The sequence below is a fragment of the Phyllobates terribilis genome, unplaced genomic scaffold, assembly GCF_046119375.1.
Source record: "Phyllobates terribilis strain yellow unplaced genomic scaffold, ASM4611937v1 Scaffold_3__8_contigs__length_932513732, whole genome shotgun sequence".
Taxonomy (NCBI): Eukaryota; Metazoa; Chordata; class Amphibia; order Anura; family Dendrobatidae; genus Phyllobates; species Phyllobates terribilis.
Window position 1 is genome coordinate 846,187,523 of NW_027362763.1, and position 288,358 is coordinate 846,475,880.

A 288,358-nucleotide genomic window follows, 5' to 3' on the forward strand; every position below is an offset into this window, starting at 1 on the left:
CCTCGAGATCGGACACCAGAAAGGATCGGGACAAGGCGTCTGCTTTGACGTTTTTGTCAGCCGGGCGAAAATGAAGAACAAAATCAAAGCGAGCAAAAAACAAGGACCACCGGGCTTGGCGCGGGTTAAGTCTCTGAGCATGCTGGAGGTAAGCCAAGTTCTTGTGGTCAGTGTAAATTATTACCGGGTGAAGAGCCCCCTCGAGTAGGTAACGCCACTCCTCCAACGCCAGCTTGATGGCCAATAACTCTCGGTCTCCTATGGAATAGTTGCGCTCAGAAGAGGAGAAGAGTTTGGAGAAGAAGCCACAAGTTACCATTCTCCCGGAAGATGATTTTTGAGTAAGTACCGCTCCGGCTCCAGAGGAGGAGGCGTCAACTTCCAGGAAGAACTGCTTGTTGCCGTCCGGGCGATGCAGCACCGGGGCGGAAGAGAAGGCCTGTTTTAGGGAAAGAAAGGCCTCCTCTGCTTCGGGCGGCCACTCTTTGGGATTAGTACCCTTACGGGTGAGCGCGGAAATTGGGGCAGTCCGGGAAGAGAAGTGTGGTATGAAGAGGCGGTAGTAGTTAGCGAAGCCCAGGAATCGCTGAATGGCCTTCAACCCCTCCGGTCGAGGCCATTTCTCAATGGCAGACAGTTTCTCTGGATCCATTCGTAGGCCGGTCTGAGAAATAATGTAGCCCAAAAACGGAAGCGAGGTCTGCTCAAAGAGGCACTTCTCGTATTTAGCGAAGAGGTGATTCTGCCTGAGCCTGAGCAGGACCTGACGAACGTCCCTCCGGTGAGTCTGGAGATCCGGAGAGAAGACCAAGATGTCGTCCAGGTACACCACTACGCAGGAGTAGAGAAGGTCCCGGAAGATGTCATTGACCAACTCTTGAAAGACGGCAGGAGCGTTACAGAGACCAAAGGGCATTACCAGATATTCAAAGTGGCCGTCCCGGGTGTTGAATGCCGTCTTCCATTCATCCCCCTGACGGATACGAACCAGGTTGTACGCCCCACGGAGGTCCAGTTTGGTGAAGATTCTAGCCCCCCTCAGACGATCAAATAACTCCGGAATGAGCGGAAGGGGGTACTTATTCTTCACCGTGATCTGGTTAAGGCCTCTATAGTCTATACAGGGACGGAGAGAGCCGTCCTTCTTTTTGACGAAAAAGAAGCCTGCTCCCGCCGGGGAGGTAGATTTCCGGATGAATCCCCTGGCCAGATTCTCCTCAATATATTCGGACATCGACCGGGTCTCAGCAGCGGATAATGGATAAATACGCCCACGGGGAGGAGTAGTACCAGGTAACAGGTCGATAGGGCAGTCGTATGGTCTATGAGGGGGTAGTGTCTCTGCTTCCTTTTTATTAAAGACATCAGCATAAGACCAATAAGGAATCGGAAGTCCTGGTAGATTAGCTGGGGTAGGAGAAGGACGGACGGGATGGACGGGAACCAGACAGGTCTTATGGCAGTCCTGTCCCCAGCGAAGGACTTCTCCGGTCTGCCAGTCAAGCACGGGTGCATGTCTCTGGAGCCAAGGTAGGCCTAGCAAGAGGGCGTGGGAGAGTCCAGGCAGAACATGAAAGGAGATACCCTCAGAATGCAGCATTCCCACCTGCAGAGTAATGGATTCGTTGATGAGTTGGATGGGGCGTGGTAAGAGACCCCCATCCACGGCAGCAACAGACAAGGGTACAGCCAGAGGTTTGGTGGGGATGCGGTATTTCTCTACCAGGGACTGTGAAATAAGATTCCCGGCTGCTCCAGAGTCAAGTTGGGCTAGTTCGAAATAGCGGTTCTCCCCGCAGACGATTGAGACTGACAACAGCAGAGATGGAGAGGATTTATTCTTGTCTAGGTCGACCTCTCTGAGCGAACCTAGACACAGGCGTTTCCCGACCTCTCCGGGCAGGTACGGATCCGGTGCTCCTTACTGCCACAGTAGAAGCAGCTCCCCTCGGCACGGCGTAAGTCCTGACGGGTTTTGACCATCTTGGTCTGGTCGACCTGCATAGGCTCAGGAGAGTGTACCTGGGTAGAGACGGAGGGAGTGACGGGTTTCTGAAAAGTAGGAGCTAGACGTGGTAACCTCCTCTCACGGGTGACCTCTTTGGCACGCTCCTGGAACCGTAGGTCAATCCGGGTGGCAAGAGTTATTAGGTCATCGAGAGTGGTAGGGATGTCCCGACCGGCAAGTTCATCTTTAATACGGCCGGACAGACCTTCCCAGAAGACGGATACCAGAGCGTCGTTATCCCAGGCCAGCTCCGAGGCAAGGGTACGGAACCGTATGGCATATTGGCCCACGGTGAGACTTCCCTGACGGAGGCGTAGCAGTGATGATGCGGATGAGGTCTTCCGTCCGGGTTCGTCGAAGACTTTCCGGAAAGCCGTGAGAAAAGCAGGCAAGTTGGACACCAGGGGGTCTCCTCTCTCCCATAGAGGATTTAGCCAGGCCAGGGCCTCCCCGGTGAGATGGGACATGATGAATGCAATTTTGGCTCGGTCGGAGTTAAACTGGTGGGACAATAGTTCAAAGTGCAGGGTGCACTGATTTATGAAGCCCCGAGCCTGGGCGGAGTCGCCTCCGAAGCGAGGAGGTGCAGAAAGCCAGGGTCCGGGGTAGGATACCATGGTATTAGTGGGCAGCGGAGCTGCCGGATTGCGAGACATGGCACTGGCGGAGGTTGCTGGTGGAGCAGTCAGAGTGTCCAGGCGAGTATTGACATTCCGCAGGTGACCCAGGATGGACTCCTGTTGGGACCTTTGACGGGACAGTTCATGACACAGGTCCGAGAGCGAGGGAGCTTGGGTGCCACCGGGTTCCTTGGCCCGAGCAAACTGTAACGGGTCTGGGAGGCGGAACCTCTGAGCTACTATACAAGGGGGCGGTCCTTGTAAGGGAGCGGGTGGCGACCAGGGAAGACGGGCAGGAAGTCACAGCAGGTGACCGGGACAGTCTCTGAGTGAACGGGCTGGAGGTCACGGCAAGTGACCGGGGCAGTCTCTGGATGAACGGGCAGATGGTCACGGCAAGTGACCGGGGCAGTCTCTGAATGAACGGGCAGATGGTCACGGCAAGTGACCGGGGCAGTCTCTGAATGAACGGGCAGATGGTCACGGCAAGTGACCGGGGCAGTCTCTGGATGAATGGGCAGATGGTCACGGCAAGTGACCGGGGCAGTCTTTGGGTAAAGGGTTGGTACGACCTGTGGCGGCTGATGATAGACGTGAGCTCCCAGGTGAGCAGGCAAGCTGGTCCATAGTAGTGTTGAGCCACCCCCGTAGTGTTCGAGTTCGGTTCGGTTCGTCGAACACCCGTGTGTTCGCCGAACTGTTCGTCGAACTGTTCGTCGAACACCTTCGAACACCGTTAAAACCAATGGCAGGCAAACAAAAACACATAGAAACACATAGAAAACACCTTCAAAGGTGTCCAAAAGCTGACAAACTGCTCAGAAGACATAACTAACACATGGAAAAGTGACAAGTACATATAGTCATGAGAAAATAAAAGAGGTGGAGGAGTAAAAGGAGGGGGAGACACAGATATAGGCATGTCATGCCCTTCTAAAATCCAAAAAGTGAGAAGCCGACACGGCCAGTCCGCTCCTGCCCGTGCCACCTCCGTGTCGCCGGGTTTGTGCCAGAGCCGCGGTGAACCCTGACGGCCAGCCCCCCTCTCCCAATACTGGTGCCTGTCCGCTGGTGGGTCGAGCGAGCCCCCCTGTGGTGGAGGCAGCTCTAAGCTTTTTAATTTAAATTGTCTCTCTAATTTGAATGAATACACTTTAAATCCATTTACAAGGATCTATTGGAGGGCAAGTCTCATGCCAGCAGCCACGGTTGCAGGAGGAGGAAGAGGTGGAGCCTGCCGTGTGCTGCTGTGTTTGGTGTGTGGAGAGAGCTCCTGGGAAGGGAGGTTTTGCCTTTACCATCTGGGACTTTTTGTCTGCCCCCTTCCCAGGAAAGGAGGCTTGCTGTGGGATTGGCCTCCGGGGCTGGGCCCCCAGCTCCTGCCCCCCGGTCCAAGCTGGCGGGGGGCAGGAGGAATACCATCGTGGCTGGGATGACCAGGTCCGGAAAAGGCAAGGCGTCCGGCATGAAGACCAGAGGGACCCCCGAGGCCACGGCCGCGGCAGCTCCTCCCCCCGGAGGTAGGCCGAGTACGTGCAGGGGTGCTGCAGCGGTGCCCCCTGATTGGGGCACCAAGGTGGCGAAGGAGTCCACTGTCATCTATGGCTCCCGCATCCATGCGCACCTCTGCGAGTATGAGGACGCCTCTAGGAAGCTAAAATCCCTCTGGGGGGAGTTGAGGGTAGCTCAGGAGAGGTCCGACAGGGCCTCTAGCAGCAAGAAGCCTGAGCTATCTGCCGCGGTCAGGAGGATTAAGAAGGCCATCCAGGAGGTGGAGAACCGGCGGTGTACCATCCTGGCCGGCAGCGGGCCATTCAGAGAAAAGTTGGAGAACGACGACCGGTTCAGAGCCATGGCCGGTGGATCTCTGGAGGGGTCACGGAGCTCCAGCCAGGTGGTGGCGGTGGAGGATGAGGAGGAAGAGGACTGTGAGGAGGAGGTTGCACCCTACCCGCCATCTGGTGGCCTGGTAAGTGATCTCCAGGCATCGCATAGCGGGATAGCCCCTCAGCAGATGGCTCTCCCATCTGACTCTAGCCCTTCAGAGGGCAGCGGGAGCGAAGGGGAGGATGAGGATGGTGGTAGTACTAGTGAGGGGGGCTGCCTCGTCATGAAGCAGATCAGGCAGATTGAGTCCCCGGTACGTTTTAACCAGCTGACGTTCGGGGATGAGATCTGCGAGGACGAGGCAACCGGGAGGGGGATGAAGAGGGAAGCGAAGAGAGCTATGAAAAAGAAAACATCGGTAACATAAATTTGTGTATGTCCCCCTCTCTGGGGCCCCCCGGTCCCGTTGTGCGGCACCCGCCACCCACCCCGGCTCGGGCCCTGATGTGGGTGTGCAGCGAGGGGGCGGGGAGACTATAGGCCATGGTACGCAGAGCGCCGCCTCTGTTTGTAGTAATGAAGGTGGTGTGTCGGATGTGTCTGACATGGAGCATGGCACGGAGGGCGACCCGGCGGCGGGCAAAAACCATGGTGGTGCTCAGGCTGGATCCCCTGTGAGAGAGGGGGCTGGCCTGGCACCTGGTGTGCCTGCTGGCATGCGGGGGGCGGCGAGTGTAACTGCCGCTGCCACCTGCTCTGCTGGCGGCACACCGGCAGCCGGGGCCGCATCTCCGGCGGCGTGTGCTGGGAAAGTGTCTGGGTCCCTCACTCACGGATCCGTTAAATCTGGATCACCTTTGGGGACCCAGGCATCCGGTAAGGCATCTGGCGGGGCAAAAAGTGCGGGGCCTGCAGCTCCGGCAGAGCCGGTTCGTAAAAGGAAGGTGGTGGGGCCTGCTCCCCCGGCGGGGTCCGTGGCGAAGTCGGGGCCCCCGGCGCAGGGGCCCAGTAAGGGGTCGGCGCTGAGGGCTCTGCCGCCGGTGGATGCCGAGGGGGAGTGGCCTAGCCTGGGGCCGGCCGCCGGAGTTGCTGTGGCCAAGCTCTTTGTGGCTAAGGGAGTGACGGTGGGGGGAGCTGTGCCTCCGGGAATTGATGCCGCTGGATCAGGGACCCCCGAGAGTAGACCCGGCTCCGGGCCGGTTTTAGGGGTCCCGTCGCGGCCATTTTTGGGGGGCGTGGCCTCCCTGGCGTCCCCCACCCATGTGGGAGTGGCCACGGAGGGCCGCACTGTGCTGCCGGGTGCAGGGGGTGTGGCTTCACAGGTGGGGGCCGCCCATGTAGGAGTGGCCACAGTGAGCAGTACTGTGCTGCCGGGCGCTGGGGGCGTGGCTTCCCGAGCCGGGTCTGCCCATGTGGGCGTGGCCACGCCCGGGGGCGGGGCTTAGCGCTGGCGCCGGTGGCTGCTCCTGGAGCAACAGACACCACAGCTGCGGCCAGTGCCAGTGTGGGGGCTGCCGCTGTAGCTGATGCGGGTGCCTGTGTGCCGGGGTCCGCTGTGTCTGGGGGCTTACCTGGGGCAGGGGATCCGGCACTGCGGGTATCCAGGAAAGCTGCAGCAGGGCTGGATGGTGCAGTGGGAGGAGCTACACCTGGCTCTCTTCCTGCCAGTAAATCAGGAAGCTCCAGGTATGCTGGGAGCAGTGGTGCTGCACTGCTTAAGTCCTGCAGTGTGGTGCTTGATAGGCCAGCAGCATTAAAAGTGAACCCCCTGGCAGGGAAGATGCCACCAGCAGGCGGCAGTACTGGCAACACAAGTAATATGGACGGTGGTAGTGAAACTGTGCCCAGAAAGTGTACACAAAAAAAGAAAAACATTGACCCCGGTGCACATGGGAGTGGGAGCGGGGCGAGTGGGGTGATTGTAGACACAAATGGGGATGGTGTGGGTACGAATGTGTCTGTGGCTGGGGATGCAAATGGTGGGGTGTCTGCGGTAGGGTGCGTAAATGGAGTGTCTGTTGGTAGCGGGGAGCACGGGGGGGGGACTGGTCCATCTGCTCCCCCGGCCGCGAGCCCCCGGAGTTTTGCGGGGGTAGTGGCTGGGGCCTCGGGGTCCTCTCAGGGGGTTTCCTCGCCTCTGGACCTCAGGGACTGTGACTTGCGACGCCGTTTTCTGGAGGCCCTCAAGAAGGGAGAACGGACGATCACAGTAGAGGAAAGAGAGGTGGATCTGGCCTTTTGGCTGGACAGGCATGGCCAGGCTGCCTTCCAAGATAAAAGGGAGGGGGAAACAGTGTGGTCCCTCCCGACAGCCGGGCAGGGGGTGGCCAGGAGGAATGTAGTCCGTCTTCGGTGGAGGGGTAGTGAAGCGTGCCCGCCTAGAGCGAGGGTCGTGGAGCTCCTCCTGAAGATGGACTTCAGGGCAATTGACATCTTTGCCCTGATCCATCCTTTTGGTACCTCCATCTTTGACATCAGTTTTGTTCGGCCGGAGGGCTTAGAGCTTTTCTGGTCGAATTTTGAACTGGTGAAGGGGGAGCCCGGCTGGCGAGACTTTGCCGTACAGGCGGTGTCTCGCCAAAATGGCGTAAAGAGGGTGACCGTTCTAACAAATAACGAGTCACTCTCAGGGATCGATATAATGACGTGGCTTTCTCGTTATGGGGAAGTCACAGAGGTCCCAAAGAAGAACAGGGACGAGTTCGGCATTTGGTCAGGGGGCTGGACCTTCATGATGAAATTGAAGGTTTCAGGTGGTACTGTCACTCACATCCCCTCCTCGGCATTCCTGGGGAGGGACAGGATCCTGATCTTCTACCAGGGGCAGCCGAAGGTCTGCCACAGGTGCGGTGACCCCCGCCACTTCAGCGCGGGCTGCAAGGTGCAGAAATGTGCCTTGTGTGGCGGGGTAGGTCATCTGGCCGCGGCCTGTGGTGACATTAGATGTCACCTGTGTGGTGATCTAGGTCACCCGTATAGCCGCTGCCCACATTCCTTTTCCAACACCATCTCTGGTCAGGCGGAGGAGGGCCGCGGGGGGGTTCCCAGTGGTTCATCTTCTGCTGAAACTGGAGGTGGGGGCGGGAGGGGAGTTGAGGGGTCAGGGAGGAAAGGCGAGGCAAATACACCTGCCCACCAGTGGCAACAGGTGAGGCGCCGAAGGGACAGGGGGCAGGATAAGCCCCAGGCGACTGGGGTGATGACTGTCCCCTCCCCGGAGGTTGCAGCCGGAGCCTCTGAGGCCCTGGGGGAAAAGGCGGTGAGCGAGGAGATCAGGAGGATGGAGAGGGAGGAGGCGGCTGCTTCCGATAACTCCTCCCAGTATGAAAGTCTGGATGAGGAGGTGGTGGAGCAGCCAAAAAAATCAGGTGACAAAAGTACCAGTAGTCGGAGGAAAAAGAACAGGAAAAGGGTAAAAAAAACTAAAGCCCCCCCCCCCTTGACCACTACGGTGCCTACGGAAGGGCTCACCGGCTCCCCTCTGATCCCCCTCTCCAATCGGTTCCAAGCCCTCGATGACTCTGCTGTGTCGGAGGTTGGGGGTAAGGAGCCGGAGACAACATCTGGGGTGCCTTCAGGGGGCGGCGGGGTCTGTCCCCCGGGGGTCTCGGCTGCCCCTGGGGGGGGGACTGCCCCGGGGTCTGGAGGCGAGGAAACCTGTGCTAGGAAGGAAGTGTTCGATGCTGGAGGGGCGGGCATGGACACCTCGGTATCCCTAAAGAGGAGGGGTGACTCGGGCTCCTCCTCAGAAGGCGAGAGGAAAAAGGGGGGTACGGGGAAAAAGAAGGCCATCTAACTCAATCACCCATGATGGCAGAACCTACCCCGTTGACTCTGGCGTCGATTAATGTCGCCAGTATAAAGTCAGATGCGGCCAGATTTACGGCCTTTGATTTTTTCACCCGAGTTGAGGCTGACATTTTATTTTTGCAGGAGACCAGACAAACGGACATGGGGGCCATTTATAAAGCAAAGAGGGAGTGGAGGTGTGGGCCCTCATACTGGTCTCTTGCGGCCGAGCCGTATAGCGGGGTAGCGGTCCTTTTTAAGGCCGCTTCGGTGGAATGCAGACGGGTGATTGAGGTAGAAATGGGGAGGTGCTTGGTTCTTGACGTCTTCCTGAGGGGACAGGAGCTCCGGCTCATTAATATCTACGGCCTGCAATCTAAGTGGGACCGTAAATGTCTCTTCCTGAAGGTCAAGCCCTATCTTTTTACAAGCCGGCAGGTGGTCTTCGGTGGGGATTTTAACACTGTAACTAGATCCCGTGATAGGGGAGGCCCCGGAGACCGGCTGGCTTATGATAGCATAGCCCTGAATAGCATAGCAAGTGAAGCTCGCCTGGTGGATGTCCACATCCGGCACACCCCAGGTCACGGGGGTTTCACCTTTCATAGGGGTAGCAGTAGGTCTAGGATAGATAGGTTTTATTTAAAGGAGGAGGCCGTCTCTTCTGCAGTGTCCGCTGTGGAGGTGGAATTCTCCGATCACTGTTTCATTTTCTTTTCCTTGAATGTTACAGAGACCCCCCGGATGGGGAGAGGCCTGTGGAAGCTGAATTCGTCCCTGTTGGAAGAAGCTGATGTAAGACAATCCTTTGAGGAATTTCTTCAGAGCCAGGTACCTCTCTTGGGTCTCTGTAGTACTAAGTCTGAGTGGTGGGAGATCTTCAAAAGAAGGGTTGCAAGGTTCTTCCGTCAGCTCTCGAGCCTCAGGTGCCTGGACAGGCACCGCCTGTATCGGGATCTGGGGAGGAAACTCGAGCAGCTCGTCTCGACTGGAGGGGACCGTGAGGAAGTCTCTAGGGTGAAGGCCTTGCTCAAGGGGTGCCAGTATGATAGGCACACATCCTTGGTTTTTGAGAGGGATTTCGGGAGGTACCGCTCGCCCGACCCTTACAGGAACTGCAGGATGTCAGTGAGTTGTAAGGTGGTAACAGGACTGATCGACAGTACGGGGTCCCTGAACAGATCCAAATCAGGGATCCTGGAGGTGGTCAGATCCTTCTACTCGCACCTCTTGGGGGGGAGGGAACCTGATCGGGATGAGATGTCGGCTTTCCTGGCTGAAACCATCCCTGAGCCAGGGGATGACCCCTCTCTTCATGTTTTGGTGGAAGCAATCAGGGAAGAGGAAGTGAGACGGGTGGTTGATGGGCTCCGGCCCAAAAAGTCGCCTGGTCCGGATGGCTTAACATCCGAGTTTTACAAGACTTTTAGGGACTCCTTGGTCCCCCTCTTGACTGAGGTGTTTAATGAGTGTCTCTCCTCGGACGCTCTGCCCAGTTCAATGAGGAAGTCAGCCCTGATTATTCTGTCAAAGGGTAAAGACTCGTCACGTATTGAGAATTGGCGTCCCATAGCGCTTCTCAATACGGACCGAAAGGTTCTGGCAAAGGTGCTTTTTAATCGGTTGGTGAAATTTGCGCCCCGGCTCCTTTCGGGGGCCCAGCACTGCTCTGTTCCAGGCCGCAGCACATTTAGTGCTGTGCTCGGTGTCCGAGAGGCAGTGGAGCAGAGCAGGTCAGGTCACTGGAAGGGGTACTTGCTGTCCTTAGACCAGGCGAAAGCCTTTGACCGGGTTAACCACGAGTACCTCTGGTCCGTCCTTCTGAGGTACGGTCTGTCCGGGAGGTTTGTTGATTGGTTGAGAGTTTTATACAATGGGGCAGAGACTTTTCCACTTGTGAACGGTTGGGTCGGACCCCCTTTTGAGGTGAAGTCTGGTGTCCGCCAGGGCTGTCCACTGAGCCCACTGTTATACGTATTTGCGATTGACCCCCTTCTAAGGAGGGTGGAGCGTGGACCGTTGGTGGGAGTCGGGATGGACCAGGTGGAGCCAGATGCCACCTTGAGGGTAGTGGCGTACGCCGATGACGTTTCCCTTTTTGTAACCTCGAGAGGGGAGGCAGATTGGGTCATGTCTGAGGTTGAGCGCTACTCGGTGGCATCCGGGTCCATGATCAACCGGGATAAGTGTGAAAGTCTCTGGCTGGGAGGGGGAGATCCTAGTTTTGATCTCCCGGACACTCTTCCAGAGCCTCAGGCCACAGCAAAAATACTAGGCATCAGTTTCGGCCCGGGGGACTACCCCCAGCAAAACTGGGAGGGCAGACTTAAGATTGCCGCCCAGAAGGTGGATCAGTGGAAGGGCTGGTCCTTGACCCTGAGGGAAAGGGTTAGCCTGGCCAAAGGGTATTTGCTTCTTTTACTAATATACCTGGGCAGTGTCTGCATCTTGCCAGAGCCTCTTTGGACACGGGTCTACAGCCTGTTCTTTCAACTATTATGGGGGAATAGGCTGAACCTAATCAGGAGGGAGGTCACGTACCGCACGAGGAGACTTGGAGGGTTGGGTATGGTCAACCCAGTGGTGTTCCTAGTAAACACCTTTATTAAGGCAAACATCGCCAACCTCTGGTTAGAGAGGGCTCCTCCGTGGGTATTCTCCTGTAGGGGGTGGTTTCGGCCTTTCTTCCAGGAATGGGAGACAGGAGGGCAGGTGAAGGACCTTCGAACGCCTCATGGGCATCTTCCGGCTTATGCTACCCCGGTTCTGAAGGTGATCCGTCGGTGGGGTCTGGGAGTGTGGGAGATCAGGACCTTGTCAAGGAGGTTACTTGACAATAGGGTCCTGTTGACCCACTTTCAGAAGCCCCTGGCGCTCAAGGATTGCCCAAGCCGGGATCTGGAGGTAGGGCTTGGGTTATTGAACTCTAAACGGATCCCCTTGAAGTTTTGGGACTTGGCTTGGCGCTGCTTCCATGGGAGACTGTATGTGAGGGACAACCTGAAGTACAGGAACTCTGATGACCGGGATTGTCCCCGCGAGGAGTGTGGCGGCATGCTTGAGAGCATGGAGCACTTCCTGCTTCGGTGTCCCTTTAATACAGAGGTCTACAGTAGGGTGGGTGCTTCCATTGGCTGGCCCAGGCTGGCAGGCCTTTCCTATGCGGAGTGGGCCTATGGGGCATTCAGGTCCCTGGGTGGCCGAGATCGGGGCACTGTTTTCTTAGTTAGCTTAGTGACTAGGTTTTACACGTGGAACGCGCGGTGCTTAGTGTCCACCCAGCAGAAAGCCCTCCCCCGGGAAGAGGTGATTAGGAACATCCTGGGTGACCTGGCAAAAGTGCGCTCGCTGGAGTATGAGAGGCTGGGTGCAGGGAGGGCTTCCCTTCTATGGAGGGGGTTCTCATTCAATGTGCCCTAGGGAGAGTTAGGTTATGCGTGTCTGTGATAGGGTGAGTTAATCTCCTTCTATACTTTATTTTTTTTTTTTTTTTTTTTTTTGTAGGGTCAGGTCGTTGTGTAGGGTCAGGGAGGGACAGACAGGGACAGTCATCAGGGATAGGTAGTTTAGTATTAGGTTGGTAGTGAGAGTCAGTGAGGGACAGGTAGGGACAGGTAGGGAAAGATTGGTAGGGCGCTAGGGACAGGTTGTTTTTTTTTTTTTTTTTTTTTCTTTAATAGGGAGGGACAGGGTGTTGTGTGTTAGATTAGGGTGAGAGCCTCTGTAGTCTCCAGTTTCCTGGTGGTGGGCTGCTCCCCTCACATTGTAGTTTTTTGTTTTGCGGTATTGGAATCGGAATATAGGGCTTGCAAGCACTGAACTTGGGTCTGATTTTTGATTTATGGTTGGTTCTTTGTGGTTTGAAATTATCATGTTACTGCTAAGTGTTAAAACAGACTTTTTATGTTGTGTATTGTATGTATATGTGTATTATATGTATATATATGTGTATTGCGAGTGGGGGGATGTAGTTTTAGGTTGGGTGGGGGGTTTCGGGGGGAGGGGGAAGGGGTGTTTTTATAAAAAAAAAAAAAAAAAAGAAAAATGGACATCCTGCGGGATGCGGGAAAGGGACCCTTTTTGCGCGTAAATGGCCACAAACTTTCGTGGGACCTTGTTGGTGTTAAGAGGCCACAGACTTTCGTGGGACCTTGGGTGTTTAAAAATGGTGGTGGGGAAAAAAAAAAAAAAAAAAAATTCTGTGTAGAGTGTTTTGGCCAGGTGGCCCATCTCTTAATTTTTGCGGTGGGCCGGTTATTTAGTTTTCCTTTTTGGGGTTAGGTGTGAATGTGCAGGTATGAATGTTGCAGATGTTAGGGGTCTTGTGCGCTTAAGGGCGTGGCCTGGCTGGTAGGTACGGAAGGTCTTCCCTTGCTGGGGGGTCTTTTGGAAAAAACGAAGACGTTTTGTGTTTCGTGTCAAGTGTCATGTGTTAGTTTGTTGGACTCTATATAATTTTTGGATTTGGGCTATGTCTTGCTGGGGTTTTTTGTTTTTCTTGTATAATGTTTGTATTTGTGGTTTATATTTGTGTTTTGTTTTTGTGTTTTTGTACTTTTATATAAAATAAAAAAAAGAGTTCCAGCTCCAGTAGCGTCCACTAAAGATGCTGCAGTTAAAAAGCTTTTATAAGGATCGAGCTCGGCTGTCCACCGCATGGCATCCTACTGCCAGTCCCAGCCCCTATGCCTTGGGGTGCCTCCTGATGCTCTTCACTAAGTATCCCATGGTCCCGAAGCATTTCCTTTGAAAAAATTAAGTGTCTAAACTACAGGTGGTGCAGCTTGCTTAACAGCCGGGATAATCCGCTCACTAGCAGACACTGCTACTAGGCACAAAGTATTTCCTGGGCTAGATGCAGTTAAAAATTTGTAATTAGATACTCTCGTTGGATGCTGAGAAAGCATTCCATAGAGTCTCCTGGCACGCCATATATGATTCTCTTAAAAAGCTTGGGGTAGGGGTCTAGGGGACCCTTTTATAGCCAAAATCACGGCCCTGTATCGCAATACGTCACCTAGGCTGAAGATAAATGGAACTGTAGCACCCTGAGGGCTCGGTTGCTACAGACGTATTGCACCTCACCCAGAGGTGTGATATCTCACTCTCAGGTAAGGATGGAGTGTGGATCAGGACCCGACACCTGCATGCATTACACCACATTGCCGTGGGGCAGGGCGACCAATATGCCCCTGAGATGGGCACGACAGTCCCTGGCTGGAGTGGGGGGAGGGAACACTGAGGAAGGGGAACCCTGTAGTGCAGGAGCAGGGAGGAAGCAGTTCCTGGGTGCATTGAGAAGGGAGTATAAAAGGTGGGCACCATCTTAGTTCAGTGCAGAGAAGTCTGAGCAGAAGTGGCAGGGAGCAGGGGCTCTGCATGAGCTCTGCTCCGGAGGCGGGCCTAGTAACAGAGGCCCAGGCCTGGAAGAGGGAGAAGGAAGGAAGAGGAGCGGAGAAGGCTCCAGGAACGAGGAATGAAGGGATCCCAGGGGTGCGGACGGGCGAGTCGCCACCGCACGCCCGAATCCACCTGCGTGGAGGGGTCAGGCCAAAGGGGGAGACCGGTCCCCGAACTAGTGGAGGCAGGAAACGACCCTCAGCTAGAAACCGGAGGCTCTGACATTTTATGTGGCGCAGCCCCTCGCTACACCCGCTAGGAAGGCACCACATAGGGTCAGGGAAACTGGCGCCAAGTTTACCAAGAGGAGGCCCGAGGCAGCCGGACAGAAGTGTTGGTAAGAAAGGCCAGACAAAGGACACACAAAGGGGGTCCTGTGAAGTGCTCCAAAGTTATCTGGGAGTTGTCTGAGCCCCTCACCTGGTGAGCACATTACGACGTGGGCAGCCGTTACCTGCAGACGTGGTCTGGATAATAAGAACTGTGAGTAAAGGCCCTGAACTGCATCACTGACTCCGTGTCGTTACTGCTGCTGCCCTGCACCATCACCCCCATCCTCCGCATACACTGCCCTGAGGCTATACTCCTCCCGTGGGGAGTTATGCTACGCTCTGCTGCACCCACAACACCAGCCTCAGTGGTCTGCCCTGTAGCGGCGGTTCACTTTGACCGCAATCCACGGGTGGCGTAGTCGGACATTTAAACATGAAAACCACATAAATAGTTCCGCCACTGGTTTGACCGCCCTGAGCCACGGAACTGGGTCGCCGCCACGAAGACTACAACCACCAGCATCCACCAAAAAGGGTCCGGCTCCGGGTGTCCCAAGGCCCAGGGGGTGCGTCAGAACATTTTCATCACCTTTCACAATCACCAATGGGACAAGGCAGTGATGTCCTCTGTCCCCTCTCTTATACATCCTAGTGACGGAGCACCTGCTCTCATCAATTCGCCATAACCCCAATATTAGGTGGATTGAGGTGGGAGGCACCGAGTACAAGTGCTCTCTATTTGCTGATGATGTCCTAGTATATATCACTCAATCACATATATCCATCCATGCTGTTATGGCTGAAATAGATCACTTTGTTACATGGTAAAATTTTAAAATCAATGCAGCGAAGTCTGAGGCCCTCGATGTCTCCCTCCCCAAATCCATATAGGATTCCATCCAGTCCAACTTTCCCTTTGCCTGGCCCTCACAGGGTATCAAATACTTAGGAATTCCTATTCATAGAGACCTCTCCCATCTATGTTATCTTAATTTTGGGCCCTTTATTGAACAACTCCATACAGACCACGGTTGGCAAGTTAGAACTGTAAGATTCACTACGTGAACCACTGGTGTTTTGTGGAAAAGCACATGTACACTGCGTTCCAAATTATTATACAAAAAGTGTTTAGGAGTGATAAGGGAAGAATTTGTTTGTTTGTCAGTTAAACTCATTGATGGTGATGTGTGTCAGGGCTCTTTATATCACTGTAAGCAATTGCAGACACCTGTGCTAATTAGTTTGGCAGGTGTGTCCAATGAAAGGCAAGACTACTTAAGAAGGCTCTCTCACATTATTAAGCAGCCTACATTTTCTGCCAAAATGGGAAAGAAAAAGGATGTGTCGGCTGCTGAGAAGCAACAAATTGTGGAGTGTTTAGGTCAAGGCATGACTACAATCAACATTGTGCGATGATCAGGATGAAGTGTCGTGGCAATCAAGAAGTATGTAGCTGATTCACAGTACACACGTGTGCGTGCTGATAAGGGCAAATTGAGGACTCTTTCCTACAGGCAATTACGTCAGATTGAAAGAGCAGCGGCAAAAAAGCCTTGTCATAGCAGCAGACAAGTTTTTGAAGCTGCTTGTGCCTCCAACGTCCCCCGAACAACAAGATGCAGGGTCCTTCAGAGGTTTGCAGCTGTGCATGCGCCATCCTGTCGACCTCCTCTATCCACTTCACACAAGCAGAAACGGCTCCAGTGGGCCAAACATTACATGAAGACTGATTTCAAAACTGTTTTGTTCACGGATGAGTGCCGTGCAGCGCTCGATGGTCCAGATGGATGGAGTGGAGGATGGCTGGTTGATGGACACCCCACGCAAACACGGCTACAGCGCCAACAAGGAAGAGGTGGAGTAATGTTTTGGGCTGGAATCATGGGGAGAGAGATTGTCGGCCCCTTTAGGATCCCTGAAGGCGCTAAAGATGAACTCCATAATGTATGTGGATTTTCTCAAACAGCACTTCCTGCCATGGTTCAAGAAGAAGAACCGTGTATTTCACAGCAAGATCATTTTTCTGCATGATAATGCACCATCTCATGCTGCACATAAAACATCTGCATCTCTGGCTGATATGGGCATAAAAGGGGACAAACTTATGGTGTGACCCCCATGTTCCCCTGACCTCTACCCCATTCAAAACCTTTGGAGCATCATCAAAAGGAGTGTCTATGATGGCGGGAGGCAGTTCACATCTAAGCAACAGCTCTGGGAGGGTATTCTGTCCTCATGCAAAACAATTGAAGCAGAAACCATCCAAAACCTGACAAATTCAATGGACGAGAGAGTTCAGAAGCTCCTTTCGAACAAGGGGTCCTATGTGAAAATGTAACATCACCTAGAATAAAGTTTTGAGTTGAAAACTGTTTGATTTCAGTTTCTAACAACCTGCTAATGCTTATAATTTCAAAAATGACCATTTTTTTGGTCTTTATTAAAATGAAAAGGTTGATCGAAAAGTTTGGGGGATCTAAGAGTGTGGCAACCCAGTAGTCATGATTACTTCGAATTCTGACAATATGAGGGTCATGCTGCAGGTAGTGCAGCAAGAAGGCACTTATGTGCCTTGCGCATCTCGGAGCCCCAAAATTATTTTCCGGGCTAGATGCAGCTAAAAATTATTTTTAATTTTAAATCTGGTGAAGCTTTAGTATAGATGGCCTAATAGGATCAGTGCTGCACACTGCTACAAAGCCCAAATTATTTTCCAGTCAAGATACAGATAAACATGATTAGTAATTTGAAAGCTTAAAACGGTTGGTAGGGTGATTTTAACCAATCATCAAGCTTTTACTCTCCCCAGGATGACACAGGGGTAGAAAAGTCGTTTCGGATCCATGATTTGTTCATCTTTATGAACGTGAGTCTGTCTACATTATCAGTGGAGAGCCGCGTGCGCTTATCTGTCAGCACACCACCAGCAGCGCTGAACACACGTTCAGACAGAACGCTGGCTGCGGGGCATGACAAGATCTCCAAGGCGTAAGTGGCTAGCTCCGGCCATTTATCCAGATTGGAAGCCCAAAAAGAGCAAGGGTCCAGTGACACAGTCGTGGCTTCAATGTTTACTTGGAGATACTCCTGTACCATCGTCTCTAGGCGTTGACTATGTGTCAGACTTCTTGTCTCCTGTGGCCTTGCAAAGGATGGGCTAAAAAAGTGGTGAAATGATTCCGCAAAATTGATGTTACCAGCAGATACTGTGGTTCTGTTACGGTTTGAGTGCTGAACACTTGACGGTCCCACGGTTGGCAAGTTGGAACTTTGAGATTCACTACGTGCACCACTGGTATTTTGTGGAAAAGCACATGTAAGATTCTGCAACAGTCTCTGCTGATACTCCTGCATGCGTGCATCCCTTTCTATGGCAGGAATAATTTCTGCAAATTTACTTTTGTACCGGGGATCTAACAGTGTGGCAACCCAGTAGTCAGAATTATTTCTAATTCTCACAATTCGAGGGTCATGTTGCAGGTAGTGCAGCAAGAAGGCACTCATGTGTGTTGCGCATCCAGGAGCACCAAGTCCCTGTTGTGTTGGTGGCGAGGTAACAATCATGCTTCCTTCCTCTGTCCTCTCCCCCCAACCTCGCACAACAGAAATGTGATCAAGGTCTCCCTCATCTGATGAGTCTTCCATCAGTTCGTCCTCCACTTCTTCCTGGGCTCCTGCACCTTCCTCACTAGTTTGGCTGCTACCATGCGCCCTGGTAAAACCATCTCCCCCACCCTCACATGCCTGCCGCCTTGGTGCTGCCGACCGTCTGGACCTTGCAGATATTAGCCCTTCCGCATACAACTCCTCCTCCTCTACTTCCTCCACCTCCTCTTGTGCCACCACCTGACTCCGAATTCTGTTTAACATGTGCTCCAGCATGTAAATCACCGGAATAGTCATGCTGATAATGGCATCGTCAGCACTAAACATCTTCGTCGCCATTTCAAAACTGTGCAGAAGGGTGCATAGGTCCCTGATCTGAGACCACTCCTCCAGCGTGATTTGCCCCACCTCTGAATCTCGTTGGCCCAGGCTATACGTCAGAACGTATTGCACCAGGGCTTGTCGGTGCTGCCACAGTCGCTGCAACATGTGCAGAGTTGAATTCCACCGGGTAGGCACATCGCATTTTAGCCGGTGAAGTGGCAGGCCCAACGACTTCTGTAGAGATGTAAGTCGCTGAGCTGCGGGATGCGAACGGCGGAAGTGAGCACACAGCGACCGTGCCCTCTGCAGAAGGCCATCTAGTCTGGGATAGTGGGCTAAAAATTGCTGGACAACCAGGTTCAACACGTGAGCCATACAAGGCACGTGTGTGACATTGCCCCGGCGAAGGGCCGCACCCAGGTTTGCAGCATTGTCGCACACGGCCTTCCCTGGTTTCAGGTCCAGTGGAGACAACCATTCATGAAATTGGTTCTCCAGAGCTGACCACAACTCCTCAGCTGTGTGACTCACATTTCCCAGACATTTCAATGTAAAAACCGCCTGATGACGTTGAGCCCTACTGCCAGCATAGTAAGGAGGTGTGCAGGATCCCTTCTGCGCAGTTAGAAAGCTTGTGGCATGACCAGACAGGCTTTGGGTGCAGGTGGAAGACCGAGAGGAGGTTGAGGAGGCAGAAGCAGTGGAGGAACTTTGACATAAAGAGGATTGACGCACAACTCGTGGGGACGGCAAGACTTGGACAGCAGCCCCTTGTCCTGCTGTCACCATAGTTACCCAGTGCCCAGTCAGCGACATGTAACGCCCCTGTCCATGCCTACTCGTCCAAGTGTCTGTGGTGAAATGCACCCTGTCACACACAGAGTTTCTCAAAGAAGCGGTGATGTTGTGTGCGACATGCTGGTGGAGCGCAGGCACACCTTTCTTTGAGAAGTAGTGCCGACTGGGCATCTGGTACTGGGGCACTGCGACGGACATAAGGTCTCGAAAATCCTCTGTGTCCACCAGGCGGAAAGGCAGCATTTCTGTAGCCAAGAGCTTGCAGATGGTGAAATTCAACCTCTTAGCTTTCTCATGGCTAGGAGGAAATGGTCTTTTACTTGTCCACATCTGAGGGACCGAGGGCTGGCTATTGTGCTTAGACGGGGTTGATAAGGGTGTCCCCGGCAAACTGCCGGTCTGTGAGGAAGATGCAGGCGGACATGTTAGGTTGCCTTGATCCAAAGGTGGTGCTATCGATGTCGGACAGCGCTCAACACCAGCTGGTGTTACCACCTCCAAAGAAAATGATGACCTGCCAATCACGCTGGCTGTTGCGGGTAAAGAGGTGGCAGGTCTGCGCCCCAAAACAGGTGTGACTGCTGTCCCCCCAGTCACAGAGGATGAAGAGGCCGCGGATGCACAAGATATGGCAGACGGTGATTGGCCCGGCCGGCTAGGCCGCATTGTAGCACACTGAGCTTCCCACTGCAACTTATGCTTCATGTCCATGTGCCGGTTCATGCATGAAGTACTCAAACTATGTATTTTTTGGCCTCTACTTAGCTTTTGCTGACAAATGTTACAGATAACACGAGTTGGGTCATCTTTATCGATCTGAAAAAATGCCCAGGCTATGCAAGGCTTAGCACCCATGCGACCTGAAGAGCCACCACGACTTGTGGTGAGAGGCAGAGTTGTGTTTGAGGATGCAGTTGTTGACGTGCTTCCAGTACTACGTCTCTGTCCAGGAAGGCGCAACCTGACCTCGTCGTCACTAGCATCTTCCTCCACCTCCTCTGCTGACCTCATCTCTTGGCTGACTGTGGGTTGACAGTAAGTGGGATCTCCGACCTCATCATCATCACCCTGTGCGTTATCACACCCGTCGTCCTCAGAGCCAACCTGTTCCTGCCCTGACAAAAAACTAAAGTTGTCGCTCCAATCAGGTATTTGAGTCTTATCATCGTCTTCCCCATTGTCTCCACCAACAGGAGTTACAGTTTGGGAATGAGGGTCTACATTATGGTCAGAACCTTCTGCGTCTGGTCCTGGATCCGACTCATAAAGATTCTGGGCATCAGTGCAGATCATTTCCTCGTCTGGATTCACAGAAGCGCTGGAGTCGACCTCTGATTCCCAGGCTATAGTATGAGTAAACAGCTCTGCAGACTCAACCATCTGTTCTACCTCATACTCAGACGGGCAGCTGGAGATTTGGGAGCTGTGAGGAAGCAAGTGCGATTTGGGTGACACCTTTGAGGACTGGAGTATTTGTGATGTTGAAGTTGATGTGGAGGAGAGCCCACTTAAAGGAGCACTTGATATCCGTTGAAGCACCTGCTGTTTTTGTGCCTCATCTGGAATTTGTAGCGATTGGCGTGGCCGTAAGAAAGGGATCTTATCACATTGTCCGCTAAAAGAAGTAGACATTTTAGTTTGGCTGGAAGATGGTCTTTCTTCTGCAGATGTTACTGTTGCTTTAACACCTACCCCACGGACACAACCTTTTTTCCCCTTCCCAACACGCCTATTCCCCTTTCCACCAGCAGCAGGCCTTTTTCCACTCATTTTGGTGGTTAACTAATTCACAACTCTGGAGTTGTTTGCTCAAAAAAACAATGGATGGTAACCGAGCAGAGCTGAGTGGCCAAACTGTGGTATTAGGCCAAAACTATTGGCTGGGTTAGATGCAGAAAAAAATTATTTTGAATTTGCAACCTGATGGAGGTCAGTATAGATGGACTAATACAAATAGTCCCACACACTGCTAGAAGCCCAAATATTTTTTCAGAGGTACTGTAGATGCAGATAAAAATTATTTTTAATTTGCAACCTGATGGAGGTCAGTATAGATGGACTAATAGACCAAGTCCCACACACTGCTAGAAGCCCAAATATTTTTTCAGAGCTAGATGCAGAAAAAAATTATATTCAATTTGCAACCTGCTGGAGGTCAGTATAGAAGGACTAATAGAACAAGTCCCACACACTGCTAGAAGCCCAAATATTTTTCAGAGCTAAATGAAGAAAAAAATTATTTTTAATTTGCAAACTGATGGAGGTCAGTATAGATGGACTAATAGACCAAGTCCCACACACTGCTAGAAGCCCAAATATTTTTTCAGAGCTAGATGCAGAAAAAAATTATTTTTAATTTGCAACCTGATGGAGGTCAGTATAGATGGACTAATAGACCAAGTCCCACACACCGCTAGAAGCCCAAATATTTTTTCAGAGCTAGATGCAGAAAAAAATTATTTTTAATTTGCAACCTGATGGAGGTCAGTATAGATGGACTAATAGACCAAGTCCCACACACTGCTAGAAGCCCAAATATTTTTTCAGAGCTAGATGCAGAAAAAAATTATTTTTAATTTGCAACCTGATGGAGGTCAGTATAGATGGACTAATAGACCAAGTCCCACACAACGCTAGAAGCCCAAATATTTTTTCAGAGCTAGATGCAGAAAAAAATTATTTTTAATTTGCAACCTGATGGAGGTCAGTATAGATGGACTAATAGACCAAGTCCCACACACTGCTAGAAGCCCAAATATTTTTTCAGAGCTAGATGCAGAAAAAAATTATTTTTAATTTGCAACCTGATGGAGGTCAGTATAGATGGACTAATAGACCAAGTCCCACACACCGCTAGAAGCCCAACTATTTTTTCAGAGCTAGATGCAGAAAAAAATTATTTTTAATTTGCAACCTGATGGAGGTCAGTATAGATGGACTAATAGACCAAGTCCCACACACCGCTAGAAGCCCAAATATTTTTTCAGAGCTAGATGCAGAAAAAAATTATTTTTAATTTGCAACCTGATGGAGGTCAGTATAGATGGACTAATAGACCAAGTCCCACACACTGCTAGAAGCCCAAATATTTTTTCAGAGTTAGATGCAGAAAAAAAATACTTTTAATTTGCAACCTGATGGAGGTCAGTATAGATGGACTAATAGACCAAGTCCCACACACCGCTAGAAGCCCAAATATTTTTTCAGAGCTAGATGCAGAAAAAAATTATTTTTAATTTGCAACCTGATGGAGGTCAGTATAGATGGACTAATAGACCAAGTCCCACACACTGCTAGAAGCCCAAATATTTTTTCAGAGCTAGATGCAGAAAAAAATTATTTTTAATTTGCAACCTGATGGAGGTCAGTATAGATGGACTAATAGACCAAGTCCCACACACCGCTAGAAGCCCAACTATTTTTTCAGAGCTAGATGCAGAAAAAAATTATATTCAATTTGCAACCTGCTGGAGGTCAGTATAGAAGGACTAATAGAACAAGTCCCACACACTGCTAGAAGCCCAAATATTTTTTCAGAGCTAAATGAAGAAAAAAATTATTTTTAATTTGCAACCTGATGGAGGTCAGTATAGATGGACTAATAGACCAAGTCCCACACACTGCTAGAAGCCCAAATATTTTTTCAGAGCTAGATGCAGAAAAAAATTATATTCAGTTTGCAACCTGATGGAGGTCAGTATAGATGGACTAATAGAATGATGCTATGCCCAAAAGATTTTACTTCACTAGGTGCAGTAAAAAAATTGGTATTCTATACACAGGTGTTATATCTTGCAACACAGATAGGCTACTCCACTGACTAACACACTCTGCAATAGGCCAAAAAGGATTAGCTTTGCTAGATTCAGCCAAATGCTGTGAAAAAAACTTGCACAGCACTGGCACAGACCTGCCTGGCAAAAACTGATAGGAACTCATGTAACCTAGTCCTGAAAAGGACTCCAATTACAATTAGTCTTTACTCCCACAACCTATCTATTTAAGAGCACAGACCTCCCTGATAAAAGTCGTAGGAAATGCTGTAACCTAGTCCTTAAAAGGACTGCAATCACAACTATTCCCTACTCCCAAGCTATCTGTATATTTGTGCGAAAATTGGCTTGAAATTAACAAGGTATAGCGCACACAGCAACAGCGGTGCCGTCTAACACGCAGCTGCAGCAGTGAGAAAATGGTGGCGACGGGGAAAATGGCTTGGTCTTATAGGGCAAGGACATGTGACATACACTGCCAATGACACATGCCCTTGCTTGTGTGAAAAAAAGCACTTCGCTCCGTGTGTGCGCTGCTGATAGGCTGACAGATTGCACCTCCCCACTGCAAATGCGGGAAAGAGAAAAAAAAATGGAGATCTTCATTGTTCCTGCAGAGATCCATCCCCTGCCCCTCCCCCCACCCCGCTGTACACTCAAACTGCGTATTAACATTAATTTTCATCATTACTGAGAAAAAATCCAGTTATGATTTTGGTGCACGAACAGTTATCGAACATAACCTCGAACAGCCGAATTTTTCTCAAATTGTTCGTGTTCGCCGAACGGCTCGAACACCGCCCAAAACAGCTCGAATTTGAGATTGGCGAACAGTTCGAGTAGAACAACGCTCATCTCTAGTCCATAGACAGACTGACAGGAGTTGGAAGGCAGACCGTCGGACCTCAGGCAAGCAGGCAGGTGGCTGAAGTGCGCTCCCAGGTGAGCGGACAGGCTGGTCCTTAGACAGACTGACAGGAATAGTAAGGCAGACCGTCGGACCTCGGACTAGCAGGCAGGTAGCAGATAAGCAAGCTGGCAGGAATCTGGCAGGTATCTGGCAGGTAACTGAAGCAGAGTAGTGAACAGTGCAACAACATTGCTCGGGCACCTCCATTTTGGAGGAGGTGCCTTATATATGGTGAAGTCCTCCGGCCATTGGCCGGGGACTCCTTAGGACGGCGCGCGCGGCCCCTTTAAGAGGGAGGGAGAACGCGCGCCCTAAGCACAGTGGCCGGGAAGGAGCGCGCGCTGCCAGCAGAGCGGGAGGAGGACGCCGGGCACGGAGCAGAGAGGTGAGGGGAACAGCGTCCCTACCTAGCAGAGGGCAGGGACGCCGGCGCTACAGTCTCTCTCCCTCCTGCTCTGTGCTGCCCACTCTCAATCCCGCTCGGGTGCTCTGAAGTCCTTCCAGTACGTCGGATCCGGGACCTACTTGACCCTCCTGGGGATTAGAATGCTGCAGCGATTTCTCTGTCTTCTGACAGATGCGGAGCGTACGGGTGCCGTCCTGCACTCGCCGTACCCACTGGGATCCTTTCTGTAGAACGGAGCCTACTCCCTGCTCCCCACCTGGGCCTCTTGACTTGGCCCTACTTGTGGAGCAGATCTCCTAATGAGACTCTGCTCCCGAACTGTTCTTCTGAACTGTCCCGAGCTGTTCTTCTGAACTGCTCCCTAGAACTCTGATCTCTACTCAACTGCCACCCTAAGATGGCTTCCCTATTTATACTCCTATCAAAAGTGCTTCCTCTAACTACTTCCTCCACCCACACCCACTACTGGTTCCCCCTACCTTTGGGTTCTCCCCACTCCAGCCAGGGTCAGGGCTCAGCAGCTGCACTCTGCATGTTGCCCCTCCAGTCGGCCTGGAGTGGTGTAGTGTTGGATGCAGGTGTTTGGGGTTCCGTGCAATACTCCCGCCTTACCTGAGAGAAGGGAGACACCACACGGCTGGGTGAGGTGCAGTACCTCTGTGGTGACTGAACCCTCAGGGGCACCACACAAGCAATGCAGGACTCACTGGAAGCGACAAAACCAAGAGGGCAGATGAAGAGGATAATGGCAGGTCTTAACAGCATACAGATATAGGTGGCAGACTAGCTCAATATGTTCACAGTAAACAATGGGTTATCCCGCAGACTGATAGCAGAGAGTTAACCAGCAGGTCTTAGGGTTCATAGAAATCCTAGAAGTTTGCAAAGGTAAAATGCAGCATAGTGATCAGTCAGTTTATAAAGCTTACTGCAAACGATGGGTTAATCAATTGGTCTTGTGAACCTGTATGTGTTAGATGCAGAATCACAGAAGTCTGAGAAGAAAGTAGCAATTGAATAATCTTTACATTGACAGATTCCAAACAAACAGCAGCTGAAGACAGTACTGTCTTAACACTTATAAAGGCCTAGGGAGATGATGTCACCGAGACATGTCGGGCAACTTGTAAAACTTGACTTGGAGCACAGCACAGGGCTGTGGCGATACGGAGAGCTGACATAATTGCACAACATTATCATTAAATTAATTGGGACAGCATTACTCCTTGCCTTCTAGGAACCACAAAAAAAATCTAATTCACTTAAATGGAGTTTCATTGCAGTTCACTTCTTAACTCCTTAGATGCAGCAGTTAAATGTGATTGCAGCATTACAATGGATATACAAGGAGCGAGCCCCCTCTATCAACCCATTGGTCTCCCGCAGAGAGTCACAGTGCTGATGGGTTGTGTCTGCCATCTTTCTTTGTTGCACATCTTTGTTGGTTGTTTTTGCCATTTTGTTCCCCTTACAAGCCTTGCCACAGTCAGGATGTATTGCAGTGTAATATAATCACTATTTCAGTGTAACATAATCACTGTGAAATAATCTCTACAGTTGCTTAAGTTTTGAAAAGAGAACTAGAAAAAATGTCAAAAACACTGTAGTTTAAAAAGTTTTCAAAAAAAAATTAAAATTAAAATCACCCTTCTTTCACCATGCACACTGTCATGAAAGTTAGCCGCCATCTTAGGTATGATACGTCATACCTGAAGATATTCCCTATTGTCATTTCTAAAAATCCCTCACACAGCTCCTACCATGTCACATTTCTCCAGCCCCTGGTAAACAAAGCAATTCGCCCCCACCTCTGGAGATCAGTCTCAAAGAACTTCTTTGATATGGTAAAGAGATGGGCCAGCTCTGTTGTGTCCAGAGACCCTAGGGGGTAATTAACACCTTGATGTCACTTGAAACCAAAAGCAAACCACTTGTGCAAGCCTGCCAACCTCCCCATTGTCCCAAGGAACCATGTGCTTTCTTTGTGGAAAATGGCCGCCAAAAGCTACAGACATACTATCAATTCATAACCACACGATACAAGTTAGGGAACCCAAATAAAATGTATCATGTGGGGAAGGTGCCCACGGACACAATCATGGGATTTATAAATCCATGAGGGGCCTGGAAAGCTAGGTATTTAGAAGAACCATATACAAAGTCCCAGGGGAGGCATGTTTAGAGTCAATGGCTTCCCCAGAAGAGTAGGATCACGACGAGACCTCTGGTGATACGATGAGATCACCCCAGGGAAAGTTATGGGTACTTTCCTCAAATGGAGCCAAAACTGACATTGGTAGGGGGGCGGGGCTTAGTAAACTGACATCACCAAGAGTGGGCGTGACAGGACTTTAGTATAGCCGACAGCCAGAAACCCCCTCAGTTTTGACCCAGGAGATGATGTGAACAACTCCTAACGTCAGGTCCAGGTCTCTGAGTGGGAGGAGCACCTTCGCCATGTGCTACTGAGGCCTGGATGACTGCAACTAACCTTGAACCTGTGGGATAGCAGAACCTCCCTTGCACCACAAGAACGGTAACTGATTTATCGTTGTTATTCCTCTGTTTTGTAATCCTAATTGTTATATCTCTTATTCTGTCCAAATTCCATTGTATAGTTAATTGTATAGCCTTGTAATCTAGTGTATTCTTATAATCGATTAAATCATAAATTAATTGTGGGCTGTATCCTTTACTCTGCATATACAAATCCATTGGTCCGGAAACGCTTGGCTGAAACGCTACTGGGTTGGTTCCTGACCCCATACAAGTCTATTAACGGACCGGGCTTGTATCAAATGAGAACTGGTGGCAGCATACCATCTGGGGGATTTGAGGAAAGCTGGCAGTGACGGTCGGAGGTGTGGATATATATTACTGGCACAGCCAGGGAAATATATATACCGCCCTCACTGCAGAGGGCCTCAAATACCCAGAGGGCTACAGGACGGCCTCTCCGGTAACCACTCCCTCTAGGTGCAGTACCTTGACTGACCTGAGAGGCAAGGGGGCGCCAGAGAGTTGTGCCTGTATCGTGGCGTCACGGATTGATGACGTGTAAGGGACAATACACCACCGTGTTTTCCCCCGCTGGTAGCAGCTTCCTGGCACCACTTACTCTAGGTGAAGTACCTTGACTCACCTGAGAGGTAAGGGGGCGCCAGAGAGCTGCACCCGCCGGCCGGCATTTCATCACATTGGTGGCAGAGCGGTGGGATTGCAGAGTATAGTGTACGTGGGATCCCTACTCACAGACACTAAAGACTGCCAGAGATAATTTCCACTGCTGGAGTCTTAAGGTCAGCCCTACACTAGACGGTCAGAGTAAAATTATAACAAGGTGTGTGCAAACTCAGGGTTGCAGCGGTGTCAGTGACCCAAGGTTACCAAGATGACGGAAGGCACCAGGAACAGGTTGAAGGAGAAGACCAATGCTTTGGTCGGTGAGCAGGCAGGGGAGGACAATGTTACTCATGGCGGGGAGGAGCTCAGCTTGGGCACCTCAGGGAGCCAGTCCCCAGTATCCGGTCCCGCAGTGGACTGCCCACCACCTGCCCACCACAGCCTGTCCAGCATGGATGCCCTCCTGCAGGCGGCCCTGGCCAGTCAGCGGTCTGGAGACACCGCCACTTTTCGGCTCCTCATGGATGAACGCCGGCGAATAGAAGAGGCGGAGCATGCAGAACGAGCTGCAGAGCGCCAGCATCAACTGGACCTGGCTCAGCGTGGATTCCTTCCAGCACCTCCAGCACAGCAGGAGGCGAAGACCTGTAAAGTCTGAGCTGAGGACTTCCCCCTGCTTGAGAAAGATGGAGACCTTGACTCCTTTCTGTTGGCATTCGAAAGGACCTGCCTTCAACACCATCTGGCCCGGGATCAGTGGGCAAGATACCTGACCCCCCGTTTGAGGGGTAAGTCCCTGGATGCCTTGGGGGACTTACCTGCCGGGGAGGTACAGGACTACGACAGCATCAAGCGGGCCCTGATCCTGCAGTACAACCTCACTCCGGAGTCGTACTGCCAGAAGTTCCGGAGCCTGCTGCGTGGCCCCAAGGACACCTGGACCGATCATATGCGGGCGCTGTTGAGAGCTGCAGAGCACTGGACCTCGGGTCTAGCGCTTACTACCCGCCAGGAGGTCCAGAAACTATTCGTCACTGAGCAGATCTTGTGGAACTGCCCAGAGGACCTACAACATTTCCTCCGTGACCGAAAACCAACGGGGGCTTCTGCTACAGCCGTCCTGGCAGATGAGTATGCCAATAACAGGGCGCATGAGCCGAAGAAGTCTGCCAGCAGCACCTGGAGAGGGGATAAGCCCAATCCTGCCCTTGTTTTCCCAGCCCCCCTCCTCTCCAGGCAAGGAACAGACGTAAGATGTTATCATCATTGCAACAAGCCAGGATACTTTAGGGCTGAGTGTCCCCAGTGCCAAAAGGCCCCATCCCAGTCCCAGAGAGTGCCCAATGTTCTGTGTGTGGGAGGGGGTGGTGGTAGGTCCCTGGACAATATCCAACCCGTCACCATAGGCCGTTCTGCGGTCATGGGACTGCGGGACACTGGCGCTGAACGAACCCTGGTACGGCCTGAGGTGGTGTCCCCTCAAGACTTTGTACCAGGAAAGACCCTTTCCGTCTCTGGGATTGGAGGCGTGGAGCCGGCACTTCCCGTTGCCATGGTGTATTTGGATTGGGGTGCCGGGAGGGGGATGCGGGAGGTGGGAGTAACACCAAATATTCCCGCAAACGTTTTATTAGGGACCGACTTGGGGCGGCTAGTGTCGCAGTATGTACCCACTGAAGCCCCAAGTTTGGCTCCCCCAGAATGTCTTGATTTATCTGCTTCTAACGCCAATAATGTTGTATGGAGTGTGTCTCCTGCGGACGAGGAGGGAGTGGAACCTGAGAGTAGCACACACACAGACACAACACAAACAGGGTTGTTAGTGAGAGCAGGTGAGGAAGGTGAGGATGCCCCCAGAGGTGCTCAGCCAGCGCACAGGGACCTCTTGTTCTCCGGTGAGGGAGGAGGGGGGCAGGATCCTGTAGAGGGAGGCTCAGGGATGGAGAGGAAGGTTGCTACCGGCAGTGTAGGGCTTCCAGCAGAATCCAGGCCGCTGAGTCTAGGGCCTCTGCAGGGGGGGGAGCGAGCCATGGGGGGTGGGGGTGTCCCAGGAGAGGAACCGCCAGGTAAGACCCCAGAGCAGGAGTTCCCCACATCCGGGATGTCGACAGGCCTAGGAAGCCTGCCTGATGTGGCAGCTTGGTCAGAAACCGAGGGGAAGCGGGCACTACCCACGGTCACAGCGGTCATAGCCACTGTCACCAGGAGTGGGAGCGCCGGAGCCCAAGGAGCCTCGCAAAGGTCCGAAGGCTTCCCCATTTCTGACCAAGTGGCAGCTGGGTCAGACAGCGGCCAGGAGACATGTCCGGAGGTGCTGACGGAAGATGTGGCAGTTTTTTCGATTCTTGCCCCATCGAGTCAGGAGTTTCGGGCTGCGTTGGAAGCCGACGACAGCCTGAAAGCATTCAAGGAGCGGGCGGTACAGCCTCCCCAGGACTCAGACGGCGAGCATGTGGTCTGGGACCAGGGACCGCTGTACCGGATGACGGTCCAGCAGGGTTCACCGGAAGCGTTGTCCAGGGACCGACAGTTAGTGGTACCCTATCCGTTCAGGGCGGAATTGTTGCGGCTCGCGCACGAGATTCCGATGGCCGGGCACCTGGGGATCACTAAAACCAAGGCCAGGATAGCTCAGCATTTCTACTGGCCTGGGATGGGAGCCGAGGCGACGGCCTACTGCAAGTCGTGTGTCACCTGTCAGAGGGTGGGGAAGTCGGGGCGGCGCTCCAAAGCCCCACTGATACCTCTGCCAATCATTGGAGAGCCTTTCTCGAGGGTGGCTGTGGATCTCGTAGGACTCCTGCCCTCTGGCCCCCGCGGGAAACGCTTCATACTGACTGTAGTAGATTATGCCACCCGGTACCCGGAAGCGGTAGTTTTGTCGTCCACTAAGGCCGACAAAGTGGCAACCGCCTTATTGGAGATTTTCTCCAGAGTAGGATTTTCCCAGGAAATGCTCACCGATCAGGGGACCCAGTTCATGTCGGAGCTGATGGAGTCCCAATGTAAGCAAATACAGGTGCAACACCTGGTGGCCAGCCCTTATCACCCACAGACTAATGGCCTGTGTGAGCGGTTCAATGGCACTTTGAAACAGATGCTTAAGATGTTCGCTGATTCCTACGGGAGCGACTGGGAACGTCTTCTCCCGCACCTGCTATTTGCTTACCGGGAGGCTCCGCTGGCCTCAATGGGGTTCTCCCCCTTTGAGCTCCTGTATGGGCGACGTGTACGGGGACCCCTGGCTCTGGTGAAGGAAGCATGGGAAGGGGATTTAGCCACCTCGGAGGTGTCGGTCATCGAGTATGTCGCGCGCCACCGGGACAGGATGATGGCCTTGGCAAAGCTGGTGCAGGACAATATGGCCCAGGCCCAGGCCGACCAGAAGCGGTGGTACGACCAGAATGCTTGTGAGAGGACCTACCAGGTGGGTAAAAAAGTGTGGGTACTGGTCCCCTTACCACAGAACAAGCTTCAGGCAGCCTGGGAAGGTCCATACCTCGTGCACCAGAAACTCAACGCCGTCACCTATCTGGTCATCCTGGACCACGCCCGTCGAAGGAGGAAGGCCTTCCACGTGAACATGATGAAGGCTCATCATGAGCGGGAAGCGTATGCCCACCCAGTGTGCAACCTTCCCGAGGAGGGAGAGGTAGAAACCCTCCTGGATCTGCTCGCCCAAGCCAAGGCGGGTGGATCCATCGAGGATGTGAGGGTTAGCCACCAGCTCACGGAGGACCAATGGTCCCAGCTGGAGGCCACCCTGCCCTCCTTCTGGGAGCTGTTCAGCAGCCTGCCCGGAAGGACTGAAATGGCTGTCCACGACGTGATCATCAGCAATCACCCCCCGATTCGGCGTTCAGCATATCGGGTCTCTTTCGAGGTGCAGTTAAACCTGCGTCAAGAGATAGACGAGATGCTGAAGCTGGGGGTGATCCAGGCATCCAACAGCGTGTGGGCCTCACCTGTAGTCCTCGTTCCTTAAAAGGACCGAACTACTCGGTTCTGCGTGGACTACTGGGGGCTCAACGCGGTGACGGTCCCTGATGCGTTTCCCATACCATGCATCGATGACCTGCTCGATCGTATGGCCGGGGCCAAGTACCTGACCATCATGGATCTGAGCCGGGGATACTGCAGATTCCCCTGACCCCCGCGGCAGGGGAACGCTCTGCCTTTATCACCCCTTTTGGACTATACGAGTCCACGGTGATACCATTCAGCATGAGGAATGCCCCTGACACTTTTCAGCGGATGGTCAATACGCTGCTTGAGGGAATTGGAGGGTATGCGGCTGCGTACTTGGACGATATTGCAGTCTTCAGTCCCACCTGGGAGGATCACCTAGAGCACCTGCAGCAGGTGCTCAGACGGATCCACCGGGCAGGCTTGACCATCAAGCCGGAAAAGTGCCAGCTGGGCATGAGTGAGGTCCTCTACCTGGGTCACCGGGTAGGCGGGGGTGTTCTGAAGCCAGAACCTGGAAAAGTGGATACCATCGCATCCTGACCCACCCCCAGGACCAAAAAGCAGGTCCTGGGGGTTCTTCTTGGGGACTGCCGGGTACTACAGGAGGTTCGTTCCACACTATAGCACCTTGGCCAAGCCCCTGACGGACCTCACCAAGAAGAAGCTGCCTGTCGCAGTCGACTGGACTGTCACCTGAGAGACAGCCTTCAGGGCACTCAAGACCGCCCTAAGTAGCTCCCTTGTACTTCAAGCTGCCGACTTTGACCGGCCGTTTGTGGTACAGACCGACGCCAGTGACTTTGGCCTCGGTGCTGTGCTAAGTCAGGTCAACACGACAGGCCAGGAACACCCTGTCTGGTACCTGAGCAGGAAGCTACTGCCACGGGAGGTGGCCTACTCCACAGTGGAAAAGGAATGCCTGGCAATTGTATGGGCCCTGCAGCGTCTGCAGCCCTACTTGTACGGGAGCCATTTCACCGTGGAGACGGACCACAACCCCCTCAGCTGGTTACACACAGTCTCTGGGTCGAATGGAAGGTTGCTACGCTGGTGCCTCACTCTCCAGCAGTATCACTTCTCCATTCGCCACAGAAGAGGCCGTGACCACGGTAACGCTGATGGGTTATCCCAGCAAGGGGAGGGTGCAGAAGGACGCATGGGAGAACACAGTAATGTGTTACCCCCTCGCGCCATCTTATAGGGGGAGGTGTCATGAAAGTTAGGCGCCATCTTAGGTATGATACGTCATACCTGAAGATATTCCCTATTGTCATTTCTAAAAATCCCTCACACAGCTCCTACCATGTCACATTTCTCCAGCCCCTGGTAAGCAGAGCAATTCGCCCCCACCTCTGGAGATCAGTCTCAAGGAACTTCTTTGATATGGTAAGTAGATGGGCCAGCTCTGCTGTGTTCAGAGACCCTAGGGGTAATTAACACCTTGATGTCACTTGAAAACAAAAGCAAACCATTTGTGCAAGCCTGCCAACCTCCCCATTGTCCCAAGGAACTATGTGTTTTCTTTGTGGAAAATGGCCGCCCAAAGCTACAGACATACTGTAATGCACGCGCCCGGACTGACTGGCGTGTGCGTGTGTATGTAGTGATTCCACTGTGCCATGAACCGGAGAGTGCCTGGAGGGGTGTAACTAAGTATCTGCCTGATCCGACCAAGGTCGCACGACGGCATACGACGCCAGTGCACCAGGGAGGAACCGAGCAGAGGGACCAGGGTCTACTCCAGGTCAGACTCTGGACACGGCTGTTGACCCACACCGGGGAATACAGGAACAGGCAGACTAGAGCGCAGGCTGAGTAGGGTCCAGTACAGACTGGGAGACAAATTCGAAACCGCAGACGCGGTGGACAGGGCAGAGCAAAGCGAAACCGCAGACGCGGTGGACAAGGCTGAGCAAAGCGAAACCGCAGACGCGGTGGACAGGGCAAAGCAAAGCGAAACCGCAGACGCGGTGGACAGGGCTGAGCAAAGCGAAACCGCAGATGCAGTGGACAGGGCTGAGCAAAGCGAAACCGCAGACGCGGTGGACAGGGCTGAGCAAATGGAAACCGCAGACGCGGTGGACAGGGCTGAGCAAAGCGAAACCGCAGACGCGGTGGACAGGGCTGAGCAAAGCGAAATGGCAGACGCGGTGGACAGGGCTGAGCAAAGCGAAACGGCAGACGCGGTGGACAGGGCTGAGCAAATGGAAACCGCAGACGCGGTGGACAGGGCTGAGCAAAGCGAAACCGCAGACGCGGTGGACAGGGCTGAGCAAAGCGAAACCGCAGACGCGGTGGACAGGGCTGAGCAAAGCGAAACCGCAGACGCGGTGGACAGGGCTGAGCAAAGCGAAACCGCAGACGTGGTGGACAGGGCTGAGCAAAGCGAAACCGCAGACGCGGTGTACAGGGCTGAGCAAAGCGAAACCGCAGACGCTGTGGACAGAGCTGAGCAAAGTGAAACCGCAGACGCGGTGGACAGGGCTGAGCAAAGCGAAACCGCAGACGCGGTGGACAGGGCTGAGCAAAGCGAAACCGCAGACGCGGAGGGGACAGGGCTCTGTTCACACGGAACAGACTGGAAGGGAAAGGCAGAACCAGATACACACAGGATACTTGCAATGAAGTAGAGAGTGGACTCCAAACTCACAAACGGGAGTACAAAGACAACGAGTAGGAGATAGGTACGGGATCAGATTCTGCAAGAAAAGGGAAGGTACGGACATAGAGAAAAACAGATAACAGGCTAGAAGAGTATACAAACAAGAGCAGGCAAGATACAGGAACGGGTCTAGGTATGCGGCCCCTAGAAGGCGGAAAGAACAGGCAAGGAGCGTGTTCACACTGGCCTGGAAATACAGCCTCCAGGATAGGCAGAAGACAACAGGCTAGAGAGCGTGTACAGACTGCAGGTTAGAGTACACAGGTAGGACACAGTACACGGGAACAAATACTGCAAGACAGGTAACATACACAGGACCTGGCATGTCAGAGACAAAAAGCCAACTGACAGGGCAAGATGCTCAGGCATGGGTTAATTGGAGCAGCTGGTTTAAATACCAGGTGACACAGCAATAGGCTGAAGATGCACAAGGGGTGTGCCTGCAGCAGGTACAAAAAGCAGGAAGTGATCGGGCGCCGCCCTTAAGCAGCAGAAACAGAGACAAACAAACAGCATGGAGGGAAGCCAGAGAGACATTCTGAATTGGAGATCAAGTGCGCTCTCTTGCACAGTGGGAGATGGACCACTATGCAAGGACGCCGCCAGGTATGTTACACATACTATCAATTCATAACCACACGATACAATTTAGGGAACTCAAATAAAATGTATCATGTGGGGAAGGTGCCCGCGGACACAATCATGGGATTTATAAATCCATGAGGGGCCTGGAAAGCTAGGTATTTAGAAGAACCATATACAAGGTCCCAGGAGAGGCATGTTTAGAGTCAATGGCTTCCCCAAAAGAGTAGGATCACGACGATGAGATCACCCCAGGGAAAGTGTTGGGTACTTTCCTCAAATGGAGCCAAAACTGGCATTGGTGGTGGGGGGGGGCTTAGTAAACTGACATCACCAAGAGTGGGCGTGACAGGACTTTAGTATAGCCGACAGCCAGAAACCCCCTCAGTTTTGACCCAGGAGATGATGTGAACAGCTCCTAACGTCGGGTCCAGGTCTCTGAGTGGGAGGAGCACCTTAGCCATGTGCTACTGAGGCCTGGACGACTGCAACTAAGCTTGAACCTGTGGGATAGCAGAACCTCCCTTGCACCACAAGAATGGTAACTGATTTATCATTGTTATTCCTGTGTTTTGTAATCCTAATTGTTACATCTCTTATTCTGGCCAAATACCGTTGTATAGTTAATTGTATAGCCTTGTAATCTAGTGTATTCTTATAATCGATTAAATCATAAATAAATCGTGGGCTGTATCCTTTACTCTGCATATACGAATCCATTGGTCCGGAAACGCTTGGCTGAAACGCTACTGGGTTGTTTCCTGACCCGATACAAGTCTATTAACGGACCGAGCTTGTATCAAATGAGAACTGGTGACAGCATACCATCTGGGGGATTTGAGGAAGGCTGGCAGTGACGGTCGGAGGTGCGGATATATATTACTGGCGCAGCCAGGGAAATATATATACCGCCCTCACTGCAGAGGGCCTCAAATACCCAGAGGGCTACAGGACGGCCTCTCCGGCGACTACTCCCTCTAGGTGCAGTACCTTGACTGACCTGAGAGGCAAGGGGGCACCAGAGAGTTGTGCCTGTATCGTGGCATCACGGATTGGTGACGCGTAAGGGACAACACACCACCGTGTTTTCCCCCGCTGGTAGCAGCTTCCTGGCACCACTTACTCTAGGTGCAGTACCTTGACTCACCTGAGAGGTAAGGGGGCGCCAGAGAGCTGCACCCACCGGCCGGCATTTCATCACACACACTCTTTAAATAAAACCTATAAAATGAAGATAAAAAAGTAAGGAAAAACAGGTATTGTTATATTTGAACTAGTAAAATATTATATTATTTGAAAGATAAATGACAAAATTGCTGAGTTTTTCTTTTTGCTAATGATGAGCGAGCACTAAAATGCTCGAATGCATTTTTTTGACGTTTGGACGGGTTCGACTCGAGTGCCGAGTATAATGGAAGTCCATGGGAAACTAGAAAACTTTTCCGGTAAACCCTCCTAGGTGGTCTGAAGGGGCAGAAAAATCACTAAAATGGATGGAAATAGAGCCCAAATTGAATCGGAGCAGCATGGGGAAGATGCCTGGACAAATCTCTGACTCCCAGGTCGCTGCTGGGAACATTGTTGTAAGTGTATTACTCCACTTTTACGGAGTAACAATAAAACATCCAAAACCGAAGATAAAATGGATTTTACATGAAAAAATGTTAGGAAACAATTTTCCTGAAATAATGACTTGCATATAAAGAAAAATTAAAAAGAGAAAAAAACACCTCCTCCACCACTCAGGCTATGTTCACATATAGCGTTTTTGCTGCGCTTTTTCACTTTCTCATTGTTTTCAATGGTGAAAAAAACATTCACCGGTAAATGTAATTTTAACATTTTACTACCTTATCTGGGCATGTGCTCTTTGTGACATGATCAGCCACATCCTGTTTAATTTATGAAGGAGGGACTCAAACTCACAAAGCCTATGTGGACAATGCAAGAACTGCCAAAAATTAGAAGGAAGAGGGACTCTGATATACCCTGCATTAGACATAAAGGAGAGCTTCATACACATTCTGTTAAAATTGTTTGGTAGTATGACTCCTAGATTCATAAAGCATATGTACTAAGTGCAAGGACTGCCAAAAATTTGAAGGAGGGATTCCAATACACCCTAGAAGAGGAGGGCCTCAGAAAACCTTTTTTCCCATTATTGAGGAGTGTGACTCCTACACTGGTTAAGCCTATGCACTAAGTGCAAGGCCTAGCAAAAATTTTAAAGAGGGACTGCAATACACCCTAGAAGACACATAGAGCATGGTCACAGAATAAATTTTGTTAGAATTGTAAAAAGAATGGGACTCCTACGCTGGTAAAGCCCAGGGACGTAACTACCATGGTTGCAGTGGTCACCGCTGCGAGTGGACCTGGCGAGTAAGGGGCCTGCCGATACCAGCAAATACTTCAGCTGGATGTGCGTCCTCGGATTATGCTATCTGGATGACTATGGGCTGTGCATTATACTAAATGGATGATTATGGGGATGCATTATATTATATGGAGGACTATGGACTATGTATTATACTACATTGATGACTATGGGCTGTGCATTATACTACATGGATGACTATGGGCTGTGCATTATATAAGGAGGTACATTATACCATATGAAGGACTATGGGCTGTGCATTATATTATATGAAGGATATGGACTATGTATTATACTAATATGAAGGACTATGGGCTGCGCATTATATATGGAGGCACAATATATATGGGGGACTATGAGGGTTGCATTATATATGGAAGACTATAGGGGGTACATTATATTATATAGTGCAAGGCCTAGCAAAAATTTTAAGAAGGGATTGCAATACACCCGGGAAGAGATGTAGAGGATGGCCTCAGAAATATTTTTAACAATTTTAAAAAGAGTTGGACTCCTAGACCCGTTCCCACAGCAGGCACAGTTTGCCCCGGCCCACGACCACTCCGTGCACCATCATAAGCAGGAGGTCCACTTCCCCTTCCTTTATCGTACGCCTTTTACATATTAAATTAGGTATGCAGATAAGACCTATTAATAGGGTCTAGAATAGAGCAAATGTAGCCCTGATAAGGAGTTTTGGGCAAACATGCCTCTCTCATGCTATAAGCCTACCATTTAAATGGTCAGATAAGAACCAGCACTAATTAAAAGCACCTTTGGGCTGATGAGAGGAGTGCAGAGTCAGAAAGGAGGCAGTCACAACCTCTAATGGCAAACTGCAAAAAACATTTTTTTGTATGTTATGCAGTCATTGCAGCTTGCACCTGTTTGCACTATATAGGGGTGCTGGTCAGGTTTTTTGTTTTTTTTGCAGTTTACCATTGGAAGTTGTGACTGCCTTCTTTCTTATTCTGCACTCCTCCCATCAGCCGAAGGGTGCTTTTAATTATTGCTGGTTCCTATCTGCCCATTTATATTATAGGATTAGAGTCCGAGAGAGTAATATTTGCCCATTTAAATTGGTTCCAATCTGCCCATTTAAATTGTGGGCTTATAGCCTGAAATAGGCATATTAAGTAGGATAGGTACCCACCAGAGGGAGCTCACCTTGCTGTGGGTGATAGGCAGATATGAATTGGCCAATTTATGTGCTATAAACCTTCATTTTGTAAGTACATTTTATTTTTTGTAAGTACATTTTATTTAGCAGCAATGCAGCTTAGATCTCATGTAATCAGAGTTTGCAAACTGTATATCTTGGCCCTTACAGAGTGCTGTTGTATTCTCTTTTTTTGTATGTCAATCTTCCTCTGTTTGTGGCTGCATGAATGATCTTACCTCATGTGGTAAGGATGATTCTGAGAAAGGTCAGGAATCAGCCCAGAACTACACACATGAAGACTTGGTCAATGATGTGAAGAAAGCTGGACCACAGTCTCAAACATTACCATTAGTAACACACTACGCCGTCATGGGTTAAAATCCTGCCGGGGACGCAAGGTCTCCCTGCTCAAGCCAGCACATGTCCAGGCCCAGTTTAAGTTTGCCAATGACCATCTGGATAATCCACAAGAGGCATGGGAGAAGGGCATGTGGTCAGATGGGAGCAAAATAGAACTTTTTGGTATCAACGCCACTCACCGTGTTTGGAGGAAGAAGAAGGATGAGTACAACCCCAAGAACACCGTCCCAACCATGAAGTATGGTGGGGGAAACTTCATACTTTGGGGGTGCTTTTCTGCAATGACGACTGTACCGTATTGAAGGGAGAATGGATCGAGTCATGTATTGCAAGATTTTGGCCTTCCTTTAGTGTGCCAAATATTAAGTTCTCTTTTTCTATTGTATCAAATACTTATTTCATGCAATAAAATGCAAATTAATTATGAAAAATCATACAATGTGATTTTCTGGATTCTGTCTCTTACAGTTGAAGTGTATGTATGATAAAAATTACAGACCTCTCCGTTCTTCTCGTGTAGGTGGGAAAACTTGCAAAATCAGCACTGTATCAAATACTTATTTTCACCACTGTATGTGGAGGGAATCTCTGCCAATCTCTACCAATACTAACTTAAACATTATTAGAGTGTGTGCCATGGATGTAAACCAAGTTAACCCATATTTTAATAGGTGGGATCAAAGCACCATAAAACCATGGTCAAATTATGAGTGAGTAGAAGCAGACACTAACAAAAAATATAGCGAAATTATACTTGTAGCAAATTGATTTTGGACAGTAGGAACCCATAAGAACTCCCTTAACAATAATTCCAAAGTTCCAAAAAGTAGTTTAAAGGGGTTCTTTGTAATAATGTACCAGACCCGCACAGAAGAACCTCTCATATTTAGGAAACCAGACCCCAGGGGCAAGCCATCCCTCTAACAGACTCCACCAATTTTATAGCAACATTGTGTCTATTAAGTTTCAATTTGTATATCCATTGTAGTTCTTTTTTTTACAACAATCATTGCCATCTCCTTGTGGCTGGTCATAAGTACATGGTCCACTGGTAAACGCAATTTTTCTGGCAAAAGGTTTTAAAACATATTTTAAGTCAATTTTGGCTGCTGATTACGAATATGAACTCCGTTTTTGGCTATCACATCAGGATTTCAAGATATTTTCAATTTTTGATGAAAATTACTCCTATCGAATGTTTTTTGATAACACCTGATTTTCGGTACTACATTTTGTATATTTTTAATTAAGTAATAACAAAGATTACAAAGTCTATGTACAGCAAATCAAATATACTTACAGAATTAAACTGCAAAATATAAAAACACATATATATGACACACAGATGAATGGCAAATAGCAGTTATTTGAACTTTCTTTTCTTGGCTGATCTGTGATGTACAGCTTCTGGGTTGTCTCTCATCAAGCTCCAGCAATAGTCAGCCATCATATGTGAGTCCCACCGGCCTTGATACCGTTCTTCCATTGTTTTAATGTCCTGATGAAAACGCTCCCCTTGTTCCTTGCTCACATCCCCAAGATTCTCTGGAAAAAAGTCCAAATGGCTGTGTAAATAGTGAATCTTGATACTCATTCTACATCCAAGATTTCGCAGACTCATTAGTAGCTCTTCCACAATCTCTTCATAGTTGTCTGCTTTCTTATTCCCTAGAAAATTCTGCACCACATTACAAAATGCATTCCAAGCTCTTTCTTCTGTCTAATTCATTGATGTGATAAAATTTGGGTCTCTCATAAGTGTTCTTATTTGAGGTCCATCAAATATTCCAGCCTTTTTCTTCTCTTCACTAAGACCAGGAAAAGTTGAACATATATAGTTAAAGCATTCTCCACTGTGATTGAGAGCTTTGACGAACTGCTTCATCAATCCAAGTTTTATGTGCAAGGGAGGAAAGACAATGTTCTTCCTATCCACTAGAGGATCATGGATGACATTCTTATCGCCAGATGCCAAACTCTGTCGCTGAGGCCATTCAGTTTTCCCCCAATGCTCTGCTGTAGCTCTACTGTCCCAGTAGCACAGAAAACAAGGGTGTTTTGTGTACCCTCCTTGCAGACCCAAAAGAAAGTTAACCATTTTCAAATCAACACAAATTAACCACCCGTGAACATTATATTGTAACCTCTCTAGAACAATCTTGATGTTTTTATATTCTTCTTTAAGTTTTACAGAATGACCTATTGGTACAGAGCCATACTTATTTCCATTGTGTAACAGAACATATTTTAAACTTCTTTTGGAACTATCAATAAAAAGCCTCCAATCCCTTGAATCATATGCTGGAAGTCCAATAAAGAGAAGTAGCCCTTCAACATCAGTACAATAGACAAGCTGGCCATGGAAGTACTTCCGCCGTTCTGCTTCCCTGTTACGATAAAAAGAGACTCTTGTACCGGGTTTCAACATTCGATTCTCTTGTAGTCTTGAAGCCAATAGTTCAGCAGACTCTTTTGGTAGATAAAGATCTGTAACCAGATCATTCAAAGCAGACTGAGTAAACAGAATTGGTTTGTCACAATCTTCATCACATGGCTGAAAAATATCTGGACTGTCTTCTTCATCAGTATAACAATGTGAGGAGAGATCTGTGTCAACGCTTTCTGGAAGTGTGGCACCCCAGAGGGTCCAGTTGCCACAGTGGCATTGCTTCCCTCAAAAGAGGTAATGCCATACATGGAAGCAAGCAGGAGTTCTTTTAGCCAGGTACACAATACATACAACACTTCCTGGCTCTAGACCAGCAAGGGGAGGACCCTCCCCTTGGCAACTGGATCTGGAGGCGGGGTTAGTTGAGTTTTAGTGCAGAGAGTTGAGTTTAGGACATTGAAGAGAGAGGAGCTAGGGACTGGAGCTGGAGATAGCTCGTCCTAGCTGGACTACGCAAAGAACCGGACACCGGAGTCCGAGGCTGTGGGACCCTTCAGACCCAGCAGCAGATACCGCAGGGCAGGAGATTGCAGGTCTCCTGGCCCCCATCAAACGCCCGGAGGCTCAGTAGCACAGAGGGACCAGTACCGCCACGGAGGAGCGAAGCATCCACAAGGCCCAGCGCTACCAGCCATACGGGTGAGCACCACACGTTACATTCAGGGACGTGGGCTACAACGCAGCTACAAGCAGGGAAGCCAAAGAGTATAGTAAGAACGGCAGGCCTACAACTCCACCTGGCAAGGAGGACTCTATGCTTGCTTCCAGGCTGACCGGACTCTTATCACTAGCCAGTACTCCTGTCCAGGCCTGTCTAAAGTGTCATCAGTAAAGACCCTGGGACTGCATCACACTGACTCCGTGTTTATTATTGACTTCCTGCACGATAACAACCATCATCCACACACACTGCCCTGAAGCTACACTCTTGCTGTGGGGAGTTATACTACCCATGCTGCCAAACCATCAGCTTCAGCTTACTGTTCCGCAGCGGCGGCCTCATTAGCCGCATTCCACAGGTGGCGTAGTCGGACATTATATCACCTACATATATATATTACCCTTGGATTGACCGCCCTGGGTCACGGACCGGGTCGCCGCCACAGTGACTACAACCCCCAGCATCTACCGGCCCGGCACCGGGTACCCCACGGCCCAGGGGGCGAGTCAGAAGCACAGTAAATTTTGGAACAGGTATGTCTTCACTATGGGCAACTGGTCGAATAGCTGAAGGGATACTCGGGTATTGCAAATATTGCTTGTTTTTCTTATTGAAACCTTTTACATCGACAAGGCAGAAATAGCAGTCTTCTAAATGATTGCTTGGTTCTCTCCAAACCATAGGAACTCCAAACTGAAGTTTAGCATTCTTTCCTTGAGACCATGATCTCAAGCTCTCAATACAGGTTTTGCATACTTTGTGAGGAGCCCAATGCTTGTCTTGATCTCCAAGTTTTACTTTGAAGTACGCAAAATACACCCTCTTAACAAAGTCAGTAATGTTGCGCCTCTGAGTCTTCACAGTAAAGTTTCCACAGATGTAACAAAAAATATTTGGATCATTTGAGCACTGTCTTCTGCGAGATGTAGAGGCCATTGTTAGATCAGCAAAACATCCTGCAGAGAAATACAAGATAAAAGTTGTTAGCTACCTGAGTTGTTCATTGAATTTCTGCCTCCCCCCCTACCCCACCCACACACACACCTTAGGTATTGATTCACAAACAAAAAACAGAAAACCAGCAGGATAAAAACAATAAATATCAAAATTCATTGAAAATTTCAATAAATAAAACAGTACCTGCACACGACTGTTGTGTACGTTGAAAACTGTTTTTTTTTACTTTCTTATCATAACAAATGGGAATTATGCATGTTCAAAGAAAACAAAGATATTCTCACATCTATTGGGAGACTAAATGAAAACTAAATTTAGCTTAGTGAATCGTATAAACCGGCACTTTTCATACACTACTTATATTTTTCATGGAATTCATGAAAATGGGCTATATACCTATAGCGCAAAAACGTGATGTGATAGAGAAATTTTAAGATCTGATTTGAATTCAGCACCCTCAAATTAGTCTAAAAACTGTTCTTAAAGTCCATGCCAGAAACATTTTTTTTTTTTGTAGACCAGTGAATCCAGAAATGCAGTTGTTTTTCATTAAGTTTTTGTTCAGTGAAATGTTTAGACACTGGGAGGGGTTTTTCTTATGGAGAGAGCCCATGTCGTCTCACCGATATACCATAAGTGGCAAGGACATTACAATAGATATATAACAAATTCCAAGTCACAGGTTAGAAAGTGCTTGATATAATATTCCTGCCCACTTATAGGATGTGAGAACATCGAACCTTTAATCATTTGGGGGTAGTTAACGCTGTTCAAACATGGGAAACTTCATTTTCTTGCTTTACCAATTAGATATGTCTGTGCTGTGGTTTTTAGAGAGCCTATGCAGTATATGATCCAACCAGCTTATCTTTAATATTGTCTGAGCTATGAAAGTTAAAGCGAACCTGTAAGCAGGATTTTGCTAAGTAAACTACAGGAATTGTTATGTTGGGGCTGCTGCACTAATTAATATGATACCTGAGATGAAGAAATCTATCTTGTGGTTCTTGTGTAATCAGTGTTTGCAGTTTGGAGTTAATTTGTATAATCAGTGTTTGCAGTTTGGAGTTAATTATATGCTCGTGCTCCGGGGCAAGACTGTAGGCAGGGGCTTTCCTTGGTGCTCTAGGCAAGGTCTGTAAGAAAAGACCTGCCCACAGGCCTGCCCCGAAGCACAAAGGCCGTCAAGTGTGTCACGTACCTCTTAAGGAATTGAGGGAAAGTTCAGAGTAAGAAAAAAACATCAGCAGTAAACTCATCTGAATAACCTAGTTACTCAGAAGAAGGACTAGAACTCCAAGCAGAATCCACTAAAGACTTTCACCAGCAGAGAAGACCAGCCGGTGGAAACTTTAAATAGTAGCACCCACAGTGTGACAGGACAGGCTAGATAATAAATTAAGCAAAAGGTAATCAGCACTTGGACAGTAACAGAACCTATTGGGGCCCAGCGGAAAGAGACTCCGACAGAAGAGCACAGGACCGCCGGATCGAATCACGAAGGCATGACATATACAGTACACACCAAAAGTTTGGACACACGTTCTCATTTAAAGATTTTTCTGTATTTTCTTGACTATGAAAATTGTACATTCACACTGAAGGCATCAAAACTATGAATTAACACATGTGGAATTATATACTTAACAAAAAAGTGTGAAACAACTGAAAATATGTCTTATATTCTAGGTCCTTCAAAGTAGCCACCTTTTGCTTTGATGACTGCTTTGCACACTCTTGGCATTCTCTTGATGAGCTTCAAGAGGTAGTCACCGGAAATGGTCTTCCAACAATCTTGAAGGAGTTCTTAGAGATGCTTAGCACTTGTTGACCCTTTTGCCATCACTCTGCGGTCCAGCTCACCCCAAACCATCTCGATTGCGTTCAGATCTGGTGACTGTGGATGCCAGGTCATCTGGCATAGCACCCCATCACTCTCCTTTTTGGTCAAATAGCCCTTACACAGCCTGGAGGTGTGTTTGGGGTCATTGTTCTGTTGAAAAATAAATGATGGTCCAACTAAACGCAAACCGGATGGAATAGCATGCTGCTGCAAGATGCTGTGGTAGCCATGCTGGTTCAGTATGCCTTCAATTTTGAATAAATCCCCAACAGTGTCACCAGCAAAGCACCCCCATACCATCACACCTCCTTCCTCCATGCTTCACGGTGGGAACCAGGCATGCAGAGTCCATCCATTCACCTTTTCTGCGTCGCACAATGACACGGTGGTTGGAACCAAAGATCTCAAATTTGGACTCATCAGACCAAAGCACAGATTTCCACTGGTCTAATGTCCATTCCTTGTGTTCTTTAGCCCAAACAAGTCTCCTCTGCTTGTTGCCTGTCCTTACCAGTGGTTTCCTAGCAGCTATTTTACCATGAAGGCCTGCTGCACAAAGTCTCCTCTTAACAGTTGTTGTAGAGATGTGTCTGCTGCTAGAACTCTGTGTGCCATTGACCTGGTCTCTAATCTGAGCTGCTGTTAACCTGCGATTTCTGAAGCTGGTGACTCGGATAAACTTATCCTCAGAAGCAGAGGTGACTCTTGTTCTTACTTTCCTGGGGCGGTCCTCATGTGAGCCAGTTTCTTTGTAGCGCTTGATGGTTTTTGCAACTGCACTTGGGGACACTTTCAAAGTTTGCCCAATTTTTCAGACTGACTGACCTTCATTTCTTAAAGTAATGATGGCCACTCGTTTTTCTTTATTTAGTTGCTTTTTTCTTGCCATAATACACATTCTAACAGTCTATTCAGTAGGACTATCAGCTGTGTATCCACTAGACTTCTGCACAACACAACTGATGGTCCCAACCCCATTCATAAGGCAAGAAATCCCACTTATTAAACCTGGCAGGGCACACCTGTGAAGTGAAGACCATTTCCGGTGACTACCACTTGAAGCTCATCAAGAGAATGCCAAGAGTGTGCAAAGCAGTCATCAAATCAAAAGGTGGCTACTTTGAAGAACCTAGAATATAAGACATATTTTCAGTTGTTTCACACTTTTTTGTTAAGTATATAATTCCACATGTGGTAATTCATAGTTTTGATGCCTTCAGTGTGAATGTACAATTTTCATAGTCATCAAAATACAGAAAAATCTTTAAATGAGAAGGTGTGTCCAAACTTTTGATCTGTACTGTATATATATCTGTCTTTCACAGTTGAAGTGTACCTACGATCAAAAAATTACAGACCTTTCTATTCTTTGTAGGTGGGAAAACTTGCAAAATCGGTGTATCAAATAATTATTTTCCCAACTGTATATATATTGTGGTAAAGCGACTTGCTCGGCTCTCCCAGAGGCAGACACAGGACACACATCTCGGGTTAAGTTTCTGCTGGTTTATTTAGACAAATAAAGCAGTGTTACACGCACGCCGCCTAAGTTCAGATAGGGGCGAGACCGGTTATAGGAATTCGTTGAAATCCTGGGGGGAACCATTACTCAGGGTGAACATAGGCTGCAGCTTTTCTCAGGCACACGATAGATTCAGTTTCTGACCAGACACATCTGACAAGAGTCTTCATAAATGGTAGAACAGTAACATTTAATGAGGCATGGCCAGTGCAATGCAAATGTCTTTTTGAGCAACAGGCTCCAGTAATAACAGTACAGTCTCCTTTGCAGCACAGAAGTACACAGTCTATTATCCGGTAGCACAGTACAGCACAGTTTTAATGCATACACAATCACTGGCTTTTCTTTCACAAGGACTCAATAGTACACAGCATTCTTTATCCTGCATGGGGATGGAGGGGGGAGAGGGTGTGATGAGGGAGATGATCTCTACGACAGGCTTCCTTCCAGTCCTTATCTTCCTGGCCGATAATACTCCACACTGTTAGCTCATTTTGCTGGCCTGTACTTGATGCTGAAATTGAAGTCAGCTAGTTCAGCGACCCATCTCTGACCCATTGCATTCAGTTTGGCTGTGGTAAGGACATAGGTCAAAGGGTTGTTGTCAGTGTATACCTCAAACTCGTTGCTGTAGTAGAGATAATCTCTAAATCGTTCACAGATAACCCATTTCAATGCCAGGAACTCCAATTTTCCGGAATGTAGATGGTAATTCTTCTCAGCATCTGTCCACCTTCTAGAACCATAACAGATGACTCTCATTTTTCCATCTTGATGCTGATACAGAACAGCTCCCAGTCCAACTTGAGAAACGTCACAATGAAGAACAAATCGTAAATTGAAATCAGGAGATTCCAAGATGGGTGGTTTTACCAGGTAGTCTGCTAGTTCTTCCAATACCTCCTGGTGGTCTGCTGTCCAGAGAATGGGCTGTTGGGACGAAACGGTGTTGTTTCTTTTAACAGCATAAGGAGAAAGGATTACCAGCTTCATGAATAGTTCAAAAAATAGGTTTCTTTATTGTGAAAAAAGCTCTTTAAAAACAGATTCCATAGTCACATAGTATAGCCAGGGCAACGCGTTTTGAACGCTAAAGATGTGTTCTTTGTCAAGACTGGCTTGCAAATGGCATACCCATGGTATATAAACCATTGTTCACCAATCGCATACAAAATGGAAGTCACATGATACATAGATTTGCATACAAAAATATAAAACCAATTTGCAGAGTATATGCATAGTATAAACAATCACATGACAAAGAAGAAATCACATATGCATAGAAAAATTACTCGCTATAATGGAACAGTAGTTCCCTCCGTAAATTTAGTCCATTTGTTTGGCAAGTGTTCAGATGATACATCCAAAATGCTTCTCGATCAAGTAGGCGTCTCCTATTATCCCTGCCCCGAGGATCAAAGGTAAGGTTTTCAATGCCAAAGACCTGAAATGAGGATGTCTCTCTATTATGCTGCTCAATAAAATGTCTGGAGGCACAAGAAATGTTATGATTAGTGACATTAAGAATATCAGAAAGATGTTCTGCCACTCGCTGTTTTAATTTTCTTATAGTGCATCCCACATATAACAGATCGCAATTGGCACATCTTATGATATAAACCACATAATTACTGTTGCAATTCAAATAACTTTTTATATTGTGTGTGACGCGCCCCCTGGGCCATATTCTTTTAGGGGGAATATCCGGAGCCGGATCAGATGGGGGTTGTAGTCTTCCGAGTGGCTGTGACCCGGTCCGTGCCCAGGGTGTCAAACTGAGTTGTATGTGGCAGTCATACAGATGTTATAAGTTCTTTATTGTCGACTACGCCACCCGTTGTGTTGCGGTCACTGTGGCCGCCGCTGCAGCAGGGTCCGCTGAGGCTGGTGGTGTAGGTGCAGCTTTGGTGATATAACCCCCAACGGGTGGGGTATAGCCTCAGGGGGATCAGGTGCAGAGGATGGGAGTTGTGGTGATGCAGTGTAGACGGCAATCAGAGACAGAGTCGGGTTATGCAGTTTAGGATGTTTACTCACTGCTGATGTTCTGGTCACTCCAGCTTCGAGTGACCTCCCGAGCCGTGCTGCGTCCACCAGGTTCTGGATCCAGCCAACTCCCAAATAAGTCCGGAGCGTGACCCTGAGCTCTCCTTCTGTCCTTTCTCTGGCCGTCCCCACTATTGATCCACCCAGGTCCAGCTCCCTCAGGCCTTCTGTTGGGAGACCCTTGGCCTTGGGTTCCCTGACCCTCCTCGTGGTATGCCTTCGTGGTGGATGTGGTGGGTGACCGTGGCAAACGCTGCCCACGGTCTCCGGTCTCTGGCTGGGGAGTGTTTTTGCCCCCACCAGCTTGGGTTCCGGTACCCTGTGCCGACTCTTCACCCAGGGATTTAATTTGGGGTCTTAGAGTCCTTTCTCCTGTTTCCCCCTCTGGGTCTCTCTCTCTCCTCTCTCACTCTGGGTCTCTCTTCTCCTCCGCTCGCTGACTTTCTCTCTGCAACTGACCCTGTTCTTAGTTGGTGCCCACCTTATATACACCCTCTATGTGTGAGCTCAGGTGACCAGCACCCAATGAGCTCCTATCTTTACCCAGGCTGCTCCCCCTATCTGCCCCTACACTACTTGGGATGTACCACCCCCCTCCCACTCCAGCCAGGAACAGACTCAGTCGTACCTGCACATTTCTAAGTGGGAGTACCGTCGGCCTGTTCCTCGGAAATGGGATGTGTGTAGTGCATGCAGCCTACCGAGCCCAGATCCACACTCCATCCTTACCCGGGAGTGGAATACCACACCTCTGGGTTGAGGTGCAATACCCCTGTAGCAGCCGAATCCTCAGGGTGCTACATTCCCCCCTGGTAAATCACAGCACGTCCTCGGGCTGTAAGACATAACACCAAAAACATACAAATTTTTGCATAAACATATAAAACATATAAAACAACATATATTAGCATAAAACTTTTCATATAAAACATTCTCGTCGCCTCTGGCTCCTCCTCTGGTCACTGTGCATCGTGTGACCGGGTAAAGTGCGACAGTTTTTTTTTTTCTTGAAAAAATGGTTTTCCTTCAAAAACCGGTAGGGGGCGCTTTAGGACGCGCAACTATATACAGGGATATGGCCGCTCTCAGTCCTCGGCCAGGTATTGGGGAGGAATGACCGTTCTCAGTCCTCGGTCAGTGGGATTAAGGGAAAAACGGGTAAACAGTTCACTCTTGCTGGTCCCAACGGGGACTATATTAGCAACAGTTACAGTTTCAGTTTATGGTGCCCCGACGGGCAACTATATACAGCTCCTGCTTCGCTGTACTTAACGACGGCGTCCTCCTGCTCTTGCTTTATGGTTACCTTTGGCTCTAGTTTCAGACCCGTCCGGGTCCTCTTGTTCTTCCTCCTCACACCGCAGCTCCTCCTCTGTCAGGCGATGCACATGGAGGGCGTAAGGTCCTTTGGCACACTTGTGCCGGGTAAAGGTGACCTCGTCCCCGATATAAAGGTCACGACCTCTGTGCCCCTCCGGCAGATGGGACTCCACATCTCTGCGCGTGACAAAGACGTCGCCGGGGGTGTTGTGGTCTCTGATGAAGCCCCACCCATGCTGCATGTTGAACTTAATTACAGTCCCGGTGGTGCGGGGACTGTGCGCTGCACGGGGGTCCCTCCTGGTTCGGCTCTTCTGCTCGGCGCTCCTTATTTGGGCCTGTTGTTCCCGGACCCGCCTCTCTCTCCGCTCCCTCGCAAACTCCTCGAGCTGCTGTCGGCAGCACTCAGCACGCTCCGCTGCAGCTGCCCTGGTTTCTTGAGTGAACCCCATTAGGTCTTCTCCGGTGGGGTCCCACTCAAATTGGGTCTCTTCAAGCGGGGGCGAGATCCTTATCACGGGCTTCGGAGCCGGAATCAGGGGTGCACACATGGCCCCAACTCTCCTCTGGTGCTCCAGTTCATAATATCTCTGGGGCCAGATGAAAGGCTGTCCGTCCGGCCACGTGTGCTGGGCAAACAAGTCCTCTCCCAGACGCGGCACCCTTGGTTTTACGGGTGCGGGCGCGGTGGTAGTGGCGCCCGGGTTGCCCAGGCCTTGCGGCCAGGCTTGGGGCACCTGGAAGGTGAAGGGCACCGTCAGGACGGCGGCGCCCTGGGCTACCTGGCCTTGCGGCCAGGCCGGAGGCTCCGCGGAGGTAGGGGGCGCTGTTGGTGATGCGACGCCCGGGAATTCTAGGCCCTGCGACCAGGCTGGTGTTACTTCCTGTTTTGCCACGCTCGGGGTCGGTGCGCATGGCGTCACAGGGGTCGCGGCGGCGGCTTCCGGTTGGGGCCTAGTCTGCGTCGGTGACATGGCGTTTTCGGGCACAGCAGGGGGACTTTCGGGCTCTGCGACGGGGAGCTGGGGCAGGTAAGCGGTGTCCTGATTTGGGGTATAGACGTCCCCTTTACCTGCCTCCATGCGTTCGGCTCCCTTCTCGGCGCCGTCTCCGGCCTTGGGTCCTCCCGCGCCATCCTCAGAGGCGGTCTGTCTCCTCATCTTGGCTGGCGTGCTCCGGGTCTTGGTTTGCTGGGCCATCTCTCGGCTCCACTCCGCCAATGTCTCTCGCTGTACCCGGGCCATCCTCCGTGCGAGGCCCTCCAGGGCAGTCTGTGCACACTCCCGGTCTCGGGGGAGCTGTGCGAGGACCTCCACTAGGCCTAGTGGGGTCGTGGTTTCCAGCAGGCTCCTGACCAACGGGTCGGTGCTGCTCTGCTCTTCTTCCAGCAGGCTCCTGGCCAGCGGGCCGGTGCTGCTCTGCTCTCTGGCCATCTCCGGGTGAGCTTCTCTGCTACTCCTCTCCAGGCTTCTTGCCTCCGGGTGCGCTCGCTCCAGACTGCTCCAAGCGGCACCCATCTTTGTTCTCTCCTTTCGTCTCCTCCCACCTCGAGGGCGGTCCCGGGGCCACTTGGTGACTGTCAGCTCCAGGGGCTGTTCTTTCACGCTGACAGACACCTCTAGCATCACAGTCTCTGTTGGTGGGGGCGGTTTCCACTTTTGGCGCCATTTTCGGTCCTGGCCCACGATGGGAGGTGGCCTCTCGCCACCCTCTGGCACGCCCATAATGGCGTCCGCTCTTCCAAGGCGGGAAACCTTTGGAAATGGCGGGAATCGCTTCCCAGTGGCGGGAAACTCTGCAGATGGCGGGAAAACGCTGTTAATGGCGGACAACCGGCGGGAATCGACTGGTGATGGGGTCCGATGACGGGGACCCTCCGGAACCGGCAGGAGACTTCTTTTTGAGGTAAACTCGTTCTTTTCTTCAGGCACGCAGTACCCGGGTGTTGCGGGCACGTAATCCTGCCGACTACGCCAAAGTTGACGCGCCCCCTGGGCCATATTCTTTTAGGGGGAATATCCGGAGCCGGATCAGATGGGGTTGTAGTCTTCCGAGTGGCTGTGACCCGGTCCGTGCCCAGGGTGTCAAACTGAGTTGTATGTGGCAGTCATACAGATGTTATAAGTTCTTTATTGTCGACTACGCCACCCGTTGTGTTGCGGTCACTGTGGCCGCCGCTGCAGCAGGGTCCGCTGAGGCTGGTGGTGTAGGTGCAGCTTTGGTGATATAACCCCCAACGGGTGGGGTATAGCCTCAGGGGGATCAGGTGCAGAGGATGGGAGTTGTGGTGATGCAGTGTAGACGGCAATCAGAGACAGAGTCGGGTTATGCAGTTTAGGATGTTTACTCACTGCTGATGTTCTGGTCACTCCAGCTTCGAGTGACCTCCCGAGCCGTGCTGCGTCCACCAGGTTCTGGATCCAGCCAACTCCCAAATAAGTCCGGAGCGTGACCCTGAGCTCTCCTTCTGTCCTTTCTCTGGCCGTCCCCACTATTGATCCACCCAGGTCCAGCTCCCTCAGGCCTTCTGTTGGGAGACCCTTGGCCTTGGGTTCCCTGACCCTCCTCGTGGTATGCCTTCGTGGTGGATGTGGTGGGTGACCGTGGCAAACGCTGCCCACGGTCTCCGGTCTCTGGCTGGGGAGTGTTTTTGCCCCCACCAGCTTGGGTTCCGGTACCCTGTGCCGACTCTTCACCCAGGGATTTAATTTGGGGTCTTAGAGTCCTTTCTCCTGTTTCCCCCTCTGGGTCTCTCTCTCTCCTCTCTCACTCTGGGTCTCTCTTCTCCTCCGCTCGCTGACTTTCTCTCTGCAACTGACCCTGTTCTTAGTTGGTGCCCACCTTATATACACCCTCTATGTGTGAGCTCAGGTGACCAGCACCCAATGAGCTCCTATCTTTACCCAGGCTGCTCCCCCTATCTGCCCCTACACTACTTGGGATGTACCACCCCCCTCCCACTCCAGCCAGGAACAGACTCGGTCGTACCTGCACATTTCTAAGTGGGAGTACCGTCGGCCTGTTCCTCGGAAATGGGATGTGTGTAGTGCATGCAGCCTACCGAGCCCAGATCCACACTCCATCCTTACCCGGGAGTGGAATACCACACCTCTGGGTTGAGGTGCAATACCCCTGTAGCAGCCGAATCCTCAGGGTGCTACATGTGTTTCACCAGAATCAGCATTAGTGAAGTTTTTAGTGATTTTTACATAGCGACAAATGGCGCATCTGGTGTAACCACACTTGTAAAACCCTTTACAATTAAGCCAGGTATGCCGTTTTTGTCGATTATTTGGGCGACTAGATGCCAATAGCCCCCCTATTGTTTGCGCTTTTTTTGCCACCACCAAAACTCCAGAATCAAGAATTTTAGGTAATACAGTATCTTCATATAAAATAGGAAGATGTTTCAGTATTATATTTTTAATCAGTTGAAATTGTGAACTATATCTAAAGGAAATAACATTTCGATTTTTATGTGCGGTAATATCATTACGATTAATCCTTGCCCTAGACAGATCAATTAGATCCAGTCTATTTTTACTGTCCACAATTTTTTCTGCTCTCTTTAAAGACCAATCCGGATAACCCCTTGATTTCAATTTATTTTTACACCTGATGAATTCTTCATCCAATTTATTTGCATTGTTACAATTACCTTTGATTCTTGTCAGTTCCCCCCCAGGTATAGCTTTTATAGTATGGCGCGGATGTCCGCTTTTGGCATGTAGAATGGTAGTCCCAGATATGGGTTTGGAAAATGTGGAAGTAGTGATGGAACCGTCAAGAATCTCCAATTTTAGATCAAGAAATGAGATACACTTAGAATCAAAGGTGTAAGTGAAAGAAAGATTGAATTCATTGTTATTTAAATACTATATGAATTCTGGTATGGCAGACACATCCCCACTCCACGTCTTGTAATAGTCCAAATATGACTGATATAAATGAAAATAGAGCTCGCAAAGCAGTGGAAGTATTTTCGTTGGACACAAATTCCAGCAGTAGTTTACCTACAAAATTATCTGATGAATTTCATGACATAGAAAAATTAATTATGAGTGAAACAAAAATATGGTGGGATAATAAAACCCTCTAAAATTATGTTTCTAAAACCATGATACCTAGAGGACTTTGTTTAAAAAAAGTACCAACTACAGTTTATTCCCCTGCTTTTGTCAACAAGTGGAATCAAGCACTTTCAGACTGTTCTATAGTGCTGATCAAACTGATTATTGCAGAGGAAGAATTAAAATTGTCAAAATTAAACACTGATATTGAATCCCTTAAAAATTCACTCAAAGAGTGTTTTGATAAAACTATTTTTGAGAACAAAATGCAAAACATATATGTCAATGTCTCGAAGTTAGAAGAAGTTATTACTTTGAGAAAAAAATCTAAATTCATCAGAGACAATAATGACTACCAGCTGGATCAGGTGTATGAATGGGGAAGGTGGGAAAAAGTCCACACACCCAGATCAATACTAAAACGTACACCTTCCTATAATAATAAAAAACTCCACAGAAATCACATGTCAGTTTTAGTTCATCCGATCCAGATATATCGGATAGTAACACTAATGACTCAGATTCCAGTCACGTAACTAAGGATTTTTCCTATTACCAGAATATAAAAAAACGCAGAAGAAACGCAAATGAGGTGGACGGAAACATTCCAAGCACGTCAAGAATGACAACTCGCTACAGAAAGTAACATGTGATTCATCCCCTATAAAGAATGTCCTGAATTTATCCAAACACCAGTTCATAAGTGAACAAATACAAGTTCTATCCTATGGACTGAATTTTGCACCTGATAGAAAATTTGATCTCTTTGGGACCTTGAAAGATGTCAATAAATTTGTAAGAAACCTGACGGTAAAAAGACATTTTTTTGATGAGACTGAATCTGCACCTAACAATATATATCATGACAAAATAACTAATGAATTTCGGACTCTAAATTTTCAGGAACAATCAGCATTACTACACCTTCAAGATTTGGAGAAGGAAAATAGCTCCTCACAATCTAGCATCAATTCAGCAGAGTTTTTTTCAGGGCAGAATCCTTTTTTTCATCCTATACAATCGAGAACGGGAGCAATGGATAAATTTCAGGAAACTATTCAACGTGAACTAAAAATCCTCCATATGCAGGTGGAAAATAACAGCTCCAAAAGTAATTTGAACAAAAAACAAATGAAGGCATTACAGGAATTAAAACGGATGGAGGATGTCATTATTAAGATGTCAGATAAAGGCGGACTAGTAGTAGTTATGGATGCAGACATGTATCACAACCAAATGTTGGAGCTTTTGTCTGATACAACTACTTACAAAAAAATTCCATCAAATCCCTCCACAGATTACAAAATAACAACCCATGCTATAATAAACGAAGGTTTTGTTTTGGGGGTTATTACAGCTAAACAAAAAGACTTTCTCATTGTTGAGCATCCCATGCTACCACTTTTATATGGTCTACCCAAGACACACAAGGGCATCAATCCCCCCCCAATGAGGCCAATCATTTCTAATATTAATTCTGTTACAGAGCATCTTGGTAATTGGATGGATACATTATTTCAACAGTTAGTGCAGAGATCTGCAGGTTTTCTTAAAGATTCAAGAGACGTTCTGGACCAATTAACAAATATCACATGGCAGGAGGGATATACATGGTTGGGGTGTGATGTAGTGTCTTTGTACACAAGTATACCATATGATGTCGTTCTGCAAGCATTGGATTTCCATCTTAATAGATATAGTAACTATACCTTGGATTTAATGAATTATCTTTTGTCTTGTACACAATATCTTATGACTAATAATTTTTTGTGTACAATCAGGAATTTTATCTCCAATATAGAGGAGTATCAATGGGATCTAGCTATTCTCCATCGTTGGCAAATATGGTAATGTCCCAATAGGAATATGTTGCATTGTACACCTTCGCCAATCCATGGACTCGTGATGTTTTCTGGTATGGCAGATACATCGATGATTTGATCTTCATTTGGAGTGGGGATGTGTCTGCCATACCAGAATTCATCAAGTATTTAAATAACAATGAATTCAATCTTTCTTTCACTTACACCTTTGATTCTAAGTGTATCTCATTTCTTGATCTAAAATTGGAGATTCTTGACGGTTCCATCACTACTTCCACATTTTCCAAACCCATATCTGGGAATACCATTCTACATGCCAAAAGCGGACATCCGCGCCATACTATAAAAGCTATACCTGTGGGGGAACTGACAAGAATCAAAGGTAATTGTAACAATGCAAATAAATTGGATGAAGAATTCATCAGGTGTAAAAATAAATTGAAATCAAGGGGTTATCCGGATTGGTCTTTAAAGAGAGCAGAAAAAATTGTGGACAGTAAAAATAGACTGGATCTAATTGATCTGTCTAGGGCAAGGATTAATCGTAATGATATTACCGCACATAAAAATCGAAATGTTATTTCCTTTAGATATAATTCACAATTTCAACTGATTAAAAATATAATACTGAAACATCTTCCTATTTTATATGAAGATACTGTATTATCTAAAATTCTTGATTCTGGAGTCTTGGTGGTGGCAAAAAAAGCGCAAACAATAGTGGGGCTATTGGCATCTAGTCGCCCAAATAATCGACAAAAACGGCATACCTGGCTTAATTGTAAAGGGTTTTACAAGTGTGGTTACACCAGATGCGGCATTTGTCGCTATGTAAAAATCACTAAAAACTTCACTAATGCTGATTCTGGTGAAACACACAATATAAAAAGTTATTTGAATTGCAACAGTAATTATGTGGTTTATATCATAAGATGTGCCAATTGCGATCTGTTATATGTGGGATGCACTATAAGAAAATTAAAACAGCGAGTGGCAGAACATCTTTCTGATATTCTTAATGTCACTAATCATAACATTTCTTGTGCCTCCAGACATTTTATTGAGCAGCATAATAGAGAGACATCCTCATTTCAGGTCTTTGGCATTGAAAAACTTAACTTTGATCCTCGGGGCGGGGATAATAGGAGACGCCTACTTGATCGAGAAGCATTTTGGATGTATCATCTGAACACTTGCCAACCAAATGGACTAAATTTACAGAGGGAACTACTGTTCCATTATAGCGAGTAATTTTTCTATGCATATATGATTTCTTCTTTGTCATGTGATTGTTTTTACTATGCATATACTCTGCAAATTGGTTTTATATTTTTGTATGCAAATCTATGTATCATGTGACTTCCATTTTGTATGCGATTGGTGAACAATGGTTTATATACCATGGGTATGTCATTTGCAAGCCAGTCTTGACAAAGAACGCATCTTTAGCGTTCGAAACGCGTTGCCCTGGCTATACTATGTGACTATGGAATCTGTTTTTAAAGAGCTTTTTTCACAATAAAGAAACCTATTTTTTGAACTATTCATGAAGCTGGTAATCCTTTCTCCTTATGCTGTGGAACTACTGCGAATGGTTCATCGCACCTATGCTTCAGGACGTCATTGCTCAGGTGAGCTGGTGTTACCTTATTACTACTCCATTGTTTCTTTTAAACCCGGTCCTACCCGGGTTCTTCTTTTTCTTCGTGGGTGTTGTTGTCTCTGTCGTCCCCCCAAGAGGAGGTATAGTGGGGCGGCAATCCTGGAGAAGCTCTGGATGTAAGTTAAAGGAATCCTAATATCTGCCTCAACTCCCCAACGGTAAAGGGCTGCTTATCTTTTAAGGCCTGTACCGGAGCGATTTCTGCTGGGTCCATGGTATATCCTTCTCCAGACACAATTTTCCCTAGAAATCGGACATGTCTTTTGAACAGTTCACACTTCTTTGGAGTCAACTTAACTCTGTGTTGTTGATAGCGTAGTAATACAGTCTTCACGTGTTCAACATGCTCCCGGAAGGTTTTGCTGTGTGCCACATTGTCATCCAAGTACGGCTGGCAGATATCGTCCCTCAATCCTTCTAAACATGTCTCCATGCTCCTCTGGAATTCTGCTGGAGCTGAACTGAGCCCAAATGGTATGCGGATCCACTCATATAATCCCCACAGTGTGATGAATGCTGTCAAGGGTCTACTGGACTCTTCCACAAGCCCTTGGTGGTATGCCTTACCCTGATCGAGGACAGAGAACCAGGTACTTCCTGATAGGCTACCAGCATATCTTGGATCTTTGGTATCGGGTGTCGATCAGGTACTGACTTTCGGTTTAGTTGCCGGTAATCACAACAGAGTCTCAATGTACCGTCCTTCTTCCTAACACAGACAATAGGAGAGGAATAAGACGACTTTGACTTTTGGACCCAACCTCTGCTGATGAGGTATTGTAAATATTCTTTCACTTCAAGATTTAATGGTTTTGGCACAGGCATGTAACCACTGGTTACTGGGGTCGTGTCTTTCAAATTGATTTTCAAATGCAACGACAGGATACAGCCTATATCAGATTCATTTTTGGAGAATGTGACGCGCCCCCTGGGCCAGTGTTGTTGGGGATACCCGGAGCCGGATCAGATGGGGGTTGTAGTCTCCGAGTGGCTGTGACCCGGTCCGTGCCCAGGGTGTCAAGCTCAGTGTGTGGCAGTCCTTATGATGTTACTAGATGTTCTTTTGTGTCGACTACGCCACCCGTTGATTTGCGGTCAATACGGCCGCCGCTGCAGCAGGGTCCGCTGAGGCTGGTGATGTATGTGCAGCTCAGGTAGTATAACCCCCAACGGGAGGGGTATAGCCTCAGGGGGTCAGTTGCAGAGGATGGGGGTTGTGGTGGTGCAGCGAGGATGGAAATGAGACTCAGAGTCGGGCTGTGCAGTTCAGGGTTTGTTTACTTACTGCAGTTGTTCTGGTCACTCCGGCCTTAAGTGACCACCCGAGCCGTGCTGCGTCCACCAGGTCCTGGACTCGGCCAACCCCCAGGTGATTCTGGAGCGTGGTCCTGAGCTCCCTTTCTGTCCTGTCCTCTTCTCTGGCCTTCCCCACCAGGGATCCACCTATGTCCGGCTCCCTCGGGCCTCTTGGTGGTAAACCCTTGTCTCTGGGTTCCCTGACCCTATTCCTGGTCTGCCTTCCGGGTGGATTTAGTGGGTGATCGTGGCGGATCGATCCTGCCCACGACCTCCGGTTCCTGGCTAAGGTGTGCTGTAGCCTCTGCCAGCTTGGGATCCGGTACCCTGTTGCCAACTCTTCACCCTCTGGTCTAATTTGGGCTCTTGGAGTTCCTTCTTTCTCCCCCTCTGGGTCTTTCTTTCTCCTCTCTCTCTCTGGGCCTTGGAGCTGCTCTTCTCCTCTGCTCTGACAGACTGACCTCACTCTGCAAAAGACTGACGTCTCACTGACTGACCCTGATCTAAGATGGTTCCCACCTTATATACTCCCTCTATGTGTGAGCTCAGGTGACCAGCACCCAATGAGCTCCTAACTTTACCCAGGCTGCTCCCCCTATCTGCCCCTACACTACTGGGATGTTCCACCCCCCTCCCACTCCAGCCAGGAACAGACTCTGTTGTACCTGCACATTTCTCTAGTGGGAGTACCATCGGTCTGTTCCTCGGAAATGGGATGTGTGTAGTGCATGCAGCTAACTGAGCTCAGTTCCACACTCCATCCTTACCCGGGAGTGGAATATCACACCTCTGGGTTGAGGTGCAATACCCCTGTAGCAGCCGAATCCTCAGGGTGCTACAAATGCATGACACTCTTCTCTCAGCATCGGTTTTGCTACCGCTTGATCTTTAGCACACAAGTGTTCCAGGGGTACTGGGGGATCCCAGGACCCCGAGGTGGGTTGGGCAATTTCTTCCCCTGGGCAACTCCTGTTCCTTGATGGGGAGACTGAATTCACTGTAGACCCCTGGACTGGTCTCACACTGGCTGGATATACCGTTTTAACTGTTTCAATGTGACCTAACACAGTCTTTGGATCCAGTCTAATTTTGTGTTTTGTAGTTTTCATCACCGGTGCTGTCACTACAGCAAGCCCACCAGTAGGAATCGTAAGCACAGTCTCATCTTGAACTAGGCCTTCTGGAAGTTCTGAGGAGTTTTTTGGCACGAACAGTTTTTCTGGACTTTTCCTCCCGGTTCTAACCGGACTCCACACCTCACCCCCACCATTTGGTTTGCAGGGATGATGGTTGGGCGCAAGCCTACATTAACTTCTTTTATATCCATTGTATTTTGTGATATCTTTACTCTATGAATCCCGTTTTCCGCCACGGCGTTGGGTATGGCGAGCGATGTGGCGATTGCATTCACCACCAATGCCCCTGTCTTGTGATGACCTCACTGATTACATTATAACCAAGGATAGGATCCTCTGCCACGTTCTGATCACTGGTCACGAGAAAAGGTACCAAAAGCTCAATGGTGTTGCTGTTCTTCGTGGTCCTGAGTTGGAAAGTTACTTCCACCCAGGCTATGAAAGGGATATCAGTCTGGTTGACGGCTTTGCCGTGGAGTTCTTTTAGTGACCGAAGGCAAGTGTGTGGCAGGTAGCGCCTTCTCCATTCTTCATTTGAAAGGCTCACTTGGGCTCCTGTGTCCCACAGTGCTTTTACTAGGAGTCCATCTAGCTGGCACTGTATAAAGCACCTTTCACCGATTAGGCTGATAAGGCTATCTTTACTGACCGAGGAATCCTCCTACCAGAAGTACATAGTTTGACCTTCACACTGGGTATTAAGTAACTGATGCCACGGTCTCCCTTGCAGCTGTTGTAGAAGGGAACACACTTGGGGATAGTACTGACGCAGCCGTTTTACCTCATGCGCTGTTCTGGGGTTGGGTGAGATTTGGATTTGCTTCAGGGACCAACTCCGTTACGTAGTTATTAGTCGCCCCCATACTGGTAACCTCCTGTCTTTTAACCCAAACGACCGTGACCATTGGCATTCCTTGGCATAATGTCCTTCCTCACCACATCTTAGACAATGGACACACACCGTACTCTGATTTGATGAACAACACGCTTCACAAGTCTGGTATCTTCTGTTTTTTAACCCACTCCTGGGTCTGAGGGATACCGGTTCTGGCCTGTAACGAATCAACTTTTTCACCTCAAAGAACTCGGCTCGCAGTTCTCCTATTAATTCCTCCCAATCAGCGCTGGCGGTCCTCTCTTTTATTGGTGATTTAAAGTTCCCTCTCGGAGGTGGCACTAGAGGGTCTCTCTGATGATCTTCGGACTGGCCACCGGGGGTCTCCAACTTCAGCTGACTCATTTTGGTGATTTTAGGAGCAGAGCCTTTTTTTAACTTCTGTTCGCTCTCTGACTCCAAACTAGCAGCCTCATTCATTTTTTCAATTAGACTTCGTCCAAAATGGCAGGATCTTCTAGGTACTGTTTCAGCTGCAACTTGGTAATTTTGCTGATTAATCCCATTCCCAATGATCTCAAGAACTTCTTCTGGACTAGTACAGCATCAAACTCCTCTTCCACTTCTACATTTCTGGATGCAAACTGTCTATCCTTCAGTTTAATTTCTCTGAACAAGAAACTTTGGGGTGATGCATTATTTTTCTGTGAGAGGTTAATGAGTCAGTGGAACAATTCTGAAGTGCTCTCTTCTTTATAGTGCCCTTTTAAAATCATCTCCAGCTGTTGCAAGGTCAATTGACTTTTCATTTCTAGCATACTATGGAGGTTCAGTCCTGGGCTGATCGCTTTCACCACCCCCTCAATGATCTCATCTGGCTGGTAGCCTTTCTGTAAGCCTGCATCGATCTGGTGCAACAAGTTCCTATAAGACAGTCTCTCTTTCTGTTCACACTCTCCAATCTGTTGCAGGATCTTGAATTCTTTCTTTATGGTGATTTGAGGTGTTAAAGAGGACTGTGTCCCTGATTTATCTAACAAGAGCAGGTTAAAGGTCCTATCTGAGTCTATCATCTGTTCAGAGGTTTAGGTCGATTCCCGCAGGGCTGTTGTTAGGGCTTTGAATTGTTTTTTCAATTCCTGTAGTTCAGTCTGTGGACGGAGATTCCCGCTTTTGGTAATTGGTGCCGCCCCTCCATCCTCCAACTTCAACCTGGTTAGAAACTGTGTTTTTCCTGGAGAAATGTCCCCATGATGTCTTCAGCTTCTTTCTCCCCCAGCTCATCCATTTTTGCATTAATGGTAGCTAACAGTTGCCTGCGGTTGTGTGCTTTAGAAATCTGTTCTTCTGACATCCTTACATGTTCTGCTACTGTTCTCAATTCTTCACAGGTTAACTGAAGAAGCAGCTCACTAATTCTGTCCATTTGTATTTCCACATCCATTGCTGCTAGTTCGTTTTTCTTTAGGGATGGTCCCCTTTAACTATTGTAGCAGAATTGAGTTGAGGTGCTGTGCTGCTATGTTTTTCCAGACACTTTTCCTCTTCTACCTCTACACGCTCTTTCTCGCTCAGGATTCCACCGTACGGGCCACCAATGTTACACGCACACCGCCAAAGTTCAGATAGAGGCGAGACCGGTTACATGAATTCGTGAGAATCCTGGGGGAACCTTTACTCAGGGCGATCATAGGCTGCAGTTTCTCTCAGGCGCACAATAGATTCAGTTGCTGACCAGACACATCTGACAAGAGTCTTCATAAACGGTAGAACAGTAACATTGGATGAGGCACGGCCAGTGCAATGCAAGTGTCTCTTTGAGCAACAGGCTCCAGTAATAACAGTACAGTCTCCTTTGCAGCGCAGAAGTACACAGTCTATTATCTGGTAGCACAGTACAGCACAGTTTTAATGCATACACAACCACAGGCTTTTCCTTCACAAGGAATCAATAGTACACCGCATTCTTTATCCTGCATGGAGATGGAGGGGGGGAAGGGTGTGATGAGGGAAATGATCTATATGACAGGCTTCCTTCCAGTCCTTATCTTACTGGCCTATCATACTCCACACTATTAGCTCAGGGAGTCTAACTGACTTTTATTTAGCTTCCCTCCTGACCTGAATTCTGTTCTCTTGACTTCTGTGAGATACAGATCATAAGCCACCTTTCTATTCGGCTCCGGCGCGACAGTAAACTACTTCCCCACAATCGCCCTTGGGCTCTGCTAAAACACTCCCTTTCTCCTGTGACTGTGTTAACCCCTCTAGGTGCTGGATGCTTCTGGAGCACAACACTTCCTGTATCCTGTGCTTGTGTTACTTCTAATAGTTGCTGAATGCTTTTAAAGCAACAGCACTACTTCTGCATGTCATACTCGTGCTTGTGTTACTTCTAATATTTGCTGAATGCTTTTAAAGCAACAGCACTACTTCTGCATGTCACACTCTGCAACAGCACTACTTCGGCATGTCACAGCAGAAAAGTGGTACATAAAATATAACTTTTAATAAATATCAATGCAACATACTAAGTATAAAAATAGGACCAAAGACGAGGGTGACCTGCAATCTAAGGACCCTATAACCCAAAGACAGCAATAAATCACTGTACACACATGCAACATATACAAAAATAGGGTAGCAGAAAACCTCAAGTGTATAGGTTGATATCACAAATCTCAATAAATATTTACACTGTAGAGGGACAAAGACCATTCATATCAGTAACCACAGAGGGATACAAACCTAAATCCTAGAGGGTAGTTTTGAATAACCAACGCCCCCATAGAAAAATATGATGGCCGTGGACGATCACACAGAGTGTATGCTTGACTAACAAGCACAAAATGAGCAACAAAAAGGCTCATATAATAGAGTGAGTTAGTGCATACACAAAAGAGATGCTAGAATAAAAGAAACGTGCAAAATTTAAAAGTATTACAGATTGCAGAAACAATCAATAAATGCAAAAACTCATTTAGTACTTATACCAAAGCAAGGAACGCATATTGCAAGGCATCACTGTAGCATTTAGGACTTTGGCTGTCATATATAGAAACTAGAACAATCTCACCCAGTCATGCAGTGGCAAATAGCTAGATCCATCCTGGTGTGATGCCATATTTCAAAGTTTCACCACCTAGGGGTCTCAAAAAGCAAGTCGGAGGTAGGATGCTCTCTACGCGTTTCCTCCCATAAAGATTCCTCAGGGGAGACTTATGAGGGCTGGGGGGACTTTACCGGAATATCCATCCCATAACCTCCTGTCTGTGGCCTCATTACCAGACCCAGAGCGCCATGTTAACTCCTACTCTGGAGTTTCCTTTTGAACTAGCCGCGCTTGCATAACACCTCTACATCACTTCCGGTCATGGAGACCGACGTATCCAGCACTTGGAGCGCATATCACCAAGCGGTGGAGCGCATCCTGCATTCTCGGTTCGTCACATCCTCTGACATCACTTACACATGCGGTTACCGGAATGCATATGTGCATCAGTGGAGCGCAAACAGCGATATAGTTACAGCAACCGCCACACTCCTTTAGGAGTCTACCAGAGGGCAGAAAAAGAGGATGCATATGCACAGCCACCATTGGGCACAGCCAAGAGGTTACACTGTGTATTCTATTATCCTCCATATATAGAAGTGTTTGCCCTACAGTATCACATTGGTATTCATCACTGGGCATAAACACAGGATAGGGACTGCGCCGACATGTCATGTCAACTCTATTAATGCGCTATCCCACCCCTTCAAAGTAAAACATAGTCTCTGACCATAGAAAAAACTCCCACTAGTTGGACAAAAAGGAGTAGGTTATTTCACCATATATATTTATCATGAACCGCAGTAGATGGCCTAGCTCATGTCGAGCCTAAAAGGAAAAAGAAGAAGAATCAGAGGTAGAGGCACTTAACGATTCCTTTTTCCTTTTAGGCTCGATATGAGCTAAGCCATCTACTGCGGTTCATGATAAATATATGACGCGCCCCCTGGGCCAGTGTTGTTTGGGGAATACCCGGAGCTGGATCAGATGGGGGTTGTAGTCTCCGAGTGGCGGTGACCCGGTCCGTGCCCAGGGTGTCAAGCTCAGTGTGTGGCAGTCCTTATAGATGTTACTAGATGTTCTTTTATGTCGACTACGCCACCCGTTGAATTGCGGTCAATACGGCCGCCGCTGCAGCAGGGTCCGCTGAGGCTGGTGGTGTGTGTGCAGCTTCGGGTAGTATAACCCCCAACGGGAGGGGTATAGCCTCAGGGGGTCAGTTGCAGAGGATGGTGGTTGTGGAGGTGCAGTGAGGATGGTAATGAAACTCAGAGTCGGGCTGTGCAGTTCAGGGTTTTTACTTACTGCTGTTGTTCTGGTCACTCCGGCCTTGAGTGACCGCCCGAGCCGTGCTGCGTCCACCAGGTCCTGGACTCGGCCAACCCCCAGGTGATTCTGGAGCGTGGTCCTGAGCTCCCTTTCTGACTTGTCCTTCTCTCTGGCCTTCCCCACCAGGGATCCACCTAAGTCCGGCTCCCTCGGGCCTCTTGTTGGTAAACCCTTGTCTCTGGGTTCCCTGACCCTATTCTTGGTTTGCCTTCCGGGTGGATTTAGTGGGTGGTCGTGGCAGATCCTGCCCACGACCTCCGGTCTCTGGCTAAGGATTAGGGCCCTCCACCAGCTTGGGATCCGGTACCCTTGTGCCAACTCTTCACCCTCTGATCTAATTTTGGGTTCTTGGAGTTCTCTCTTCTCCCCCTCTGGGTCCTTCTTTCTCCTCTCTCTCTCTGGGCCTTGGAGCTGCTCTCCTCCTCTGCTCTCTTCCTCTGACTCTGCAAAAAGACCCTGATCTAAGATGGTTCCCACCTTATATACTCCCTCTATGTGTGAGCTCAGGTGACCAGCACCCAATGAGCTCCTAGCATTACCCAGACTGCTCCCCCTATCTGCCCCTACACTACTGGGATGTTCCACCCCCCTCCCACTCCAGCCAGGGACAGACACTGTCGTACCTGCACATTTCTCTAGTGGGAGTACCATTGATCTGTCCCCCGGAAATGGGATGTATGTAGTGCATGCAGCCTACTGAGCTCAGTTCCACACTCCATCCTTACCCGGGAGTGGAATACCACACCTCTGGCTTGAGGTGTAATACCCCTGTAGCAGCCGAATCCTCAGGGTGCTACATTCCCCCCTGGTAAATCACAGCACGTCCTCGGGCTGTTAAAGATAAAAACATCCAAAACATACAATTATTTTTCATAAACATCAACATATAAACATATAAAACATCATATATATATCAGCAATAAAACGTTTTCATAAATAACATTCTTGTAAACATTCCTGTCTCTGGTTCCTCCGGTCACGGTGCAACTTGTGACCGGGTAAAGTGCGACAGTCTCTTGAAGAAACACGGTTTTCCTATAAAACCAGTAGGGGGCGCTTTAGGAAGCGCAACTACATACAAAGGGGATATGGCCGCTCTCAGTCCTCGGCCAGGTATTAGGAACTAGGGACACACAGGCATTAGTTCACACTTTGTCCCAACGGGGAACATATTTTAAATAAGTAACAGTTCTTGGTACCCCGACGGGCAACTTTATACAGTCTCTCTCTACCGTACTTCAACGACGGCGTCCTCCTGCTCTTTCTTGTTGGTTGGTTTCAGTTTCAGACCCGTCCGGGTCCTCTTGCTCCTCCTCACACCGCAGCTCCTCCTCCGTCAGGCGATGCACATGGAGGGCGTAGGGTCCTTTGGCACACTTGTGCCGGGTGAAGGTGACCTCGTCCCCTACATACAGGTCACGACCTCTGTGTCCCTCCGGCAGATGGCTTTCTACGTCTCTGCGGGTCACAAAGACGTCGCCGGGGGTATGATGGTCTCTAATGAAGCCCCACCCATGCTGCATGTTGAATTTTATCACAGTCCCGGTGGAAGGGGGACCATGAGCTGCACGGGGATCTCTCCTGGTCCGGCTCTTCTGCTCCGCGCTCCTTATCTGTGCTTGCTGTTCCCGGACCCGCCTCTCTCTCCGCTCCTTCTCGAAGACTTCGAGCTGCTGGCGGCAGCACTCTGCACGCTCCGCTGAGGCCGCCCGAGTCTCCTGAGTGAACCCCATGAGGTCTCCTCCGGTGGGGTCCCACTCAAACTGTGCCTCCTCTAGCGGGGGCTGGGTCCTCCTGACGGGCTTCGGAGCCGGAATCAGGGGCTCACACAGGGGCCTCGCCCTTTGGAGTTCCAGTTGGTAGTACTCCTGGGGCCATATGAAGGGCTGCCCATCCGGGCACGTATGCTGGGTGAACAGGTCCTCACCCAGGTGCGGTACTTTAGGTGTTATGGGCGCTGTGGTGGTAGCGGCGCCCGGGTTGACCAGGCCTTGCGACCAGGCTTGGGGCACGCTAAAGGAAAAGGGCACCGTAAGAACGGCGGCGCCCGTGGTTACTCGGCCCTGCGACCAGGCTGGTGGCTCCGTGGAGGTAGGGGGCGCTGTTGGAATGGCGGCGCCCGGGTGTACTAGGCCTTGCGACCAGGCCGATGGTATTTCCTGCTTTGCCGCGCTCAGGGTCGAAGCGCGTGACGTCACAGGGGTCGCGGCCGCGGTTTCCGGTTGAGGCCTAGTCTGCGGCGGTGACGATGCAGCGACGGGCACGGCAGGGGGAATTTCGGGCTCTGCGACGGGGAGCTGGGGCAGGCACGCGGTTTCCCGGCTCGGGGTAGAGACGTCCCCTTTACCTGCCTCCATTCGTTCAGCTCCCTTCTCGGCGCCGTCTCCGGCCTTCAGTCCTCCTGCACCATCCTCAGAGGCGGTCTGTCTCCTCATCTCGGGTGGCGTGCTCCGCTGACGGGTTTCGGTCTGCTGGGCCATCTCTCGGCTCCACTCCGCCAACGTCTCTCGCTGTACCCGGGCCATCCTCCGTGCGAGGCTCTCCAGCGCAGTCTGTGCACACTCCCGGTCTCGGGGGAGCTGTGCCAGGACCTCCACTAAGCCTAGTGGGGTCGTTGCTTGCAGCAGGCTCCTGACCACTGGGTCGGTGCTGCCTGTCTCTCCCTCCATCTCCGGGTACGACTTCTCTGGACTCCTCTCCAGACTTCTTGTCTCCGGGTGCGCTCTCTCCAGACTCCTCCAGGCTGCACCCATCTTTGCTCTCTTGTTCTGTCTCCGCCCACATTGAAGGTGGTCCCGGGGCAACTTTGTGATTGTCAGTTCCAGGGGCAGTTCTTTCACGCTGATGGACACTTCCAGCATCACAGTCTCTGTTGGTGGGCGCGGTTTCCGCTTTTGGCGCCATTCTTCGACCTGGCCCACGATGGGAGGTGGCCTCTTGCCACCCTCTGGCACGCCCATAATGGCGTCCGCTCTTCCAAGGCGGGAAATCTTTGGAAATGGCGGGAATCGTCTCCCAGTGGCGGGAAACTCCATGGATGGCGGGAAAAAGCTGCAAATGGCGGACAACCGGCGGGAAACGACCTGTGATGGGGTCCGTTGGCGGGGACCCTCCGGAACCGGCGGGAGACTTCTTTTTAAGGTAACGGTGAACTTTTCTTCAGGCACGCAGTACCCGGTTGTTGCGGGCACGTTATCCTGCCGACTACGCCAAAGTTGACGCGCCCCCTGGGCCAGTGTTGTTTGGGGAATACCCGGAGCCGGATCAGATGGGGGTTGTAGTCTCCGAGTGGCGGTGACCCGGTCCGTGCCCAGGGTGTCAAGCTCAGTGTGTGGCAGTCCTTATAGATGTTACTAGATGTTCTTTTATGTCGACTACGCCACCCGTTGAATTGCGGTCAATACGGCCGCCGCTGCAGCAGGGTCCGCTGAGGCTGGTGGTGTGTGTGCAGCTTCGGGTAGTATAACCCCCAACGGGAGGGGTATAGCCTCAGGGGGTCAGTTGCAGAGGATGGTGGTTGTGGAGGTGCAGTGAGGATGGTAATGAAACTCAGAGTCGGGCTGTGCAGTTCAGGGTTTTTACTTACTGCTGTTGTTCTGGTCACTCCGGCCTTGAGTGACCGCCCGAGCCGTGCTGCGTCCACCAGGTCCTGGACTCGGCCAACCCCCAGGTGATTCTGGAGCGTGGTCCTGAGCTCCCTTTCTGACTTGTCCTTCTCTCTGGCCTTCCCCACCAGGGATCCACCTAAGTCCGGCTCCCTCGGGCCTCTTGTTGGTAAACCCTTGTCTCTGGGTTCCCTGACCCTATTCTTGGTTTGCCTTCCGGGTGGATTTAGTGGGTGGTCGTGGCAGATCCTGCCCACGACCTCCGGTCTCTGGCTAAGGATTAGGGCCCTCCACCAGCTTGGGATCCGGTACCCTTGTGCCAACTCTTCACCCTCTGATCTAATTTTGGGTTCTTGGAGTTCTCTCTTGTCCCCCTCTGGGTCCTTCTTTCTCCTCTCTCTCTCTGGGCCTTGGAGCTGCTCTCCTCCTCTGCTCTCTTCCTCTGACTCTGCAAAAAGACCCTGATCTAAGATGGTTCCCACCTTATATACTCCCTCTATGTGTGAGCTCAGGTGACCAGCACCCAATGAGCTCCTAGCATTACCCAGACTGCTCCCCCTATCTGCCCCTACACTACTGGGATGTTCCACCCCCCTCCCACTCCAGCCAGGGACAGACACTGTCGTACCTGCACATTTCTCTAGTGGGAGTACCATTGATCTGTCCCCCGGAAATGGGATGTATGTAGTGCATGCAGCCTACTGAGCTCAGTTCCACACTCCATCCTTACCCGGGAGTGGAATACCACACCTCTGGCTTGAGGTGTAATACCCCTGTAGCAGCCGAATCCTCAGGGTGCTACATTCCCCCCTGGTAAATCACAGCACGTCCTCGGGCTGTTAAAGATAAAAACATCCAAAACATACAATTATTTTTCATAAACATCAACATATAAACATATAAAACATCATATATATATCAGCAATAAAACGTTTTCATAAATAACATTCTTGTAAACATTCCTGTCTCTGGTTCCTCCGGTCACGGTGCAACTTGTGACCGGGTAAAGTGCGACAGTCTCTTGAAGAAACACGGTTTTCCTATAAAACCAGTAGGGGGCGCTTTAGGAAGCGCAACTACATACAAAGGGGATATGGCCGCTCTCAGTCCTCGGCCACGTATTAGGAACTAGGGACACACAGGCATTAGTTCACACTTTGTCCCAACGGGGAACATATTTTAAATAAGTAACAGTTCTTGGTACCCCGACGGGCAACTTTATACAGTCTCTCTCTACCGTACTTCAACGACGGCGTCCTCCTGCTCTTTCTTGTTGGTTGGTTTCAGTTTCAGACCCGTCCGGGTCCTCTTGCTCCTCCTCACACCGCAGCTCCTCCTCCGTCAGGCGATGCACATGGAGGGCGTAGGGTCCTTTGGCACACTTGTGCCGGGTGAAGGTGACCTCGTCCCCTACATACAGGTCACGACCTCTGTGTCCCTCCGGCAGATGGCTTTCTACGTCTCTGCGGGTCACAAAGACGTCGCCGGGGGTATGATGGTCTCTAATGAAGCCCCACCCATGCTGCATGTTGAATTTTATCACAGTCCCGGTGGAAGGGGGACCATGAGCTGCACGGGGATCTCTCCTGGTCCGGCTCTTCTGCTCCGCGCTCCTTATCTGTGCTTGCTGTTCCCGGACCCGCCTCTCTCTCCGCTCCTTCTCGAAGACTTCGAGCTGCTGGCGGCAGCACTCTGCACGCTCCGCTGAGGCCGCCCGAGTCTCCTGAGTGAACCCCATGAGGTCTCCTCCGGTGGGGTCCCACTCAAACTGTGCCTCCTCTAGCGGGGGCTGGGTCCTCCTGACGGGCTTCGGAGCCGGAATCAGGGGCTCACACAGGGGCCTCGCCCTTTGGAGTTCCAGTTGGTAGTACTCCTGGGGCCATATGAAGGGCTGCCCATCCGGGCACGTATGCTGGGTGAACAGGTCCTCACCCAGGTGCGGTACTTTAGGTGTTATGGGCGCTGTGGTGGTAGCGGCGCCCGGGTTGACCAGGCCTTGCGACCAGGCTTGGGGCACGCTAAAGGAAAAGGGCACCGTAAGAACGGCGGCGCCCGTGGTTACTCGGCCCTGCGACCAGGCTGGTGGCTCCGTGGAGGTAGGGGGCGCTGTTGGAATGGCGGCGCCCGGGTGTACTAGGCCTTGCGACCAGGCCGATGGTATTTCCTGCTTTGCCGCGCTCAGGGTCGAAGCGCGTGACGTCACAGGGGTCGCGGCCGCGGTTTCCGGTTGAGGCCTAGTCTGCGGCGGTGACGATGCAGCGACGGGCACGGCAGGGGGAATTTCGGGCTCTGCGACGGGGAGCTGGGGCAGGCACGCGGTTTCCCGGCTCGGGGTAGAGACGTCCCCTTTACCTGCCTCCATTCGTTCAGCTCCCTTCTCGGCGCCGTCTCCGGCCTTCAGTCCTCCTGCACCATCCTCAGAGGCGGTCTGTCTCCTCATCTCGGGTGGCGTGCTCCGCTGACGGGTTTCGGTCTGCTGGGCCATCTCTCGGCTCCACTCCGCCAACGTCTCTCGCTGTACCCGGGCCATCCTCCGTGCGAGGCTCTCCAGCGCAGTCTGTGCACACTCCCGGTCTCGGGGGAGCTGTGCCAGGACCTCCACTAAGCCTAGTGGGGTCGTTGCTTGCAGCAGGCTCCTGACCACTGGGTCGGTGCTGCCTGTCTCTCCCTCCATCTCCGGGTACGACTTCTCTGGACTCCTCTCCAGACTTCTTGTCTCCGGGTGCGCTCTCTCCAGACTCCTCCAGGCTGCACCCATCTTTGCTCTCTTGTTCTGTCTCCGCCCACATTGAAGGTGGTCCCGGGGCAACTTTGTGATTGTCAGTTCCAGGGGCAGTTCTTTCACGCTGATGGACACTTCCAGCATCACAGTCTCTGTTGGTGGGCGCGGTTTCCGCTTTTGGCGCCATTCTTCGACCTGGCCCACGATGGGAGGTGGCCTCTTGCCACCCTCTGGCACGCCCATAATGGCGTCCGCTCTTCCAAGGCGGGAAATCTTTGGAAATGGCGGGAATCGTCTCCCAGTGGCGGGAAACTCCATGGATGGCGGGAAAAAGCTGCAAATGGCGGACAACCGGCGGGAAACGACCTGTGATGGGGTCCGTTGGCGGGGACCCTCCGGAACCGGCGGGAGACTTCTTTTTAAGGTAACGGTGAACTTTTCTTCAGGCACGCAGTACCCGGTTGTTGCGGGCACGTTATCCTGCCGACTACGCCAAAGTTGACGCGCCCCCTGGGCCAGTGTTGTTTGGGGAATACCCGGAGCCGGATCAGATGGGGGTTGTAGTCTCCGAGTGGCGGTGACCCGGTCCGTGCCCAGGGTGTCAAGCTCAGTGTGTGGCAGTCCTTATAGATGTTACTAGATGTTCTTTTATGTCGACTACGCCACCCGTTGAATTGCGGTCAATACGGCCGCCGCTGCAGCAGGGTCCGCTGAGGCTGGTGGTGTGTGTGCAGCTTCGGGTAGTATAACCCCCAACGGGAGGGGTATAGCCTCAGGGGGTCAGTTGCAGAGGATGGTGGTTGTGGAGGTGCAGTGAGGATGGTAATGAAACTCAGAGTCGGGCTGTGCAGTTCAGGGTTTTTACTTACTGCTGTTGTTCTGGTCACTCCGGCCTTGAGTAACCGCCCGAGCCGTGCTGCGTCCACCAGGTCCTGGACTCGGCCAACCCCCAGGTGATTCTGGAGCGTGGTCCTGAGCTCCCTTTCTGACTTGTCCTTCTCTCTGGCCTTCCCCACCAGGGATCCACCTAAGTCCGGCTCCCTCGGGCCTCTTGTTGGTAAACCCTTGTCTCTGGGTTCCCTGACCCTATTCTTGGTTTGCCTTCGGGTGGATTTAGTGGGTGGTCGTGGCAGATCCTGCCCACGACCTCCGGTCTCTGGCTAAGGATTAGGGCCCTCCACCAGCTTGGGATCCGGTACCCTTGTGCCAACTCTTCACCCTCTGATCTAATTTTGGGTTCTTGGAGTTCTCTCTTGTCCCCCTCTGGGTCCTTCTTTCTCCTCTCTCTCTCTGGGCCTTGGAGCTGCTCTCCTCCTCTGCTCTCTTCCTCTGACTCTGCAAAAAGACCCTGATCTAAGATGGTTCCCACCTTATATACTCCCTCTATGTGTGAGCTCAGGTGACCAGCACCCAATGAGCTCCTAGCATTACCCAGACTGCTCCCCCTATCTGCCCCTACACTACTGGGATGTTCCACCCCCCTCCCACTCCAGCCAGGGACAGACACTGTCGTACCTGCACATTTCTCTAGTGGGAGTACCATTGATCTGTCCCCCGGAAATGGGATGTATGTAGTGCATGCAGCCTACTGAGCTCAGTTCCACACTCCATCCTTACCCGGGAGTGGAATACCACACTTCTGGCTTGAGGTGTAATACCCCTGTAGCAGCCGAATCCTCAGGGTGCTACATTCCCCCCTGGTAAATCACATACATATATATGGTGAAATAACCTAGTCTTTTATTTATTGAGATTTGTGATATCAATGTATACACTTGAGGTTTTCTGCTACCCTATTTTTGTATACGTTGCATGTGTGTACAGCGATCTATTGCTGTCTTTGGGTTATAGGGTCCTTAGATTGCAGGTCACCCTTGTCATTGGTCCTATTTTTATACTTAGTATGTTGCATTTTTTAACTTGATATTTATTAAAAGTTATATTTTATGCAACACTTTGCTGCTTTATTTGGACTATTGTTAGTGGTTACTATATATACCCCCTGTTGCTTTGTATATGGTTTCTTTAGTCAGCATAAGCTCCAGCAGGATTCCACAAAAATAAACAGGTAATGGAAAAACAAAACATAAAGTCCATTAGTGAGCAAGGCTTCATCCGCTCCGGATAGCACAGTGAAGTCTCACCTAACGCCAGTCCTTAGATGTTGCTCTCTGGCTTCACCAAACACAGCCTGGACACTTCACTCTCCAGACCACACACTCCAGAAAAAAACAGTGACTGAGCATTTAAACTTGCTCAGCCATACCCTGAGGGGAGGTAGTGTGAATGGCTTCCCACCCTCTTTGCCATTCACTAAAATCACTAAAACCACACCCTTTAAGTGAGTTAACATACTGGCAGAAAGTTTGTAGGTTTCAGTTCACACAGGCTATCAGCGGAGTGACACATACCTCCCTTCATATATAACAAGACCAGTGACTCTGTCACATATCCCCCGCCCTGCCCAAAGCCAGGGGTTTTGGCACCTTCAGATACCAGATGAGAAATTATAGAGAGTGCATCAGCATTACCGTGTAACTTCTCTGGCCTATGCTCCACGTGAAAGTTAAAGTACTGAAGACCTAGGAACCATCTAGTTACCCTGGCATTTTTATCCCTCTTTTAACTCAACCATCTCAAAGGGATATGGTCTGACACGAATTAAAACTTCTGGCCTAGTAGGTAATATTGTAGTGTATCTACGGCCCACTTTATGGCTACACACTCTTTCTCTACTATGGCATAGTTCTTCTCACAGGGCGAAAGCTACCAGCTCAGATATAGAAGGGGATATTCTTCCCCATTTATCTCTTGAGAGAGAACAGCTCCTAGACCAACTTCTGAAGCATGTCTGGACCACGAACGCTTTCTTAAAGTCTGATGCGACCAGGACCAGCTGCTTACACAGTGCTAGCTTCATCTAGTGACATGCGGACTCTGTTTCCTCCGTCCACTTCACCATGGTTGATCTGGTGCCTTTCAGCATTTGCAACCAGGTCTGGATTGCCTTCACTTTATTGACTTGCAGCTTTATTTCGCCTCTCCCAATGACATAGTCCAAGTACTTGGCCTCCTCTTTTCCAATGGCACATTTTCTCGGATTTATAGTAAATCCCGCCTTCCTCAGAGCATCCAGAACGGCTTGTAGTTAAGGTAGATCACTAGCCCAGTCTGGGCTAAAGACTACAATGTCGTCAAGGTAGGCTGCGGCATACTTCTTATGTGGGGCTAGGATCCGATCCACAGCCCACTGGAAAGTGGCTGGGGCCCCCTGTAGTCCAAACGGTATCCGAGTGTATTGAAAGCATCCATCAAGCATTGAGAAAGCCGTTTTCTCCTTGGCCGTCTGGGACATGGGGATCTGCCAATAGCCCTTCATCAGGTCAAGGGTGGTGATATACCTCGCTGGTCCCAGCCTCTCGATGAGCTCGTCGACGCAGGGCATTGGGTATGCATCGCACTTGGACACCTCAGTCAGCAAGTGGTAGTCGTTACAAAACCTCCACTCTCCATTGGGTTTTGGCACAAGGACGATTGGGCTCGACCAGCCACTCTTTGACTCCTCTATCACACCAAAGTCTAACATCCTCTTCACTTTGTCCGAGATCACTTCCCAGCGTGCTTCGGGAATCCGGTATAGCTTCTGATTCACTCTTATATGTGGCTCTGTTAGCCCGTCATTGTCTACCACCTGAGTATGCCCCAGAAACTCTGAGAACAGGTCATGATTCCGCTGTAGCAGTTCTTGACACTGTTGCTTCTGGGCCGGTGATAGAGTCTTTGCTATAATGACCTCTTCCACCTTGCCTTGGGGAGCGACTCCCAGGCAAGGAGTTTCCACAGGTTCCCGGTCCCACCACGGCTTGAGCAAGTTCACATGGTACCCTTGGTGCGGCTTTCTTCAGCCAGGCTGGTGGTCTTTATAATAAACTTCTTGATCTCGACTGTGGGGAATAGCACTAACACACAGTCCCAGGGCTGGAACTGCCTCAGCCTCGCTAATTGGCTATAGACCCTTGCCTGGGCTTCCTGTGCCTGGAGGAGATGAGCCTTCACGATCGGCATCACTTTTGCTATTCTTTCATACATCTGGGCGACATGTTCAATGGTGTTCCGGTGTGTCTTAACTTCAACTTCTTAGGTTTCCTTAGCGATATCCGGGAGCCCTCGCGGATGTCGTCCATACAGTGGCTCAAACAGAGAAAAGCCAGTAGAGGCTTGTTGAACCTCCCTTACTGAGAAGAGCAGGAATGGCAGCAGGTAGTCCAAGTCGTCAGTCCTCTTCTATGACTTTCTTGAGCATCGCTTTCAGGGTCTTATTAAAGCGCTCTACTAGGCCGTCTGTCTGTTGATGGTAAACCGAGGTTTGCAGCTGGGTAATCTGGAGGACCTTGCACAGCTCCTTCATTACCTTGCTCATGAATGAGGTCCCTTGATCTGTTAGGATTTCCTTTGGCAGACCGGTTCTGGCAAATATATGGACAAGTTTCCTAGCTATGCATTTGTTCGATGAGTTCCTTACCGTCACCGCTTCTGGATACTGGGTCGCATAATCCATGATCACCAGAATGTATTTGTGGCCTCGGGCTGATTTGACTAAGGGCCCTACTAGGTCCATAGCAATCCTCTCAAAGGGGACCTCTATCACTGATATTGGAACTAATGGACTACGAAAGTGGGAAGAGGGAGCGGTTATTTGGTAGGTGGGACAGGACTAGAGATGAGCGTTGTTCGACTCGAACTGTTCGCCAATCTCAAATTCGAGCTGTTTTGGGCGGTGTTCGAGCCGTTCGGCGAACACGAACGATTTGAGAAAAATTCGGCTGTTCGAGGTTATGTTCGATAACTGTTCGTGCACCAAAATCATAACTGGATTTTTTCTCAGTAATGATGAAAATTAATGCTAATACGCAGTTTGAGTGTACAGCGGGGTGGGGGAGGGGCAGGGGATGGATCTCTGCAGGAATAATGAAGATCTCCATTTTTTTTTCTCTTTCCCGCATTTACAGTGGGGAGGTGCAATCTGTCAGCCTATCAGCAGCGCACACACGGAGCGAAGTGCTTTTTTTCACACAAGCAAGGGCATGTGTCATTGGCAGTGTATGTCACATGTCCTTGCCCTATAAGACCAAGCCATTTTCCCCATCGCCACCATTTTCTCACTGCTGCAGCTGCGTGTTAGACGGCACCGCTGTTGCTGTGTGCGCTATACCTTGTTAATTTCAAGCCAATTTTCGCACAAATCTACAGATAGCTTGGGAGTAGGGAATAGTTGTGATTGCAGTCCTTTTAAGGACTAGGTTACAGCATTTCCTACGACTTTTATCAGGCAGGTCTGTGCTCTTAAATAGATAGATTGTGGGAGTAAAGACTAATTGTAATTGCAGTCCTTTTCAGGACTAGGTTACATCAGTTCCTATCAGTTTTTGCCAGGCAGGTCTGTGCCAGTGCTGTGCAAGTTTTTTTCACAGCATTTGGCTGAATCTAGCAAAGCTAATCCTTTTTGGCCTATTGCAGAGTGTGTTAGTCAGTGGAGTAGCCTATCTGTGTTGCAAGATATACCACCTGTGTATAGAATACCATTTTTTTTACTGCACCTAGTGAAGTAAAATCTTTTGGGCATAGCATCATTCTATTAGTCCATCTATACTGACCTCCATCAGGTTGCAAATTGAATATAATTTTTTTCTGCATCTAGCTCTGAAAAAATATTTGGGCTTCTAGCAGTGTGTGGGACTTGTTCTATTAGTTCATCTATACTGACCTCCATCAGGTTGCAAACTGAATATAATTTTTTTCTGCATCTAGCTCTGAAAAAATATTTGGCCTTCTAGCAGTGTGTGGGACTTGTTCTATTAGTTAATCTATACTGACCTCCATCACGCTGCAAATTCAAAATAATTTTTTGTCTGCATCTAGCTCTGAAAAAATATTTGGCCTTCTAGCAGTGTGTGGGACTTTCTCTATTAGTCCATCTATACTGACCTCCATCAGGTTGCAAATTAAAAATAATTTTTATCTGCATCTACCTCTGAAAAAATATTTGGGCTTCTAGCTGTGTGTGGGACTTGTTCTATTAGTCCATCTATACTGACCTCCATCAGGTTGCAAACTGAATATAATTTTTTGTCTGCATCTAGCTCTGAAAAAATATTTGGCCTTCTAGCAGTGTGTGGGACTTTCTCTATTAGTCCATCTATACTGACCTCCATCAGGTTGCAAATTAAAAATAATTTTTTGTCTGCATCTAGCTCTGAAAAAATATTTGGCCTTCTAGCAGTGTGTGGGACTTTCTCTATTAGTCCATCTATACTGACCTCCATCAGGTTGCAAATTCAAAATAATTTTTTGTCTACATCTAGCTCTGAAAAAATATTTGGCCTTCTAGCAGTGTGTGGGACTTTCTCTACTAGTCCATCTATACTGAACTCCATCAGGCTGCAAATTAAAAATAATTTTTAGCTGCATCTACCTCTGAAAAAATATTTGGCCTACTAGCTGTGTGTGGGACTTGTTCTATTAGTCCATCTATACTGACCTCCATCAGGTTGCAAACTGAATATAATTTTTTTCTGCATCTAGCTCTGAAAAAATATTTGGCCTTCTAGCAGTGTGTGGGACTTTCTCTATTAGTCCATCTATACTGACCTCCATCAGGTTGCAAATTAAAAATAATTTTTATCTGCATCTAGCTCTGAAAAAATATTTGGCCTTCTAGCAGTGTGTGGGACTTTCTCTATTAGTCCATCTATACTGACCTCCATCAGGTTGCAAATTAAAAATAATTTTTTGTCTGCGTCTAGCTCTGAAAAAATATTTGGCCTTCTAGCAGTGTGTGGGACTTTCTCTATTAGTCCATCTATACTGACCTCCATCAGGTTGCAAATTCAAAATAATTTTTTGTCTGCATCTAGCTCTGAAAAAATATTTGGCCTTCTAGCAGTGTGTGGGACTTTCTCTATTAGTCCATCTATACTGACCTCCAACAGGCTGCAAATTAAAGATAATTTTTATCTGCATCTACCTCTGAAAAAATATTTGGCCTTCTAGCTGTGTGTGGGACTTGTTCTATTAGTCCATCTATACTGACCTCCATCAGGTTGCAAACTGAATATAATTTTTTTCTGCATCTAGCTCTGAAAAAATATTTGGCCTTCTAGCAGTTTGTGGGACTTTCTCTATTAGTCCATCTATACTGACCTCCATCAGGTTGCAAATTAAAAATAATTTATATCTGCATCTAGCTCTGAAAAAATATTTGGTCTTCTAGCAGTGTGTGGGACTTTCTCTATTAGTCCATTTATACGGACCTCCATCAGGTTGCAAATTAAAAATAATTTTTTGTCTGCATCTAGCTCTGAAAAAATATTTGGCCTTCTAGCAGTGTGTGGGACTTTCTCTATTAGTCCATCTATACTGACCTCCATCAGGTTGCAAATTAAAAATAATTTTTATCTGCATCTACCTCTGAAAAAATATTTGGGCTTCTAGCTGTGTGTGGGACTTGTTCTATTAGTCCATCTATACTGACCTCCATCAGGTTGCAAATTGAATATAATTTTTTTCTGCATCTAGCTCTGAAAAAATATTTGGCCTTCTAGCAGTGTGTGGGACTTTCTCTATTAGTCCATCTATACTGACCTCCATCAGGTTGCAAATTAAAAATAATTGTTATATGCATCTAGCTCTGAAAAAATATTTGGCCTTCTAGCAGTGTGTGGGACTTTCTCTATTAGTCCATCTATACTGACCTCCATCAGGTTGCAAATTAAAAATAATTTTTTGTCTGCATCTAGCTCTGAAAAAATATTTGGCCTTCTAGCAGTGTGTGGGACTTTCTCTATTAGTCCATCTATACTAGCCTCCATCAGGTTGCAAATTCAAAATAATTTTTTGTCTGCATCTAGCTCTGAAAAAATATTTGGCCTTCTAGCAGTGTGTGGCACTTTCTCTACTAGTCCATCTATACTGACCTCCATCAGGCTGCAAATTAAAAATAATTTTTATCTGCATCTACCTCTGAAAAAATATTTGGCCTTCTAGCTGTGTGTGGGACTTGTTCTATTAGTCCATCTATACTGACCTCCATCAGCTTGCAAACTGAATATAATTTTTTTCTGCATCTAGCTCTGAAAAAATATTTGGCCTTCTAGCAGTGTGTGGGACTTTCTCTATTAGTCCATCTATACTGACCTCCATCAGGTTGCAAATTAAAAATAATTTTTATCTGCATCTAGCTCTGAAAAAATATTTGGCCTTCTAGCAGTGTGTGGGACTTTCTCTATTAGTCCATCTATACTGACCTCCATCAGGTTGCAAATTAAAAATAATTTTTTGTCTGCATCTCGCTCTGAAAAAATATTTGGCCTTCTAGCAGTGTGTGGGACTTTCTCTATTAGTCCATCTATACTGACCTCCATCAGGTTGCAAATTCAAAATAATTTTTTGTCTGCATCTAGCTCTGAAAAAATATTTGGCCTTCTAGCAGTGTGTGGGACTTTCTCTATTAGTCCATCTATACTGACCTCCATCAGGCTGCAAATTAAAGATAATTTTTATCTGCATCTACCTCTGAAAAAATATTTGGCCTTCTAGCTGTGTGTGGGACTTGTTCTATTAGTCCATCTATACTGACCTCCATCAGGTTGCAAACTGAATATAATTTTTTTCTGCATCCAGCTCTGAAAAAATATTTGGCCTTCTAGCAGTGTGTGGGACTTTCTCTATTAGTCCATCTATACTGACCTCCATCAGGTTGCAAATTAAAAATAATTTATATCTGCATCTAGCTCTGAAAAAATATTTGGCCTTCTAGCAGTGTGTGGGACTTTCTCTATTAGTCCATCTATACGGACCTCCATCAGGTTGCAAATTAAAAATAATTTTTTGTCTGCATCTAGCTCTGAAAAAATATTTGGCCTTCTAGCAGTGTGTGGGACTTTCTCTATTAGTCCATCTATACTGACCTCCATCAGGTTGCAAACTGAATATATTTTTTTTCTGCATCTACCTCTGAAAAAATATTTGGGCTTCTAGCTGTGTGTAGGACTTGTTCTATTAGTCCATCTATACTGACCTCCATCAGGTTGCAAACTGAATACAATTTTTTTCTGCATCTACCTCTGAAAAAATATTTGGGCTTCTAGCTGTGTGTGGGACTTGTTCTATTAGTCCATCTATACTGACCTCCATCAGGTTGCAAATTGAATATATTTTTTTTCTGCATCTAACCCAGCCAGTAGTTTTGGCCTAATACCACAGTTTGGCCACTCAGGTCTGCTCGGTTCCCATCCATTGTTTTTTTGTGCAAACAACTCCAGAGTTGTTAATTAGTTAACCACCAAAATGAGTGGAAAAAGACCTGCTGCTGGTGGAAAGGGGAATAGGCGTGTTGGGAAGGGGAAAAAAGGTTGTGTCCGTGGGGTAGGTGTTAAAGCAACAGTAGCATCTGCAGAAGAAAGACCATCTTCCAGCCAAACTAAAATGTCTACTTCTTTTAGCGGACAATGTGATAAGATCCCTTTCTTACGGCCACGCCAATCGCTACAAATTCCAGATGAGGCACAAAAACAGCAGGTGCTTCAACGGATATCAAGTGCTCCTTTAAGTGGGCTCTCCTCCACATCAACTTCAACATCACAAATACTCCAGTCCTCAAAGGTGTCACCCCAATCGCACTTGCTTCCTCACAGCTCCCAAATCTCCAGCTGCCCGTCTGAGTATGAGGTAGAACAGATGGTTGAGTCTGCAGAGCTGTTTACTCATACTATAGCCTGGGAATCAGAGGTCGACTCCAGCGCTTCTGTGAATCCAGACGAGGAAATGATCTGCACTGATGCCCAGAATCTTTATGAGTCGGATCCAGGACCAGACGCAGAAGGTTCTGACCATAATGTAGACCCTCATTCCCAAACTGTAACTCCTGTTGGTGGAGACAATGAGGAAGACGATGATAAGACTCAAATACCTGATTGGAGCGACAACTTTAGTTTTTTGTCAGGGCGGGAACAGGTTGGCTCTGAGGACGACGGGTGTGATAACGCACAGGGTGATGATGATGAGGTTGGAGATCCCACTTACTGTCAACCCACAGTCAGCCAAGAGATGAGGTCAGCAGAGGAGGTGGAGGAAGATGCTAGTGACGACGAGGTCAGGTTGCGCCTTCCTGGACAGAGACGTAGTACTGGAAGCACGTCAACAACTGCATCCTCAAACACAACTCTGCCTCTCACCACAAGTCGTGGTGGCTCTTCAGGTCGCATGGGTGCTAAGCCTTGCATAGCCTGGGCATTTTTTCAGATCGATAAAGATGACCCAACTCGTGTTATCTGTAACATTTGTCAGCAAAAGCTAAGTAGAGGCCAAAAAATACTTAGTTTGAGTACTTCATGCATGAACCGGCAAATGGACATGAAGCATAAGTTGCAGTGGGAAGCTCAGTGTGATACAATGCGGCCTAGCCGGCCGGGCCAACCACCGTCTGCCATATCTTGTGCATCCGCGGCCTCTTCATCCTCTGTGACTGGGGGGACAGCAGTCACACCTGTTTTGGGGCGCAGACCTGCCACCTCTTTACCCGCAACAGCCAGCGTGATTGGCAGGTCATCATTTTCTTTGGAGGTGGTAACACCAGCTGGTGTTGAGCGCTGTCCGACATCGATAGCACCACCTTTGGATCAAGGCAACCTAACATGTCCGCCTGCATCTTCCTCACAGACCGGCAGTTTGCCGGGGACACCCTTATCAACCCCGTCTAAGCACAATAGCCAGCCCTCGGTCCCTCAGATGTGGACAAGTAAAAGACCATTTCCTCCTAGCCATGAGAAAGCTAAGAGGTTGAATTTCACCATCTGCAAGCTCTTGGCTACAGAAATGCTGCCTTTCCGCCTGGTGGACACAGAGGATTTTCGAGACCTTATGTCCGTCGCAGTGCCCCAGTACCAGATGCCCAGTCGGCACTACTTCTCAAAGAAAGGTGTGCCTGCGCTCCACCAGCATGTCGCACACAACATCACCGCTTCTTTGAGAAACTCTGTGTGTGACAGGGTGCATTTCACCACAGACACTTGGACGAGTAGGCATGGACAGGGGCGTTACATGTCGCTGACTGGGCACTGGGTAACTATGGTGACAGCAGGACAAGGGGCTGCTGTCCAAGTCTTGCCGTCCCCACGAGTTGTGCGTCAATCCTCTTTATGTCAAAGTTCCTCCACTGCTTCTGCCTCCTCAACCTCCTCTCGGTCTTCCACCTGCACCCAAAGCCTGTCTGGTCATGCCACAAGCTTTCTAACTGCGCAGAAGGGATCCTGCACACCTCCTTACTATGCTGGCAGTAGGGCTCAACGTCATCAGGCGGTTTTTACTTTGAAATGTCTGAGAAATGTGAGTCACACAGCTGAGGAGTTGTGGTCAGCTCTGGAGAACCAATTTCATGAATGGTTGTCTCCACTGGACCTGAAACCAGGGAAGGCCGTGTGCGACAATGCTGCAAACCTGGGTGCGGCCCTTCGCCGGGGCAATGTCACACACGTGCCTTGTATGGCTCACGTGTTGAACCTGGCTGTCCAGCAATTTTTAGCCCACTATCCCAGACTAGATGGCCTTCTGCAGAGGGCACGGTCGCTGTGTGCTCACTTCCGCCGTTCGCATCCCGCAGCTCAGCGACTTACATCTCTACAGAAGTCATTGGGCCTGCCACTTCACCGGCTAAAATGCGATGTGCCTACCCGGTGGAATTCAACTCTGCACATGTTGCAGCGACTGTGGCAGCACCGACAAGCCCTGCTGCAATACGTTCTGACGTATAGCCTGGGCCAACGAGATCCAGAGGTGGGGCAAATCACGCTGGAGGAGTGGTCTCAGATCAGGGACCTATGCACCCTTCTGCACAGTTTTGAAATGGCGACGAAGATGTTTAGTGCTGATGATGCCATTATCAGCATGACTATTCCGGTGATTTACATGCTGGAGCACATGTTAAACAGAATTCGGAGTCAGGTGGTGGCACAAGAGGAGGTGGAGGAAGTAGAGGAGGAGGAGTTGTATGCGGAAGGGATAACATCTGCAAGGTCCAGACGGTCGGCAGCACCAAGGCGGCAGGCATGTGAGGGTGGGGGAGATGGTTTTACCAGGGCGCGTGGTGCAGACAAACTAGTGAGGAAGGTGCAGGAGCCCAGGAAGAAGTGGAGGACGAACTGATGGAAGACTCATCAGATGAGGGAGACCTTGATCACATTTCTGTTGTGCGAGGTTGGGGGGAGAGGACAGAGGAAGGAAGCATGATTGTTACCTCGCCACCAACACAACAGGGACTTGGTGCTCATGGATGCGCAACACACATGAGTGCCTTCTTGCTGCACTACCTGCAACATGACCCTCGAATTGTGAGAATTAGAAATAATCCTGACTACTGGGTTGCCACACTGTTAGATCCCCGGTACAAAAGTAAATTTGCAGAAATTATTCCTGCCATAGAAAGGGATGCACGCATGCAGGAGTATCAGCAGAGACTGTTGCAGAATCTTACATATGCTTTTCCACAAAACACCAGTGGTGCACGTAGTGAATCTCACAGTTCCAACTTGCCAACCGTGGGACCGTCAAGTGTTCAGCACTCAAACCGTAACAGAACCACAGTATCTGCTGGTAACATCAATTTTGCGGAATCATTTCACCACTTTTTAAGCCCATCCTTTGCAAGGCCACAGGAGACAAGAAGTCTGACACATAGTCAACGCCTAGAGACGATGGTACAGGAGTATCTCCAAGTAAACATTGAAGCCATGACTGTGTCACTGGACCCTTGCTCTTTTTGGGCTTCCAATCTGGATAAATGGCCGGAGCTAGCCACTTACGCCTTGGAGATCTTGTCATGCCCCGCAGCCAGCGTTCTGTCTGAACGTGTGTTCAGCGCTGCTGGTGGTGTGCTGACAGATAAGCGCACGCGGCTCTCCACTGATAATGTAGACAGACTCACGTTCATAAAGATGAACAAATCATGGATCCGAAACGACTTTTCTACCCCTGTGTCATCCTGGGGAGAATAAAAGCTTGATGATTGGTTAAAATCACCCTACCAACCATTTTAAGCTTTCAAATTACTAATCATGTTTATCTGTATCTTGGCTGGAAAATAATTTGGGCATTGTAGCAGTGTGCAGCACTGATTCTATTAGGCCATCTATAATAAGCTCCACCAGATTTAAAATTACTAATCATGTTTATCTGTATCTTGACTGGAAAATAATTTGGGCTTTGTAGCAGTGTGCAGCACTGATCCTATTAGGCCATCTATACTAAGCTCCACCAGATTTAAAATTAATAATAATTTTTAGCTGCATCCAGCCCGGAAAATAATTTTGGGGCTCCGAGATGCGCAAGACACATAAGTGCCTTCTTGCTGCACTACCTGCAACATGACCCTCATATTGTCAGAATTCGAAGTAATCATGACTACTGGGTTGCCACACTCTTAGATCCCCCAAACTTTTCGATCAACCTTTTCATTTTAATAAAGACCAAAAAAATGGTCATTTTTGAAATTATAAGCATTAGCAGGTTATTAGAAACTGAAATCAAACAGTTTTCAACTCAAAACATTATTCTAGGTGATGTTACATTTTCACATAGGACCCCTTGTTCGAAAGGAGCTTCTGAACTCTCTCGTCCATTGAATTTGTCAGGTTTTGGATGGTTTCTGCTTCAATTGTTTTGCATGAGGACAGAATACCCTCCCAGAGCTGTTGCTTAGATGTGAACTGCCTCCCGCCATCATAGACACTCCTTTTGATGATGCTCCAGAGGTTCTGAATGGGGTAGAGGTCAGGGGAGCATGGGGGTCACACCATAAGTTTGTCCCCTTTTATGCCCATATCAGCCAGAGATGCAGATGTTTTATGTGCAGCATGAGATGGTGCATTATCATGCAAAAAAATGATCTTGCTGTGAAATACACGGTTCTTCTTCTTGAACCATGGCAGGAAGTGCTGTTTGAGAAAATCCACATACATTATAGAGTTCATCTTTAGCGCCTTCAGGGATCCTAAAGGGGCCGACAATCTCTCTCCCCATGATTCCAGCCCAAAACATTACTCCACCTCCTCCTTGTTGGCGCTGTAGCCATGTTTGCGTGGGGTGTCCATCAACCAGCCATCCTCCACTCCATCCTTCTGGACCATCGAGCGCTGCACGGCACTCATCCGTGAACAAAACAGTTTTGAAATCAGTCTTCATGTAATGTTTGGCCCACTGGAGCCGTTTCTGCTTGTGTGAAGTGGATAGAGGAGGTCGACAGGATGGCGTATGCACAGCTGCAAACCTCTGAAGGACCCTGCATCTTGTTGTTCGGGGGACGTTGGAGGCACCAGCAGCTTCAAAAACTTGTCTGCTGCTATGACAAGGCTTTTTTGCCGCTGCTCTTTTAACCTGACGTAATTGCTTGTAGGAAAGAGTCCTCAATTTGCCCTTATCAGCACGCACACGTGTGTACTGTGAATCAGCTACATACTTCTTAATTGCCAAGACACTTCATCCTGATCATCGCACAATGTTGATTGTAGTCATGCCTTGACCTAAACACTCCACAATTTGTTGCTTCTCAGCAGCCGACACATCCTTTTTCTTTCCCATTTTGGCAGAAAATGTAGGCTGCTTAATAATGTGAGACAGCCTTCTTAAGTAGTCTTGCCTTTCATTGGACACACCTGCCAAACTAATTAGCACAGGTGTCTGCAATTGCTCACAGTGATATAAAGAGCCCTGACACACATCACCATCAATGAGTTTAACTGACAAACAAACAAATTCTTCCCTTATCACTCCTAAACACTTTTTACATAATAATTTGGAACACAGTGTACATGTGCTTTTCCACAAAACACCAGTGGTTCACGTAGTGAATCTTACAGTTCTAACTTGCCAACCGTGGTCTGTATGGAGTTGTTCAATAAAGGGCCCAAAATTAAGATAACATAGATGGGAGAGGTCTCTATGAATAGGAATTCCTAAGTATTTGATACCCTGTAAGGGCCAGGCAAAGGGAAAGTTGGACTGGATGGAATCCTATATGGATTTGGGGAGGGAGACATCGAGGGCCTCAAACTTCGCTGCATTGATTTTAAAATTTGACCATGTAACAAAGTGATCTATTTCAGCCATAACAGCATGGATGGATATATGTGATTGAGTGATATATACTAGGACATCATCAGCAAATAGAGAGCACTTGTACTCGGTGTCTCCCACCTCAATCCACCTAATATTGGGGTTATGGCGAATTGATGAGAGCAGGTGCTCCGTCACTAGGATGTATAAGAGAGGGGACAGAGGACATCCCTGCCTTGTCCCATTGGTGATTGTGAAAGGTGATGAAAATGTTCTGATGCAACCCCTGGGCCTTGGGACACCCGGAGCCGGACCCTTTTTGGTGGATGCTGGTGGTTGTAGTCTTCGTGGCGGCGACCCGGTTCCGTGGCTCAGGGTGGTCAAACCAGTGGCGGAACTATTTATGTGGTTTTGATGTTTAAATGTCCGACTACTCCACCCGTGGATTGCGGTCAGAGTGAACCGCCGCTGCAGGGCAGACCGCTGAGGCTGGTGTTGTGGGTGCAGCAGAGCGTAGCATAACTCCCCACGGGAGGAGTATAGCCTCAGGGAAGTGTATGCGGAGGATGGGGGTGATGGTGCAGGGCAGCAGCAGTAACGACACGGAGTCAGTGATGCAGTCCAGGGCCTTTACTCACAGTTCTTATTATCCAGACCACGTCTGCAGGTAACGGCTGCCCACGTCGTACTGTGCTCACCAGGTGAGGGGCTCAGACAACTCCAAGATAACTTTGGAGCGCTTCACAGGACCCCCTTTGTGTGTCCTTTGTCTGGCCTTTCTTACCAACCCTTCTGTCCGGCTGCCTCGGGCCTCCTCTTGGTAAACTTGGCCCCAGTTTCCCTGACCCTATGTGGTGCCTTCCTAGCGGGTGTAGCGAGGGGCTGCGCCACATAAAATGTCACAGCCTCCGGTTTCTAGCTGAGGGTCGTTTCCTGCCTCCACTAGTTTCGGGGACCGGTCTCCCCCTTTGGCCTGACCCCTCCACGCAGGTGGATTCGGGCGTGCGGTGGCGACTCGCCCGTCCGCACCCCTGGGATCCCTTCATTCCTCATTCCTGGAGCCTTCTCCGCTCCTCTTCCTTCCTTCTCCCTCTTCCAGGCCTGGGCCTCTGTTACTAGGCCCGCCTCCGGAGCAGAGCTCATGCAGAGCCCCTGCTCCCTGCCACTTCTGCTCAGACTTCTCTGCACTGAACTAAGATGGTGCCCACCTTTTATACTCCCTTCTCAATGCACCCAGGAACTGCTTCCTCCCTGCTCCTGCACTACAGGGTTCCCCTTCCTCAGTGTTCCCTCCCCCCACTCCAGCCAGGGACAGGGACTGTCGTGCCCATCTCAGAGGCATATTGGTCGCCCTGCCCCACGGCAATGTGGTGTAATGCATGCAGGTGTCGGGTCCTGATCCACACTCCATCCTTACCTGAGAGTGAGATATCACACCTCTGGGTGAGGTGCAATACCTCTGTAGCAACCGAGCCCTCAGGGTGCTACAGTTCCATTTATCTTCAGCCTAGGTGACGTATTGTGATACAGGGCCGTGATTTTGGCTATAAAAGGGTCCCCTAGACCCCTACCCCAAGCTTTTTAAGAGAATCATATATGGCGTGCCAGGAGACTCTATGGAATGCTTTCTCAGCATCCAACGAGAGTATCTAATTACAAATTTTTAACTGCATCTAGCCCAGGAAATACTTTGTGCCTAGTAGCAGTGTCTGCTAGTCAGCGGATTATCCCGGCTGTTAAGCAAGCTACACCACCTGTAGTTTGGACACTTAATTTTTTCAAAGGAAATGCTTCGGGACCACGGGATACTCAGTGAAGAGCATCAGGAGGCACCCCAAGGCATAGGGGCTGGGACTGGCAGTAGGATGCCTTGCGGTGGACAGCCGAGCTCGATCCTTATAAAAGCTTTTTAACTGCAGCAGCTTTAGTGGACGCTACTGGAGCTGGAATTACGCGGCTGCTGGCATGAGACTTGCCCTCCAATCGATCCTTGTAAATGGATTTAAAGTGTATTCATTCAAATTAGAGAGACAATTTAAATTAAAAAGCTTAGAGCTGCCTCCACCACAGGGGGGCTCGCTCGACCCACCAGTGGACAGGCACCAGTATTGGGAGAGGGGAGCTGGCCGTCAGGGTTCACCGCGGCTCTGGCACAAACCCGGCGACACGGAGGTGGCACGGGCAGGAGCGGACTGAACGTGTCGGCTTCTCACTTTTTGGATTTTAGAAGGGCATGACATGCCTATATCTGTGTCTCCCCCTCCTTTTACTCCTCCACCTCTTTTCTTTTCGCATGACTATATGTACTTGTCACTTTTCCATGTGTTAGTTGTGTCTTCTGAGCAGTTTGTCAGTTTTTGGACACCTTTGAAGGTGTTTTCTATGTGTTTCTATGTGTTTTTGTTTGCCTGCCATTGGTTTTAACGGTGTTCGAAGGTGTTCGACGAACAGTTCGACGAACAGTTCGGCGAACACACGGGTGTTCGACGAACCGAACCGAACTCGAACACTACGGGGGTGGCTCAACACTAGACAGGACCTACAATAGTAAATAATTTCTCGGTAACACCCTGGTCAATAAAATCTTCTCAATATCCTCTTCTGAGTTTTCTTGACCCTTAGGTGTCCCCCCAGAAAGTGTGATTGGGCCATATCTAGTACCCTCCGTCTGTATGGCCCTGGCACTAGCAGCGGTTCCACTATCTTACCGCCCCTTAGTTTGGCTACCCGATATAACAACTCTCCCTGAACTGCAAAGTGGAGGAACCTGGTGTCAGCCCTCAGCTCTTGAGCAACCCCATTACATACAGTAACCTGGTCAAACGCCCCCTATAAGGACAGGTCCCGAACTTGAGCAGTCCCAAAGTTCTCTCCAGACACATCTAACTCGGGGAGGTAGGCCTCCTCGGTCACAGTCTCCCCCTCATCGCCGGCAAGGACGCATAGTGGGAACTCATCCACTTGAGACTGTGTCGGGGGTTCTTCCCCAGGGACCTGATTTTTGCCCACGTTACTTAGTCCAGTTCCCTTTCCCCACAAGTCCCAAAACAAAGCAAAATCATGGCCTAGCATGACTGGATGTATCAGGTCCTCAACCACCCCGACCTTGTGGGACTGGGCACCACAGTCTGTTCCCACTGTCACTGTGGCCATGGGGTAGTTCTTGGCTTCCCCATGGATGCACCGAATGCCCACAGTTTTGGAAGGGACCAACTGGTGGGGAAGGGTAGCTCTGATTAAGGTCACCAGACTCAAAAAGTATAAGTCCAAGCACCTTTATGCAGACTACACTGCGGACTGGATAAGCATACCAGGAACACCGTCTTCCTAGACTGTAGTCCATGGGCTCAGGGGACAGATGACACCGGGCGGCTACGTGTCCAGGGTTATGACAATGCCAACAGACTATATCCTTAACAACAGTTCTTGCGACACCTTCAGTGGAAGTGAAAAGCCCCCCACCTTTGGATCTAAACCGATTCTGTGGTAAACTCGCCTCCTATTGGGCATCCCAGTATGGGGAATTGACTATGTCCGGTTACCGCAGGGATTTTTCGACCACTTGGTACCTCTCTACCAGGTCCACGAGCCCGTCCATATTCTGTGGGTTGCCCTGGGCAACCCAGATCTTCACCGGCCTGGATAGGGGATGGATGAACTTGTCCATCACCACACGTTCAACCATGTGGGCTGGAGAGGAAGACTCTGGCTGCAGCCACTTCTGAACTAGATGTAGTAAGTCAAACATTTGTATGCCCATTGGTGGACCCTTTGCGCTCTGACAGACATAGTCACTCCTGAGTGTGCTAATATCTCTGTTTTTAATTTGGCGTATTCCTTTGCGTCTTGCAAAGCCAGATCATAATAGGCTTTCTGTGGCTCCCTAGTTAAATATGGCGCCAGAACCGCCGCCCACTGCTCTGGAGGTAATGTCTCCCACTCCGCCACCCTTTCAAACACAGTCAGAAATGCATCGACGTCACCCCCCGGGGTCATCTTTTGTAATATTCTTCTTATCGTCTTCCTAATGTGTGAGTAATCACCTGGATTTGGGGGTGGGGCGGTTGTCCTGCCACGCATCTCCACTGCTAGGAGTTCCATCTGTCACATCAGGAGTTTATTTGTCTCCTGCTGTATCTGCTGGCTCTGCTGCTGCTTCTCTCGTTGCTGCTGTAGCTGCTCCCGATGCTGCTGCATGTTCTGCTGGCTCTGCAGGTGCTGTTGCTGGAACTGTGCCTGCTGTACCTGCTGTTGCTGTAGCTGCTACTGGAACTGCGCTTGCTGCTGGTGCTGCGTTTGTTGCACCTGCTGTGCCTGCAACAGATGCTTAAGTAGGTTCTCCATGTTGTCGGACTTCTCTCGCTGGCTGGAAGCCTTTACCCAGGACATCCACCAGTCTCTGTGGTAGGTACACATGTTCCTGGAATCTTGCACGCACTTTCACACTAACTGTGGTAAAACGACTTGCTCGGCTCTCCCAGAAGCAGACACAGGAAACACGTCTCGGGTTAACTTCCTGCTGGTTTATTTAGACAGCATAAGCTCCAGCAGTGATCCACAAAAATAAAACAGGCCCTTTCCGGGATATCAGAAAAACAAAAGATAAAGCCCATTAGCGAGCGAGGCTTCGTCCACTCTGGGTAGCACAGTGAAGTCTCACCCAACACCAATCCTTCGGTGTTGCTCTCTGGCTTCACCAAACATAGCCTGGAAACTTCACACTACAGACCACACACTCCATAAAAGAAAACAGTGACTGAGCATTTAAACTTGCTCAGCCACACCCTGAGGAGAGGTAGTGTGAATGGCTTCCCATCCTCTTTGCCATTCACTAAAACCACACCCTTTAAATGAGTTAACCCTCAGCATATAACATACTGGCAGAAAGTTTGTAGGTTTCAGTTCACACAGGCTTGCAGCCGGAGTGACACATTCCTCCCCTCGTATATAACACCAGTGACTCTGTAACAATATATATTGTGACAAAGTCACTGGCAGAGTGCTGGAGGGGAGATATGTTTCACTGAGACTATTAGCTTCAGTGATGTGAAACATGGAAGTGTTCTGCATGGTATGTGCTGAGAGGGTTAATCAGCCATATTTAAATGGACCAGTTTTTTGTGAGCGACTATAGAGCGGGTGGGAGGTCGTTCACCATATCTCCACCCCAGGGTATGGTTTGGGGTTTAAATAACCAGCATGTTGTGTTCAGTATCTGGGGAAGCTAGCTCTAGAGAGAGAGGATTTTGCATTTGTTGTGCTAAACCTGAACCGTATATGGTTAAGTCGCCAGACCCCGGCCGATAGACGGACTGTGCTGTATCTTTTTATTGTGCTTTGCAGTTATGCCGAATGGGCTGTGTTTACTTTATGAACTCTAGACTGTTTATCCCATTTTTAATAAACCTACATGAAACTTAAACAGACAGTGTTCCGTGTCTACCACCGTGTACAGCCGAGCAAGCCGCTCTACCACAGGTGGTGGAGAATGTGGGCTGCATTCCCAGCGAACACATGTGACTGCTACAAGAGGTGATGCATGTCCTGGGTGAAGTCTGCCATAAGCCAGCAAGCAACGCCAGACAAAATTGAGGACCTAATTAAGCATCTGGTGCAAGCACAGCAGCAGCACCAGCAGCAGCTACAGCAGCAACAGATGATGCAACATGAGACCACTAAGCTACTTATGCAGCAGCTCCAGCTCCAGCAGCAGCAACAGAACCAACTCCAACAACAGCAGCAGCAAATTGATTTGCTCACTGAAGCGATTCATGGCACGGCGACAGCTCCAACTCTAAGGTCAGTGGATGCGGTAAGGGGAGCTCTGCAAAAAATGACCCCGGGTGATGACGTAGAAGCCTTTCTGACAGTATTTGAGAGGGTCGCCTAAAGGGAGAAACTTCCGTCAGAAATGGGTAAAGGTGCTTGTGCCATACTTGACGGAGGAGCTCCAGAAAGCTTACTATGACTTGGCCTTGCAAGACACCAAGGAATATGGAAAATTAAAAACAATAATTTTGGCATGCTTGGGGGTGACAATGACAGTCAGGGCGTAGCGGGTCCATCGCTGGGCGTATCACTGTGAGAAACCTCCTCGCTCCCAAATGTTTGACTTACTAAACCTGGTCCAAAAATAGTTGCAGCCAGAGTCCTCTACCCCTGCGCAGATGTTAGAGCAAGTGGTTATGGACCGGTTTGTGCATTCCCAGGGTGAGAGTGTGAACTGTGATAGCAGCAGGAGAGCAATAGGACCCTGTGACTTTTGTCTGGCTGAGCTCAGAGCAGGGGCAGAGCAGGAGACCCTGTGTGTTCTGAGGGTGTCTGCGGTGTGAGATGCTGGAGAGGAAGTCTGAGAGAACTGAACTGCAACAGGACTCTCTACAAGCTTTGCTGTGGAGATTGTTTACCCCTGGCCCTGGTGAAGCTGTGTCCCTGCTTAAGAACGAGTGCTGAGCTGGGGAAAGCTGTGCGGCTTCTTGGAGTTTTGTGAGAGGCCGTGCTGAATGACTAGAGACTTTGTGCTGAAGGAGCCAAGTGTCATGTGAGAGGGAAAGAGACTCAGGATTCCATCTCTGTGATGGAGCACGTGGTCGGTGATCTGGAAAACAGTGAGTGACTGCAAGAGGAGAGAAGGGGTCCGGTGTCATTCACATTGAGAGGACACTGACAAGCCTTGTGAAGAGTTATTCCCATACCTTAACCTGAGGCTACAGGACTAAAGTCCCCGGCGTGTGGGCTCGGTATTGGCTGACAAGACCAGGAACCTTTGCTGTGTTTGTGAACTTTGTTGTTATTTGGCGCCAAAGTTTTCCGGGACTAGCTGCAGCCACCGCGATTCACAGGCCTGTGATAGACCACATCTGAGGTTAACGGTACCGTAACTTTAAGATACCCGGGTATCCTTATACTAGGGGTATAAGAGCAATTGGTGTAGTTTCATGCATTGTTATTGTTAATAGTGGTAGGATTATACTGAGTGTGACATCTCAGGGGGTTCCTATAGACCGCCCTCACTAGACTGTCACTGTGTTTAGGTAAAATAGTTCCAGATCTTTAGAATAATTCACATAAACTGGAAACCTTGAGATTGGCACATTGATTTTAGCTTTTGCTGATTGTGTGTATTTATTAGAGACAGTGTCCCAGGTAGGACCTGAGACTAATTCATGCAATACTGAATTTTAGTCAAATCCCTGTTTTAGTAAAGAAAGTGTTGTTTATTTCTGTCTCTGTCTCAGTTTGTGACTCACTGGATCTCTCTCGGACCCTCGGACCTTACATTTTTGGCGTAGTCGGCAGGATCCAGTGCTTGTCATGGATGGAGGCGAGGGAAGAAATGACTCTGCCGCACCAGCAGCCCCCCCGCTGGTAGCGGAACCTCTGGCAGCCGCGACGACTGTGGGAGGATATGTGCCGGTAGGAGCTTTACTCCAGCACATGCCGAAATACGACTGGCGTAACATGCCGTTGCAGGATTGGATTGAGAGGGTCCGGAGTGTTCTGCGGATGTGTAATCTGGCCCCCGCATTGCGAGCAGAGTTGGCATTAAATGCACTAGAGGGCGACGCTAGGCGGATGGTGATGGTACGTCCAGAGTCAGAGAGGAGCACGTTAGAGAAAATCTTGGAGCTGTTAGAAGGGGAGTTCAGGAGGCCGGGCTCGTGTGGACCAGCTTCGTTCCTTGTTTTTCAATCGGCCCCAAAGAGAATGTGAGACTTTGATGCAGTACTCGAATGCTTTACAGGAAACGTTGAATGAGGTGCAGTGACTAGACCCAGGGGCCATGGGGGCATTCCGAGAGGTAAACCGCTTGTTCCGGGATCAATTCATAACGGGGTTAGCCAATAGACTCCTTCGAAACAAAATGATGGAGATGCCCCAAGCTACTCCGGAATTATCCTTCTGGCAGATTTATCGGGCCGCGGTGGAAAGGGAGGAGGAGTCTACTCTGGTGGCTGAGGGGGCAGTTGACAGTGCACAGCTGGAGGGAAGTCCGGCACCAGTTTCAGGAGGGGGAGAACTGGTAAACGTTGTACAGGCTCTGAGTGCCGAACTGAAGGAGCTAAAGCTGGAGGTGTCTAAACTCAGAGCTGGGCTGGTCCCTACTCCCACGGAAGGGCCACCCGCCCCGTCCTCTGGAATGGTGGTTCCACAGTCTGCCAGGTCGCCCTCCTCGAATGATTCAAGTTCTCGTCCACGAGAAGCAGTCACCTGCTGGAGGTGTGGGCGTCGGGGGCACATCTCCCGATACTGCCGGATGCCTGCAGCCCCAGAGACTCCTTCGCCGGCGTTAAACTCCCAGCCGCTGCCATGAGAGGGCGAGCAGCAGCGGCCCACCCCCCACAAAGCCCTCGACGGGAAGAGCAAGATTTGTTCGCATGCAGTCCAGTGCTGGAAGTAGTGTTTGAAGGGCGGAAGATGAGATGCTTGGTTGACACAGGATCCGAATGTACCATAATGCTCTTAGAGGTGTACGAAAGGCACTTCAGTCAACTCGTGGTTCCCGAGGTCGGCCGAGTGATAAGGCTTACAGCCGCTAACAATGGCCAACTGATGGTGAAGGGGATCGTGTGGATGCAACTGAAAATGTTTGTTCAAGAGATGGGTCAGAAAGGGATAGTGCTGGTGGACCACCCTCCTAGAAGAGGGATGCAGGTGATGCTCGGATTGAATGTTCTGCGAGATTTAAATCATCAGATGTATGCCAGTGAGGGACCCCGATATGGGGCGCGTACTACCCACCATCGACCCACCCAGAGAATGTTACACCGTCTAGTGCTGAGTTGCGATCTCCTGAAGAGTGCGGTCCCTGGGATTCGGGTGGGCCTGGTCTGAGTGCCATCGCGGACCACGATCTCGCTAGCGCCCCGGCATGAAGAACTCTTAATGCTAGTGGTGGGGGCTGCACAGAGACTGAATGGGCTTGAAGACTCATCGAGCCAGCCCCAGAGATGTCCTCGTTCGCTAAGGCGCATGTGGCCCGGTCTCTGGCGATTGTGAAGAATGGACGGGTGCCAGTCAGATTTATCAACGTTCTAGATGAGGCTGTTACAATTCCTGCTGGGACCATTCGGGCTGAACTGTTCGTGCCAGCAGGGAAGGTGCCTGACAAGGCAGTGTTCGAACTTCGCCCAGATGAACAGTCTTCCTGGACATTCGCGGTCGAAGTAGGCCGGACCGAACCTCCTACCGAAGAATGGAATGGTCGTATGATCGTGGACCAGATGGGATTGGATCGGGAGGAACTGACCCCCGTGCAATTGGAGCAGCTGGAGAAGGTCTTGTGGGAACATCAAGAGACCTTTTTGCGACATGTGGAGGATTTCGGTTGTTCCCGGACGATTGAGCATGAGATTCCCACGGGGGATACTCCTCCTATTAGGGAACGTTATTGTCAAATTCCCCCAACGCTATATCAAGTGGTGAAGCACATGGTGGCCAGTATGCTTGACAACCAAGTGATCCGAGAGAGCCAGAGCCACTGGGCTGCCCCTGTGGTCTTGGTGCATAAGAAGGATGGGACCCTTTGGTTTTGTGTGGACTATCGCAAATTGAATGCTCACACGGTGAGGGACGCATATCCATTACCTCGCATAGAAGAGTTTCTGTTGACATTGGGTCGGGCCAAATATTTCTCGACGTTGGATTTAGCAAGTGGCTATTGGCAGGTACCAATGGCCGAAAAATATCAGGCCAAGACGGCGTTTGTCCTACCAATGGAGCTTTATGAATTCAACCGGATGCCTTTCGGGCTCACTAACGCTCCGGGAACTTTTCAATGCCTGATGGAACATTGCTTAGGAGATCTGAATTTTGAATCAGTCCTGATATATCTAGATGACATTGTGGTGTTCGGGAACTCATTTGAAGACCATCTTGAGAAGTTACGTCAAGTTCTCCGGCGGCTCAGTTGTTATGGCCTGAAAATAAAACCAAAGAAGTGCCAACTGTTACAGAGTCAGATTGAGTATTTAGGTCACGTGGTGACTCCGGACAGGGTTCTGCCCGCGAACAGTAAGCTCATGGTCATGCAGGAGTGGCCACCCCCCTGTACCCTGCGAGAGGTTCGGGCCTTCTTAGGTTTAGCGGGGTACTATCGGCGATTTGTACCTAAGTTTTCACAAGTAGTGAGTCCCCTGAATGAGCTTTTAAGAGGGACGGCATAAGGCCCCCAAATTCGCCCCATTCCATGGGGACCCAAGCAGCAAAAGGCATTTGAGGAGGTGAAGGCCGCCCTAACGAGTGCTCCGTTGTTAGCGTATGCCCGGTTTGATTCCCCATTCCTGTTATACACCGATGGCAATCTGCATGGGCTGGGGGCGGTACTAGCACAAGTTCAGGATGGTCAGGAGCGAGTAATCGCCTATGGCAGAAGGTCTTTTAGAGACACTGAATGCAACCCAGCTAACTACAGCTCGTTTCGCCTAGAGCTACTGGCCCTGGTGTGGGCGATGACAGAACGCTTTGCCGTGTATTTAACGGGAGCTGAGGCGCTAGTCATAACTGATAATAACTAGAGATGAGCGTTGTTCTACTCGAACTGTTCGCCAATCTCAAATTCGAGCTGTTTTGGGCGGTGTTCGAGCCGGTCGGCGAACACGAACAATTTGAGAAAAATTCGGCTGTTCGAGGTTATGTTCGATAACTGTTCGTGCACCAAAATCATAACTGGATTTTTTCTCAGTAATGATGAAAATTAATGTTAATACGCAGTTTGAGTGTACAGCGGGGCGGGGGGAGGGGCAGGGGATGGATCTCTGCAGGAACAATGAAGATCTCCATTTTTTTTTCTCTTTCCCGCATTTGCAGTGGGGAGGTGCAATCTGTCAGCCTATCAGCAGCGCACACACGGAGCGAAGTGCTTTTTTTCACACAAGCAAGGGCATGTGTGATTGGCAGTGTATGTCACATGTCCTTGCCCTATAAGACCAAGCCATTTTCCCCGTCGCCACCATTTTCTCACTGCTGCAGCTGCGTGTTAGACGGCACCGCTGTTGCTGTATGCGCTATACCTTGTTAATTTCAAGCCAATTTTCGCACAAATATACAGATAGCTTGGGAGTAGGGAATAGTTGTGATTGCAGTCCTTTTAAGGACTAGGTTACAGCATTTCCTACGACTTTTATCAAGCAGGTCTGTGCTCTTAAATAGATAGATTGTGGGAGTAAAGACTAATTGTAATTGGAGTCCTTTTCAGGACTAGGTTACATCAGTTCCTATCAGTTTTTGCCAGGCAGGTCTGTGCCAGTGCTGTGCAAGTTTTTTTCACAGCATTTGGCTGAATCTAGCAAAGCTAATCCTTTTTGGCCTATTGCAGAGTGTGTTAGTCAGTGGAGTAGCCTATCTGTGTTGCAAGATATACCACCTGTGTATAGAATACCAATTTTTTTACTGCACCTAGTGAAGTAAAATCTTTTGGGCATAGCATCATTCTATTAGTCCATCTATACTGACCTCCATCAGGTTGCAAACTGAATATAATTTTTTTCTGCATCTAGCTCTGAAAAAATATTTGGGCTTCTAGCAGTGTGTGGGACTTGGTCTATTAGTCCATCTATACTGACCTCCATCAGGTTGCAAATTAAAAATAATTTTTTTCTTCATTTAGCTCTGAAAAAATATTTGGGCTTCTAGCAGTGTGTGGGACTTGTTCTATTAGTCCTTCTATACTGACCTCCAGCAGGTTGCAAATTGAATATAATTTTTTTCTGCATCTAGCTCTGAAAAAATATTTGGGCTTCTAGCGGTGTGTGGGACTTGGTCTATTAGTCCATCTATACTGACCTCCATCAGGTTGCAAATTAAAAATAATTTTTTTCTGCATCTAGCTCTGAAAAAATATTTGGGCTTCTAGCAGTGTGTGGGACTTGGTCTATTAGTCCATCTATACTGACCTCCATCAGGTTGCAAATTGAATAAAAAAAATTTCTGCATCTAGCTCTGAAAAAATATTTGGGCTTCTAGCGGTGTGTGGGACTTGGTCTATTAGTCCATCTATACTGACCTCCATCAGGTTGCAAATTAAAAATAATTTTTTTCTGCATCTAGCTCTGAAAAAATATTTGGGCTTCTAGCAGTGTGTGGGACTTGGTCTATTAGTCCATCTATACTGACCTCCATCAGGTTGCAAATTAAAAATAATTTTTTTCTTCATTTAGCTCTGAAAAAATATTTGGGCTTCTAGCAGTGTGTGGGACTTGTTCTATTAGTCCTTCTATACTGACCTCCAGCAGGTTGCAAATTGAATATAATTTTTATCTGCATCTAGCTCTGAAAAAATATTTGGGCTTCTAGCAGTGTGTGGGACTTGGTCTATTAGTCCATCTATACTGACCTCCATCAGGTTGCAAATTAAAAATAATTTTTTTCTGCATCTAGCTCTGAAAAAATATTTGGGCTTCTAGCAGTGTGTGGGACTTGGTCTATTAGTCCATCTATACTGACCTCCATCAGGTTGCAAATTAAAAATAATTTTTTTCTGCATCTAGCTCTAAAAAATTATTTGGGCTTCTAGCAGTGTGTGGGACTTGGTCTATTAGTCCATCTATACTGACCTCCATCAGGTTGCAAATTGAATAAAAAAAATTTCTGCATCTAGCTCTGAAAAAATATTTGGGCTTCTAGCGGTGTGTGGGACTTGGTCTATTAGTCCATTACTGACCTCCATCAGGTTGCAAATTAAAAATAATTTTTTTCTGCATCTAGCTCTGAAAAAATATTTGGGCTTCTAGCAGTGTGTGGGACTTGGTCTATTAGTCCATCTATACTGACCTCCATCAGGTTGCAAATTAAAAATAATTTTTTTCTTCATTTAGCTCTGAAAAAATATTTGGGCTTCTAGCAGTGTGTGGGACTTGTTCTATTAGTCCTTCTATACTGACCTCCAGCAGGTTGCAAATTGAATATAATTTTTTTCTACATCTAGCTCTGAAAAAATATTTGGGCTTCTAGCGGTGTGTGGGACTTGGTCTATTAGTCCATCTATACTGACCTCCATCAGGTTGCAAATTAAAAATAATTTTTTTCTGCATCTAGCTCTGAAAAAATATTTGGGCTTCTAGCAGTGTGTGGGACTTGGTCTATTAGTCCATCTATACTGACCTCCATCAGGTTGCAAATTAAAAATAATTTTTTTCTTCATTTATCTCTGAAAAAATATTTGGGCTTCTAGCAGCGTGTGGGACTTGTTCTATTAGTCCATCTATACTGACCTCCATCAGGTTGCAAATTAAAAATAATTTTTTTCTGCATCTAGCTCTGAAAAAATATTTGGGCTTCTAGCAGTGTGTGGGACTTGGTCTATTAGTCCATCTATACTGACCTCCATCAGGTTGCAAATTAAAAATAATTTTTTTCTTCATTTAGCTCTGAAAAAATATTTGGGCTTCCAGCAGTGTGTGGGACTTGTTCTATTAGTCCTTCTATACTGACCTCCAGCAGGTTGCAAATTGAATATAATTTTTTTCTGCATCTAGCTCTGAAAAAATATTTGGGCTTCTAGCGGTGTGTGGGACTTGGTCTATTAGTCCATCTATACTGACCTCCATCAGGTTGCAAATTAAAAATAATTTTTTTCTGCATCTAGCTCTGAAAAAATATTTGGGCTTCTAGCAGTGTGTGGGACTTGGTCTATTAGTCCATCTATACTGACCTCCATCAGGTTGCAAATTGAATAAAAAAATTTTCTGCATCTAGCTCTGAAAAAATATTTGGGCTTCTAGCGGTGTGTGGGACTTGGTCTATTAGTCCATCTATACTGACCTCCATCAGGTTGCAAATTAAAAATAATTTTTTTCTGCATCTAACCCAGCCAATAGTTTTGGCCTAATACCACAGTTTGGCCACTCATCTCTGCTCGGTTACCATCCATTGTTTTTTTGTGCAAACAACTCCAGAGTTGTGAATTAGTTAACCACCAAAATGAGTGGAAAAAGGCCTGCTGCTGGTGGAAAAGGGAATAGGCGTGTTGGGAAGGGGAAAAAAGGTTGTGTCCGTGGGGTAGGTGCAGAAGAAAGACCATCTTCCAGCCAAACTAAAATGTCTACTTCTTTTAGCGGACAATGTGATAAGATCCCTTTCTTACGGCCACGCCAATCGCTACAAATTCCAGATGAGGCACAAAAACAGCAGGTGCTTCAACGGATATCAAGTGCTCCTTTAAGTGGGCTCTCCTCCACATCAACTTCAACATCACAAATACTCCAGTCCTCAAAGGTGTCACCCAAATCGCACTTGCTTCCTCACAGCTCCCAAATCTCCAGCTGCCCGTCTGAGTATGAGGTAGAACAGATGGTTGAGTCTGCAGAGCTGTTTACTCATACTATAGCCTGGGAATCAGAGGTCGACTCCAGCGCTTCTGTGAATCCAGACGAGGAAATGATCTGCACTGATGCCCAGAATCTTTATGAGTCGGATCCAGGACCAGACGCAGAAGGTTCTGACCATAATGTAGACCCTCATTCCCAAACTGTAACTCCTGTTGGTGGAGACAATGAGGAAGACGATGATAAGACTCAAATACCTGATTGGAGCGACAACTTTAGTTTTTTGTCAGGGCAGGAACAGGTTGGCTCTGAGGACGACGGGTGTGATAACGCACAGGGTGATGATGATGAGGTCGGAGATCCCACTTACTGTCAACCCACAGTCAGCCAAGAGATGAGGTCAGCAGAGGAGGTGGAGGAAGATGCTAGTGACGACGAGGTCAGGTTGCGCCTTCCTGGACAGAGACGTAGTACTGGAAGCACGTCAACAACTGCATCCTCAAACACAACTCTGCCTCTCACCACAAGTCGTGGTGGCTCTTCAGGTCGCATGGGTGCTAAGCCTTGCATAGCCTGGGCATTTTTTCAGATCGATAAAGATGACCCAACTCGTGTTATCTGTAACATTTGTCAGCAAAAGCTAAGTAGAGGCCAAAAAATACATAGTTTGAGTACTTCATGCATGAACCGGCACATGGACATGAAGCATAAGTTGCAGTGGGAAGCTCAGTGTGCTACAATGCGGCCTAGCCGGCCGGGCCAACCACCGTCTGCCATATCTTGTGCATCCGCGGCCTCTTCATCCTCTGTGACTGGGGGGACAGCAGTCACACCTGTTTTGGGGCGCAGACCTGCCACCTCTTTACCCGCAACAGCCAGCGTGATTGGCAGGTCATCATTTTCTTTGGAGGTGGTAACACCAGCTGGTCTTGAGCGCTGTCCGACATCGATAGCACCACCTTTGGATCAAGGCAACCTAACATGTCCGCCTGCATCTTCCTCACAGACCGGCAGTTTGCCGGGGACACCCTTATCAACCCCGTCTAAGCACAATAGCCAGCCCTCGGTCCCTCAGATGTGGACAAGTAAAAGACCATTTCCTCCTAGCCATGAGAAAGCTAAGAGGTTGAATTTCACCATCTGCAAGCTCTTGGCTACAGAAATGCTGCCTTTCCGCCTGGTGGACACAGAGGATTTTTGAGACCTTATGTCCGTCGCAGTGCCCCAGTACCAGATGCCCAGTCGGCACTACTTCTCAAAGAAAGGTGTGCCTGCGCTCCACCAGCATGTCGCACACAACATCACCGCTTCTTTGAGAAACTCTGGTGTGACAGGGTGCATTTCACCACAGACACTTGGACGAGTAGGCATGGACAGGGGCGTTACATGTCGCTGACTGGGCACTGGGTAACTATGGTGACAGCAGGACAAGGGGCTGCTGTCCAAGTCTTGCCGTCCCCACGAGTTGTGCGTCAATCCTCTTTATGTCAAAGTTCCTCCACTGCTTCTGCCTCCTCAACCTCCTCTCGGTCTTCCACCTGCACCCAAAGCCTGTCTGGTCATGCCACAAGCTTTCTAACTGCGCAGAAGGGATCCTGCACACCTCCTTACTATGCTGGCAGTAGGGCTCAACGTCATCAGGCGGTTTTTACATTGAAATGTCTGGGAAATGTGAGTCACACAGCTGAGGAGTTGTGGTCAGCTCTGGAGAACCAATTTCATGATTGGTTGTCTCCACTGGACCTGAAACCAGGGAAGGCCGTGTGCGACAATGCTGCAAACCTGGGTGCGGCCCTTCGCCGGGGCAATGTCACACACGTGCCTTGTATGGCTCACGTGTTGAACCTGGTTGTCCAGCAATTTTTAGCCCACTATCCCAGACTAGATGGCCTTCTGCAGAGGGCACGGTCGCTGTGTGCTCACTTCCGCCGTTCGCATCCCGCAGCTCAGCGACTTACATCTCTACAGAAGTCGTTGGGCCTGCCACTTCACCGGCTAAAATGCGATGTGCCTACCCGGTGGAATTCAACTCTGCACATGTTGCAGCGACTGTGGCAGCACCGACAAGCCCTGGTGCAATACGTTCTGACGTATAGCCTGGGCCAACGAGATTCAGAGGTGGGGCAAATCACGCTGGAGGAGTGGTCTCAGATCAGGGACCTATGCACCCTTCTGCACAGTTTTGAAATGGCGACGAAGATGTTTAGTGCTGACGATGCCATTATCAGCATGACTATTCCGGTGATTTACATGCTGGAGCACATGTTAAACAGAATTCGGAGTCAGGTGGTGGCACAAGAGGAGGTGGAGGAAGTAGAGGAGGAGGAGTTGTATGCGGAAGGGCTAACATCTGCAAGGTCCAGACGGTCGGCAGCACCAAGGCGGCAGGCATGTGAGGGTGGGGGAGATGATTTTACCAGGGCGCATGGTAGCAGCCAAACTAGTGAGGAAGGTGCAGGAGCCCAGGAAGAAGTGGAGGACGAACTGATGGAAGACTCATCAGATGAGGGAGACCTTGATCACATTTCTGTTGTGCGAGGTTGGGGGGAGAGGACAGAGGAAGGAAGCATGATTGTTACCTCGCCACCAACACAACAGGGACTTGGTGCTCCTGGATGCGCAACACACATGAGTGCCTTCTTGCTGCACTACCTGCAACATGACCCTCGAATTGTGAGAATTAGAAATAATCCTGACTACTGGGTTGCCACACTGTTAGATCCCCGGTACAAAAGTAAATTTGCAGAAATTATTCCTGCCATAGAAAGGGATGCACGCATGCAGGAGTATCAGCAGAGACTGTTGCAGAATCTTACATGTGCTTTTCCACAAAATACCAGTGGTGCACGTAGTGAATCTCACAGTTCCAACTTGCCAACCGTGGGACCGTCAAGTGTTCAGCACTCAAACCGTAACAGAACCACAGTATCTGCTGGTAACATCAATTTTGCGAAATCATTTCACCACTTTTTTAGCCCATCCTTTGCAAGGCCACAGGAGACAAGAAGTCTGACACATAGTCAACGCCTAGAGACGATGGTACAGGAGTATCTCCAAGTAAACATTGAAGCCACGACTGTGTCACTGGACCCTTGCTCTTTTTGGGCTTCCAATCTGGATAAATGGCCGGAGCTAGCCACTTACGCCTTGGAGATCTTGTCATGCCCCGCAGCCAGCGTTCTGTCTGAACGTGTGTTCAGCGCTGCTGGTGGTGTGCTGACAGATAAGCGCACGCGGCTCTCCACTGATAATGTAGACAGACTCACGTTCATAAAGATGAACAAATCATGGATCCGAAACGACTTTTCTACCCCTGTGTCATCCTGGGGAGAGTAAAAGCTTGATGATTGGTTAAAATCACCCTACCAACCGTTTTAAGCTTTCAAATTACTAATCATGTTTATCTGTATCTTGACTGGAAAATAATTTGGGCTTTGTAGCAGTGTGCAGCACTGATCCTATTAGGCCATCTATAATAAGCTTCACCAGATTTAAAATTAAAAATAATTTTTAGCTGCATCTAGCCCGGAAAATAATTTTGGGGCTCCGAGATGCGCAAGACACATAAGTGCCTTCTTGCTGCACTACCTGCAGCATGACCCTCATATTGTCAGAATTCGAAGTAATCATGACTACTGGGTTGCCACACTCTTAGATCCCCCAAACTTTTCGATCAACCTTTTCATTTTAATAAAGACCAAAAAAATGGTCATTTTTGAAATTATAAGCATTAGCAGGTTGTTAGAAACTGAAATCAAACAGTTTTCAACTCAAAACTTTATTCTAGGTGATGTTACATTTTCACATAGGACCCCTTGTTCGAAAGGAGCTTCTGAACTCTCTCGTCCATTGAATTTGTCAGGTTTTGGATGGTTTCTGCTTCAATTGTTTTGCATGAGGACAGAATACCCTCCCAGAGCTGTTGCTTAGATGTGAACTGCCTCCCGCCATCATAGACACTCCTTTTAATGATGCTCCAAAGGTTCTGAATGGGGTAGAGGTCAGGGGAGCATGGGGGTCACACCATAAGTTTGTCCCCTTTTATGCCCATATCAGCCAGAGATGCAGATGTTTTATGTGCAGCATGAGATGGTGGATTATCATGCAGAAAAATGATCTTGCTGTGAAATACACGGTTCTTCTTCTTGAACCATGGCAGGAAGTGCTGTTTGAGAAAATCCACATACATTATGGAGTTCATCTTTAGCGCCTTCAGGGATCCTAAAGGGGCCGACAATCTCTCTCCCCATGATTCCAGCCCAAAACATTACTCCACCTCCTCCTTGTTGGCGCTGTAGCCGTGTTTGCGTGGGGTGTCCATCAACCAGCCATCCTCCACTCCATTCATCTGGACCATCGAGCGCTGCACGGCACTCATCCGTGAACAAAACAGTTTTGAAATCAGTCTTCATGTAATGTTTGGCCCACTGGAGCCGTTTCTGCTTGTGTGAAGTGGATAGAGGAGGTCGATAGGATGGCGTATGCACAGCTGCAAACCTCTGAAGGACCCTGCATCTTGTTGTTCGGGGGACGTTGGAGGCACAAGCAGCTTCAAAAACTTGTCTGCTGCTATGACAAGGCTTTTTTGCCGCTGCTCTTTCAACCTGACGTAATTGCCTGTAGGAAAGAGTCCTCAATTTGCCCTTATCAGCACGCACACATGTGTACTGTGAATCAGCTACATACTTCTTGATTGCCAAGACACTTCATCCTGATCATCGCACAATGTTGATTGTAGTCATGCCTTGACCTAAACACTCCACAATTTGTTGCTTCTCAGCAGCCGACACATCCTTTTTCTTTCCCATTTTGGCAGAAAATGTAGGCTGCTTAATAATGTGAGAGAGCCTTCTTAAGTAGTCTTGCCTTTCATTGGACACACCTGCCAAACTAATTAGCACAGGTGTCTGCAATTGCTTACAGTGATATAAAGAGCCCTGACACACATCACCATCAATGAGTTTAACTGACAAACAAACAAATTCTTCCCTTATCACTCCTAAACACTTTTTGCATAATAATTTGGAACGCGGTGTACATGTGCTTTTCCACAAAACACCAGTGGTTCACGTAGTGAATCTTACAGTTCTAACTTGCCAACCGTGGTCTGTATGGAATTGTTCAATAAAGGGCCCAAAATTAAGATAACATAGATGGGAGAGGTCTCTATGAATAGGAATTCCTAAGTATTTGATACCCTGTGAGGGCCAGGCAAAGGGAAAGTTGGACTGGATGGAATCCTATATGGATTTAGGGAGGGAGACATCGAGGGCCTCAGACTTCGCTGCATTGATTTTAAAATTTTACCATGTAACAAAGTGATCTATTTCAGCCATAACAGCAGGGATGGATATATGTGATTGAGTGATATATACTAGGACATCATCAGCAAATAGAGAGCACTTGTACTCGGTGCCTCCCACCTCAATCCACCTAATATTGGGGTTATGGCGAATTGATGAGAGCAGGTGGTCCGTCACTAGGATGTATAAGAGAGGGGACAGAGGACATCCCTGCCTTGTCCCATTGGTGATTGTGAAAGGTGATGAAAATGTTCTGACGCACCCCCTGGGCCTTGGGACACCCGGAGCCGGACCCTTTTTGGTGGATGCTGGTGGTTGTAGTCTTCGTGGCGGCGATCCGGTTCCGTGGCTCAGGGCGGTCAAACCAGTGGCGGAACTATTTATGTGGTTTTGATGTTTAAATGTCCGACTACGCCACCCGTGGATTGCGGTCAGAGTGAACCGCCGCTACAGGGCAGACCGCTAAGGCTGGTGTTGTGGGTGCAGCAGAGCGTAGCATAACTCCCCACGGGAGGAGTATAGCCTCAGGGCAGTGTATGCGGAGGATGGGGGTGATGGTGCAGGGCAGCAGCAGTAACGACACGGAGTCAGTGATGCAGTTCAGGGCCTTTACTCACAGTTCTTATTATCCAGACCACGTCTGCAGGTAACGGCTGCCCACGTCGTACTGTGCTCACCAGGTGAGGGGCTCAGACAACTCCCAGATAACTTTGGAGCGCTTCACAGGACCCCCTTTGTGTGTCCTTTGTCTGGCCTTTCTTTCCAACACTTCTGTCCGGCTGCCTCGGGCCTCCTCTTGGTAAACTTGGCGCCAGTTTCCCTGACCCTATGTGGTGCCTTCCTAGCGGGTGGAGCAAGGGGCTGCGCCACATAAAATGTCAGAGCCTCCGGTTTCTAGCTGAGGGTCGTTTCCTGCCTCCACTAGTTCGGGGACCGGTCTCCCCCTTTGGCCTGACCCCTCCACGCAGGTGGATTCGGGCGTGCGGTGGCGACTCGCCCGTCCGCACCCCTGGGATCCCTTCATTCCTCGTTCCTGGAGCCTTCTCCGCTCCTCTTCCTTCCTTCTCCCTCTTGCAGGCCTGGGCCTCTGTTACTAGGCCCGCCTCCGGAGCAGAGCTCATGCAGAGCCCCTGCTCCCTGCCACTTCTGCTCAGACTTCTCTGCACTGAACTATGATGGTGCCCACCTTTTATACTCCCTTCTCAATGCACCCAGGAACTGCTTCCTCCCTGCTCCTGCACTGCAGGGTTCCCCTTCCTCAGTGTTCCCTCCCCCCACTCCAGCCAGGGACAGGGACTGTCGTGCCCATCTCAGGGGCATATTGGTCGCCCTGCCCCACGGCAATGTGATGTAATGCATGCAGGTGTCGGGTCCTGATCCACACTCCATCCTTATCTGAGAGTGAGATATCACACCTCTGGGTGAGGTGCAATACGTCTGTAGCAACCGAGCCCTCGGTGCTACAGTTCCATTTATCTTCAGCCTAGGTGACGTATTGTGATACAGTGCCGTGATTTTGGCTATAAAAGGGTCCCCTAGACCCCTACCCCAAGCTTTTTAAGAGAATCATATATGGCGTGCCAGGAGACTCTATGGAATGCTTTCTCAGCATCCAACGAGAGTATCTACTTACAAATTTTTAACTGCATCTAGCCCAGGAAATACTTTGTGCCTACTAGCAGTGTCTGCTAGTCAGCGGATTATCCCGGCTGTTAAGCAAGCTACACCACCTGTAGTTTGGACACTTAATTTTTTCAAAGGAAATGCTTCGGGACCACGGGATACTCAGTGAAGAGCATCAGAGGCACCCCAAGGCATAGGGGCTGGGACTGGCACTAGGATGCCTTGCGGTGGACAGCCGAGCTCGATCCTTATAAAAGCTTTTTAACTGCAGCAGCTTTAGTGGACGCTACTGGAGCTGGAATTACGCGGCTGCTGGCATGAGACTTGCCCTCCAATAGATCCTTGTAAATGGATTTAAAGTGTATTCATTCAAATTAGAGGGACAATTTAAATTAAAAAGCTTAGATCTGCCTCCACCACAGGGGGGCTCTCTCGACCCACCAGCGGACAGGCACCAGTATTGGGAGAGGGGGGCTGGCCGTCAGGGTTCACCGCGGCTCTGGCACAAACCCGGCGACACGGAGGTGGCACGGGCAGGAGCGGACTGGCCGTCTCGGCTTCTCACTTTTTGGATTTTAGAAGGGCATGACATGCCTATATCTGTGTCTCCCCCTCCTTTTACTCCTCCACCTCTTTTCTTTTCGCATGACTATATGTACTTGTCACTTTTCCATGTGTTAGTTGTGTCTTCTGAGCAGTTTGTCAGCTTTTGGACACCTTTGAAGGTGTTTTCTATGTGTTTCTATGTGTTTTTGTTTGCCTGCCATTGGTTTTAACGGTGTTCGAAGGTGTTCGACGAACAGTTCGACGAACAGTTCGGCGAACACACGGGTGTTCGACGAACCAAACCGAACTCGAACACTACGGGGGTGGCTCAACACTAATAATAACCCTCTGGCTCACCTAGAAAATGCAAAGCTGGGAGAGTTGGAGCAGCGTTGGGTCGCTCGCCTTGCTAAGTTTAACTATCGAATTAAGTTTTGCTCTGGGCGGGAAAATGGAAATGCGGATGCACTCTCAAGGGTGCCCCTTGGGTCCTCGGGGAAAATGTTGATGACCAGCTTCAGGACACTGAAACCCCTGACTTGGGGCAGGTACCTATCTTCCGAAGTGTGGTACATTCAGGTGGGGTGGCGTCAGGGATGCCGTGTGTTCTGGGAAAAACACCCTCGGATTGGGTGAAGGAACAGAACGATTGCCCTGACATTGCACTAGTGCGCAATTGGGTATAAAAAGGGGTCTGGCCGCGTGCAGAGGAAAAGGCCCAGCTGTCCGCGGAAGGAATGAAACTACTGCGACAGTGGGATAAATTGTGTGTGGAACACGGCCTCTTGTACTGTAAGGTGTACCTGCCATCTGAGCTGCAGCATCGGTACCAGCTAGTAATCCCTATGGGGATGGGTCCGGTGGTCGCTCGCGAGGCGCATGAGAAGGGGGCCCACTTTGGGAGTGAAAAGACACTCCAGTGGCTCCAGCGAGTCCTCTATTGTCCTGAATTGGGGGGGATGGTGACAGAGGCATGTCGGCAGTGTCGGGTCTGTGGGCTCAGTAAGAGCCCTGAGCAGCGGGCGCCCACGCAATCTATTAAGACTTCCGCTCCTTTAGAGCTGCTCATGATTGACTATGTCTTGATAGGATACTCAACATCAACCATTGCTTGGTAATGACAGACCACTTCACCAAGTATGCTATAGCAGTGCCCACAAGAGATCAGACGGCAGAGTTGGCGGCTGAAGCCGTGTGTCAACATTTCATCCAGGTGTTTGGGTGTCCGCAAAGAATACACTCAGATCAGGGGGCATGTTTTCAGGGGGCATTGATGAAGGAGCTGTACCAGCTGTATGGTGTCGCACAGTCGAGATCGACACCTTACCATCCCCAAGGTAACGGAGCCTGTGAGCGCTTTAATCGGACTCTGTTGCAGATATTGAGGACGTTGTTGAGGGTAAACAACAGGTACGCTGGCCTGAGTATCTCCCCGAAATGATGTGGGCCTACAATAATAGAGTGCACAGCACTACTGGCTACTCACCACACATGTTGATGTTCAGGAGGCCAGGGCAGGACATTGAGGATTTGAGCATGCCAGATCCCTCCTCAAATCCCCCTCGGACCACATCAGAATGGGTTCGGGAACACCGGCGGCGATTGAGGGTGGTGTATCAGGTGGTGGGTGATCGACTCAGTCAGGTGACCCATAGGGACACGCATCCCATGCAAACCGAGCATTTCTCCCCGGGGGATAGAGTGTTGGTGAGAATCAAACGACGGTTCGGAAAGCTGAGTGAACGGTGGGAGGCGACTCCGTACCTGGTAAAAAAACGGGTGAGCCCTGAGATTCCAGTCTATGAGGTCGAGCCGGTGGGGACAGGGGGACCAACCCGTAATCTTCATCGTAACATGCTACAACGGTGCTTATTTAAAGATGCCGTCCCCATTTCCACGGAACCACAGGCCATGTCCCGAGGGATGGGCATCCCTAATGCTCTTGAATTTGATGGTGGGTCTGCCTCCGCGCCTGCTTACTTGCACCCTGCGATCAATCTGTCCCCGTGTGGAGAGAGTATTGAGAATGTGGTATGTCCTTCAGAGAACGGGGAATCAGGTCAGTTACCTGACCCGTATGATGTGGCACAGGGTGCCACACCTCAGGAGGGAGCAGCCTCATTGGCTCCCGTTGAAGAGACTTCTGCCCCCTCGGGAGCCGAGCCTGTTCCGGTGGGTCCCAGGAGAACTACTCGAGCTACGGCGGGTATACCTCCACAGCGCTATGCACAAGACGACTTTGAGTGGGGAGGTGTGTCGAGGACGCCAACCTCTAGTGGGGTGGCATGTGAGAGTGTGAACTGTGATAGGAGCAGGAGAGCATTAGGACCCTGTGACTTTTGCCTGGCTGAGCTCAGAGCAGGGGCAGAGCAGGAGACCCTGTGTGTTCTGAGGATGTCTGCGGTGTGAGACGCTGGTGAGGAAGTCTGAGAGAACTGAACTGCAACAGGACTCTCTACAAGCTTTGCTGTGGAGATTGCTTACCCCTGGCCCTGGTGAAGCTGTGTCCCTGCTTAAGAACGATTGCTGAGCTCGGGAAAACTGTGTGGCTCCTTGGAGTTTTGTGGGAGGCCATGCTGAATGACTAGAGACTTTGTGCTGAAGGAGCCAAGTGTCATGTGAGAGTGAAAGAGACTCCGGATTCCATCTCTGTGACGGAGCACGAGGTCGGTGGTCTGGAAAACAGTGAGTGACTGTGAGAGGAGAGAAGGGGTCCGGTGCCATTCACATTGAGACGACACTGACAAGCCTTGTGAAGAGTTATTCCCAGACCTTAACCTGAGGCTACAGGACTAAAGTCGCCAGCGTGTGGGCTCGGCATCAGCCGACAAGACCAGGAACCTTTGCTGTGTTTGTGAACTTTGTTGTTATTTGGCGCCAAAGTTTTACGGTACCGCAACTTTAAGATACCCAGGTATCCTTATACTAGGGGTATAAGAGCAATTGGTGTAGTTTCATGCATTGTTATTGTTAATAGTGGTAGTGACTCACCCCCTGGGCCGTGGGGCACCCGGAACCGGGCTTCAGTGCGATGATGGGGGTAGTAGTGGCAACCCGATCCTGTGGCTCAGGGTGGTCAGACCAAATGCTGTGGCAGTCTATTTGTAGGGTTTTTGAATGTCCGACTACGCCACCCGTGGATTGCGGTCAGGGATGACCGCCGCTGCAAGGCAGACCGCTGAGGCTGATGTTGATATGCAGCACAGGGATAGGATAACTCCCCACGGGAAGCATGTAGCCTCAGGGCAGTGTAATAGGATGCTGGGGGTGATGGTGCAGGCCGCAATAATAAGGGTTCAGAGTCTGCTTCAAACAGTCCAGGGTCTTTATTGTAGTTAGTACTAATGACCCAACAGGAGTACAAGGTAGGAATGGGCCTGGGTGTCTGAGAGCATTCGGGCAAGCCCCACTGGTCAGGGTGAGTGGGTAGGCCTACCATTCTCTCTCTGCCCTTGCTGACTATCCCCCTTTTTGTGGTGTGATAGCCCACGTCCCTGAGCTGGCCGTATACTACGCCTGTATGGCTTGCGACTCGGGCCTTAGGTACCTGTTGCTTCTCCGTGCTGTACCGGTACCTCTGTGTGGCGGAGCCTCCAGGTTTCTCAGGCCAAGGGACCTGAAATCCCTCGCGGGTTGGTTATCTGCTGCCAGGCTTGCAACCCTGACAGTCTCGGACCCCAGTGTCCGGTTGTGTAGTTCTCTCTCAGTCAGGACCGGCTCTCGTCGCCTCTGTCCCTGGCTTGCTGTTCCTCCTCTGCCTCCCGGACTCCTCAGCTGCTGCTGACCTGTCCCTTTCCTCTGGGAACCCTTCTGGATGCTTCAGAGGTGGGTCCTGGTCTCCCCAACCCTGCCCTCAGTTCCAGCTTTTTTAGGGGCAGCCTGGTCCCCCTACTGGTCTGGGACAGGAGGTGCTGCATGCTAATGGTCCCTGACCAGGGAACCTCCCTCCTGCTCTCAGACACAGCCTTTAATATTTGTGGCATCCAGGCCTGGGGTGACACATTCCCCCCTAGTAAATTTTAGTACTCCGGGACTAAACAAGAAACACAAATACAGGGTATAAATGCATGACCAAAACACAACAGGGAAAGAAATAACAAACAACACCACATATTGAGTTCTTTAGGTCACAGTGTGGTCTGTGACCGGGTGTCCATATCACCAACAAAAGAAGAGGGTCACAGTATGATCCGTCACCAGGTGTCCATTTCACCCCATAAGGCGAAGTTTTTGAGTGATGTGGGGACCTGTCCCTATAAACCCCAAGTTCCTGGCCTTGGGCGTGGCAACAAGGCTGAGCTACCTACTTTGGACCACAAGGAGGCCACGCCGGACAGGTTTTTCTTCCGTGGTCGTCTTCGAAAGAGTGCACCAAGTGCAACTATCTACATGGTAGTTCCGGTTATTCACCGTCCATAACCTGTCAGTCCATTCCATCTAGGAAAACTGGAGAAACATTATTAGTAACCAGGGTACAAACATAACACATTAAATATATACATTATACATTTAGATCCTCCAGTGAGCTGGTATTTGACCCCTAGTGCTCCGGGTTGACCTGCGTAACCCACTGTCTGGTGGTGGTCTAACCTGGCTTTCCCCACTAGTATTAAGGGTACAGCTACTAGCTGGGTGTACAGGCAGGGCAGGCAGCTGTCTGCGAGTCCTTTGGCTTACCGCAGGCATGGCAGGCTCACTGTCAGCAGAGGGTTGACTCTCCTGGGCTGCTGGCATTGGTTCTTCTGCCTCCGGAGCTGCTTGTTCTTCTTGTTCTTCCTGCTCTCCTGTAGGCTCCTGCTGGGTAGGTTGAAGGAAGTGTAGGACGGGTACCACTATGGCATCGTTTATCCGAGTCCAGGTCCGGGGGAACTCTCCGAGAACTGTGCTGATCATTTCTTCCTTGTCCTCTGCGGGTTCAAGGTCATCTTGATCTTCACTTGGACTCTGTAGTTGCTCGGGGCACCGTTTTAGGTGGTCTCTGGAGACGGTGCTAGTGGTTTCTCCTCCATCCTTGGTAATCACACATACCTTCGGGTTGTTGTGGTCGGACTGCAGTACTGTGTACTGGTCTCTCTCCCACTGGTCGTCCAGCTTGTGAAGCCTTCACTTCTGCTTCAGGACCTGCTCACCAGGTTCCAGGGGACCAGCAGGGGCGTGTTGGTTGAAGAGCCTCTCTTGCTTTTCTCTCGCTTGAGCCAGACTCCTCTCCACACTCTCCTGTACCTTCTTGTACTGTAGCCGCCGTTCCGTATCCCAGTCCGCATCTGGGGAGGTATCCTCGGGTGTCAGGACTCCCATCTCCAGGTCTATCGGCAGCTTACCTGGTCTTGCTCGCATCAGGTAAGCCGGGGTGCAACTTGTAGCATTCACCGGGATATGGTTGTACAAGTCAATCAGGTCTGGCAGCTTCTCCGGCCACAGGGTGCGTTCTTCCAGGGGCAACGTCTTGAGGAGATCAATGACGATATTGTTCATTTTCTCACACAGCCCGTTGGTTTGCGGGTGGTAAGGCATTGTCCAAATCTTCCTACAGCCGTAGAGGTTGCAGAACTCCTGGAAGACTTCCGCCTCAAACGCTGGACCTTGATCTGTCAAGACCTGTTCCGGATACCCGTGTGGACGGCAGAAGTGTTGTTGGAAGGCTCTGGCCGCCGTTTGGGCTGTCAAGTCTTTAACCGGGACCACCACCAAGAACCGGGAGTAATGGTCCACCATTGTCAGGGCATAGACGTAGCCCGACCGGCTTGGAGCCAGTTTCACATGGTCCAGAGGTACCAGCTCAAGAGGCTGCCTGGTGACGATGGGCATCAAGGGTGTCTTCTGACTGGTACGGTCCTTCCTTCTGAGGTGGCATGGGCCGCAGTCCCTGCTCCCCTTCTCTATGGCCCCTCTCATACCGATCCAGTAGAACCGCTCTCTCAGCAGTAACTCCAGTTTCTTCCACCCGAAGTGTCCCGCTCTGTCATGGTAGGCCTCCAGGACCATTGCTGCATCTCGCCTTGGGACCACTACCTGCCAGGTCAGCTCGTGCGTCCGGTGGTTGACAAGCCTTCTGCACAGCTTGCCCTCGTAGAGGAATAGCCTGCTTTTCTCCTTCCATAACTGCTTGGCTTCCTCTGGAGCGTTAGGGCCAGGGCTAGCGTCTGCCTGGGTTAACAGGTAATTCACCAGGTGAACTGCAGGGTCACTATCTTGCGTTTCAGCCCAGCCGTGGTGGGGTAAGGGATTGAACATGACGGTGGTTAGGTCTTTGTCTCTTACCCGGTGAGAATACTGAGTGGCCCCACACCGGTGGAACACCGGGAGCTCTACTTCCTCCAGCTCTTCCGAGTCTTCTTCTCCTTCAGGTAGGTGGGGTATTCTTGATAGGGCGTCTGCGTTGGCGTTTTAGCTCTGCCTGCCCAGTATTTGATGGTGAAGTCATATTTGGATAGCCGAGCCATCCACCGCTGTTCTATGGCACCTAGTCTTGCATTGTCCAGGTGTGTCAACGGGTTGTTGTCTGTGTACACGGTGAACTTGGCAGAGGCCAGGTAATGCTTAAACCGTTCTGTGACGGCCCACACCACTGCCAAGAATTCTAGCTTGAAGGAGCTGTAATTCTCCAGGTTTCTTTCAGTGGGCCTCTGCTTCCGGCTGGCATACGTGATCACCGTTTCTCTGCCCGGTTGGTTTTGTGACAGTACAGCTCCTAGCCCCACATTACTGGCGTCTGTGTGGAGGATAAAAGGCTGGCCATAATCGGGGTAGGCCAGGATCTCATCCCCCGTGAGGGCCATCTTCAACTGGCGGAAGGACTCCTCTTCCGGCTTGTCCCACTTGAAGGGTGGCTTTTGACTTCTGGATTTGGATTGACCTATCAGGAGGTCCTGCATTGGAGCTGCCATCTTAGTGAACCCGGGGATGAACCTTCGGTAGTAGCCTACCAACCCGAGGAACTGCCTCACTTCTTTGATGTTTGAGGGGCTTGGCCAACTCTTGATTACTGTGACCTTGTTGGGGTCGGGGGCTACTCCTTCTGCACTCACCACGCGCCCTAGGTACTGGACCTTCGGTTTCAACAGGTGACACTTTGATGGTTTCACCTTCAGGCCATAGCCTGCCAGGGCTTCGAACACCTCTGCTAGGTGTTTTAGATGGTCCTCGCAGGTCTTCGAATAGACTATTACGTCGTCCAGGTAAAGTAGGACCGTCTCGAAGTTTCGGTGCCCTAGACAGCATTCCATCAGCCTCTGGAAGGTCCCTGGTGCGTTGCAGAGCCCAAAGGGCATATAGTTGAATTCGCTCAATCCCATCGGGGTGGTGAAGGCGGTCTTCTCCTTGTCAGCCTCTGCCACAGGAACCTGCCAGTACCCGCTAGTAAGGTCCAAAGTAGAGAAGAAGTTAGCTGATTTTAGGGCTGCTAAAGACTCCTCTATCCTAGGTAACGGGTACGCGTCTTTATGGGTGATACGATTGATTTGTCCACGCACATTCTCATGGTACCGTCTTTCTTTTTTACCAGAACCAAGGGGGCTGCCCAGGAGCTACAGCTATCTCTACTGACCCCCGCTTCTTTCATTTCTCTCAGCATGCCCTTTGCGTTCTGATAATGTGCAGGGGGTACAGGTCTGTTTCTCTCTTTTATTGGTGGGTGGCTCCCCGTGGGGATGTGGTGTTCTACTCCCTTTACTCGGCCGAAGTCTAACGGGTGCTTACTAAAAATTCTCTCGTACTCCTGAGCCACCCGGTAGACTCCTTGTTTTTGGTGCAGGGGAGTGGAGTCAGCACCCACATGGAGTTTCTGGCACCAGTCCTCCTTGTGTTTCTTGGAGCCATTACCCTCCACCGGGGGAGATGGAGACAAGGGTTCCACGACCCTGATAGCATTGTGTTCGACGGCAAACAATTTGGCTAGTGTAGCATACCGGGGCAAGTGTACTTCCCTTTCCCCGATGTTTAAGATCCGGACGGGCACCCTTCCATGGCGGACATCAACCACCCCCCTGACTGTCAAAATGGTGGGCCTGCTGTCTGAGTACATGGGTTCTACCATGGCTTGGTAGTCTCTCCCTCTTAACTGGGTTGCAGTCCGACACCAGATCATCATTTCACTTTTGGGAGGCATGGCAATGGGGAACGGGTCGCTCATCCTCACGCTACCGATCTCACCACCAGACAGTTCTACCTGTTGCCGTCTCATCAGGGCTCTTATCTCTTTCTGGAGGACCCTCTGTTGGCTGGAGCTCGCATTCATCGCCACCTGCTGCAAAATCACAATTACTTCTGAAAGACAGTTTTCAATCACATTAGTACCCAAGGTTATTTTAGGGTGACTTTCACAACGGTCAATGTCCACAATGATCACTCCCTGTGCCCGCAGTTCCACCTTACCAATCTTGATGGTCATCTCTCTGAACCCCACCTGCGGCACGGGTTGGCCATTGCTGGTGATGATGCTTAAGTCATCGTCTGGATAACGGGTTATATCCGCAACACTCCAGTACCGCTTGAAAAGTACGTAGGGGATGGTAGTCACTTGGGACCCGGTGTCCAGCAGTGCACTCACTGGGATACCATCCAGCACTACGGGTAAGACCGGGCGTCCCCCCACGTACCTATCACGCCAATTAGACGGGCCTGATGACCTTATGCCTGGGGGTTGGCCCTCTGCCCCAGGTCAGACCCATTTAAAGTACAGTACCTTGCTATGTGTCCTGGCTGACTGCAACGGCGGCAAATCGGCTGTCCATCCTCAGTGTAACGGTCGGCGGGCCTCCCTCTGAATGACGGGATCCTCCTCTGTTGACGCCACGGGACATCCTCCGGACTGGAAGCCAGCTTGATTGGTCTTGACGGTTCCACCTGCAATGACTGTACGGTCCTGGTCAGTGCAGCCACACTCTTTGTTTGCTCCTGGACTTGATGGTGCAGGCTTGCAGGCTGGGATGGATTTAGAGCCTGTGCATCAGCCCCCAAGAGGTCTGCTGGGTAGGGCGCCGCCCCCTGGTGGTAAGTGATGGCAGGGCGCTGGGAAGCTACAGCACCACCTGGTGCGGGTTCTCGAAGCCCCCGGATGGCCCTATCCTTGAACTGAACTGAAAGTCAGATCGGGGTTCTGTAGGGCCATAAGGCGCAGCTGGGTTCTATGGGCGCTGGTCAGCAGACCTTCTATGAACTGGTCAGTTAACAGTTTATCAGTGTCCTGCACGCTGCCAGGGTCAGCTTGCTTTATTGCTCCCAGAGCTTCTTGCAGGTTCAAGGCATAGTCTCTGATACTATCTTGGGCTCGCTGCTTACAGCCATAGAACCGCATTTTGATCTCTGCTGAGGTACGGGTGTCAAAGGTACTCCGCAGCCGGTCAGAATGTCCCATACAGTCCTTTTCTCCTCATCTGACCATGATTTCACTTCCCGCTGGGCTGCACCGGTTAGCTGCCCCGTCAGAATGCTCACTTTCTGTTCTTCTGTCAGGGGATAAACTTTAAATAAACTGTGCAGTCTTTCTTTAAAGTCAGTTAAGGTATGGGATTCCCCTGAGTATTGGGGCAGCCAGGCGGCTCCGGGGATGTAGGGCATGGAGAACGGCATCACCGCTGCTGCAGCCATGCTGGTGGTAGAAGGTCCCTCCGCGTCCGTCATCTTCCTCCCCCCTAGTTAAGTGCGGCCTACCTTCCGTTGATCATCTTCCGTAGGCCGCGGCTCCGCTGGTGCTGCTCTGGGCGAGGAACTTGCGTCGCGCCCTGGTGACATCAGCGTCGCTCTCACTCCTTCCAGGACCTTGCGCAGTGTCGATGCGTAGGGCGGGGCTTCAGGTCTCGCGCGGTTTGGACGTCCACGCCCCTCTTCTTCCCGCGCGGCGTCCCGAAGATGGCGCCCGATGGCGGGAAAGCAGCTGAGGATGGCGGGAAACGGCTGAAGATGGCGGGAAATGGCTCCGGATGGCGGGAAACTTCTTTTTAAGGTACGTACAAAGTCTTTTTCAGGCACGCACTACCCGTTTGTGGCGGGTTGGTCACAATCCTGCCAACTACGCCAAAAGCTGACTCACCCCCTGGGCCGTGGGGCACCTGGAACCGGGCTTCAGTGCGATGATGGGGGTAGTAGTGGCAACCCGATCCCGTGGCTCAGGGTGGTCAGACCAAATGCTGTGGCAGTCTATTTGTAGGGTTTTTGAATGTCCGACTACGCCACCCGTGGATTGCGGTCAGGGATGACCGCCGCTGCAAGGCAGACCGCTGAGGCTGATGTTGGTATGCAGCACAGGGATAGGATAACTCCCCACGGGAAGAGTGTAGCCTCAGGGAAGTGTAATAGGATGCTGGAGGAGATGGTGCAGGCTGCAATAATAAGGGTTCAGAGTCTGTTTCAAACAGTCCAGGGTCTTTATTGTAGTTAGTACTAATGACCCAACAGGAGTACAAGGTAGGAATGGGCCTGGGTGTCTGAGAGCATTCGGGCAAGCCTCACTGGTCAGGGTGAGTGGGTAGGCCTACCGTTCTCTCTCTGCCCTTGCTGACTATCCCCCTTTTTGTGGTGTGATAGCCCACGTCCCTGAGCTGGCCGTATACTACGCCTGTATGGCTTGCAACTCGGGCCTTAGGTACCTGTTGCTTCTCCGTGCTGTACCGGTCCCTCTGTGTGGCGGAGCCTCCAGGCTTCTCAGGCCAAGGGACCTGAAATCCCTCGCGGGTTGGTTATCTGCTGCCGGGCTTGCAACCGTGACAGCCTCGGACCCCAGTGTCCGGTTGTGTAGTTCTCTCTCAGTCAGGACCGGCTCTCGTCGCCTCTGTCCCTGGCTTGCTGTTCCTCCTCTGCCTCCCGGACTCCTCAGCTGCTGCTGACCTGTCCCTTTCCTCTGGGAACCCTTCTGGATGCTTCAGAGGTGGGTCCTGGTCTCCCCAACCCTGCCCTCAGTTCCAGCTTTTATAGGGGCAGCCTGGTCCCCCTACTGGCCTGGGACAGGAGGTGCTGCATGCTAATGGTCCCTGACCAGGGAACCTCCCTCCTGCTCTCAGACACAGCCTTTAATATTTGTGGCTTCCAGGCCTGGGGTGACACAGTAGGATTATACTCACTGTGCCATCTCAGGGGGTTCCTATAGACCGCCCTCACTAAACTGTCACTGTGTTTAGGTAAAATTGTTCCAGATCTTTAGAATAATTCACATAAACTGGAAACCTTGAGATTGGCACATTGATTTCAGCTTTTGCTGATTGTGTGTATTTATTAGAGACAGTGTCCCAGGTAGGACCTGAGACTGATTCATGCAATACTGAATTTAAGTCCAATCCCTGTTTTAGTAAAGAAAGTGTTGTTTATTTCTGTCTCTGTCTCAGTTTGCGACTCACTGGATCTCTCTCGGACCCTCGGTCCTTACACCTGCCAAGGCCAATACAGACTTGGGTTGCCAGGGTGTTCCCCGGAATTCCGATGAACTGGTTGGACCGGTTGAGAAGTATCAGGGGGCCGAGGGTTCCTTGGGAAAGCAGCCCACTCCATACTGGGGGTCTCTCCAGGGGGCGGAGGCCCAAAAATGGGTAGGATGTCCAAGGTCCAAAGGGACAGGGAAGGTAATGCCAAAGGTTCCTGCAGGGGATATTATATGCTGGAAATGTCACGGCCCAGGCCATATAGCCGCCAACTGCCCCCTGACCACAGATCAGATGGATTGTAGCCTGGGATGTTGGTGTTATTACTATGCCTATCAGCCCGGTAAGAGGCCACAGTCTTGTCCCGTGGCCGTAAATGGGGTACTGGTGTTGAGATTCTTGGACTCGGGGAGTTTGGTGACTCTTGTAAGGGCCACACTCCCCCACCAGTTGATCCCTGGGAAAAACGTGGGTGTGTGACACATTCACAGGGACGCCAAGGATTAATCTGTTGCCAGAGTGACTATACAAAGTGATTGTGGGGCTGAGTCCAATGAAGTCGGGTTGGTTAAGGACCTGCTCCACCCGCTAATAATAGGGCAGGATTTTAGCCTGTTCTGGGACTTATGGCGGAAAGTGTGGTTACCAAGTGACTCAAACAGGAGCCGGTTACACCATGATTCATCCCCGTTGGAATCAGAGGCGGATGAATTTCCCCTGTATGTCTTTGTTGGTGACATCCCGGAGGTCGAGATTATGGATTTGGGGGTTTCTGAGGGAAATTTTGGTACTGCTTAAATGCAGGATATTACACTGAAGAATGCATTTTATAATGTATCGGTAATAAATGGAGTTGATCAGGAGCCGGGGGCTGACACCAGTTTCCCATGTTTCACCTTAAATCAGGAGCTGCTTTATCGGCTCACTAAACCTAGAGGGGAAGTGATAGAGCAATTACTGGTGCCGGGTCCCTATAGGCATAGGGTATTAGATTTGGCTCATGCTCATGTCTTGGGTAGGCATCTGGGAGTAGAGAAAACACTAGAGTGGGTCCTGCAGAGGTTTTACTGGCAAGGATGTCACAGAGACATTGTGAATTTCTGTTGGTCTTACCCTATGTGTCAACTAACTGCTCCAGTAACCCACTTTCGCAGTCCCCTACCCATTACCATTACCCATTATAGAGGTCCCATACGACCGGATTGCCATGAACCTTGTCGGGCCCCTGGTTAAGTCTGCCTGGGGGCACCAGTACTTTTTAGTGGTGATGAACTATGCAACATGGTACCAGGAGGTGGTACCACTGATAAACTCCTCAGCCAGGAGTATAGCCCGAGAGCTAGTACATATTTTCTCCCAGATGGGCCTGCCAAAGAAGGCCAAGAAATACCTTTCATGTCAAAAGTGATGAGAAAGTTGTGTAAGGCTCTCCAAATTGCACAACTCAGGACATCCGTGTACCATCCGCAGACAGACAGCCTCGTGGAGGCTAAAATCCATGTTGAAGAAGGTTGGAGAAAAGGATGGCCAAAACTGGGATTGCCTACTCCTCTACCTGCTGTTCTTGGTTAGGGAAGTTCCCCAGGCCTGTACGGGATTCTCCCCCTTCGAGCTGCTATATGGACGGCATCCTTGCAAACTTCTGGACATTGCAAAGGAGACATGGGAAGCCGCGGTGACACCCCAGAAGAGTGTCATTCAGCATGTGGCCCAAATGCAGGACTGGATTGAGAAGCTGATGCTGATTGTGAGGGAGAGCCTCCTCCAATCCCAAGAGGCCTACGCAAAGGTTTACAACCATGCGGCGAGACTGAGATAGTTCAACCCGGGGGATCAAGTGTTGGTGTTAATCCCCACGGTGGAGAGTAAATTCCTGGCCAAGAGGCAAGGGTCATACGAGGTGGTCGAAAAGTTGAGTGACTTCAACTACAAAGTCCACCAACCAGAGAGAACAAAGTTGTACCTGGTGTACCACATTAACCTGCTCAAAGCATGGCAAGACAGGGAAACGGTGGACAGTACGTGTCTTAGGGCCCATCCTGAAGCCAAGGCCGAGGATGCCAAAGTAGCAGAGACACAGTCACTGGCCCAGAAGCAGCAATGCAGAGAGCTGCTTCAGCGGAACTGCGACCTGTTTTCAGAGTTGCCAGGTTGCACGCAGGTGGTGGAGCATGAAATCCTGACAGAACCACGTGTGAGGGTGAACCAAAAGCCATACCAGATTTACGAAGCCCACCGCGAGGTGATTTCAAAGGAGGTGCGGAGAATGTTGAGCCTGGGCGCCATCGAGGAGTCAAAGAGTGGCTGGTCCAGCCCCATTGTCCTTGTGTCAAAGTCGATGGATAGTGGCGGTTCTGTAATGACTACAGAAAGCTAAATGAGGTGTCCAAGTTTGACACATATCCCATGCCCGAGGTCGATGAACTTATTGAGAGGCTAGGGCCAGCCAGATACATCGCCACCCTGGACCTGACAAAATGGTACTGGCAAATTCTCCTGTCTTATTGAGAGGCTAGGGCCAAGGAGAAGACGGCCTTCTCTACACCTGACGGGTGCTTTCAGTACACCAGAATGCCATTTAGTCTGCAGGGGCCCCAGCTACCTTCCAGAGGGCCTTGGACTGGGTCCTAGCCTCACACAGGGAGTATGCCGTTGCTTACCTGGACAACATTGTGATCTTCAGGACTGGGGAAGTCACCTACAGAAGGTCCAGGCAGTACTTGATGCGCTGAGGAAGGCCAGGTTTACAATAAACCCAAAGAAGTGTGCCATGTGAAAAGAAGAGACCAAATACTTGGGCTATCTCGTCGGAAAAGGCAAAATCAGGCCGCAAGTAAATAAGATGGAAGCAATCCAAAATTGGCCCCAACCAGCCTCCAAGAAACAGGTTTGGGCGTTTCTGGGAATTATGGTATACTATTAGCGATTTATCCCGAATTTCGCCATGATAGCTGCACCCCTGACTGACCTGCTTAAAGGGACGAAGACGGTGATGACCAAATGGTCTGCTGAAGCGGAAGGAGCGTTACAGGAATTGAAGCTCGCCCCGTGTAAGCCGCCAGTCTGGATTTCTCCGGACCTCAATAAGGAGTTTGTGGTCAAGGCGGATGCCTCAGAGGTCGAGTTAGGAGCTGTGTTGTCCCAAGAAGTGAATGGGGAGGAACATCCCATCCTGTATCTAAGCAGAAAACTCTCTGCCTGTGAGAAAAACTACACCATCATAGAAAAAGAATGCTTGGCCATCAAGTGGGCAGTTGACACCCTGAGGTATTACCTTTTAGGCCGTAACTTCAGGTTAGTGTCAGATCAGACACCCAGAAATGGATGAGGTAAAAAAAGGGGAAGAATGCCTGGGTGACTAGATGGTTTCTAGCGCTCCAGGACTTTAATTTTCATGTGGAGCACAGGCCCGAGAAACTACATAGTAATGCTGATGCCCTGTCCAGACTTCCTTGTTTAGTGAATGAAGGAGCCAAAACCCCCAGCTTTGGGCACAGGGGGGAATATGGAGCAAACTCACTGGCAGAGTGTTGGAGGGGAGATATGTTTCACTGAGGCTATTAGCTTCAGTGATGTGAAACCTGGAAGTCTTCTCTGGCATGATATGTGCTGACAGGGTTAATCAGCCATATTTAAATGTGTATGGTTAACCCTGAGTGGCCGGACCCCAGCCGATAGACGGACTGTGCTGTAACTTTTTATTTTGCTTTGCCGCTATGCCGAATGGGCTGTGTTTACTTTATAAACTCATGGGCGTGGGGAGCAATGAATATTAATTTTCCTTAATAACCGGCACACTGTGCCCACAGCGTGGCTCCTGGTATGTATGGCACCCTTCATCCCTGTATGTATGGCCCCCCTCATGCCTCATCCCTGTATGGATGGCTCCCCTCATGCCTCATCCCTGCATGAATGGTCCCCCTCATCCTTGTATGCATGGCCCCCCTCATCCTTGTATGCATGGCCCCCTTCATCCCTGTATGTACGGCCCCCTCATACTGGTATGCTTGACACCCCCTGATCCCCATCACGCTGCACAGAAAAAAATAAACTTTCATACTCACCTCCTCTCTCCTCCAGCGCTACATCTCGCTCTCTGCCGGAATAGTCACTGTTCCCCACACCGGGACTGCATGCGTGGGGAGCAGTGACCATTCATTCTCCCTAATAGAGTGCATGCTGTAACCGCAGTGCGGCTCCTGCTGCACTCAGCTGTCAGCGTGCCCGCTATTAAAGGCCATGAATATTCACTACTCCCATGGGAGTGGTGAATATTCATGGCCTTTAATAGCGGGCACGCTGATAGCCGAGTGCAACAGGAGATGCGCTGCAGCTAAAGTGTGCATGCTATTAGGGAGAATGAATGGTCACTGCATCTTCTAGTCCGACGCAGTCTTATAGTGCGAAAAATACGGTACATGCTTTACCACTTTCATACTTCACAGTAAACTTTACAAAAAACTGAACAAAGATTGCAGAAACAGCGTTTTTTTTCCACTTCAAACCCACAAAGTTTTCTTTAAAATATATAATTTGTCTCACAAAAAACAAGCACTGATATGAGAATCATATAACCTTTGGAAGACCGGGTGAAAAAAATAACAAAAGTAAAAAACAGTAATTGGTGCAATCTTAATGGGGTTATACAATAAAATGATTAGTTGTTATAGTTGTTGATATTATTATCATTATATTATGTTTATGTTTTGCAGTTCAATCACTAACAGCGTCATAAGATGTCATGTCAGAACTCAATTGAATAATATCTGACATGGAATTGCCCGATTTACATATCTAATATTCAAAGCTCAAGTAAGTACAAAAATGTCCAAACTTAGCGGGTATCCTGACCCAAACTCTGCAGCCCCATTGACAGCTGATTCAGCCATCGTGTTCTGCATTCAGATCGGGAATGTTGGATGTGTAAAACCTTTGTGAATGATCTCCAACCTGTGGATTTTCCAGCTGTGGCACAACTATAACTCTGAGAAAGTCTAGATAGTTAAGAATGGAACCTCTGGAATATTAAGTAACAGTAAATAGGAAACATGTTAACAAAGTTATCTCCAGCCCTGATTCTCCAGCTGTCACTAAACCTCAGCATGGCAGGAAAGCCATAGGTTATAGACTATTAGTTCGCAATTTACAGGTACTTGATATTCCAGGAGACTATTAGACCAATTAGAGAAATAGGATGTGACTCCATCTGTCACGTTGTTAATGAGCTGGTTACTCTATTGTCCTCATGTTATGTGTCTGAAGTTTATATACTCTGCACTTATTTACTTCATTCAGTAGAGATTTTCCTAATTGTCAGCAGTTGTTTTCTGAAATTTGTATGATTTGCTTCTCAGCTGTCAGCAGCCGGTGCTCAGGGAGCAGGTTACAGTAATGGTAATATGATATAACGAATGCTGTCCCACTGCGTGTCTCAGCTGCTTCAGCCCATAAATCATCTTATACGGTAGACTGATCAAATACCGCCAATTTACAGTTGTACAATGATATGTATCTTCCTATCCGTGTCAGAGCTTGTACAGTGTTTGAGGTTTCTATGGTAATGTTTTCAATCTAGTTTATTTCTCAGATCTGCTAAGAGTATTTGGAGAGATATCAATCTATGCGCTCTCTTCATAAATAAAGCTAAAATCTATAATGCTAGAAAATAGAAAATGAGCCAATAATGTATGTCTACTATTGTATGTGCAGAAGCTCATTACATTAAATAAGTAAAGCAAGAACAACTGTATAACATAACTTATTTATTTCAATTATTTACTGTACAGTATATACTAACACCATATTCTGATACACTATACAGATAGAGTTATCAAAAAGGCTCTTGTCGTTGACAGACCACACTCGGACCAATGTTATTCAATGAGGCAGTGCACTTGAATAAATTTTTTCACTGACCGAATCTGCATGTGAAAAAAAATTGCATCATGCACTATTTTCTTCCATACATCAGATGAGACTCACACAATTAAGTCTATGGATGCGTATAAAAAAAATCGGATGCCATACAGAGCCACAGTATAGAATTCATTTTCTTATGGATACATTGCAGTTCTGCAACATAGGAAACTACACACCTCATCAAAATTGTTGGTACCCCTTTTTTAATGAAAAAAAAACTCACACTGGTCACAGAAATAACTTGAATCTGACAAAAGTAATAATAAATTAAAAATCTATGAAAATGAACAAATGAAAGTCAGTCATTGTTTTCAACCCTGCTTCCACAGAATTTAAAAAAAAAATAAACTGATGAAATAGGTCTGGACAGAAATGATGGTACTTTTAACTTAATGTTTTGTTGAATAACCTTTTGAGGCAATCACTGCAATCATACGATTCCTGTAACTGTCAATGAGACTTCTGCACCTCTCAACAGGTATTTTGATCCACTCCTCATGAGCAAACTGCTCCAGTTGTCTCATGTTTGAAGGCTGCCTTTTCCAGACGACATGTTTCAGCTGTTTCCAAAGATGCTCAATAAGATTTAGGTCAGGACTCATAGAAGGCCACTTCAGAATAGTCCAATGTTTTCCTCTTAGCCATTCTTGGGTGTTTTTAGCTATGTATTTTGGGTCATTATCCTGTTGCAAGACCCATGACCTGCGACTGAGACCAAGCTTTCTGACACTGGGCAGCACATTTCTCTCTAGAATACCTTGATAGTCTTGAGATTTCATTGTACCCTGCACAGATTCAAGACGCCCTGTGCCAGATGCAGCAAAGCAGCCCCAGAACATAACAGAGCCTCCTCCATGTTTCACAGTAGGGACAGTGTTCTTTTCTTGATATGCTTCATTTTTCCATCTGTGAACATAGAGCTGATGTGCCTTGCCCAAAACTTCCATTTTTGTCTCATCTGTCCATAGGACATTCTCCCAGAAGCTTTGTGGCTTGTCAACATGTAGTTTGGCAAATTCCAGTCTGGCTTTTTTATGATTTTTTTTCAACAATCCTTGGTCGTCTCTCATGAAGTCCACTTTGGATCAAACAACGACGGATGGTGCGATCTGACACTGATGTTCCTTGAGCTTGAAGTTCACCTTTAATCTCTTTAGAAGTTATCCTTGGCTCTTTTGTTGCCATTCGTATTATCCGTCTCTTTGATTTATCATCAATTTTCCTCCTGCGGCCACGTTCAGAGAGATTGGCTACAATCCCATGAATCATAAATTTCTGAATAATATGTGCAACTATAGTCACAGGAACATCAAGCTGCTTGGAGATGGTCTTATAACCTTTACCTTTAATATGCTTGTCTATAATTTTCTTTCTCTTTTTCTCCTGAGACAACTCTTTCCTTTGCTTCCTCTGGTCCATGTTGAGTGTGGTACACACCATGTCACCAAACAGCACAGTGAGTATCGGTAGCCCTATTTACAGGTCCACTGACTGATTACAAGATTGTAGACACCTGTGATGCTAATTAGTGGACACAACTTGATTTAACATGTTCCTTTTGTCACATTATTTTCAGGGGTACCATCATTTCTGGCCAGGCCTATTTCATGAGTTTAATTTTTTTTTTTAATTCTGTGGAACCAGGGTCGAAAAGCAATGTCTGACTTTCATTTGTTCATTTTCATAGATTTTTAATTTATTATTACTTTTGTCAGTTTCAAGTTATTTCTGTTACCATTGTGAGTTTTTCTTTCATTAAACAAGGGATTCCAACAATTTTGACCACGTGTGTATACATGGTTCTGTAAATGATTAATGGCTGCTGCAGTAAAGTAAAAACGGATTGCATATGGATGACGAGTGAGAAAAGATAGTCCCACTTTTCTGGATGAAACTCTGACCAATATTTTATACACTTGTGTGAACCTACCCTTAGTATCAGTCCCTGTCACTTAAGGAGCTAAAAGTCACTATCATTTATATTAGCATCAACTAGAGGAAATCAATATAAAGCTTAATAAAATGTACAAGCTGTTAAATACTCATCCATCCGTGCTACTGTGCTATCTACCTCTACTTTGACAGCAATGCTGACATCATCAATGGTCAATGCGCTCACCACCCAGCTGGTCCTGACATAACCCATTCTGACATCATCACTGGTCGATATGCTTACCACCCAGCTTGTCCTGACATTACCCATGCTGACATCATCACTGGTTGATGCGCTCACCACCCAGCTCGTCCTGACATTACCCATGCTGCAGTGGCGTACCGCCAATGGCGGCAGACCACGCGACTGCTATGGGGCCCGTGAGCCAGAGGGGCCACATAGCAGTCCAGGGGTGGACATACCGCCGCCGGTGCAGCTGCGCCGGGTCCCCACCATGCAGCTACACCAAGGGGCCCGCAAGGTGCAGCTGCTCCCTGCAAGCGGCGGTCAGGGAGCGATATCTGCAGCTCCGCTGCTGTCAGGAGGAGAATAGCAGCGGAGCTGGAGGGTTCGTCCTCTGCTTCCTCCCTGACCCAGGCACGCCCAGCTGGATGACATCATCATGCAGCGCGCGCCTGGGTCAGGAAGAAAGCGGCCGGCAACCAGGAGGATGCTGCTGCAGGGGAGCGAGCTGAGGTAAGTTGTTGTTTTCTTTTTGTTTTTTTTACTGAAATGCTGGGGAGGGGAGGTGGGGGGAGAGCAATCGTGGGATGGTGGGGCTGGGGAGAGGAATGATGGGGCTGGGAAGAGCAATAATGGGGCTGATGGGACTGGGGAGAGCTATGATGGGGCTGGGGAGAGGGCTGATGGGGCTGGGGAGAGAAATAATGGGGTTGATGGGGCTGGGGAGAGCAATAATGGGGCTGATGGGGCTGTGGAGAGGAATAATGGGGTTTATGGGGCTGGGGAGAGCAGTGATGGAGCTGGGGAGAGAAATAATGGGGTTGACGGGGCTGGGGAGAGCAATAATGGGGCTGATGGGGCTGGGGAGAGGAATGATGGGGCTTGGATAGGAATAATGGGACTAATGGGGCTGGGAAGAGCAATAATGGGGCTGGGGAGAGGAATGATAGGACTGGGGAGAGGAATAATGGGGTTGATGGGGCTGGGGAGAGGAATAATGGGATGGTGGGGCTAGGGAGAGCAATGATGGGGCTGGGGAGAGGAATGATGGGGCTGGGGAGAGCAATGATGGGGATGGTGGGGCTGGGGAGAGCAATTATGGGATGGTGGGGCTGGGGTGAGCAATAATCGGGTTGATGGGGCTGGGGAAAGGAATATTGGAGTTGATGGGGCTGGGGAGAGGAATGATGGGGCTGGGGAGTGCAATAATGGGGCTGATGGGGCTGGGGAGAGGAATGATGGGGCTGGGAAGAGCAATAATGGGGCTGATGTAGCTGGGAAGAGCAATAATGGGGCTGATGGGGCTAGGGAGAGGAATGATGGGGCTGGGAAGAGCAATAATGGGGCTGATAGGGCTGGGGAGAGCAATGATGGAGATGGTGGGGAAGGAGAGAGCAATGACGTGTTGCTGGGAGAGAGCAATGATGGGAGTGCTGGGACAGAGCAATGATGGGAGTGCTGGGACAGAGCAATGGTGGGGGGCTGGGAGAGAGCAATCATGGAGGTGCTGGGACAAAGTAATGATGGGGGTGCTGAGAGGAAATGATGGGGGTGCTGGGAGAGCGCAATGATAGGGGTGCTGGGAGAGAGCAATGATGGGAGTGCTGGGAGAAGCAATGATGGAGGTGCTGGGACAGAGCAATGATGGGGGCTGGGAGAGAGCAATGATGGGGGTGGTGGGACAGACCAATGATGCGGGTGCTGAGAGAGAGCAATGATGGGGGTGCTGGGAAAGAGCAATGATGGGGGTGCTGGGACAGAGCAATGATGAGGGTGCTGGGACAGAGCAATGATGGGGGTGCTGGGACAGAGCAATGACGGGGGTGCTGGGAGAGAGTAATGATGGGGGTGCTGAGAGAGAGCAATGATGGAGGTGGTGGGAGAGAGCAATGACGGGGGTGCTGGGAGAGAGCAATGACGAGGGTGCTGGGAGAGAGCAATGATGGGGGTGCTGGGAGAGAGCAATTATGGGGGTTTCAATTAGCTTGTACTGTGAAGCCTTGTATGTTTTCCGTGTGCACATAGCCCTACAGTTAATTGGGGAGAGTCACAGAGACTGAATAATTTATATTATTGGCCGGTGCAGATTATAGTTAATGGGGGGCACAGTGCTGCTTATCACTTTATATTTTGATTACTAAGTGGCTAATAGTATATTAATGGGGGGGTTACATATCTGTATTCGAGGACGCAGAGCGGGCGAGACACATGTATGCATACAATATGTGACCTTGTTATTTTCTTGGCTGGAGATTATCGTGACAAGACGAGTCGTGGCTGGGAGATGTCGACATGAAGGTCCGACAAGATGGAGAAGAAGCAGCCGAAACCGGCTCTGATCAGATGAGACGTCAGCGGTAAGTGCCTGGATGTAAATATTATTCTGTATCTGCACTGTGTAACTTGGAGTGATAATGTTATCTGTAAAATCCCTTAGGCCACATTCTCACATTTGTGTGAAATGTCCGTGTGCTGCCAGATCTTTTTATCGGATGGTCCACGGACTCGTACAGTTTTATAGATCCATTCACACATCCATGAAAATCACGGATCTGAGAATGAGATCTAAGAGGGTCAGAGAATGTCCTGTTCTGATCCGATTTTGAGGATTAGAATAGGACATGCTCAATGCGTCAGTAAAGCAGGGCAGCACACCGACACTGCACACAGATGCAGGAATGTAGCCTTATTATGTATAGCACAGTCCCTTAGTATATAGTGTACTCACTTTTTATGTATAGCACCATCCTTAGTTATATAGTTTCCTCTTTTATTATGTATAACACCCTCCCTTATTATGTACCATCCTCTCTAGCGGCTCACAGTTGGGGGATCCTACTGTTTTGGGGTCAGCATACTTTACCCTGGGAGTTGAGGTGGGGTACAGTAGGGTCATTATACTGTGCATGTAGAGGAATTCACCATGGGGGTTTCATACTGTGTTTGGGGGACACTTTTATTGGCATCACACGTTATGGGGCAATGAAAGAGAGATCTAGGATGTCAGCAGGAGGAAAATTACTATGTAAAGGATGGAAAGTTGTGAGATCTGATCTTTGGTGACCACGGCAATTATTTAATTTTTTTTTTTGGGGGGGAGGGGGGGCCCAATTAGAGCTTCTGCTATGGGGCCCCATGATTCCTATGTACGCCCCTGCCATGCTGACATCATCACTGGTCGATACGCTCACCACCCAGTTGTGTCCTGACATTACGCATGCTGACATCATCACTGGTCAATGCGCTGACCACCCAGCTCGTCCTAACATTACCCATGTGGAAATCATCACTGGTTGATATGCTCACCACCCAGCTTGTCCTGACATTACCCATACTGACAACATCACTGGTTGATACGCTCACCACCCAGCTCTTCCTGACATTACCCATGCTGACATCATCACTGGTCAATGCGCTCCCTACCAAGCTCGTCCTCACATGACCCTTGCTGACATCACCACTGGTCGTTGCGCTCACCACCCAGCAGCTCATTTAACAGCATCTCTGCCTCTATATTCATTCCCTTAGAGCCGGCAAGTGCATGGATTTTCCACACTGAAGTCTACACCACAATCTGGAGGCAAATATTCACTGGGGTGATTATAACTTTGTAACGTTCTAACTCTGCGAGTATTTCCTGGTTGCTCGGGCGGGAGCTCGGGTCCCCTCCCTGCATGTTTGGTGCTCTTTAGAGAGCCAATGAACAGGATTTCCTGCCACACACTATAATGCCGTAGCTATGGTGGTTGTAGCATTACAGTGATTGGCTGGCCGCACAGCGTCATCAGGTCTATATGTCTCACCCAGGGGGATATAGGAGACTCGGTACCCGGGCCTTTTACCTTGTTTAGGATGTCACGGCAGTCGGCTCCCGTGCCCGTACTCTGGGGTCTCTCTTGAAAAGGGGTTTTAGTGTACAGTTTGTCTCGTGACTAGTGTTGAGCGATACCTTCCGATATCAGGAAATATCGGATCGGATTGGATCGGGCCGATACCCAAAAAGTATCGGATATCCCCGATTCCGATACCGGAAACCAATGCAAGTCAATGGGACACAAATATCGGAATGAAAATAAACCCTTTCTTTCCTTGTAGGTTAATTCTACATGAAGGAAAACAACTAACAATAATGTAGAATGTATTGGGGGAGGTGGTTGCCCAAATCGATGGGAACAGTGCTCACAGTGAAACATGAAAAGACGGCAATTCAGCAGCGGCATACACCGGTACCCGACAATTTATAACAGAAAGAATAGAGCTTCACACATAGATTAGATAGATAGAAACATGTCAGTCACATATATATGAAGTACAGTGACAGTGTTGCTTACTGTACTTGTCATTTATTGTAAAGGATTTATTTTAAAAAATAATAGTGTTTTCATGCACCGTCTCTTTAAAAAAGCCGGCCGGCAATTCAGCAGCGGTACCCGACAATTTATAACAGAAAGAATAGAGCATCACACATAGATTAGATAGATAGAAACATGTCAGTCACATATATAATAAGTACAGTGATAGTGTTGATTACTGTACTTGTCATTTAGTGTTAAAATAAAGGATTTATTAAAGAAAAAAATTGCCTTGGGGATCCCCGTAATTTTAGTCTCTAGCGGAGGTTAAGCAGACGGCTGGGGCAGATGTTTGAAGCCTGGGAAGGGGGTAATACCCACGGAGCTTCCCAGGCTACTAATATCAGCCCCCAGCTGAATACCTAGCCTTTACTAGCTATTAAAATGGGGGACCCCAAAAAAAATGACGTGGGGTCCCCCCTATTTTAATAGCTAGCAAAGGCTAGGCAGACAGCTGGGGGCTGATATTAATAGCCCAGGAAGGGTGCCATGAATATTGGCCCCCTCCCAGGTTAGAAACACCAGCCGTCAGCCGCCCCAGAAATGGCACATCCATAGGATGCGCCAATTCTGGCACTTAGCCTCGCTCTTCCCACTGCCCTGTAGCGGTGGCAGTGGGGTAATAGGGCTAGGGTTGATGTCAGCTTATAATGCCAGCTTACATCAAGCCCAGGTTAGTAATGGAGAGGCGTCTATAAGACACCCCCATTACTAACCCCATAGTCAAAGTTACAAAAAACACAAACACCCAGAATAAAGTCCTTTAATTGAAATAAACACACAATTCTTTATTGTTCTAAATTAAACCATACTTACCATCATGCCCATTCCAGCTGAAGCCAACGATCTCCTGCAATAAAATAAAAATAATAAAGCAACATCATCCTTACCTTTTCATGGTTCCCAGGACAGCTCCAGCTCAGCTACATCGAGATGACAGGCTGGACCGCAGCAGAACGCTGCCATCCAGCCTGTCATCCCGCAGAGACTGAGAAGCGCAGGCATGCTTGCGCTCCTCAGTGTCAGGCTGTGACGGCATCCAGATGAGCCGACAATGAACTCAGCTCACCTCATGCACGTCACTGACAGCGTGGGAGAATTCTCCTGCGCATGCGGTGAGCGTGAGAGACTCGGCTCATCTGGATGCCGTCACAACCAGACACTGAGGAGCGCAAGCAAGCCTGCATCCAGGCTTGCTTGACGGCATCTAGATGAGCCGAGTCTCTCACGCTCACCGCATGCGCAGGAGAATTCTCCCACGCTGTCAGTGACGTGCATGAGGTGAGCTGAGTTCATTGTCGGCTCATCTGGATGCCGTCACAGCCAGACACTGAGGAGCGCAAGCATGCCTGCGCTTCTCAGTCTCTGCGGGATGACAGGCTGGATGGCAGCGTTCTGCTGCGGTCCAGCCTGTCATCTCGATGTAGCTGAGCTGGAGCTGTCCTGGGAACCATGGAAAGGTAAGGATGATGTTGCTTTATTATTTTACTTTTATTGCAGGAGATCGTTGGCTTCAGCTGGAATGGGCGTGACGGTAAGAATGGTTTAATTTAGAACATTAAAGAATTGTGTGTTTATTTCAATTAAAGGACTTTATTCTGGGTGTTGTGTTTTTTTTAAATACTTTACTAGAAATTCATGGCGGTCATGTCTAATATTGGCATGACCCCATGAATTTCGGGCTTAGGGCCAGCGGATAATACAAAGCTGGCCCTAACCCCTTTATTACCCAGTGAGCCACCGCACCAGGGCCCTGGATGAGCTGGATACAGCGCCAGAAGATGGCGCTTCTATGAACGCACCATTTTCTGGGGTGGCTGTGGACTGCAGTTCGCAGCAGGGGGGGCCCACAAAGCTTGGGCCATCCTGCGCTGTGGATTCCAGCCCCCAGCTGCATAGTTGTACCTGGCTGGACACAAAAATAGGGCGAAGACCCACATATTTTTATTTTTTTACTTATTTCATGAAATTCATGAAATAATAATAAAAAAAGGGCTTCCCTATATTGTTGTGTCCGACCAGGTACAAATAGGCAGCTGGGAATTGGGGGCAGCCCGTTCCTGGATGCTGTACCTGGCTGGCATACAAAAATATGGCAAAGCCCACATCAAAATTTTTGGGAAAAATTAATAAAAAAATAAATAATAATTTAGGGACTGCATCTTTATTAACCTCTCAAGTGTCATTTAGTGTTAAAAGAAAGGATTTATTAAAAAAAAAATTGGCGTGGGATCCCCCATAATTTTAGTCTCTAGCGTAGGTTAAGCAGACGGCTGGGGCAGATGTTTGAAGCCTGGGAAGTGGGTAATACCCACGGAGCTTCCCAGGCTACTAATATCAGCCCCCAGCTGAATACCTAGCCTTTACTAGCTATTAAAATGGGGGACCCCCCAAAAAAAATTACGTGGGGTCCCCCCTATTTTAATAGCTAGCAAAGGCTAGGCAGACAGCTGGGGGCTGATATTAATAGCCCAGGAAGGGTGCCATGAATATTGGCCCCCTCCCAGGCTAGAAACACCAGCCGTCAGCCGCCCCAGAAATGGCGCATCCACAGGATGCGCCAATTCTGGCACTTAGCCTCGCTCTTCCACGCTGCCCTGGTGCGGTGGCAGGGGGTAATAGTGGTGGGGTTCATGTCAGCGCCAGCTGCCATGAAGCCCAGGTTAGTAATGATGGGCGTCTATAAGACACCCCCATTACTAACCTACAAAGTGTTAAAAATAAAAAACACACACTACACCCAGAAAAAAATCATTTATTTGAAATAAAACACACCATTTTATTTAATTCTTAGTTTACTAAAAAAAAAATAGTTACCTGTCCACGTTCCTGCGCTGATCTCCCATGCACAGCTGTCACATCTGGAGATGGTGACAGCTGTGCATGGCTGCTGTAAGCTCACACTGCCAGGAACACGTCCGCTCCCGGCAGCGTGAGCCACTGACTGAGGTCACCGGAGTGCATTCAGTCAGCGCAGCTCCGGAGACCTCCTTTACGGCACTGCTGTACCGTGGGAATTTCTCACGGTATAGCAGGGCCGTAAAGGAGCTAACCGGAGCAGCGCTGCCTGAACTCCGGCGAACCCGCTTATGCAATGACGAGGACGCTTTACGGCCCCGTCATTCTAGCGGCGGCAGCAGTTCAGAGCGATCACATTTCATGTGGCTGCTCTAAACTGGAGATCATCGTGGGACACTCGTGGACTACTACAGAGGGGTAAGGATAAGGTTGTGGTTTATTATTTTATTACAGGAGATCGATGGCTTCGGTGAATTAGGTGTCTAGGTGAGTATAGGTGTAGCTTTTTATTTTTTACTTTATTTTAGGTGGCTATCGGCGGGGACAGGTAATGTATGAACTAATTTATTTTAGGTAACCACTGGCCACCAATGACATGTATTTAAAATTTATTGGGGACCAAAAAAAAATATAGGGGCCTAAAAGAATAAAACACGTATAGGGGCAAAAATAACATATGGGGCTGTTTAAATAGCAGGATCAGGCTGATGGGAACTACTGCTCTCATCAAGCTGATCCTGCTGGCACGAGTGGACGGGGGACAGACAGAGGCCGATGGGAGTAGTAGTGTCACATTGGCCTATGTCTGCCTGCACGCACACACCCGCAGACAGCGCACACCCGCACATACCCGCTGACATCGCACAGACACCGCACACACCCGCAGATATCGCACAGACACCGCACACACCCGCAGACATCGCACAGACACCCCGCACACACTCGCAGATATCGCACAATCACCGCGCACACACTAATCATGACGGGCTGATGGTCTGGGAGGTGAGGCTGACCTGTGCGGCCGTGGGAAAGTTCATGTGAGTTCATGCAATGCAGTCAAGCATGAACTCACATGAACCCTCTGAGGGCACCGCGGCTACTTCAAATGAACAGCTGATCGGCATCAGCGGATACCTCAGTGGTTCATTTGAAATAACCGGCGGGAAAGGGCAGCACAGAACGGGAAAGCCGGCGGTGAAGTCTTTTCACTGCCGGCTTCCCCGCCCGGGTCCTTCGCTCCCCGCTCCTTGGTGCTGCGCTCCCCGCCGGGTCCTAACTTACGATCAGGATGGGGGGAGCGAAGGATCGGGGTGGGAGGCTGCGGGGAAGCAGTATGCGGTTGTGTGATTGTTTAAAATCCGGCGGCTTTTTACCGCCCCCCGGCTTTTAAACAATCAGAAGAATTCTCTCACGCTGGGATGGCATTCTGATGACAGGCTGGATCGCAGCTGAGCGCTGCCATCCAGCTTGTCTGTCACAGGTGTGTCGCCACGAAGATCGTCACGAGTACACAGCCTGACTTCTCGCAGCTGACTTGTTGGTGCTTTGTGTTTTTCGGCAGTGAGGGAGTTAATTCTCTCTCTCTCTGTGCTAGACGAGGTCCAGCCTCGCCCAGCTGCAATCAATACTGCTGTAGTGAGACTCCTTCAAATGCCTGCTGGTCTGTTTGGGAAGTGTCGGTGAAAGCATTTCATTCAGACTAACAGAGCGGATCGTGGTGTTTGGAGTTTCTGAGATAAGTGTATTTGGAGTGTTTTTTCCCTTCCTCGCTTTATCATTTATCTCCTTTCCCGTTGGTGTTCCCTCTGTTGTAGTTGTGTAGTTGTTGTATGCAAGGTGGTTTTGGTTTTTCCCTTGTACTGTCTCGTTCGTCTAAGTACTGTGTGTGGGCATATTATTACTTGTCCCCTTTTGTTGTGATCGGGGTCCTTCTCAGGACTAGATTACTTAGGTGCAGGGATCCTCAGGAGGTAGGGGTTACGCTGGCGGCCTGGACCTCTGTACCTTTAACAGTACCTCCAGGTTGAGGGACTAGTCAGGGCCCCAGCTTAGGGTCAGCTTAGGCCCCCTACCTCCAGTATACAGAGACAGCGTGACATTTTCACCGACCCACTTAGTTTTTCTCCAGCTACCATGGATCCAGTAGCCGGTCTAGCTCGGCAGTTGCAGAGTTTGTCCATGGAGCTGGCGGACGTTAGGTCCAAGGTTTTGCATCCTCAGGAGCAAGCCGGACCAGAACCTAAAGTAGCTCTCCCTGACAGGTTCACTGGGGGGCGGGACAAGTTTTTTGTTTTCCGGGAGGCATGCAAGTTGTACTTTCGGCTGCGGCCTCGGTCATCGGGGAGTGAAGAACAAAGGGTGGGAATTGTCATCTCGCTCCTACAAGGGGACCCACAATCTTGGGCGTTCTCTCTTCCCCCGGGCTCCCCGGCTCTCCAGTCAGTGGATAGGTTTTTCGCTGCTCTGGGACTCGTATATGATGACCCAGATCGGATCTCCCTTGCTGAGTCTAAGTTACGTAGGATCCAGCAGGGAGATCGTCCGGCAGAGGAATTCTGTTCGGAGTTCCGTAGGTGGGCCACGGACACCCAGTGGAATGACCCAGTTTTGTCATGGTTTATCCGACAAATTACAGGATGTGTTGGCACAGTATGACTCTCCCGCGTCACTGGAAGCCGCTATGGCCCTTGCTATTCGCGTTGACAGACGGCTTCGGGAGAGGTGCGGGATAACTCTACCCCCTGTGATGACTCCACCTCCTACAAGGTCCCCTCATATGGTGGTTCCCCTGGTCAGTCCAGAGGAGCCTATGCAATTAGGAGGGACATCAGTTCGGGGGAGGGGACCGGTGGTGCGCCATAAGACAGGAAGGTGTTTCTTCTGCGGGAGAAAGGGACATTTTATTGGGGGGTGTCCATCCCGTCCCTTGCAGAGTGAAGAGTCGTCGGAAAACTGTTGATCCCAGGTTGTGTGGTGGACGGCAATCTGGGAGTAGGTATTTCGTCCCTAGGTTCGTCTCAGTTTCTCGTACCGGCGGAGGTGGTGGTGGGTACGAGAACTGAGAGGATATCTGTTCTTCTGGATAGTGGGGCCGGGGCTAATCTGGTTGATGCTCGGTTTGCCCGGGTTCAAGGTATGCGATTGAGTGAGTTGGCTAAACCCATCCCCATATTCTCGATCGATGCCAGGCCTCTCGGTCAGGGAAGTTTTTTGCAAGCTGTGCATGACGTAAAACTTCAAGTGGGGGCGATACATAAAGAACTGTTGTCTTGCTACGTGTTGGAGGGTCTTCCCACTCCTATAGTGTTGGGCCTTCCTTGGTTAGCTAAGCATAACCCGGTTATTAATTGGCAAACCAGAGAGATAAGCCAATGGAGTAAATTCTGTAATAAAAACTGCATGAACACGGTCATCGGTGCGGTTACTCCTTGGGTCTTACCTCCATTTCTGGCGGACTTTGAGGATGTATTCTCGGAGAAAGGGTGTCAGGAACTACCTCCTCATCGCGAGTATGACTGTTCTGTAAAACTGCTCCCTGAGGCCAAGTTACCTAAAGCTAGGTTGTATAACCTTTCTGGTCCTGAGAGGCAGGCCATGAAGGATTATATTTCAGAAAGTCTGGCTAAGGGGCATATTAGACCTTCATCTTCACCGGTGGCTGCGGGGTTCTTCTTTGTTAAGAAGAAAGATGGAGGCCTACGCCCTTGCCTGGATTTCCGTGAACTTAATCGGATTACGGTCCGAGATCCGTATCCGCTCCCACTTATTCCCGATCTCTTTAATCAGATCGTGGGCGCCAAATGGTTCTCTAAGTTGGATCTCAGGGGGGCGTACAATCTGATTAGGATGAAGGAGGGGGATGAGTGGAAGACGGCGTTTAACACTCCGGAGGGGCATTATGATAACCTTGTCATGCCATTCGGTCTGACTAATGCCCCGGCGGTGTTCCAACACTTTGTTAATGACATTTTTCGCCGCCTGGTGGGACAGTTTGTTGTCATATATCTGGATGATATCTTAATTTACTCGCCGGATCTGGTGTCTCATCAGGAGCACGTTAGGCAGGTGTTACAGATCTTGCGGGATAATAAACTGTATGCCAAATGGGAAAAGTGTGTGTTCGCCGTACAGGAACTCCAGTTTTTAGGCTTCCTGGTTTCAGCGTCCGGTTTTCGTATGGACCCTGGGAAAGTGCGGGCAGCTCTTGAGTGGGATCGGCCAGAGAATCTTAAGACACTACAACGTTTCCTGGGGTTTGCTAATTATTACCGGAAGTTCATTCGTAATTTCTCGTCCATGGTTAAGCCTCTCACAGACATGACTAAAAAGGGGACGGATTTTTCTAGGTGGTCTGACAAGGCTTGTCAAGCATTCTCCTCCTTGAAAAAATGTTTTGCCTCGGCACCCATACTCATTCAACCTGATGCGTCACAGCCATTCATTGTAGAGGTAGACGCTTCCGAGGTAGGGGTGGGAGCAGTATTGTCACAGGGTTCGTCCCCTGGTAAGTGGTATCCGTGCGCCTTTTTCTCTAAAAAATTGTCGTCCGCTGAGAGGAATTACGATGTCGGCAATAGGGAACTCTTGGCCATTAAGTTAGCTTTTGAGGAGTGGCGCCATTTTTTGGAGGGGGCAGTCCATCCGGTCACCGTCATCACCGATCACAAGAACCTGCTATATCTGGAGTCCGCGAAACGTCTGAATCCCAGACAAGCTAGGTGGTCATTGTTTTTTACCAGGTTTAATTTTGTCGTTACATATCGTCCTGGGTCAAAAAATGTAAAGGCGGATGCCTTATCTCGTAGTTTCCCTGGGGCCGGGAATACGGACGACCCGATTCCTATCCTTCAGGAGGGGGTGGTGGTTTCGGCAGTATGCTCTGAGCTGGAGGAGGAGGTATTGGAGGCTCAGGGGGACGCCCCTGTTGGACCTCCGGGGAGACTGTTTGTTCCAGATCAGTTGCGACAAAAGGTGATCGAGGCACACCATAACTCAGTTTTTGCAGGACACCCGGGGAGTAAAGCAACTGTGGATCTCCTCTCGCGTCGGTTTTGGTGGCCTAACTTACATAAGGAGGTGGTAACTTTTGTCGCGTCCTGTGGGGTTTGTGCGCGCTCTAAGACCTCACATACCCGTCCGTCTGGGGCCCTCTTACCTTTGAAGATCCCGGAGCGTCCTTGGACTCATCTGTCTATGGACTTTATTACGGACCTCCCTCCGTCTTCGGGTAAAACGGTCATACTCGTTGTAGTGGACAGGTTCAGCAAGATGGCACATTTTATCGCTCTTCCGGCTCTCCCTAATGCTAAAACTCTTGCGCAGGTGTTCATTGGGGAGATTGTGAGGCTTCACGGGGTACCCTCCGAGGTGGTGTCTGATCGGGGGTCTCAGTTTGTGTCCAAGTTCTGGAAGGCGTTTTGTGCACGGCGGGGGATGCATTTGTCATTCTCATCGGCTTTTCATCCTCAGACCAATGGTCAGACGGAACGTATGAACCAGAGCTTGGAGACATATCTCCGGTGTTTTGTGTCAGAGAACCAGGAGGACTGGGCTTCTTTCTTACCTCTGGCAGAGTTTGCTCTTAATAATAGGCGGAGCGAGTCCACTGGTAAGTCCCCGTTTTTTGGGGCATATGGTTTTCACCCCCAGTTTTGTACTTTCAGTAGGGGGGGCTCTTCGGGGGTTCCTGAGGAGGAACGATTTTCCTCATCACTCGCTTCAGTATGGAGAGGGGTGCTGAAGAATCTGAATACTATGGGGAACCGATACAAACGTATGGCTGATAGGAGGAGAGTGTCTGGTCCGGACCTAAGTGTGAACGATCGGGTATGGTTGTCTACCAGGAATATTAAACTTAAGGTTCCCTCCTGGAAACTGGGTCCCAGGTTCATCGGGCCGTACAGAATCAGTTCTATAATTAATCCGGTGGCATTCCGTCTTGACCTCCCCCCTACGTTTAAAATTCACAACGTGTTCCACAGATCGTTGCTTAAGAGGTATGTGGCGCCGGTGGTACCGTCACCTTTACCTCCGCCTCCAGTGGTGGTCAATGGTAACTTGGAGTTCCAGGTATCGAGGGTCATCGATTCACGCTTTAATCGCCGGTCCCTTCAGTACCTGGTTCATTGGAAAGGGTATGGTCCTGAGGAGAGGATGTGGGTTCCTGCGTCGGATATTAACGCAGACCGATTAGTTCGGGCCTTCCACACGACTCACCCGGATAAACCTGGCCCTGAGGGTCCGGAGGCCCCTCGTAGAAGGGGGGGTACTGTCACGGGTGTGTCGCCACGAAGATCGTCACGAGTACACAGCCTGACTTCTCGCAGCTGACTTGTTGGTGCTTTGTGTTTTTCGGCAGTGAGGGAGTTAATTCTCTCTCTCTCTGTGCTAGACGAGGTCCAGCCTCGCCCAGCTGCAATCAATACTGCTGTAGTGAGACTCCTTCAAATGCCTGCTGGTCTGTTTGGGAAGTGTCGGTGAAAGCATTTCATTCAGACTAACAGAGCGGATCGTGGTGTTTGGAGTTTCTGAGATAAGTGTATTTGGAGTGTTTTTTCCCTTCCTCGCTTTATCATTTATCTCCTTTCCCGTTGGTGTTCCCTCTGTTGTAGTTGTGTAGTTGTTGTATGCAAGGTGGTTTTGGTTTTTCCCTTGTACTGTCTCGTTCGTCTAAGTACTGTGTGTGGGCATATTATTACTTGTCCCCTTTTGTTGTGATCGGGGTCCTTCTCAGGACTAGATTACTTAGGTGCAGGGATCCTCAGGAGGTAGGGGTTACGCTGGCGGCCTGGACCTCTGTACCTTTAACAGTACCTCCAGGTTGAGGGACTAGTCAGGGCCCCAGCTTAGGGTCAGCTTAGGCCCCCTACCTCCAGTATACAGAGACAGCGTGACATTGTCATCCTTCAGAGACACTGCAGAGCGCAGGCATTATGGGAACTTCCGATTACGGTTTTCGATATTCTAAAAGTATCGGAATTAAGTATCGGAATTCCGATACCGCGAATATCGGCCGATACCCGATATTTCAGTATCGGAATGCTCAACACTACTCGTGACGCCACCTGTGGTGTCCGCTAATAGTTACCGGCGCTGCTGCAGACCTCCGGGGGTGATGGGATGGCAGCTGGGATGTTTCTGCTCCCCACAGGTGGAGCGGGCCCCCGGGCAGTGTAGGTGCAGATGGTGATGCTGGGCGTTCTAGTGCAGAAGAGATGGCGCAGCGAAAATAACTGACGGAGGCAGGGGAGTGCAGTCATCCGAGTTTACTCACTGTTCTGTTTAAGTTCCTCAGGTACACTGTATGGGTGTCAGCCTCCCACGTTGCACTGCATCTACCAGACAAGGGGTTCAGCACTTTCTCAAGTATATCAGGAGAGCTTAACGGAACCCCGCTTTTGTATATTCCTTTCTAGACCGACTTCCCACGCTGGGTCTTCTCCCTCCTGCCCTGCGCTTCCCCACACAAAGTCCCTAATACTACTGACTGCACAGTACTTACTGCACTACTCTGCCACCCTAAGATGGCTTCCCTATATATACCTCCTATAATGGTGCTCCCCTATTCTACATCCTCCACCCACACCCACTACTGGTTCCCCCTCTCTTTGGTTCCCCCCACTCCAGCCTGGGACAGGGCAGCAGAAGAAGTGCATAATGCCCTTCCAGTCGGCCTGGAGTAGTGTAGTGTTGAATGCGGGTGTTGGGGTCCCGGGCAGCACTCCCTCCTTACCTGAGAAAAGGAGATGCCACACCTCTGGGTGAAGTGCAGTACCTCTGTGGCGACTGAACCCTCAGGGGCGTCACATATATAAGATCTGGCGCCGCCATGCCCGTCACAGTCTACCCCGGAAACAGGCAGTGTAGGGAGAGATGCCGCTGAGCTAAGGAGAGATTTGCTTGTTTATTAGTTAGTGTAGGTATACCACAACATCTATATATATCCATCTGAACTAACAGTCCTTCTGAGTACTAATCCAGCTGCATATTTTCAGTGGTGAAGGTGATAGCAGGAGTTAGGCAGGCAGGCAGTGTATGTAGCAGACTGCAGTGCATATAGTAAGAGGGTTCATTGAACTTCCTGTTAGTCTAGGTATTCCACAACATATATACATATATATATATATATATATATATATATATCAGAGCTAGGCAGGCAGACAGTGTATATAGCAGACTGCAGTGTATAATACAGCACAAGAGGCTCCATTCCAGTTCAGCCTGCTGCAGCTTCTTTCAGGAAGTGGTGGAGGTGGAGCCTGCAGTGAGCTGTGTGCCGTGTGCTTCCTGGACTGTTTGGCTGCTGTGGAGAGAGCTCCTGGGAAGGGAGGTTTTTTTTTTTCTATCTGGGACTTTTTGTCTGCCCCCTTCCCAGGAAAGAGGGCTCAGAGTGGGACTGGCCTCCGGGGCTGGGCCCCCGGCTCCCACCTCCCGGTCCAAGCTAGCGGGGGGTGGGAGGAACACCAAGCCGGCTAAGGCTACAAGATCTGGCCAAGACAGCAGGGGTTCCACCATGAGGACCCGGAGGACCCCCGAGGCTACGACCGCGGCGGCTCCTCCCTCCGGAGGTAGGTCGAGTAAGAGCGGAGGTGCTGCAGCGGTGCCCCCTGATTGGGGTACCAAGGCGTCGAGGGAGGCAACCGTCACCTATGCCTCCCGTATACATGCGCACCTCTGCGAGTATGAGGACGCCACAAAGAAGCTAAGTTCCCTCTGGGGGGAGTTGAGGGTGGCTCAGGAGAGGTCCGTGAGGGCCTCTGGCAGTAAGAAGCCTGAGCTATCCGCCGCGGTCCGGAAGATCAAGCGGGCCATTCAAGACCTGGAAGACCGCAGGAGCACCATACTGGCGGGCAGTGGACCATTCATGGAGAAGCTGCTTAATGATGACCGGTTCAGAGCCATGACCGGTGGGGCTCTGGAGGGGTCGCAGGGCCCCAGCCAGGCGGTGGAGGAGGAGGAAGAAGAGGTATGCGTGGAGGAGGTCGCACCCTACCCACCGCCTGGTGGCCTGGTAAGTGATCTCCAGGCATCGCATAGCGGGATAGCCCCTGAGCAGATGGCTCTCCCGTCTGATTCTAGCCCTTCAGAGGGCAGCGGGAGCGAGGGGGAGGATGAGGAGGATGGGAGTAGCAGCAGTGAGGGGGGCTGCCTTATCATGCAGCAGATCCAGCAGATCGAGTCCCCGGTACGTTTTGGTCAGCTTACGTTCGGGGATGAGATCTGCGAGGATGAGGCACCCGGGAGGGGGACGAAGAGAAAAGCAAAAAAAAAAAAGAAAACATCTATTGCACATAAATTTGTGTTTGTCCCCCTCTCTGGGGCCCCCCTGTCCCGTTGTGCGGCACCCGCCACCCACCCCGGCTTGGACTCTGTTGTGGGTCCACAGCGAGGGAGCGGGGAGAACATAGGCCATGGCACGCAGAGCGCTGCCTCTGTTTGTGGTAATGGAGGCAGTGGGTCCAAGGTGTCTGATATGGAGCATGGCGCGGAGGGCGGCCCGACGGTGGGTGTGATCTGTGGTGGTGCTCAGGCTGGATCCCCTGTAAAAGGGAGGTCTGGCCTGGCACCTGGTGCGCCTGCTGGCGTGCAGGGGGCGGCTTGTACATCTGCCGCTGCCTCCTGCTCTGCTGGCGGCGCACCGACAGCCGGGGCCGCATCTCCGGCGGCGTGTGCTGGGGTGTCTGGGTCCCTCACGCACGGATCCACTAAATCTGGATCACTTTCAGGGACCCAGAGACCTGGTAAGGTGAAGGGCGCGGGGCCTGCGGCTCCGGCAGAGCCGGCTCATAAAGGAAAGGTGGGGCTTGCTCCCCTGGCAAAATCCGTGGCGAGGTTGGGGCCCCCTGCGCAGGGGCCCAGTAATGGGTCAGCACGGGGGGCTCCACCGCCGCTGGGTGCCGAGGGGGAGTGGCCTAGCCTGGGGCCGGCCGCCGGAGCTGGGGTGGCCAGGCTGTTTGTCGTAAAGGGTGTGACGGTAGGGGGTGCTATGCCCCTGAGAGCTGGTGCCGCTGGTCCAGGGGCCCCTGTGAGTAGACCCAGTTCCGGGTCGGCTTCGGGGGTCCCGGCGTGGCCGGCTTCGGGGGGCGTGGCCTCCCAGCCGTCCACGGCACCAGTGGGAGTGGCCTCCGGGGCCCCCACCGTGCTGCCTGGTGTGGGGGGTGTGGCCTCCCTGTCATCCACGGCACCGGTGGGAGTGGCCTCTGGGGCCCCCACTGTGCTGCCTGGTGCGGGGGGCGTGGCCTCCCTGTCACCCAAGGCACCGGTGGGAGTGGCCTCTGAGGCCCCCACTGTGCTGCCTGGTGCGGGGGGCTTGGTCTCCCTGTCACCCACGGCACCGGTGGGTGTGGCCTCTGGGGCCCCCACCGTGCTGCCTGGTGCGGGGGGCGTGGCCTCACTGGCAAACCCCACCCCCAAGTGGGCGTGGCTCCACCCGAAAAGGGGCGGGGCTTAGCGCCGGCAGCTGCTACTGCTGGGAGCAGTGGTGCCACGGCTGCGGCAGACAACGGAGGAGGTGCCTGCCTGTCGGTGTCCTCTGTGCCCACGGGCTTATCTGGGGCAGGGGCGCCGGCAAAAATGGCAGCAGCACCAGGTTCCCAAAACCCCCCGGCAGGGAAGGTGCTGCCAGCAGGTGGCGGCAGTGCTGCTGCAGGGAAAAAATGCTTGCAGAAAAAAAAAAACTGTGACCCCAGTGTGCATGTGAGTGAGAGTGGGGCGAGGGGTGTGACTACTGACGTGGATGGGGATAGCGTGGGTATGGATGTGGCTGTGATTGAAGATACAAGTGTTGAGGTGTCTGTGGAAGGGAGTAAGAATGGTGTGTCTGTTGGTAGTGGGGGTGGGGCTGGTCCATCTGCCCCCCCGGTTGCTGGTCCCCGGAGTTTTGCGGGGGTAGTAGCTGGGGGCTCGGGATCTTCAGGGCGGGCTTCCTCACCTCTGGACCTCAGGGATGGTGACTTGCGGCGCCGTTTCCTCGAGGCCCTCAAAAAGGGAGAACGGACGATCGAGGTAGAGGGAAGAGCGGTAGACTTGGCCTTTTGGCTGGATAGACATGGCCTGGCCGCCTTCCAAGATAAAAGGGAGGGGGAGACAGTGTGGTCCCTCCCGACAGCCGGGCAGGGGGTGGCCAGGAGGAATGTGGTCCGTCTTCGGTGGAGGGGCAGTGAAGCGTGCCCGCCAAGATCGAGGGTCGTGGAGCTCCTCCTGAAGATGAGCTTCAGGGCGACTGACATCTTTGCCCTGATCCATCCTTTTGGTACCCCCGTCTTTGACATCAGTTTTGTTCGACCGGAGGGCCTAGAGCTTTTCTGGTCGAATTTTGAACTGGTGAAGGGGGAGCCCGGCTGGCGAGACTTTGCCGTGCAGGCGGTGTCTCGCCAAAATGGCGTAAAGAGGGTGACCGTTTTGACAAATAACGAGTCACTCTCTGGGGTCGATATTATGACGTGGCTTTCCCGCTATGGGGAGGTCACGGACGTCCCAAAAAAGAACAGGGACGAGTTTGGCATCTGGTCAGGGGGCTGGACCTTCATGATGAGGTTGAAGGTCTCAGGCGGTACTGTCACCCACATCCCCTCCTCAGCATTTCTGGGGAGGGACAGGATCCTGATCTTTTACCAGGGGCAGCCGAAGGTCTGCCACAGGTGCGGTGATCCCCGCCACTTCAGCGCGGGCTGCAAGGTACAGAAATGTGCCTTGTGTGGCGGGGTAGGTCATCTTGCCGCGGCCTGTGGTGACATTAGGTGTCACCTGTGTGGTGACCTAGGTCACCCGTACAGCCGCTGCCCCCGCTCCTTTTCTAACGCCATCTCTGGTCAGGCAGGGGTGAGCCATGGGGGAGTCCCTGGCGGTTCATCTTCTGCTGATGCTGGAGGTGGGGGCGGGAGAGGGGCTGAGGGGCCAGTGAAGGAAGGCGTGGCCAATACATCTGCCCGCCAGTGGCATCAGGTGAGGCGCCGTGGGGGTAGGGGGCAGGATAAGCCCCAGGCGACTGGGGTGATGTCTGTACCCTCCTCGGAAGCGGCAGCCGGTGCCCCTGAGGCCCTGGGGGAGGAGGCGGTGAACGAGGAGATCAGGAGGATGGAGAGGGAGGAGGTGGCTGCTTCTGATGACTCCTCCCAGTATGAAAGTCTGGACGAGGAGGTGGTGGAGCAGCCTAAAACAAAAGGTGACAGTAAGACCAGTAAGAGTCGGAGGAGGAACCGAAAGGGGGCAAAAACATCTAAGGCCCCCCCCCTGGCCACTAAGGTGCCTACGGAAGGGCTCACCGGCTCCCCTCTGATCCCCCTCTCCAACCGGTTCCATGCCCTCGATGACTCTGCTGTGTCGGAGGTCGGGGGTGAGGGACCGGCGGTAACATCTGAGGTGCCTTCAGGGAGCGGCGGGGTCCGTCCTCCGGAGGGCTCACTTTCCTCTGGGGGGGGGACTGCTCTGGGGTCCAGGGGTGAGGAACCCGGTACTGGGAAGGTGGTGACGGGTGCTATGGACACCTCGGTGTCACTAAAGAGGAGGGGAGAGTCTGGCTCCTCCTCTGAAGGTGAGCACAAAAAATCTGGGGGTACGGTCAAAAAGAAGGCCGTCTAACTCAATCACCCATGATGGCGGAACCTACCCCGTTGACTCTGGCGTCGATTAATGTCGCCAGTATAAAGTCAGATGCGGCCAGATTTATGGCCTTTGATTTTTTCAACCGAGTTGAGGCTGACATTTTATTTTTGCAGGAGACCAGACTAACGGACATGGGGGCCATTTACAAAGCAAGGAGGGAGTGGAGGTGCGGGCCCTCATACTGGTCTCTTGCGGCCGAGCCGTATAGCGGGGTAGCGGTCCTTTTTAAGGCCGCTTCGGTGGAATGCAGACGGGTGATCGAGGTAGAAATGGGGAGGTGCTTGGTCCTTGACGTCTTCATGGGGGGACAGGAGCTCCGGCTCATTAACATCTATGGTCCACAGTCAGAGTGGGACCGTAAATGTCTCTTCCTGAAGATCAAGCCCTATCTTTTTACCAGCCGGCAGGTGGTCTTCAGTGGGGACTTTAATACTATAACTAGACCCCGTGATAGGGGAGGCCCCGGAGACCGAAGGCTGGCTTTTGATAGTAATACCCTTAACAGCATAGCAAGCGAAGCTCGCCTGGTGGATGTCCACATCCGGCACACCCCAGGTCACGGGGGTTTCACCTTTCATAGGGGTAGTTGTAGGTCTAGGATAGATAGGTTTTTTTTAAAGGAGGAAGCCGTCTCTTCTGCAGTGTCCGCTGTTGAGGTGGAATTCTCCGATCACTGTTTCATTTCCTTTTCTTTGAATGTTGCAGAGACTCCCCGGATAGGGAGAGGCCTATGGAAGCTGAATTCATCCCTGTTGGAAGAAGCGGATGTAAGACAATCCTTTGAGGAATTTCTTCAGAGCCAGGTACCTCTCTTGGGTCTCTGTAGCAGTAAGTCTGAGTGGTGGGAGATCTTCAAAACAAGGGTTGCGGGGTTCTTCCGTCAGCTTTCGAGCCTCAGAGGCCTGAACAGGTACCGCCTGTATCGGGAGCTGGGGAGGAAACTCGAGCAGCTCGTCTCGACTGGAGGGGACCGTGAGGAAATCTCCAGGGTGAAGGCCTTGCTCAAGGGGTGCCAGTATGATAGGCACACATCCTTAGTTTTTGAGAGGGATTTCGGGAGGTACCGCCCGCCCGACCCCTACAGGAACTGCAGGATGTCAGTGAGTTGCAAGATGGTAACAGGACTGATCGACAGTACAGGTTCCCTGAACAGATCCAAATCAGGGATCCTGGAGGTGGTCAGATCCTTCTACTCGCATCTCTTGGGAAGGAGGGATCCAGATCGGGATGAGATGTCGGCTTTCCTGGCTGAAACCATCCCTGAACCAGGGGATGACCCCTCTCTTCATGGTTTGGCAGAAGCAATCAGGGAAGAGGAAGTGAGATGGGCCATTGATGGGCTCCGGCCCAAAAAATCGCCCGGTCCGGATGGCTTAACATCCGAGTTTTACAGGACTTTTAGGGACTCTTTGGTCCCCCTCATGACTGAGGTTTTTAATGAATGTCTCTCCTCGGACATTCTTCCCGGTTCAATGAGGAAGTCCGCCCTGATTATCCTGTCAAAGGGTAAAGACTCGTCCCGTATTGAGAATTGGCGTCCCATAGCGCTTCTCAATACGGACCGAAAGGTTCTGGCAAAGGTGCTTTTCAATCGATTGGTGAAGTTTGCACCCCGGCTCCTTTCGGGGGCCCAGCACTGCTCTGTTCCAGGCCGCAGTACTTTTAGTGCTGTGCTCGGTGTCCGAGAGGCAGTGGAGCAGGGCAGGGCAGGTCTCTGGAAGGGGTACTTGCTGTCCTTAGACCAGGCGAAGGCCTTTGACCGGGTTAACCATGAGTACCTCTGGTCCGTCCTTCTGAGGTACGGTCTGCCCAGGAGGTTTGTTGATTGGTTGAGAGTATTATACAATGGGGCAGAGACTTTTCCGCTTGTGAACGGTTGGGTCGGACCCCCTTTTGAGGTGAGGTCTGGTGTCCGCCAGGGCTGTCCTCTGAGCCCACTGTTATACGTGTTCGCGATCGACCCCTTTTTAAGGAGAGTGGAACGCGGACCGTTGGTGGGAGTCGGGATGGACCGGGCGGAGCCAGAGGCCACCTTGAGGGTAGTGGCGTACGCTGACGACGTTTCCCTCTTTGTATCCTCGAGAGAGGAGGCGGACTGGGTCATGTCTGAAGTTGAGCGCTACTCGGTGGCTTCTGGGTCCATGATCAACCGGGATAAGTGTGAGAGTCTCTGGCTGGGAGGGGGAGATCCAAGTTTCGATCTCCCGGACACCCTTCCAGGGCCTCAGGCCACAGCAAAAATTTTAGGCATCAGTTTCGGCCCGGGGGACTATCCCCAGCAAAACTGGGAGGGCAGACTTAAGATTGCCGCCCAGAAGGTGGATCAGTGGAAGGGTTGGTCCTTGACCCTGAGGGAAAGGGTTAACCTGGCCAAGGGGTATTTGCTCCCTTTATTAATATACCTGGGCAGCGTCTGCATCTTGCCAGAACCTCTTTGGACACGGGTCTACAGCCTGTTCTTCCAACTATTATGGGGGAATAGGCTGAACCTGATCAAGAGGGAGGTCACGTACCGCACGAGGAGATTAGGAGGGTTGGGTATGGTCAACCCGGTGGTGTTTCTAGTAAACACCTTTCTTAAGGCAAACATCGCCAACCTCTGGTTAGAGAGGGCTCCTCCGTGGGTATTCTCCTGTAGGGGGTGGTTTCGGCCTTTCTTCCAGGAATGGGAGACAGGAGGGCGGGTGAAGGACCTTCGCACGCCTCATGGGCATCTTCCGGCTTATGCTACCCTGGTTGTGAAGGCGATCCGCCGGTGGGGTCTGGGAGTGTGGGAGATCAGGACCTTGTCAAGGAGGTTACTTGACAATAGGGTTCTGTTGACCCACTTCCAGAAGCCCCTGGCCCTCAAGGATTGCCCAAGCCGGGATCTGGAGGTGGGGCTCGGGTTATTAAACTCTAAGCGGATCCCCTTGAAGTTTTGGGACTTGACTTGGCGCTGCTTCCATGGGAGACTGTATGTGAGGGGCAACCTGAAGTACAGGAACTCTGATGACCGGGATTGTCCCCGCGAGGAGTGTGGCGGCATGCTTGAAAGCATGGAGCACTTCCTGCTTCAATGTCCCTTTAATACAGAGGTCTACAGTAGGGTGGGTGCTTCCATTGGCTGGCCTAGGCTGGCAGGCCTTTCCTATGCGGAGTGGGCCTATGGGGCATTCAGGTCCCTTGGTGGCCGAGATCGGGGCACTGTCTTCTTAGTTAGTTTAGTGACTAGGTTTTACACGTGGAATGCACGGTGTTTAGTGTCCACCCAGCATAAAGTCCTCCCCCGGGAAGAGGTGATTAGGAACATCCTGGGTGACCTGGCAAAAGTGCGCTCGCTGGAGTATGAGAGGCTGGGTGCAGGGAGGGCTTCCCTTCTATGGAGGGGGTTCTCATTTAATGTGCCCTAGGGAGAGTTAGGGTATGTGTGTCTGTGATAGGGTTAGTTTAGTCCTTTCTATATTTTATATTTATTTGTAGGGTCAGATGGATGTGTAGGGTCAGGGAGGGACAGGTAGGGACAGTCTTTAGGGATAGGTAGTTAGCATTAGGTTGGTAGTGAGGGTCAGAGAGGGACAGGTAGGGACAGGTAGGGATAGATTGGTAGGGCGGTAGGGACAGGTTTTTCTTTAATAGGGAGGGACAGGGTGTTTGTGTGCTAGATTAGGGTGAGAACCTCGGTAGTCTCCAGTTTCCTGGTGGTGGGCTGCTCCCCTCACACTATAGTTTTTTGTTTTACGGTATTGGAAACCCGAATATAGGGCTTGCAAGTACTGAACTTGGGTCTGACTTTTGTTCATGGTTATGGTCATTTGTTTATATTGTGCTATTGTTATGTTGTGTTTGCTTTGGTTACGTTGAGTACTGTATATACATGTATAGTTTTGTGTATTGTATGTATGTGTAATTTGCGCACGGGGGGGTTAGTGTAGGTTGGGTGGGGGGTTTCAGGGGGGGAGGGGGAGGGGTTTTTGGGAGAATGGACGTCCTACGGGATGCGGGAAAAAGGACCCGTTATTTGTGGGCCACAAACTTTCGTGGGACCTAAAAAGAGATGCTGTGATAAGGCCACAGACTTTCATGGGACCTTGGGTGTTTTAAAAAATGGTGGTGGGGAAAAAAAAAAAAAAAAATATATAAAAAACTACAAAAAAAAGGTTTGCTGTGTATTAAGTTTTGTTTCGGCCAGGTGGCCTATTTCTTTGTTTTTGGCAGTGGGCCAGTTTGTTGTTTTGTTTTGGGGGTTTAGGTATGAATGTGGAGTGAATGTTGGAAGGGGATATTTTTTGAAAAAAAGGTTTAAGGTCTTCCCTTGCTGGGGGGATTTTGGGAAATGGACTTTATGTTATGAACATTGTAGGACATTTTTTGCTTTGCTTTATAATTTATACTGGACATTATAATTTTGGATTTGTTTGTGTTTCGTTGGGGTTTGTGTTTTGGTTCTTTGTGTAGTGTGTTTTTATGGTTTGTTTTATATTTTTATAATAAAAGAGCTCCAGTTCTGCCTGCTGCAGCTTGTTTCAGGAAGTGGTGGAGGTGGAGCCTGCAGTGAGCTGTGTGCCGTGTGCTGTCTGGACTGTGTGCTGCTGTGGAGAGAGCTCCTGGGAAGGGAGGTAATCGTTTCCATCTGGGACTTTTTGTCTGCCCCCTTCCCAGGAAAGAGGGCTCAGAGTGGGACTGGCCTCCGTGGCTGGGCCCCCGGCTCCCACCTCCCGGTCCAAGCTGGCGGGGGGTGGGAGGAACACCAAGCCGGCTAAGGCTACAAGATCTGGCCAAGACAGCAGGGGTTCCAGCATGAGGACCCGGAGGACCCCCGAGGCTACGACCGCGGCGGCTCCTCCCTCTGGAGGTAGGTCGAGTACGAGCGGAGGTGCTGCAGCGGTGCCCCCTGATTGGGGTACCAAGGCGTCGAGGGAGGCAACCGTCACCTATGCCTCCCGTATACATGCGCACCTCTGCGAGTATGAGGACGCCACAAAGAAGCTAAGTTCCCTCTGGGGGGAGTTGAGGGTGGCTCAGGAGAGGTCCGTGAGGGCCTCTGGCAGTAAGAAGCCTGAGCTATCCGCCGCGGTCCGGAAGATCAAGCGGGCCATTCAAGACCTGGAAGACCGCAGGAGCACCATACTGGCGGGCAGTGGACCCTTCATGGAGAAGCTGCTTAATGATGACCGGTTCAGAGCCATGACCGGTGGGGCTCTGGAGGGGTCGCAGGGCCCCAGCCAGGCGGTGGAGGAGGAGGAAGAAGAGGTATGCGTGGAGGAGGCTGCACCCTACCCACCGCCTGGTGGCCTGGTAAGTGATCTCCAGGCATCGCATAGCGGGATAGCCCCTGAGCAGATGGCTCTCCCGTCGGATTCTAGCCCTTCAGAGGGCAGCGGGAGCGAGGGGGAGGATGAGGAGGATGGGAGCAGTAGCAGTGAGGGGGGCTGCCTTATCATGCAGCAGATCCAGCAGATCGAGTCCCCGGTGCGTTTTGGTCAGCTTACGTTCGGGGATGAGATCTGCGAGGATGAGGCACCCATGAGGGGGATGAAGAGAAAAGCAAAAAAAAAGAGAAAAACAACTGTTGCGCACAAATTTGTGTATGTCCCCCTTTCTGGGGCCCCCCTGTCCCGTTGTGCGGCACCCGCTACCCACCCCGGCTTGGACTCTGTTGTGGGTCCACAGCGAGGGAGCGGGGAGAATATAGGCCATGGCATGCGGAGCGCTGTCTCTGTTTGTGGTAATGGAGGCAGTGGGGCGGAGGTGTCTGATATGGAGCATGGCACGGAGGGCGGCCCGACGGTGGGTGTGATCTATGGTGGTGCTCAGGCTGGATCCCCTGTAAAAGGGAGGTCTGGCCTGGCACCTGGTGCGCCTGCTGGCGTGCAGGGGGCGGCTTGTACATCTGCCGCTGCCTCCTGCTCTGCTGGCGGCGCACCGACAGCCGGGGCCGCATCTCCGGCGGCGTGTGCTGGGGTTTCTGGGTCCCTCACGCGCGGATCCACTAAATCTGGATCACTTTCAGGGACCCAGAGACCTGGTAAGAGCCGGCTCATAAAGGAAAGGTGGGGCTTGCTCCCCTGGCAAAATCCGTGGCGAGGTCAGGGCCCCCTGCGCAGGGGCCCAGTAATGGGTCAGCGCGGGGGGCTCCACCGCCGCTGGGTGCCGAGGGGGAGTGGCCTAGCCTGGGGCCGGCCGCCGGAGCTGGGGTGGCCAGGCTTTTTGTGGCAACGGGTGTGACGGTAGGGGGTGCTATGCCCCTGAGAGCTGGTGCCGCTGGTCCAGGGGCCCCTGTGAATAGACCCGGCTCCGGGTCAGCTTTGGGGGTCCCTGCGCGGCCGGCTTCGGGGGGTGTGGCCTCCCAGCCGTCCACGGCGCCAGTGGGAGTGGCCTCTGGGGCCCCCACCGTGCTGCCTGGTGCGGGGGGCGTGGCCTCCCTGTCACCAAAGGCACCGGTGGGAGTGGCCTCTGGGGCCCCCGCCGTGCTGCCTGGTGTGGGGGGCGTGGCCTCCCTGTCAAGACGGCACCGGTGGGAGTGGCCTCTGGGGCCCCCACTGTGCTGCCTGGTGCGGGGGGCGTGGCCTCCCTGTCACCCACGGCACCGGTGGGAGTGGCCTCCGGGGCCCCCACCGTGTTGCCTGGTGTGGGGGGCGTGGCCTCCCTGTCATCCACGGCACCGGTGGGAGTGGCCTCTGGGGCCCCCACTGTGCTGCCTGGTGCGGGGGGCGTGGCCTCCCTGTCACCCACGGCACCAGTGGGAGTGGCCTCTGGGGCCCCCACTGTGCTGCCTGGTGCAGGGGGCGTGTCCTCGCGGGTAAATCCCGCACAAGTGGGCGTGGCTTCACCCGAAAAGGGGCGGGGCTTAGCGCCGGCAGCTGCTAGGAGCAGTAGTGCCACAGCTGTGGCTAAAAATGGAGGTGGTGCCTGCCTGCCAGTGTCCTCTGTGCCCACGGGCTTATCTGGGGCAGGGGCGCCGGCAAAAATATCTGCAGCACCAGGCTCCCAAAACCCCCCGGCATGGAAGGTGCTGCCAGCAGGTGGCAGCAGTAGTAATGCTGTTGGAAAACCTGCTGGCAGAAAGTGTGTGGAGAAAAAAAACAACTGTGACCCCAGTGTGCATGTGAGTGGGAGTGGGGCAAGTGGGGTGACTGTCGGTATGGATGTGTCTGTGGTGGAGGAAGCGAGTGCTGGTGTGTCTGTTGCTAGTGGGGGGAGTGGGGGTGGGGCTGGTCCATCTGCCCCCCCGGCTGCTGGTCCCCGGAGTTTTGCGGGGGTAGTAGCCGGGGCCTCCGGGTCTTCTCGGGGGGCTTCCTCACCTCTGGACCTCAGGGACGGTGACTTGCGACGCCGTTTCCTGGAGGCCCTCAAGAAGGGAAAACGGACGATCCAGGTAGAGGGAAGAGAGGTGGACCTGGCCTTTTGGCTAGATAGACATGGCCTGGCCGCCTTCCAAGATAAAAAGGAGGGGGAGACAGCGTGGTCCCTCCCGACAGCCGGGCAGGGGGTGGCCAGGAGGAATGTAGTTCGTCTTCGGTGGAGGGGCAGTGAAGCGTGCCCGCCAAGAGCAAGGGTCGTGGAGCTCCTCCTGAAGATGAACTTCAGGGCGACTGACATCTTTGCCCTGATCCATCCTTTTGGTACCCCCATCTTCGACATCAGTTTTGTTCGGCCGGAGGGCCTAGAGCTTTTTTGGTCGAATTTTGAACTGGTGAAGGGGGAGCCCGGCTGGCGAGACTTTGCCGTGCAGGCGGTGTCTCGCCAAAATGGAGTAAAGAGAGTGACCGTTCTAACTAATAACGAGTCGCTCTCTGGGGTCGATATTATGACGTGGCTTTCCCGCTATGGGGAGGTCACGGACGTCCCAAAAAAGAACAAGGACGAGTTTGGCATCTGGTCAGGGGGCTGGACCTTCATGATGAGGTTGAAGGTCTCAGGCGGTACTGTCACCCACATCCCCTCCTCAGCATTCCTGGGGAGGGACAGGATCCTGATCTTCTACCAGGGGCAACCAAAGGTCTGCCACAGGTGCGGTGATCCCCGCCACTTCAGCGCTGGCTGCAAGGTGCAGAAATGTGCCTTGTGTGGCGGGGTAGGTCATCTTGCCGCGGCCTGTGGTGACATTAGGTGTCACCTGTGTGGTGACCTAGGTCACCCGTACAGCCGCTGCCCCCGCTTCCTTTTCTAACACCATCTCTGGTCAGGCGGGGGAGAGCCATGGGGGGGTCCCCAGCGGTGCATCCTCTGCTGGAGCCGGAGGTGGGGGCGGGAGAGGAGCTGAGGGGCCGGTGAAGGAAGGCGTGGCCAGTACATCTGCCCACCAGTGGCATCAGGTGAGGCGCCGTGGGGGTAGGGGGCAGGATAAGCCCCAGGCGACTGGGGTGATGTCTGTACCCTCCTCGGAAGCGGCAGCCGGTGCCCCTGAGGCCCTGGGGGAATGGGCGGTGAGCGAGGAGATCAGGAGGATGGAGAGGGAGGAGGTGGCTGCTTCTGATGACTCCTCCCAGTATGAAAGTCTGGACGAGGAGGTGGTGGAGCAGCCTAAAACAAAAGGTGACAATAAGACCAGTAGGAGTCGGAGGAGGAACCGAAAAGGGGCAAAAACATCTAAGGCCCCCCCCCCCTGGCCACTAAGGTGCCTACGGAAGGGCTCACCGGCTCCCCTCTGATCCCCCTCTCCAACCGGTTCCATGCCCTCGATGACTCTGCTGTGTCGGAGGTCGGAGGTGAGGGACCGGCGGTAACATCTGAGGTGCCTTCAGGGAGCGGCGGGGTCCGTCCTCCGGAGGGCTCACTTTCCTCTGGTGGGGGGACTGCCCTGGGGTCCAGGGGTGAGGAACCCGGTAAGACTGGGAAGGTGGTGACGGGTGCTATGGACACCTCGGTGTCACTAAAGAGGAGGGGAGAGTCTGGCTCCTCCTCTGAGGGTGAAAAAGGTAAATTGAGGGGTGCGGTTAAAAAGAAGGCCGTCTAACTCAATCACCCATGATGGCGGAACCTACCCCGTTGACTCTGGCGTCGATTAATGTCGCCAGTATAAAGTCAGATGCGGCCAGATTTATGGCCTTTGATTTTTTCAACCGAGTTGAGGCTGACATTTTATTTTTGCAGGAGACCAGACTAACGGACATGGGGGCCATTTACAAAGCAAGGAGGGAGTGGAGGTGCGGGCCCTCATACTGGTCTCTTGCGGCCGAGCCGTATAGCGGGGTAGCGGTCCTTTTTAAGGCCGCTTCGGTGGAATGCAGACGGGTGATCGAGGTAGAAATGGGGAGGTGCTTGGTCCTTGACGTCTTCATGGGGGGACAGGAGCTCCGGCTCATTAACATCTATGGTCCACAGTCAGAGTGGGACTGTAAATGTCTCTTCCTGAAGATCAAGCCCTATCTTTTTACCAGCCGGCAGGTGGTCTTCGGTGGGGACTTTAATACTATAACCAGATCCCGTGATAGGGGAGGCCCCGGAGACCGAAGGCTGGCTTTTGATAGTAATACCCTTAACAGCATAGCAAGCGAAGCTCGCCTGGTGGATGTCCACATCCGGCACACCCCAGGTCACGGGGGTTTCACCTTTCATAGGGGTAGTTGTAGGTCTAGGATAGATAGGTTTTTTTTAAAGGAGGAAGCCGTCTCTTCTGCAGTGTCCGCTGTTGAGGTGGAATTCTCCGATCACTGTTTCATTTCCTTTTCTTTGAATGTTGCAGAGACTCCCCGGATAGGGAGAGGCCTATGGAAGCTGAATTCGTCCCTGTTGGAAGAAGCGGATGTGAGACAATCCGTTGAGGAATTTCTTCAGAGCCAGGTGCCTCTCTTGGGTCTCTGTAGCAGTAAGTCTGAGTGGTGGGAGATCTTCAAAACAAGGGTTGCGGGGTTCTTCCGTCAGCTTTCGAGCCTCAGAGGCCTGAACAGGTACCGCCTGTATCGGGAGCTGGGGAGGAAACTCGTGCAGCTCGTCTCGACTGGAGGGGACCGTGAGGAAATCTCCAGGGTGAAGGCCTTGCTCAAGGGGTGCCAGTATGATAGGCACACATCCTTAGTTTTTGAGAGGGATTTCGGGAGGTACCGCTCGCCCGACCCCTACAGGAACTGCAGGATGTCAGTGAGTTGCAAGATGGTAGCAGGACTGATCGACAGTACGGGTTCACTGAACAGATCCAAATCAGGGATCCTGGAGGTGGTCAGATCCTTCTACTCTCATCTCTTGGGAAGGAGGGATCCAGATCGGGATGAGATGTCGGCTTTCCTGGCTGAAACCATCCCTGAACCAGGGGATGACCCCTCTCTTCATGGTGTGGCAGAAGCAATCAGGGAAGAGGAAGTGAGACGGGCCATTGATGGGCTCCGGCCCAAAAAATCGCCCGGTCCGGATGGCTTAACATCCGAGTTTTACAGGACTTTTAGGGACTCTTTGGTCCCCCTCATGACTGAGGTTTTTAATGAATGTCTCTCCTCGGACATTCTTCCCGGTTCAATGAGGAAGTCCGCCCTGATTATCCTGTCAAAGGGTAAAGACTCGTCCCGTATTGAGAATTGGCGTCCCATAGCGCTTCTCAATACGGACCGAAAGGTTCTGGCAAAGGTGCTTTTCAATTGATTGGTGAAGTTTGCACCCCGGCTCCTTTCGGGGGCCCAGCACTGCTCTGTTCCAGGCCGCAGTACTTTTAGTGCTGTGCTCGGTGTCCGAGAGGCAGTGGAGCGGGGCAGGGCAGGTCTCTGGAAGGGGTACTTGCTGTCCTTAGACCAGGCGAAGGCCTTTGACCGGGTTAACCATGAGTACCTCTGGTCCGTCCTTCTGAGGTACGGTCTGCCCGGGAGGTTTGTTGATTGGTTGAGAGTATTATACAATGGGGCAGAGACTTTTCCGCTTGTGAACGGTTGGGTCGGACCCCCTTTTGAGGTGAGGTCTGGTGTCCGCCAGGGCTGTCCTCTGAGCCCACTGTTATACGTGTTCGCGATCGACCCCTTTTTAAGGAGAGTGGAACGCGGACCGTTGGTGGGAGTCGGGATGGACCGGGCGGAGCCAGAGGCCACCTTGAGGGTAGTGGCGTACGCCGACGACGTTTCCCTCTTTGTATCCTCGAGAGAGGAGGCGGACTGGGTCATGTCTGAAGTTGAGCGCTACTCGGTGGCTTCTGGGTCCATGATCAACCGGGATAAGTGTGAGAGTCTCTGGCTGGGAGGGGGAGATCCAAGTTTCGATCTCCCGGACACCCTTCCAGGGCCTCAGGCCACAGCAAAAATTTTAGGCATCAGTTTCGGCCCGGGGGACTATCCCCAGCAAAACTGGGAGGGCAGACTTAAGATTGCCGCCCAGAAGGTGGATCAGTGGAAGGGTTGGTCCTTGACCCTGAGGGAAAGGGTTAACCTGGCCAAGGGGTATTTGCTCCCTTTATTAATATACCTGGGCAGCGTCTGCATCTTGCCAGAACCTCTTTGGACACAGGTCTACAGCCTGTTCTTCCAACTATTATGGGGGAATAGGCTGAACCTGATCAAGAGGGAGGTCACGTACCGCACGAGGAGACTAGGAGGGTTGGGTATGGTCAACCCGGTGGTGTTTCTAGTAAACACCTTTCTTAAGGCAAACATCGCCAACCTCTGGTTAGAGAGGGCTCCTCCGTGGGTATTCTCCTGTAGGGGGTGGTTTCGGCCTTTCTTCCAGGAATGGGAGACAGGAGGGCGGGTGAAGGACCTTCGCACGCCTCATGGGCATCTTCCGGCTTATGCTACCCTGGTTGTGAAGGCGATCCGCCGGTGGGGTCTGGGAGTGTGGGAGATCAGGACCTTGTCAAGGAGGTTACTTGACAATAGGGTTCTGTTGACCCACTTCCAGAAGCCCCTGGCCCTCAAGGATTGCCCAAGCCGGGATCTGGAGGTGGGGCTCGGGTTATTAAACTCTAAGCGGATCCCCTTGAAGTTTTGGGACTTGACTTGGCGCTGCTTCCATGGGAGACTGTATGTGAGGGGCAACCTGAAGTACAGGAACTCTGATGACCGGGATTGTCCCCGCGAGGAGTGTGGCGGCATGCTTGAAAGCATGGAGCACTTCCTGCTTCAATGTCCCTTTAATACAGAGGTCTACAGTAGGGTGGGTGCTTCTATTGGCTGGCCTAGGCTGGCAGGCCTTTCCTATGCGGAGTGGGCCTATGGGGCATTCAGGTCCCTTGGTGGCCGAGATCGGGGCACTGTCTTCTTAGTTAGTTTAGTGACTAGGTTTTACACGTGGAATGCACGGTGTTTAGTGTCCACCCAGCAGAAAGTCCTCCCCCGGGAAGAGGTGATTAGGAACATCCTGGGTGACCTGGCAAAAGTGCGCTCGCTGGAGTATGAGAGGCTGGGTGCAGGGAGGGCTTCCCTTCTATGGAGGGGGTTCTCATTTAATGTGCCCTAGGGAGAGTTAGGGTATGTGTGTCTGTGATAGGGTTAGTTTAGTCCCTTTCTATATTTTATATTTATTTGTAGGGTCAGATAGATGTGTAGTGTCAGGGAGGGACAGGTAGGGACAGTCTTTAGGGACAGGTAGTTAGTATTAGGTTGGTAGTGAGGGACAGTTAGGGACAGGTAGGGACAGGTAGGGAAAGATTGGTAGGGTGGTAGGGACAGATTTTTCTTTTTCTTTATTAGAGAGGGATAGGATTCTGTGTGATAGATTAGGGTGAGAGCCTCTGTAGTCTCCAGTTCCCGGTGGTGGGCTGTTACCCTCACGTGTAGTTTTTTGTTTTATGGTATTGGAACCCGTATATAGGGCTTGCAAGCACCGAACTTGGGTCTGATTTTGGTTCATGGTTGTTGTATATGGTAATGTGATTAAGTTTTTTAGGTTTATTGTAGTGTTATAAAGTTGCGTATATTATTTTTTATTTATCTGTGTATTATGATGTGTGTTTGGGGGGGGTTTAGTGTAGGTTGGGTGGGGAGTTTCAGGGGGGAGGGGGGGAGGGGTTTTGGTGGATGGGTTGGTGGTTTGGACATCCTAAAATGGATGGGAAAAAAGGCAAAAGGACCTGGTATCTTTGTGGGCCACAAACTTTAGTGGGACCCTGGTGTGATGAGGCCACAGACTATCGTGGAACCTTGGGTGTTGGGAGTGGGAACAAAAAAAAAAAATAATAATAATATAAAAAACTACAAAAAAAAGGTTTGCTGTGTATTAAGTTTTGTTTCGGCCAGGTGGCCTATTTCTTTGTTTTTGGCAGTGGGCCAGTTTGTTGTTTTGTTTTGGGGGTTTAGGTATGAATGTGGAGTGAATGTTGGAAGGGGATATTTTTGGAAAAAAAAGGGTTAAGGTCTTCCCTTGCTGGGGGGATTTTGGGAAATGGACTTTATGTTCTATGAACATTGTAGGACATTTTTGCTTTGCTTTATAATTTATACTGGACATTATAATTTTGGACTTGTTTGTGTTTCGTTGGGGTTTGTGTTTTGGTTCTTTGTGTAGTGTGTTTTTATGGTTTGTTTTATATTTTTATAATAAAAGAGCTCCAGTTCAGCCTGTTGATGTCCTGCGGGATGCCAGAAAAGGCAAAAGGACCTTTTTGTGTAGGCCACAAACTTTCGTGGTTACCTTGCTGTGATAAGGCCACAGACTTTCGTGGGACCTTGGGTGTTAAAAAAAAAAAAAAAAAGGTGGTGGGGAAAAAAAAGAAAAAAAAAATTGTGTGTTGTAGAGTGGGTTAAGTTTTGGCCAGGTGGCCTATATTTTGATTTTGGGCGATGGGCCAGTTTTTTAGTTTTCCTTTTTAGGGGGTTAGGTGTAAATGTGCAGGTGTGAGTGGAAGAGTGTTGAGGGTCTAGTATACTTCAGGGCAGGAAGAGGGTGTGTTAGGGTCTTCCCTTGCTGGGGGGTCTCCTACAGAGACATTTTTGTGTGGACATTTCTGTGTCGTACGTTAATTTATTGGACTCTACATAATTTTTGGGATTTGGGGCTGTGCTTTGCTGGTGCTTTTGTTTCTTATTGTATAATGTTTGTATTTGTGTTGTGTATCTGTGTTTTTGTAATTTTATAATAAAAAAGAGTTCCAGTTCAGCCTGTTGACGTCCTGCGGGATGCCAGAAAAGGCAAAAGGACCTTTTTTTTTGTGTAGGCCACAAACTTTCGTGGTACCTTGCTGTGATAAGGCCACAGACTTTCGTGGGACCTTGGGTGTTTTAAAAAATGGTGGTGGGAAAAAAACCCAAAAAAAAAGCAAAAAAAAAAATGTTTGCTGTGTATTAAGCTTTCGGCCAGGTGGCCTATTTCTTTAAGTTTTTGGCAGTGGGCCAGTTTTGTTGTTTCTTTTGGGGGTTAGGTATGAATGTGACTGAATGTTGGAAGGGGTTTTTCTGGATAAATAAAAAAAAAAAAAAAGAGGTTAAGGTCTTCCCTTGCTGGGGGGAATAAGGATTTTGGGAAAGTATGGACATTTTATGTTTTATGCTGGACATTTTTGCTTTATGTTTACTGGACATTATAATTTTGGACTTGTTTGTGTTTTGTTGGGGTTTTGCATCTTGTTCTTTGTGTATTGGGTATTTATGGTTTATATTTTTATAATAAAATAGAGTTCCAGTTCAGCCTGTTGCAGTTCCCTACAGGAAGTGGTGGAGGTGGAGCCTGCAGTGAGCTGTGTGCAGTGTGCTTCCTGGACTGTGTGCTGCTGTGGAGAGAGCTCCTGGGAAGGGAGGTAATCTTTTCCATCTGGGACTTTTTGTCTGCCCCCTTCCCAGGAAACAAGGCTCAGAGTGGGACTGGCCTCCGGGGCCGGGCCCCCGGCTCCCACCTCCCGGTCCAAGCTGGCGGGGGGTGGGAGGAACACCAAGCCGGCTAAGTCGACAACATCAGGCCAAGGCAGCAAGGGGTCCGCCATGAGGACCCGGAGGACCCCCGAGGCTACGACCGCGGCGGCTCCTCCCTCCGGAGGTGGGTCGAGTGCCAGCAGAGGTGCTGCAGCGGTGCCCCCTGATTGGGGTACCAAGGTGGCGAGGGAGGCAACCGTCACCTATGCCTCCCGTGTCCATGCGCACCTCTGTGAGTATTAGGACACCGCAAAAAAGCTAAGTTCCCTCTGGGGGGAGTTGAGGGTAGTTCAGGAGAGGTCCGAAAGGGCCTCTGGCACCAAGAAGCCTGAGATATCCGCCGCGGTCCGGAAAATCAAGCAAGCCATCCAAGAGCTGCAGGACCGCAGGAGCACCATACTGGCAGGCAGTGGACCCTTCTTGGAGAAGCTGCGGAATGATGACCGGTTCAGAGCCATGACCGGTGGGGCTCTGGAGGGGTCGCAGGGCCCCGGCCAGGCGGTGGAGGAGGAGGAAGAAGAGGTATGCGTGGAGGAGGTCGCACCCTACCCACCGCCTGGTGGCCTGGTAAGTGATCTCCAGGCATCGCATAGCGGGATAGCCCCTGAGCAGATGGCTCTCCCGTCTGATTCTAGCCCTTCAGAGGGCAGCGGGAGCGAGGGGAAGGATGAGGAGGATGGGAGTAGCAGCAGTGAGGGGGGCTGCCTTATCATGCAGCAGATCCAGCAGATCGAGTCCCCGGTACGTTTTGGTCAGCTTACGTTCGGGGATGAGATCTGCGAGGATGAGGCACCCGGGAGGGGGACGAAGAGAAAAGCAAAAAAAAAAAAAGAAAACATCTATTGCACATAAGTTCGTGTATGTCCCCCTCTCTGGGGCCCCCTTGTCTCGTTGTGCGGCACCCGCCACCCACCCCGGCTTGGACTCTGTTGTGGGTCCACAGCGAGGGAGCGGGGAGAACATAGGCCATGGCACGCAGAGCGCTGCCTGTTTGTGGTAATGGAGGCAGTGGGTCCGAGGTGTCTGATATGGAGCATGGCGCGGAGGGCGGCCCGATGGTGGGAGTCATCAGTGGTGGTGCTCGGGCTGGATCCCCTGTAAAAGGGGGGTCTGGCCTGGCACCTGGTGCGCCTGCTGGCGTGCGGGGGGCGGCGTGTACATCTGCCGCTGCCTCCTGCACTGCCGGCGGTGCACCGACAGCCGGGGCCGCATCTCCGGCGGCGTGTGCTGGGGTGTCTGGGTCCCTCACACACGGATCCACTAAAAAATCTGGATTACTTTTAGGGACCCAGAAACCTGTTACGATAAGGGGCGCGGGGCCTGCGGCTCCGGCAGAGCCGGCTCATAAAGGAAAGGTGGGGCTTGCTCCCCTGGCAAAATCCGTGGCGAGGTCGGGGCCCCCTGCACAGGGGCCCAGTAATGGGTCAGTGCGGGGGGCTCCACCGCCGCTGGGTGCTGAGGGGGAGTGGCCTAGCCTGGGGCCGGCCACCGGAGCTGGGGTGGCCAGGCTGTTTGTGGTGAAGGGTGTGACGGTAGGGGGTGCTATGCCCCTGAGAGCTGGTGCCGCTGGTCCAGGGGCCCCTGTGAGTAGACCCAGTTCCGGGTCGGCTTCGGGGGTCCCGGCGCGGCCGGCTTCGGGAGGCGTGGCCTCCCAGCCGTCCACGGCACCAGTGGGATTGGCCTCTGGGGCCCCCACCGTGCTGCCTGGTGTGGGGGGTGTGGCCTCCCTGTCATCCACGGCACCGGTGGGAGTGGCCTCTGGGGCCCCCACTGTGCTGCCTGGTGCGGGGGGCGTGGCCTCCCTGTCACCCAAGGCACCGGTGGGAGTGGCCTCTGAGGCCCCCACTGTGCTGCCTGGTGCGGGGGGCTTGGTCTCCCTGTCACCCACGGCACCGGTGGGTGTGGCCTCTGGGGCCCCCACCGTGCTGCCTGGTGCGGGGGGCGTGGCCTCACTGGCAAACCCCACCCAAGTGGGCGTGGCTCCACCCCAAAAGGGGCGGGGCTTAGCACCGGCAGCTGCTACTGCTGGGAGCAGTGGTGCCACGGCTGCGGCAGACAACGGAGGAGGTGCCTGCCTGTCGGTGTCCTCTGTGCCCACGGGCTTATCTGGGGCAGGGGCGCCGGCAAAAATGGCAGCAGCACCAGGTTCCCAAAACCCCCCGGCAGGGAAGGTGCTGCCAGCAGGTGGCGGCAGTGCTGCTGCAGGGAAAAAATGTTTGCAGAAAAAAAAAAACTGTGACTCCAGTGTGCATGTGAGTGAGAGTTGGGCGAGGGGTGTGACTACTGACGTGGATGGGGATAGCGTGGGTATGGATGTGGCTGTGATTGAAGATACAAGTGTTGAGGTGTCTGTGGAAGGGAGTAAGAATGGTGTGTCTGTTGGTAGTGGGGGTGGGGCTGGTCCATCTGCCCCCCCGGTTGCTGGTCCCCGGAGTTTTGCGGGAGTAGTAGCTGGGGGCTCGGGATCTTCAGGGCGGGCTTCCTCACCTCTGGACCTCAGGGATGGTGACTTGCGGCGCCGTTTCCTCGAGGCCCTCAAAAAGGGAGAACGGACGATCGAGGTAGAGGGAAGAGCGGTAGACTTGGCCTTTTGGCTGGATAGACATGGCCTGGCCGCCTTCCAAGATAAAAGGGAGGGGGAGACAGTGTGGTCCCTCCCGACAGCCGGGCAGGGGGTGGCCAGGAGGAATGTGGTCCGTCTTCGGTGGAGGGGCAGTGAAGCGTGCCCGCCAAGATCGAGAGTCGTGGAGCTCCTCCTGAAGATGAGCTTCAGGGCGACTGACATCTTTGCCCTGATTCATCCTTTTGGTACCCCCATCTTCGACATCAGTTTTGTTCGGCCGGAGGGCCTAGAGCTTTTCTGGTCGAATTTTGAACTGGTGAAGGGGGAGCCCGGCTGGCGAGACTTTGCCGTGCAGGCGGTGTCTCGCCAAAATGGCGTAAAGAGGGTGACCGTTTTGACAAATAACGAGTCACTCTCTGGGGTCGATATTATGACGTGGCTTTCCCGCTATGGGGAGGTCACGGACGTCCCAAAAAAGAACAGGGACGAGTTTGGCATTTGGTCAGGGGGCTGGACCTTCATGATGAGGTTGAAGGTCTCAGGCGGTACTGTCACCCACATCCCCTCCTCAGCATTTCTGGGGAGGGACAGGATCCTGATCTTTTACCAGGGGCAGCCGAAGGTCTGCCACAGGTGCGGTGATCCCCGCCACTTCAGCGCGGGTTGCAAGGTACAGAAATGTGCCTTGTGTGGCGGGGTAGGTCATCTTGCCGCGGCCTGTGGTGACATTAGGTGTCACCTGTGTGGTGACCTAGGTCACCCGTACAGCCGCTGCCCCCGCTCCTTTTCTAACGCCATCTCTGGTCAGGCAGGGGTGTGCCATGGGGGAGTCCCTGGCGGTTCATCTTCTGCTGATGATGGAGGTGGGGGCGGGAGAGGGGCTGAGGGGCCAGTGAAGGAAGGCGTGGCCAATACATCTGCCCGCCAGTGGCATCAGGTGAGGCGCCGTGGGGGTAGGGGGCAGGATAAGCCCCAGGCGACTGGGGTGATGTCTGTACCCTCCTCGGAAGCGGCAGCCGGTGCCCCTGAGGCCCTGGGGGAGGAGGCGGTGAACGAGGAGATCAGGAGGATGGAGAGGGAGGAGGTGGCTGCTTCTGATGACTCCTCCCAGTATGAAAGTCTGGACGAGGAGGTGGTGGAGCAGCCTAAAACAAAAGGTGACAGTAAGACCAGTAAGAGTCGGAGGAGGAACCGAAAGGGGGCAAAAACATCTAAGGCCCCCCCCCTGGCCACTAAGGTGCCTACGGAAGGGCTCACCGGCTCCCCTCTGATCCCCCTCTCCAACCGGTTCCATGCCATCGATGACTCTGCTGTGTCGGAGGTCGGGGGTGAGGGACCGGCGGTAACATCTGAGGTGCCTTCAGGGAGCGGCGGGGTCCGTCCTCCGGAGGGCTCACTTTCCTCTGGGGGGGGGGGACTGCTCTGGGGTCCAGGGGAGAGGAACCCGGTACTGGGAAGGTGGTGACGGGTGCTATGGACACCTCGGTGTCACTAAAGAGGAGGGGAGAGTCTGGCTCCTCCTCTGAGGGTGAATAAAGTAAATCGAGGGGTGCGGTGAAAAAGAAGGCCGTCTAACTCAATCACCCATGATGGCGGAACCTACCCCGTTGACTCTGGCGTCGATTAATGTCGCCAGTATAAAGACAGATGCGGCCAGATTTATGGCCTTTGATTTTTTCAACCGAGTTGAGGCTGACATTTTATTTTTGCAGGAGACCAGACTAATGGACATGGGGGCCATTTACAAAGCAAGGAGGGAGTGGAGGTGCGGGCCCTCATACTGGTCTCTTGCGGCCGAGCCGTATAGCGGGGTAGCGGTCCTTTTTAAGGCCGCTTCGGTGGAATGCAGACGGGTGATCGAGGTAGAAATGGGGAGGTGCTTGGTCCTTGACGTCTTCATGGGGGGACAGGAGCTCCGGCTCATTAACATCTATGGTCCACAGTCAGAGTGGGACCGTAAATGTCTCTTCCTGAAGATCAAGCCCTATCTTTTTACCAGCCGGCAGGTGGTCTTCGGTGGGGACTTTAATACTATAACTAGATCCCGTGATAGGGGAGGCCCCGGAGACCGAAGGCTGGCTTTTGATAGTAATACCCTTAACAGTATAGCAAGCGAAGCTCGCCTGGTGGATTTCCACATCCGGCACACCCCAGGTCACGGGGGTTTCACCTTTCATAGGGGTAGTTGTAGGTCTAGGATAGATAGGTTTTTTTTAAAGGAGGAAGCCGTCTCTTCTGCAGTGTCCGCTGTTGAGGTGGAATTCTCCGATCACTGTTTCATTTCCTTTTCCTTGAATGTTGCAGAGACTCCCCGGATAGGGAGAGGCCTATGGAAGCTGAATTCGTCCCTGTTGGAAGAAGCGGATGTGAGACAATCCTTTGAGGAATTTCTTCAGAGCCAGGTACCTCTCTTGGGTCTCTGTAGCAGTAAGTCTGAGTGGTGGGAGATCTTCAAAACAAGGGTTGCGGGGTTCTTCCGTCAGCTTTCGAGCCTCAGAGGCCTGAACAGGTACCGCCTGTATCGGGAGCTGGGGAGGAAACTCGAGCAGCTCGTCTCGACTGGAGGGGACCGTGAGGAAATCTCCAGGGTGAAGGCCTTGCTCAAGGGGTGCCAGTATGATAGGCACACATCCTTAGTTTTTGAGAGGGATTTCGAGAGGTACCGCTCGCCCGACCCCTACAGGAACTGCAGGACGTCAGTGAGTCGCAAGATGGTAACAGGACTAATCGACAGTACGGGTTCCCTGAACAGATCCAAATCAGGGATCCTGGAGGTGGTCAGATCCTTCTACTCGCATCTCTTGGGAAGGAGGGATCCAGATCGGGATGAGATGTCGGCTTTCCTGGCTGAAACCATCCCTGAACCAGGGGATGACCCCTCTCTTCATGGTTTGGCAGAAGCAATCAGGGAAGAGGAAGTGAGACGGGCCATTGATGGGCTCCTGCCCAAAAAATCGCCTGGTCCGGATGGCTTAACATCCGAGTTTTACAGGACTTTTAGGGACTCTTTGGTCCCCCTCATGACTGAGGTTTTTAATGAATGTCTCTCCTCGGACATTCTTCCCGGTTCAATGAGGAAGTCCGCCCTGATTATCCTGTCAAAGGGTAAAGACTCGTCCCGTATTGAGAATTGGCGTCCCATAGCGCTTCTCAATACGGACCGAAAGGTTCTGGCAAAGGTGCTTTTCAATCGATTGGTGAAGTTTGCACCCGGCTCCTTTCAGGGGCCCAGCACTGCTCTGTTCCAGGCCGCAGTACTTTTAGTGCTGTGCTCGGTGTCCGAGAGGCAGTGGAGCAGGGCAGGGCAGGTCTCTGGAAGGGGTACTTGCTGTCCTTAGACCAGGCGAAGGCCTTTGACCGGGTTAACCATGAGTACCTCTGGTCCATCCTTCTGGAGGTACAGTCTGCCCGGGAGGTTTGTTGATTGGTTGAGAGTATTATACAATGGGGCAGAGACTTTTCCGCTTGTGAACGGTTGGGTCGGACCCCCTTTTGAGGTGAGGTCTGGTGTCCGCCAGGGCTGTCCTCTGAGCCCACTGTTATACGTGTTCGCGATCGACCCCTTTTTAAGGAGAGTGGAGCGTGGACCGTTGGTGGGAGTCGGGATGGACCGGGCGGAGCCAGAGGCCACCTTGAGGGTAGTGGCGTACGCCGACGATGTTTCCCTCTTTGTATCCTCGAGAGAGGAGGCGGACTGGGTCATGTCTGAAGTTGAGCACTACTCGGTGGCTTCTGGGTCCATGATCAACCGGGATAAGTGTGAGAGTCTCTGGCTGGGAGGGGGAGATCCAAGTTTCGATCTCCCGGACACCCTTCCAGGGCCTCAGGCCACAGCAAAAATTTTAGGCATCAGTTTCGGCCCGGGGGACTATCCCCAGCAAAACTGGGAGGGCAGACTTAAGATTGCCGCCCAGAAGGTGGATCAGTGGAAGGGTTGGTCCTTGACCCTGAGGGAAAGGGTTAACCTGGCCAAGGGGTATTTGCTCCCTTTATTAATATACCTGGGCAGCGTCTGCATCTTGCCAGAACCTCTTTGGACACGGGTCTACAGCCTGTTCTTCCAACTATTATGGGGGAATAGGCTGAACCTGATCAAGAGGGAGGTCACGTACCGCACGAGGAGACTAGGAGGGTTGGGTATGGTCAAACCGGTGGTGTTTCTAGTAAACACCTTTCTTAAGGCAAACATCGCCAACCTCTGGTTAGAGAGGGCTCCTCCGTGGGTATTCTCCTGTAGGGGGTGGTTTCGGCCTTTCTTCCAGGAATGGGAGACAGGAGGGCGGGTGAAGGACCTTCGCACGCCTCATGGGCATCTTCCGGCTTATGCTACCCTGGTTGTGAAGGCGATCCGCCGGTGGGGTCTGGGAGTGTGGGTGATCAGGACCTTGTCAAGGAGGTTACTTGACAATAGGGTTCTGTTGACCCACTTCCAGAAGCCCCTGGCCCTCAAGGATTGCCCAAGCCGGGATCTGGAGGTGGGGCTCGGGTTATTAAACTCTAAGCGGATCCCCTTGAAGTTTTGGGACTTGACTTGGCGCTGCTTCCATGGGAGACTGTATGTGAGGGGCAACCTGAAGTACAGGAACTCTGATGACCGGGATTGTCCCCGCGAGGAGTGTGGCGGCATGCTTGAAAGCATGGAGCACTTCCTGCTTCAATGTCCCTTTAATACAGAGGTCTACAGTAGGGTGGGTGCTTCCATTGGCTGGCCTAGGCTGGCAGGCCTTTCCTATGCGGAGTGGGCCTATGGGGCATTCAGGTCCCTTGGTGGCCGAGATCGGGGCACTGTCTTCTTAGTTAGTTTAGTGACTAGGTTTTACACGTGGAATGCACGGTGTTTAGTGTCCACCCAGCAGAAAGTCCTCCCCCGGGAAGAGGTGATTAGGAACATCCTGGGTGACCTGGCAAAAGTGCGCTCGCTGGAGTATGAGAGGCTGGGTGCAGGGAGGGCTTCCCTTCTATGGAGGGGGTTCTCATTTAATGTGCCCTAGGGAGAGTTAGGGTATGTGTGTCTGTGATAGGGTTAGTTTAGTCCCTTTCTATATTTTATATTTATTTGTAGGGTCAGATAGATGTGTAGGGTCAGGGAGGGACAGGTAGGGACAGTCTTTAGGGACAGGTAGTTAGTATTAGGTTGGTAGTGAGGGACAGTTAGGGACAGGTAGGGAAAGATTGGTAGGGTGGTAGGGATAGATTTTTCTTTTTCTTTATTAGAGAGGGATAGGATTCTGTGTGATAGATTAGGGTGAGAGCCTCTGTAGTCTCCAGTTCCCGGTGGTGGGCTGTTACCCTCACGTGTAGTTTTTTGTTTTATGGTATTGGAACCCGTATATAGGGCTTGCAAGCACCGAACTTGGGTCTGATTTTGGTTCATGGTTGTTGTATATGGTAATGTGATTAAGTTTTTTAGGTTTATTGTAGTGTTATAAAGTTGCGTATATTATTTTTTATATATCTGTGTATTATGATGTGTGTTTGGGGGGGTTTAGTGTAGGTTGGGTGGGGGGTTTCAGGGGGGAGGGTGGGAGGGGTTTTGGTGGATGGGTTGGTGGTTTGGACATCCTAAAATGGATGGGAAAAAAGGCAAAAGGACCTGGTATCTTTGTGGGCCACAAACTTTAGTGGGACCCTGGTGTGATGAGGCCACAGACTATCGTGGGACCTTGGGTGTTGGGAGTGGGAACAAAAAAAAAAAATAATAATAATATAAAAAACTACAAAAAAAATGTTTGCTGTGTATTAAGCTTTCGGCCAGGTGGCCTATTTCTTTAAGTTTTTGGCAGTGGGCCAGTTTTGTTGTTTCTTTTGGGGGTTAGGTATGAATGTGACTGAATGTTGGAAGGGGTTTTTCTGGATAAATAAAAAAAAAAAAAAAGAGGTTAAGGTCTTCCCTTGCTGGGGGGAATAAGGATTTTGGGAAAGTATGGACATTTTATGTTTTATGCTGGACATTTTTGCTTTATGTTTACTGGACATTATAATTTTGGACTTGTTTGTGTTTTGTTGGGGTTTTGCATCTTGTTCTTTGTGTATTGGGTATTTATGGTTTATATTTTTATAATAAAATAGAGTTCCAGTTCAGCCTGTTGCAGCTTCTGACAGGAAGTGGTGGAGGCGGAGCCTGCCGTGTGCTCTGCTGTTTGTGCTGCGTTTGGAGAGAGCTCCTGGGAAGGGAGGTAATCTTTTCCATCTGGGACTTTTTGTCTGCCCCCTTCCCAGGAAAGGAAGCTCAGAGTGGGACTGGCCTCCGGGGCTGGGCCCCCGGCTCCCACCTCCCGGTCTAAGCCGGCGGGGGGTGGGAGGAACACCAACCAGGCTAAGGCGACAACATCAGGCCGAGGCAGCAAGGGGTCCGCCATGAGGACTCGGAGGACCCCCGAGGCTACGACCGCGGCGGCTCCTCCCTCCGGAGGTGGGTCGAGTGCCAGCAGAGGTGCTGCAGCGGTGCCCCCTGATTGGGGTACCAAGGTGGCGAGGGAGGCAACCGTCACCTATGCCTCCCGTATCCATGCGCACCTCTGTGAGTATGAGGACACCTCAAAGAAGCCAAGTTCCCTCTGGAGGGAGTTGAGGGTAGCTCAGGAGAGGTCCGAAAGGGCCTCTGGCAGCAAGAAGCCTGAGCTATCCGCTGCGGTCCGGAAGATCAAGCAAGCCATCCGTGAGCTGGAGGACCGCCGAAGTACCATCTTGGCAGGCAGTGGACCGTTCAAGGAGAAGCTGGAGAACGGTGACCGGTTCAGAGCCATGACCGGTGGGGCTCTGGAGGGGTCGCAGGGCCCCGGCCAGGCGGTGGAGGAGGAGGAAGAGGTATGCGTGGAGGAGGTCGCACCCTACCCACCGCCTGGTGGCCTGGTAAGTGATCTCCAGGCATCGCATAGCGGGATAGCCCCTGAGCAGATGGCTCTCCCGTCTGATTCTAGCCCTTCAGAGGGGAGCGAGGGGGAGGATGAGGAGGATGGGAGTAGCAGTAGTGAGGGGGGCTGCCTTATCATGCAGCAAATCGAGTCCCCGGTATGTTTTGGTCAGCTTATGTTCGGGGATGAGATCTGCGAGGATGAGGCACCCGGGAGGGGGACGAAGAGGAAAGCAAAAAAAAAAAAAAAGAAGAAAACATCATCAGTTGCACATAAATTTGTGTATGTCCCCCTCTCCGGGGCCCCCCTGTCCCATTGTGCGGCACCCGCCACCCACCCCGGCTTGGACTCTGTTGTGGGTCCACAGCGAGGGAGCGGGGAGAATATAGGCCATGGCACGCAGAGCGTTGCCTCTGTTTGTAGTAATGGAGGCAGTGGGTCCGAGGTGTCTGATATGGAGCATGGCGCGGAGGGCGTCCCGACGGTGGGTGTCATGGGTGGTGGTGCTCGTGCTGGAACCCCTGTAAAAAGGGGGTCTGGCCTGGCACCTGGTGCGCCTGCTGGCGTGCGGGGGGCGGCGTGTACATCTGCCGCTGCCTCCTGCGCTGCCGGTGGCGCACCAACAGCCGGGGTCGCATCTCCGGCGGCGTGTGCTGGGGTGTCTGGGTCCCTCACACACGGATCCACTAAAAAATCTGGATCACTTTTAGGGACCCAGAAACCTGTTAAGGTAAAGGGCGCGGGGCCTGCGGCTCCGGCAGAGTCGGCTCATAAGCGTAAGGTGGGGCTTGCTCCCCTGGCAAAATCCGCGGCGAGGTCGGGGCCCTCTGCGCAGGGGCCCAGTAATGGGTCAGCGCGGGGGCTCCACCGCCGCTGGGTGCCGAGGGGGAGTGGCCCAGCCTGGTGCCGGCCGCCGGAGCTGTGGTGGCCAGGCTTTTTGTGGTGAAAGGTGTGACGGTAGGGGGGGTGTTATGCCCCTGAGAGCTGGTACCGCTGGTCCAGGGGCCCCTGTGAGTAGACCCGGTTCAGGGTCAGCTTCGGGGGTCCCGGCGCGGCCGGCTTCGGGGGGCGTGGCCTCCCAGCCGTCCACGGTGCCAGTGGGAGTGGCCTCTGGGGCCCCTACCGTGCTCCCTGGTGTGGGGGGAGTGGCCTCCCTGCCATTCTTGGCACCGGTGGGAGTGGCCTCTGGGGCCCCCACCGTGCTGCCTGGTGCGGGGGGCGAGGCCTCCCTGCCATCCATGGCACCGGTGGGAGTGGCCTCTGGGGACCCACCGTGCTGCCTGGTGCGGGGGGCGTGGCCTCCCTGCCATCCATGGCACCGGTGGGAGTGGCCTCTGGGGCCCCCACTGTGCTGCCTGGTGTGGGGGGCGTGGCCTCCCTGTCACCCACGGCACCGGTGGGAGTGGCCTCTGGGCCCCCCACCGTGCTGCCTGATGTGGGGGCGTGGCCTCTCAGGCAAAACCTGCCCAAGTGGGCGTGGCTCCGCCCGAAAATCGGCGGGGCTTAGCGCTGGCAGCTGCTGGGAGCAGTGGTGCCACGGCTGCAACAGATAGCAGAGGTGGTGCCTGCCTGTCGGTGTCCCCTGTGCTCGTGGGCTTATCTGGGGCAGGGGCGCCGGCAAAATTGGCAGCAGCACCTGGCTCTCAAGACCCCCCGGCAGGGAAGGTGCTGCCAGCAGGTGGCAGCAGTGAGAAAACTGCTTTTAAAAAATGTTTACAGAAATTAAAAAATTGTGAACCCAGTGTGCATGTGAGTGGGAGTGGGGCAAGTGGGGTGACTGTTGACATGGATGGAGATGGCGTGGGTATGAATGTGGCTGTGGTTGAGGATACGGGTGCTGGTGTGTCTGTGGCAGGGGGTAAGAATGGTATGTCTGTTGGTAGTGGGGGGAGTGGGGACAGGGCTGGTCCATCTGCCCCCCCGGCTGCTGGTCCCCGGAGTTTTGCGGGGGTAGTAGCCGGGGCCTCGGGGTCTTCTAGGGGGGCTTCCTCACCTCTGGACCTCAGGGATGGTGACTTGCGGCGCCGTTTCCTGGAGGCCCTCAAGAAGGGAGAACGGACGATCCAGGTAGAAGGAAGAGAGGTGGACCTGGCCTTTTGGCTGGATAGACACGGCCTGGCCGCCTTCCAAGATAAAAGGGAGGGGGAGACAGTGTGGTCCCTCCCGACAGCCGGGCAGGGGGTGGCCAGGAGGAATGTAGTCCGTCTTCGGTGGAGGGGCAGTGAAGCGTGCCCTCCAAGAGCGAGGGTCGTGGAGCTCCTCCTGAAGATGAACTTCAGGGCGACTGACATCTTTGCCCTGATCCATCCTTTTGGTACCCCCATCTTCGACATCAGTTTTGTTCGGCCAGAGGGCCTAGAGCTTTTCTGGTCGAATTTTGAACTGGTGAAGGGGGAGCCCGGCTGGCGAGACTTTGCCGTGCAGGCGGTGTCTCGCCAAAATGGCGTAAAGAGAGTGACCGTTCTAACCAATAACGAGTCACTCTTTGGGGTCGATTTCTTGACGTGGCTTTCTCGCTATGGGGAGGTCACGGACGTCCCAAAGAAGAACAGGGACGAGTTTGTCATTTGGTCAGGGGGCTGGACCTTCATGATGAGGTTGAAGGTCTCAGGCGGTACTGTCACCCACATCCCCTCCTCAGCATTTCTGGGGAGGGACAGGATCCTGATCTTCTACCAGGGGCAACCGAAGGTCTGCCACAGGTGCGGTGATCCCCGCCACTTCAGCGCGGGCTGCAAGGTGCAGAAATGTGCCTTGTGTGGCGGGGTAGGTCATCTTGCCGCGGCCTGTGGTGACATTAGGTGTCACCTGTGTGGTGACCTAGGTCACCCGTATAGCCGCTGCCCCCGCTCCGTTTCTAACACCATCTCTGGTCAGGCGAGGGAGAGCCGAGGGGGGGTCCCCGGCGGTGCATCCTCTGCTGGAGCTGGAGGTGGGGGCGGGAGAGGAGCTGAGGGGCCAGTGAAGGAAGGCGAGGCCAGTTCATCTGCCCACCAGTGGCAACAGGTGAGGCACCGTGGGGGTAAGGGGCAGGATAAGCCTCAGGCGACTGGGGTGATGTCTGTCCCCACCCCAGAAGCGGTAGCCGGAGCCCCTGAGGCCCTGGGGGAGGAGGCGGTGAACGAGGAGATCAGGATGATGGAGAGGGAGGAGGTGGCTGCTGCTGATGATTCCTCCCAGTATGAAAGTCTGGACGAGGAGGTGGTGGAGCAGCCTAAAAAATCAAGTGACAGTAAGGCCAGTAATAGTCGGAGGAAGAGGAACAACAAAGGGGCAAAAACATCTAAAGCCCCCCCCCTGGCCACTAAGATGCCTATGGAGGGGGTCACCGGCTCCTCTCTGATCCCCCTCTCCAACCGGTTCCATGCCCTCGATGACTCTGCTGTGTCGGAGGTCGGGGGCGAGGGACCGGCGGTGGCATCTGAGGTGCCTTCAGGGAGCGGCGGGGTCCATCCTCCGGGGGGCTCACTTTCCTCTGGGGGGGGGGGACTGCCCCGGGGTCCAGAGGTGAAGAACCCAGTACTGGGAAGGAGGTGACAACAACCATGGACACCACGGTGTCACTAAAGAGGAGGGGAGAGTCTGGCTCCTCCTCTGAAGGTGAGCACAAAAAATCTGGGGGTATGGTCAAAAAGAAGGCCGTCTAACTCAATCACCCATGATGGCGGAACCTACCCCGTTGACTCTGGCGTCGATTAATGTCACCAGTATAAAGTCAGATACGGCCAGATTTATGGCCTTTGATTTTTTCAATCGAGTTGAGGCTGACATTTTATTTTTGCAGGAGACCAGACTAACGGACATGGGGGCCATTTACAAAGCAAGGAGGAAGTGGAGGTGCGGGCCCTCGTACTGGTCTCTTGCGGCCGAGCCGTATAGCGGGGTAGCGGTCCTTTTTAAGGCCGCTTCGGTGGAATGCAGACGGGTGATCGAGGTAGAAATGGGGAGGTGCTTGGTCCTTGACATCTTCATGGGGGGACAGGAGCTCCTGCTCATTAACATCTATGGTCCACAGTCAAGGTGGGACCATAAATGTCTCTTCCTGAAGATCAAGCCCTATCTTTTTACCAGCCGGCAGGTGGTCTTCGGTGGGGACTTTAATACTATAACTAGATCCCGTGATAGGGGAGGCCCCGGAGACCGAAGGCTGGCTTTTGATAGTAACACTCTTAATAGCATAGCAAGCGAAGCTCGCCTGGTGGATGTCCACATCCGGCACACCCCAGGTCACGGGGGTTTCACGTTTCATAGGGGTAGTTGTAGGTCTAGGATAGATAGTTTTTTTTTAAAGGAGGAAGCCGTCTCTTCTGCAGTGTCCGCTGTTGAGGTGGAATTCTCCGATCACTGTTTCATTTTCTTTTCCTTGAATGTTACAGAGACTCCCCGGATAGGGAGAGGCCTATGGAAGCTGAATTCGTCCCTGTTGGAAGAAGCGGATGTAAGACAATCCTTTGAGGATTTTCTTCAGAGCCAGGTACCTCTCTTGGGTCTCTGTAGCAGTAAGTCTGAGTGGTGGGAGATCTTCAAAAGAAGGGTTGCGGGGTTCTTCCGTCAGCTCTCGAGCCTCAGAGGCCTGAACAGGTACTGCCTGTATCGGGAGCTGGGGAGGAAACTCGAGCAGCTCGTCTCGACTGGAGGGGACCGTGAGGAAATCTCCAGGGTGAAGGTCTTGCTGAAGGGGTGCCAGTATGATAGGCACACATCCTTAGTTTTTGAGAGGGATTTCGGGAGGTACCGCTCGCCCGACCCCTACAGGAACTGCAGGATGTCAGTGAGTTGCAAGATGGTAACAGGACTGATCGACAGTACGGGTTTCCTGAACAGATCCAAATCAGGGATCCTGGAGGTGGTCAGATCCTTCTACTCGCACCTCTTGGGAAGGAGGGATCCAGATCGGGATGAGATGTCGGCTTTCCTGGCTGAAACCATCCCTGAACCAGGGGATGACCCCTCTCTTCATGTTTTGGCAGAAGCAATCAGGGAAGAGGAAGTGAGACGGGCCATTGATGGGCTCTGGACCAAAAAAATCGCCCGGTCCGGATGGCTTAACATCCGAGTTTTACAGGACTTTTAGGGACTCTTTGGTCCCCCTCATGACTGAGGTTTTTAATGAATGTCTCTCCTCGGACATTCTTCCCGGTTCAATGAGGAAGTCCGCCCTGATTATCCTGTCAAAGGGTAAAGACTCGTCCCGTATTGAGAATTGGCGTCCCATAGCGCTTCTCAATACGGACCGAAAAGTTCTGGCTAAGGTGCTTTTCAATCGGTTGGTGAAGTTTGCACCCCGGCTCCTTTCGGGGGCCCAGCACTGCTCTGTTCCAGGCCGCAGTACTTTTAGTGCTGTGCTTGGTGTCCGGGAGGCAGTGGAGCAGAGCAGGGCAGGTCACTGGAAGGGGTACTTGCTGTCCTTAGATCAGGCGAAGGCCTTTGACCGGGTTAACCATGAGTAACTCTGGTCCGTCCTTCTGAGGTACGGTCTGCCCGGGAGGTTTGTTGATTGGTTGAGAGTATTATACAATGGGGCAGAGGCTTTTCCGCTTGTGAACGGTTGGGTCGGACACCCTTTTGAGGTGAGGTCTGGTGTCCGCCAGGGCTGTCCTCTGAGCCCACTGTTATACGTGTTCGCGATCGACCCCTTTTTAAGGAGAGTGGAGCGCGGACCGTTGGTGGGAGTCTGGATGGATTGGGCGGAGCCAGAGGCCACCTTGAGGGTAGTGGCGTACGCCGACGACGTTTCCCTCTTTGTATCCTCGAGAGAAGAGGCGGATTGGGTCATGTCTGAGGTTGAGCGCTACTCGGTGGCATCTGGGTCCATGATCAACCGGAATAAGTGTGAGAGTCTCTGGCTGGGAGAGGGAGATCCAAGTTTTGATCTCCCGGACACCCTTCCAGGGCCTCAGGCCACAGCAAAAATTTTAGGCATCAGTTTCGGCCCGGGGGACTATCCCCAGCAAAACTGGGAGGGCAGACTTAAGATTGCCGCCCAGAATGTGGATCAGTGGAAGGGTTGGTCCTCGACCCTGAGGGAAAGGGTTAACCTGGCCAAGGGGTATTTGCTCCCTTTATTAATAAACCTGGGCAGCGTCTGCATCTTGCCAGAACCTCTTTGGACACGTGTCTACAGCCTGTTCTTCCAACTATTATGGGGGAATAGGCTGAACCTAATCAAGAGGGAGGTCACGTACCGCACGAGGAGACTAGGAGGGTTGGGTATGGTCAACCCAGTGGTGTTTCTAGTAAACGCCTTTCTTAAGGCAAACATCGCCAAATTCTGGTTAGAGAGGGCTCCTCCGTGGGTATTCTCCTGTAGGGGATGGTTTCGGCCTTTCTTCCAGCAATGGGAGACAGGAGGGCGGGTGAAGGACCTTCGCACGCCTCATGGGCATCTTCCGGCTTATGCTACCCTGGTTGTGAAGGTGATCCGCCGGTGGGGTCTGGGAGTGTGGGAGATCAGGACCTTGTCAAGGAGGTTACTTGACAATAGGGTTCTGTTGACCCACTTCCAGAAGCCCCTGGCCCTCAAGGATTGCCCAAGCCGGGATCTGGAGGTGGGGCTCGGGTTATTAAACTCTAAGCGGATCCCCTTGAAGTTTTGGGACTTGGCTTGGCGCTGCTTCCATGGGAGACTGTATGTGAGGGACAACCTGAAGTACAGGAACTCTGATGACTGTGATTGTCCCCGCGAGGAGTGTGGCGGCATGCTTGAAAGCATGGAGCACTTCCTGCTTCAGTGTCCCTTTAATACAAAGGTCTACAGTAGGGTGGGTGCTTCCATTGGCTACCAGGCCTTTCCTATGCGGAGTGGGCCTATGGGGCATTCAGGTCCCTTGGTGGCCGAGATCAGGACACTGTTTTCTTAGTTAGCTTAGTGACTAGGTTTTACACGTGGAACGCACGGTGTTTAGTGTCCACCCAGCAGAAAGTCCTCCCTCGGGAAGAGGTGATTAGGAACATCCTGGGTGACCTGGCAAAAGTGCGCTCGCTGGAGTATGAGAGGCTGGGTGCAGGGAGGGCTTCCCTTCTATGGAGGGGGTTCTCATTTAATGTGCCCTAGGGAGAGTTAGGGTATGTGTGTCTGTGATAGGGTTAGTTTAGTCCCTTTCTATATTTTATATTTATTTGTAGGGTCAGATAGATGTGTAGGGTCAGGGAGGGACAGGTAGGGACAGTCTTTAGGGACAGGTAGTTAGTATTAGGTTGGTAGTGAGGGACAGGTAGGGACTAGAGATGAGCGCTGTTCTACTCGAACTGTTCGCCAATCTCAAATTCGAGCTGTTTTGGGCGGTGTTCGAGCCGTTCGGCGAACACGAACGATTTGAGAAAAGTTCGGCTGTTCGAGGTTATGTTCGATAACTGTTCGTGCACCAAAATCATAACTGGATTTTTTCTCAGTAATGATGAAAATTAATGTTAATACGCAGTTTGAGTGTACAGCGGGGTGGGGGGAGGGGCAGGGGATGGATCTCTGCAGGAATAATGAAGATCTCCATTTTTTTTTCTCTTTCCCGCATTTACAGTGGGGAGGTGCAATCTGTCAGCCTATCAGCAGCGCACACACGGAGCGAAGTGCTTTTTTCACACAAGCAGTGTATTGGCAGTGTATGTCACATGTCCTTGCCCTATAAGATCAAGCCATTTTCCCCGTCGCCACCATTTTCTCACTGCTGCAGCTGCGTGTTAGACGGCACCGCTGTTGCTGTGTGCGCTATACCTTGTTAATTTCAAGCCAATTTTCGCACAAATCTACAGATAGCTTGGGAGTAGGGAATAGTTGTGATTGCAGTCCTTTTAAGGACTAGGTTACAGCATTTCCTACGACTTTTATCAGGCAGGTCTGTGCTCTTAAATAGATAGGTTGTGGGAGTAAAGACTAATTGTAATTGGAGTCCTTTTCAGGACTAGGTTACATCAGTTCCTATCAGTTTTTGCCAGGCAGGTCTGTGCCAGTGACGCGCCCCCTGGGCCAGTGCTGTAGGGGATACCCGGAGCCGGATCTCGATGGGGGTAGTAGTCCTTGTGGCGGTGACCCGGTCCGTGCCCAGGGTGTCAAACTAAGTGGCAGTCTATGGCAGTAGATGTTAACTTGATTGTCGACTACGCCACCCGTTGAGTGCGGCTTTGAAGCCGCCGCTGCAGAACAGTCCGCTGAGGCCGGTGGTATGGGTGCAGCGATGATGGTATAACCCCCAACGGGAGGGGTATGGCCTCAGGGCAGCAGGTGAAGATGATGGGGGTTGTGACGGTCAGTAAGAAGAGTCAGAGTCAGGAGATGCAGTTTCAGGGGTTTTACTCACAAGTGTTCTCTCAGTCACTCTGGCCTTGAGTGACCACCCGAGCCGTGCTGCGTCCACCAGGTCCTGGACTCGGCTAACCCCCAGGCAGTTCTGGAGCGTGGTCCTGAGCTCCCTTCTCCCTCTCTGTCTCTGGCCATTCCCACCAGGGATCCACCTTTGGCTGGCTCCCTCGGGTCTCTTAGTGGTCAAACCTCCTCTGGGTTCCCTGACCCTATGCTTGGTGTGCCTTTCTGGTGGATTTGGTGAGGGTCGTGGCAAATCTTGACCACGACCTCCGGTTCCTGGCTGAGGATAAGTGGCCTCCACCAGTTCGGGTTCCGGTACCCGTTTCCGCCAACCCTTCACCCTTTTTGGTCTGTTTCTGGGTTCTTGGGGTTCCCTCTGTCTTTCTCTCTAGATCCTTCTTACTCCTCTCTCTCCTCTGCAGGCTTGGCTCTGGAGCTGGGCCCAGCCGGAGCCACAGCTCCCTGTCAGCCCTCCTGGCTGAGCTCCTCTGCTCTGCTTCTCAGGCTAAAAAGACCCTGTCCTAAGATGGTGCCCACCTTATATACCTCCCTCTATGTGTGAGCCCAGGTGACTAGCACCCAATGAGCTCCTAGCTTTACCCAGACTACTCCCCCTATCTGCCCCTACACTACTGGGATGTTCCACCCCCCTCCCACTCCAGCCAGGGACAGACGCTGTCGTACCTGCACATATACTGGTGGGAGTACCGTAGTTCTGTCCCCCGGAAATGGGATGTATGTAGTGCATGCAGCCTACTGAGCTCAGTCCCACACTCCATCCTTACCCGGGAGTGGAATACCACACCTCTGGAGTGAGGTGTAATACCCCTGTAGCAGCCGAATCCTCAGGGTGCTACATTCCCCCCTGGTAAATCACAGCACGTCCTTGGGCTGTAAAAGAGCAAAAACATAAAACATACAAGCTTTTTAAAGTGCACTACATATAAAATATATAAACAGTAACCTTCAATCATCCCTTTATGGGAGGTACTTCTCTTTTAAAATGTTACGGACACATCATAAAATAATATCAACTCTTTCATCATAATAAAACTTTTCATATACAACATTTTTGACCTCTGGCCACTTGTGCAAATTGTGACCAGGTAAGTGCCACAGTCTCTGGTAGAAAAAACAGTTTCCTATAAAACCGGTAGGGGGCACTTTAGGAAGCGCAACTATTTACAAGGGATATAGCCGCTCTCAGTCCTCGGCCAGTGGGGAAAAGGGGATGGCTGCTCACAGTCCTCAGCCTGTGGGGAGATGGGACACACTGGAACAGTTCACTGGTCCCAACGGGGACTATATTTTAACTAGCAGCAGTACTTATAACAGTTCTCATACCCCGACGGGTAACTATATACAGTGCTCCTACTGTACATCAGTGGCGACGTCCTCCTGCGGGGTCCCACTCAAACTGCGCCTCCTCTAACGAGAGCGGGGTCATCTTGGCGGCCGCCGGAGCCGGTATCAGGGGCTCATCCAGGGGCCTTTCCTTTCCGGAGTCGGGGATGGTGGTACTCCGGTGGCCACGCAAAGGGCTGCCCATCCGGGCAAGTGTGCTGGGCAAACAAGTCTTCACCCAGGTGCGGCACAGTGGAAGTTGAGGGCGCGGTGGTGGCAGCGGTGCCCGGGATCACTAGGCCTTGCGACCAGGCTTGGGGTACCTTGAAGGTAAAGGGCACCGTGAAGACGGCGGCGCCCGGGGGCACTCGGCCTTGCGACCAGGCCGGTGGCGTCTCCTGCTTGGCCGCGCTCAGGGTTGAGGCGCGTGACGTCACAGGGGGCGTGGTCGCGGCTCCTGCTTGGGGCCTAGTCTGGAGCGGTAGCGGTGCGGCAACGGGCACGATCGGTGGGATTTCGGGCTCTGCGACGGGGAGCGGGGGTAGACTTACGGCGGCTGGGCTTGGGGTAGTGACTAGAGATGAGCGTTGTTCTACTCGAACTGTTCGCCAATCTCAAATTCGAGCTGTTTTGGGCGGTGTTCGAGCCGGTCGGCGAACACGAACAATTTGAGAAAAATTCGGCTGTTCGAGGTTATGTTCGATAACTGTTCGTGCACCAAAATCCTAACTGGATTTTTTCTCAGTAATGATGAAAATTAATGTTAATACGCAGTTTGAGTGTACAGCGGGGCGGGGGGAGGGGCAGGGGATGGATCTCTGCAGGAACAATGAAGATCTCCATTTTTTTTTCTCTTTCCCGCATTTGCAGTGGGGAGGTGCAATCTGTCAGCCTATCAGCAGCGCACACACGGAGCGAAGTGCTTTTTTTCACACAAGCAAGGGCATGTGTGATTGGCAGTGTATGTCACATGTCCTTGCCCTATAAGACCAAGCCATTTTCCCCGTCGCCACCATTTTCTCACTGCTGCAGCTGCGTGTTAGACGGCACCGCTGTTGCTGTGTGCGCTATACCTTGTTAATTTCAAGCCAATTTTCGCACAAATATACAGATAGCTTGGGAGTAGGGAATAGTTGTGATTGCAGTCCTTTTAAGGACTAGGTTACAGCATTTCCTACGACTTTTATCAGGCAGGTCTGTGCTCTTAAATAGATAGGTTGTGGGAGTAAAGACTAATTGTAATTGGAGTCCTTTTCAGGACTAGGTTACATCAGTTCCTATCAGTTTTTGCCAGGCAGGTCTGTGCCAGTGCTGTGCAAGTTTTTTTCACAGCATTTGGCTGAATCTAGCAAAGCTAATCCTTTTTGGCCTATTGCAGAGTGTGTTAGTCAGTGGAGTAGCCTATCTGTGTTGCAAGATATACCACCTGTGTATAGAATGCCAATTTTTTTACTGCACCTAGTGAAGTAAAATCTTTTGGGCATAGCATCATTCTATTAGTCCATCTATACTGACCTCCATCAGGTTGCAAACTGAATATAATTTTTTTCTGCATCTAGCTCTGAAAAAATATTTGGGCTTCTAGCAGTGTGTGGGACTTGGTCTATTAGTCCATCTATACTGACCTCCATCAGGTTGCAAATTGAATAAAAAAATTTTCTGCATCTAGCTCTGAAAAAATATTTGGGCTTCTAGCGGTGTGTGGGACTTGGTCTATTAGTCCATCTATACTGACCTCCATCAGGTTGCAAATTAAAAATAATTTTTTTCTGCATCTAGCTCTGAAAAAATATTTGGGCTTCTAGCAGTGTGTGGGACTTGGTCTATTAGTCCATCTACACTGACCTCCATCAGGTTGCAAATTAAAAATAATTTTTTTCTTCATTTAGCTCTGAAAAAATATTTGGGCTTCTAGCAGTGTGTGGGACTTGTTCTATTAGTCCTTCTATACTGACGTCCAGCAGGTTGCAAATTGAATATAATTTTTTTCTGCATCTAGCTCTGAAAAAATATTTGGGCTTCTAGCGGTGTGTGGGACTTGGTCTATTAGTCCATCTATACTGACCTCCATCAGGTTGCAAATTAAAAATAATTTTTTTCTGCATCTAGCTCTGAAAAAATATTTGGGCTTCTAGCAGTGTGTGGGACTTGGTCTATTAGTCCATCTATACTGACCTCCATCAGGTTGCAAATTAAAAATAATTTTTTTCTGCATCTAGCTCTGAAAAAATATTTGGGCTTCTAGCAGTGTGTGGGACTTGGTCTATTAGTCCATCTATACTGACCTCCATCAGGTTGCAAATTAAAAATAATTTTTTTCTGCATCTAGCTCTGAAAAAATATTTGGGCTTCTAGCGGTGTGTGGGACTTGGTCTATTAGTCCATCTATACTGACCTCCATCAGGTTGCAAATTAAAAATAATTTTTTTCTGCATCTAACCCAGCCAATAGTTTTGGCCTAATACCACAGTTTGGCCACTCAGCTCTGCTCGGTTACCATCCATTGTTTTTTTGTGCAAACAACTCCAGAGTTGTGAATTAGTTAACCACCAAAATGAGTGGAAAAAGGCCTGCTGCTGGTGGAAAGGGGAATAGGCGTGTTGGGAAGGGGAAAAAAGGTTGTGTCCGTGGGGTAGGTGCAGAAGAAAGACCATCTTCCAGCCAAACTAAAATGTCTACTTCTTTTAGCGGACAATGTGATAAGATCCCTTTCTTACGGCCACGCCAATCGCTACAAATTCCAGATGAGGCACAAAAACAGCAGGTGCTTCAACGGATATCAAGTGCTCCTTTAAGTGGGCTCTCCTCCACATCAACTTCAACATCACAAATACTCCAGTCCTCAAAGGTGTCACCCAAATCGCACTTGCTTCCTCACAGCTCCCAAATCTCCAGCTGCCCGTCTGAGTATGAGGTAGAACAGATGGTTGAGTCTGCAGAGCTGTTTACTCATACTATAGCCTGGGAATCAGAGGTCGACTCCAGCGCTTCTGTGAATCCAGACGAGGAAATGATCTGCACTGATGCCCAGAATCTTTATGAGTCGGATCCAGGACCAGACGCAGAAGGTTCTGACCATAATGTAGACCCTCATTCCCAAACTGTAACTCCTGTTGGTGGAGACAATGAGGAAGACGATGATAAGACTCAAATACCTGATTGGAGCGACAACTTTAGTTTTTTGTCAGGGCAGGAACAGGTTGGCTCTGAGGACGACGGGTGTGATAACGCACAGGGTGATGATGATGAGGTCGGAGATCCCACTTACTGTCAACCCACAGTCAGCCAAGAGATGAGGTCAGCAGAGGAGGTGGAGGAAGATGCTAGTGACGACGAGGTCAGGTTGCGCCTTCCTGGACAGAGACGTAGTACTGGAAGCACGTCAACAACTGCATCCTCAAACACAACTCTGCCTCTCACCACAAGTCGTGATGGCTCTTCAGGTCGCATGGGTGCTAAGCCTTGCATAGCCTGGGCATTTTTTCAGATCGATAAAGATGACCCAACTCGTGTTATCTGTAACATTTGTCAGCAAAAGCTAAGTAGAGGCCAAAAAATACATAGTTTGAGTACTTCATGCATGAACCGGCACATGGACATGAAGCATAAGTTGCAGTGGGAAGCTCAGTGTGCTACAATGCGGTCTAGCCGGCCGGGCCAACCACCGTCTGCCATATCTTGTGCATCCGCGGCCTCTTCATCCTCTGTGACTGGGGGGACAGCAGTCACACCTGTTTTGGGGCGCAGACCTGCCACCTCTTTACCCGCAACAGCCAGCGTGATTGGCAGGTCATCATTTTCTTTGGAGGTGGTAACACCAGCTTGTCTTGAGCGCTGTCCGACATCGATAGCACCACCTTTGGATCAAGGCAACCTAACATGTCCGCCTGCATCTTCCTCACAGACCGGCAGTTTGCCGGGGACACCCTTATCAACCCCGTCTAAGCACAATAGCCAGCCCTCGGTCCCTCAGATGTGGACAAGTAAAAGACCATTTCCTCCTAGCCATGAGAAAGCTAAGAGGTTGAATTTCACCATCTGCAAGCTCTTGGCTACAGAAATGCTGCCTTTCCGCCTGGTGGACACAGAGGATTTTCGAGACCTTATGTCCGTCGCAGTGCCCCAGTACCAGATGCCCAGTCGGCACTACTTCTCAAAGAAAGGTGTGCCTGCGCTCCACCAGCATGTCGCACACAACATCACCGCTTCTTTGAGAAACTCTGTGTGTGACAGGGTGCATTTCACCACAGACACTTGGACGAGTAGGCATGGACAGGGGCGTTACATGTCGCTGACTGGGCACTGGGTAACTATGGTGACAGCAGGACAAGGGGCTGCTGTCCAAGTCTTGCCGTCCCCACGAGTTGTGCGTCAATCCTCTATGTCATTTTTCCTCCACTGCTTCTGCCTCCTCAACCTCCCCTCGGTCTTCCACCTGCACCCAAAGCCTGTCTGGTCATGCCACAAGCTTTCTAACTGCGCAGAAGGGATCCTGCACACCTCCTTACTATGCTGGCAGTAGGGCTCAACGTCATCAGGCGGTTTTTACATTGAAATGTCTGGGAAATGTGAGTCACACAGCTGAGGAGTTGTGGTCAGCTCTGGAGAACCAATTTCATGAATGGTTGTCTCCACTGGACCTGAAACCAGGGAAGGCCGTGTGCGACAATGCTGCAAACGTGGGTGCTGCCCTTCGCCGGGGCAATGTCACACACGTGCCTTGTATGGCTCACGTGTTGAACCTGGTTGTCCAGCAATTTTTAACCCACTATCCCAGACTAGATGGCCTTCTGCAGAGGGCACGGTCGCTGTGTGCTCACTTCCGCCGTTCGCATCCCGCAGCTCAGCGACTTACATCTCTACAGAAGTCGTTGGGCCTGCCACTTCACCGGCTAAAATGCGATGTGCCTACCCGGTGGAATTCAACTCTGCACATGTTGCAGCGACTGTGGCAGCACCGACAAGCCCTGGTGCAATACGTTCTGACGTATAGCCTGGGCCAACGAGATTCAGAGGTGGGGCAAATCACGCTGGAGGAGTGGTCTCAGATCAGGGACCTATGCACCCTTCTGCACAGTTTTGAAATGGCGACGAAGATGTTTAGTGCTGACGATGCCATTATCAGCATGACTATTCCGGTGATTTACATGCTGGAGCACATGTTAAACAGAATTCGGAGTCAGGTGGTGGCACAAGAGGAGGTGGAGGAAGTAGAGGAGGAGGAGTTGTATGCGGAAGGGCTAACATCTGCAAGGTCCAGACGGTCGGCAGCACCAGGGCGGCAGGCATGTGAGGGTGGGGGAGATGATTTTACCAGGGCGCATGGTAGCAGCCAAACTAGTGAGGAAGGTGCAGGAGCCCAGGAAGAAGTGGAGGACGAACTGATGGAAGACTCATCAGATGAGGGAGACCTTGATCACATTTCTGTTGTGCGAGGTTGGGGGGAGAGGACAGAGGAAGGAAGCATGATTGTTACCTCGCCACCAACACAACAGGGACTTGGTGCTCCTGGATGCGCAACACACATGAGTGCCTTCTTGCTGCACTACCTGCAACATGACCCTCGAATTGTGAGAATTAGAAATAATCCTGACTACTGGGTTGCCACACTGTTAGATCCCCGGTACAAAAGTAAATTTGCAGAAATTATTCCTGCCATAGAAAGGGATGCACGCATGCAGGAGTATCAGCAGAGACTGTTGCAGAATCTTACATGTGCTTTTCCACAAAATACCAGTGGTGCACGTAGTGAATCTCACAGTTCCAACTTGCCAACCGTGGGACCGTCAAGTGTTCAGCACTCAAACCGTAACAGAACCACAGTATCTGCTGGTAACATCAATTTTGCGGAATCATTTCACCACTTTTTTAGCCCATCCTTTGCAAGACCACAGGAGACAAGAAGTCTGACACATAGTCAACGCCTAGAGACGATGGTACAGGAGTATCTCCAAGTAAACATTGAAGCCACGACTGTGTCACTGGACCCTTGCTCTTTTTGGGCTTCCAATCTGGATAAATGGCCGGAGCTAGCCACTTACGCCTTGGAGATCTTGTCATGCCCCGCAGCCAGCGTTCTGTCTGAACGTGTGTTCAGCGCTGCTGGTGGTGTGCTGACAGATAAGCGCACGCGGCTCTCCACTGATAATGTAGACAGACTCACGTTCATAAAGATGAACAAATCATGGATCCGAAACGACTTTTCTACCCCTGTGTCATCCTGGGGAGAGTAAAAGCTTGATGATTGGTTAAAATCACCCTACCAACCGTTTTAAGCTTTCAAATTACTAATCATGTTTATCTGTATCTTGACTGGAAAATAATTTGGGCTTTGTAGCAGTGTGCAGCACTGATCCTATTAGGCCATCTATAATAAGCTTCACCAGATTTAAAATAAAAAATAATTTTTAGCTGCATCTAGCCCGGAAAATAATTTTGGGGCTCCGAGATGCGCAAGACACATAAGTGCCTTCTTTGCTGCACTACCTGCAGCATGACCCTCATATTGTCAGAATTCGAAGTAATCATGACTACTGGGTTGCCACACTCTTAGATCCCCCAAACTTTTCGATCAACCTTTTCATTTTAATAAAGACCAAAAAAATGGTCATTTTTGAAATTATAAGCATTAGCAGGTTGTTAGAAACTGAAATCAAACAGTTTTCAACTCAAAACTTTATTCTAGGTGATGTTACATTTTCACATAGGACCCCTTGTTCGAAAGGAGCTTCTGAACTCTCTCGTCCATTGAATTTGTCAGGTTTTGGATGGTTTCTGCTTCAATTGTTTTGCATGAGGACAGAATACCCTCCCAGAGCTGTTGCTTAGATGTGAACTGCCTCCCGCCATCATAGACACTCCTTTTAATGATGCTCCAAAGGTTCTGAATGGGGTAGAGGTCAGGGGAGCATGGGGGTCACACCATAAGTTTGTCCCCTTTTATGCCCATATCAGCCAGAGATGCAGATGTTTTATGTGCAGCATGAGATGGTGCATTATCATGCAGAAAAATGATCTTGCTGTGAAATACACGGTTCTTCTTCTTGAACCATGGCAGGAAGTGCTGTTTGAGAAAATCCACATACATTATGGAGTTCATCTTTAGCGCCTTCAGGGATCCTAAAGGGGCCGACAATCTCTCTCCCCATGATTCCAGCCCAAAACATTACTCCACCTCCTCCTTGTTGGCGCTGTAGCCGTGTTTGCGTGGGGTGTCCATCAACCAGCCATCCTCCACTCCATTCATCTGGACCATCGAGCGCTGCACGGCACTCATCCATGAACAAAACAGTTTTGAAATCAGTCTTCATGTAATGTTTGGCCCACTGGAGCCGTTTCTGCTTGTGTGAAGTGGATAGAGGAGGTCGACAGGATGGCGTATGCACAGCTGCAAACCTCTGAAGGACCCTGCATCTTGTTGTTCGGGGGACGTTGGAGGCACAAGCAGCTTCAAAAACTTGTCTGCTGCTATGACAAGGCTTTTTTGCCGCTGCTCTTTCAACCTGACGTAATTGCCTGTAGGAAAGAGTCCTCAATTTGCCCTTATCAGCACGCACACGTGTGTACTGTGAATCAGCTACATACTTCTTGATTGCCAAGACACTTCATCCTGATCATCGCACAATGTTGATTGTAGTCATGCCTTGACCTAAACACTCCACAATTTGTTGCTTCTCAGCAGCCGACACATCCTTTTTCTTTCCCATTTTGGCAGAAAATGTAGGCTGCTTAATAATGTGAGAGAGCCTTCTTAAGTAGTCTTGCCTTTCATTGGACACACCTGCCAAACTAATTAGCACAGGTGTCTGCAATTGCTTACAGTGATATAAAGAGCCCTGACACACATCACCATCAATGAGTTTAACTGACAAACAAACAAATTCTTGCCTTATCACTCCTAAACACTTTTTGCATAATAATTTGGAACACAGTGTACATGTGCTTTTCCACAAAACACCAGTGGTTCACGTAGTGAATCTTACAGTTCTAACTTGCCAACCGTGGTCTGTATGGAATTGTTCAATAAAGGGCCCAAAATTAAGATAACATAGATGGGAGAGGTCTCTATGAATAGGAATTCCTAAGTATTTGATACCCTGTGAGGGCCAGGCAAAGGGAAAGTTGGACTGGATGGAATCCTATATGGATTTAGGGAGGGAGACATCGAGGGCCTCAGACTTCGCTGCATGGATTTTAAAATTTTACCATGTAACAAAGTGATCTATTTCAGCCATAACAGCAGGGATGGATATATGTGATTGAGTGATATATACTAGGACATCATCAGCAAATAGAGAGCACTTGTACTCGGTGCCTCCCACCTCAATCCACCTAATATTGGGGTTATGGCGAATTGATGAGAGCAGGTGCTCCGTCACTAGGATGTATGAGAGGGGACAGAGGACATCCCTGCCTTGTCCCATTGGTGATTGTGAAAGGTGATGAAAATGTTCTGACGCACCCCCTGGGCCTTGGGACACCCGGAGCCGGACCCTTTTTGGTGGATGCTGGTGGTTGTAGTCTTCGTGGCGGCGATCCAGTTCCGTGGCTCAGGGCGGTCAAACCAGTGGCGGAACTATTTATGTGGTTTTGATGTTTAAATGTCCGACTACGCCACCCGTGGATTGCGGTCAGAGTGAACCGCCGCTACAGGGCAGACCGCTAAGGCTGGTGTTGTGGGTGCAGCAGAGCGTAGCATAACTCCCCACGGGAGGAGTATAGCCTCAGGGCAGTGTATGCGGAGGATGGGGGTGATGGTGCAGGGCAGCAGCAGTAACGACACGGAGTCAGTGATGCAGTCCAGGGCCTTTACTCACAGTTCTTATTATCCAGACCACGTCTGCAGGTAACGGCTGCCCACGTCGTACTGTGCTCACCAGGTGAGGGGCTCAGACAACTCCCAGATAACTTTGGAGCGCTTCACAGGACCCCCTTTGTGTGTCCTTTGTCTGGCCTTTCTTACCAACACTTCTGTCCGGCTGCCTCGGGCCTCCTCTTGGTAAACTTGGCGCCAGTTTCCCTGACCCTATGTGGTGCCTTCCTAGCGGGTGGAGCAAGGGGCTGCGCCACATAAAATGTCAGAGCCTCCGGTTTCTAGCTGAGGGTTGTTTCCTGCCTCCACTAGTTCGGGGACCGGTCTCCCCCTTTGGCCTGACCCCTCCATGCAGGTGGATTCGGGCGTGCGGTGGCGACTCGCCCGTCCGCACCCCTGGGATCCCTTCATTCCTCGTTCCTGGAGCCTTCTCCGCTCCTCTTCCTTCCTTCTCCCTCTTGCAGGCCTGGGCCTCTGTTACTAGGCCCGCCTCCGGAGCAGAGCTCATGCAGAGCCCCTGCTCCCTGCCACTTCTGCTCAGACTTCTCTGCACTGAACTATGATGGTGCCCACCTTTTATACTCCCTTCTCAATGCACCCAGGAACTGCTTCCTCCCTGCTCCTGCACTGCAGGGTTCCCCTTCCTCAGTGTTCCCTCCCCCCACTCCAGCCAGGGACAGGGACTGTCGTGCCCATCTCAGGGGCATATTGGTCGCCCTGCCCCACGGCAATGTGGTGTAATGCATGCAGGTGTCGGGTCCTGATCCACACTCCATCCTTATCTGAGAGTGAGATATCACACCTCTGGGTGAGGTGCAATACGTCTGTAGCAACCGAGCCCTCGGTGCTACAGTTCCATTTATCTTCAGCCTAGGTGACGTATTGTGATACAGGGCCGTGATTTTGGCTATAAAAGGGTCCCCTAGACCCCTACCCCAAGCTTTTTAAGAGAATCATATATGGCGTGCCAGGAGACTCTATGGAATGCTTTCTCAGCATCCAACGAGAGTATCTACTTACAAATTTTTAACTGCATCTAGCCCAGGAAATACTTTGTGCCTAGTAGCAGTGTCTGCTAGTCAGCGGATTATCCCGGCTGTTAAGCAAGCTACACCACCTGTAGTTTGGACACGTAATTTTTTCAAAGGAAATGCTTCGGGACCACGGGATACTTAGTGAAGAGCATCAGGAGGCACCCCAAGGCATAGGGGCTGGGACTGGCACTAGGATGCCTTGCGGTGGACAGCCGAGCTCGATCCTTATAAAAGCTTTTTAACTGCAGCAGCTTTAGTGGACGCTACTGGAGCTGGAATTACGCGGCTGCTGGCATGAGACTTGCCCTCCAATAGATCCTTGTAAATGGATTTAAAGTGTATTCATTCAAATTAGAGGGACAATTTAAATTAAAAAGCTTAGAGCTGCCTCCACCACAGGGGGGCTCTCTCGACCCACCAGCGGACAGGCACCAGTATTGGGAGAGGGGGGCTGGCCGTCAGGGTTCACCGCGGCTCTGGCACAAACCCGGCGACACGGAGGTGGCACGGGCAGGAGCGGACTGGCCGTCTCGGCTTCTCACTTTTTGGATTTTAGAAGGGCATGACATGCCTATATCTGTGTCTCCCCCTCCTTTTACTCCTCCACCTCTTTTCTTTTCGCATGACTATATGTACTTGTCACTTTTCCATGTGTTAGTTGTGTCTTCTGAGCAGTTTGTCAGCTTTTGGACACCTTTGAAGGTGTTTTCTATGTGTTTCTATGTGTTTTTGTTTGCCTGCCATTGGTTTTAACGGTGTTCGAAGGTGTTCGACGAACAGTTCGACGAACAGTTCGGCGAACACACGGGTGTTCGACGAACCGAACCGAACTCGAACACTACGGGGATGGCTCAACACTAGTAGTGACGTCCCCTTTACTTGCCTCCGTCTCTTCAGCTCCCTCTGCGGCGTCGTCTCCGGCCTCCGTCCCTTCTGCATCCTCTTCAGGGGCAGGCGTGCTCCTCGTTGCGGGTGGTGTGCTCCGCTGGCGGGTTCCAGCCTGCTGGGCCATCTCCCTGCTCCACTCCATCAGCGTTTCTCGCTGCACCTGGGCCATCCTCCGTGCGAGGCCCTCCAGCGCGGTCTGTGCACGCTCCCGGTCTCGGGGGAGCTGTGCCAGGATCTCCACCAGGTCTTGTGGGGTGGTTGCTTGCATCAGGCTCCTGACCACAGGGTCGGTGCTGCCTGCCTCTCCCTCCATCTCCGGGTACGGCTCCTCCAGACTCCTCTCCAGACTCCTCCAGGCTGCACCCATCTTCTCTGTTTTGTTCTGTATACGCCCATACTGAGGGCGGTCCTGGGGCAACTTGGTGATTGTCAGTTCCAGGGGCAGACCCCCCACGCTGATGGACATCTCAATCATTGCAGTCTCTGCTGGTGGGGGCGGTCTTCGTTTTTGGCGCCACTCTTGGTCCTGGCCCACGATGGGAGGTCGTCTCTTACCACCCTCTGGCACGCCCATAATGGCGTCCGCTCTGCCAGGGCGGGAAACTGTCCAAGATGGCGGGAATCGCCTCCCAGTGGCGGGAAACTCTGTGGATGGCGGGAAAAAGCTGCAGATGGCGGGCAACCGGCGGGAACCGATCCGAGATGGCGTCCGATGGCGGGGACCCTCCGGAACCGGCGGGAGACTTCTTTTTGAGGTAAATGTGAACTTTTCTTCAGGCACGCAGTACCCGGTGGTTGCGGGCACGTTATCCTGCCGACTACGCCAAAAGTTGACGCGCCCCCTGGGCCAGTGCTGTAGGGGATACCCGGAGCCGGATCTCGATGGGGGTAGTAGTCCTTGTGGCGGTGACCCGGTCCGTGCCCAGGGTGTCAAACTAAGTGGCAGTCTATGGCAGTAGATGTTAACTTGATTGTCGACTACGCCACCCGTTGAGTGCGGCTTTGAAGCCGCCGCTGCAGAACAGTCCGCTGAGGCCGGTGGTATGGGTGCAGCGATGATGGTATAACCCCCAACGGGAGGGGTATGGCCTCAGGGCAGCAGGTGAAGATGATGGGGGTTGTGACGGTCAGTAAGAAGAGTCAGAGTCAGGAGATGCAGTTTCAGGGGTTTTACTCACAAGTGTTCTCTCAGTCACTCTGGCCTTGAGTGACCACCCGAGCCGTGCTGCGTCCACCAGGTCCTGGACTCGGCTAACCCCCAGGCAGTTCTGGAGCGTGGTCCTGAGCTCGCTTCTCCCTCTCTGTCTCTGGCCATTCCCACCAGGGATCCACCATTGGCCGGCTCCCTCGGGTCTCTTAGTGGTCAAACCTCCTCTTGGTTCCCTGACCCTATGCTTGGTGTGCCTTTCTGGTGGATTTGGTGAGGGTCGTGGCAAATCTTGACCACGACCTCCGGTTCCTGGCTGAGGATAAGTGGCCTCCACCAGTTCGGGTTCCGGTACCCGTGTCCGCCAACCCTTCACCCTTTTTGGTCTGTTTCTGGGTTCTTGGGGTTCCCTCTGTCTTTCTCTCTGGATTCTTCTTACTCCTCTCTCTCCTCTGCAGGCTTGGCTCTGGAGCTGGGCCCAGCCGGAGCCACAGCTCCCTGTCAGCCCTCCTGGCTGAGCTCCTCTGCTCTGCTTCTCAGGCTAAAAAGACCCTGTCCTAAGATGGTGCCCACCTTATATACCTCCCTCTATGTGTGAGCCCAGGTGACTAGCACCCAATGAGCTCCTAGCTTTACCCAGACTACTCCCCCTATCTGCCCCTACACTACTGGGATGTTCCACCCCCCTCCCACTCCAGCCAGGGACAGACGCTGTCGTACCTGCACATATACTGGTGGGAGTACCGTAGTTCTGTCCCCCGGAAATGGGATGTATGTAGTGCATGCAGCCTACTGAGCTCAGTCCCACACTCCATCCTTACCCGGGAGTGGAATACCACACCTCTGGAGTGAGGTGTAATACCCCTGTAGCAGCCGAATCCTCAGGGTGCTACACCAGTGCTGTGCAAGTTTTTTTTCACAGCATTTGGCTGAATCTAGCAAAGCTAATCCTTTTTGGCCTATTGCAGAGTGTGTTAGTCAGTGGAGTAGCCTATCTGTGTTGCAAGATATACCACCCGTGTATAGAATACCAATTTTTTTACTGCACCTAGTGAAGTAACATCTTTTGGGCATCATTCTATTAGTCCATCTATACTGACCTCCATCAGGTTGCAAATTAAAAATAATTTTTTGTCTGCATCTAGCTCTGAAAAAATATTGGGCTTCTAGCTGTGTGTGGGACTTGTTCTATTAATCCATCTATACAGACCTCCATCAGGTTGCAAACTGAATATAATTTTTTTCTGCATCTACCTCTGAAAAAATATTTGGGCTTCTAGCTGTGTGTGGGACTTGTTCTATTAGTTCATCTATACTGACCTCCATCAGGTTGCAAACTGAAAATAATTTTTTGTCTGCATCTAGCTCTGAAAAAATATTTGGCCTCCTAGCAGTGTGTGGGACTTTCTCTATTAGTCCATCTATACTGACCTCCATCAGGTTGCAAATTAAAAATAATTTTTATCTGCATCCAGCTCTGAAAAAATATTTGGCCATCTAGCAGTGTGTGGGACTTTCTCTATTAGTCCATCTATACTGACCTCCATCAGGTTGCAAATTAAAAATAATTTTTATCTGCATCCAGCTCTGAAAAAATATTTGACCTTCTAGCAGTGTGTGGGACTTTCTCTATTAGTCCATCTATACTGACCTCCATCAAGTTGCAAATTAAAAATAATTTTTTGTCTGCATCTAGCTCTGAAAAAATATTTGGCCTTCTAGCAGTGTGTGGGACTTTCTCTATTAGTCCATCTATACTGACCTCCATCAGGTTGCAAATTGAATATAATTTTTTTCTGCATCTAACCCAGCCAATAGTTTTGGCCTAATACCACAGTTTGGCCACTCAGCTCTGCTCGGTTCCCATCCATTGTTTTTTTGTGCAAACAACTCCAGAGTTGTGAATTAGTTAACCACCAAAATGAGTGGGAAAAGGCCTGCTGCTGGTGGAATGGGGAATAGGCGTGTTGGGAAGGGGAAAAAAGGTTGTGTCCGTGGGGTAGGTGTTAAAGCAACAGTAACATCTGCAGAAGAAAGACCATCTTCCAGCCAAACTAAAATGTCTACTTCTTTTAGCGGACAATGTGATAAGATCCCTTTCTTACGGCCACGCCAATCGCTACAAATTCCAGATGAGGCACAAAAACAGCAGGTGCTTCAACGGATATCAAGTGCTCCTTTAAGTGGGCTCTCCTCCACATCAACTTCAACATCACAAATACTCCAGTCCTCAAAGGTGTCACCCCAATCGCACTTGCTTCCTCACAGCTCCCAAATCTCCAGCTGCCCGTCTGAGTATGAGGTAGAACAGATGGTTGAGTCTGCAGAGCTGTTTACTCATACTATAGCCTGGGAATCAGAGGTCGACTCCAGCGCTTCTGTGAATCCAGACGAGGAAATGATCTGCACTGATGCCCAGAATCTTTATGAATCGGATCCAGGACCAGACGCAGAAGGTTCTGACCATAATGTAGACCCTCATTCCAAAACTGTAACTCCTGTTGGTGGAGACAATGAGGAAGACGATGATGAGACTCAAATACCTGATTGGAGCGACAACTTTAGTTTTTTGTCAGGGCAGGAACAGGTTGGCTCTGAGGACGACGGGTGTGATAACGCACAGGGTGATGATGATGAGGTTGGAGATCCCACTTACTGTCAACCCACAGTCAGCCAAGAGATGAGGTCAGCAGAGGAGGTGGAGGAAGATGCTAGTGACGACGAGGTCAGGTTGCGCCTTCCTGGACAGAGACGTAGTACTGGAAGCACGTCAACAACTGCATCCTCAAACACAACTCTGCCTCTCACCACAAGTCGTGGTGGCTCTTCAGGTCGCATGGGTGCTAAGCCTTGCATAGCCTGGGCATTTTTTCAGATCGATAAAGATGACCCAACTCGTGTTATCTGTAACATTTGTCAGCAAAAGCTAAGTAGAGGCCAAAAAATACATAGTTTGAGCACTTCATGCATGAACCGGCACATGGACATGAAGCATAAGTTGCAGTGGGAAGCTCAGTGTGCTACAATGCGGCCTAGCCGGCCGGGCCAACCACCGTCTGCCATATCTTGTGCATCCGCGGCCTCTTCATCCTCTGTGACTGGGGGGACAGCAGTCACACCTGTTTTGGGGAGCAGACCTGCCACCTCTTTACCCGCAACAGCCAGCGTGATTGGCAGTTCATCATTTTCTTTGGAGGTGGTAACACCAGCTGGTGTTGAGCACTGTCCGACATCGATAGCACCACCTTTGGATCAAGGCAACCTAACATGTCCGCCTGCATCTTCCTCACAGACCGGCAGTTTGCCGGGGACACCCTTATCAACCCCGTCTAAGCACAATAGCCAGCCCTCGGTCCCTCAGATGTGGACAAGTAAAAGACCATTTCCTCCTAGCCATGAGAAAGCTAAGAGGTTGAATTTCACCATCTGCAAGCTCTTGGCTACAGAAATGCTGCCTTTCCGCCTGGTGGACACAGAGGATTTTCGAGACCTTATGTCCGTCGCAGTGCCCCAGTACCAGATGCCCAGTCGGCACTACTTCTCAAAGAAAGGTGTGCCTGCGCTCCACCAGCATGTCGCACACAACATCACCGCTTCTTTGAGAAACTCTGTGTGTGATAGGGTGCATTTCACCACAGACACTTGGACGAGTAGGCATGGACAGGGGCGTTACATGTCGCTGACTGGGCACTGGATAACTATGGTGACAGCAGGACAAGGGGCTGCTGTCCAAGTCTTGCCGTCCCCACGAGTTGTGCGTCAATCCTCTTTATGTCAAAGTTCCTCCACTGCTTCTGCCTCCTCAACCTCCTCTCGGTCTTCCACCTGCACCCAAAGCCTGTCTGGTCATGCCACAAGCTTTCTAACTGCGCAGAAGGGATCCTGCACACCTCCTTACTATGCTGGCAGTAGGGCTCAACGTCATCAGGCAGTTTTTACTTTGAAATGTCTGGGAAATGTGAGTCACACAGCTGAGGAGTTGTGGTCAGCTCTGGAGAACCAATTTCATGAATGGTTGTCTCCACTGGACCTGAAACCAGGGAAGGCCGTGTGCGACAATGCTGCAAACCTGGGTGCGGCCCTTCGCCGGGGCAATGTCACACACGTGCCTTGTATGGCTCACGTGTTGAACCTGGTTGTCCAGCAATTTTTAGCCCACTATCCCAGACTAGATGGCCTTCTGCAGAGGGCACGGTCGCTGTGTGCTCACTTCCGCCGTTCGCATCCCGCAGCTCAGCGACTTACATCTCTACAGAAGTCGTTGGGCCTGCCACTTCACCGGCTAAAATGCGATGTGCCTACCCGGTGGAATTCAACTCTGCACATGTTGCAGCGACTGTGGCAGCACCGACAAGCCCTGGTGCAATACGTTCTGACGTATAGCCTGGGCCAACGAGATCCGGAGGTGGGGCAAATCACGCTGGAGGAGTGGTCTCAGATCAGGGACCTATGCACCCTTCTGCACAGTTTTGAAATGGCGACGAAGATGTTTAGTGCTGACGATGCCATTATCAGCATGACTATTCCGGTGATTTACATGCTGGAGCACATGTTAAACAGAATTCGGAGTCAGGTGGTGGCACAAGAGGAGGTGGAGGAAGTAGAGGAGGAGGAGTTGTATGCGGAAGGGCTAACATCTGCAAGGTCCAGACGGTCGGCAGCACCAAGGCGGCAGGCATGTGAGGGTGGGGGAGATGGTTTTATCAGGGCGCATGGTAGCAGCCAAACTAGTGAGGAAGGTGCAGGAGCCCAGGAAGAAGTGGAGAACGATGGAAGACTCATCAGATGAGGGAGACCTTGATCACATTTCTGTTGTGCGAGGTTGGGGGGAGAGGACAGAGGAAGGAAGCATGATTGTTACCTCGCTACCAACACAACAGGGACTTGGTGCTCCTGGATGCGCAACACACATGAGTGCCTTCTTGCTGCACTACCTGCAACATGACCCTCGAATTGTGAGAATTAGAAATAATCCTGACTACTGGGTTGCCACACTGTTAGATCCCCGGTACAAAAGTAAATTTGCAGAAATTATTCCTGCCATAGAAAGGGATGCACGCATGCAGGAGTATCAGCAGAGACTGTTGCAGAATCTTACATGTGCTTTTCCACAAAATACCAGTGGTGCACGTAGTGAATCTCACAGTTCCAACTTGCCAACCGTGGGACCGTCAAGTGTTCAGCACTCAAACCGTAACAGAACCACAGTATCTGCTGGTAACATCAATTTTGCGGAATCATTTCACCACTTTTTTAGCCCATCCTTTGCAAGGCCACAGGAGACAAGAAGTCTGACACATAGTCAACGCCTAGAGACGATGGTACAGGAGTATCTCCAAGTAAACATTGAAGCCATGACTGTCACTGGACCCTTGCTCTTTTTGGGCTTCCAATCTGGATAAATGGCCGGAGCTAGCCACTTACGCCTTGGAGATCTTGTCATGCCCCGCAGCCAGCGTTCTGTCTGAACGTGTGTTCAGCGCTGCTGGTGGTGTGCTGACAGATAAGCGCACGCGGCTCTCCACTGATAATGTAGACAGACTCACGTTCATAAAGATGAACAAATCATGGATCCGAAACGACTTTTCTACCCCTGTGTCATCCTGGGGAGAGTAAAAGCTTGATGATTGGTTAAAATCACCCTACCAACCGTTTTAAGCTTTCAAATTACTAATCATGTTTATCTGTATCTTGACTGGAAAATAATTTGGGCTTTGTAGCAGTGTGCAGCACTGATCCTATTAGCCCATCTATACTAAGCTCCACCAGATTTAAAATTAATAATAATTTGTAGCTGCATCTAGCCCGGAAAATAATTTTGGGGCTCCGAGATGCGCAAGACACATAAGTGCCTTCTTGCTGCACTACCTGCAACATGACCCTCATATTGTCAGAATTCGAAGTAATCATGACTACTGGGTTGCCACACTCTTAGATCCCCCAAACTTTTCGATCAACCTTTTCATTTTAATAAAGACCAAAAAAATGGTCATTTTTGAAATTATAAGCATTAGCAGGTTATTAGAAACTGAAATCAAACAGTTTTCAACTCAAAACTTTATTCTAGGTGATGTTACATTTTCACATAGGACCCCTTGTTTGAAAGGAGCTTCTGAACTCTCTCGTCCATTGAATTTGTCAGGTTTTGGATGGTTTCTGCTTCAATTGTTTTGCATGAGGACAGAATACCCTCCCAGAGCTGTTGCTTAGATGTGAACTGCCTCCCGCCATCATAGACACTCCTTTTGATGATGCTCCAGAGGTTCTGAATGGGGTAGAGGTCAGGAGAGCATGGGGGTCACACCATAAGTTTGTCCCCTTTTATGCCCATATCAGCCAGAGATGCAGATGTTTTATGTGCAGCATGAGATGGTGCATTATCATGCAAAAAAATGATCTTGCTGTGAAATACATGGTTCTTCTTCTTGAACCATGGCAGGAAGTGCTGTTTGAGAAAATCCACATACATTATGGAGTTCATCTTTAGCGCCTTCAGGGATCCTAAAGGGGCCGACAATCTCTCTCCCCATGATTCCAGCCCAAAACATTACTCTACCTCCTCCTTGTTGGCGCTGTAGCCGTGTTTGCGTGGGGTGTCCATCAACCAGCCATCCTCCACTCCATCCATCTGGACCATCGAGCGCTGCACGGCACTCATCCGTGAACAAAACAGTTTTGAAATCAGTCTTCATGTAATGTTTGGCCCACTGGAGCCGTTTCTGCTTGTGTGAAGTGGATAGAGGAGGTCGACAGGATGGCATATGCACAGCTGCAAACCTCTGAAGGACCCTGCATCTTGTTGTTCGGGGGATGTTGGAGGCACAAGCAGCTTCAAAAACTTGTCTGCTGCTATGACAAGGCTTTTTTGCCGCTGCTCTTTTAACCTGACGTAATTGCCTGTAGGAAAGAGTCCTCAATTTGCCCTTATCAGCACACACACGTGTGTACTGTGAATCAGCTACATACTTCTTGATTGCCAAGACACTTCATCCTGATCATCGCACAATGTTGATTGTAGTCATGCCTTGACCTAAACACTCCACAATTTGTTGCTTCTCAGCAGCCGACACATCCTTTTTCTTTCCCATTTTGGCAGAAAATGTAGGCTGCTTAATAATGTGAGACAGCCTTCTTAAGTAGTCTTGCCTTTCATTGGACACACCTGCCAAACTAATTAGCACAGGTGTCTGCAATTGCTTACAGTGATATAAAGAGCCCTGACACACATCACCATCAATGAGTTTAACTGACAAACAAACAAATTCTTCCCTTATCACTCCTAAACACTTTTTGCATAATAATTTGGAACACAGTGTACATGTGCTTTTCCACAAAACACCAGTGGTTCACGTAGTGAATCTTACAGTTCTAACTTGCCAACCGTGGTCTGTATGGAGTTGTTCAATAAAGGGCCCAAAATTAAGATAACATAGATGGGAGAGGTCTCTATGAATAGGAATTCCTAAGTATTTGATACCCTGTGAGGGCCAGGCAAAGGGAAAGTTGGACTGGATGGAATCCTATATGGATTTGGGGAGGGAGACATCGAGGGCTTCAGACTTCGCTGCATTGATTTTAAAATTTGACCATGTAACAAAGTGATCTATTTCAGCCATAACAGCATGGATGGATATATGTGATTGAGTGATATATACTAGTACATCATCAGCAAATAGAGAGCACTTGTACTCGGTGCCTCCCACCTCAATCCACCTAATATTGGGGTTATGGCGAATTGATGAGAGCAGGTGCTCCGTCACTAGGATGTATAAGAGAGGGGACAGAGGACATCCCTGCCTTGTCCCATTGGTGATTGTGAAAGGTGATGAAAATGTTCTGATGCACCCCCTGGGCCTTGGGACACCCGGAGCCGGACCCTTTTTGGTGGATGCTGGTGGTTGTAGTCTTCGTGGCGGCGACCCGGTTCCGTGGCTCAGGGTGGTCAAACCAGTGGCGGAACTATTTATGTGGTTTTGATGTTTAAATGTCCGACTACGCCACCCGTGGATTGCGGTCAGAGTACACCGCCGCTGCAGGGCAGACCGCTGAGGCTGGTGTTGTGGGTGCAGCAGAGCGTAGCATAACTCCCCACGGGAGGAGTATAGCCTCAGGGCAGTGTATGCGGAGGATGGGGGTGATGGTGCAGGCCAGCAGCAGTAACGACACGGAGTCAGTGATGCAGTCCAGGGCCTTTACTCACAGTTCTTATTATCCAGACCACGTCTGCAGGTAACGGCTGCCCACGTCGTACTGTGCTCACCAGGTGAGGGGCTCAGACAACTCCCAGATAACTTTGGAGCGCTTCACAGGACCCCCTTTGTGTGTCCTTTGTCTGGCCTTTCTTACCAACCCTTCTGTCCGGCTGCCTCGGGCCTCCTCTTGGTAAACTTGGCGCCAGTTTCCCTGACCCTATGTGCTGCCCTCCTAGCGGGTGTAGCGAGGGGCTGCGCCACATAAAATGTCACAGCCTCCGGTTTCTAGCTGAGGGTCGTTTCCTGCCTCCACTAGTTTCGGGGACCGGTCTCCCCCTTTGGCCTGACCCCTTCATGCAGGTGGATTCGGGCGTGCGGTGGCGACTAGCCCGTCCGCACCCCTGGGATCCCTTCGTTCCTCGTTCCTGGAGCCTTCTCCGCTCCTCTTCCTTCCTTCTCCCTCTTCCAGGCCTGGGCCTCTGTTACTAGGCCCGCCTCCGGAGCAGAGCTCATGCAGAGCCCCTGCTCCCTGCCACTTCTGCTCAGACTTCTCTGCACTGAACTAAGATGGTGCCCACCTTTTATACTCCCTTCTCAATGCACCCAGGAACTGCTTCCTCCCTGCTCCTGCACTACAGGGTTCCCCTTCCTCAGTGTTCCCTCCCCCCACTCCAGCCAGGGACAGGGACTGTCGTGCCCATCTCAGGGGCATATTGGTCGCCCTGCCCCACGGCAATGTGGTGTAATGCATGCAGGTGTCTGGTCCTGATCCACACTCCATCCTTACCTGAGAGTGAGATATCACACCTCTGGGTGAGGTGCAATACCTCTGTAGCAACCGAGCCCTCAGGGTGCTACAGTTCCATTTATCTTCAGCCTAGGTGACGTATTGCGATACAGGGCCATGATTTTGGCTATAAAAGGGTCCCCTAGACCCCTACCCCAAGCTTTTTAAGAGAATCATATATGGCGTGCCAGGAGACTCTATGGAATGCTTTCTCAGCATCCAACGAGAGTATCTAATTACAAATTTTTAACTGCATCTAGCCCAGGAAATACTTTGTGCCTAGTAGCAGTGTCTGCTAGTCAGCAGATTATCCCGGCTGTTAAGCAAGCTACACCACCTGTAGTTTGGACACTTAATTTTTTCAAAGGAAATGCTTCGGGACCACGGGATACTCGGTGAAGAGCATCAGGAGGCACCCCAAGGCATAGGGGCTGGGACTGGCAGTAGGATGCCTTGCGGTGGACAGCCGAGCTAGATCCTTATAAAAGCTTTTTAACTGCAGCAGCTTTAGTGGACGCTACTGGAGCTGGAATTACGCGGCTGCTGGCATGAGACTTGCCCTCCAATAGATCCTTGTAAATGGATTTAAAGTGTATTCATTCAAATTAGAGAGACAATTTAAATTAAAAAGCTTAGAGCTGCCTCCACCACAGGGGGGCTCGCTCGACCCACCAGCGGACAGGCACCAGTATTGGGAGAGGGGGGCTGGCCGTCAGGGTTCACCGCGGCTCTGGCACAAACCCGGCGACGCGGAGGTGGCACGGGCAGGAGCAGATTGAACGTGTCGGCTTCTCACTTTTTGGATTTTAGAAGGGCATGACATGCCTATATCTGTGTCTCTCCCTCCTTTTACTCCTCCACCTCTTTTCTTTTCGCATGACTATATGTACTTGTCACTTTTCCATGTGTTAGTTGTGTCTTCTGAGCAGTTTGTCAGCTTTTGGACACCTTTGAAGGTGTTTTCTATGTGTTTCTATGTGTTTTTGTTTGCCTGCCATTGGTTTTAACGGTGTTCGAAGGTGTTCGACGAACAGTTCGGCGAACACACGGGTGTTCGACGAACCGAACCGAACTCTAACACTACGGGGGTGGCTCAACACTAGTAGGGACAGGTAGGGACAGGTAGGGAAAGATTGGTAGGGTGGTAGGGACAGATTTTTCTTTTTCTTTATTAGAGAGGGATAGGATTCTGTGTGGTAGATTAGGGTGAGAGCCTCTGTAGTCTCCAGTTCCCGGTGGTGGGCTGTTACCCTCACGTGTAGTCTTTTTGTTTTATGGTATTGGAACCCGTATATAGGGCTTGCAAGCACCGAACTTGGGTCTGATTTTGGTTCATGGTTGTTGTATATGGTAATGTGATTAAGTTTTTAGGTTTATTGTAGTGTTATAAAGTTGCGTATATTATTATTATTTTTTTTTTTATTTTTTTTTTTATATATCTGTGTATTATGTGTGTTTGGGGGGGTTTAGTGTAGTTTGGGTGGGGGGTTTCAGGGGGGAGGGGGGGTTTTGATGGATGGGTTGGTGGTTTGGACATCCTAAAATGGATGGGAAAAAAGGCAAAAGGACCTGGTATCTTTGTGGGCCACAAACTTTAGTGGGACCCTGGTGTGATGAGGCCACAGACTGTCGTGGAACCTTGGGTGTTGGGAGTGGGAACAAAAAAAAATATATATATATATTAAAAAAACTACAAAAAAAAAGAAGGTTTGCTGTGTATTAAGTTTTCGTTTCGGCCAGGTGCCCTATTTCTTTGTTTTTGGCAGTGGGCCAGTTTGTTGTTTTGTTTTGGGGGTTTAAGTATGAATGTGGAGTCAATGTTGGAAGGGGATATTTTTTGGAAAAAAAGGGTTAAGGTCTTCCCTTGCCGGGGGAGACTTTTGGAAATGGACGTTTTATGTTCCATGATTATTGCAGGACATTTTTGCCTTTTAATTCATACTGGATATTATAATTTGGACTTGTTTGTGTTTTGCATTTTGTTCTTTGTGCAGTGTGTTTTTATGGTTTGTTTTATACTTTTCTAATAAAAAGAGTTCCAGTTCTGCCTGTTGCACCTTCAATCAGGAAGTGGTGTAGGCGGAGCCTGCAGCGAGCTGAGTGCAGTGTGCTTCCTGGACTGTGTGCTGCTGTGGAGAGAGCTCCTGGGAAGGGAGGTAATCTTTTCCATCTGGGACTTTTTGTCTGCCCCCTTCCCAGGAAAGGAAGCTCAGAGTGGGACTGGCCTCCGGGGCTGGGCCCCCGGCTCCCACCTCCCGGTCTAAGCCGGCGGGGGTGGGAGGAACACCAACCAGGCTAAGGCGACAACATCATGCCGAGGCAGCAAGGGGTCCGCCATGAGGATCCGGAGGACCCCCGAGGCTACGACCGCGGCGGCTCCTCCCTCCGGAGGTGGGTCAAGTGCCAGCAGAGGTGCTGCAGCAGTGCCTCCTGATTGGGGTACCAAGGTGGCGAGGGAGGCAACCGTCACCTATGCCTCCCGTATCCATGCGCACCTCTGTGAGTAAGAGGACACCTCAAAGAAGCTAAGTTCCCTCTGGGGGGAGTTGAGGGTAGCTCAGGAGAGGTCCGAAAGGGCCTCTGGCAGCAAGAAGCCTGAGCTATCCGCCGCGGTGCGGAAGATCAAGCAAGCCATCCGTGAGCTGGATGATCCCCGAAGTACCATCTTGGCAGGCAGTGGACCGTTCAAGGAGAAGCTGGAGAACGGTGACCGGTTCAGAGCCATGACCGGTGGGGCTCTGGAGGGGTTGCAGGGTCCCGGCCAGGCGGTGGAGGAGGAGGAAGAGGTATGCGTGGAGGAGGTCGCACCCTACCCACCGCCTGGTGGCCTGGTAAGTGATCTCCAGGCATCGCATAGTGGGATAGCCCCTGAGCAGATGGCTCTCCCGTCTGATTCTAGCCATTCAGAGGGCAGCGGGAGCGAGGGGGAGGATGAGGAGGATGGGAGTAGCAGCAGTGAGGGGGGCTGACTTATCATGCAGCAGATCCAGCAGATCGAGTCCCCGGTACGTTTTGGTCAGCTTACGTTCGGGGATGAGATCTACGAGGATGAGGCACCCGGGAAGGGGACAAAGAGGAAAGCAAAAAAAAAAAAAAAGAAAACATCATCAGTTGCACATAAATTTGTGTATGTCCCCCTCTCCGGGGCCCCCCTGTCCCGTTGTGCGGCACCCGCCACCCACCCCGGCTTGGACTCTGTTGTGGGTCCACAGCGAGGGAGCGGGGAGAATATAGGCCATGGCACGCAGAGCGCTGCCTCTGTTTGTAGTAATGGAGGCAGTGGGTCTGAGTTGTCTGATATGGAGCATGGCGCGGAGGGCGGCCCGACGGTGGGTGTCATCGGTGGTGGAGCTCGTGCTGGAACCCCTGTAAAAGGGGGTCTGGCCTGGCACCTGGTGCGCCTGCTGGCGTGCGGGGGGCGGCGTGTACATCTGCCGCTGCCTTCTGCGCTGCCGGCGGCGCACCGACAGCCGGGGCCGCATCTCCGGCGGCGTGTGCTGGGGTGTCTGGGTCCCTCACACACGGATCCACTAAAAAATCTGGATCACTTTTAGGGACCCAGAAACCTGTTAAGGTAAAGGGCGCGGGGCCTGCGGCTCCGGCAGAGCCGGCTCATAAGCGTAAGGTGGGGCTTGCTCCCCTGGCAAAATCCGCGGCGAGGTCGGGGCCCTCTGCTCAGGGGCCCAGTAATGGGTCAGCGCGGGGGGCTCCACCGCCGCTGGGTGCCGAGGGTAGTGGCCCAGCCTGGTGCCGGCCGCCGGAGCTGGGGTGGCCAGGCTTTTTGTGGTGAAAGGTGTGACAGTAGGGGGTGTTATGCCCCTGAGAGCTGGTGCCGCTGGTCCAGGGGCCCCTGTGAGTAGACCCGGTTCCGGGTCGGCTTTGGGGGTCCCGGCGTGGCCTGGTCCGGGGGGCGTGGCCTCCCAGCCGTCCACGGCACCGGTGGGAGTGGCCTCTGGGCCCCCCACCGTGCTGCCTGGTGCGGGGGGCGTGGCCTCGCAGGCAAAACTCGCCCAAATGGGCGTGGCTCCGCCCAAGAAGGGGCGGGGCTTAGTGCTGGCAGCTGCTGCTGGGAGCAGTGGTGCCACGGCTGCAACAGGCAGCAGAGGTAGTGCCTGCCTGTCGGTGTCCTCTGTGCTCGTGGGCTCATCTGGGGCAGGGGCGCCGGCAAAAGTCTCAGCACCTGGCTCCCAAATCCCCCCGGCAGGGAATGTGCTGCCAGCAGGTGGCAGCAGTGCTAATGCTGTTGAAAAACCTGCTGGTAAAAAATGTGTGGCGAAAAAAAACAACTGTGACCCCAGTGTGCATGTGAGTGGGAGTGGGGCAAGTGGGGTGACTGTGGGTATGAATGTGTCTGTGGTGGAGGATATAAGTGTTGGTATGTCTGTTGGTAGTGGGGGGAGTGGGGACAGGGCTGGTCCATCTGCCCCCCCGGCTGGTCCCCGGAGTTTTGTGGGGGTAGTAGCCGGGGCCTCGGGATCTTCTAGGGGGGCTTCCTCACCTCTGGACCTCAGGGATGGTGACTTGTGGCGCCGTTTCCTGGAGGCCCTCAAGAAGGGAGAACGGACGATCCAGGTAGAGGGAAGAGCGGTGGACCTGGCCTTTTGGCTGGATAGACACGGCCTGGCCGCCTTCCAAGATAAAAGTGAGGGGGAGACAGTGTGGTCCCTCCCGACAGCCGGGCAGGGGGTGGCCAGGAGGAATGTAGTCAGTCTTCGGTGGAGGGGCAGTGAAGCGTGCCCTCCAAGAGCGAGGGTCGTGGAGCTCCTCCTGAAGATGAACTTCAGGGCAACTGACATCTTTGCCCTGATCCATCCTTTTGGTACCCCCATCTTCGACATCAGTTTTGTTCGGCCAGAGGGCCTAGAGCTTTTCTGGTCGAATTTTGAACTGGTGAAGGGGGAGCCCGGCTGGCGTGACTTTGCCGTGCAGGCGGTGTCTCGCCAAAATGGCGTAAAGAGGGTGACCGTTCTAACCAATAAAGAGTCACTCTCTGGGGTCGATATCTTGACGTGGGTTTCTCGCTATGGGGAGGTCACGGACGTCCCAAAGAAGAACAGGGATGAGTTTGGTATTTGGTCAGGGGGCTGGACCTTCATGATGAGGTTGAAGGTCTCAGGCGGTACTGTCACCCACATCCCCTCCTCAGCATTTCTGGGGAGGGACAGGATCCTGATCTTCTACCAGGGGCAACCGAAGGTCTGCCACAGGTGCGGTGATCCCCGCCACTTCAGCGGGGGCTGCAAGGTGCAGAAATGTGACTTGTGTGGCGGGGTAGGTCATCTTGCCGCTGCCTGTGGTAACATTAGGTGTCACCTGTGTGGTGACCTAGGTCACCCGTATAGCCGCTGCCCCCACTCCGTTTCTAACACCATCTCTGGTCAGGCGAGGGAGAGCCGAGGGGGGGTCCCCGGCGGTGCATCCTCTGCTGGAGCTGGAGGTGGGGGCGGGAGAGGAGCTGAGGGGCCAGTGAAGGAAGACGAGGCCAGTTCATCTGCCCACCAGTGGCAACAGGTGAGACGCCGTGGGGGTGAGGGGCAGGATAAGCCTCAGGCGACTGGAGTGATGTCTGTCCCCACCCCAGAAGCGGCAGCCGGAGCCCCTGAGGCCCTGGGGGAGGAGGCGGTGAACGAGGAGATCAGGAGGATGGAGAGGGAGGAGGTGGCTGCTTCTGATGATTCCTCCCAGTATGAAAGTCTGGACGAGGAGGTGGTGGAACAGCCTAAAAAATCAGGTGACAGTAAGGCCGGTAAGAGTCAGAGGAGGAAAAACTGAAAAGGGGCAAAAACATCTAAAGCCCCCCCCCCCTGGCCGCTGTGGTGCCTACGGAAGGGCTCACCGGCTCCCCTCTGATCCCCCTCTCCAACCGGTTCCATGCCCTCGATGACTCTGCTGAGTCGGAGGTCGGGGGCGGGGGACCGGCGGTAACATCTGAGGTGCCTTCAGGGAGCGGCGGGGTCCATCCTCCGGGGGGCTCACTTTCCTCTGGGGGGGGGACTGCCCTGGGGTCCAGGGGTGAGGAACCCAGTACTGGGAAGGAGGTGGCGGGTACCATGGACACCTCGGTGTCACTGAAGAGGAGGGGAGAGTCTGGCTCCTCCTCTGAAGGTGAGCAGAAAAAATCGGGGGGTACGGTCAAAAAGAAGGCCGTCTAACTCAATCACCCATGATGGCGGAACCTACCCCGTTGACTCTGGCGTCGATTAATGTCGCCAGTATAAAGTCAGATACGGCCAGATTTATGGCCTTTGATTTTTTTCAACCGAGTTAAGGCTGACATTTTATTTTTGCAGGAGACCAGACTAACGGACATGGGGGCCATTTACAAAGCAAGGAGGGAGTGGAGGTGTGGGCCCTCGTACTGGTCTCTTGCGGCCGAGACGTATAGCGGGGTAGCGGTCCTTTTTAAGGCCGCTTCGGTGGAATGCAGACTGGTGATCGAGGTAGAAATGGGGACGTGCTTGGTCCTTGACGTCTTCATGGGGGGACAGGAGCTCCGGCTCATTAACATCTATGGTCCACAGTCAAGGTGGGACCGTAAATGTCTCTTCCTGAAGATCAAGCCCTATCTTTTTACCAGCCGTCAGGTGGTCTTCGGTGGGGACTTTAATACTATAACTAGATCCCGTGATAGGGGAGGCCCCGGAGACCGAAGGCTGGCTTTTATTAGTAATACTCTTAATAGCATAGCAAGCGAAGCTCGCCTGGTGGATGTCCACATCCGGCACGCCCCAGGTCACGGGGGTTTCACCTTTCATAGGGGTAGTTGTAGGTCTAGGATAGATAGGTTTTTTTTTTAAAGGAGGAAGCAGTCTCTTCTGCAGTGTCCGCTGTTGAGGTGGAATTCTCCGATCACTGTTTTATTTTCTTTATCTTGAATGTTACAGAGACTCCCCGGATAGGGAGAGGCCTATGGATGCTGAATTCGTCCCTGTTGGAAGAAGCGGATGTGAGACAATCCTTTGAGGATATTCTTCAGAGCCTCTCTTGGGTCTCTGTAGCAGTAAGTCTGAGTGGTGGGAGATCTTCAAAAGAAGGGTTGCGGGGTTCTTCCGTCAGCTCTCGAGCCTCAGAGGCCTGAACAGGTACCGCCTGTATCGGGAGCTGGGGAGGAAACTCGAGCAGCTCTTCTCGACTGGAGGGGACCGTGAGGAAATCTCCAGGGTGAAGGCCTTGCTGAAGGGGTGCCAGTATGATAGGCACACATCCTTAGTTTTTGAGAGGGATTTCGGGAGGTACCGCTCGCCCGACCCCTACAGGAACTGCAGGATGTCAGTGAGTTGCAAGATGGTAACAGGACTGATCGACAGTACGGGTTCCCTGAACAGATCCAAATCAGGGATCCTGGAGGTGGTCAGATCCTTCTACTCGCACCTCTTGGGAAGGAGGGATCCAGATCGAGATGAGATGTCGGCTTTCCTGGCTGAAACCATCCCTGAGCCAGGGGATGACCCCTCTCTTCATGTTTTGGCAGAAGCAATCAGGGAAGAGGAAGTGAGACAGGCCATTGATGGGCTCCGGCCCAAAAAATCGCCCGGTCCGGATGGCTTAACATCCGAGTTTTACAGGACTTTTAGGGACTCTTTGGTCCCCCTCATGACTGAGGTTTTTAATGAATGTCTCTCCTCGGACTTTCTGCCCGGTTCAATGAGGAAGTCCGCACTGATTATTCTGTCGAAGGGTAAAGACTCGTCCCGTATTGAGAATTGGCGTCCCATAGCGCTTCTCAATACGGACCGAAAGGTTCTGGCAAAGGTGCTTTTTAATCGGTTGGTGAAGTTTGCACCCCGGCTCCTTTCAGGGGCCCAGCACTGCTCTGTTCCAGGCCGCAGTACTTTTAGTGCTGTGCTCGGTGTCCGAGAGGCAGTGGAGCAGAGCAGGTCAGGTCACTGGAAGGGGTACGTGCTGTCCTTAGACCAGGCGAAGGCCTTTGACCGGGTTAACAATCAGTACCTCTGGTCCGTCCTTCTGAGGTACGGTCTGCCCGGGAGGTTTGTTGATTGGTTGAGAGTATTATACAATGGGGCAGAGACTTTTCCGCTTGTGAACGGTTGGGTCGGACCCCCTTTTGAGGTGAAGTCTGGTGTCCGCCTCATGGGCATCTTCCGGCTTATGCTACCCTGGTTGTGAAGGTGATCCGCCGGTGGGGTCTGGGAGTGTGGGAGATCAGGACCTTGTCAAGGAGGTTACTTGACAATAGGGTTCTGTTGACCCACTTCCAGAAGCCCCTGGCCCTCAAGGATTGCCCAAGCCGGGATCTGGAGGTGGGGCTCGGGTTATTAAACTCTAAGCGGATCCCCTTGAAGTTTTGGGACTTGGCTTGGCGCTGCTTCCATGGGAGACTGTATGTGAGGGACAACCTGAAGTACAGGAACTCTGATGACCGGGATTGTCCCCGCGAGGAGTGTGGCGACATGCTTGAAAGCATGGAGCACTTTCTGCTTCGGTGTCCTTTTTATACAGAGGTCTACAAGAGGGTGGGTGCTTCCATTGGCTGGCCCAGGCTGGCAGGCTTTTCCTATGCGGAGTGGGCCTATGGGGCATTCAGATCCCTTGGTGGCCGAGATCGGGGCACTGTTTTCTTAGTTAGCTTAGTGACTAGGTTTTACACGTGGAACGCACGGTGTTTAGTGTCCACCCAGCAGAAAGTCCTCCCCCGGGAAGAAGTGATTAGGAACATCCTGGGTGACCTGGCAAAAGTGCGCTCACTGGAGTATGAGAGGCTGGGTGCAGGGAGGGCTTCCCTTCTATGGAGGGGGTTCTCATTTAATGTGCCCTAGGGAGAGTTAGGGAATGTGTGTCTGTGATAGGGTTAGTTTAGTCCCTTTCTATATTTTATATTTATTTGTAGGGTCAGATAGATGTGTAGGGTCAGGGAGGGACAGACAGGGCAAGTCTTTAGGGATAGGTAGTTAGCATTAGGTTGGTAGTGAGGGTTAGAGAGGGACAGGTAGGGAAAGATTGGTAGGGCGGTAGGGACAGGTTTTTCTTTTTCTTTAATAGGGAGGGACAGGCTGTTTGTGTGTTAGATTAGGGTGAGAGCCTCTGTAGTCTCCAGTTTCCTGGTGGTGGGCTGCTCCCCTCACATTTGTAGTTTTTTGTTTTACGGTTCAGAATCTGAATATAGGGCTTGCAAGCACTGAACTTGGGTCTGATCCTTTGGTTCATGTTTAGTAGTCTTACGGTTAAGTTGTTATGTCATGAAGATTTGGTTAGTTGTTGTTACATTGTTATGTTGTGTATTGTTGTTACTGTTATGTTATGTTGGGTATTGTATATAAATAATGTATGTGTATTGTGTGTGTGGGGGGGTTAGTTTAGGTTGGGTGGGGGGCTTTAGGGGGGAGGGGGGACGGGTTGCGGTGGTTTTGTGAAAAATGTGGACATCCTGCGGGATGCTGGAGGAGGCAAAGGGACCTTTTTGTGTGTGAAATGGCCACAAACTTTAGTGGGACCTTGTTGTGATAAGGCCACAGACTCTCGTGGGACCTTGGGTGTTAAAAAATGGTGGTGGGAAAAAAAAAAAATTATATAAAAAAAAAAAAGTTTGCTGTGTATTGTGCTTTCGGCCAGATGGCCTATTTCTTTACATTTTTGGCAGTGGGCCAGTTTTGTTGTTTTTTCTTTAGGGTTAGTTATAAGTGTATGGGTATGAATGTGAGTGAATGTTGTAGGGGTTTTTTTCTGGTATAAAATAAAAAAAAAAAGAGGTTAAGGTCTTCCCCTGCTGGGGGGGATTTTGGGAAAATGAACAACTTATGTTCGAGGAACATTGCAGGACATTTTAACTGGACATTATAATTTTGGACTTGGGGTTTCCTTTGGGTTGTGTTTTGTTGGGGGTTTGTGTTTTGGATTTTATATAGTGTGTAATTATGGTTTGTTTTATATTTTTATAATAAAAGAGATCCAGTTCAGCCTGTTGCAGCTTCTTTCAGGAAGTGGTGGAGGTGGAGCCTGCCGTGTGCTCTGCTGTTTGTGCTGCGTTTGGAGAGAGCTCCTGGGAAGGGAGGTAATCTTTTCCATCTGGGACTTTTTGTCTGCCCCCTTCCCAGGAAACAAGGCTCAGAGTGGGACTGGCCTCCGGGGCTGGGGGCCCCCGGCTCCCACCTCCCGGTCTAAGCCGGCAGGGGGTGGGAGGAACACCAACCAGGCTATGGCTGCAAGATCTGGCCAAGGCAGCAAGGGATCCACCATGAAGACCCGGAGGACCCCCGAGGCTACGACCGTGGCGGCTCCTCCCTCCAGAGGTAGGTCGAGTGCCAGCAGAGGTACTGCAGCGGTGACCCCTGATTGGGGTACCAAGGTGTCGAGGGAGGCAACCGTCACCTATGCTTCCCGTATCCATGCGCACCTCTGCGAATATGAGGACGCCACAAAGAAACTAAGTTCCCTCTGGGGGGAGTTGAGGGTAGCTCAGGAGAGGTCCGAGAGGGCCTCTGGCAGCAAGAAGCCTGAGCTATCCGCCGCGGTCCGGAAAATCAAACGGGCCATTGAAGAGCTAGTGGACCGCAGAGGCACCATATTGGCGAGCAGTGGACCCTTTCGGGAGAAGCTGATGAACGATGACCGGTTCAGAGCCATGACCGGTCGGGCTCTGGAGGGGTCGCAGGGCCCCGGCCAGGTGGTGGAGGAGGAAGAGGCATGCGTGGAGGAGGTTGCACCCTACCCACCGCCTGATGGCCTGGTAAATGATCTCCAGGCATCGCATAGCGGGATAGCCCCTGAGCAGATGGCTCTCCCGTCTGATTCTAGCCCTTCAGAGGGCAGCGGGAGCGAGGGGGAGGATGAGGAGGATGGGAGTAGCAGCAGTGAGGGGGGCTGCCTTATCATGCAGCAGATCCAGCAGATCGAGTCCCCGGTACGTTTTGGTCAACTTATGTTCGGGGATGAGATCTGCGAGGATGAGGCACCCGGGAGGGGGACGAAGAGAAAAGCAAAAAAAAAAAAGAAGAAAACATCTATTGCTCATAAGTTTGTGTATGTCCCCCTCTCTGGGGCCCCCCTGTTCCGTTGTGCGGCACCCGCCACCCACCCCGGCTTGGACTCTGTTGTGGGTCCACAGTGAGGGAGCGGGGAGAACATAGGCCATGGCACGCGGAGCGCTGCCTCTGTTTGTGGTAATGGAGGCAGTGGGTCGGAGGTGTCTGATATGGAGCATGGCGCTTAGGGCAGCCCGACGGTGGGTGTCACCTGTGGTGGTGCTCGGGCTGGAACACCCTGTAAAAGGGGGGTCTGGCCTGGCACCTGGTGCGCCTGTTGGCGTGCAGGGGGCGGCGTGTACATCTGCCGCTGCCTCCTGCGCTGCCGGCGGCGCACCGACAGCCGGGGCCGCATCTCCGGCGGCGTGTGCTGGGGTGTCTGGGTCCCTCACACACGGATCCACTAAAAAATCTGGATCACTTTTAGGGACACAGAAACCTGTTAAGGTGAAGGGCGCGGGGCCTGCGGCTCCGGCAGAGCCGGCTCATAAGCGTAAGGTGGGGCTTGCTCCCCTGGCAAAATCCGCGGCGAGGTTGGGGCCCCCTGCGCAGGGGCCCAGTAATGGGTCAGCGCGGGGGGCTCCACCGCCGCTGGGTGCCGAGGGGGAGTGGCCTAGCCTGGGGCCGGCCGCCGGAGCTGGGGTGGCAAGGCTATTTGTGGTGAAAGGTGTGACGGTAGGGGGTGTTATGCCCCTGAGAGCTGGTGCCGCTGGTCCAGGGGCCCCTGTGAGTAGACACTGTTCCGGGTCGGCTTCGGGGGTCCCGGCGCGGCCGGCTTCGGGGGGCGTGGCCTCCCAGCCGTCCACGGCGCCAGTGGGAGTGGCCTCTGGGCCCCCCACCGTGCTGCCTGGTGCGGGGGGCATGGCCTCCCTGTCACTAAAGGCACCAGTGGGAGTGGCCTCTGGGGCCCCTACCGTGCTGCCTGGTGTGGGGGGTGTGGCCTCCCTGCCATCCACGGCACCGGTGGGATTGGCCTCTGGGGCCCCTACCATGCTGCCTGGTGCGGGGGGCGTGGCCTCGCATGCAAAACCCACCAAAGTGGGCGTGGCTCCTCCCAAAAAGGGGTGGGGTTTATCGCTGGAAGCTGCTGGGAGCAGTAGTGCCACGGCTGCGACAGACAGCAGAGATGGTGCCTGCCTGTCGGTGTCCCCTGTGCCCGTGGGCTTATCTGGGGCAGGGGCGCCAGCAAAACTGCCAGCAGCAACTGGCTCCCAAAACCCCCTGGCAGGGAAGGTGCTGCCAGCAGGTGGCAGCAGTGAAAAAACTGCAGGAAAAAAACATTTGCAGAAAATGAAAAATTGTGACCCCAGTGTGCATGTGAGTGGTAGTGGGGATGGCATGGGTATGAATGTGGCTGTGGTTGAGGATACGAGTGCTGGTGTGTCTGTGGCAGGGGGTAAGAATGGTATGTCTGTGGGTAGTGGGGGGAGTGGGGACGGGGCTGGTCCATCTGCCACCCCGGCTGCTGGTCCCCGGAGTTTTGCGGGGGTAGTAGCCGGGGCCTCGGGGTCTTCTAGGGGGGCTTCCTCACCTCTGGACCTCAGGGATGGTGACTTGCGGCGCCGTTTCCTGGAGGCCCTCAAGAAGGGAGAACGGACGATCCAGGTAGAGGGAAGAGATGTGGACCTGGCCTTTTGGCTGGATAGACACGGCCTGGCCGCCTTCCAAGATAAAAGTGAGGGGGAGACAGTGTGGTTCCTCCCGACAGCCGGGCAGGGGGTGGCCAGGAGGAATGTAGTCCGTCTTTGATGGAGGGGCAGTGAAGAGTGTCCGCCAAGAGCGAGGGTCGTGGAGCTCCTCCTGAAGATGAACTTCAGGGCAACTGACATCTTTGCCCTGATCCATCCTTTTGGTACCCCCATCTTCGACATCAGTTTTGTTCGACCGGAGGGCCTAGAGCTTTTCTGGTCGAATTTTGAACTGGTGAAGGGGGAGCCCGGCTGGCGAGACTTGGCCGTGCAGGCGGTGTCTCGCCAAAATGGCGTAAAGAGGGTGACCGTTCTAACCAAAAATGAGTCACTCTCTGGTATTGACATCGTGACGTGGCTTTCTCGCTATGGGGAGGTCACGGACATCCCAAAGAAAAACAGGGACGAGTTTGGTATTTGGTCAGGGGGCTGGACCTTCATGATGATGTTGAAGGTCTCAGGTGGTACTGTCACCCACATCCCTTCCTCAGCATTTCTGGGGAGGGACAGGATCCTGATCTTTTACCAGGGGCAACCAAAGGTCTGCCACAGGTGCGGTGATCCCCGTCACTTCAGCGCGGGCTGCAAGGTGCAGAAATGTGCCTTGTGTGGCGGGGTAGGTCATCTTGCCGCGGCCTGTGGTGACATTAGGTGTCACCTGTGTGGTGACCTAGGTCACCCGTATAGCCGCTGCCCCCACTCCGTTTCTAACACCATCTCTGGTCAGGCAGGGGAGAGCCGTGGGGGGGTCCCCGGTGGTGCATCCTCTGCTGGAGCTGGATATGGGGGCGGGAGCGGAGCTGAGGGGCCAGTGAGGGAAGGCGAGGTCAGTTCATCTGCCCACCAGTGGCAACAGGTGAGGCGCCGTGGGGGTAGGGGGCAGGATAAGCCTCAGGCAACTGGAGTGATGTCTGTCCCCACCCCAGAAGCGGCAGCCGGAGCCCCTGAGGCCCTGGGGGAGGAGGCGGTGAACGAGGAGATCAGGAGGATGGAGAGGGAGGAGGTGGCTGCTTCTGATGATTCCTCCCAGTATGAAAGTCTGGACGAGGAGGTGGTGGAGCAGCCTAAAAAATCAGGTGACAGTAAGGCCAGTAAGAGTCGGAGGAGGAGGAACCGAAAAGGGGCAGAAACATCTAAAGCCCCCCCCCCGGCCACTAAGGTGCCTACGGAAAGGCTCACCGGCTCCCCTCTGATCCCCCTCTCCAACCGGTTCCATGTCCTCGATGACTCTGCTGTGTCGGAGGTCGGGGGCGAGGGACCGGCGGTAACATCTGAGGTGCCTTCAGGGAGAGGCGGGGTCCATCCTCCGGGGGGCTCACTTTCCTCTGGGGGGGGGACTGCCCCGGGGTCCAGAGGTGAGGAACCCAGTACTGGGAAGGAGGTGACAACAACCATGGACACCTCGGTGTCACTAAAGAGGAGGGGAGAGTCTGGCTCCTCCTCTGAAGGTGAGAGGAGAAAATCGGGGGGTACGGTCAAAAAGAAGGCCGTCTAACTCAATCACCCATGATGGCGGAACCTACCCCGTTGACTCTGGCGTCGATTAATGTCGCCAGTATAAAGTCAGATACGGACAGATTTATGGCCTTTGATTTTTTCAACCGAGTTGAGGCTGACATTTTATTTTTGCAGGAGACCAGACTAACGGACATGGGGGCCATTTACAGAGCAAGGAGGGAGTGGAGGTGTGGGCCCTCATACTGGTCTCTTGCGGCCGAGCCGTATAGCGGGGTAGCGGTCCTTTTTAAGGCCGCTTCGGTGGAATGCAGACGGGTGATCGAGGTAGAAATGGGGAGGTGCTTGGTCCTTGACGTCTTCATGGGGGGACAGGAGCTCCGGATCATTAACATCTATGGTCCACAGTCAAAGTGGGACCGTAAATGTCTCTTCCTGAAGATCATGCCCTATCTTTTTACCAGCCGGCAGGTGGTCTTCGGTGGGGACTTTAATACTATAACTAGATCCCGTGATAGGGGAGGCCCCGGAGACCGAAGGCTGGATTTTGATAGTAATACTCTTAATAGCATAGCAAGCGAAGCTCGCCTGGTGGATGTCCACATCCGGCACACCCCAGGTCACGGGGGTTTCACCTTTCATAGGGGTAGTTGTAGGTCTAGGATAGATAGGTTTTTTTTTAAAGGAGGAAGCCGTCTCTTCTGCAGTGTCCGCTGTTGAGGTGGAATTCTCCGATCACTGTTTCATTTTCTTTTCCTTGAATGTTACAGAGACTCCCCGGATAGGGAGAGGCCTATGGAAGCTCAATTCGTCCCTGTTGGAAGAAGCGGATGTAAGACAATCCTTTGAGGAATTTCTTCAGAGCCAGGTACCTCTCTTGGGTCTCTGTAGCAGTAAGTCTGAGTGGTGGGAGATCTTCAAAAGAAGGGTTGCGGGGTTCTTCCTTCAGCTCTCGAGCCTCAGAGGCCTGAACAGGTACCGCCTGTATCGGGAGCTGGGGAGGAAACTCGAGCAGCTCGTCTCGACTGGAGGGGACCGTGAGGAAATCTCCAGGGTGAAGGCCTTGCTGAAGGGGTGCCAGTATGATAGGCACACATCCTTAGTTTTTGAGAGGGATTTCGGGAGGTACCGCTCGCCCGACCCCTACAGGAACTGCAGGATGTCAGTGAGTTGCAAGATGGTAACAGGACTGATCGACAGTACGGGTTCCCTGAACAGATCCAAATCAGGGATCCTGGAGGTGGTCAGATCCTTCTACTCGCACCTCTTGGGAAGGAGGGATCCAGATCGGGATGAGATGTCTGCTTTCCTGGCTGAAACCATCCCTGAGCCAGGGGATGACCCCTCTCTTCATGTTTTGGCAGAAGCAATCAGGGAAGAGGAAGTGAGACGGGCCATTGATGGGCTCCGGTCCAAAAAAATCGCCCGGTCCGGATGGCTTAACATCCGAGTTTTACAGGACTTTTAGGGACTCTTTGGTCCCCCTCATGACTGAGGTTTTTAATGAATGTCTCTCCTCGGACATTCTGCCCGGTTCAATGAGGAAGTCCGCCCTGATTATTCTGTCGAAGGGTAAAGACTCGTCCCGTTTTGAGAATTGGCGTCCCATAGCTCTTCTCAATACGGACCGAAAGGTTCTGGCAAAGGTGCTTTTTAATCGGTTGGTGAAGTTTGCACCCCGGCTCCTTTCGGGGGCCCAGCACTGCTCTGTTCCAGGCCGCAGTACTTTTAGTGCTGTGCTCGGTGTCCGAGAGGCAGTGGAGCAGGGCAGGTCACTGGAAGGGGTACTTGCTGTCCTTAGACCAGGCGAAGGCCTTTGACCGGGTTAACCATGAGTACCTCTGGTCCGTCCTTCTGAGGTACGGTCTGCCTGGGAGGTTTTTTGATTGGTTGAGAGTATTATACAATGGGGCAGAGATTTTTCCGCTTGTGAACGGTTGGATCGGACCCCCTTTTGAGGTGAGGTCTGGTGTCCGCCAAGGCTGTCCTCTGAGCCCACTGTTATACGTGTTCGCGATCGACCCCTTTTTAAGGAGAGTGGAGCGCGGACCGTTGGTGGGAGTCGGGATGGACCGGGCGGAGCCAGAGGCCACCTTGAGGGTAGTGGCATACGCCGACGATGTTTCCCTCTTTGTATCCTCGAGAGAAGAGGCGGATTGGGTCATGTCTGAGGTTGAGCGCTACTCGGTGGCATCTGGGTCCATGATCAACCGGGATAAGTGTGAGAGTCTCTGGCTGGGAGGGGGAGATCCAAGTTTTGATCTCCCGGACACCCTTCCAGGGCCTCAGGCCACAGCAAAAATTTTAGGCATCAGTTTCGGCCCGGGGGACTATCCCCAGCAAAACTGGGAGGGCAGACTTAAGATTGCCGCCCAGAAGGTGGATCAGTGGAAGGGTTGGTCCTTGACCCTGAGGGAAAGGGTTAACCTGGCCAAGGGGTTTTTGCTCCCCTTATTAGTATACCTGGGCAGCGTCTGCATCTTGCCAGAGCCTCTTTGGACGCGGGTCTACAGCCTGTTCTTCCAACTATTATGGGGGAATAGGCTGAACCTAATCAAGAGGGAGGTCACGTACCGCACAAGGAGACTAGGAGGGTTGTGTATGGTCAACCCAGTGGTGTTTCTAGTAAACACCTTTCTTAAGGCAAACATCGCCAACCTCTGGTTAGAGAGGGCTCCTCTGTGGGTATTCTCCTGTATGGGGTGGTTTCGGCCTTTCTTCCAGCAATGGGAGACAGGAGGGCAGGTGAAGGACCTTCGCACGCCTCATGGGCATCTTCCGGCTTATGCTACCCTGGTTGTGAAGGTGATCCGCCGGTGGGGTCTGGGAGTGTGGGAGATCAGGACCTTGTCAAGGAGGTTACTTGACAATAGGGTTCTGTTGACCCACTTCCAGAAGCCCCTGGCCCTCAAGGATTGCCCAAGCCGGGATCTAGAGGTGGGGCTCGGGTTATTAAACTCTTAAGCGGATCCCCTTGAAGTTTTGGGACTTGACTTGGCGCTGCTTCCATGGGAGACTGTATGTGAGGGACAACCTGAAGTACAGGAACTCTGATGACCGGGATTGTCCCCGCGAGGAGTGTGGCGACATGCTTGAAAGCATGGAGCACTTCCTGCTTCGGTGTCCTTTTAATACAGAGGTCTACAAGAGGGTGGGTGCTTCCATTGGCTGGCCCAGGCTGGCAGGCCTTTCCTATGCGGAGTGGGCCTATGGGGCATTCAGGTCCCTTAGTGGTCGAGATCGGGGCACTGTTTTCTTAGTTAGCTTAGTGACTAGGTTTTACACGTGGAACGCACGGTGTTTAGTGTCCACCCAGCAGAAAGTCCTCCCCCGGGAAGAGGTGATTAGGAACATCCTGTGTGACCTGGCAAAAGTGCGCTCACTAGAGTATGAGAGGCTGGGTGCAGGGAGGGCTTCCCTTCTATGGAGGGGGTTCTCATTTAATGTGCCCTAGTGAGAGCTAGGGAATGTGTGTCTGTGATAGGGTTAGTTTAGTCCCTTTCTATATTTTATATTTATTTGTAGGGTCAGATGGATGTGTAGGGTCAGGGAGGGACAGACAGGGACAGTCTTTAGGGATAGGTAGTTAGCATTAGGTTGGTAGTGAGGGTCAGAGAGGGACAGGTAGGGAAAGATTGGTAGGGCGGTAGGGACAGGTTTTTCTTTTTCTTTAATAGGGAGGGACAGGCTGTTTGTGTGTTAGATTAGGGTGAGAGCCTCGGTAGTCTCCAGTTTCCTGGTGGTGGGCTGCTCCCCTCACATTGTAGTTTTTTGTTTTACAGTATCAGAATCTGAATATAGGGCTTGCAAGCACTGAACTTGGGTCTGATCTTTTGGTACATGGTTAGTGGTCTTATGGTTAAGTTGTTATGTCATATAGGTATATGGTTAGTCTTTGTTATATTGTTATGTTGTGTATTGTTGTTACTGTTATGTTGTGTACTGTATATAAATTATGTATGTGTATTGTGCTTGTGGGGGGGTTAGTTTAGGTTGGGTGGGGGGCTTTAGGGGGGGTGGAGGGAGGTGTTGTGGTGGTTTTGTGTGGAAAATTGGACGTCCTGCGGGATGCCAGAAAAGGCAAAAGAACCTTTTTTTTTTTTGTGTAGGCCACAAACTTTCGTGGTACCTTGCTGTGATAAGGCCACAGACTTTCGTGGGACCTTGGGTAAATGGTGGTGGGAAAAAAACAAAAAAAAAAAAAACAACAAAAAAAAATGTTTGCTGTGTATTAAGCTTTCAGCCAGGTGGCCTATTTCTTTAAGTTTTTGTCAGTGGGCCAGTTTTGTTGTTTCTTTTGGGGGTTAGGTATGAATGTGACTGAATGTTGGAAGGGGTTTTTCTGGATAAATAAAAAAAAAAAGAGGTTAAAGTCTTCCCTTGCTGGGGGGAATAAGTATTTTGGGAAAGTATGGACATTTTATGTTTTATGCTGGACATTTTTGCTTTGTTTACTGGACATTATAATTTTGGACTTGTTTGTGTTTTGTTGGGGTTTTGCATCTTGTTCTTTGTGTATTGGGTATTTATGGTTTATATTTTTATAATAAAATAGAGTTCCAGTTCTATCTGCCGCTGCTGTTACAGATATTTCTAGAAATAGCCCCAGGTATCAGCGGCCAGGGATGATTACTTTTTTGATCTTAATCCTGATTATTTGCTTAAAAAGCAATCCAGAGAACACTGTTTTTCTGCTCCCTTTGCTTGTTGCCACTGCTGAATACAGCCAAATTCTTTCCATATAACAGCAATAAAAATCCAGAAATTTGTAGTGAATGTGGAAAATATTGGCCTCCAGTTAAATTTTGTTACGTGTGTTAGTGAAGTTATTGACACCAGGTCGCTGTGAAAAATAGTAACCTACAGGCCAGCTATTTAAAACTGTGGTTTTCCGTCACAGGTGTTACATATAACTTCACTCCAAATTTAGCCATTTCTGGCCTCCATTTAAATTTTTTTGCAGTGTGTCAGTGAAGTTATTGACACAAGGTAGCTGTGAAAAATAGTAACCTACAGGCCAGCTATTTAAAACTGTTTTTCCGTCACGCGTATCACATATCACTGTGGTTAAAATCCAGCCATTTGTAGTGAACGTGGAAAATATTGCCTTCCATTTAAAGAGTACAAGGCACGTGGCACGGGACTGGGAAGTGGATGTGATGGTGATGGTGCATGCAGAGGACGAGGCCGAGGCCGTGGGCAAGCTGAAATCCTGCCACAACAAACACCCACATGTTGTCGCTCGACCTTACTGTCCCAATTAATAGGGGACCGCAGAACACCACTATTGAACACAAAGCAGTGTCAAAATTGTTATTGGTTGGATAGCAGATAATGCTTCCAGTCACTTAGCCACCACCACCCTATCTTCCACACTGTCAAGTCTCAGTAGCCATGAGTCTGGACTGCAAATCCCGCACTTTGATCCTCCTTCCTCCCACCATGTCGAGTGCCCGGAGACAACTGATCCCACACTTGGACTCTCCGAAGAGCTGTTCACTTTTCCATTTATAGATTTGGACCTCTCGCCCGGTCTACTTGATGCCCAAATATTTGACCAGCCACAGTCACACGAAGGTGACGGTGGGAAACTGTCACAAGAGGTGGATGATGATGAGACATAATTGCCAGAAAGTCAGGAGGAGGACCAGGGTGCGGAAGTGTAAGACGAGGTGGTGGATGATATAGTAACTGACCCAACCTGGCAGGGGGACATACAGAGTGAGGACAGCAGCACACAGGGGGAGGGAGGCGTAGCACAACAACAGGCAGGCAGAAGCAGTGTGGTGGCCGCAGACACAAGGCGGGAAAGCGTTCCTTGTAACGCCAACACGACGGAAGTTTCCAGTATAACTGTTAGGTCTTCTCGAGTCGTGTTGTTTTTTAAAGACTCTACAAATAACCCTAAAAAGGCTATTTGCACCACCTGCCAGGCCAGCATCACCTGAGGTAGCAAAACTAGCAGCTTGACCACCACCAGCATGATCAGGCACATGGCAGCAAAACACCCGACTAAGTGGGCCGAACCCCAAGGTCCAGCAACAGTGTCTGCGGGTGACACCACTGCTTGTTCCCCTGTTGTGCATGCACGCCAATCCCCTGTCCATGGCGCATGCCAAGATGCCTCCCGCCCTGAACCTCTCGTTGAACACTCTCAACTAGCACAATCAGCAAGCACGTCCTTGTCCCAGCGCAGCGTTCAGTTGTCTCTACCCAAGTCCTTGGAACGCAAGTGCAAATACACAGCTAACGCCCCACAGGCCACACTACTAAATTCTCACATTTTGCGAATACTTGCGCTCGAAATGTTGCGTTTTAGGCTCATGGAGACGGTAGCTTTCCGCAACCTGATGGCGGCGGCCATCCCTTGGTACTCAGTCCCCAGCCGCCACTATGTCTCCCGGTGTGCCATCCCCACATTACACAAGCATGTGTCCCACAACATTAGCCGTGCCCTTAATGCAGTTACAGGGAAAGTCCACCGAACCACGCACACATGGACAAGTGCTTGTGGGCAGGGATGGTACATCTCGCTGACAGCATACAGGGTTAACACAGTGGAAGCCAGGACTCAGTCGGACCTTGGGACGGACCACATTAGTCACAAGTTGAAAGTACTGCAGCACTGCCTCAGCCAAGCAGCAACAGGCTGTGCTGAAGCTAATATGTTAAGGTGACAAACCACAAAATGCTGAAGAGTTGTGGACAGCTCTGAAAGAGCAGGCAGATCTGTGGCTGACACGGCTGAACCTACAGCTAGGCATGGTCGTGACAATGGTCGGAACCTGGTGGCGGCTCTGAGGCGAGGAGAGCTCACACACGTACCATGTCTGGTCCATGTGCTTAACCTCGTGGTTCAGCGGTTTCTCAAAACCTACCCAGATCTGTCGGATCTGCTTGTAAAAGTACGCCACCTGTGTGCCCATTTTGTAAAGTCAGCTACAGCTTCCGTCGCCCTTGCTGTGCTTCAGCAGTGTTTGCAGCTTCCAGCTCACTGACTGATCTGCAATGTCCCCACGCATTGGAACTCTACACTGCAGATGTTGGGAAGGCTTTGTGAGCAGAAGAGGGCAGTTGTTAAGTACCAACATCAACAAAGCCATCGGTATTCAGGTCAGACGCCACACATAAAACTTCAGGAGGGGACATGGATATCAGACATATGTACCATCCTCCAAAACTTTGAGGACTCCTCCAAGATGGTGAGCGGCGATGACACCATAATTAGTGTCACCATCCCACTTCTCTGTCTTCTGAAACTCTCTCTGCTCTCAAAGAGGATGCATTGCAGGAAGAGCACGATGAGATGGAGCAAGGAACCCTACAGGGTGATTACACAGCCCAGCCTCATCTCACCCCAACGTTGATTGGTTGACAATGAGGAAGAGTAGGAGGAGGAGGAAGAACTGGAGCTAGTTTCCTGCACTATAGACTGCACTACCTGCACAACTGTCATACCGTCTGTTCAGCACGGATAGCCTGAGGATAGAGAGGAGGGGAGCATGGCAAGTCATCCTCTTGGTGAGGACACGGAAGTCTTGCCTCTCTGCAGTCTGACAAACATGACTGAGTTTATGTTACGCTGCCTTTCCCGTGACCCTCGTGTTGTCCAAATTTTAGGTGACAGTCATTACTGGTTGGTGACCCTTCTAGACCCACGCTACAGAGAGAACTTTATGTCTCTTATTCCTTTGCAGGAGAGGCCTAATAAAATGGAGCAGTACGAGAAGGCCCTTGTTGCGAAATTATTGAAAAAATTCCCATCTGAAAACGCTGGCGGCAGAGGTCACAGCTCGTTGGACAACCAAGGAGTACAGGCGAGAGAGCCACAAATGCAATCCAGCAGAGGCAACGGAACACTGTCAAAGTACTGGGACAGTTTTCTCAGACCCTCCAATCGTACAGGCCCTGAGGCGCGGGGTACTCTCACAAGGAGTGCAAAGTTTCGGAAGATGGTGAGGGAGTACCTTGCCGACAGTACCAACGTCCTCTGTGATTCCTCTATGCCTTATAATTATTGGGTATTCTAGATGGACAACGTGGCATGAACTGGCTCTCTATGCCTTGGAGGTCCTGGCCTGCCCTGCCGCTAGTGTTTTGTCAGAGCGGGTTTTTAGTGCCACAGGGGGAATTATAACCGATAGGCGCATCCGCCTGTCAACTGAAAATGCTGACAGTCTGACTCTTGAACAAAGGCTGGATTGGGCCAGACTTCTCAACACCACCGAATGATAGCAGCGTAACATAAACTCAAATACAGTATCTTTTGGGGAGGTCTAACTCTATTCCCATGCACCTCTGCCTTCACACCCAGACATGGGTATACCCTTCCTGATTTTGCCTATTTGCTCTTGTCCTCCTCCTTCTCTGCATCTTCATCCTCCACCACCATATCAACACCCTATGTACCATATCAACATATCTACGTCTCTTGCAAGGGACATTGGAGATCCTCCAAATTTTTGGCAGCCGTTGCTTCACTGCATAGGCAAACACTATGGGAGACCCACTTCCTAATAATGGGAACATTGTTTTAAGGAGGCTGACTCTGACCTCTTCGTCTCTTGCAAGGGGCATTGTAGTTCCTCCAAATTTTTGGCAGCCGTTGCTTCACTGCATAGGCAAATACTATGGGAGACCCACTTCCTAATAATAGGAACATCGTTTTAAGGAGGCTCTCTGACCTCTACGTCTTTTGCAAGGGGCATTGGAGTTCCTCCAAATTTTTGGCAGCCCTTGCAGTCACTGCATACGCATTAACAGTTTAGGAGACTCACTTGTTAATAATGGGAACAACAAAGCATAGCCGGCTGATCGCTCTCAAACAATAGCGAGGGCCAACTGCTGGCCCTTTAAGAATAGTAAAAGCTGCCTGATGGCCCTATAAAAATAGGCTTTGTGACTTTGAGAGTCCCTCCATCCTAAATGAAACAGGATGTGTCTGATGATGTATCACATACCACATGGCCAGATAAGGTTGTAAAATGTTTAAATGACATTTCCCGGTGAATGCATTTGTCTTAAAAAAATAACGTAAAAAAAAACCACAGTAGGATCTTTCGTTAGTATAAAAACCAGAGTCGCCAATTTAACCTCAATGTAATCACATTGCTCAGCTCTTGCACCTCCTCCTCCAGTTTGGCCTCAATCTCCGAAATGACCACATCAGTCACAAGCTGAAAGCACTACAGCACTGCCTTGGCCAAGCGGCAACAGGCTGTGCTGAAGATAACATGCTTAATGCTTAGGTGACAAACCGCCCACCGCTGCAGAGTTGTTGAAAGCTGTAACAAAGCAGCCTGATCTGTGGTTCTCACAGCTGAACATACAGCCAGGCATGGTCGTGTGTGACAATGGGTGGAACCTGGTGACGGAGAAATGACAGCCGGAGTCGATATGGTTTCCCTCTATGCCATTCCTTTCACCGAGCTAAAGAATATGGCTGTGGTGAAATACAACTCCCACTGAGAAGCAGTTTCAAACTGAAAAACATTGGGCCCACCAGAGGATTTGATTCTGAGGGCTCACCTTTCTCCCCCGCTCAAGAGCCCCATAGCTGCTGCAAAGTTTGCGCTATCATGAACTCTCCTGGTGGAGAAGCCAGGGCCCACCCGAGGATTCTCTGGTGGGACTGTCCAACCCTGCCGAGAAGCAGTCCTGGCTAAGAAAAGTGTATGGGAAGGTTCCCGGACACTCTATGGCTCCTTTTTTACTGAGGTGGAAAACCACGCAAACACGGGGAGAACATACCAAATTCTTGCAAATGTTGTCCTTGCTGGGATTTGAACCCAGGATCCCAGCGCTGCAAGGCTTCAGTGCTAACCACTGAGCCAATGTGCTGCTGTTCACCCTCTGATATATAATAGGCTGGACAAACTTGCACCTACTGCCACTCTATCTTCAGCTCCTTTGTGAGAAACTAATGTATTTAGGTAGCCACTCAGTCTACCAAATAGAATTCCTGAGATGAAAATTGGGGATGGCTTCGCTACTGGTATTAGGGTTAGTGCTAATACCATGGTGTTGTACCATAGTTCACTGGAAATATTACAGGCTGGTAGGAGGCAAGCAGATTCCCACAGAAAAGTACCAACAGTTATGTTCAGGAACCTTTGCTTGTGGAAGGCGGAGACGATACCGGGAGAAATAGTGGTGGCTGGGGACCGAGTATGAACACCCGGCCGCCACCGGCATGAGGTTGTGGACAGCTTCTGCCTCCACGAGCCTAAAAGGCCACATTTCAAGTGCAAGCAGCATTAGACAACTTCCTGGGAGAAATGACATCTGGAGTAGATACGGTTTCCCAAGTCCTTTCATCGAGCTAAAGAATATGGCTGTGGTGAAATACAACTGTCAGCAAAAAAAGCTGTGGACTGGCTCCGTACCGTCCCTGGCCACGTTCACTTGACCACATGTTTGTGGTTAGGCGGTCCTTCACAGTAAGTGCACTGGGGAGGGCACGGGTAATGTTTTGGGACCCGTGCTGGTGGAAGGCGGAGACGACACCGGGAGAAATAGTGGTGGCTGGGGAGCGAGTATGGACACCTGGCCGCCACCGCCATGAGGTTGTGGACAGCTTCCACCTCCACGAGCCTAAAAGGCCACATTTCAAGTGCAAGCAGCTGTCCAAAAATGTGACAGTATAGTATTGCAGCCTGTGGGTGGCTGGCTGCATACTTGCGCTTGGATTCCAAGGAATGGGGTAGGGATAACTGAAAGCTGTGGTGGGACAAGAATGTGGACGGTGATTGTTACAAGTCTGCAATGACAGATGCATGGCAGGAGGCATCTTTGCATGCGCCAAGGATCACTTATGATGGGCACACTTTTAGGCAGTGACCTGGGAGTCAGAGATGCTTCCAGGGATCTTCCCCATGCTGTTCCCATGTCTTTTCAGCACTGTATGCATGTGTCTGATGATGTGTCACACACCACATGGCCAGATAAGATTGTAAAATGTTAAAATGACATTTCCCAGTGAATGCATTTGTCTTAGTTAAAAGCAATGCAAAAGTGCAAAAACGGATCAAAAACGCTACGTGTGAATATAGCCCAAGGTGTGGAGGAGCATTTTTGTTTTTGGTTATTTATTTTGCCTTCTATACAAGTCATTACCATGGTCAGGATGTTCTTGAACAGGAAAATCCATTTTGGCTTAGCTTTTGAATATTTTATTGTGAGTCCGTAAAAGTGTCATCATAACTTTGACAACATTGTTCACAACAGTGACCTGGGAGTCAGAAATGCTTCCAGGGGTCTTCCCCATGCTGTTCCCATGTCATTTGAGCACTGTTACCATCGATTTACGAAATTTCAAGGCCCTCTGCAGACCGCCGGGGGGAGCCGCCGGAAAAATGCTTGAGTTTCTCGACAATGTAGACTTACACGGAGCTCGTTACTCTGTCCGAGCACTCAAGCATTCCAATTTGCTCGACCCGAACAGCGAGTACCTGAGCATTTTAGTGCTCGCTCATCACTAGTAAGGATGGAAATTTTTTTCACTAGAAGGAAAATTGAAAAGTTCTCTGATGTGTCTTTTGCCATTACTTTCTGATTGAGGTCTATGGTAACACTTGGGAACAACTGCATTATGGCATTCATTACCCAGGTGTAGAAGACTGCAAAGTCAAATTTGGTAAATTCATTTACTATATACTAGCCATGCTGACATCATCAATGGTTGATGCACAGACCATTCCTGACAGTGATTTTCCTGCTTCCTGTGACATCACATCGACAGAGCATTTCCTTCTCTTCCCAAACCTCTGTCTACCCAGATCTATCCCAGGCCTAGTGCCAACTTGATTGACAGCTTACTAGCTTTACTGATTAGCCATGAGCTGTCATTCAAGCAGATGAAGGTGGGACTGCGCACAGAGTAGAACTGGGGATGAAGAGGCTCAGGAAGTCCTTTGACATGCCCAAACACTTCACCCAGTTTTGCATATGAATGAAAACAGCAATTTTTCTTGGATTGCATATACAGTATATAGATATAGGTATTGATAACATTATCTTTCAGAAAGCAACATCACAATATAAACAGTTTGGGGTTAGATTGTTCTGACAGATCCCCTTTACTAATAACCAGTACAATGTTAAAAAGTAAATAATATTGTTTCAGTGATTTTTTTAAAGAGGTTTTCCAGGAATTGAATAAAATAAATAACTAAAATAAAATGATATTATAAGTAACTTCCTAAATACAGTACCTTTAATTAGAAAATCATACTCGTATTGTCTAAGGAGGTAATAACTGTAATACATTAAAATGGCAGCAGTGTTGTTACAATGACCAAAATTTGTACTGGAAAGTTTTTACAGGTGTCTGTGAGCATGTGCAGTAGTAAGCTCCCCAGCTGTGACTTGAAGATAATCAACACCACGTAACAGAGTTCAGATAGACATGGAGGATAGCATTGTAAGCAGCCTCTTCTTACCTCAGCACACCTGGTATTTCCAGTATTAGATTAACTACACAGGGTGGACAGCAGTGCGAGCAGCCTCTTGTTACTTCAGCACCTTTGGTATCTTCAGTATTCAATAAAATAAGGGTGAACAGCAGTGTGAGCAGCCTGTTCTTACCTCAGCACACCTAGTATATCCAGTATTTGATCAGATAGAAAGGGTAAACAGCAGTGTGAGCAGCCTCTTCAGCACACCTGGTATCTCCCGTATTAGATTAGATAGGCAGGGTGGATAGCAGTGGGAGCAGCATAGTCTTACCTTAGCACACCTGGTATCTCCCTTATTAGATAAGATATACATGGTAGACAGCAGCGCGAGAAGCCTCTTCTTACCTCAGTACTCCTGGTATCTACACTATTTGATCAGATAGACAGGGTAAACAGCAGTGTGAGCAGCCTCTTCTTGCCTCAGTACCCCTGGTATCTCCAGTATTAGCATTTGTGCCCCAGAAAAAGGCATCTTTGATTTCCTTTTTATTCAGCAAAAATGCACGGTCACTTGGCAGCTTGTAAATTGTCTGTTTCACACGACCGGCAACCTAACAGTGATTTTCTAATGGTTGTATTATTTCTGACAATAGATTTAATATTCTTACTAATATGTTTGAGCCAGTTTCCTCATTGCCGGGATACTTGGGAAAGGACTACTGATTACTGATCGAAACATTGCTCCGTATACCAATTGCGAGCTACTCTTCAGGGTTTATTTATATTAAATGTTACATGAAGGAATGTGTAAATACTCATTCTACTTGGATCTGCCTTGATATTATATGCCTACTTTATTCTTACTGTATGCAAGTAGCGAAATATAAAATGAAATATTGCTAATTAACTGCATGACCATATGTCATTTATTTATTTTGCTCATAATCAATCTGTAATTATAAAATAGCAATATTCTATTTGTTGTGATTATATTTTCTTCAAAAACCTGTCTTGGTTGCTATTTAGTAAGAGTAATATAGATATTTAAGGCGTCGTTCACGCTTTAACCTTTTCTATTTTAATTATTTTAGAGAAATTAAACTTCTACATGTCCATGTTTTTTTACCCATTTCTCATGCCAATCTTCCATGCCCTCTCCGCTCGACCTCCATTGTGTTGTTTCAGCAATTGACTTTTCCCAGTGGTGTCAGTTGTTGGTGGGAATTTAAATTTTGACTTTTCAAACACTGCCTTAGTGTCTTAATGCCTGTTGCCTGGCTTTTTTACTTTTTTCATATTTATAGATGTTCCTGGCTCTCACCAGATATTACAATTAATATATTTCTAATTACTTATAGCCTTGATTATCTGGATTTCAGCTCTGACCTCTGGTTAACATTAACCTTGTTTTCCTGAGCTGGATCCTGTTACCACAATTGGAAGATTACTCTGGGCACCAAGCCCCACCGAGTACAGCAAAAGCCATATCTCTCTTAAAATCCTTATCCCAGCATAGCTTGGGCAAATCCAGTGGTAGTTATATTGGGACTACTACTTGTCCACACCAGGTATCATCTGGTGGGCCAGATCTCCTAAACTTTCTAGACCTAGATTTTATGCATAGTCATATTTTTTCTTCTTCTATTTCTATGGGGGAAGAGTGGGATCTTTTTTTAACAGAAGTGCATGTGTTCTTAGTAAAAATATTTTCCTAGTTGAATTACGGTACATTATAAATGCAACCTACATAAATGTTCATTGCTGGCTACTAAGCTGTATTTAGTGTGAAATGTTTCAGAAAAACTTTCTATTAGCTTCGTCTGTAACCTTCTCTTCCTGGGTTCTCCTGAAAGCCCAGAAACCTGACATTCCTTTCTAAGTTGATTTTACTTAGTTGTAAATAAGTCAGCTAAAATCTGGGCTCATGACAGCCAAGCAAGAATTTAGATAGAGCTGACAGAGTGCTTGTCTGACAGATTTCACACTGAAGAGGACTGAGCAGTCTGCAATGTATGATAATGCGTGCAGGCTGCAGAAAACAAAATGGTTAAAAAATTGTAATGAAATCCAATTATAAAAATGATTTTTTTCCACATTTTATGAATTTCTGTAAAATATATATATGGTGTCCATAGCCTTTATATTCTACTTTTAGTTATGCATAAAAATTATTATATTGCAGGAACCTGAAGTTTGCTTCTACCTTCAGAGCTATACATTAAAGGGGTTGTCTGGTCCAAATCAATAAGTCTGCAGTCACTGTTTGTGATTGCAGACTTATGAATCCCCCCCAGCGCACGCACTGTGCGCTGTGATGTTTCGCCAGTTTCTGAACTGGGACCGGAGGGTATTTATGAGTAATACATACTCCCGGCCAGAGCCCATCCATTGGGTGTGGCCTCGCTCCATACATTTGTATAGAGCGAGGTCACATCCCAACTAGTGATGCCGCCATCTAGTGGGCTTGGCTGACTAGAGGGCGTGGCCTCGCTCCATACAAGTATATAGAGCGAGGCTGCGCCCACTGGACTAGTTCTGGCCGGGATTATGTACTGTATATATCATATATCCCTCCTACCCTTCGGTCCCGGCTCAGAAACTGGCGCATCCCTGGAGTTCACAGTGCGTGCATTGGGGGAATTCATAAGTCTGCAGTCACACAGAGTGATTGCAGACTTATCGACTTTGACCGGACAACCCCTTTAACATATATTCTACAGAGCTGGAAACTTAGGAGGCAGCATAGACAATGACAGGCCTAGCTCTAAATTCCTATTGAAAGTGATTTAGAAAATGTTTATAGTGCACTGCAATTGTTTTTTTGGATAACTGGAAGTGTACTTTAAGAATAAAATATGTTTCACAGCAACTGTTTGGATCATGCTACAACTCTCAGGACAGATCTTGCTGATATAATTCATTTTACACTTGGATATATATTTTACATTTAGCAGAAATGCTCTCAAGGCAAATCAGATGTTATTTATAAATTAAGACAGAAAAAATATTTTGGGCAAAATACGGCACCTGCCTATATTCTGTTGCAGAGAAAAGAGATTTAAAAGAAAATTCAAAGTCATGATATGATTATAGCATTCACATAAATATGCAAACAGCTGTAAGCTGAAGATGACTGTTCAACATCATATATTGGCATCATATAATAAAAAAAGACAGCGGGCTAATTATCTATTCATAGCTCTATTTACTGTTCCTTATATATGTATACGGTAATGACAGCTAATCTAGAGAAGGGAATGAGTATGGGCCGGGGTAAAGTATTAGGCTGTGATGATTCCAATCAGAATACGATCATAGAGTCCTTCATAAGAAATAGCTTGGAAAGCAGATGGCAGTTTAGTGCACAGAAAATATGTCAGAATCTATTTCCTTTGAGTACAGAAGACAGCAGGTAAAAGAAAATCAGTGCCAAGCAGTTAAATAAGTGTCAGTGCACACCATGCCAGCCATAATCAGGTAAATGGACATTTTCTTGATGATAGGTCTTGGTTTACACTGAGGTAATTTTTGAATACAGGCACCTTATTTTAGAATGGAAGTTTTATTACCATGTAAGTTTGACTTTTAGAGGTTGTCTTTGCAAAATTATAAACTGTACCCCAAAATAAATCTTAGCATGCCAATCCTACCTTTGTATTAGGTTCTTGTTCATAACATAGTCTTGTGAAAGTGATGATGTTATGGTGAAGGGGATAGATATACCTGCAAGGAAACTAAAACTACTAAAAAGTAAATTGCCTAACTAAGGCTGTGTGCCCACGATGCGTTTTTTAAGCGTTTCCGCAGCGGCAAAAACGCTGCAGAAGCGCTTAAAAAATGCATGGTAGAAGGCCTGCCATGTTCCCCAATGATAATCCGCATGTGCTGTGCACATGCTGCGAAAATGTCCGCTGCGGATTATCATTGCGGAAAAAAACGCAGCACTACCAATTATTTTGCGGAAGTGCTGCGTTTTCGCCGCCATTGACGTGCATTAGACCGCATGGATTACGCATCACTGTATATGTAGATGCACATTCCATGCGTTCTAATGTGCGGATGGTACCCAGGTCTAGAGAAGAGGAGTCTCTCCTCTGGACCTGGGTACCATTGAAAACTGTAAAAAAAAGAATAAAATAAAAAATAAATATATACTTACCTTCTGGCGGCCCGCGGTGCACTCCTTCTTGCTTCCCGGCAGTTCGCGATGGAATGAAGGACCTGCGCTGACATCATAGTCATGTGACGGGTCACGCGACGCTGACGTCGGCAGGTCCTTCTCTCTACTGCTGCCGGCAGCCGGGACGGAGGGAATCAAGACTGCGGGGGCCATCGGAGGGTAAATATACATTTATTTTTTTATTTTTTGACATTCTCTCGGGTCACAGTATATAAATCCATGCCGTTTGTGTGGTGCCCCTGAGGGTTCAGTCGCCACAGGGGTACTGCACCTCAGATAGAGGTGTGGTATCTCCTCTTCCAGGTAAGGATGGAGCATCACTCAGGACCTCACTTCACCACTCAACACTACACCAATCCTGTCCTGCATGGGGTCTAAATGCACCAGGGTGCTGCCCCGGCCCGGGATAGAGGAGATGGGGGGAACCAAAGATAGGGGGAACCAAGTAGTAGGTGAGGATGGAGGAAACACTTACAGGAAGCACATACAGTATAATATATAATATACGGCCATCTTATGTTCAAGGTCTTTGATTGTGGTTCTTCTGTCAGGGTCCAGCATGAGTCTGTAGCTGGCTGAAGATTCGCAGTCCTCATTCTCTGGCCTTGAGACAAGGAGCGGGTCAGAGTTAACCAGTGTCTCTGTCCGGTCAGGGTCCTGTTCTAAGAAGGCCTTGGAGGGGAGCAGAGGAGTTAGGCTCCACAGGCAAAAGGATCCCAGGGGGATACGGATGGAGCAGAGTCACCACCTGTATTCTTCACTCTGGCCTAGTCAGAGGGATTCCTGCTGCAAGAGGGGTATCCGGCCCCCATATCTGACTCTGTCACTTCACGTCTCAGTCAGAAAAGCCCGGAGACTTAGTGGATCCCATGGGGATACGGACGGAGTGGAGTCGCCACCTGTATCTCTCAACCTGCGTTTATCCAGTGGGACCCGGCCTTACACCACGTTCATACCACACAGTCAGGAGAAGACTCAGTGGGAGAACTTACTAAGGAAAGGAACACACCAGCGGGGTCTTGACAGGTGCTCCTGGTCTACCTGGGGAGCGCCACGAGAAGCAGAGAGAAGCTTTGCAGCTGCTACTTCACCAAAGTGAGTAAAGCTTGGATGACTTCATCTACTGCCTCCGTTAGTTCATTCCTGCGCGGCACTGCACCCACCACAGCTCTCCAGATCGCACTCACTGCCCTGAGGCCTACTCCGCCTGTGGGGAGTAGTACCAACCAAGCTGCCAGAACATTAGCCTCAGAGGACTGTTGCAGTGCTGGTGGCCTTCACCAGAAGCCACAGGTGGCTTAGTCGAACAACCACTCATACAAAAGCCCATTTTTCATGTGACAGCCCTGGGCACGGAACGGGTCAAGGCCACGACTGCTTTCCCCCACAACATCTGCAAGGCCCGGCTCCGAGTATCCCCCATAGCTCAGGGAGGGTGTCACATTTGCATGGATTTATATAGTGTGACCAAGTTGACAAGCACTTTCCAAGTGATGCTAAAATCGCTTGGAAAGCGCTTGTCAACCCGCATGCGGAAATGCATGTGAAGAATGCTTCACTTCCGCATGTCCCTGGCAGGAAAACCCATGTACAATCCGCATGAGTTTTTTCTGCCAGGGAGATGCAGAAACGCTCAGGAAAAAATCTTGAGCATTTCTGCATCGTGGGCACATAGCCTTAAAGAAAGTCCCTCAGCACCAAAATGCAAATTAAATGGGCTATGCACTGTTGTAGGGAACTTAGCCTCTATAAAAACTATACTAGCACAATGCCTGTTACTGGTACGGTGCTTGAGAAAATAACTTTTAACTCGTATGCAAATGAGGGTGCTGTGATGCACCCTTGGTGTGGCCTAGAGTTTGGTGCAGTGTTTCGCCTCCTAATTTGCATATTAGGGGCCTTCTTCGCTTCTGATTGACAATGCTTGCTTCCCAGAGCGAACACTGTCTGAATGCTGCCGGCGTTTGTGCTTATGCATATGGACATTGCCTGTCCCAAGCCACATCACATATACACAGTGGCAGAGCACATTCTCCTTCCTGCCTTCTTTCTGCTGATGCCTAATTAACCCGAAAGTGTAGCGAAAGCCTTCACAAAAGCTTTCTCTGAGCCCACTCAATACACTCCTGTGTTTTAGTGTAGCAAGTGGCATCAGCAGAAAAAAAGACAAGGAGGAAAATGTGCGCGGTCGCTGCATGAGCCCGCGGCTTAACAAAGGAAAGTGTACATGCACATGCACTTCGGCGGCATCCAGACATTGACCACTCTGGGAAGCCTTCTTTTTAAAATAATTAAAGTACAATAATTAAAGTTGCCAAGTTTGATTCATGATATAAAATATAGAAAAATATACAAAAAATATATAAACTCAGAGAAAACGCATATAAATAATTATATATACTAAATAGATATATATAGGAGATTAAATGAGAGATAAAATACATGAGTAGGTACATGAGTAGTTGAACATCGTGGGAGATCCATGAACTCGTCGCTGACACACTCGTACTTTTTGTACTGAATGGAATGCTGTTTCATCCTGCTGGCTTCATATCATCGCTGTGCCTGCAGGAGCAAACATTGCCAGTGCTTGGGCCCACCAAAGAATCCTCCGGTCCTCCGATGGGCAAGCCCGACCCTGGGTATGTTTCAGAACATGATATTATCATTATCTTTACAGAATACTGTAAAGGCCAATACTGTAGGCCATAGCTGTAGCTGACATCTCAATTTTTTTTCTTTAACCTTTTTGGCATTAATTTGCTGCAGATTAGATATGTTAACTATATGCCCAGGTATGTAATAGAGTCTTAAACCCATTAGAATGGATATAAAAGTTTTAAAACATTATATTGTGTGGGATCTTTACCCATATTTAGCACTTGGCATTTTGCTTGGTTAAGTTTGTAATAAGACACATAGCCAAATTGCTCTATGATTGACATTGGTTCGGGAAGAGATTGGATCAGATTTTTAAAGGCCAAAATTATATAATTTGCTTAAACGGACAATTTTTGACTTAGTAGCTCCTTTTTGAAAACCTATAATCTTTGGGTTTAGCTTAATGTGTATAGAAAGGGGTTTTATACTAAGAGAAAAAACTTATGAGTGACAATGGAAAACCCCGTTTGACCCCATTTTGGATCATAAAGGGTTTAGAAGTAAATCTCAACGTATAGACTTCGGCTCTGGATCTTGAGTACAAAGTCAAAATAGCTCCAAGAACATCGGCAGAGAATTCAAGTTTAATTAGAACTTCTTTTAAAAAGCCCCAGAGTAATTAGTTGAATCCCTACTCCACATCCAACAAAGGAGCAGAGAAGGAGTTCCATCTTTGCCAATGTATTATATTAATAAATCTTCTTGTACCAACAATTTTCTGCTTTGATTTAGCAAAACCTACCTAATCTATGTTAACTAGGGAAGGGATAATATTATTTAAATCTTGTCCTATTGCTAATAAATTGGATTAGGTTTTCAGATCAGAATTCAGGATATCGGTCAAGATGCAGAAATGCTGCATATTTTTTCCGCTTCTCCCTGGCAGGAAAAACGCATGTGGATTTTACATGCGTTTTTATCGCCAGGTAGAAGCGTTTGTGAAGCATTTTTGCATGCATTTCTGCATGCAGGTTATCGAGCGCTTTTCCAAGCGATTTTAGCATCACTTGGAAAAGTGCTTGACAACTTGGTCACACTATATAAATCCATGCAACCAGCATGGATTTATATAGTGTGACCAAGTAATAGTTAAAAAAAAAAGAATAAGAATGGTAAAAAATAAAAAAATAAAGATTATACTTACCTTCCAATGGCCCCTGATCTTTTCTCCGCTGCGTCCGGTCTCTTGTACGGTTCGCAGTGGTGTGAAAGGACCTTTCATGACGTCATTTAGTCATGTGACCGACGTCAGCGGTCGCATGACCTGTCACATGACTAAATGACGTCATGGAAGGTCCTTTTAGACCATCGCGAGCCGCCCAACACACCGGACGCATCGCTGAGGAGACCGGGGGCCATCGGAAGGTAAGTATAATCTTTATTTTTTATTTTAAATTCTTTTTTTAACAGGTACCTCTTCTCCAGACCCAGGTACCATCCGCACATTGAATCGCTTAATATTCGCATGTGCACATGTAGTCATGCGGATATTAAGCGATTCAATGCAAGTCAATGGCGGCAATTATGCTGTGTGTCCGCAGAATTAATGGACATGCTGCGTATTTTTCCGCAATGATAATCTGCAGAGGAAATTTCCGCAGCATGTGCACAGCACATGCGGATTATCATTGGGGACTATGGGGCACGTATTACCAAGCGTTTAAGCGTTTTCGCTGCGGAAATTCAGCAGCAAAAATGCTTGAAAAACGCATAGTGGGCACGCAGCCTAAAGCTACTGAGGAGACACCTAGTTTAATGTTACCAGAGGGCACAAATTCTGTAAACAGTCATGTTAGATATGAAGCAAGGAAATTATTTTATGTTTTATAGTATTCATTGGTTTGTCCGTTATGATTTGTTGATTTATTAATATTTAGTGTAATTCACAGCATTACAAAAGTAGAGCTGTGCATTACCAATGTGATCATAAGATTGCATGCTAATAAATATTAGATATAAAATTTCCATACAATCCATAAAATGTGTCTAGGGGACAGGTAGTTACCAGGCACATAAACTCCAAAAATGGATAACAAAAAAGGAAAAGGAAAGAAGAGGAGAGAAGGGGTGCAATTCAAGATATTTTAATCAAGTGATAATATATAATTTTCACAGCTTATTTCTGGAACCAGAGGTGGATACAAAAAGAGGTCAATGCATGTTACATACAATCATGCACTTAATGGTATGCAATCATTAGTTCACAGGTTGTGGTAGTAAACACAATAATATAATATCAGTCCATATCATTTATATATTGAAATGATCTCAAATGACCATATTTGTCTACAAACCACAGAGATTGGAAAAGATCACATAAGGCATAATGGTACACATACAAAGTGTAGTTTGAAGGCATAGACTCCCACAGTGGAAGAATCCCCCGCTTACAAACCCCAACGTACGTTTCCTCTTTGAGTTATAGCTTCATCAGGGGGGAATATGATGAGCCCCAGGCCACAGCCTCTTTATATACCTTGTGGCATTAAAAAACGCCCTATGCCAGACACTCTGTGGCGCTACACCGCTTCCTGTCTCTCACCTCCAAACCGGAAGTACAACTGCGTCACCGAGGCAGGAAGTGCGCGCACGTCCAGGAGCATGGACGCGTCACCATGACTCCCGGGAATGTGCACTCGCGGTCCTAGATGCCGTGTCTCACAGAGGAGGGAGGGGGAATAGAGGGAACGCAAGTGACAGCAGATCATTAGGACAAAGGTAGGTGTTAACCCCTAATGGGCCAAAGTGGACACATGAGCAGAAAAAAAAAAAAGGGGGGGGCATTAACATTACAAGGCTCAATAATACCACATGTATCAGCCCAGAAAACCTTTTACAGAAATAATTAGATAAATATGTGAAGGTCCGGCCACAATTACAATAATCCTGACTGTAGTAAAAGTCTCATTTTGTTCTCAGCCCATGCCAATTTTGTCCGGAGGATGGTGTCCATTCACATCAGATCGTGCCGAAGACAGGGGAGGGGGCAACATCAAAAAAACAAAATAACTGTTTGGAAAAATATATAAGAAAGAATGAATTTAATTCTTTTAAAAAAATTAATATTTTTTTTCTAAAAAACGGATATTTGAAATTAAATGTAGGTACATAACACAGAAGACATGGGGAATGACGTTCACAAAAAAGGGGCAAAACTAAGGGATTCATTCAAACCCCCAGGGGTCATCGTCCCCAGGGTTACAATCCAGCGCGTTTCACGTTGAGCAAGGGTCCTTCTAATATTGCCACCACGGATCACACCATGGACGACTTCAATCCCCCTGATCTTAAGGGAAGCAGGGTCGCAATCATGGCGGGTCCTAAAATGGCGGGGCAGTGTTTTCAATAAAGAAGGGTCCTCCACCATCCGGGCAGCAGCAATGTCCCTCACATGCTCCCTCACACGTCTGCGTAACTCTCTTGATGTCAAACCGACATATATGAGTTGTCACCCACAAGTGGCATAATACACCACATTGCAGGTGCCACAATTCACATATTCCTTAATATCATATGTTTTGGTTCTGTCAGCCGACGTGAAGGAAGCAATGCAAAGGACATTGCTGCACGCCAGACAATGTCCACACTGGAAACATCCCCTCAAAGATCAAATAGATCTGAACAAAGATGGTGTATGGGGCACATAAGGGCTCCGAACAAGTATGTTGCGCCGGTTTCTGGATCTGCGAGCTGTCATTAGTGGATAGCCCGCCAAAGAGTCCCTTAAATGGGGGTCTGTCTGGAGGACAGGCCAATGACGCTTTAAAACGGACCTCATGCTCTCCCACTCATAGTTATAGGTGGTAATAAATCTGACCTTAGACTGATTAGTGGTCATACCCCTGGTCACCTTAGTACGAAGCAATTCAGTACGAGAAGTATGCTTCGCCCTAATGTACCCCCTCTTGATACTCCGATTACTGTAGCCTCTCTCTCTGAAGTGCGATGCCAAATCAGCCGCCTGCTCTTCGAATTGTAAGTTCGAGGAGCAGATGCGTCTCATACGTAAAAACTGTCCGGTGGGGATGGCGCGAATCGTAGACCTATCATGGGCAGATGATGCATGTAAAAGGGCATTAACAGAGGTGGGTTTACAATATACATCAGTTGTAATCAAACTATCTGGTCCCACCTCTATCAAAATATCCAAAAATTCCACTTTCTTAGTCTCAAATTTATACGTTAATTTAATATTATATGGATTAATGCCCAATCTGCCCATGAATATACCGAGCTCCTCCGCCGTGCCCTGCCACAAAAAAAGTAAGTCATCAATATAACGGAACCAGCACTGCACATGTTCGCAGCCCACCACACCCTCGTCGCCAAAGAGCCATCGTTCCGAGTAACCCAGGAAGAGGTTGGCATACGAGGGTGCACAGGCCGCGCCCATGGCAGTGCCGCATCCCTGTAAATAAAAAACATCTTTAAATACAAAGAAATTGTGAGTCAGGGCAAAGCGGAGAAGCTCAAGTATAAGGTTATTCATCGCGCCGTCCCGACCGGTGGATGCCAGAAAAAATCTCACGGCCTCCAGGCCATCATCATGGCGGATGCACGTGTACAGGGACTCTATGTCAGCAGTGACAATTAGCACATCATGTTCCACAAAGATGCCATCGATCCTCGTGAAGACGTCCGTCATGTCATGCACATAGGAGGGAAGAGTCTCTACAAGTGGTTTTAAATAAAAGTCAATAAATTGACAAATTGGTTCACATAACCCCCCAATGCCGGACACGATCGGGCGCCCCGGCGGGACCATGGCATCCTTGTGGACTTTTGGTAACAAATAAAATGTCGGGACCTTAGAAAACCTCACTGTCAGTCCATCGACCACCTGTTTATTGATGATTCCCTGCTCACATGCAACCCCAAGGATGGACTGGAGTTGTTCAGAGAAAGAGGCGACAGGGTTAAAATGAAGTTTAATGTAGGTGTCACGATTATGTAATTGGCGGAGTGCCTCCCACTCATACATCTCAACAGGCCAGATCACGATGTTTCCCCCCTTGTCTGCCGGTTTAATGACAATATCAGCAATGTGTTCCATTTCAGAAAGTGCCCTCCTCTGCTGATGTGTGAAATTGTCATGTCTGCACTTGGTCGATACCTTCAAAAAATCCTCAGTCACCAACTTGGTGAAGATATCAACTGCAGGACAGACAGACAGGGGGGGAAACCTCATTGATCTGGTCCTGATGCAAGGGGGGAACTCAGCATGTGAGTCTGGTGAAACCTCATTCGCCAAATCCTCAAGGTTCTCAAGTGCCTCCCTCTCATTCGCTTCAAAGGTGCCAGGGGAAGAAAATTTCTTAGTATATAATTTTATTTTATTTTTGTGTGTTTGAATGAATCCCTTAGTTTTGCCCCTTTTTTGTGAACGTCATTCCCTGTGTCTTCTGTGTTATGTACCTACATCATTTCAAATATACATTTTTTAGAAAAAGAATATTAATTTTTTAAAATAAGTAAATTCATTCTTTCTTATATATTTTTCCAAACAGTTTTTTTGATGTTGCCCCCTCCCCTGTCTTCAGCACGATCTGATGTGAATGGACACCATCCTCTGGACGAAATTGGCATGGGCTGAGAACAAAATGTGACTTTTACTACAGTCAGGAGTATTGTAATTGTGGCCGGACTTTCACATATTTAACTAATTATTTATTATTTCTGTAAAAGCTTTTCTGGGCTGATACATGTGGTATTATTGAGCCTTGTAAGGTTAATGCCCCTTTTTTTTTTTTTTTTTTTTTTTTTTGTGCTCATATGTCCACTTTGGCCCATTAGGGGTTAACACCTACCTCTGTCCTAATGATCTGCCCTCACTTGCGCTCCCTCTATTCCCCCTCCCTCTGTGAGACACCGCATCTAGGACCGCGAGTGTGCATTCCCGGGAGTCATGGTGATGCGTCCATGCTCCTGGACGTGCGCGCACTTCCTTCCGCGGTGACGCAGTTGTACTTCCGGTTTGGAGGTGAGAGACAGGAAGCGGTGTAGCGCCACAGAGTGTCTGGCATAGGGAGTTTTTTAATGCCACAAGGTATATAAAGAGGCTGTGGCCTGGGGCTCATCATATTTCCCCCTGATGAAGCTATAACTCAAAGAGGAAACGTACGTTGGGGTTTGTAAGCAGGGGATTCTTCCACTGTGGGGGTTTGTTTATGCATGGCGCTGCACTTTACTTAAGTTAGGCAGGGTACCTTCAAACTACACTTTGTATTGTACCATTATGCCTTATGTGATGTGTAATTACTATCTGTCTCTTTGTGGTTTCATGTTTTACAATCTCTGTGGTTTTTAGACAAATATGGTCATTTGTGATAATTTCAATATATAAATGATATGGACTGATATTATATTATTGTGTTTACTACCACAACCTGTGAACTAATGATTGCACACCATTAAGTGCATGATTGTATGTAACATGCATTGACCTCTTTTTGTATCCACCTCTGGTTCCAGAAATAAGCTGTGAAAATTATATATTATCACTTGATTAAAATATCTTGAATTGCACTCCTTCTCTCCTCTTTTTTCCTTTTCCTTTTTTGTTAATAAATATTGTAAAAAAAAGTTGTTAAAAAAACATCCTCCCCAATATTCCAGCTTCCACAATAAAAAAAAATAGTTTAAACTACACAAAAATAAACGTCGCTAAAAATCATCACATATTTGATATTGCCGGGTCAGTAACAACATGTACTAAAACAATGCTATTATTTATTCTGCACAGTGAATATGGCTAAAAAAAAAGGAGAAAAAACACCCCCAGGTTTTTTGAATTGGCATTTTTATTCATCTAACCTCCCAAAAATAAAAAGTGACAGCTTGTTAAACAAAAACAAGCCCTCATACAGCTCTATACATTAAAAAAAATATAAAAGCTCTCAGAACATGATACATAACATATATATATTAGTGCTTTTGATTTGTTTTAGTAACCATTTTTCAGCTACCGTAAGATCTATTCTAAGAATAAGCCTAGAGCAACATGGCAACTTAGCCCACAACACCTGTCACGCCTTCAAGATTCGTTCAGTGCCACTACCACATTGCAGCACAATGCAAGAGAATGGTGTCGTATTGAGACCCCGAGGGTACTGCGACAAGCAAATACTCTGATGAGGTTGGACTTCTTATGACTTGCTTGTAGCAATTGCAGTACCCTTGGAGTCGCAATGTTACCCCTTTCACTTGTATTGCGCTACAATGTTGCAGTGGTACCGAGCAAACCTTGATCATGCTATAGGTGTTGCTGCCAAAGTCGCCATGTAGCCTCATCTTAATGCGGATTTGAGTAAAATGTGTAGTCAGAATTTTTAAACCGAATAGAGGTCTTTTAAAGGGGGCTATGCAAGCCTTTTTAAGTAATGGTAAACATTTTATAAAATATATGTGTCTGTGTGTGTTGCTGTCTGCAGTTGTAGAAACTTCCATTTTAATTCATTCCTCATACTGCTGATTTAATAACAACAGATTGTTAGTGAATTGAATGCAAATAAAAAACGTAGTAAACTCATGTCGAACTTCTCATTACACTGTAAGTCGTGTACCGGGGCGTGTTCCTCAGAATACAACGAAGTCATGAGAGAGAAAACCAACTCCCTCACCATAAATATTTTACTTAGTTATGTGAATGACTTAACCAGAAAGTAGAAAACATTCAAGACATTATACAGACATTCAACCGGGAGGCTGAGACCCTTGCGCTGTACATCGTGGCGCCCAAACAATTTGTACCTACTATACTTTCTATAAATCTACCTACTGGTGTGCCTGTCTAAATCAGCCTCCTGTTACCTGTTAACACCCTTGGAACTGGAAAAATTATATGAGTGTAAAGTAAGGGGTCGTCTGCAGTACAGCACAACAGTTTACAATCTTACAATAATTTAACTCTACTTCCCTACCAAATATCCCGCTCCCATCCCGATGTGACTTCAATGAACTCAGAGGATAGTCTGTCCCCAACTATACCGAGAATACCCTACCAATTAACTAACTGCGATGGCTATTTAGCCGGAAACTAAGTCTAATGAAGTTAAGCAATTATCCCGTGCTATAATGTTCCTCAGAAACTCTCTCCTGAAACAAAAATAAGTTTAAGTTTGGTCTGAAGTCTGTTACATGCCATGTCGGCACCCAGGCATGAATTAGAATTCTTAATTACGGAACAAAAAGGAAATGTAGCAGCGACTCCAGAATCTCCGGTCAGTGATCTTTGCAATAATTGTGGCCTGAAACAGTCAATATGCCTATCTAACTAACTACAGACCTTACCTCAGTCTTGAGTATTTTGGCACCAGAATGTGAGAAGGTGAGTTCATGGTTGCCCACTGCGGTGGCACAGTGAGCCTTAGCTTTTTTTACCGATCTTTGTCTGCTCTGGACAAACAATCGGTGAATGCGCACAGACATGGGGTCCCTCCATCAGGTGATCGGTACCGCTGATAACTGTGGCTTGACTCCTCAGCGACATCCAACACCTCTCACGCTAGGTCCTGGCCTTTTTCCGTCTCTCAGCAGCGTTCATGGCAGAAATATTCTCTCATCCACAAAGAATCTGGTCACGGACATCATCAGCTCCACTCTGCCGCTGCTCTGGTCTTGGTGGGATGCTTTCCTCTCCAGCATGTCCTCTCTCTGTCCTTAATAACTGCAGATTGCATCCAAGATGGCCACACTTCCCTTTCCTGTGATCCACATCCTCACCAGCTTATAGCTCCACCCCTGTCCCGAGCAGGGCATCACCACATCAAAATATCAATTTATTGACATCACCGGGAATAGCTTTTAATATGAGACCGATCAGTGCATATCAACATTGATTTCTTTTCTAAACTCCTACATGTTTTAGATAGCATACATACTGTATGTAGTGCAATCTTCCTGTTGTGCTTAGCGAACAGTGGTCCCTGGTGGCTGAATAACAACATTACTGCAGATAATTAAACTTATTTACAACAGGTACAGTATTATACTGATGCGGACACAGGTATATATTTATATCACACTAGTGAGCCAACACACATCTCACAACAACACCACACGAGTCAACCAAAAAGGAGAAAACACTTGGAAGATAATCAGAATTAGTTTTTATGTGAACCATTGGAAGTAAAGTTGAATTCAGTCATAATGGGAGGGTGGGGGAGTGTAATAATAGAATAATTAAGGCAATATTGACCTGATATACAAGTCAGTCATAAAGCTTATAGGGTTACATATCGGAAAATCTTACTACATTGGTACATCAAGCCTGCCATAATCACAAAAAATCATGTTTTGGAGAATCTGGAGCATTTGGAAGATGACCATTCCTTATTTAGCATAGTTGGTTTCCTCTTTACTGGCAAGTTGTTTTTTTCATCCTCTGTTTTTAGAAGAAATCACTTCTGCAAGATAACTGTCATTTATTTTGGCCATGTGCAACAGCAGTTTTATGAATAATCAGCAGAAAGGGATGGTCCAGCACCTAAAATGTATTTTCTAACTATCTGTCTTTACACCCTAACCACTTTTGTAATGTCCTTTATTACACAATACCCTACTCTTCTCCCTATCTACCAAATCTCTCAATGTGTTTTTTTTTTTATGTACTTCCTGTGATGTTTTGTTTGAGATGAGTTTCAAACGTCATGTCACAAGAGGCTGGGGCTGCACTCACTCCCCGCAGCGTCCATCACCCCTCCTGGAACAGGATGTCACATGGGGCAGTGCTGCAGTTACTAACTAGTTTGTTGCATCACCGCCCTCTGAAGATGTCCTGAATCATGGGTGATGGACGATATGGCAGATGTGATTGCAGCGCCAGTACTCTTTTGCCTCTGTAGATTCTGTGAAAGAAGACATTGTCAGGGAGCAAAAATAGAAGCAGTCAGTGACACCAGCTCCACCCCACAGTTTCTAGCACCGTCCTCAAAAGAGACATCAGCAGGGTGTGGTGACAGAAGCAGTGAGTGACACCAGTGTCTCCCCTAATGACTGTGGGTCAGCACTGGTGTCACTCACTGCTTCTATCTTCACCCCCCAGCAACATTTTATTTCACAGAAGCTACAACGGCGGAGACAGAGGCAGAGAGCCAGCACTGCACTCACATCTGCCACAGCATTCATCATCCAGGATCCTGAATGTCTTCAGAGTAACTGCCGCACTGCTTCCAGTGATGTCCTGTTCCAGGAGAGGGGATGGATGCTATGGGGAGTGCAGCCCCAGCGTCCTGAGATATCACGTTTGAGACTACTCTCAAAGGAAATATCACAGTAAAAAAAATACATTTAGAGATTAGGTAGATAGGGAGAAGTATAGGGTGTCGTGTAATAAAGGAAATTATTACAGCGGTGTAAAGATAGATAGCAAGAAAATAAATTTAGGTGCCAGACTACCGGGGTATTGCCATTTATCAGGAAGATTATGATTTCTGAGAAGTTTTAGGATAAATGCAAATTCTTTCTTCCTATTTAGCGAGATTGCAAATAGGTCAGAGAAAACCTAAATTTCTAGTATATCCTTTGGGTCTTTCATGGTGGCTAGGCATAAGCAAACGTTTCAATGTTCGGTTCGGAAAAGTTTGTCGAACAAATTGATATTCACCGATTCAACTCGCCGAACGTTCGTCGAACATTTCCGAATCCCATATGAGTCAATGGGGGTACCAAAAATATCCATATACAACACCTAGAGACGGCACCAAAAGCTGCCAAAACACATGAAATTAGGTGTAGACTCCAGGGAAGTGCCATCAATTGACAAAGAGTACAAGTACTATAATTATTATTACTGTGACAGCGACATTTATTCAGTTGCGCTTTACATGTCAAAAGGGGTCACCGACTGGTACAACAGGAGAGAGGACCCTGCCTGCGAGGGCGCACTGTCAATGACGTGGTTTGTGGAACCACTGTGCCACGGACCATGGAGAGCCTGGAGGGGCGTGACTAAGCGAGCACCAGACTGTTCACTAGAGCCTCTGATGGTGAGGTTATACTTGGCTCCCGATAAACGCCAGGTGCCACTCCAGTACAGACCAACGGACGCGCAGCAGCTGGACCCAGTAGGACAGACTAGATGGTGCAGCAGGCAGAGTCTGTATCAGAGTGCAGCAGGCAGAGTCTGTATCAGAGTGCAGCAGGCAGAGTCTGTATCAGAGTGCAGCAGGCAGAGTCTGTATCAGGAGTGCAGCAGAAAGAGTCTGTATCAGAGTGTAGCAGGCAGAGTCTGTACCAGGAGTGCAGCAGGCAGAGTCTGTATCAGGAGTGCAGCAGGCAGAGTCGGTATCAGAGTGCAGCAGGCAGAGTCTGTATCAGAGTGCAGCAGGCAGAGTCTGTATCAGGAGTGCAGCAGGCAGAGTCTGTATTAGGAGTGCAGCAGGCAGAGTCTGTATCAGAGTGCAGCAGGCAGAGTCTGTATCAGGAGTGCAGCAGGCAGAGTCTGTATCAGAGTGCAGCAGGCAGAGTCTGTATCAGGAGTGCAGCAGGCAGAGTCTGTATTAGGAGTGCAGCAGGCAGAGTCTGTATCAGGAGTGCAGCAGGCAGAGTAGGTGTCAGAGTACAGCAGGCTGAGTCTGTATCAAGAGTGCAGGAAGGACTGGTACACAACCTTACACAACTTAGACTGCAGAACAGGACGGTTCCACTACAGCCTACCCAATAGATGGAGACCCAATCAGGATTCCCCACATTTAAAAAAATTAGTGGCAGATGCCAGCAAACTGGCATCAATTTCACTACTGTGGAAATAGTGTAAATAAGATTTACATCTCTTCCAGTACAGTCAACCCAGGAGATGGAGACCTCACCACCGAAGTGGCATCAATGTCATCAGACCACAAGTAGTTTAAGGCAAACCCATACCTGTCCCACTACAGCCAACCCAGGAGATGCAGACTCAATCAGAAGTGTTTACATTTAAAAAAATAGGGCCTAAAACCACCATTTCCGTGGCCAACAGATTGGAGATGGTGGAGTTCAACCTCTTAGCTTTGTCATGTGTAAGATGAAACAATCTTTTACGTGACCACAACAGCGGGATTGAGGGCTGGCTGCAGTGCTTAAAGAGGGCAGAGTACGGTGAAACGGACAAACCGATAGACCATGAGTGAGGTGCAGGTGGCGATGTTACAGTGGATGAGAAATGTGTGGTGTGCTCAGAGAAACAAACACAGCAGGCATGTCCGCTTCACTTACAGCTGAAAGGCTGTCATTCAGCCTAAATGCAGCCGGTATACAGCTGGTTCTGTCGGACACCTGCGTGACACAACTTGGCACAGTAACAGAGGAGGAGGAAGAAGCAGCAGAGGTGTTTGAAGGGGCGGCTGATGGTTGTTTATTGAAAATCAATTTAGAGTTTATCATGTGTGTGTACCCGTTTGGGGAGAATAATATCTGCACCAAAAGTCAACCCAATGGATGGAGACCCATTCAGGATTCCCCACATTTCCAAAAATTAGTGGCAGATGCCAGCAAAGTGTAATCAATTTCCCTACAGTAGAAATAGTGTAAATAAGACCCACACCTCTTCCAGTACAGACAACCCAAGAGATGGAGACCTAACCAGGAGTGTTCACATTGCCCTAAATGAGGGCCTAACACCACCGAAGTGGCATCAATGTCATCAGACTACAAGTAATTTAACGCAGATCCAAACCTGTCTCACTATAGCCAACCCAATGGATCGAGACACGATCAGAATTCTCCACATTTCCCAAAATTAGGGCCTTAAACCTGCAGCAGCAGCAGCAAGATCAGGCACAGAAGCCATATCACAGACTGCAATTTCAAGAGATCAATGCAGCACACTCAAAACGACAACATCGCCTACTCTGTACAGTCTGCAATTGGGGTGCAACAGTCCTTGGAGATCCATGACTTGTTCATCTTGATGAAAGTTAGGCGGTCTACACTTTCAGGGGACAGCCGGGTGCGCTTATCCGTCAAGACACAACCAGCAGCGCTGAAGACACGTTCAGAGAGAACGCTGGCTGCCGGGCATGATAAAACCTCCAAAGCATGAGAGGCGAGCTCAGGCCATTCATCCATTTTTGAAGACCAAAATGTAAAAGGGTCCAAACCCTCCCTGACAGTATTGATGTTGAACTCTTGATACTCCTGCACCATCCTCTACAGTCGTTCACCACGTGTCAGACTTGTACTCTGTTGTGCTGGTGCATGAGCTGGTGCAAAAAATGTGTGACAGATAGTGCATCAAGAAGGTACTCATATGTCGGGCTCTTCCAGGAGGTCCAAAGCCAGGCTGTATTTCGGGATGCGTAACACTGATGCTTGTTTCCTCCATCCCCTCCTGCCAACCACGCTCAAACAAGAGGGGATGATTATCCTCTTCATCCTCTGACAGCTGCTCGCCCATCCCCTCTTCCTCCTCCATTAGTTCCTCGGCTCTTGCACCTTCACTAACAGTTTTCCTGGTATCACCAAACCCCCTTGATCGCTGTAATCCACCATCACTTGGCACCCGCCTGTGTGATGATAGTCTGGAATTTTGAGACATTGGTATCCCTTCCGCCTCCTCCTCTTCTTCTGGGGCCACCACCTCCTGCCGCAGGTTATTCAAAGTTTGCTGCAGCATGTTTATGACCGGAATAGTGATACTGATGATGGCATCGTCAGCGCTAGCCAGTTTAGTAGCAATTTCAAAACCATGCAGAAGGGTGCAGAGGTCCTTAATCTGTTCCCACTCCGCAAACGTGATATGCCCCAAGTCCGTACTGTGTTGCCCCAAGCTATACGTCATAACATACTGCGTCAGAGCTCATTGCTACTGGCACAGTCGCTGCAACATGTGCAGAGTGGAATTCCACCACGTTGGCACATCGCAGATCAACCTGTTAACTGGCACGGACAAAGACCTCTGTATCGATGCAAGTTGATGACATGAGGGGTGCGAACGGCGAAAGTGAGCACACAGCTTCTATACTTTGTACTAAATGCCTGCGGCTTTAAGGGGGATTTATTGCTTAGGGTTACCATACTGATACCTTCCATTCCTTGATATTGTGTAGTGCAATGTTTTGCCTACTTTTAAATGTTTTATTCCATGTACTGTTGTTGATGATTATGTATAAAATTACGATAAAGATTTTGTTATATTTTTCTATATTTTTGTGGGTGTGCACAGTTCTTATATCCTGTGTCTTGTTCCTCTACTATTTTGCCTTAGTCATATCAGGTTATTGTAGTGTGGCAACCTGCTACCCACAGGTACCACAGGACCCAAAAGGGTGCATGGATGGACTTCTCCGCAAGAGGCCCTCAGTACACACAGACACCTCCACCCTTCCACCTCATACCACCAGAGGGAGCCCTGTTATGGATATATATACTGGAGGGTGGAGTTAGGTAGGGAGAGTGTGCTGCCACTTGAGATCAGTGAAGAGGCAGCACCTGTTGAGCTGTTGTGCTGAGGGCAAGCCAAGGCCTAAAGCACGTGCTGAAGCCTGAGGGCCTAGAGCGTGGCCGGAGGCAAGGAGAGGAGAGAGGAGTTAAGGGGAGCAGAGGAGCATCTTAGGCTCACCCCAGAACACAAGCCGGACACCGGGTCCGTGCCTACAGGATCCTCTACGCCCAGTAGGAACAACTGGTATACCAGGAGGATTCCAGACCCCTGGTCAACCTGAAGTTAAAATCATTTACAGAACTAGGAACCACGAAGGCCCCAGCATCCAGGGATAGTGGTAGCCAGAGAAAAGTTCTACTACAAAGCAGACAGGTAAGAGAGTGAAACAGTACAGAAGCTAGGCCTAGTTCCAGGCTGGCCAGGAGCTTTAGAGAGAGGAAGAAACAGACCAGGAGGCCTACTATCCACTCACGGGGGAGAGTCCAGAAGTGCACCCTTCTTACTAAGTACCCTGGACCATACCGGCCGTTTACACCAGTAAAGGTACTGAAGCGAATCCCCTGTGTGCATGTCCGTCATTCCATCTGACCCGACTGGGCCACCTCTCACCTGCATCCCTTCCATCAACCCTGCACCGGGGGCCCGCTACGCCAGTGGGAAGCAGAAGCATCCCAGCTGCCATCCCATCACCCCCGGACGTCTGCAGCAGCGCTGGTACCCATTACCAGGAGCCACAGGTGGCGTCACGAGACAATACTGTTATTCATCCCTTCAAGTAACAAAACCCCTTTTAGAGAGTGACCCCAGGGTAGGGGCTCGGGAGCCGACTGCCGTGACATCCCAAGAAGGTAAAGGCCCGAGTACCAAGTCCCCCATATCCCCCTGGGCGAGTTAGTAGCACCCCGCTATACTCATTTGTAGCAGTGCCCACCTCCCTCTTTTGTTGAATAGATCATATATTACCACCACATAGTGACTTAATAATACCACATACAAGGAACAAATACCGTGACCAGACCACATATTACCACCCCAAAGTGACCAAATACTACAATACTGATCATGAATACAAACCACAAAACTAACAACACAGTTATTACCACCAGCGACATTATACACAGGAGCTCTGTATATAGTGTCAGTGTACAGGTAACACAGTGATCACCGGTGACATTATACACAGGAGCTCCGTATATAGTGTATTTCTAATACAGTGATCACCAGTGACATACACAGGAGCTCTATATATACTATATACACACGTGGTCAAAATTGTTGGTACCCCTCATTTAATGAAAGAAAAACCCACAATGGTCACAGAAAAAACTTGAATCTGACAAAAGTAATAATAAATTAAAAATCTATGAAAATGAACAAATGAAAGTCAGACATTGCTTTTCAACCCTGCTTCCACAGAATTTAAAAAAAAATTAAACTCATGAAATAGGCCTGCACAGAAATGATGGTACCCCTGAAAATAATGTGCAAAAGGGACATGTTAAATCAAGTTGTGTCCACTAATTAGCATCACAGGTGTCTACAATCTTATAATCAGTCAGTGGGCCTGTATATAGGGCAACAGATACTTACTGTGCTGTTTGGTGACATGGTGTGTACCACACTCAACATGGACCAGAGGAAGAAAAGGAAAGAGTTGTCTTAGGAGATTAGAAAGAAAATTATACACAAGCATGTTAAAGATAAAGGTTATAAGACCATCTAAAAGCAGCTTGATGTTCCTGTGACTACAGTTGCAGAAATTTAAGATCCATGGGACTGTAGCCAACCTCCCTGGACGTGGCCGCAGGAGGAAAACTGATAACAAATCAAAGAGACGGATAATATGAATGGTAACAAAAGAGCCCAGGATAACTTCTAAAGAGATTAAAGGTGAACTTCAAGCTCAAGGAACATCAGTGTCAGATCGCACCATCCGTCGTTGTTTGATCCAAAGTGGACTTCTTGGGAGACAACCAAGGAGAACACCATTCTTGAAAAAAAATCATAAAAGAGCCAGACTAGAATTTGCCAAACTACATGTTGACAAGCCATAAAGCTTCTGGGAGAATGTCCTATGGAAGATGAGACAAAAATGGAAGTTTTTGGCAAGGCACATCATCTCTATGTTCACAGATGGAAAAATGAAGCATATCAAGAAAAGAACACTGTCCCTACTGTGAAACATGGAGGAGGCTTTATTATGTTCTGGGGCTGGTCTGCTGCATCTGGCACAGGATGTCTTGAATCTGTGCAGGGTACAATGAGATCTCAAGACTATCAAGGGATTCTAGAGAGGAATGTGCTGCCCAGTGTCAGAAAGCTTGGTCTCAGTCGCAGGTCATGGGTCTTGCAACAGGATAATGATCCAAAACACACATCTAAAAACACCCAAGAATGGCTAAGAGGAAAGAAAACATTGGACTATTCTGAAGTGGCCTTCTATGAGCCCTGACCTAAATCCTATTGAGCATCTTTGGAAACAGCTGAAACATGCCGTCTGGAAAAGGCAACCTTCAAACACGAGACAACTGGAGCAGTTTGCTCATGAGGAGTGGGCCAAAATACCTGTCGAGAGGTGCAGAAGTCTCATTGACAGTTACAGGAATCGTTAGATTGCAGTGATTGCCTCAAAAGGTTGTTCAACAAAATATTGAGTTAAGAAGAGTACCATCATTTCTGTCCAGGCCTATTTCATCAGTTTAATTTTTTTTTAAATTCTGTGGAAGCAGGGTTGAAAAGCAATGTCTGACTTTCATTTGTTCATTTTAATAGATTTTTAGTTTATTATTACTTTTGTCAGATTCAAGTTATTTCTGTCACCATTGTGGGTTTTTCTTTCATTAAACGAGGGGTACCAACAATTTTGACCACGTGTGTAGTATAAGTGTACATGTAATACACTGGCTCACCAGTGACGTCTCTAGGTGAAGTCCTTCATCTTCGCTTTTCTTCCTCATCTGGCACAGAAGGCCATCACTTCTTCCAGCCAGGATTCATCTCTGCAGAAAATAACACACAGTTATCAATAACTGATCTCTTCTAGAGCACATTCCCACTTGCCCCCCCCCCCCCCGAATTCTACACTACACCAGTTGAAGAAAAAAAGCGATATAGTGCCGCCCTGCACAGTAACAGGACCCCTCTTTTGTCCCATCCCATGGAAAACAATTTCCTAAAAAGTAAATTAAATTACAGAAGTAGTAATGTCCCTAATTGGACTCTAAAATAATAATGTTCCCCACTGGCCACCATAAACTAGTATAAAGTATGTTCCTCAATCTGGCCCCCAAACAGTAATTAAGTCCCTTGTCCAGCCTGGCACCCCCATATATCCATCCTGGCCCCACCTTCCCTGCATATATCCATCCTGACACCCCCCCATATATCCCTTCTGGCCCCCATATGTCCAGTGTGACCCCTCCACATATTTATCCTAGCCCACGTGTATCGAGCCTGCCCCCTCCCATATACCCATCCTAGTCCCCCATGTGGCCAGCCTGCTCCCTCCGCATATCCATCCTGGCCTCCATGTTTCCAGCCTGCCCCCCATATATCTGTTCTGGCCTCCATGTGTCCAGCCTGCCCCCTCGCATATATCCGTCCTAGCGCCCCATGTGTCCAGCCTGCCCCCACATATATCCATCCTGGCCTCCATGTGTCCATCCTGCCCCCCTACATATCCATCCTGGCCTCCATGTGTCCAGCCTGCCCCTCCCATATATCTATCCTGGCCTCCATGTGTCCAACCTGCTCCCTCATATATCCATCCAGCCCTTTCCCCCTGCATATATCTATCCTGACACCCCCCCATATATACCTTCTGGCCCCCATATGTCCAGCGTGGCCCCTCCATATATTTATCCTAGTCCACGTGTATCGAGCCTGCCCCCCCACATATCCATCCTGACCTGCATGTGTCCAGCCTGCCCCGCCACCCATATATCCATGCTGGCCTCCATGTGTCCTGCCTGTCCCCCACATATCCATCCCAGCCTCCATGTGTCCAGCCTGCCCCCATATATCCATCCTGCCCCCCCTTCCCATGTGTCCAGCCAGGCTCCCCCCCTTATGTATCCAGCCAGTCTCCCCCCTTAATGTGTCCATCCAGCCCCCCCTTACATGTCCAGCCAGGCTCCCCCCTCGTGTGTCCAGCCGGGCTCCCCCCTCGTGTGTCCAGCCAGGGTTCCCCCTTGTGTGTCCAGCCAGGGTTCCCCCTCGTGTGTCCAGCCAGGGCCCCCACTCATGTGTCCAGACAGGGTTCCCCCTCGTGTGTCCAGCCAGGGCCCTCCCTCGTGTGTCCAGCCAGGGTTCCCCCTCGTGTGTCCAGCCAGGGCCCCCCTCGTGTGTCCAGCCAGGGTTCCCCTCATGTGTCCAGCCAGGGCCCCCACTCGAGTGTCCAGTCAGGGTTCCCCCTCAAGTGTCCAGCCAGGGTTCACCCTCAAGTGTCCAGCCAGGGTTCCCCATCGAGTGTCCAGCCAGGGTTCCCCCTTGAGTGTCCAGCCAGGGTTCCCCTTTGAATATCCAGCCAGGGTTCCCCCTTGAGTGTCCAGCCAGGGTTCCCCCTTGTGTGTGCAGCCAGGGTTCCCCCTTGTGTGCCCAGCCGGTCCCTCCCTTGTGTGCCCAGCCGGGCCTCCCCCTTGTGTCCAGCCAGGGTTCCCCCTCGTGTGTCCAGCCAGGGTTCCCCCTCGTGTGTCAAGCCAGGGTTCCCCCTTGTGTGCCCAGCCGGGCCCTCCCTTGTGTGCCCAGCCTGGCCCTCCCTTGTGTGCCCAGCCGGGCCCCTCTTGTGTGTCCATCCAGGGTTCCCCCTTGTGTGTCCAGCCACAGTTCCCCCTTGTGTGTCCAGCCAGGGTTCCCCCTTGTGTGTCCAGCCAGGGTTCCCCCTTGTGTGTTCAGCCAGGGTTCCCCCTTGTGTGCCCAGCCGGTCCCTCCCTTGTGTGCCCAGCCGGGCTTCCCCCTCGTGTGTCCAGCCAGGGTTCTCCCTCGTGTGTCCAGCCAGGGTTCCCCCTCGTGTGTCAAGCCAGGGCTCCCCCTTGTGTGCCCAGCCTGGCCCTCCCTTGTGTGCCCAGCCGGGCCCCCCTTGTGTGTCCAGCCAGGGTTCCCCCTTGTGTGTCCAGCCAGGGATCCCCCTTGTGTGTCCAGCCAGGGTTTCTCCTTGTGTGTCCAGCCAGGGCCCCCCTTGTGTGTCCAGCCAGGGCCCCCCCTTGTGTGCCCAGCCAGGGTTTCACCTTGTATATCCAGCCAAGGTTCCCCCTTGTGTGTCCAGCCAGGGCCCCCCCCTTGTGTGTCCAGCCAGGGTTCCCCCTTGTGTGTCCGGCCAGGGTCCCCCCTTGTGTGTCAAGCCAGAGTTCCCCCTTGTGTGCCCAGCCGGGCCCTCCCTTGTGTGCTCAGCCGGGCCCTCCCTTGTGTGCCCAGCCAGGCCCCCCTTGTGTGTCCAGCCAGGGCCCCCTTGTGTGTCCAGCCAGGGCTCCCCCTTGTGTGCCCAGCTAGGCCTCCCCTTGTGTGTCCAGCCAGGGTTCCCCCTTATGTGTCCAGCCAGGGGCCCATCCCATTCTGCATCCACTCATATACATACATACACACACACAGATACCTCTTACCTTCCTGCGCTCCGGTGAGGTGTCCTCCTTCTCCGGCGACTGAGTTGCGCGCCTCCTTTACAGCAGGCGCATGATGATGATGGCATACGCCAGCCAGCGAAGGGAGATGCGCAGCTTCAGCTGCTTCACTGGGACTTGCACCGCGGCGGTTCTGGTAATGAACGCTGCGTGTCCCCGTCCTTACATACTCTGTGCCTGCGCTTTTAAAGGGCCCCTTAAAACCACAGGTTTTTTTTTTGTTTTTTCGTTCTCTTCTCCCCCTCTCCTCTGCAGCAGGGGGCGGGGCCCACCAGGAAAATTCCCAGTACCCCGCCAGCCCAGTCCGACCCTGGATACAGTGGTAGGAGCATGCAATTAACTAAAGAAAATATGTTTTTCTCCTGTGCAATAGCTCAGCACACACCTGAATTTCAGCGTCACTAAATGACAAGGTAAGATATGGCCTGCCGTAACAGACAAAATAAATTTGTTAGTCTGCATGAGGCTGATAAAACCTACGAGATATTCTTCAAACAATTTCAAACTGAGATGTACCCTGCTGTATTACTTTAGGAACAGAATAATTTTTTTTTTTGAATGTGGATGAGGCCAGTATGATCTATAATATAACCGGGGATGCGTGTCTCTGTCTGAAGCCTCGATAGACAGCGCAAGCGTGACGCAGTCTGGACCCCACAGAGGCACGCATCCCCATCCTAAACGAGGATGTGGATTGTGGCGCCGAAGATCGTGGTATGCGTAAGCACTGAATGCATACCGCGATCTCCGGCACCATAGCAACTTACCTATCCGGGAGGCCAGTTGCCGCGGCATGTCTTCGGGCAGAAGGTAGGGATCCACCATCGGAACCGGCGCATGCACATAGCGCTCTTCCGGCGCCGTTTTATTGAAGACACATTGCAAGTGTGTCTTCAATACACAAGTGTGTCTTCAATAAAATGGCGCCGGAAAGCGCGGACTGCGCAGGCGCTGATCCAGTGTCACAGTTCTCCCCCGTCCGCTCCTGACATCACTTATAATTTAAATATGTTATGTACCCCTGGCGCCGGAAAGCGTGGTTTGCGCAGGCGCTGATCCGGTGTCACAGTCCTCCCCCGCCATCTCCTGACATCACTAATAATTTAAATATGTAACATACCACCACACTTCGCCGCCATTTTAAAGACAGAAGATTTCTGCGTCACACAGTGCCTCCAGTCTCTATCTTAAAAAAAAACATTTTGTACTATATATAGATATATATATTACACATATATCTATATATATCTAAAGAAGATACTATATACTGTACATATATATATATATATTTATATATCTACTATATAGAATAGTCATCAGAGTAATCCCGCACAAAATACGTCAGCGGAGCAATTCCGCACAAAATACGTCAGCGGCGCAATCCCGCACAAAATACGTCAGCGGAGCAATCCCGCACAAAATACATCAGCGGAGCAATATCGCACAAAATACGTCAGGGGAGCAATCCCGCACAAAAAACGTCAGCGGTGCAATCCCGCACAAAATACGGCAATCCAGCCACTTTCTACTGAATATATATACTGTATATAATACGTCTGCAGAGCAATCCAGCCATTTTTTAACTGAACATATATATATATAAAATACGTCAGCGGAGCAATCCAGCCACTTTATACTGAATATATATATATATATAATATGTCGGCAGAGCAATCCAGCCACTTTCTACTGAATATATATATAAAATACGTCAGCGGAGCAATCCAGACATTTTTTAACTGAATATATATATAAAATACGTCAGCGGAGCAATCCAGACACTTTCTACAGAATATATATATATATATAATATGTCGGCAGAGCAATCCAGACACTTTCTACTGAATATATATATAAAATACGTCAGCGGAGCTAAATATTTTAATTAAAGCTTACAGCCTTATTCGTTCCATAATTTCATAATAATGGCCCCCCAAACACCGGCAAGTTCTTTCTAAGGAGGAAACTCAGGCAAAAAAATCAAAAAGGGCTGAGGCTCAAAAGGTTCGTAGAAGTAGGGGTAAAAAGCAGCACCTTAAATTGCAGCGTGAAAAAAATACTGTCAGAAGAAGAAGGGCTGACCGTCATAATCTCACCCAAAAAAAGTGTCAACAGATGCGCAAAGCTGACGCTGAGAGGCATAGGTCTGCCCCAGAGAGTATGACAGACGGTGAGTTTCAGCAGCATCGCAAAGCCAATGCTGAGAGACACAGAGTAGCCCGAACTAAACATCCTGCCCGCTGGGAGAAGAACGTGAGGTTTTGCAACACTGCTTTGCTTACTAAAAACTTCAATGAAGACGACATTGAGGCATGCTATCTTGGCCCAATGAACAACAAATGCTCATTTTGTAATGCCAACCATTTCCAAAATGAAATTACAACAAACTGTTGTCATAATGGATCCATCATACTGGAAGAAGTACAAATGCATCCCTATATTACTAATTGCATGAAGAGATCGGAACCAAACTCCAAGAATTTTATGGAAAACATAAGATCATACAATAGTGCAAACGCTTTTGCATCAATGGGTGGACAAATTGACCAATCAATTAACAGGCGATCAGGTCCTTTCTGTTATAGAATCCATGGGCAAATTTATCATGCAACATCTGCGTTGCACCCTAACCAAGGTGAATCACCAACATACACCCAGTTATATATTCTGGATTCGGCTCAAGCCTTGAATGAAAGAATGCACAATCCAGCCAACAGTGGATGCATTCGTAATGTTATGGAAAATTTACAAAAAATTCTCGAAGATATCAATCCTTTCTCCAGAGAATACAAAAATATGTTGCAATTTGAACAAGAAGAAATGCTAAAAGCAAATCTAGAAAACCGAACGCCAATTGAATACAGCATGACTTTCATGAGAGAAAAAGTAAATACTATGCACCCCGGCAGAATCAATGCTCCAACTGCCAGAGGGGAAATTGCTGCCATTTTCCACAGCACAGATGGTGCACCCCCAGAAAACTGTGACATTACCATTCATCCAAAAAGTGGAATTTTACAAAATATACAGTATCTATCCTGAGTAGACTCTGTGACCCAATGTGCTACCCTTTGCTTTTCCCTTATGGGGACTCTGGGGGGACAACAGAACTAAAAAAAACAGTTGGTCGAGGAAATCTGACTCAGCGTCAATGGTATTCATACCACTTTGCCATTCATGATGGTACTTTTAACCAGCTCCTTTGGGTGCGCAAAAATCAAAGTACTATAAGAGCTGAAGAATATGACGTCCTTCACCAATTCGTGACTAACCACCATTTCATGGACATAAATATCCTACCTGGAAAAAAAGTCATATTGCCATCAACTTTCCAAGGAAGTCCAAGAAATATGGCACAAAACTACCAAAATGCCATGGCAATGGTCAGGAAATATGGCAAACCAGACCTATTTGTAACAGTAACGTGCAATCCAAAATGGAGGGAAATCAGGGAAAACTTACTTCCCAGTTAGCAACCATGTGACAGGCCCGATTTAGTAGCACGAGTATTTAACATGAAACTAAAATTGCTACTTCGAGACTTAACCACATATCACAGATTTGGACGTGTTAATGGTATGGTGTATGTAATTGAGTTCCAAAAAAGAGGGCTCCCTCATGGACACATATTGGCATTTATGGCCCCGGAATACAATGCCTGGTATAAAGAAAGAATTGACAAAATTGTATGTGCAGAGCTCCCGCACAAAGACACTCATCTGAAGCTTTATGAAACAGTAAAATCTTGCATGATACACAGTCCATGTGGTCCACTTAATCCAAATGCACCATGTATGGACAATGGGAACTGTATCAAAGGCTTTCCCAAGGATTTCTGTTCCGAAACTAATAGCAATGTAAATGGATACCCTAAATATAAACGCCGGGATGATAACAACTTTGTTGAACTGGGTGGAAACAGGGTTGATAATAGATGGGTTGTACCTTACAATCCTTATCTTTCCTTAAAATACAATGCCCACATAAACGTTGAGATTTGCAGTTCTATACAAAGTGTAAAATATTTGTTCAAATACGTTTACAAAGGGCATGATTGTGCAAATATCCAGTTTTCTACTGCCGCCACAGAACAAGAAGCCACGGTTGAATGGGATGAAGTAAAAAATTACTTAGAAACTCGATATGTAAGTGCACCTGAAGCATGCTGGAGAGTGGAGACGCAGGGAATATAAAATGCACCATCAAACTGATCATGTGGAAAGATTAAATGTCCACCTTGAGGACCCACCTTGAGGACAAGCATACAATATGCTTTATACCAGGTAAAGAAGCTGAAGCTGTGCAGCAGAAAAACACCAAGTCTAAACTTCTTGCTTGGTTTAAACTGAATCATGAAGATCCTAATGGCCAACAATATTTATACATTGAAATCCCCGAACACTACACATAGGATGAAAAAAATGGTAAATGGAAACCACGTTGCAAAGGTCATAAAACCACAATTGGCAGAATGTTTAACGTTAGTCCATTAGACAGAGAAAAATACTTTCTCCGAATTCTCCTTCTCAATGTTAGAGGCGCAACATCTTTTGAGGATCTCAGAACAACTGAAGGAAACCATTTTGCTACTTTTCAAGAAGCATGTATTGCAAGAGGGTTAACTGATGAGGACTCTGAATGGGTACTTGCCTAACAGAAGCTGCCACTTATCAAATGCCAATACAACTTATACAATTGTTTGCATTTATTTGCATCATGTGTGAGCCGTCTAATACCGCAGCATTGTTTCAAAGGCACAATAAAAATCTCATGGAAGACTATGCCAGATGTTTCCCTCATGTAGAAAAGGCCCTCTATATGACATTACATTAAATTGAGTCTGTGTTACGGACACATGGAAAGTCATTACAAGATTTTGGCCTTCCTGTTGGCAAGTACGATGATCCAATCAATTCTGGCAAATATTACGACCCTGTTGCAGAAAAAGCTTCGTTTGAGGAGAAATTCCAAATGTTAAACCCAGGACAACGAAAGGCTTTCGAAAAAATCAGAGAAGCTTTTGAGAATCCCAACTTGGAAAAATGTATATTTTTTATTGACGGACCTGGTGGAAGTGGTAAAACATTCCTGCATAATACAATCATGCATTACGTTCAGAGTAAAAATGAATTAGTCTTGCCATGTACATTTACAGGCATTGCTGCTACTTTGCTGGAGGGAGGCCGAACTTCCCATAATCTGTTCAAACTGCCTATATCAATTAATGAAACGTCGACGTGCAATATTCGTCATGGCAGCAATACTGCCAATGAGTTGAGAAACGCCAAACTCATAATCTGGAATGAAGCTTCTATGGCTCCAGCTTATGCTGTAAATGCAGTTGACACCTTCTACAAAGAACTCATGGCTGAAGATCCAAAAGTTCCCTCCAAAAAAACGTTCGGAGGTGCGGTGTTTGTTTTTGGTGGAGATTTTCGACAAATCCTTCCTGTTGTACCACATGGCAGCAGAACCGAAATAATTTTAGCATGCATGAAGAACAGCAATTGTTGGAGGAATATTGAAGTCCTCAAATTGGACCAAAACATGCGTACCAATGAGGACAATGTCCCCGAAGAACATCAAGGCTTTTCCCAATGGCTTTTAAACCTTGGAGATGGAAAACTTCAAGAACCAGGACTAGAGGAAGGTATCTTTGAAATTCCTTCTGTCTGCATTGAAAATGGATGTATTGTTGATGCTGTCTTTCCTCAAGTCATACAACCAGAAGATGAAAGCATTGCAAACCGTGCAATCCTAACTCCAAAAAACCAACATTCGCATGAACTGAATGAAAATGTTCTTAGACAAATTCAGTCTGAATTGAAATGCTACACTAGTATTGATTCCATTCAGCAAGATACTGCAAATGCTGAGGAAGCAGCAAACTATCCATTGGAGTTCTTAAACAGCTTAACTCCTGGTGGTATGCCTCCTCATAGACTACATTTGAAAGTTGGAGCAGTAGTCATGCTATTAAGAAACCTTAACTCAACAAGAGGTCTTTGCAATGGCACCAGAATGGTTGTGAAGCAAATGATGTCAAAAGTCATTGACTGTGAAATCCTCACTGGATCATTTAAAGGTATTTATTCCCAGAGTTATTCTGGCACCAAGCGACCCTGATCTTCCTTTTACTTTAAAACGAAAACAGTTTCCCTTAAGACTTGCTTATGCTATGACCATCAACAAAAGTCAAGGACAAACACTGGATTCAGTTGGCATATATTTGCCATCTCCAGCCTTCAGCAATGGCCAACTTTATGTCGCCTTTTCAAGGACAAAATCCTTCCAACAAGTCAAAGTCAAAGTTTTTGCTACTTATCAACAAGGCAACTTAAAGAAAGACCACAGCGTTTACACCAAAAATGTTGTTTACAGAGAAGTTTTTGCACAATAATTTTTTTTTACAGCTAATAGTTTAAAAAAATTTAAAATCTAATATATATAATTGGCTTATCCTGTCTGTCTGTCCATCCAGGAAATCCCGCGTCGCTGATTAGTTCGGCCGCGGCTAATCAGCGATGCGGGATTTCAGAACAAGATGGCGGCCGTTAGCGGCTCATCTGCCACACGGAGGTCAGCGGCGATGCAGCCGGTCATCTCCCGGCTGCTTGCAGCGGAAGTACCCGCACAGGCAGCGCCGCTCCCTGGTCCTCACTAACAAGGTTCGCTGGCCAGCCGCGACCAATCAGCGATATTGGCGCCAAATTTAAACACCGCTCTGCTGATTGGTCGCGGCCGGCGGCCGCCACCAATCAGCAACGAGCGCAGTCCGGCCGCGAATGGGCGCCGGATTTGAAACACACTTCGCTGATTGGTCGCACCCGCCCAGCCGCGACTAATCAGCGATATTGGCGCGAAATTTAAAATACCGCTTCTCTGGTTAGTCGCGGCCAGCCGCGACCAATCAGCAACTGGCGCAGCCCGGCCGCGAATTGGCGCCGGATTTGAAACACGCAGGCCACCATCGGGAGATCAGCGGCGACGCAGCTGGGAGATGACCAGTGCTAGCCGGTCATCTCCCGGCTGCTCGCAGCAGAAGTACCCCGACCGGTGGCCTCGCTCCCCAGTCCTCCCTTCACACTTGCCATCAGGAGATCAGCGGCCCTAGCCGCATGGAGGTCAGCGGCGATGCAGCCGGGAAATTTAAGCACGCTCTCCGGCCAATTGGTGCCGGATTTAAAATAAGTACGCCACCGTTGGGAGATAGCAGGGCTGACTCCACGCATGTGGTCATGTGACTCCGCATACATATTCTAGAATACCCGATGCGTTAGAATTGGGCCACCATCTAGTGTTATATATAACATGGAATGGGTCTTTCTGTTCAAAGTCAAGATGGGTGGCGCCGATGCAGTGTGGTGCCTGAGTCACAGAGTGTGCATACTGCACTACGATGCCATTTTAGTGAAGACACTGTGTGTGCAAATTCCCAGACACAGTATCTTCAAGAAAATGGCACCAGATATTGTGAGATGCACACACGTTGACTCAGGCGCTATTTTATGGGAGCAGCACATGACCGGATTGGGGCACAGGATGGGAGCAGCACATGACAGGATGGGGGATTAGGATGGCAGCAGCACATGACAGGATGGGGGCGCAGGATGGGAGCAGGATGGGAGCAGTGTGTCACCCTACCTGGATGCCACAAGTGTAATAAAGCTGTGTCTGAGAGCAAGGGGGAGGTTCTCTGGTTAGGGGAACATTAGCATGCAATGCCTCCTGTCTCAGGCCAGTAGGGGGAGCAGGCTGCTCCTATAAAAGCTGGTACTGGGGACAGGGTTAGAGAGAACTGGATTGCCTGTCTCAGCTTTGAGACGTGTCCCAGAGTGGAGCAGGGACAGAAAGTTGTGTTGCACCTAAGAGGAAGTGTGGCAGTAGGAGAGAGCCACAAGCCAGAGACAAGAGGCGAAGAGAGCCTGTCTTGGCAGAGAAAGACTTAACTTTACCAGACTTTGGTGTCTGAGGCTGGAAGGATTCCACATCCCCCAGCAGAGAACCAGTCCGCAAGGGACTGTACATTCCTTGGCCTAAGAAGCCTGGAGGCCCTGCCACAACCGAAGGGACCAGTAAAGCCGTACAAGGCTGGGAGCAGAAAGGAACCCACGTCGCAGGCCATACAGGCGAGAAAGCACGAAAGCTCGGAAACGTGGGCTGTTATCCTATCAGGAGGAGATAGTCAGAAGGAGCGCAGAAAGCACGGTAGGCCTACACCCTCACCCTGACTAGGGCCAATTTCCCCGTTGCTCTCAGACATCCAGGTCCCCTCCTAGCTGGGACTGTTTGTGGGTCAGTTTACCTGTTTAGTAAAGACCCTGGACTGCAACCTGTTGTCTGTGTGCTCCTTGCTCCTCCAGCACTACCATCACTCCCACCATCCACTATACTGCCCTGGGGCCGCACTCTTCCCGTGGGGAGTCACATTACCATAGCTGCACACCTCATCAGCCCCAGCGATCTGCATGCAGCGGCGGTTCCTAATAACCGCAATCCACGGGTGGCGTAGTCGGACATAATCAATATAACGGACTACCACTGGCCTGACCACCCTGAGCCACGGAACCGGGTTGCCACTACTACTCCCATCATTCCCCCTATTGCCCGGATCCGAGTGCCCCACGGCCCAGGGGGTGAGTCAGCTTTGGCGTAGTCGGCAGGATTTCGTGCCCGCTAACCACGGGTACTGCGCGCCTGAAAAGAGACTGTTTCACGGTACTAAAGATGGCGCCCGCCCCAGAAGAACGAGCGCCATAATGTGCGCGCCAAAAGACCACAGGAGGCCGCCTCCCATCGTGGGCCGGGTCCCAGAATGGCGCCAAAGAGGAAGCCCGCCCCCAACAACGATGAGCACTGCTGTGGAAATGTCCGTCAACGTGGGGGGGCTGCCCCTGAGAGTGATTGTCAGCAGAATGCCCCAGGACCACCCCCCATGGGGGCGGATAGGAAAGAAAACTGCGGGGCAGGGGGTGGTCTGAATCAGTCCAGACAGACTGCACCCGGGAATGGACGCCCTGAGCAGCACCAGCCTCCTGGCCCGAAGCCTGCTGCAGGCCGAACCGTTCTGCAGCCTAGCAGAAGTCCTGGCGCAGCTCCCCAGAGATCCGGAGCGTGCGCAAGCTGCACTGGAGGACCTGGAGCGGAGGATGGTCCGGGCGCAGCGGAGTGCACTCACCAAGTGGAGAGAGGAACTGGCCCGGCAGGCCGAGACCCACCAGCGACAGGCTTCAGCCGCACCCCGCGGTTTGCCTGCCTCGGAGGACGGCGCAGGAGGAGAGAGGACCGGAGGCGACGCCGCAGAGGGAGCCACGAGGACTGAGGCAAGTGAAGGGGACGTCACCACCCCAAGCCCAGCACCCGCAAGCCTGCCCCAGCCTCCCGTCGCAGCACCAGAAGCCCCACTCACCGCACCTGTTGCCGCGCCGCCACTGCTCCCGGCTAGGCCTCAAGCGGCGAGCGCCGCGGCCACGCCCCACCCAGCGCCACGCCCCTTGACCCCGGGTGCCGTAAAGCAGGAAGCATCATCGGCCCGGTCGCAAGGCCTGGATGACCCGGGCGCCATCGCCAAGCCTGCGCCCCTGTCCCAGATGGGACTGCCACCTAGCGCAGCCACAAGACCCCCGGCCTGGTCGCAAGGCCGAGTGCCCCCGGGCGCTGCTCCCAGATCAGGTCCCCCCACTATACCATCGCTGGGTGTGGACCTGTTTGCCCATCACACCGGTCCGGATGGACTGCCGCTGGAGTGGCCGGCTGAAGTGACCGGCAGTCAGCCATGGAAGGCCCAGCCCCCGCGCGAGCCTCTGATACCGGCTCCTGAACCCGTCGAGGTCACCCTACCCCCACTAGAAGACGTCCAATTTGCGTGGGACTCCACCGGCGAGAACTTGATGGGGTTCTCTCAAGAGACCCGGGCAGACGCGGTCCGTCGTTTGGAGGCCTGTCACCAGCAACTGGCGACCTTTGAGCGGGAGCGACGAGAGAGGCGCGTCAGGGAGGAACGGCTCCAAGCCCAGAGTGCTGAACAAAAGCGCAAGGCCCGCCAAGACCCCCAAGCAGCCCGTGGTCCCCGAATCACAGGGACCATAGTCAAGTTCCACATGGAGAACGGCTGGGGCTTCATCAGGGGCCCAGAAACCGCAGGCGACGTCTTTTGACCCGCAGGGACGTGGAAAGTCATCTACCTGAGGGGCATCGTGGCCGTGACCTGTACCCTGGTGATGTGGTCGCCTTTACCCGCCACGTGGGTGCAAAAGGACCATATGCCCTACATGTCCATCGGCTCACTGAGGAGGAGCTACAATACCGCGGCTATGAGGAGAGCCAAGAGGACCCGGACGGGTCTGAAGAGCCATATGAGGAGGAAGAAGGAGCATATGGAGGACACCGCTACTAGTAAGTAGCAAAGTACCTGTGTACATAGTTACCCGTCAGGATATCAGAACTGTTATTGGGACTGTTCCCGTCTTGAAAGTGTGGTCCCCGTTGGGACAAATATTGAACTGTTACCTGTGTGCCCCTCATCCCCTACCAGGCTGAGGACTGTGAACAGCCATTCCCTTCCCAAAACTGGCCGAGGACTGAGAGCGGTCAACCCCTTGTATATAGTTGCGCTTCCTAAAGCGCCCCCTACTGGTTTTATACAAAAACCGCAATGTCTACCTCAAGATTTACTGGACTGTTGCACCTTTACCTGGTTGCAAGTTGCACCGCAGCCAAGAATCCAAGAATGTGCTTTACTTAAAAATGTGTTACATGAGAAAGTTTTATATGCTGCTAGAAAATGTTTTACATAATTTTGAGACCGTTTTATATGATAAGTGACAAAAGAGTTCCAGAGGCATTAGCAAAGTGTTTTGTGGTAGTGGCAAGAGAAGAGGAGTGATTCCCATAAAGGGAATTGAACCGTATTACCTGTTTTCTGATGTGAAAAGTTATTGAAAAAGTTTTTGCATGTCCTGTAATTATCTGTTTTTGCTCTTTTCCAGCCCGGGGACGTGCTGTGCTTTACCAGGGGGGAATGTAGCGCCCCGAGGGTTCGGCCGCTACAGGGGTATTGCACCTCAGCCCAGAGGTGTGATATTCCACTCCCAGGTAAGGATGGAGTATGGACCAGGGCTCAGTTAGCTGCATGCAGCACACACACCCCATTTCTGAGGGACAGCTCAACGGTGCTCCCACTAGACAGAAGTGCAGGCACAACCGACCATGTCCCTGCTGGAGTGGGGAGGGGGGGTGGAACACCCAGTGCTGTAGGGGCAGATAGGGGGCGGTTTCTGAGCGTAGGTAGGAGCTCATTGGTTGCTGGTCACCTGGGCTCATGGTCAGAGGGAGGTATAAAAGGTGGGCACCATCTTAGATCTGAGTCAGTTCAGCCAGAGGAGAAGACAGGGAGTAGAGGCTCTGTAGGAGCTCTACTCCAGGAGGGCCTAGTGAGAGGCCGAGGAGGAGGTGAAGGGGAGCTGAGATTCTGGCTCATCTCAGCTCCAAGAGAACGGAACAAGAAAGGAACAGAAAGGAACAGAGAAAGAGAAGGAGAGACAGAGAAACAGAAGGGCTCAGGAACAAGAAGGTGGAAGGGACCCTAAGAACCCACGAGAATCCAGGGTGCAGGGTCAGGCAGATTAAGGGTACCGGATCCCAAGTTGGTGGAGGAGAAACAACCCTCAGCCAAAGACCGGTCGTCGTGATCATCTATTGGTGCGACACCTCATCAAACCTGCTAGGAAGGCACCATATAGGACAGCGGAGGACGGGGCCCACGTTTAACCGCACAAGTCCGCGGCAGCTGGACAAAAGTGGGTCACTGGTGAGGCAGGCCAGAGAAAGGATTAAAGGGGGTCCTGTGCCATGCTCCTGAACTGCCTGGGAGTTGACCGAGCCCCACACCTGGTGGACGCAGCGCGGCTCGGGCGGTCACTGCTGACAGAAGTGACCCGGAACAAATGAACTGTGAGTAAAGACCCTGGACTGTAACTTGTTGTCTGTGTGCTCCTTCGCGCTTCCAGCACTATCAGCACCGGGACTCGCACTACCATCACTCCCACCATCCACTACACTGCCCTGGGGCTGCACTCTTCCCGTGGGGAGTCACATCACCTCAGCTGCACCCATCATCAGCCCCAGCGGACTGCCTTGCAGCGGCGGTTCCTAATAACCGCAATCCACGGGTGGCGTAGTCGGACATTATCTAAAGTACAGTAGCAGACTACCATTGGTCTGACCACCCTGAGCCGCGGGACCGGGCCGCCACTACTACTCCCAGCGTCTCCCTATTGCCCGGTTCCGCGTGCCCCACGGCCCAGGGGGCGAGTCAGCAGCACATACCAGGATGGGGGCGCAGGATGGGGGCAGCACATGACAGGATGGGGCAGCAGGATGGGAGCAGCACATTACAGAATGGGGGCGCAGGATAGGAGCAGCACATACCAGGATGGGGGCGCAGGATGGGAGCAGCACATGACAGAATGGGGACGCAGGATGGAAGCAGCACATACCAGGATGGGGGCGCAGGATGGAAGCGGCACATACCAGGATGGGGGCGCAGGATGTCAGCAGCACATGACAGGATGGGGGTGCTGGATGGGAGCAGCACATACCAGGATGGAGGAGCAGGATGGGAGCAGCACATGACAGGATGGGGACGCAGGATGGGAGCAGCACATGACAAGATAGGGGCGCAGGATGGGAGCAGCACATACCAGGATGGGGGCGCAGGATGGGAGCACCACATGACAAGATGGAGGCCATATACCAATATAAATGCTCACCACCCAGGCATAGAACGGGTTCAATAGCTAGTATAGAATATATGCTCCAAAATATTTCAAACTCAGATCTAGCCAGCTTTATCACTTTACTCAGAGCAAAAAATATTTTTGGGTTACTCTGCATAAGCTCTACATCCTGCTGACTTTGACCACCACTGAGGTAGTACCTGGCTTATAGCACGGTATGACTTTTGGCACAGGAAAAAATATTTTTTGGACTGGGCCTAGTAAGTGAAGTTGTTTTTTTTTACTGTGAAATCCGGACAAGTTCAACGCCACTAAAAAAGGATCTGCCTTTTAGCAGACTGGATCAACTTTGCCACAGTAAAAAACCTTTGGTGGACTATGCCTGCCAGCCAAAAATAAATATAGGTTTGACTGTGCGTACAAGCTGAATTTGACCGCCACTGACATAGTAGCTGACTTATAGCACTGTATGACTTTTGGCACAGGAAAAATATTTTTTGGACTGGGCGTAGCAAGAGAAAAAATGTATTTTTTTACTCTGAAACCACCTGAAGTTCAACTCCACAAAAATAGTATCTGACACTATAAAACACTTTAGTACACTCAGCTTTCAATATCACAATAGCAACAGAAAAAAAACTGATTTTGTGCTCTGCAATAAGAAGCTCTGCAGACAGTGCAGAGCACAATTTCAACCACACTAAATGAAAAGGTGCACTGCGCTTGCTTGATCACATTAGCAAGCGCAAAAAAAGATTCAAGGTATACTAATGTGACGCCCTGCTGTGCATGGAGTCACAGACCCAAGGGGGTGCATTTCAGGTTTTCTCCACAAGAGGCCCCCAGAGCATGCACACACCTCCACCCTACCTCAGAACCACCAGAGGGAGCCCTACAGGGAGATATAAATAGGGATGGTGGAGCTGGGCAGGAGGGGACTCAGCAGGTTTCTGCAGTGAGAGAAGAGTCTGGAGCCTGCTGCAGTCTGAGACAGAGAAGGAGACAGCTAGGAGCATTGCCGACGCTCTAGAGAGCAGCAGAAGAGGTAGCCAGCTAACTGCCAGTGTGCATAGCCTAGTGAGGGCCCAGAGTAGGCCGAAGGCTAGTGGAACAGTAGTGTTGGGGACAGAGGAGCTTCATAGGCTCACCCCAGAAATATACCGGACACCGGCTCAGAGTCTGCAGAGCAGTATACCCTCTGTGGAAAACAGCCGGATCTTTCCTGGAAGACTTCAGGTCTCAGGATAGCCCAGGAGCTGACACGTAGCAGGACCAGGAGGCACGGAGGCTCCGCCATACCAGGAGCATGCTCTTCAGCAAAAGGCCCTAACACCAAGTCAGCCGGCGCATCACAAAGACTAAGTTGGGCCTAGTTTCAGACGGGCCATAAACTACACGAAGCGGCAAGGATACAGGAGGCCCTATACCTGCTCACTGGGGAGAGACCTGCAGTGCACCCCTCACCCTACAGTGCTCCGGCCGGTACCGCAACTCCACCAGTAAAAAGGTACTGAAGCCAAACGTGAGTGTGTCTCCCATTTTTCCTTGGACCCGGCATGGTCACCGCCATATCGTGCACCTTACCAAACACCGCTGCCCTGAGGCCTAGCTCCACCTGTGGGGAGCTACACCATCATAGCTGCCGTAACACCGGCCTCAGTGGACTGCCGCAGCGCTGGTGGTCCTCACCAGACACCACAGGTGGCGTCACGAACTTCGACATTTAATTTTCCTTTTTCCCCTTTTTTAAGAGAGACCCCAGGGTACGGGCCCGGGAGCCGACCACCACGACATCCCCCAAGACCAGGCATTAAGGCCCGGGCGCCGAGTAGTCCCCATCCCCTGGGCGCCACATCTCTCTAACTGGCGTCACGAACAGGATTGCGTGCCCGCGGCAAAGGAAACAGTTGTGCCCGTTGCCACCGGGTACTGTGCACCTTAAGAAACTGTAAAACTCACAGTGGTGAAGCTTTTCCCGCCGTTTTCTGGAGTTTCCCGCCACTGGCCGCCATCTTTCCGGTCACCGCGCGAGAAGAAGGGTGTAACCGCGGGAAAACTAGGGGGCGTAACAGCTGAAAGCACGCGAAGTTGAGGACACGCCCCACGCACTGACGCAGCGTCAGGTCCTGGCAGGAAAACCCAGCGAACGCGCTGACGTGGAACGTAAGCGACGCAGGGTTCTATCAGCAGACCGTCACCTGCGGAGCTGCGGCCTACAGAAGGAAGGTAGGCCACGGTTCACTAGGGGGGCGCCAAGATGTTGCAGCAACAGCCCGACGTCGCTGCCCAGGCTGACAGCCCCGATGATGTACCCGCAGCCGCCGCCGCGCAGGACGGAGCAGCGGCCCCATTACCAGGGCCGGTAGCCCCTATCGTACCATTGACTTTACCATACATGCCCGGAGCAAAATGGCTCCCCCAGTACAGTGGCAAGCCGGACACCCTGTCTGGATATAAGCGCAAAATATGCAGCATCCTGGACATGTATTCTATGACGGGCAAACAAAGAGCTGCAGTAGTGGTGGGACAATTGACTGGTGCTGCAGAGAGGGAATGAGAGACTTGGACGGCCGCAGACCAGGAATCAGTGTCCGTAATTTTCGAAAAGTTACAGACTGCCTTCGAGGACCGCACTGAAGCAGACCTCCGGATGAGGTTCTACCAATGCTCTCAGAAACCGGAGGACAGCGTTCGGGACTACGCCTGCCGCTTACAAGGGGCCCTGCGGGCTCTAAAACAGGTTAGTCCAATTAGCATAACTAATGAGAGTAAAATGCTAAAAGAACAATTTGTCCGGGGGCTGAGGTCCCAAGCGGAGAGCCGGACTGTGCATTGCTGGTCCTTGGCCATTCCTGATGCTACCTTTGACACCCTTAAGGACCTGGCTATCAAGGGACTACAACCCCTGGAGACAGCAGATACGTCTATCCAGCTTTACCAGGGTGGGGCCACTCCAACGCCAGCAGCACCCACCTTTTCCCCGCTGGATGCTGAAGCCAAAATCCAGGCAGCGCCCCCTACTGAGCTGGACTGTCTGCGCTCAGAAGTGCGCCAGCTGACCAAAAACCTGGCCACTGTGATGAGCGCCCGAGACGGAGGGAAAGATCCTTCTAGCCGACTGCCCTGAGGATGTCCCCTGGATGAACCGGAGGAGAAGGAGGACGTCGCCACCCCGGAGGAGGACGTCGCCACCCTGGAGGAGGACAACGCCACCCCCAGGAAGGGCCAACAACCAGCATCATCCTTGCCAAGAGTTCGTCTGCCACCACTGCTCGAAGGCAGGTCACACAGTGCACCAGTGTCCATTAAACGAGCAAACCCTGGCTCCGAGGGCCAGCACCCAGGAATAGATTCAGCAGGCCCCTCAGACTGGCACCGCAGGTTCGTGGGAGGAAGACCATTCCTATCCATCATACTGGATGGCATTGCGATACCTGCCCTGCTGGACACCGGATCCCAGGTAACAATCATACCTGATATCCTCTATAGCAAATACTGGTCCATGGACAGTCTCCAGCCCCCAAACCCAGACTTTTCAGAATACGCCTCTAACGGCCTCCCTCTTGACCTACTTGGGGTTAAGAATGTAGCAGTAAAAGTGGGGAGAGTGGAGTTAAAGGACCAGGAACTCATTGTGGTGAAGACTGCCCATGAGGAAAATGGACTGAATATGGTACTAGGCACTAACATTGTTGGTAACTGTTTGGAGGAGGTTGTGTTTTTACTCCAACAGCTCGCTGACGTTGCCAGACCAGGGCAGAAGAGAGCGATCCAGAAGGAGATCCGAGCCCTGACGTACCAGCAGCAAGTGAACCTGACCGGTGGTGAGATTGGTAATGTGCGGGTAACAGACCCGATACCCATTGTAATTCCCCCAATGAGTGAAATGCTTATCTGGTGTAGTGCAGCAATAGGTCTTAAAGGACAGAGCTACCAGGCGGTAGTAGAACCCCTTAGCTCAGAGCACAGACCTACACTCATGACTGCCAGGGGGTAGTAGATGTACGCAATGGGAGGGTGCCCGTCCGCCTTCTTAACTATGGGGAAGACGAGGTCAGATTACCACGTTATGTCACTATTGCCAAACTCTACACTGTAAATAATAACTCTATTCACACGGCGGAGTCCTTAACCTCCCCACACCAAGTGGAGGATAATGACCCTGCAACACAGGTGGAGGATTGGTGTCAACAGCTCCACGTTGGGACAGACACCACTCCTGCCCACCAGAAACAGGGAGTACACCGGGTGGTTCAGGAATACACGCAGGTATTCAGCAAACACCCACTTGACTTTGGGAGGATTAAGGGGGTACAACATCACATCCCCACAGGCAACCATCCCCCCATCAAGGAACGGTACAGGCCTATACCTCCAGCACACTACCAGAAAGCCAAGGAGATGTTGCATGACATGAAGAAGGCAGGGGTAGTAAGGGATAGTTGTAGTCCCTGGGCAGCTCCCCTAGTTCTAGTCAGGAAAAAGGATGGAAGCATGAGAATGTGTGTAGATTACAGACAAGTAAATCGCATTACACATAAAGATGCATACCCTTTACCACGTATTGAGGAATCCCTGGCTGCCTTGAAGTCTGCAAATTACTTTTCCACCCTTGACCTCACTAGTGGGTACTGGCAAGTAGCTGTGGCTGAGGAGGATCGGGAGAAGATGGCCTTCACCACCCCGATGGGACTCTGCGAGTTCAACAGTATGCCGTTTGGACTCTGCAATGCCCCCGGAACATTCCAGAGATTGATGGAGTGCTGCTTGGGACACCGCAACTTCGAGACTGTGTTACTATACCTGGATGACGTGATTGTGTACTCCAAGACGTATGAGGACCACTTGAAGCACCTGGCGGAGGTATTTGAGTGACTGTCCCAGTATGGGATGAAGTTGAAGCCCTCCAAGTGCCACCTGCTCAAGAAGAAGGTACAGTACCTGGGACACATTGTCAGTCCAGAAGGGGTAGCACCAGACCCGGAGAAGGTCACTGCCATCCAGAAATGGCCGGAGCCGAAGAACCTCAAGGAGGTGCGTCAGTTCCTGGGACTGATAGGATACTACTGGAGGTTTGTAAAAGATTACACCAAGAGAGCAGCACCTCTGCAAGACCTCCTGGTAGGACAGTCCCCTAAAGGCAGAAATCCCCCGTTCTACTGGGGTAAAGAACAGGCTGAATCATTTCAAGAAATGAAGGAAATCTTGACAGGTGATGAGATCCTAGCCTACCCTGACTACAGCCAACCGTTTAGCTGTATACTGATGCCAGCAATGAAGGATTGGGAGCTGTCCTAAGTCAGAAGCAGAATGGCCAGGAGAAAGTCATCGTGTATGCAAGCAGGAAGCTCCGTCCGACCGAGAGGAACCCAGAGACCTATAGCAGCTTCAAGTTGGAGTTCCGGGCCTTGGTCTGGGCCATCACAGAAAGGTTAAAGCACTACCTAGCCTCCAGCAAGTTTACTGCCTACACTGACAATAACCCCTTAACTCATCTTGAAACAGCCAAGCTGGGGGCCATGGAACAACGATGGATGGCTCGGCTGTCAAACTACCAATTCACCATAAAGTACCGGGCGGGCCGCAAGAACGCCAACGCCGATGCCCTGTCCAGGATGCCTCACCAGTCAGACACAGAAGAAGAAGTGGATGACCTGGAAGGGGATGAACTACCTGCCTTCCACCGGAATGGGATGGCCCACGAGCTACGAGCCTCCAGGAAGCAACGCGGTAAGACGTTAAACCCCTTGCCTCACCACAGCTAGAAAGAGACCCAGGACAGCGACCCGGTTGTCAGCCGTATCAAGGAGCTGATAACCCAAGAAGGTTCCTCCCTGGAGAAGGATGCGTCTCTCCAAGCAAAGCAGCTGTGGAATGAGAGAAGCCGGTTGTTTATCTACCGTGAGAAGTTGTGCCGGAGGTACGCCAATCCCAAAACCCACGAGATGGTGTGGCAGATAGTGGTCCCCAAGACGGACATCCAGATGGTGTTGGAGGCCTACCACGATCAGGTGGGGCACTTTGGCTGGAAAAAGCTAGAGACCCTGTTGAAGTGTCGATTCTACTGGGTGGGGATGCGCAGCTCCATTGAGAGGTGGTGCAGAGACTGTGGACCCTGTAGCCTCAGCAGAAAAGACTACAGCAGCCAGAAGGCACCCCTGCAACCCATCAAGATGACTCGCCCTCTGGAGATCGTTGCCATGGACCATGTAAAGTTGTCACCCAGTCGGTCAGGATACTCCTATGCCCTGACCATGGTGGATCACTACTGCAGGTTCTTGGTGGTCGCCCCTGTCAAAGACCTGACAGCAGAGACAGCAGCTAAGATGTTCCAAGTGTACTTCTGCAGGCCCCATGGATACCCTGAGCAGGTACTGACTGACCAAGGCCCGGCCTTTGAGGCTGAATTGTTCAAATTGTTTACACCTGCCATCTGTACGGGTGTAAAAAGATCAGGACTACACCGTACCACCCCCAAACTAACGGTCTCTGTGAAAAGATGAATAACATCATCATCGATCTACTGAAGACCATACCACTAGAAGAGAGAAACCAGTGGCCAGACTTACTACCTGACCTAGTGGATCTGTATAATCACATACCAGTAAGTTCCACCAATTGCACTCCGGCATATCTCATGCGGGCAAGACCAGGGAAGTTGCCCATGGACCTGGAGCTTGGTGTGGTAGAACCTGAAGCTGATGTGACCACTGTGGACTGGGACACGACCAGACAGGAGCAGTACAGGAGAGTCCAAGCCTGTGTGGAAGACAGTCTCACTCGGGTGAGGGATAAACAAGAGGCACAATACAACAGAAGTGCACCAGCAGAACCCTTCACACCAGGAGAAGTGGTATTGAAAAGGAAGCGGAGGAACCACAAGCTTGATGACCAGTGGGAGAGAGAACCCTACACTGTGTTGAATTCAAGGTTTGACAACAGGAAGACGTGTATGATCAGCAAAGATGTAGGGAGAACTACTGCGACAGTATCTCGGGACCACCTGAAGTTGTGTCCGGAGCTGCTCAAACCCCAAGAAGAAGTGCCTCTCATCATCCAGGAGGAACCTGAAAAAGCAGTAATTCATACTGACTTAAGCGACTTCCCGGCAGATTGGCCTCAAATAGGAGGAGCGGTAATAGTCCCAGTACTCCACTTCTTCCAACAACCAGAAAACTCCCCACAGCAAGTTGAACCTGCTAATACTGGAGAAGAGCCTGCTCAAGAAGGATCACCGGCGGGAGCAGAGCAAGAAGGCCCAGCAAACGGTATACTTGCCAGTCGGTTAGGGAGGTCAAAACACACCAGCAGTCCATCTATATCTAGTATTGACCACATGGGAAATAGTGCAAACACTAGTGTCTCACGCATCCTGTTTCTGCGCAGATCAACCCGCACCACACAAGGTCAAACCCCTGCTAGATATAGAATCTAATATAGAAGCAATGATTTATGTAGATAGTTACCCCTGGGGTATTATGTATTATACTGCATATTGTATTCATGTGTGTATTTAACTTATATTTCTTTCCTTTGATTGAACAATCTAAGTGAAATGGACACTTTAACCCTAACCTGCTTATTCCTCATATATGAACTCTGAGGCTGAGGACTTTGTGCAGCCCAAAGACTTTGTATTGTAAATATTTGGGCTCATAGGCAGATTATAATAAGGGCAATCCGGGCGACCGCCCGGGGCCCCTAGCTGGCAGGGGGCCCGCGGCTCCAGGCGGGGTGTCTAATGCCGGATTGCTCTCATTATATGTGCGGGCCGCCGCGGCACATAGCGGTAGCAGTGGCGGGAGGGGGGGGCCCAGACCGCTCCCCCAGCAGCGGCCGCCGCTACTTCTTCATCGGCTGGGCCAGCACTGCAGCAGTTAACTTCCCTGTGCTGGCCCGGCCGCGTCACTGCTAGGAGACACGGCCCTGTGCGCGGCTGTGTCTCCTAGCTGTGACGTCACGCAGTGCGCCCCAGCCTGCAGTGCTGCACCGGAAAAGAGACAGAGCAGGCAGGAGGAATGGAGCCGGGGGATGGTGAGTGTGTGTGTATGTGTGTGTGTGTGTGTGGGCAGATGTGTGTGTGGGCAGGTGTGTGTGTGTTTGTGGGCAGGTGTCTGTGTGGGCAGGTGTGTGTGGACAGGTGTGTGTGTATATGTGTGTGTGTGTATATGTGTGTGTGTGTGGGCAGGTGTGTGTGTGGGCAGGTGTGTTTGTGTTTGTGGGCAGGTGTGTGTATATGTGTGTGTATATGTGTCTGTGTGGGCAGGTGTGTGTGTGTGGGCAGGTGTGTGTGTGGGCAGGTGTGTGTGTGTGTATATGTGTGTGTGTGTGTATATGTGTGTGTGTGTGTGTGTGGGCAGGTGTGTGTGTGTGTTTGTGGGCAGATGTGTGTGTGTGTATATGTGTGTGTGTGTGTGTGGGCAGGTGTGTGTGTGTGTGGGCAGGTGTGTGTGTGTTTGTGGGCAGGTGTGTGTGTGGGCAGGTGTGTGTGTATATATGTGTGTGTGTGTATATGTGTGTGTGTGTATATGTGTGTGTGTGTGTGGGCAGGTGTGTGTGTGTGTGTATATGTGTGTGTGGGCAGGTGTGTGTGTGTGGGCAGGTGTGTGTGTGTGTGATGTCTGTCTGTTTGTGTGTGTGTGTGGGCAGATGTCATTGTCTGATGTCTGTTTGTATGTATTTTTGTGTTTCAAATGTGTTTATGCCTGTCTGTATATGTTTGTGTGTGTGTATGACTGCATGCGGCCTCCTGCTGAGTATAGTTGGCGCCGTGCGGCCTCCTGATGTCTCTGGGGGGGGCGCCGTGCGCCCCCCGCTGTGTATAGATGGCTACGTGCGGTCTCCCGCTGAGTATAGATGTCGCCGTGTGGCGTCCTGCTGTGTATAGATGGCTACGTGCGGTCTCCCGCTGAGTATAGATGGCGCTGTGCGGCCTCCTGCTGTCTCTGGGGGGAGTGCCGTGCGGCATCTATACTCAGCAGAAGGCCGCACGTAGCCATCTATACACGTATACTCAGCAGGAGGCCGCACCTAGCCATCTATACGGTGCCATCTATACACAGCGGGAGGCCGCACGGCGCCATCTATACACAGCGGGAGGCCGCACAGCGCCATCTATACACAGCGGGAGGCCGCACGGCGCCATCTATACACAGCGGGAGGCCGCACGGCGCCATCTATACACAGCGGGAGGCCGCACGGCGCCATCTATACACAGTGGGAGGCCGCACGGCGCCATCTATACACAGCGGGAGTCTCAGTGCTTTGCAAGAGCAGTCAATAAATTCTGCTTGACTAATTCTGAGCACCATAAAGTCTGGTTCGCTTCTAACCTGCTGTCTTCATTTTCAGCTTGCTGAATTCTAACTCATTTACTGTCATTCGAGACGATGCCTTTGCTGATCTCTTTCACCTTGAATACCTGTAAGTGCTCCACTTAATGTCATATTTTTGATTCTGTTCTTCATCTTTTGGCATGTGCAATTGTATGAGCAAGTATTCATATGAATTTATGACCTACTTAAACCTTCGAGGACCTTAAATTTTATTCAATCAAATTTTTTTCCAGTTTAAAACTATGGGACATATATGTGCCTTGGTCCTCAAAGGGTTTTTAAAGGGGCTGCAAACATAAATACAAAAAAAAAAATAATTCAATTAGTGCTTTTTGTGTTCATTTAATTTTTATTTGAAGTCCATTTTTTTAATATACCTTGAAATTAAGCCCTACCCCATGGAATGAAGCCCTACCTACATGACATCTGAGAGCTACATGGATCCCGCTTGTGAGGTGCCTGTCCGTCACTACTATTCAGTTTTAGGGTCCACTCACTAAGCCATATATTCTCTCATGCAAGAGAATAGGGCCAATTATGCTAATGACACTCGGCTCAAACTCTGTCAGAGCTTCAACTGAGTGTGATCCGATTCTCTCACAGCACAGATATGGAGAAGATGGAGAACTTAATTTCTCCATCTTCTCCATAGTCTTTGTGAGTGTTCATCGGACTGCACTTGGATGACATCCGAGTGCAGTCCAATGTTTTACGTGCACCCGTAGACTTGTATGGGTGCACATGGTCCGAATATCGAATGAGATTATTTTCTCATGCCAATAATCGCAGATCTGCACTGTCCCATAGTATAACATAGGGCCGAGTCCTATCCGATAAAACATCACATAGCATTCGGCCGTGTTATACGACAGTGTGAGCGAGCCCTTAGAGTCAAGGAATATTTACATGCAGATGATGATATTACTCTCCAAGTGTATATTTTTTTAGGCGAGTTCATAGTAAATGCTTTGCCTTTTTGACATGTGATCAACTAAAGAACAAGAAAGATTTAGGACCTCCCCTATACAGAAACGGAAAATAGTTTGGAGGACTTGCATGTCCTTTTTTATTTATTATGAGAAAATCATAAAAGATCCAGTTTTTTAACCATGCTGTGACTTTCTGCTGAGGGAGAGGGAGAGAGCTGCCCTATTCAGAGTCTGTAATAAGACCTGCTGACAAAAGTGTTGAAGATACAGTCTAATGTGAATTAACAATGAAAAAAAAGTTAATTTCACAAATGGCTTGTATTTTTTTTAATACAAACTTTTTTGTCTTTACAGCTCCCTTAAAGGGAATCTGTCATCAGGTTTTTGCCACCTAATCTGAGAGCAGCATAATGTAGGGTTAGAGGCACTTACTGGGCTGCTTAGTGTTGTTTTGATAAAATCATTGATTTGTCAGAAGGTAATGATCACTAGATGACTAGTAAGTTCTGTAGGACCCCACCCCCATCACTGATCAGTAGATTTCTGTGTACACTGAGCATGGGCAGAAAGCTGCCAATCAGTGGTGTGGGCGGGGCTATACAGAGCGCAGCATTCAGAGAGCTGCTAGATCTGCAGCAGATAAAACGGTGATTTTCTCAAAATGACAACAAGCAGCTGAAAAAGTGACACATCGCTGGAATCAGGGTATCTGCCCCTATATTGTGCTGCTCTCAGATGGGGCAGCACAATTAATATTGTGCCAAATTAATTTCCCGTGAACTATCACATGATCTATCACAGGGGATCATGTGACATGTCACGTGATAAATCAGGTGTGTGGGGGGGGGCCGCGCCTTCTAAACTGCCCGGGGCCCTTGCTACTCTTAATCCACCCCTGTTTGGGCTCCCTGGAGTGCCCCTTTGAGCAACCTCTCCGGAAGAAACTTGGACTTTCTAGTTGCTCATTGCCAATTATTTATTGCATTATATATATGTATTCATTACTAACTTGTTATGCAACGTTCGAGTGTCCTAACCTCCCATAAAGGCAAGCTTGTTATTTTTGTTATTACAAAATGTGCTTCAGCCCGGGAGTGCTGAGTTCAACTAGGGGGGAATGTGACGCCCTGCTGTGCATGGAGTCACAGACCCAAGGGGGGTGCATTTCAGGTTTTCTCCACAAGAGGCCCCCAGAGCATGCACACACCTCCACCCTACCTCAGAACCACCAGAGGGAGCCCTACAGGGAGATATAAATAGGGATGGTGGAGCTAGGCAGGAGGGGACTCAGCAGGTTTCTGCAGTGAGAGAAGAGTCTGGAGTCTGCTGCAGCCTGAGACAGAGAAGGAGACAGCTAGGAGCATTGCCGACGCTCTAGAGAGCAGCAGAAGAGGCAGCCAGCTAACTGCCAGTGTGTATAGCCTAGTGAGGGCCCAGAGTAGGCCGAAGGCTACTGGAACAGTAGTGTTGGGGACAGAGGAGCTTCATAGGCTCACCCCAGAAATATACCGGACACCGGCTCCGAGTCTGCAGAGCAGTATACCCTCTGTGGAAAACAGCCGGATCTTTCCTGGAAGACTTCAGGTCTCAGGATAGCCCAGGAGCTGACAGGTAGCAGGACCAGGAGGCACGGAGGCTCCGCCATACCAGGAGCGTGCTCTTCAGCAAAAGACCCTAACACCAAGTCAGCCGGCGCATCACAAGGACTAAGTTGGGCCTAGTTTCAGACGGGCCATAAACTACACGAAGCGGCAAGGATACAGGAGGCCCTATACCTGCTCACTGGGGAGAGACCTGCAGTGCACCCCTCACCCTACAGTGCTCCGGGCGGTACCGCAACTCCACCAGTAAAAAGGTACTGAAGCCAAACGTGAGTGTGTCTCCCATTTTTCCTTGGACCTGGCTGGGTCACCGCCATATCGTGCACCTTACCAAACACCGCTGCCCTGAGGCCTAGCTCCACCTGTGGGGAGCTACACAATCATAGCTGCCGTAACACCGGCCTCAGTGGACTGCCGTAGCACTGGTGGTCCTCACCAGACACCACAGGTGGCGTCACGAACTTCGACATTTCATTTTCCTTTTTCCCCTTTTTTAAGAGAGACCCCAGGGTACGGGCCCGGGAGCCGACCACCGCGACATCCCCCAAGACCAGGCATTAAGGCCCGGGCGCCGAGTAGTCCCCATCCCCTGGGTGCCACACTAAGACATGGAGCTCTATACCAGCGGTGCACAGCACTATTGTATGGCATGGCGCCTCTATTTCTGTCAGAATCTCAGTACTTGCACAAGAACACCAAAAATGTGCTGCACCAGTGGTTGCAGAGGTACACAGGCCAGGAATTATCTATCACCATCTATCTAGCTAATATCTCTAATTACACAGGAGAACACTGAGCTGCATCTGTCTCCAGCAGTGACATGGATATAATGGCGCTGAGGGAACATGGCCGCTTTTTATATTGAGAGGGCACGTGATTTCTGCAGCCAGTTGCTGAAGCCCTTATGTCTGGACAGTGTAGATGCTTCCTGCGCTATGATTGGCTGGCCATGCTTTCCTCAGTTAAAGTTACCCCCCACAGGAAAAAAAAACAGTGTGCCGCTGATCTAACCTGTTCTAAGCTTTCCGCAGCCCCCACACTCACCTGGCACATGTCACCGCTCATCATACACTTGAACTATGATAACAAACTGTTCAAAATGCCGTGGTTGCCCTGTATTCGCAGTCCCGCGCAAATTCGTCGAACTTTTCCGATTTTAAGAAAATTTGCTCGCCTTTGTGATCAAGAATCCGAATGTGCCATATTTGAAACTTTCGAACATTCGCCAAACAAATTCGCTCAACACTAATGGTGGCTACTGCTTTAGAGATACTTACTTTATAATGCTACATGTGCAGCCTTGCTGTTAGGTCTCTAGAAGATGAATTAGAATTATTTTTACAGTTCAGTATACAGTCTGCAGTTACTAAAAAGAATCAGGTAAAAGTGTTAAAAAGTAATTGGTAAAAACCCCTAAAAATGAAATGTGATTTAGTGTACTGTTGGTACGGGGAGCACAATTGGAGGAAAAAGGTTGATCTTGATGGACCTAGGTCTTTAATCAACCTACGTTACTATGTTTATTTATCGTTCACCTTCAAAACTGGGAAAAAGTAAATAGTTTCAGTAAATTACTCACAATCGAATTAATGAATTATGTACCAACTGCATGGCTATTTTTAAGATAAAATTCTTGTCTATACAAAGATATTGTTCTATGACATTATCTACATCTTACTACAGACAGAGTCTATTAACCCTCCTTCAATTTTGTCGATAGCGCTCGTTTAAAAGTCGGAACTCAACGCATGTAGATGCAACCTAAATGTTTGACTGTGAGAGTGCAATATGTAAGTATTTAGGGCCTCTCTTTAAACTTTTATCCAGGGCCCCACTTTATCTAAAACCGGCCCTGCAGCCAGTGGCCTAATGAAGACACTTAGGTATTCAATCTAATGATACAATATCTCTGCTTGCCGTCTGTGTGTCATCCACTGCCCTATTCCTCTGAAAGAACGTTAATGGTACAATATCTCTGCCTGATATTTCTGCTTTGTTATCTGTCACACTCCATTCAATACTCACATACAGTATGTCTGTCCTTTCCCCACTGTAGACTTTATCTGTTATTTAGAGGTGCTAAACTGCAGAGCCTACAGAGCCCTAGCTCTGTCTTTGTTTGCCCAGCCATATCCTGGTGATGTGAGCAGCTGCTAATTTATCCACAAGCAGCTCCCACAATGCCCCTCACCTGATGGTTTAGTGTGCCCTAAATATTTAGAAGCTGCTTAAGGGGTGCATGCGTGCGGGGTAGTTGCACGCATCTTCTTCCGCAAAGTGTGTCTTCATCGCCAAGTGTGGGCAGTTACTTCAGAGGTAGTTAGTCAGGGCAGGAGTCAGGTAACTCACACTTTGCTTACTCTCTTTTAACCATGTATTTGTTTGTTTTCACTCTCACGCCCATAATCCTTCACTTTCTACTAACCCCCTTAATCCCTACACCTAGTAATGAACTCTTCATCTCTCTCTCCATCCTCCCCATTCACCTCTCCTCCTCAGATCTATTCCTCAACATTCAATCTTGTGTCTCTAAGCACAGAGAGCCACCTCATGCTCTCTCCTGCTCCCACCTGCTAACATTTTCTCTGCTCCTCCACACTCCTGGCGATATCTCTCCAAATCCTGTCCTCCTCACCACATCCCCACAGTCACTTCCACCTCCTATCCACAATCTGTCACAACTCTCGCACCCTCTCTAACCTCATTAACATTCACCCAGCCCCCACTTCCCCAGTCGCACTAACAGGAGCTCTATGGAATTCTCGCTCCATAACAAACTTTCCTACATTCACGATCTTTTCATTACAAACAAACTTTCCTTCCTCGCCATCACTGAAACCTGTCTCACCCCTTCTGACACAGCTTCTCCAACTGCACTCTCATACAGTGGATTCCACCTTTCCCACACCCCCTGCCCCAGCAACAAACATGGTGGAGGATTGGCTTTCTCGTGTCTGATTCCTGTGCCTTCATCCAAATGCCACTACCACCCTCCGTTACTCTCCCCTCTTTTGAGGTGCACTGTGTGCGCATCTACTCCCCCTCCAACCTCCAACTGGCTGTAATTTACCATCCCCCATTTCACCACCTGGCTACTTCACTTCCTTTCCACTGACATCCCCACTATCATCATGGGTGACTTCAACATCCCCATTGACACTTCCCACTCATCTGTCTCTAAGTTTCTATCCCTCACTTCCTCCATTGGCCTTGGTCAGTGGTAATATTACGGCCTTAAAAAGCCCTGATATGCCACTAATTAAATGCTGCAGTCCCTTGCCCAGAAGGGGCTGAATGAACATCTGTCATACACGTGTTTTTTGTAACCCCCTCTTGTTGGCCTCGTCTACTGCCCCCTCTCTTCCCTCTCCATTTCCATCCTAGATTGGTTTTCTCCATTCTTAACAGTTATTCTTTCTAGTATCGTCCAGTGTGTTGCCAACCTCGTTTATTCCACTTTATATGTGGTCGCTCTATTATGGCTTTTTATGCAAGAAATACCGGGGGTGAATCATTGTGCTGAAAGGCACCTATCCTCTAGACATTTTTTGTATACAAATTAAAAAACGCTCATTTTAGTGTTATGTATATTCTAGGTAATAGAAATAACCTTCTCCCAGATCCCCCCCATGTGACCACGTATCGGAAGAATAATTACATGTTATCAAATTCATAGTTGTACTAGATAAAAACATATAGATATCTGGCATAAATAAAAATATTTAGCATCATATTAGATCCTTTATTCTCCTATATGAATATTCATGTCTTCTTTTAGTCCAGTTTGTGTTTTGCAACCTGCCGGAGAGATAAAAAGAGAAAGAAAGATCTTTTTTTATATCCTTCCCCTGTTTGTCTGTGTTCCATCGCGGAACGCATGATATACAGTACAGACCAAAAGTTTGGACACACCTTCTCATTTAAAGATTTTTCTGTATTTTCATGACTATGAAAATTGTACATTCACACTGAAGGCATCAAAACTATGAATTAACACATGTGGAATTATATACTTAACAAAAAAGTGTGAAACAACTGAAAATATGTCTTATATTCTAGGTTCTTCAAAGTAGCCACCTTTTGCTTTGATGACTGCTTTGCACACTCTTGGCATTCTCTTGATGAGCTTCAAGAGGTAGTCACCAGAAATGGTTTTCACTTCACAGGTGTGCCCTGTCAGGTTTAATAAGTGGGATTTCTTGCCTTTGAAATGGGGTTGGGACCATCAGTTGTGTTGTGCAGAAGTCAGGTGGATACACAGCTGATAGTCCTACTGAATAGACTGTTAGAATTTGTATTATGGCAAGAAAAAAAGCAGCTAAGTAAAGAAAAACGAGTGGCTATCATTACTTTAAGAAATGAAGGTCAGTCAGTGTGAAAAATTGGGAAAACTTTGAAAGTGTCCCCAAGTGCAGTTGCAAAAACCATCAAGCGCTACAAAGAAACTGGCTCACATGAGGACCGTCCCAGGAAAGGAGGACCAAGAGTCACCTCTGCTTCCGAGGATAACTTTATCCGAGTCACTATCCTCAGAAATCGCAGGTTAACAGCAGCTCAGATTAGAGACCAGGTCAATGCCACACAGCGTTCTAGCAGCAGACACATTTCTTCAACAACTGTTAAGAGGAGACTTTGTGCAGCAGGCCCTCATGGTAAAATAGCTCCTAGGAAACCACTGCTAAGGACATGCAACAATCAGAAGAGACTTGTTTGGGCTAAAGAACACAAGGAATGGACATTAGACCAGTGGAAATCTGTGCTTTGGTCTGATGAGTCCAAATTTGAGATCTTTGGTTCCAACCACCGTGTCTTTGTGCGACGCAGAAAAGGTGAACGGATGCACTCTACATGCCTGGTTCCCACCGTGAAGCATGGAGGAGGAGGTGTGATGGTGTGGGGGTGCTTTGCTGGTGACACTGTTGGGGATTTATTCAAAATTGAAGGCCTACTGAACCAGCATGGCTACCACAGCATCTTGCAGTGGCATGCTATAACATCCGGATTGCGTTTAGTTGGACCATCATTTATTTTTCAACAGGACAATGACCCCAAACACACCTCCAGGCTGTGTAAGGGCTATTTGACCAAGAGGGAGAGTGATGGGGTGCTACGCCAGATGACCTGGCCTCCACAGTCACCAGACGTGAACATAAACAAGATGGTTTGGGGTGAGCTGGACCGCAGAGTGAAGGCAAAAGGGCCAACAAGTGCTAAGCATCTCTGGGAACTCCTTCAAGATTGTTGGAAGACCATGTCCGGTGACTACCTCTTGAAGCTCATCAAGAGAATGCCAAGAGTGTGCAAAGCAGTCATCAAAGCAAAAGGTGGCTACTTTGAAGAACCTAGAATATAAGACATATTTTCAGTTGTTTCACACTTTTTGTTAAGTATATAATTCCACCTGTGTTAATTCATAGTTTTGATGCCTTCAGTGTGAATGTACAATTTTTCATAGTCATGAAAATACGGAAAAATCGTTAAATGAGAAGGTGTGTCCAAACTTTTGGTCTGTACTGTATATTCCACCGCTTTTGTCTGCCGTCACGTCACTTCCGGGGGCATCTGTGCGCTCCGGGCTGGAATGCACACAGTATCAGACGAGTGGAGGGATACCCCCGGCTCTTTATCATCTTTATCACTGCGCTGCCCCGCTGGCGTGCACTCCACGCTGGAACGCACGTGTCATGGGAAAGCATGACAGCCTTCCTGTGCCACAGACTGAAGTGCATTTATCACTTCCGGCATGGCACATCGGTATATACGCTCAGTGAGAGGTAAGCCTCTTGTGTTTACATACAGGACATGCGTACTTCAACTCTTGGGGACAGGGGAGCCTATTGAATATATGGATAAGCTCTCCTTTAGGGGTGTGTAGGAATAATTAACCCACTAACAATGGGGATATTTAACTGTGGCCTTTGGTATAGCTCTTAGAGCCAGCTATCCTGCAACAGCTTTCATCATGCAGCTCCATCTTCTATGAATATATAATACCTACATCTGCCTCCTGATGAACCAGACACAGTTAGGGAAACGCGTTGAGGTGCTAATATGATGCAAGATAAGTCTATCAACTTACTTTTGTCAGAATGTTTATCTGTAGCTCCTATATATCTTGATTAGAAATAGGAGAATAGGCAGTCACCTTTATATTGTGTTTAGATCACCCAGTAGGGTAAAACAGGGATAGATAGGGACAGCCACTCTTGAGTGGGGGCACCAAACACGCAACATTAGGGTGCCAACCCTCACATTAGGCAGGATTTAATTTGTGGCATATCAGGACTTTTTAAGGCCATCATATTATTCTGGGAGCTGTATTGTCTTCTAGTAAGATAACAGAATATTTTTGGTGTATTTTTTAATCAATTAAATAAAATTTATTGTTTTAGAGGGAATATATGTTCACGATTTAGCAATCTACTCAGACACATTAAATGCTTCTCTTCAGTTCATCTCAACCCTAACCCACCTCTTCAACCTGTCACTAACAACTGGTGTCTTCCTCTCATGTTTCAAACATGCCTCAATCACATCCATCTTCAAAAAGCCCTCCCTTGACCCATCCTCTCTGTCTAGCTACCACCCCATATCACTCCTTCCCTATGCCTCAAAACTACTGGAACAACATGTCCACCTTGAACTGTCCTCCTACGTCTCCTCCTGCTCCCTCTTTGACGACTCACAATCAGGCTTCCAACTGCACCACTCAACTGAAACTGCCCTGACTAAAATCACCAAGGACCTACTAACCGCCTAATCCAAGCGTCACTACTCTGTCCTCCTCCTCCTGGACCTGTCATCTGCCTTCGACACAGTGGACCATTCCCTCTTACTACAGACTCTCTCTTCTCTTGCCATCAAAGACTTGGCCCTATCTTGGATCTCTTCATAACTAACAGACCGGACATTCAACGTCTCCCACTCACACACCACCTCCTCATCTCGCCCCCTATCTGTTGGTGTCCCCCAAAGTTCAATCCTAAAGCCCCTGCTCTTCTCTAGCTACACCTTTGGCCTGGGACAGCTCATAGAGTCTCACGGCTTTCAATATCACCTCTATGCTGATAACACACAGATCTACCTCTCTGGACCAGATATCTCCTCCTTACTAACCAGAATCCCACAATGTCTGTCTGCAATTTCATTCTTCCTCTCCGCCAGATTTCTAAAGCTTAACATGGATAAAACTGAATTAATCATCTTTCCCCCACCTCACTCAACTCCCCCAACTGACCTATCCATCTAAGTTAATGACTGCCCACTCTCCCCACTAACACAAGCTCGCTGCCTCGGTGTAACCCTGGACTCTGATTTCTCCTTCAAACCACATATGCAAGCCCTCTCCACTTCCTGCCGAATTCAACTCAGAAATATCTCCTGGATCTGCACATTCCTCAGCAAAGATCCTGCAAAAACACTAGTGCATGCCCTCATCATCTCCCGCCTTGACTACTGCAGCCTCCTGCTCTGTGGCCTCCCTTCTAACACTCTTGCACCCCTCCTCAAATCTATCCTAAACTCTGTTGCCCAACTAATTCACCTGTTCCCCCGCTATTCTCCGGCCTCTCCTCTCTGTCAATCCCTTCACTGGCTCCCCATTACTCAGAGACTCAAGTTCAAGACCCTAACCTTGGCATGCAAAGCCATCCACAATCTGTCTCCTCCATACATCTGTGACCTAGTCTCCTGATACTTACCTGCACGCAATCTGAAATCCTCACAAGATCTCCTTCTCTACTCCCCTTTTATCTCCTCCTCCCACAATCGCATACAAGATTTCTCCCTTGTATCCCCCCTACTCTGGAACTCTCTACCCCAACATATCAGACTCTCGCCTACCGTGGAACCTGAAGACCCACCTCTTCTGACAAGCGTACAACCTGCATTAACCACCGCTCCACCATACCGCTGCACGACCAGCTCTACCCCCACCTCCCTCCCCATTATGTGCCTCTCTATAGCATCTCCCTCTCCCTCATGTGCCCCTATATAGCATCTCCCTCTCCCTCATGTGCCCCTATATAGCATCTCCCTCCCCATCATGTGCCCCTATATAGCATCTCCCTCTCCCTCAGGTGCCCCTATATAGCATCTCCCTCCCCATCATGTGCCCCTATATAGCAACTCCCTCTCCATCATGTGCCCCTATATAGCATTTCCCTCTCCATCATGTGCCCCTATATAGCATCTCCCTCTCCCTCATGTGCCCCTATATAGCATCTCCCTCCCCATCATGTGCCCCTTTATAGCATCTCCCTCTCCCTCATGTGCCCCTATATAGCATCTCCCTCCCCATCATGTGCCCCTATATGGCATCATCTCTCTCCCCCTCCATTCACTCACTACCCTGCCCATTCATAAAGGAAAAAAAATCTTCTTACCTTCCTGCGCTCCCCCTGCAGCTTCCTCTACAGCTTCATGTCGGTGTGGTCTTCTACAGGGCCGCCGACCAATCAGAGGCTGTGTGCTGACAGCAGCCCGCTGGCCAGAGACCTCTTCAGATCACTGCTGTGCGCTGCGCACTGACGTCAGCACCTGGCGCATAGCAGTGACGTTCAATGTCCGCCGGCGTGTCAGAAGCCGAACGTTGATGCGCACGGCTTTGATTGGCTAGCTGCCTTTGAACGTCACTGCTATGCGCCGTCTGTGCGCAGAGCATAGCAGAACAGAGCAGATGTTCCCGGCGGCACCAGCAGAGGCCGCCACCATCTTCAGGAGAAAGGTATGCGCCTTGCGCTGAGCGCACGGCGGCCTCTGATAGGCCAGTGGTCAGAAAGACTACGGTTACCGGCGGCGGCCCACAGAGGACCTGAGGCCCACCGGGGAATATCCAGGCGTCCCGGTGTGCCAGTCCGACGCTGGCCCCCTGTCACGTGCATGCCGACGTCAGCTGCTGGCCTATGCTTGTCCAGCAGCGTATATTGCGGTGCAAGGACCCGACGAGTTCGAGCGCTGCAGTACACTTCAGCCGGATGTGCGTCCGAGGATGCACATCCAGCTGAAGTAGGAGTTGGCGTCAGCGAGCCCCTCACGGGTCAGGTCTGCGACTGTGGTTGTTACACCACTATTACCAGGTCATTTTTACTGCACAAAGAATGCTGTGAAAACGAATGACAAAAAACAATGTCTGTATAGCATTGTTTATTTTCTCGCCTTTTCTCTGTGCTCTGAATTTTTCCTACTTTTCAGTACATTATATGGCAAAGTGAAAGAAGTTTTCAAAAACTACAATTCGTCCTGAATAAAACTAGCTCTCATGTGACTATGTCGACAAAACAATAAAAAAAGTTATAGCTCTTGGAAGAAGAGAAAGATTAAAACATAAAATGAAAATTGGCTGCATCTTTATATGGCTAAATATAGATAATAGGATGTGTTGACTGAAGAACCAGGGGTTGTTATGGAAATGTAACCGCTAAAGTCAAACCCACATAGGCTAACCACAAAGTTTGCAACTAATTGTCAGGCCAACTATTGAATTT

The 288,358-nt window shown here is 50.1% G+C and overlaps 1 pseudogene; it reads left to right on the plus strand.

Moving 5' to 3' along the window:
• The first annotated feature begins 257,330 nt into the window (after nucleotides 1-257,330).
• On the plus strand, nucleotides 257,331-258,464 carry LOC141258635 (uncharacterized; annotated as a pseudogene).
• The last annotated feature ends 29,894 nt before the right edge of the window (nucleotides 258,465-288,358 follow it).